This window comes from Tinamus guttatus, unplaced genomic scaffold (genome assembly GCF_059628265.1).
Source record: "Tinamus guttatus ecotype Peru unplaced genomic scaffold, ASM5962826v1 Tinamus_guttatus_pri_ptg000150l, whole genome shotgun sequence".
Classification (NCBI taxonomy): domain Eukaryota; kingdom Metazoa; phylum Chordata; class Aves; order Tinamiformes; family Tinamidae; genus Tinamus; species Tinamus guttatus.
The window spans coordinates 12,698,780-12,987,137 of record NW_028288684.1 but is presented as its reverse complement, the minus strand read 5'-3'; the positions used below and the strand labels follow the sequence as shown (position 1 = coordinate 12,987,137).

The 288,358-nt window shown below is 39.1% G+C and overlaps 1 protein-coding gene across 3 annotated transcripts; it reads right to left on the bottom strand.

The window, feature by feature from the left end:
• Nucleotides 1-62,913: 62,913 nt before the first annotated feature.
• On the bottom strand, nucleotides 62,914-202,649 carry PDGFD (platelet derived growth factor D). 3 transcript variants are annotated; one of them, XM_088522350.1, is made up of 7 exons: nucleotides 202,468-202,649; nucleotides 122,474-122,678; nucleotides 118,008-118,188; nucleotides 94,726-94,785; nucleotides 88,409-88,610; nucleotides 76,540-76,754; nucleotides 62,914-63,673 (listed from the first exon to the last, which is right to left on the bottom strand). In XM_088522350.1, the coding sequence occupies exons 1-7, from the start codon at nucleotides 202,595-202,597 to the stop codon at nucleotides 63,539-63,541; spliced, it is 1,128 nt and encodes a 375-aa protein (XP_088378476.1). In that variant the 5' UTR covers nucleotides 202,598-202,649; the 3' UTR covers nucleotides 62,914-63,538. The 3 variants fall into 3 exon arrangements, with proteins under 3 accessions (XP_088378476.1, XP_088378477.1, XP_088378478.1); XM_088522351.1 differs by having other exon boundaries at nucleotides 122,474-122,660; XM_088522352.1 differs by lacking the exon at nucleotides 94,726-94,785.
• Nucleotides 202,650-288,358: the final 85,709 nt, after the last annotated feature.

Sequence of the window (288,358 nt, the reverse complement as noted above, 5' to 3'; positions counted from 1 at the left end):
AACTTCATAGGGTACGTACTTATTCCTTAACATAATATGTAATATTTTATTTTCTATTTGCATTATTTTTTCTTTTTATTAATTCTATATATGAATATATGAAGGTATGCGTGTATTCATTTGTTTTGGATTTGGTTTGTAGTTTATTTTGAACTATAGCAATGTTGTTTTTTTTTTAAAAAAAAGACTTTCCTTCATATCCATGTTCAAGCCTAAAAAGACCCTCATAGTATTGAAGTGTGTGGCAGTGATCCTACTCACATGAACCCAAATGACTCTGTAGTTGCAAGTCAGTAGCAGGTGAAATTCAGGAGCCATATGAACCCCTGTCCCCTGACTCACCCCCCAAAAAAACCCTTTTTTACCTCTTGTCTCAGCACCCTCTGCTACTGCTTTCTTTTGCTGTGAATTACTGATTGGTTAAATTTCTCATGCCTTCACAGAGGAAAGGAATGAGAAAAAAAGGTGTTTAGAATTTGAATTTTAAGCAAGTCACAAGCTGATTTCAAAGCACCTTGCATTAGGATAACAGTGGATGCTGACAATGAAGGGAAATTGCATGTCAGTCAATTTAAAATTCTATGTCCAGTGAAAATGAAAAAACCTGAATGCAACCCCTGAAGCCTGAAGAAGGTGAAGGATATAACTAATACTTGAGAGGCAATTATCACTTTTTTTTTCCTTCTTCTTTTGTCTAACTTTTGTACTGGTATTTCCCCAATACTAACCTACTTTTGATATAACCATATACAGTCGATGTATTATGTACTTTCTTTGGTGCCTGATCCACAGATAATTTGAATGTCACAGTTCCCAGTGGTTTAGGTTAAAGAGAGTCATGTTTTAGCTGTAGGTATGGGTACTTCACTTCAAATGGCTCCTATAATACAAAAGCCTGCTTCTAGAGGTACTTCTAACTGGACTGGAGAGGCTCAACTTCCAATGGTTGTATCCCTCTGTAAGTGCAATTGTATATAGAGTCCTGCTGAATACCAGACCTATCTGAGCACTCTGTCTTATACCTTACCTAAGGCTATAACGTGCCCTGAAAAGTTATAACTAAGGATATTAGGAATTAAGTGGGTGGGAGGGAGTGACATAAACATGGTTACTAAGTAGTTCTTGCACTTCCCTCTAGAAATATTCATAGATTTCTAAACTTGGAAACACTATTTCATTCACTTTAATTTCTTGTCCTTGATGACTGTTTCTAAGCTGACAAAGGCTCTTGTATGATTTTATTGGCACTGTGGCAAGCTGTTAAAAATATGTCACTCTGGAGTGAGAGGAGTTTTCTTAACACAGGACACTGCAGTGATGGCCTCTGTCAGCCGTGTTGCTTGTCGGGAATATTTACCTGCATCCTGACAGGGAGGGAAGAGCAGGCAGGGAAGCAGCGACAGCATTTAAATGCAAAATATACATTAGCATAAGCTGTCAGGTAGCAAAATGCTGCTTTCTTATTGTGGCTTTTGATTGTAATCGCAGTTGCCATGAATTTGTATTCTGACTTGTAAGTCGACATATTAGCTGTATTTTTGCTAGCACATGAACAGTGAATATTACTTTTAACTACTTTATCTTCGCTCTTAATGTATTCAGGAAATCTCAGTGATTTAAGCAAATTTACATTTTGTCCTCCCTGCCCCACTTCAACAGTTGACCCTAATCCTTCAAAAAACAACGTAAAAGCATGTTAATACTTGCACACGGCAAAAGGTCTCTTCAGCATTTTGGTTAAATACGATGCCCTCTTATTAGGAAAGCAATAATTTAAGATATTTACTTCAAGGAAACTGCCCCTGAAGAGTAGTTATTTATCAAGAGCAGTTTGGCTAGTAATCAGTCTTCATTTGCTTGCAGATAAACTAGTTCAGATAAAAATAAAAAACTACCTGGACCTTTACTCTAATCCAAAATTTTAAAAAATCCAGCTAACTTTTTATTTTATTTTGCAGTGTCTAGTCATTCGGATGGCAGTAAGACTTGTATTTCATGGGTCATTACAGCCCCTATGCTGTCGTTACACAAGGAGAATTCAAGGATTGACTCCAGTGGCATATTCCAACTCTCTCTATGCGTTCTTCCATTTGTTGTAACCTGAATCAGCTAGAGAGAAGGGTATTTTTTTTCTGTTTAACAATAGTCCTGGCCTTTTGTGTGCTGTGGAAAAAACAGAGATGTTTGCACCATATGCATGTAGCAGTCTTCTCAATTATGTCACCTCAAGGATCAGGTTTTGTTGATTTTCAGTCAGCTCTTAGTTCCTACTGAACTGGTATCTTGGGATTTCTCATGCTGCTTAATTTTCTGGGTATTTATCTTGCAGTATGAGTAGAAATATGTTTTTAAAACATAAGTAGCAGAAACAGGTAATTTTATTACCTATGTAGGTTTTGGGTTGAAGTTGGAAATAGAAATAATGAAACCTTAGGAGAAAACCTGCTTTTCTAAGTCTTCAAACCAATATCTGTGAATGTAGCAGATTTGAGGATTACTGAGCACTGGAACAGGTTATCCAGAGAGGTTGTGGTGTCTCCTTCTCTGGAGACATTCAAAACCCACCTGGACACGAGCCTGTGAGACCTGCTGTAGGTGATGGTCCTTATGCAGGGGGTTGAACGAGATGCTCTCCAGAGGTTCCTTTCAACCTTAATCATTATGTGATTCTGTACAAAGCACAGAAATTCTAGGAAATTATGTCTATTAGATGTGGATTCCAAATTGTCCACCTTCTCTATAAAGGGTATGTGGAAGAATTGTTTGAAAGCGGGAACTGAGAGAAAAACTAGGGCCTAACAGTTTTGGCATTACGGAGGCCTGCTTGGGGTGCTACACAGTTGCCACTTCCAGGATGGCTGGTGCACATGGACTCTGCTCCTCCATGGTTCCCTGGGCAGCACAATCTGCCCTCCTCGCAGCTGCAAAGGGGAGTAATGGAGGATGGAGCGGAGTGAAGACACCACGGCCAAACTCTGTTGCACTCCCTGTGCTGGGCTGCTGATAAGCTGCACAGTGGCTGTCTAATGGGAGATATACGATAACATGTCCTGTGCTGAGCCAGCAAGGGTGGCAAATCACTCATTTCAGATGAACTTTGCTTCAACTTTGCTCATTATAATGTGAAAGCCACACTCCCTTTCCAAAAGTTACCCGCCTCCAAGGTACGACCACTCCTCACTGAGCATGCGCTCTAGATTTTCGATTGACTGTACCTTTAAATGAAAGCAAGAAACTTTTTCACTAATCAATAACAATATTAAGTATGACTCTAGTCACTCTAGTTCCACCTGGATGTAAAGAAAAGTATAAAAGGTGAACTAAAGATGAAAAGGTTGGGGGAAGAAACCATAGTAACTCTTGGGTCAGTTGATGGGCTGAGTCCTCTTACCCCCTTGGGTTGAGACACCACCTGAGGAGACTCGGGACTAAGAGCCCTCTCCCATCTTCTGAGGTGAGTGATGATTGCACATTTGTACATCAGAGCTAGCAAAAAATCCCATGCTGTATTAGAGAATTTCCTGTACTGACATCCGAAACCTGCTTCGTAGATGTTGCATTTGAATAAATCATACTTTTTGTGAACTCGACTACTTGTTTGAGGGGAGGTGATCGGACCTACAGCTGACGGACTGTTTGTGAATCCAACACTACCAGAGTCGAAGTTATAGTTGATCACACTATTTGGGAACTAGATTCGCTCCTAGGAAGGTGATCGGACCTACAGTCCACAGATTGTTTGTGAATCTGATATCTCCAATATTTGATATCTCCTCCCCCTCCACCACCACCATCACCACTACGGCTTTCAAACTGCATCATTTCACAGGATAAATGATAATTAGTCTGAGCTAATGATGTAGCTTCCCTTGATGGCTAATGGAGACAAGGAAAAGTTCATGTTAGATTAGATACTTTTGCCTATGTTAGGCAGCTTTCATTGCATAGGGTAAATTACTATAGGAAGCTTCTTATTTCTCTCTGCTGATATAGACTTAGATTAGATGATAAGGATAGAACTTCTAGACAGGAGAAATTGTGTGTGATGAATCCAACTGTTGATGTTCTCTGACTCATATGTTTTAATGTTTCTTTAACTCAAATAGTAAGCAAAATGATTCAATATTATCCCTTGATTAGTCAGATGTGATTTGTTTGTCTAAGAATATAACGTTCCATTTCTGATACGTACATATGTGAGAATATATCACCTAAAATTTTTTTCCCTTGGGTTAATATATTGCAGTTTTGAGTGGGAAAAAAACCCTTTCTCTGTCCTTGTTTATAGCATTTAAAGATAAGTAATAAATCAAAATCTATCAAAATCAGATTAAAATTCTAATTCACTAACTCTAATTAAACAAACTAAATTTGATTAACATAAACGTCCAGACTAAGATAAATGAAGTCAAATCAATGAATTGATGAACTTATGTCAACAATTAATCATCAATATTGGACAACAATTAAGATTAACTGAATGAAAAGCATTCTGTATAAGTGACTCCTTAGAAAAGATTAATTGTAAAAATAAAAAAAAATGCAACCCCACTCTCTTCTAAGAAGTCAGAATGACTTCTTAAGGTTCCTGTTGATTTACACTTATGTCTTGCTCTTTCTAAAACCCGTACTTCAATATAAAGTAGTGTTTAATTTTCTCTTTAAGATTTCTGGTAGAGTTCTTTTCCTATGATTACTTTATTAAGGTGAAGTATCCTATGGAGTTGTGAAGCAGTTGTTTGCCAAAAATATGGATTTGTCTTGTGAATTACTAGAATTTACATATGCATACATTTGCGCTCTTGCAGATAATTACAAGAATGCCAGAAAATAATTATAGATGGAGATTATATATTTGTTGGACCAGCTTTCATACCTGGAAGAACATATTAGACTTTCAGATGTGCAAGTCCATTTCCAGATCTGCGATAGAAGGAGGGAATTTCGAACTTAAATACAAGATGAAATCAAGAGTTGTGTTTGAAAGAAAAAGTGGTAGGCGCTTGTGGAGTAGGAGTTGAGAGGGGAGAATGGGAGAGAGAAATAGAAAAGTTATTACCACCTGGGCTAAATATCCATGTATTGGTCTCTCTCTCTATATATATATGTATAAAAACTATATTCTCAGACCATGCTCATTTATCTGTGGCCATTTTGACCATGTTCATAGTTCTTATGTTTATTTTTATTCCCTCAGAATGTCTTTAAGTATTCATTTTTACAGCAAATAATGGGATGGTATTTGTATTCTTGCTTATTATGAAAGTTTTTGAACAAAAGCTCAAGTAAAATACTGATAATTTGCAAAAACAAAATTTGAAATGTTTATATTTCAATTTTAAAATTAATTTACATTCCCCATAACTCAGAAATGCATAAGAGATTCTGAAGAATCTATTTAATAAAATAAAAAAGTGATAATTAATTTAATTCTAGCAAGACTCAAGTTTATTTAATGAACTACAACGTGCTTTAGAGGTATCCACATCATTACATTTCTTCTCAGATGACCAAATGTTATGGAAAGGATGCAACCAACTGGGAAAAGACATATATAACATGAAATAATGATAATGATAATGATAACAATAATAATAATGTCCTGAATAACCCTGCTGAGATTAGGTCAGGACAGAATTTCATTGACTATGTTTTGTAAAGACTATTTGCACTGACTATGTTTTACAAAGTGCCTGGTATAAGAGGATCTCAGTGCATATGATTGCTAAATAAATTTTATGACCCTTCCCAATGAAAGACAAGGATAGAAAATGTCTTATGTCTCATTGGGAAAACTTTTGGAGTAGGGTTTCACCTGTGTGTGAAAGCCTAAAAGACACTCTCCCTGTTCTTATTTTATGCTGTGAAACTGCCTTCAGAGGACAACTAGCAGACATTTCTGTAGTTCAGGTACCTGCGGTCTACAGGGATATTTTTGAGAGTCATCACAGCTGTGACTGGGGGATGTGATATACTTTCAGTTCGTTTCAGTGCAACATGATGGAACTGGGGGAAAAGGAGCAAAGTATCTGCCTTCAACTTTAGAGAAATGTACAATCTGAACTTAAAAAAAAAAAAAAAAAGGCCTCATTCTTGAGCCCAGCCTGCCTGCAATATGGCCACGAAGGGACGGCTGCCTGTGGCCATATTAGTGATAGTGCCACTTTCTTATATTCTGAAATGCCCCATAGTGTTTCTGAAAGGGTTAACAAGGTCATTATTCCTCTGATCCTGTGGGTGCCCATGACATGTGCAGGTAGCATAAAGGAATATTCCTTACTGAAGCTTATTTTTTACTTTGACTTACAGAATCTGCTTCATTCCTTTCACAGGAGATGCTCAAGGGTTTGGTGAAAAGAGGTGAGCATAGATTACCAACAGAAGAGACTAGATGTGATGTGGGAGGTCAGAGAGAGCTAACAATGTTTAGGAAGAGCCTCATGAATATTTCCATAAGACACAAAACAAAACAACTTATTTTATCGCCAGTGTCTAGGCCAAGATACCTCACAGGAAGCCAAAAGCCTGAAATAAAGAATGATTTGGTAATCTTTGCATAGAATAATGTTTTTTTCCTAACACCAAATAGTTTGTGTTTTATACCTGAAGCATATATCAATCCCAATATAACTTTTTTACATTTCCAGTATAACTTTTATAACTTTGTATCCCAATATAACTCCCGATATAACTTTTAACATTTTCTTAATATAATTCTGGGATTTTTTTTTTCATTCTAATGAATATAACAAAAATACCACTGGTCTGTTGATTTTGGTAATCTGGTGGAGGAGGGGTCGAGTTCAGTTATTCAGATTGATTTGGTGCTGTCGAATCTCTATTATCTTCTACAACTCCTGCAGTTCTTACTTTTGTACATAAATCTGTGAGCCTTGCCCCATAACACTAGAAAAATTGGCACAGGAACTCTTCCATAGCATCATACAGTCATTATGGCTGGAAAAGACCTTCAAGATCAACAAGTCCATCTTCCAGTAGAAGAGGAGATTGGAAACATTTTCTCTGGTCTTTGTTAATCTTCCTACTTGCACTCTGTAATTCACAATGGATGGGTAGAGTAGGGTAAACTCTTCACAAACAAAAACTGTGTCACAAAATGTTTCTTGTTCTCACATATGGAACATAGCCATAGGCTACCTTTGTTTTATCAGTGTTTCCTCCTTTTATAACATCTATTTCAAAAAAAAAAAAAAAAAAAAAAAAAGGACTTGAATCTGTAAAATCTCTTCTTTGGTTTATTTCCCAGCTTCCTGTGTCTGGATAAACATGTCAATCAATTTCAAATCCTCTCTTTCTATCTTTCATATGTCCGCAAAAAGAATAAATAAAAGAAGCTTCTCTCCTCTCTTATCCGTTTTCTCTGTTCTCTTAAGTTCTAGTCTACGGGGTCTGATAGGAAAAAACTTGAAAGTTCTGTCATCTGCTTTTTAAAGATCTGAGCCTGTTTAAACTGAATGTTCCCTAAACTTTATGCAAAAGCATTTCACATTAGCACAAAACTGACAGACATAAGTGCCTGGCATCATAATGGTTCAGTTTACTAAGTGATGCTGGAATTAACTCCAGCAGGATTTATCATGTGCAGACAAGTAAGCTAAAAAAACAAACAAACAAAAAAAAACATGGTCTGCAAATCAGGCATGTAAACAACTGTGGTCTGGCTTATTTAATGATAATTAGGTCTAACTGGGGTTTTCTGATCAATAGCATTCTGCCATTCAGTAGGATATTTTACTAGGAGTTACATATTTACACAAAGTACCTATGAGTCATGAATGTCCTACTTAGCAGTCAGGTACTTCCTTGTCACTGTAAATTGGGCAATATATAAATGAACCAAAGACTGCAAAATTTCATCATCAATCTGCTCTGCTGTAGTTTATGGAGCCGCTGCTCTTTGTGCGTGCTTATTCTGAGCTGTCACTCTGTATATTTACTTGTATGCAAATTTTGTTATATCAAAGGTCCCTTCCAAGGTCTCTTAGGAGCATTGTGAAGTTTTCAGATCTGAACTGCTTACGCAGGCAAAACTTGACTTCACTGGGAGATTTTCTTGAGTCAAATGGCGCTCTAAGGACCCAGTTTGTGCCTACAAATGTTAGATGGAGAATAAGAAATATTTTATTCCTTTTAAGGAACGCAATTCTAAAGCCATGAGGTTAGGAGAGTTCTTGTAGAATATATTTAACAGAATATAATACAATGTTTCACACCAGGAGATATCTCTATGAATGAACAAATATTAGCTGACAATGTGTTCTTCTCCCAGATCTGTGTGCTGATTTTGTACTTCTGAGCTATTATTTTTGCTTCCTTTGCAAGTCCCCCACATGTGGTTCATGCTTTAAAAGCTCTAATTGTCACATGCTGAGAACAGAGACCTATTGTTTTTATTTACACTTCTTGAGCTTGGACTGTAGCTTCCCAGCATCAAGTATTTTGTTTTGCTTCTGCTGGAGGTGTCTATAAAACAAAATCTATGTTAAATATGTACGTATCTCAGAAACTGAAAGGCCTAAAATCTGTAGATTTGGCTAATTCCCTTTCATTTCATGTTCATTGCAGAAAATCTTTTGATTTCACCACTTCTAATCTGAGAAACTACAAGAAAGTTGAAGAGAATATGCATCAAGAAGCACAAGACAATTAAATTTTAACTTGTAAATCTACTTGGGTGTATTGTCCTGGTAATGTTTGGAAAATAGCAATGGTTATGGAGGCAAGTTTTAAAAGGGATACAAGCAAAGGGATAGGAGAAATGAGTAATGGTCCAAAGTATCGCCAAAGTCATTACCAGGTATGCTCTTAGGCCTTCTTAATGGTTAATCTGGTGACATTTCATTCCTAAATAAGCATTTGGATCATTTATCCATTTAAAGTTGCAAAACTGCAATAACTGCAAAAACTGCATAGCTGATTCAATGGGGATTATAGCAAAGTCTACAGAAACCAATAAATGCTAAAAGAAATTGTCTGCTGTCCCCTGAAATACATCAAAAGAAATCATCTCAATAGTGCTGAATAGCAGATTCTGGCTGTTCCTTATTCTAGGGGTGGAAGACTAGGTCTGCAAGCAGGATCTAGACTAAAAACTTGTGATCAGGGTGGATCTCTGCTGCTGAAATAGAGAACTGGATTCCACAGAATTCTAGCCCATTAACTACCTAAAATTGATAGTTTTCTTCCTTCCCCCTGCTTCCTAAATTTTCTAATCCCTATACAATTATATAAAGTTAGCCATCACAAGTACCACATCACACTAGCAATGTTTAGAAAACTTTTAAGAACTATAAGAACCATACAGATACAATTTGAAAGTGCTTAAGGTAGGAGCAAGTTACTGCATACAGGGTATAGAGATATTTGTAACCTTGAATCAGAAATTAAGCTGAGAGAAAATAGGGAAACTCAGCCATGTATCTATGCTAAACGATGTTTCATGGTTAGTATATGGCTTTCTATTGAGTGTTGAGATTTTCGGATTATTTATCTGCAGTAGTCTCTCCAAAGGTCTCGCTGACATTTGGGTTTTCCATTGAGGTCTGTCATCTATAATATTTTCATTTTGCTGTCCAATTTAAAGGAAATCAAATCCACTGTGCGACTTGTTTTGAAGTCTATTCTCTTCCCAAATCAAGTGAATTTGTGCAGCAACAGTAAGAAGGCTTAAGTCTTTTCTCTTCAGGGGAATAGTGAATTATAGAGAAACTATTTTATCTCTGAGACCACAAATAATTAAAAATATTAGTCAGGCTAGTTAAATGCTCACCCTGGAGACAGTCTGTCACTTTTATTCGTGTGATGACTTGACTTTAGGCTGATGGCTGAGGTCAGACAGTATGAGTAGATGGCACTGGAAATGTTGTCATTCGCACCCTTTAGTGAGTCTTTCAGGATGGCTGGACAAAGGGTTGTCGCATGGAAAATGAGACTTTTTGAACAATTCTTGTAATTGGAAGATGTGGGGATAATTTAAACTGGAGATTGGCAGAATTCCTCTTGAGTAGCTGGAGTTGTACCAACTTCAATTTTCTCCATATTGCATGCTGGAAAGCACCCAAAGAGTTAATGTACCTCTTCCAAAGACATTAAAAGCAATATTTTAGCAGGCTTTCTTATGCTTTGATAAGATATTCACCCAATATTCTCTTTTCCAAGTAAATAAAGCCTTTTGCCCTGGTCTAGTCATTCATCTTGACATGTGCCTTGAAGATTGTGAAGTTTTTCCCTTTTTTTTTTTCTGTCTACTGCTTATTTTCAAGCACCTTTCCTGAAATGAGAAAAGGACCTATGAGCAGAAACAGTTATTGTAGCCTTCCCCTCCCACTCCAGAACAGAATTATTTATTCTTTTGTTTGATGCTGCAGAAATTCTTAATTAACTCTTAATAAAAAGTCCACTGAACATTCTTTAGCTGCTATATATACCTACTCTGCTTAAGCATGCTAAGACTATGCAGATTCACAGAAAAGAAAGCTAAGAAGGGCAAAAGTTGTAGTTATATGCTTCCTGGGAACTTATCAAAGAGAAACAAAGTCTTTTAAAAAAATGCCAAGGTTGTTATGCCTTTGACCAAGCTAATCTGTTGTGCTCGGGCAGCTCAGAACAAGAAGTATGTTGGACATAACTTCAGAAGTGTGCTTTTAGACTTCCTTCCTCATCTTCAGTTTCTCATTTTAAAAACATGCTTTTGTCTGTAGACTTTTTGCATAAAAGGATGTTACTTCAAAGCTTTACATAATTAGCATTATCTTTCCACTGTTGTGTTGGCTGCTTACAAAAAAAAATCATCATAAGTTATCATCAGTCTAATCAGGAAAAAGTGTGAATGTAGATAATACATTTTGGCATCTGTGGTCTCTTTGACATATTTCATTCTTATATCTAATTATCTATCTCAGATAATTTCAAACATTTTGTACAGAGCATCTACACAGAGGTAGTGGCTGTGATTAAAATGCATAGTACAAATGTGTATCTTGTGTTCAAGATACCAAATCCAGGCTTCCAGAACAATTCATACGAACTAAGCCTATCCCCTCATGACTTTTTTCCTTCGGAATCCCTCATTCAAGGGATTCAGATGTGATAGAGTGTGATATGATGATCCTATGTGATGAATGCTCATCTTGTTATCGACTGCAGAAAATCGGCTTGGAAGTATTTGGTCATCTTCACATGAACTAAATAATTGGACATCGATAACAGAGTTACACAATTCTGTTCATGCTATTAATTTTTAAGCAGTAAAAGTCAACACTTCTGAATAGTGTTCATCACAGGTAAATGCTCTCCAGTTCTACAATGACTCAGCTAAAGCAAGCCGAATTTTAAGAGCAAATCATATGAACTCTACTCCTAATGAGGGATGCTCAGTGGATGTTCAATTGCTCGCTCTGAATTGTAGAATGCAACCCATATGAGCAGCACAATATACGACCAAAGATTCTAGGTTCTCCATGCACTCTCTGCGTCCTCTTTTCCTCATCCATAAAGCTTCCCTATAGTCTTTAACTCCTTTGAAGCTTCATCAGCAATGATTCACTTTTGTAACTCTTCTCAAACATAACAAAGAATGAAATGAGACTGTATTAATATAGATATTAACATATGAATACAGATCCCATATCTCAAATATGTTTTAGCTCATAATACTCTTTGGAACTAAACAAAGTCAATCTAATAGAGATACAGACACAGAAAATAGATGTGCAGGACTGATCATACCTTGGTAAATCTTTCTGCTGACTTCAGAAGTCTCTTTTGAACCTTCAGGGAAGAGGGACTCGGATATAATAGCTATTACAAAATGATCAGTGTTTCATTGATGCTATCACTTCAGAAACGTTTGTTATTATCAAAAAGCTGGAAGAGCCAGCCCATACTGATTATTTTCTACAGTATTTGAATCATTTTTGTTGGTCAGTTTAACCTGACGGTGAAAGAATTTTAATACAGTTTGATAAGGTCTTTTGAAGTTTGAACTTTCCTGGAATTACTCTCAATTTAAAATAGTGAAAAATGGAATCAGAAATGAGTGCAAAGGGTTTGTGCGGTTTCTTTCTTTCTTTCTTTCTTTTTTTTTTTGTGAAGCAAAGAGACTTCCATTGATTTTAAGAAGACATGCTTTATATATTCATAGGCAGAACTGACTGTGCAGTAATCATCTGTCATTCTGATCTCTCAGAGTACCTGAATACAGAAAATGAGAAAGAAGTTCCTGCAGCTGAAATTGGTCTAGTTACCAGATGATGCATGAATATTCTCATATACACAGTCTGAAACATCTAGGAAAAATTAAGAATGGCATAAAATAAAACAGAGATTGCTGTTCCTGTATCTCTTAGGATGTAATTTAATGATTAATTCTCCAGGGGATAGACTCCGTCAACTGATCAGTGCAAATGAAACTGTTGACTGGCTACTACTGCCTTGATAAGGAGTCTGTGGCTAGAAAGTCTTAAATATGAGAGGCAAAAGTTGTTTTAAAAGAATGAGAGTTTTCTTTCATCTTGCTTTGTCCTTTGCAAAAAAGAAGTTTAGTCTGCTAGGGTTCCTGAGGTTCCTCAGTGTCATGTTCAATACTGACAGACGACCTCTGAAACCCACAATTAGTCAATAGGGTTTGATAGGGTATAAACCAATGTTGACTGTGTCCCTTTATCGTCTGTAAACTATCATCTTATTCATTATCTCTGGTATAATAATGCAATGATCAGTATTTGTCTCAATATATACTCTCCCCACCTTGTACCTGAAAACATGGAAGTGACAAATAGTACTTAAATCAGGAGATTAAAAGGAGTTATTTTGTCTAAAAATTTTTAATTCTTAATTTGCTAATTTTAATTCCACAAATTTTGAGAAATATGGAGCAATTAGCTTTCCTTTCTCACAGTTCTCTTATCTGAAGATATCTGCAAATTGCTTTCTGCTGTTACTGCACAGGGAGGTTATAATAATTTTTCATCAGCAAACTTTCATATGCAATTCGATGATTATTCATATTGACTTGAAATCATTAAAATCTGAGCATAGAATCAGATTGTATTTGTGGAATAAACAAAATGAAAATGGCAATCTAGCTCAGCTAAAGACTTTTTCCCCTCACATAATTGATTTTAATTTCAGCTCAGAGCTCTTCTTTTATTCATATTAGGAAATTTTTTGATCAGCCTGGGATTAGTGGTCACTATATCTTGTCAGCTATTACATTATCTCTCTTAGTTGATGCTAATAGAAATTGGTGTGATCTTCCTAATCTTTTACATTCAACTGAGATGCATTTTATTATTTTCTTTTTCTTTCATTCCATTTTTATTTCATGGACTAACACTTGCCAATTTTTTCACATAACTATATGGATGAAGTTTCTCTTTCATGAACACTGAAGTAAGCCATAACCATTCAGAAAGTCTTTTTAGATATCACCAGCTTATATATGTTCCCCTTTTTTCCTGGAAAAGTTAAGTTTCCTTGCTATTACAGCTTTAATAAAACATTGCATTCCTTATCTTTCATGCTTAGAAGCTTGAAAAGTAATTTAAAACAAATCCTAAAGATAGATAGAATTGAGAGCAGTATAGGAAAAAAGAACTTTTGAATGACTAACTGCATGTATTCAAAAGGCAAAAAAAAGTAGAGCACAGTATGGTGCAGTGTAGTATGATATATAGCTATCTCATGAAAAAAAAACCTTTCTGCTGAGAAACGACATCCTGGTGGTGTCAGCTTTATGATACATCCTGAAACTCCCTCTAAACTGGACAACCCACTGAGAACTAGAAATAATTGCCTGGTGTATACGTTTCCCTCTTTCCCACAAGAGTACCGTGCACCCATCATAAGCCTTTATGCACCGTCTGTGAAAGAATCTGAAATGGAAAACTGACACTGAGCTCAATGACCTCATTAGCTGTATCCTGAAAGCTTATTAGATTTTTAGATTTTGACGGGGAAGGATGCAATGGCCTGACCTCAAGCGAAGGATATTGCCGACAGTAGCACAGCTTTGGCTCTGAACTGGATTGTATTTTCTACCAGCTGAATATCATAAAGGGATCTTAAATGCATCTAAGACTTGTCAATGCCACCTTAGCGACATGAGCTATGTTGGACTAACCTCTGGCACGTGGCATTACCGTAGGATGAGTGACTGTAGGACTTAACACAAAGCTGCCTCCAGGCATTATCCCAAATGTTTCCTAACAGTTGAAAAGCAAATGTTGAAGCTAGTCTTGAAAAAAATTGCATGGCAGGAAATCATGAAGAGCTGGGCTGAAGATGACTGCTACTACATGTTCTACCGTAACTCTTTCCAAGAATGACAATGCTAGGAAGAACAGCAAGCTATAGGATGTTGTTTTCTTGGCCTGACCAAACTGTTGATCTAGGTGATGTGAAAGATGGTTTGCTGCAACAGTAGCTTATTAGTTTGCTTAAAGGGAAAATTACAGGTTGTACTAGGTATCCTGGACTCAATCACTGACAATCTGGCCTTTAGGGGAGTTTGTGTCTTATGTAGTTTTGTGTAGTTTTTTGTTGATTTTATGAAAGGCTTTGACATAGTAACTCTATCTGGGCTTCAGAGTATTGTAGTAAGACGCTCTCACCTAAGAAACTTTTGGTCATTCCTAAAGTATATAGTTCTGTGGTCATATAAATGGAACAGACTTTTCTAGTCTAACAGAAACCAACACTATTAGAATATAAAACAACATTTGAAAAGTCAGATCTTCATTTAAATATAAGCGGATTGTTTCCTAAACTAAAAGAGATGATACTGAATTTCACATTGAGAGGGCTCAAAAGCCATTCTTACGATTTTTTTCTTTCTTCTTTTTTTTTTTTTTTTTTTTTTTGCCTTTCATTAAAGCTATTTATGAGCCCGCATTGGCTCTTACACAGCACTGACAAGTTTTTTTGCAATATTTTTGCTTATATATATTTTGCAATCTTTAGCAATAATATTTTTGCTTATTTCACCAAGCCACATCAAATATTCCAAATGTGTAAATCAGACTAACCAAATACAGTGCTTCTTTGAAATTCTTTCTGATGACCCTTTTTTCAGTAACTACCAGTAAGAAAATCTGTATATTTCAGGAAACTTTTCAAGGAAGGTTAATTTAGACTATATCTAGATTATGTGTTTGTGAACTAATTGGGTAACCTTCATGCATGTTAATTGGTAGTATATCCCCAAACACTTCCTCTAGCCTAAGTATTAACAAGATCCAACTAGTTTACATTATAAGCAAAGTTTCATTTGCACATGCTTGTTAACATTATGTTTACTTGCATTATATTGCTAAATATGTTAAGATACTGCTATAGTCATAACACAATAATGTCTGATTTATGAGAGTTCTTCTGGATTCGTAGTATGTTGCCAGGTTGCCATTGGCTGTTGACTTATTTTCTTGTCAGTTTCAAAATCTATCAATCACCTATTATGCAGAGACCTTGAGGCAGTCAAAAATGATGTTTACATGAATATAGTAAAGGGATTTATTCGATAAATCTTATACACTTCAGGACTTGCCTACTCTCAAAATGTTGGATGTGCTGTATTTATGCTAATGTAGCACCCAAAACCATATTAGGTGCTTTCCACTTGCTGGTCTTCCTGATTCCAAGATGAAAAAGTTGTTCAACCATTTAGACCTGAGAATTTGAAATAATTCTACATTGTCATAGAATGAACTAGTTGATGGAATCCACCGGCTGCCTATGAATTTCATTTTTCATATAAAACATTTTTTTTAAGGTTTTATCATTGAAAAGGATCAAATATCATCTCAGTGACTCAAGAGATATATTTGCTTCTTCAGAGAATACCTTCAGAATATTTGGGTCTGAGTCAGTTTTTGAACTCTATGGAGTTTGGGACTCTCTAGAGGGGATCATGCAACATATTTATCCTGACCTAAATTTCTCAGGAAATTTCATACAAGAGCTTCCGTGTTTAGTCACTTTTGTCGTCCAAAAGTTTGTGATCAAAGGGGAGGTGATGGTAGCGTGGAAGAGGTAGTTTACTTTATTAATTGGATCTGTGATGAATTTACAGTACTACTGAAAATGTGTGCTTCTGCTAGTGCTGTTCTCTGCTCCAACTATTCTTGTTTGCATGTATAGTACTGCTCTCCAAAGAGTCCTCTGCCTTCTTTTACTTGAATAGTCATTGCTACCTGTTAAAAGGCAGAAGCTCAAAAGAATTAGTTAATACATCAAATTAAATCAAAAATACATCTTTGGTATCCTGGAAGCTCTTTCTTAGACAGCTGAGCTCCCCCTTGTAGGTCTTCAATTCATTGTAGGAGTCCTGCCTGGTCTTTTGTATATCATCCATCACAAGAAGGATTCATCTCACCTAGCTGTAGACATCCCTACCATTAACAGCTAAATCTAGGTTAGTTTCTCAGGTTTGCTCATCATGACTGAAGGGAAACTGGTATTCTGTGATACAAATCATCCAGTTATGGATTTCTAACTCAGGACAGAATCCATCATCAAAATATTAGAGATACTTATTTCTTAACCGATTATGAAAATCATTTAAGGGTCTTGCAAAGCTATATTGAAGATATGAGCATTTACTCAGATGATTTATTAGTCTCTCAGGGCATATTTTCCCTATCTATTATCCTACTCACTGTCTCCATTTGTCCTACTTTTTAGAGTAGACCTTTCCACAACAGAAACCTATTTCAGCATGTATATGTCTAAGAGCAGAACTAAAAATTGAAAAGCTGTAATCATGGAACTACAAAGAAACAAAGCCCGAAATATCCTACTGTACGATCCTTTCAAAAAAAAATCTAACAAATAATAAAATTTACTTAAAGTTTGACACAAAAGGAGTTTTCCTGAATTAATGTAAGACTTCAAAATGTAAATGATTTACATCTGTCTTTTATTTGCAGTTTGCAGACACATCGTTCTGCACACAGAACAGGTCTAGGGTATGGGTCTATTTAACAGTTTATAAGTATCTCAATGCACCTGTCACAAACCTCAATGAATCAAAAACATATATATTATGAGCTTTTTCGTGAACCTACAAGAAATTTTTGAATCTCATCTGACCGGTGTCCTACTCACAATGAGCACAGTGTGTTTTATGGTGTCCTGAGGTAAGTGTCTATTTATGGTTCATTAATAAGGGCTGTTTTCCAAAGAGCTATCTCTTTATATAAAGAACACTAAAAAATGAACTCTCAATTCTTGGTGTTTGTCTTGGTGTAGGGGTAAAATGTAAATTACTCTAGTTAACTGACTATCTGAAGACATTTCTCTTCCTTTTTCATGGCTTTGAGTGGCATTCCTGGGTATTACAGTGTCTGACATATTATTAGGTGAAATAATACACATCAGAAATAGCAGTTGAGAGATTCAGCAGGATTCTTTTGGCATCTGCATTGCATGCAAGGAGCAAAGGAGACTTTACAACCCTGATGCTGGACCCAAGACTGCTCACCATGCTCAGTGAGAGGGAGCAGGTCTTGCTAGGCGTAAAGCATATTTGCTAATTGAAGCAATACTGAAGCATTGCTCCGAATCATGCCAAAAATATACATGGTGGCCTGCGCATCTCAACCACATGTATGACATGGAACTGAAGTGCTGATTTCCTTATCACCTGTGAAATAGTGATACCGTTATATAATTATCTAGCTTTCTTGGAAGGGGACGATTTTGTCTGCGTTGGGCTTTTAGATTCTGAAATCAAATCTGCCTTGTAAACACAAAATATAATGATGACTTCATAATATGAACTGAATGCATCAAAGGTATTTAAATCCATAAGGGAAAGCACCTCTCTTGAAATTTTATAGTCCCTCAATGTAGATTTTTGTGTTTTCTATCTTTAAAGTTCATTTATAGGATGGAAGAACAATCAGAAGACCAGCACTTGTGTTACTTCTGCTATCAAGTGAGACAATTATCATTAAAAGAAAAAAAAAAAAACCCTTTTATGTTTCTTCTTTTTCTTCAGATCTCATTGTAGCTCTACTAATCAAAAATCAACCCGAGTAACACTAAAGTGTGTTTTCTTTCTCAGCTCTGTAAGGCAAATACTTAATACTATATTCTTTTCTGATCACCTCATGGCATATACTACACCGCTCCATAGTAAAATTTGCAAAATAATGACATTGCGAGCTATGCTCTGAATCTTTGCCACAGGGTTAGGAATGGAGACATTTTTTCATGCTTTGTATTAAATGTTTATTCAAAAATTAATGCATAAGAGTTTAATACACAATTGATATATATTTCAATAAATGCTAATAGACTTCACCTGCTCAAGGTTGCCAGGGTTTATCATGGTTTATTACCTTCTTCTGATGTATTTAAAACCTGTCAGATGTATGGCTTAGTTTTGTAGCATGGTCCTAACATCTATTAATCATTTAAAATAATTTATAAATGCAATTTTTCAATGAGGTATCTGTTTTGGCATGTGAAAAATGATATTTCAGATTTGTTAAATAGAAAATCCCTTTAGTTGTTGGTTGTGTGCTAAATGTGCCCAACATTTTTTTTTTCAGTTTCTCTTGGTTTCTGACAACGTGATCTTTCACTGACAGCTTTCCTTTGACACTGCCAATACATGCATTTTCTTGTTCATGTGTGAATACTATTTGATAAGTCTCTATATCCATATGCTGTCATTCTGCAGCAGTAAAATAAAACACCTTCTTTTTCAGATCCAGGTAGGGTCAGATGAGTGCTTTTATTTTCACAGGAAGAAAAAGCAAAATGACAAAGCTATGAGACATGCTATGCCTATGTTTTGGAGTATAGGGAACTGAGCTGAGGAGGCAGTGATTAAAGACAGGTAAACAATCCTGCTGAATTTAACATCTCAGACAAGTTACAGGAATCAGAAAAGATTTTCATATGTGGAAGCCTTTTTAAAAAGCTTTGAGGGGAGAGGAGTAAAAAGAATCCACATGAGCACTACATAACATCAATGGATTATGCTGCTCCTGGAAATGGTGGTTCACCTCTATTGTGTAGCAAAAAGTGTCTTGGGGAATTAGATCCTCAAGTCCTACCAAATCTGTTACCAATACGTGAACAATAAGGGGAGCTCTAAAATGATTCCAAAATGTTAAATATTTCCTATTTACATTTCCTTCAGGGGTTAAAGATCAGCACTCCACCCTTCCAGACTGAAACAAAAAGCAAAAAGTGGGTACTGACATAGACTGTAAGATGACACCTCATTCCCTGCACAATGGGAGTTGGAAGGAAGGGACAAGGCTACTTATGAAGGACTATGTTGATTCCCTATGACATGATTTTCAGCAAGCGTGTTTGTTTCATGTAGAGCCAAAGGAAGACAGCTGGTTCTGAAAGCGAATATTAGCTAAGCTGCTATTAGGCTTAAACAGAGTCAAAAACCTTAGAGGTTACTGGTACTGAAAATGACACATGTTGAGTACTGGGATTTTGCACAGCGCTCTGTAGGCGTAAAGTGAATGGACTGACTAAGGGGCAGGTGAAGGTACAGGAAAGACAAAAAATTATCAAACATCTCTCCCCTTCCAATCCTCCCAGCTAGCTGCTTGTAAATGAAACAGTTTTGGAGAATGGGCCAACAGATGGCTAGAGGTAAGGGATGTGGCTCTCACCACAGGTGCAGGAAGCAGAGGACCTGCACCTAGCAAAGACTAATGCAACTACAATATTTCTTGTTGCTTTTGCTACAAGCACGATGACAAAGAGTGAGCAGTTGTCCTCAACTGTCAGCTGTCCTCAATAAAAAGTGAGCAGGAGAAAGGGGGTCCATATGGAAGGGACTGCAGTCCATCCCCTGCTAGAGGTGAAGGCTGAGAAAGCCAAGTCTGCAAGTCTAATATACCAGTGCAGCTACTACTGCTGTTATTGCAGTAGTTTCAAATACCCCTGCCACAAATCAATACCTAAAAGTGCCAGGCCAAAAGATAGTCCTTCCAGGACTTTACCATTTGAAAACAAAATAATAATAATAATAATAATAATAATAATAATCATCATCATCATCATCATCATCATCATCATCATCATCATGCTAGGGGGACATCCTGATCAGAACAGTAACACATGAGCACACACCCTAGATAAACTGGTCCCTTCAGTAACATGAATACTAGATTAATTAGAATTTTTCATGAATCTTTGCCTGCTGTTCCTCCAGCTCACATGGCTCTTATGAACATCTAGGATCACTGCTGTACACTGCTCCTGTTGCTGCATCTATCCCTTCTTAATCATCTGTGTGCTCTTCCCTTTAGTTGTTTGTTTTTTAAAAGTGTCCTCCTGTATCACTCCATATTCCATCCAGAAGAATTCTTGCTACTGAAAAGTTTTTTCCAGCATCTGTCTCTTCCTGGTACCTGGAAATGAGTGAAAATGAAAAGTTTTTTAAAATGTCATATAGTTACCCTCTTACATTAAAATGGACTGTCAATTCTGAATGCTTTTTATTTTTGAAGTAATCAACACAAAAGAATTCATACTGGAGGCAATTAACTTGGTATGATTTATGGAGCTAAGGCTGTGCACCAAAACAAATGCACTAGCAATGGTTCTGCTTCTGCTGAAATGGGCACATCTAGCTCTCAGAATTATATTTAATGGGAAAAGAATAGGTGTGCAGAAAGCCATGCGATATCGATGATGTAAAATGTGGAGGAAAACATTCTGAGCTTGACCGAAGGGTAACACAGCAGTAAACAAAGTCAGGTGAACAAAATAGTCTGTACAAAAAATAGTCTGTGCACACACAAACTACATTGTTTCAAATCAGCATCATAGTGCAAATGCAGCAGACATATTGTCTTTGTCACAAATATGTATTGAATTTTGAACTGACTCAAAAAATAAATAATTGGGATCCTAGAAAGGTTGTGTCTGAGTCAGAAATGCAAAAATACTTGTGTAGAGCCAGAGTAAAATATTAAGAATCAGTCCCTGTGATTAGATTGATTTTCCTGAGCTGCTGCAGATCTCAAAAAACATTTATAGCCTTATGTCAAGACAAAGCAATACGACTGTGAGTGAAAAGTGAAGAAGTTTTCCTATGGCAAAATTGTAGCCAGCAAGTACAGTGTTAATTAGGGGAAAAAAAAAAAAAAGAAAGAAAAAAGATGATGTTAAATTCTACTAGGTACCGAAAGAAATGAAAACAAACGATCTCTAGTTGTTCGGCCTGTTAGCAGTGGATGCAAGTTCTGATCATATTGCTATTTACTCTGTTTATAAGCAGAGATAAGGCAAGGATAGTCAGATCAGGTTACAGACTAGTCCTGCCTTTCCTCAATTTAAACAGAGTCTGAATCTCTGATAGCAGCAAAAGAGAAACTGATGGGGGAAGACTGATCAACCATGAAAAAAGACTGTTTTTCCAAACATAAAACTAGACTTCAGCTATGAAGAGCTGTGCTCTGGAGCAGCTACTTTCCTTTGTGCATTTGTCTATCTAGAGATTAGGGCTCAAGGATCGAGCTTCAAAATTATAACGACTGTGGAGGAAATTCATTTTTCCCTTGTTCTTTAAAAATGGATTATATCTCCTTCGGAAGTCTGATCAGACTGGGCAGGATCCTGCCTGATTCAAGCACATTAGGAAAACCTCCAGCATGGCTGATCGTGGAGTCATGCAAAAAATAGATGATACAGGAACAGGATACTGAATCCTGTTATTCAGAAGAGCTTGAAGATTTGAGGGTTTGTTTCCAAATAGCAAGAATATATGGGATATGTAGGACGTTTTCTCTGCCGAGATCCAATAAAAAATGAAGATTTGGGCAAATGGTGTGGGCAAATTGTTTTGATGGTCTGGATTTCCACCAGCTAGATAGGAGAGAATCAGCTCCCCCAAGTCTAGATACCTAAAAGTTAAACATCTTATTTTACTTAGTCTATTTTTTTTTCCTTTGGATCATTGTAGAGCATGAGAGAATCACATCCAAGAGATCACAAATTATCCTCTGGATGCATTTTTTTTTTTTTCTATTCACTATAAAAGTACTCAGGTAACTAACTTAGATGAGACAGCTTACCTGAGGTGCATGAAGTTAGCTAGGTTCTATCTTTAATAACACAAAGTGTGCCAGAAGCTTCTGTCAGCAAAATACAAATGCAGACCAAAGCGGCTTTTTAAAATTTGCTACATGGTTTCTGGAAACAATCCCACCCACAGCTTCATAAGAACACACCCCAGGGTGAGTCAGGCAGGTAAACCAAAAGCAATTTGCAGCATATTAGCAGCATTCAGTACTTAATCATGACTAGTTTGAAATGATTATGTAGAAGTTAATTGAAAGTTTAACTTCAAAAACCCAGAGTTTGAGGTAGAGTTTGGAGTCAGATGCTGAGACCGATATTAAGCAGAAAATGTGTGGTATACTATCACTAGATAACTTAGCTCAGTTTAGAAACCTTACTTTGAGAAGTGCATTAGCCTAGCCCAGGGGAAAGTGTTCACACTCGCAAGCAGGATATAGCTCATAGAATCATAGAATGAATCATAAGGTTGGCTGAAGCTTAAGGTTGGAAGGGACCTCCAGAGGTCATCTAGTCCAATCTCCCTGCAAACGCAGGGTCACCTGGAACATGTGGCACAGGACTGCGTCCAAGCAGGTTTTGAAGATCTCCAGAGAAGGAGACTCCACAACCTCTTTGAGCAGCCTGTTCCAGTGCTCTGTCACCTTCACTGTTAAAAAAAATTTCCTTACGTTCATGTGGAACTTTTGGTCCTTTAGTTTGTGGCCATTACCTCTAGTTCTGTCGGTGGCCACCACTGAAAAGAAGCCAGCACCGTCCTCCTCACTGCCTCCCTTGAGGTACTTATATACACTGATTAGATCCCCTCTCAGCCTTCTCTTCTCCAGGCTGAACAGGCCCAGCTCCCTCAGCCTCTCCTCATAGGGCAGATGTTCCAGGCCCCTGATCATCCTTGTGGCCCTGCGCTGGACTCTCTCCAGCAGCTCCACATCCCTCTTGTACTGTGGAGCCCAGAACTGGACACAGTACTCCAGATGTGGCCTCACCAGGGCTGAGTAGAGGCTCTCAACTCAACTCTTTGCAGTTGCCTGAATGAGATCACAGAGGTGACACAGACCAGCTGCTTCAGAAGTAGGTTTCCACAGCTGCCTGGAAGCTGGTCAGCCCACATTCCTACAAGTTGGTGACTAAATTGTTCACAATTAGATAGTTTCTGATAGTTACCTGCTTTGTAAAACACTTAAAGATATATGGATAAAATGTTCTATGTAAGATCCAGTCATCATTATGGTTATTATTATTTTTATGGAATCTCCTAACATATTTGCTGAAATGTTTTTGGAAGTGACTCTTAAATGTCTCTGACTTCATTGTCCTTGTGTTCACTTGTGACTAGTCAGGTGCCAGATATTGACTGCAGCATTTGAATGAACAAATTTAGCAACTGCACCACTCCAATATTTAGCATATTTGTTATTTGATTTGTCCCCCTTACAGTGCATAAATCAGAAACTGAACAGTAAGCACTAACATGATCCCAGACATGGGAAGTGCTACAATTTACTCTGAATTCCAGCACATAATTAAATGAGGAGCTAGAGGGAGGAAGAAGAAAACAGCAAATGGCAGAGAGTGGGTGGAGGAGAAATTGTTTTACAAGTCTGCCCATCCTCCAGGGAATTGCTCTGTTTCCAAACATAAAAGGGATGCTTTGGTATACAAGCAAGTGGCATATTCATTGAACTTCAAGGCATTACATCTGAAAAAAAAAAAAGTATTCTTGAAGCTTTATTACACATTCTGCTTTCACTAGAAATACATATCCCACATTGAACTCAGTTCCGAGACACGTTCTCAGGCTTTACCAAAGGCACAAAATGCAGCAATTATATTACCCAATCGATGAAGTTGCCATTGCTTCCCTTGGGAACCTATTTCACACTCTGATAGATCTCACTACAAGGAAATTCAGGCTAAATAGTCAGCCTGAGACTGAGTCTATTTTTCCTTTCTGTTTTCTTTTTATTCTTCCAGTCATGGTAAAATAATCATGCAACTCTCAGCTCTGAAGTATAAGCTCTTGCATTTCTCTTTTGGAGTTTATTTTATTTATTTATTTATTGCAATTTTAATCACTTTGGGTTAAATTCACATCATTTCTAGTGGATTACCTTTGTCTGAATCAACTGGGACTATAGGCACAGTGCCCAGCTCTTAATGCCAGCCAGGAGAGCTCCAGACCTTCACTGCAGTATGTGGACATATAGCATATAACACGGAAGATTTTAGAGAAACCAGAGCTAAGCAGGATACAGCTAATAGAAGTCCCCTTACTAATCTCCACCACCTAAAAGTACGGGATACCAAGCTCCATCTGGTATCCTCTCCTGCTGCTGGAACTTGAGCCAGGTGAGCCCCTACCCATGAAGAACCTCAAAGGCTATTGCCTAGGTGGCAGATATGAGTGGTGCCCCTCATCATCATATGAATCATCATATCATCATACCTGAATACATGAATACTCCATAGCTCCCTTATTGTCTGTGCCTTCGCATTTCCTTTCAGAGAGCAGGAAAACAAGCGAGCAGCTCCAGTAATCACTATCCCAAGCCACTGGGCAACTGGGCAAAACACAGTGGAGCTGGCCTGATGTGAGAGCTTTGCCTTGGCTGTAATTTTGGGGATGGGAAGGCCATGACAATGTCTTGTTCCCAAATGAGGTAGGCAGGGAGAGGTCAAGTCTGAAAATCCCACAGTGGCTGAAATGCAAGCTCCAAGCAGCTCAGCAGTGTTGCGCCATAGCTGGATTTCAGCATCTGCAGACAAGAACTTAATGGATCTTAGTGCTAGTTTAGGCAGGAGTCTAGTCTAAAGCTAGATTGTAGTTAGGTGCAGAGCTTAGTACTGCAGTGGTGCTCTAATGTGTCTCTATAGAGATCAGGACTCTTGTCTCCCATGGAAGAGGTTTTTGGTCTCCCAAGAATGATACAAACTTCTCTAGAATAGAAAGAAAAATGAATCATTTTCTTGTAAGGAGGATTTATACTGATGCAGGAAATGGAAACAAAAACTCATTTTCACCAAAAGCACTCAAGCATAACAGTCAAATAGGCCCTGCAAGAAACTTTATTGGTGGTGTGAACATTGTATGATGCTATATGTTCCAAGCTTATTGTTGAACTTGAGGTGGATTCGGAAAAAAAAAAAAAAAAAAAACAGTTCTGTCCTATATTTACAGTAATATCTGGCACAGTGAAGAGAGTGAGAAAACTCCAGATGACCCTAGAATATCAGCAGCCTTGAATATTCCCATATTCTGAGTGGGATTAGGGCTAGTGGCTGTTCTGCCTGTTCTTGAATCTCTGGCATTGCCAAGCTATAGGTATCTCTGAAGAATATATGTTATCTGTAAAATAATCAATTCCAAGGGCAACTATCTTCAAGATATTGAGTGCTTTTTACCTTTAACCAGGGTTTAGATTCTTTGGATATATTTGCCTTATATGAGAGGTTATATGGATTCTTAAACATTAAATATCCATGTCTTCAGGCTCAGGGACAAAATAATCTGGCATCTCAGTCTCTTTTCCACTGGAATTCAGGTGCCATTTCATGCTTTATTTAGAGATATATACACTTTTTCACCATCCAGACTGGAGTTTTTTTCTTGTGCCTGCTCAACTAAATGACTTGTGCCTTCCAAATCCCAATGACTCATCAACAAATTCCACAGCATTCCCAGAGTGCTGTGAAGCTTTCCCCTTTCTTACATTTAGCAAGTGAGTTAGAATGGGTTATACAATAGATTAGGAGCCTCAAGATATTCCAACATGCTTGCAGAAATAGAAATCAAATGTCCTTTCAATTGCAAATGTCTTTTACTGTCTTTTTACTTTATTTGCATTTTTATACATTTTGTCCAGGTCCGAATGGAAGCCTCAGTGCAGATCACCACCTTCCACCAAGTGCAGTTCAGGTGCAAGTCTGAGAAATGTCACTGAGGAGATAATGCAGGCAAGGTGAATATGAGAACACATCCATGGACTTAGCTGTTTTGAGATGTCCAAAAATGTTCCCTCTCTTGTTTGCAGTGCAAACTGCTTAGCCTTTGTTCTGGGCACTGCATGACATGGAACTTTGTTTGCTTGTTTGTGTCCGGTGCTGCTCCATCTGCTTTTCCTACTGTGTTTCCTCCACCTGCCTCCTTGTGCCACCAGAGCTGTCTGTGCTGTTTCCTTCGTCTCCACTGCTTCCCTTAGTCGCTCTGCTGGGATGGGGGTCAGTACCATATAATTCTGTGGTCTGCTGTCATTTATCTACCTGCTCAGCATCAAAATGGTGGGGTGGGAAAGCATGCTAGCATCAACTGAAAGGGAGTTTCTTTACGATTTAGGAGACTTGTTTTTAATTAAGTGAATTAAAGTTTTGTTAAACCTCCCTTTTGTTCTCTCACATTCATATGAGCAAAGTAATGAATGTGTGTGTGTGTGAGAGAGAGAGAGAGAGAAAGAAATTTTTAATAAGGTTACCTGAGGTTATTTCTGACGGATCAGTGTGACTCTGAGTGATATAAAGTGGCAGCTGTCTTCATTTTACTTCATTTTATCCTTCATATTCCTTTGAACAAGACATACATTTTCTTTCCTTTACTTAGTTTTTTTTTTTTTTTTTCTTTTTTTTTTTTTTTTTCTGATCTGGGCCAAGCCTTTTTCTCTGCTGTAATTGATATGATATATCTTCTTAATTGATGGCTCACTTTATCATTTCAGGTCTGTTAAGCCTTCCTGTAGCCAAATTCAGTGCACAGATTTCTTCTACAGCGCTTCAGGATCTGCAGTGCATTTACTGTCTCCTCAGCTGACAGCTGTCTTTGTGCTTAACTTTTGATTCATGGGTTTTTGCTATTTTTCAGAAAGTGCAGATATTCCCCTTAGCACAGGCATGGCGTCATGCACTAATATCCTTGCACTGCAAGCATGGGTCTTCTGATCTGACTGGCTGAGCAAAAAAGGTTGAATTATTTCCCTTGCTTATGTCTGCTTATCTTTTTTGTCTTTTGTAGGTTAAAGTGAGAATGAACTTGAACTAAATCCCATTGTGGTCAATGAATGGATTGCTACTGATTTCAGTAGCTGTTGGACTGAAGCTGTAGCCCCGAAACATGAAGTTCCTCAGGGTACTCACCTTGCACAAACTTTGCACTTCAAGTTATCCCGGTGACTTTGGACAGGTATTGAAAAGCTTTGCTGAATCCAGTTAGGGTTCACAGAGCACATGATTCAAAGCTTCTGTTGCAACAGAGCAATCAGAGCTCAAAATGAAAGCAGGCCTGGGAAAAAGAAGAGTGAGAGCATCCACAGAGCTTTAACTTTCTCCCATAATTGAAAGGACTGAGTTCTTCCTCAGAGAAGTGAGTTTGGGGCCAAAAATCCCAGAAGTCAAAGAAAAAGAAATGTGGAATTGTATGAGGGATTGGTTATTATATTAGTCTGGGTCTGTGTGTTTCTTATGCTTGCACAGAAACAATATTGTGCTGAGAACCTCCTCAAAGCCTCTCCCTATCTCTGCTTTTCTGCCACAATCCTGTCACTTATGAAGAGTTACACTGCAAACAAGAAGGCTCATGGCTCCAAAGGAAACCCGAAAAGGGAGATGTTAAGACACAGTAGGAAATGAAAAAAATGAAAAATAAATCATTTGAATTAAATATTTTGTCTTCCTGGTCTGTTTTGTTCTTGGACAGGAACAGTTCCATAGAATCAAAGGAAATCTGAGTGGATTTAGTGCTGTGGAGGTATATAACTTTTGCCCTCCACCCCCAGTTGTTGAAGGACTTTCTCTCCATTTTGCCTATCACTCTAATATAAATTAAAATGTTGCTAGCAGTATTTTTCATTCTAGGATTTTCCTCTGTTGTCGCAAGGATGGAGAGAGTGATGGAGAGAGTACCTAGACCACCGGGCTAGGACTCAGGGGACCTCATTTTACAGTTTCCTCACGGGCATCTTAGGTGACCTAACTCTATTACAACACTTCTTTTCTTCCTTTATAAAATATAGACATCAATACCGCTCTGTTTTACAAGGATGTTGTCAGGATAAAGTCAGTTAATGATCATAAGACACATAAGCACAATAGAGATTGAATTCACATACCTGGATAGATGAAGTCTGTTGAGAGAGTAAAATATGAAAATAGTCTTGATAAAAATATAAGGAGAAAATATAAATACGAAGAGTGGTTTGCTACTGAATTACAAGGTAATAAATTTGTCATTACATGCATCACCTCCACACACACACGTATATGCTATATAAGTCCTTTATAAGAATCATTTGAAATTTACACATCTTTATGATAAAAAAGGAAAGTAATTCAAGGTCTTCTCTCTGCACAACTCCAATCATTAGTCATTTGTAAAAAAATGAGCAAGATGATTATTTATCCGGCTTCTCAGCTTCCTGGGTTCCTGATGAGTCAGACCACTTTCCTGTGCAGAACCCACAGAGGGAGGCTGCTGCCAAGCGACAACTTTCTCATGGTTTATTTGCCCAAGTGACACGTTGCTCCTGCCTCACTCCTCTTCCAAAATCCATGCAGCTGGAAGATGCTGGAGCAAAACAGCAGTACTGTTGCCACACTGGAGATGAACAAAACAAAGACAAAATACAGGGAAGGCAGGAGTGTATGTGAGCCTACTCTTGTCTGTACTTACCAACAATAAGCATATATCTTTGTGGAGCAAGATCATGGAAAGTAGCTTTTAAATTATGTTAAGTGTTTAGGGGTTATCGTTTATTTAGATAAAAAGGGGAGCAAAGTCTATGACTGTGTCTATGCCATTGAAAATTATGGGCCAGGACAGTTCCCTGGCCCTAAGGCAAGGGGCATGGGCTGGCTCACCTCTGCACAGCTGAACTCCCTCCTGCCACAGCAAAGTGTCTCATCCCTGGCTCCTACAATAATGCTTCCCGACACTTGCTGACTCCAAACTATACCTAGCCTTGGCCAGGGAGACTACTGAGCCAAAGCTATTCCAGGCGCCATGCCAGGGTGGCTGCACAGGGATGCTGCAGGCCTTCACCTCTTTATTTCAGCAGAATAACTGGGTGGCATGTTACTGTGCCCTGTGTTTGTGCCACAGCTTGTCTAAGCAGGCTGTGGTCCATGACTGTGGTGACAAATCTCCACCTCAGTGTAAAAGAATGATAAGAAAGAGGATAGGTGTTTGCCTCTCTCCATGACGTTATCTCTTGAAACATATTCCTGCCTGAGACCCAAGATGGATGGAATTCAGCCCTACAGTAATAACTGTTTACCAGTGTATTAAAAAAATCCTATTTATGCAGAGGTAAATACAGAAACTTCAGGAAGTTGTGGGAGTGATTCCCACTCTCCTGTGACATACACTTACTCTTAATTTCTAGTCTAAGTGTTGGAGCATTAAGAGGTGACATTTTTGAGAATCAAAAGGTATTACATATAATTTGCAGAGGTTTTATGACCTTCTCTGAGTCCTGCTTTACTGAAGTTGTGATGAGGGTACATTACTTTAATACCAAAAAAGATATGTGAAGGAAATACCCCCAAACTTCTGTAAGATACATTTCTGCAGTTTCCTTGGCATGTGCAGAGTTCATGATAAGAGACATTAATGCACAGTGTGTGGTATACAATGCAGTCATGTAATGCGAAGACATCCTGGAATTAGGTTTCTGCTGTACAGGCACTATACAGAATAGTAAGACAGCCTCAGCCTCAGACACCTTCCAGCATAGGCAAGGACATACCACCTGATGATTATATCTATAATAGATTCCCAAGTTACTCATTTTATTCCCTATGTAGGTCTGTTAAAAGGCTCTAGTGTAGTGGATAGGAGCTGAAATATATATCAGAATGCAAAAGAAAAGGGTGAGTAATAACTCCTACTTTAAGTCAGGAAAGAGATCATATGAGCATGACCCACAGTACCTGTTTAACTTTGAAAAAAAAATCCCATGAATGCTTCAGCTGTCTTCTGTGCTCTTCCAGGTGCAAATTTTCTTGGTGCATGGGGTCTAGATGGGTTCTCTCCTGACTACGTATCTTTTTTTTTTTTTTTTCTTTTCCATAGAGAACCATTTTTCTCATGCTATGAGAACATCTGTGAAGAGATCTGACAGGTTGGTTGAGAGCTTCAGGAATGGAGCGCTATTAATAGCTTTCATTTCTGTATGATTTGCATCTTTCACATTTAAGGATCCAAGGTCCCTGTATACCCTTTACCAATAACACTTTATCCACCAATGAAGATGCAGAACTTTTTGTGCAGAGGAAAATAGCTCAACACGTCCTTCACTTGAAGGAATACTTCATCCTTCACGGAAAAACTTCTATTGGCTTCAGATAGTGTAGATTTAAGGAATGCATGATATAACCATTTAAGAAAGAAAGTTAAGAAGAAATACAATTATACCTCCATGAAAACATTTTTGCAACAGGGCTAATGACCTGCCCATGAATGCACTAAACTGGTAAAAGTCATCTTGGGCAAATCCACAGCTACACACATCGATTTATAACTGGAATGTGTGGCAAACGAAATTAATTGAGTAATTAGAGAAATACCACTTACTTAGCCATATGTGTGCACTGTGTTGTAGGGCTCTGCTATGATGGCCCTCAGCATCAGGGTTAAGGAAAATTTATCCTTATAGATTTAAAAATCAAATAGAATATATACATGAAAAATAGTACTAAAATTTAAATAGACCTGAAAATAATGGCAGCTGTCTTCCCTGGCCCAAGCCCAGTACCTTGCTCGCGTGAAGGAAGGTTGCCAATTACACATTGTAGAGTACAATGCAGATTCCTGATTCTGGAACATTGTTTTGCCTGAGTGTTTTGCTCAGACTGTCAAATACCATCTTAATAATTTACTTACTTAAGCACTACTACATCCAGGGTCTAATGGCTATATGATTAAATCTTTTCCTTAATTAAGTTTAGAAAACTGAGGTAGGGGAAGAACAGGAAAAAAAGGCAGAGAACATGAGACCTGAAAGTGAATATAACTTCAGAGATGATTCAGGGCATAAAAAGAAGCATGATGCTCTTCATTTATATTTTTTAAAAAAGATAAATTTATGGATACTTACCTAAAAATGGATCCCATTGATGTGCATCTAAAATATTCATCATCCAGACAATATGGAGTGATGAAAACCTTCTGGCTTGCTCTATGGATCAGCAGGTTTTTCTTTAATTTCTCTATCCCTATTTTATAAACTTTGCAGTATTGTTTACTACTTCTTGCCTAAATTTATTTTGAGCTATCGATGATATCAAGGTCATTGATACACAGTGAGTCTCTGCAGTTCAGCTGGAATACTCTTCTCCAAAACCACAACACTAGCTCTCTTTGAGCCTGTCCTCACCATATTATTCTCAACTTTTATGGAAGTGCAGCCCAGTAAACCAGATTTTGCGATTACTACTGAATGCCACAGCCCTTGTATTGATCTGATGTGCTGGAACTTGGGTCCTGCTCAATGGTAGATTATTTAGTTACAGCAGTAGTAAGAAGTTATTCTGTGTAGGTTGAACTGTCTGTGACTGTAGAATAAAATATTCTGTGGAGGAATGCAGAGCCCAGTGTCATTCCAGAGGTCCTGGGCTATAGGGGCAAACCACAGTATTCTAACAGGGGTTGATGAATCACCACTACAAGAGCACAACATTCTGTTGCTAGGATAAATGTAGCTTTTGAGACCAGAAATTGAGTAGAAACCCCCAACAATTTGTAAAGAATGAAAAGAAAGAGCTAGTAAAATAAATAAAAATAACCCTCTGGGATAACAGGACCATCAACATGGACCTGTTCAAAAATTATCGGGCATAAAAATGATGGAATTCCCATCTAAGGTGTTTTCTCCTCTTGGCCCATAGTATGATTTTGAGGATAACAGAAGGTAAGAAGATGTCCTGTCCATAAATTGCATGGGCTAATTTTAGAAAGATGAAAGAGAAGTATAATAATGACAGAGGACAATTCTAGGCATGGAGCAGAACAGAGAAGAGAAAGTGCTTAAAGGAAAGTGCTCTAGGGTCTTACTGAAGTTTGTATCAGTTCTCTACCTAAATATTATCTCAAAATAAATTTGCCTAATTATATGAGCTGCCAGGATTACAGCATATGTTACAGCATACAGCCTTATCACAGAATCACAGAATGGTTGAGGTTGGAAGGGACCTCTAGAGATCATCTAGTCCAATCCCCCCACCCCAGCAGGGACACCTAGAGCACATTATCAAATTGTGATTTCTCATTTGTGACTTGGATATGTCTTGGATCACTAACTTTCCAACATTAGAATTTACATTACAAAGAAATGCACCCTAGTTTTTAAAAATAGCTTAGGTGTTTAGCAAGCAGCTTAAGTTCCTCAGAGGATAGGGAACCTATCACTTTTCATATGACAAATTCACACATCGTAATAAGTCTTCTTTGGCTAGGATGTGTTTTATTTCTCTCTGGTGGCATTATGTACTTGGTTTTAAGTTTTGGAGTATGGCATTTCAGTTTTCAATAGAAAATTTTCTTCATTCTGGATCATTGTAATAAAGTTCTTTCTGTAACTACTTTTTTTTAGCAATTCCTTGTTCTATTTTAATATTATAAAAATAATAACTTCAATTTAAAAAGGACATATAAGAATATAAAAATATTATTTACGTAGTAGCTCGGCTGCATCAGAATGGGTCTTTTCTCTGACAACAGGTTCCAAAACACTTAGTTTGCCTTTTTAAAGACCTCATGCATAAATAATTCTTGTATTTGCCTATAGAATTGTATTAGACTTGTAGGTAGAGACATTCAGGATATCATGAGAAATAGATTCTGATTTCCACATTTTTGGAAACAGGTGCTTTTGGAAATTGATTTTTTCTAATGAGTATTCTCTCAATCTAGATTTTTGCAACTAAAAATGGGGTAACTTATTATTATTATTATTATTATTTTTAATCTGAACACCCAAGAGCTTCTATTGAAGCAATGGATTCACTGTAAACATGTAACTTTAAGCAAATCGTTTCACAGGTGTCAGGCTATGTGATAGAAAGCTGATCTGCACATGCAGAGGAGCTCCAAGAACCAAGGGCATGTGGAGGATCTTCCTCTGCATTGACTGTGGTGCCCACTAGGGACACATGTTCAGCCCTGCTGCTGGATGCAGCTGGGGCAACAGCAGCCTCTTCTCCTTTGGGTTGCTCCATCTAGCCACCCCCGACATCACCTATGGGTTCACTGACCTGTAAATGCCATAACACATTTACATATTGCATGCTGTAATAATAAATCCATATGAAATGTCATTCATGTAAAATCAAGGTGTAAAATGAAGAAATTATCTTTAAATCATTTTAACTGAGAGCAGAAATCTTGTATTCAGAGGCCTCTAATTGATCTGTGATCTGAGTTCAGATCTGAGACCAAGGAGTTTAAGCAAATAAGAAAATTGTCTGGCTTTCAGGAAATCAATAGGAACACCCTCCAGAGCAGCTGCAGCTGTGGCATTCAGTGCACGCAGATTGTGCGGACTTCCTTGCACTGAATCACAAGAAAGCTATTGCTATTTGATGCTAGTCTTTTGTATGTAAATTGAAAACCCAAGTCATGGTAATTTCCTAATCTGTGTTCTACTTTTGTTGTGTGAGTCACACAGCAAAGTACAAGTAATTGTCTTGAGAATGACAGTAATTACGGGAAACAAAACTGGAATCCTGGGGCTGACTCCTGGGTCAAGCCCTTTACACAGCTTTACCATTTATCAAAACGTTTTTTCCCTGCTGCACTCTAGCTGTACAGATACGACAATTTCCTCTACCAAACAACTGGGAATGACTCTTGGGACTGAAAATATTAGACGTTGACCAATTTTCCTTTATTTTTTGTTTCTGGGAGAAATGATCACTGCATATTTCAGATCTCTAGTGATATCTTGCTACCCGAATGACATCAACATAAACAAAATACAAGATGCACAAGTGTGATATGGTGCATTTCTGCAGCAGGGTCCATGTTGGAAGAGTCGGAATGATCTACATGGAGCAGGCAAACCAAAAGGATAGGAACGGGTGGACAGCTGGGATACCCTTTAAAGCAAACTTCTGCCAAGCACCAAACAAAAATTCAGAAGGGTCATTTTTTTACACATATTTTATTCTTTTCTTTTCTTTTCTTTTCTTTTCTTTTCTTTTCTTTTCTTTTCTTTTCTTTTCTTTTCTTTTCTTTTCTTTTCTTTTCTTTTCTTTTCTTTTCTTTTCTTTTCTTTTTTCTGGTCCAAGGACTTGCCACATCTCTCTTCCAGTGTGACCAGGTTGCAGGAAAAGCTAGCAAGCAGTTACATGTGGGATTTGACTGATGGATTATATCTTAATTCAGTAATTGGAATTTATTGGGAAGTGGACATTCAGAAGTGTGAAAATAAGTGTTAAAAATAATGGTCAATTGGTTTCGTGTTTCTCTGAGTCTCACAGTGCTCTGGGTATTTTACTCTTATGCTTCACTATTCCCATACCAGGAATACAATTAAAAATGATAAATTCTACATGCCACAAAAAGAAATTCCTGACTCCACAGCATCTCTCTAATACCTTGTATTCGCAATTATTGCTCAGTGTCTCTCCCAGGCACCATTTTTCAAACTCAAAACAGACGTACTGTTTGGTTATTCTGTTGTGTTCTGCCTTATTTAATTATAAAGCCTGGAGAAATCCAGACAGGTGTTCTGAAACTTTGTTTCTCAATCCAAGCTATGAACTAAAGAAAGCTGAAGGGGCTGATGGATTGATCCTCCTGAAGACAAATGCAACAAGGATCAAGTAAGTAATGCACTCAGCCTATTGTAAAGTTGAATGTGGAATCTGCGAGAGGCATTCAGGCTTCTGTGCAGCACAGAAAAAAATGACACTGTCTTTCCAGCCTCAGGAAGACACCATATGCTGCTTGCACAAGCCAAAAATACAAAAAAAAAAAAAAAAAAAAAAAGGCCTTTCATGACTTAGAGTTGTGCATTGCTCAAAATGTTATGGGCAGACAAGGGAATGCTCAGGAGCTGAGTGTCCTTGGGTAGCCATCATGCTTTATAAGATGGAAGCAAGCATAAGTTAGAGTGATTAATTACCACCCTTCAGGCTTTCAACATGAAGACTTTAGCAAGGTACACTTTGCTGCAGCAAGCAGTCCTGCTTGCAGTGCTTGCACAGACTTCCCAGTTTCTGCAAATCCCACGGGAAGGTATCCTTGAAGTTTAACTCCAGTGGTAGGGAAGCATCTGTCTTCTCCCTTGGCATCAGCCACTTTAGCTCCAAAGCAATATGTATTACAGCACTGAAAGTAAAGGCCTTGACTATTTTCATTCACAAAAAATGCATTGCTGGATAAGAGTCTGGATCCAGAATTGTAGCTTTAGGAGAGTGTTGATATGGAGAGTTTCCATAATGCTCTTAGAATTTCAGTTTAGGAGAGCCCTGCTTTGTCACCCATCAGACCCTCAAGATGCCACTAAACTATATGCAACTCTGAAGGTTGGCTACCCAGACCCAACACATATACGGACAAGGACTTGGTTGTTGAACTTGCCAGCACAGCTGTACTCACAGCTGGTTAAAAGCAAGGCAAGCTGAGAAAATGCACACTGTGACATTTCTAATTTTTGTTTTTCTTTGACAGAGATGCAGAGACTGCTTCCCACCAGCCAGTGACTGAACAGAGCTGAAACTTATGTAGCCGAAAAGACTTAGCTCATGCTACTGACATTACCCCAATCGCAAGATCAGTTTAATTATTAGATTATGCTACAAGACCCTTACAGATGGAGAAACTGTGCTCTGACAGTGATTTGGTAGCTTGGTGTCTGGGTGCCTGGTGCTCATGGAAATCAATACATGTTAGTTATCTAAGCATGTCTGAAGATCTGGGCCATCGTTCTCTCATACATCATCAGCTCACCAAGACCAGCTTTTCTCTGAAGTGGGGGTATAGAGATTCCAGCTGAGTGTCTAATGGCTCCTCATTATCCCTGTTGATTTTATATAAAAGGTGTTCAGATCACCCATAGATGGTCTGCAGCATAAGTCTTACAGGAGATGTCTAGAAATGCATGGTTGGCTCTCAGTCAGCTGTATGCTGCTGTTTTATATAGGTACTTCTTTAATTTCTCCTTATTACACCTATTATAAACTGTCAGGCTTATCAGGAAATTCTCCTCAGAGGTGTAACCTGCATGTGCATTTAAATTCTTTTTTCTGTCCCACCTGAAACTTATCTCTCAACGTAAAATTCAATCATTGTTATCTCAAGAGGAAATGCTATACTCCAATTAATGGCTCAAATGATTGTGCCCAGTATGCAATTTGGCTGGCAGTCACAGCTTTTGTTAACTGTGTGATTGCTGTTTATGGCTCATACTGGAAAATCATGTTATTACCATTTCAAGATAATCAGCATTTACTTTGCAAATTCAGAGACAGAGCGTGGCAAAGTCATATACAGAGTAGCTCTGTGTAACATACTGCATTGCAGCAAGACAGCTAATAACAGTGCAGCAAAGCACATTAGCTGTCAGGCAATACACTACACTGTGGAGAATAGACTGATACCATGTCATATTTTGTAATCATGGATACATTGGGGGATGTTTCAAGAGCTGAGGCATATTTCTAGTATGAATGGTAATATATTAAGTAGTCAAATGTGTTTCTTTCATTCTGGTTATTTGCTAAATATTATCACGTAGCTATTTGGAGATGCTTGCAAGACAATTCTCTGTTTGCTAGAGTGTACTGCTTGTCTGACAGCACATCCCAAGGGGAACAGAATAATTTGACAAGCCTGTTACAGAAAATATATTCTGGTTTAAACCAGCAGCAATAGTTCTATATCCACAATATTTTAGGATGAAAATATTTTGAGAGAATATTTTCAGTCACACAAAACAGCAGTTGGTCATTTGTTTCCCCACTGAATATCACTAGAAACCTGGCACTTAAATGTCAACTGTGCCTTTGGAATAAGTGGTAATTTCGCTGGATAGCTGTCATTGTTGTAATAGTTGTCATTGCTCTGCCTAAATAAATGAGGGTGCAAGCAGCGTAGCGAGGTAGTGGGGAAGATCAGAGCTAGAGCACCTCCTCTGAATAAGAAAATGAAGAACAAACAGCACTTCCCTGCCTCCTGGAAGGTGATCCAGAAACTCCCTTTTAATTTACCTTCCTTTGATATATCCAGGAACCACTCTAGAAGGAGGAGAATCAGAAGATTTTAGCAGGAGCAATGCAACCAAGGCTTAGTAAATTCACAAGGGCTGGTAGTTTGACATAGATAACAAAAATACCCATATTTACTGCACACAGGAATAGCACATCAAGGAAGGAAAGCTCCCTATTGAAGGATATATATACCAGTCCCTAAATGCAGAAGCCAAAGAAAGAAATAGGTAAAAATGTGGGCATAGGTATGCAATGGCTGCCCATTTCAAAGGATCTACATCACACTGACACAAGCGATGCTGGTCTCTGATAGACACAGTAAACCTGGGTTTTTATACCTCTCTTATTGAAATGTAAACCCTATATCTCATTTATTAAAACAACATTACTATCAGAAGCAGTAGTACTAATAAATGCATATAATATTATTGATATAACTGCATATAATATTATATAATTATTGAAACATCATGGTAAAATCAGGACCTCGGTTAAAATGTTGATGTTTTCAACATCAAACATAATAAAAATAAAATATCTGCCCTGATGAGCCTCAGAATTTGCTGCTAACTCAGCATGACATTATCACTAGAGGGAATTTATCTGGCTTATGGCTGTTAAACTTCATCAAGAAACAATCGAAGCAATATGCATAGAAAGTTCTATCTTTGAAAGTGCTCTGTATTAAAGGGAAATATTACTATATATAACAAAACAAACAGCATTGACAAACCACAAAGATTTCCTTTACTCCTTAATAATCTTGAATTTTTTCTTAAACCCTCCCCAGATTCTCCTTTGGCTAGAGATAAATACAGGAACTCCAGCTTAAAAGGTAAATTGTTGAGAAAAATATATGATAATCCCTTGCATTAGTTCATAACCAAAAAATATAATGCTTTTTTATTTTTTTCCAAGGCATTGGAGTTTAGACCTAACTTTCATAACCTCTATGAACACAGTATCCTTAATAAAGTGTTTCCTAAAGTTGACTAGTTTTATTTCCAACCAGATTTTAGGTTATGGATTGTTTCTGAGCTGTTCTCTTCATTATTCTTTTATTTTTTTGATATTTATAAACCAATATCATGCTTCTTCCCTTACTCAGGAAGCAACTATAACCTATATTAAAAGCCACTTTTTTCTAGCCAGAAGGTGAAATTCATTCCATACAAAGAACCAATGCAAATTACATATACCTGGAATGATTAAATTGGACATGATTTTCCCCACAACTGGTAGTGGCATATTGGGAGTGTTTTACTGGGTAAAACGGCTCTCACTTTTTGACCTGTTTTCTGGCTAAGCAGATTATCTCAAGCCATCATCAGGGAAAGGTTTAAATTGCTATTTCTACTGTTACCATGTGCATTTTATGGCAGGCTTTTGTAACATCTATGAATATCTTATTTCTAGTTCTTTCAGTTCATTAACATGTCAACATGTTAATCAAAATATTCTCATCTCCATTCTCAAGAGGCTAAATTCAGGATCCAAATTACCTGACCACTTCAAAATTCGGCAGTAAAGTATACATGTTAGGATATATTGAGTTAACACAGAAATCCAGAACTGGACAAGCTACCTTATATTTAACTTTGTTGATTTGCTGCAGTGCTGAGCAGTAGAGATCTGTACCGCTTGTTCTTTTTATGTTAACTAATCTTCAGGATTTTGATTTTGGAGGAAAAATGCTATGGGATGCTGAGATATTGCACTTTCCCATCATCAGCCTTGAACATTTTTTTCATCCAAGTAGGTAACAAAAGAAAAGTACGGAGACAGAGCTATCTTTCTTCAAAGTTGCTTGAAGGAAGGAATTGCATCAAAGGGAGACATTGTGTGCAAAGAATAACTGGCTTCCAAGCTTGCTGGTTCCCAGCTAAGCTTTTGTCCTGGATCACTTTTGTCACAATGTTAACCAGATGTTAATCTGCCTTGGGTTTGAAATACCATTTTGGTCCAGTATAAATATACAGAACCTTTCCCCTTTAAGACCTAGAGTTTGTGTAGAAATGGGAAAACAATGGAAGCCCAACTATTATCATCCCTTCTCCAGGATTTCTCAGCCATTCCTCCTATGATGTCCTGTACTCCAGCCCAATAGAGCATGATGAGCTCTACTGGTCTAGCTCCAGCATCTCTTGTATTGTCCCAGCACTAGCAACAGCTCCCCAGGCGTAGATTCACCAGGGCTGAGTAAAGGATGAGTTCCCTCAGCCTTCTGGTAATGCTCTTCCTGATGCAGCGAGGACATCATTGTCTGCCTTTGCATAGAGGACATGCTGCTGTCTCATGGGCAGCTTGTTGCACCCAGGATTCCAAGTCCTTTAATTTCTTCATACCACAGCAGTATTCCCACCCCTCTTTCCTTTCCCTTCTCTCTCAGATGAGACCACGTCATCTGTGGGAACTGAAGTAGTCGCAGACCTTCATATGTTTTTGTGTCTCCTCCTCTATCCAGATCTGTACTATACAATGTAGCTAAAGCAATAAGAGCAATTGGTCACACCAAAACATTGGCTGAAGAAGTGAAGGATTTGCTAACATCCCTAGCACTTATTGGTTTCTGCTGTCCTGGGATACAGGAGTAAGAATTTCAGCAAAGTCCAAAAAAATTAACATGACGGGTTTTTAAAAAAAGTGATGCCCAATAATTTTTGGAAATGCTCCTAGTTTTTACTCTTTTGGTCTCGAGAAAGAATGGGTGATTTAAGTAGCTTGACCATTCTTTTGAATTGCTAATTTCGTGCATTCTTGCTTGCACAGAGACTTTACACGTCTCACTTTTAGCCTGCTATGGTTTCAAACAGAAACTGGTCTTACGATGCAAAGAATGCACATCCCGTATTTCTGGAAGCAGCATTTCTGGGCACAGGTATAACAAAGCATCCACAGATTAATTTGTTCAGTGTTTAATGCAAGAGTGTTAATCATGATGGACTAATGTGATTTTAATGGGAATGTCATAAGTACCCCTGTGCAAACTCTATCTTAATGTAACAATTAATTGTACTATGATTTCATCAAATGAAAGAATTTGTAATTCAGTGCTACAGCTGGTACACCAAAAGCTTGTGAGTCCTGATGCAGATCTATGCCATTGACAAGACCTTACTATGTAACCCCTGGAAACACTGAAGGGGCAAGGGAATGAGGAAGGAGGGGACATACAGAACAAATTTGAGTCTTTGCATTTGGAAAGGCCAGAGGGACCTAGACAGGATGGAGAGTTGAGCAGAGAGGAACCTCATGAGGTTCAACAAGAACAAGTGTAGGAATAACCGGGACAGGTTAGGGGTTGACCTACTGGAAAGCAGCTCTGCAGAGAGGGATTTGGGAGGCCTGGTTGACAACAAGTTAACCATGAGGCAGTAATGTGCCCTTGTGGCCAAGAAGGCCAGTGGGATCCTGGGGTGCATTAAGAAGAGCGTCTCCAGCAGGTGGAGGGAGGGGATCCTGCCCCTCTACTGAGCTCTGGTGAGGCCACATCTGGAGTATTGTGTGCAGTTCTGGGCTCCCCAGGACAAAAGGGACATTGAGCTTCTAGAGAGAGTCCAGTGTAGAGCAACAAAGATGCTTAAAGGACTGGAGCATGTATTATGTTAGGAAAGACTAAGCAAGTTGGTCCTGTTTAGCCTAGAGAAGATAAGTATGCAAGGAGATCTGTTCAATATGTACAAGTACCTTAGGGGTAAATGTAGGGAGGATGGGACTAAACTCTTCTCCATGGTGGCCAGTGACAGGACAAGGGGGAACTGGTGCAAGCTGAAGCACAGGAAGTTCCATCTCCATGTGAGGAAGAACTTCTTTCTTGTGAGGGTGACAGAGCCCTCCGAGGCTCTGGAACAGGCTGCCCAGAGAGGCTGTGGAGTCTCCTTCTCTGGAGATCTTCCAAACCCATCTGGATGCCACCCTGTGTCACGAGCTCTAGGTGTCCCTGCTTGAGCAGGGGGGTTGAACTAGGTGATCTCTAAAAGTCCCTTCCAACCTAAGCCATTCCATGATTCTGTGATTGTGTGATATTTTCCCCACGAGGTAATTAATCCAACTGAATGGATCAAATACAGGTGACTAATAATAACTACTAGTCATGGTGGAGAAGCCTAGTTTACACAAGCATTCAAAAGAAAAACCTTTCCTATTTCTGATGGAGGAAAGGGCCTCTGCCTCTGCTGACCACTAGAACTGATTCCTGTACACTCACTCATGCCTACCTGCACCTTTTCTTTCCCAACTGAGGTATTTTCAAAGGCAGCCACAGAAGTATGCATCCTCCACTTTCACCAAACATGTAGAAATTTCCTTTGAAAAAGGGGAAACCTTTGTAGAAATTTAATCTGGCTGTTCCATCAGAGATAGAGAGGTAACAAGTGGACTCCTTAGTACATCAGCATCTATTTCCATAGGTATTTTAAGCCCAACAAGCTTTCTCACCTTGCTACTCACAAACTTCTACTGAAGTGGTCTTCTTGTGTCTCTCCAGCAAAGTGGATCTTAGTTATAACACTCTACCAGACTTCAAAGAGAGAGAGGGGAGGCAACTGGTCATAGCTACCACTGAGCACAAGTTCCCTGACTTGGTACCCCTGACAAGGAGGAAAGGAAAGGCTTGTGTTCAAAAGTCACTGTACACAATGCATAAGCATCAGTGAGGCTTCCTTACAGACACTTTCTGTCCTGGTTCCAGGCAGCTGACTTTTTTTGCCTGTAGGATAGTCACAGTTCTGCATGTGCTGTAGCTCAGTCCCAGCCTATTTTATAACCTTAGGGAGCCTTTTTGGGAGAAAAAAAATCAAGGACCAATGCTTCTAATCCTCAAGGCTGATGAGGAACCTACACTCTGGATAGAAATCCTGGCAAAGGAGTCCCTTCTGAGGAGCTACTGAATGGCCAAAGGTCCCTGCTGTCCCCTGAGCCTTTCTTATTCTTTCAGTCTCTATTGGTATGGAGGAACCAGACCCACAGCCCAAACATAGTTCAATATTATTCAAAAGCATAACCTTGTTCTGTTACTTTTCTAGTAATTCTTAACACTTGCTTTTTGTCTTTATTTAAAACACAAAAGATCCCATGTATTTATGTATGTTGTGACGAAGTCAAAGGAATTTCAAACCTTCGACAAACTGTAAAACAGTTCTGTCTCCAGCACGTGTGATCTTTAACCTGAGTACAGAGTGCCATTGCATCAGGAGAACATAATTATCAACAAATGTACAAATGTTTTATTGCGTTTTTTTATTATTATTATTATTAGTAGTAGTAGTATTTATCACAAGACCTAGACTGGGCTTTTTTTTTTTTTTTTTTTTTTTTTGTGGTATATATATTGTGAGCTCAGGCCATTAAGTTTCTTGGAAATAGAGACCTTGAATGTGGTTTGAAATTTAATAGAAAATCAGAATGCAGACGGCAGAGCCAGACTGATGTAGCTGTGTTAGCAGGCATGGCTAAGACACAATACTTGGACCTCTACCTAGCTCGAATTTCCTACATGCTCACATTGATGTATCCAGATCCAAAGCAGTCGGCTTACCTAAGGAGTAGAGTGTTTCCTATTACTGTGTCCTGTTCCAGCCATGCTGACAAACACTGTGAACAGGTAGAGGAAGAATATAATGAATGTCTGCTCCCTGATTACAGTTTTTCATATCTAGGATACTAGATTCAGTAAGACAAAGTGACAGTTGGCTTATTTGGAAATGAGCTAAAAATTAATGCCCAAAAGACACTCCTTTATGGAGAACTGGAGCTTTAAAGGATGGCATAAGGAATCCTTCATCAGTCGTTTCAGTTTGCTCAGTCCGTCCAATACTTAGAATAGTAACAGCTGCTTATGATAATCCTTAATTAGTTAGGATAATAGTTTAAAGGTAGGTTGCAAGCCAGGAGGCATGGTGATGACTCTCTATAAGAACAAGAAAGTGGGATTTCTCCAAGATAGCTAAGTATTATTTAAACAATCAGATAATACTGGCAGAAAAACAGATCTGTATAAACCAGTCATGAGTAAAAATAAACTGGAAATTAAAAAAAAAAAAAGTTTCTAAACATTTAAGGAATGATGCTTTGCTATAGCAATCCAAAGCTCCTTCAACTGGAAAAACACAACTCTTTTTAAGACAGAGCTCATTAAAACAGGAAAAGAAACTTATAACATGGCTGGATATTATAGCAAGATACTGTATTGAGGAATCCAGGAAGGCCTTCACTGGTTTATATTCCTAAAGTCATAATGTTTGGGAGGGTTTGAGGGGGCATGATTTGGCAACCTAGATGAAAAGATTATGACAAAATTGTTATTTTTAATCCAGTCTATTTTACCTCTTGCTTCTGCTGTCTCATTTCTACTTCTTCCCATTCAAAATGATATCTGCAATCAGGTTCTGTTGTTCTTGTTTTCAATCAGGAAGAACACAGGCAATAAACACCTGAGAAAATCCCAAAGCTGTCAGCAATTGGATTCTTTTTTCTTCTGCAAAGCACTTACACCTTCTGAATTAGAATCAGAAATGCATTTGGAAGTCAAACAGTTTCCTGAATGATGCACACTCCTATTTTCTAGAAAAGACTCTTTTCCCCCAGAGTGATGAGAACTGCATGCAATTTATACAAATCTCGAGCTTTCACTTGTGGCTATTTCCTGCATAATGTTTTCAGAGCAAATTCACTCTGCAGCATAGATCTCGATTACACATTTATTCCAATTGTTAGATGCATCGTCAGGAGGATAATAAGAATAGTGGGGATGAGGAAGATTTATCTGGCTAGGAAAATCACATTGTGTTCAGACTCCCTGCAGAGCTTTTATTGACTCTGCTGCCAGCAGAGATTAGTGCAATTCAAAACTGTTAAATACATAGCCCAGCACTTTCCACTATTTAAGTGGTTCAAATAATTAGCAGTTTTCAGCCTCTCCATTTACATCTTTTTTTTTTTTTTTAAGCTGGCAGAAACACATTTTTTTAAATACACCTATATGGATTTGACTGCCACTTTAACTCTTTTGCAAAGGCTTTTGCTGGGCATATGATCACACTGTATAAACCTACAGAGCAACCTCTTCAGGAGACTATTAAAGACATTAAGTTAGAGCCTCTTCACAAAATAGAAGTCATGTTTCACACATAAATTCTTTTTTTCGTTCATTTATATTCAGCATATAACCATTTCATATCCAGTGGTGTACATTATATAGCAACATGAATACAGTAAATTACTTTCCAATTCTCTTTCAATAGAATTTCTTTCCACTGATGATAGAGAGAGCCTAAAGATATTTATCTTGGCCCTCTCAGTTAAGCACATAAATCATGAAGGAAGGTGCAGGTCTCAGCTGTCAGCTGTGAGGTTATGCCCTGTTTTAGATTTCGACACTTTTCTGAGGTGCATTGCAGTATTCATGTTCTCTACTTTGCACCAGACACCAAGGGTTATGCCTTTCAACATATGTGTCAGGAGCTACATGCCATTTAAAGCTGTCTACTTAACAGCATAACCTGCCTTTGAGTATGTGGAATCCAGGGACAAATTTAAAATGGGACCCCCAGTTATTCTTAAGAAAAGGAAATTCATCCTCATGAAAGCCCATCCATCAGGCAGTTCAAATTCTTCCCTTTGCATGACCCCCTGCTTCCCCAAAGAAGTGTCATCATTAAGAGCAAAGAGAACCAAATATCCTTGGCTGTACCCTGGAAGCACTTTCACAACCAGCACTACACGCAGTAGTAATTCATTATCGGCTTTGATTTATGTATTGCCTCCTGCCAGACTCCTTTGAGACTGAGACTTTGCTTTAGAGAACTGCCCCCAGGAGCTTGCGTGGGGCGGGGGGAACCACTTTGCTTAATCTGTTTTGAAACTGCATGTGACTAAATGGTGTAAAATGGCAAACATTAATGGGGGGCTGTAAACACCAAACAGCTGAAGTCTAACCCTGTGAAAGTCACTGCCTTCAAACCCTTTGCTCTCAGTATCATTGTACGTTCTCAGGCTAAAGATCTTCACACTGGCAACTGTGGAAAATCAATCTCAATTCCCCAAAGACAGGAGTGCTTCTGCTAAAGGTTACTGCGAGTTAACAGCTGCTTTTCACTGCTGGAGTTTTGAAGAAAAGTTTAAAAATGCAAGCATGGATTTGGTGAATGTACATAGGTTTGTGTATTTGTGTTTCTGTTTCAAGTATAATATTTTATTTCTGGTATCTCTGTCTAAGGAGTTGTCTTCATTTTGTGCACTGTCATTTTTACATTTCCCAAACTTTTTAATTCCTTCGGGAGTCACTCATAGGGTTATGCAGTTTGTGGGCTCTCATTCCAGAGTCCAGGCAATAGAAGGGAGCAGTACTGAAGCTCACATTATTTCAGTTGATAAATCACCCTCTAAAGACCTGGCCTAATAGAAGACCTGAAGTCAGTGCGAATATCTCTGTTTATTTAATGGAACTGAATCACAGTCAGAATCAAACCCACTTGGGAACCATGCAAGGATAAAGAAACACATACCTGTATACCTGCATTTATGCTTCCTGATGGGTATAATCAGAAGTGATCAAGTCAAATCTTTACGTCTTTGTGGGTATCTGAATGGTCCACAGTTCAGAAAAACTATTTTGATGAGAAAAAGAAGTACAGGTGTTTGAACATGGAATTAATAATGAAAACTTTCAGCAGTCCCCATGTCTTAGCTAAATTACTGCTTTTCCTCAATGCCTAGGGCAAATCTTGAATCTTTTTTCCATCTAGAGTGTGGGCATAATAACAGCAATTTATTTAATTCTCAGTAAATTTGAAGTTTTCTTAATAAATATTTTCATGATATCTTAACTGTTTCAACGCCAGGTTTTTCAGCACTAAAAAGTGATAAAATGTACTTTAAGCATACTTTCTTGAAAACAAAAAGTTATATGCTTGACTCACTTTTTTCTTCTGTGACTGTTTTATTCATTCTTCAAATTCTATTGGTTGTGCATTAGCATATTATAAGCCTGCCAGATAATCATAGAATCATTAAGGTTGGAAGGGACCTCTAGAGATCATCTAGTCCAACCCCCCTGCATACGCAGGATCACCTAGAGCACGTGGCACAGGACTGCATCCAAGCGGGTTTTGAAGATCTCCAGAGAAGGAGACTCTTGGCAACCTGTTCCAGCACTCCGTCACCCTCACTGTTAAGATATTTTTCCTTAAGTTCCTGTAGAACTTTTGGTGTTTCAGTTTTGTGGCCATTACCTCTAGTTCTGTCAGTGGCCACCACTGAAAAGAGGCCAGCACCATCCTCCTCACTGCCTCCCTTGAGGTACTTATAGACACTGATCAGATCCCCTCTCAGCCTTCTCTTCTCCAGGCTGAACAGGCCCAGCTCCCTCAGCCTCTCCTCATAGGGTAGATGTTCCAGGCCCCTGATCATCCTTGTGGCCCTGCGCTGGACTCTCTCCAGCAGCTCCACATCCCTCTTGTACTGTGGAGCCCAGAACTGGACACAATACTCCAGACGTGGCCTCACCAGGGCTGAGTAGAGGGGCAGGATCACCTCCCTCCACCTGCTAGAGATGCTCTTCTTAATGCACCCCAGGATCTCATTGGCCTTCTTGGCCACAAGGGCACAGGGCAAGGGCACATATTATTGTATATAGTAATGTATCTTCTTCCCAATATTACTGAATTACAGAATTATTTATTTGGGTGTTTGTTATTTATAATCACTGTTGTCAGTATGGAATACTCAGCTTACAGGATTAGAAGAAATAGCAATTAGAATGTAGCAGTGCTTTCCAGAACATTCATAACTCCTTTCCAATCTATGTTTGAAGATAAATCTTTTAGGGAGTAGTCCTAAGACCCCACAATTGGTTTTAACGGAGCCATCACAGTTTTATGATCTAAACATAAATGGCAAATTATTGCTAGCATTAAATGTTGCCACAGCAGACTCATTTAAAGAAATAAACTTGACTGAAATGTTATCCTAGCTGTGCTGGCATTGTGATTTCTTGCAACCACAATAAATTCTTTGACTAATGAGTGTGATTCAGTCACCCAAATATAGACTCCAAGCTGACTCCACAGTATGGCTTGAGTCTGATAGATCTTATATCAAAATCTGCTAGTCCTGGTTATCTCAGAGGATCTAAGAAATATGGTTCTGGACACCAGTCTTCAGGCAACTCAACGGACTTCTACCCACCCTCTGCAAAGCTACTCTCCAACAGCCAACCCAAACTATACTGGTACGTGGGTTATTCCTCCCAGGTGTAGAGCTTTGTGTTTCCCCTTCTTGAACTCGAGGTTTCTCTCCGCCCACCTCTCCAGCCTTTCAAGGTCCTTCTGAACAGGATATCAGCTGCTCCTTATGGTTTTGTATAACCTGCAAACTTGCTGAGGGTGCACTCCACCCTACCACTCATGTCAATAATGATAATGTTAAACACTAGTGGCCCCAATTTTGGCCCCTGGAGTTCACCACTGGGCTAGACAAAGTCCCTAAGATGGACTTTCTGCTGCTAATCACAATCCTTTGAGTCCAGTAGTTCAGTTTTTGGTCAACCTCACTATCTTATCTAGTTCATGCCTTGCGAATTTGTCTACTCCATCCTCATGTTATGGAAGACACTCTTGCAAGCCTTGCTTTCAGCAAATAATAAACAACAGCCACTGCTCTCTCCTCATCCACTGAGCCAGTTATCTCTTCATAGAAGGCTATCAGACTGTCTAAGCATGATTTCTGTGTCATAAATCCATGCTGACTATTCCCAATCACCTTCCTGTCCTTCACATTCTGCAAATCATATCCAGGATTAGTTGCTCCATCACTGTCTGAGGTGAGTCTGGCTGGCCTGTAGTTTTCTGAATCATCCTTCTTGCCCTTGAAGATAGAAGTGGCATTTGTTTTCTTCCAGTCCTCTGGAATTCCCTGATTGTAATGTCCTTTCAAAGATAATTGAGATTGTCCTCAAGAAAGAGGGGAGAGTCAGTGTTTGCTAAGATCAGAGCTATCTCTTGCACAGTCACAATGAGAGGAGAGTTCTGCAACCTAAAACGGATGTAGTGATGTTGTTAAAACTATATAATAGAGACGTAGTGGTGCTTGAGACCACCGATAACAACCAAAAAACATTGATAGGCAGAATCAGACAAGAAAGGGATCAAGAGAAACCTTTAGAGGGATGAAAGAACTCAATAAAAACACAGCATCTCTAAAGAAAATTAAATGAACTTTGCTTATATTCATCTGGGTTAGACTATGCCCACATTAAATAAGACAGTAAGTAAGGCTGTACAACCTGCATAAATGTCATTATAGTATTAGAATATATGAATATTATTTTTATTTCTCTTAATTTTATTGAATTGAATAGAGAGTCTGCATCACTACTTTTAACAGAATTTACACAGATACAGACTGATATTACATTAAGTAAAATGGATGGTAAGAATAATGGAGTTGCCAGCATATAAAAATGATTTGGCATGATACCATTTGCAGCATTAACTAACTACAGGATCTTTTTTTTTTTTTTTTTTTCTGGGGGAGTAGATGTATAGTAGATGTATTTCCTCTTGGTTGGGATCTCCAACTGCGTAAACTTTCTTTCTACTCAGAAAGGATGATTCTGGAGTGGAAGAACTCTGAGACATGCACATAGCATTGAACATACACAACACACAATAGTGTATGTCTCAGAGGCCATTTTGGGCTATGGAAGTGTCACTTTGGACATCAGTGGGAAAACAGGATCATTTCTGAGACAATGACAAACTAACTAGAAATAACAATTTGTTTGAAATACAATTCTCTTCTGCCGCAACATACTCTGTTTATTACACAGAATCTGTCTTCTAGGAATTGGACATTTGCCCAGCTGATCTCTGTGGGATTTGAGCCATGAAAAAAAACATAGTTTATGTAATGTTGCATATGATAAAGACTCTTAATGAAATTGTGTTTTTATTGGCAGTTAAACACACCCCTCTTGCATGTAGTAAAGTTCTGTATAGAGAATTCTGTCATTGGGTTCCTCAGATGGTATTTCTTTTCTGGCAAGCTTTTCCTGTCCCCTGCCTCAAAATCCAAAATGGTAATGTATACTTTTGGTAACTAATAAGATGTTTAAAGTCTCTACCTCTATTGAAGGTTGAGTAGAACTCACAGTATATTTCTTTTGATTACAGAGCATTAAGAATCACTTGTTGACTGCAGCACAACCTTACTCAAAGAAAATTTGTGGAGAAATTGGCACAGCTTACAGCATGGCCAGGAAGGGTAGTAGGTAACAATTAACTACATATTTAAATGCGAACACATTTTGCTGTTAAGATTAGGAAAAGAAAAAAAAAGTCACATTTTGAAAATAAAAATAATGCCCTGCCTGGCTCCTATTCCTCATGGCAGGTAGTACTTTTTTTGATCACGAAACTTAATGGAAATAGTGTTCAGTCCAGACTGATGAGTTTCTAGACCTCTCTTTCCCTTCCTTCCTTCCTTCCTTCCTTCCTTCCTTCCTTCCTTCCTTCCTTCCTTCCTTCCTTCCTTCCTTCCTTCCTTCCTTCCTTCCTTCCTTCCTTCCTTCCTTCCTTCCTTCCTTCCTTCCTTCCTTCCTTCCTTCCTTCCTTCCTTCCTTCCTTCCTTCCTTCCTTCCTTCCTTCCTTCCTTCCTTCCCTCCTTCCCTCCTTCCCTCCTTCCCTCCTTCCCTCCTTCCCTCCTTCCTCTTTTCTCTTCTTTCCTCTCCGTCCTCCTTTCTATAAACAGTACACAGTAAAATCAAGTTTAATTAATGGAAACAGTTGTATGATGAAGTTATCAAATTTGTGAGTAAGGCACAATGATACTGACATTCACGTGGTATGCCAGCTCAGAGAGCTGTGAAATGTTGCAATTTGAAAGCTGTAGGGGTAGTGGCAGTGGAGGGGGAAGGAGATATCAAATCAGTATCAGATTCACAGTCTGTGGACCGTAGGTCCGATCGCCTTCCTAGGAGCGAATCGAGTTCCCAGGTAGTGTGATTTATTCAAATGCAACATTTACAAAGCAGGTTTTGGATGTCAGTACGGGAAATTCTCTAATACAGCGCGTGGTTTTTAGCTAGCTCTGATGTACAAATGTGCAATCATCACTCACCCCAGAAGATGGGAGAGGGCTCTCAGTCTCGAGTCTCCTCAGGCAGCGTCCCAGCGCGAGGGGAGGGAAAGGGGCTCGGCCTGTCGACTGACCCAGGAGTTACGATGGTTTCTTCCCCCCTCCTTTTCATCCTTAGTTCACCTTTTATACTTTTCTTTACATTCAGGTGGAACTTGAGTTACTAGAGTCATACTTAATATTGTTATCGATTGGTGAAAAAGTTTCTTGCTTTCATTTAAAGGTACAGTCAATCGAAAATCTAGAGCGCATGCTCAGTGAGGAGTGGTCGTACCTCGGAGGCAGGTAACTTTTGGGATGGAGGTGTGGTTTTCACATTATAATGAGCAAAGTTCAAGCAAAGTTCATCCAAAAGGAGTGATTTGCCACCTTTGCTGGCTCAGCACCGGACATGTTATTGTATATCTCCCATTAGACAGCCACTGTGCAGCTTATCAGCAGCCCAGCACAGCGAGTGCAACAGAGTTTGGCCGTGGTGCCTTCACTCCGCTCCATCCTCCGTTACTCCCCTTTGCAGCTGTGAGGAGGGCAGATTGTGCTGCCCAGGGAACCGTGGAGGAGCAGAGTCCATGTGCACCAGCCATTCTGGAAGTGGCAACTGTGTACCACCTCAAGCAAGCTTTTGTAATGCCAAAACTTTGGTTAGGTCCTGGTTTTCCACTCAGTTCCTGCTTTCAAACAATTCTTCCACAAGAGCTGATTCAGATTTTTTTATTATCATTAGTTTTCATCAAGAAATTTCTATGGTCCAGATCATTGCGTGGACACATAAATGTTAACACCAGCATGAGTGAAGCAGAAGAAACTGATCTCCGCTACAGTGATAACAAAGATACTGAAACTTGGCTTTCTGGGTGAAGTTCAGACTCTCTTAAGTCAGAGTGACAACATTACCAAACCTCATTACCTTCAAGAAATTGTTAAGCATGCACACACAAGCTTTGCTGAATTTCAGTCATAAACAACTCTTTTTGAGATTCGAGAAGAACTCTAGCCAGAGTCTAGATGACTCAGTTCCATTAAACCCAAACTAGATGGGCAACTACATTCATCTCTTTTTAGCTTCTGATTATCTTCTTTTAGCCTTCATATAGCTTTCAACTTTTAGAGACTTTTACTTCTGCAGTACTTCTTTATATCTTTAAATCTATACTTTTAAGCCAACCGCCTTTTTTTTTTCTCAACACCTTGATGCTTTATATATTCTGTATATAAAGAACCAATTGCTGCTTCTTACTCACTGCTGAAGCATCCTTGCAAGTGTCTTTCTGGGTGAAGTTGTTTCCTGTCTGAATAAATTGCAGAGATAATATTTTTAGGCTCACTTATGGTACTTAACATACATAATTGAAAAAATATTTTGAAAAATGAAGAACTATAGCACAATCTCTTTTTTTTTGGCTCTAGAAACTGTTTCTATTTGCTAAAGAAAATGAATCCAGAGTTGTTTAAAACGTTGAGAGCATCACTAAATTAAATGCTGTGTTCTCTATAACACGGCCAGTATTGCTAAAGAATTGGATGCTACAGTGACTCTCTTACACTTTAATTCCTGCAATACTTTTATATTTGTTCCTCTGAAGGCTAGGATTTCTTTCACACAGTAAGAAGCATAGAGAAGATTTTGGAGAGGGCAAAAGATAATTTATAACATGCTATTTGACCCATTCCTCAACTAAAAGGATCGATCCTACCCTCTGTGATATCCAAATGTCATCGGGAGTTAATGATCACAGCTTTTGGTCTTTACAGAGTTCTCATCAGACTTACTTCACCATGGGTTCTCTTAGAATAAAATCTTTTGAGAAGTTTGTGTCCCTCATCCCCTCGCTATTTTCCTGTTGAATTATTTCTTTAGGCTTTGTAGTAATGCATCCCACATTGGGTAAATTAGCATATCAGCAGTCTACAGGAAATCAGATTTTCAAAAGTGATTTTGAATCTCGGTTTTACTCCCAAGACCCATTAATGTGATTGAGACTTGTGTAATCATCTAGGCTAGAGAGCATCCAAATAAGCAAATATTTCACCTTGATATTTTAAATTTCCTGAACCCAGAAACAGTAGTTCTATCTCCCTTAAAAAAAATCACAAAACTTGTAAAAGACATTCACATGTCACTTAATGCGAATTGGCATTTCCAGTATCTAATGCTTTCCTTGATTGCTCTGCAGTTCAGCCTTTTCCAGCACTTTTTTACTGGTTTTACATAAGTGAGCAGTGGCCAATGCCAATGCCATTCCACTGAGCAAGGTCATTGCAGGGACAAGAGGTGTGATCAGGGCTTTCAAATCACCTGCTGTATACAAATTAGAAATGAAGTTATTAGAAATTTAGCTGTTCTTTCCAGAGGAATGCTTATGATTAAGATTTGTTCTTCATCCTTTTATAAAAATACCTGCAGAATGTAAATAGTTGAGGGGAGGCTATAAGGATATAAGGTTTATCTGGTTATTTGGTAGACTCACCTTTCTTGCATTCAAGATGAAATGATCAGTAGGACTCCAAAAACAAAGCAAAACAAAGCAAAATAATAGTTGTTTCTTTGCTTCCCAGAACCAGTTAACTTGTGAACACAATGGAACCAAAACTAAGAAAAGTATGGAATGAAATCTTGCTTCTGAACATTTCCTGATTTGGGGAAGCTGAAATATGGATCAAAACAATTGTGTTGGATTTTGTTCACTTAGGAAAACCAACCAAGCTGTGAGCGGTGAACCCAAACTAAGCTGGGGAGCTGGGATTTTGCCATAGAATGATCTTTAGAAACAGTGCATTGTCACCATCCATTCCAGAAAAGGCATGATACATGACACACTGTGCCGGGAAAGAATGAGTGCCCTGCAGGTTTGATAAATCCCTCTGCCATCTATTCCAGAGGAAAGAGAAATTCTTATGGTGACCCTTATGTTGCTTTGTCCTTTTAAGTTGAATTCCAAAGAGGTAATTTTCTCTGCCACATTTACATTCTCTTGTAATAATTCTTTTATGGGGAATTTAGTCTTCCTCTTATTAGTTGGAATATATTTTGGAACTGCCCAATTTTTTGGACTGTTTTAACAATTTAGAATTAGTATAAAGGAAGTTTACCTCACTTTTTTGTTATATTGCACCCTGACATTCAGTAGTCACTGGGAAATGACCGGAGAATATTGTTTGCCAACAGAAAAGAGGAGAGAATTTTGTAGTAATCTGTCATTTATTTTTAGCTTCCTAAGGCTCTGGCATGAAGAAACTGATGATGTAATCATCACAATCAGTATAGGTAGCAAACACTGTTTTGGAATAGGTAGTGTGATTAAATAGCATCAAATTGGTCAGTTTCTCATTGAGGAAAATGATTTATTTCCAATGCAATAATGTGCTTGCGCTCAGATTTATCGTGTCACCTACAAAACTTGCCAACATTTCTACCTTGAACTTATAAACAATATTTATACAGTTAACCGCAGTTAGCATACATAATCATACTTACCACCATATTTAAGTTTATTAAAATAATATGTCAGACAAAAGGAAGAGATTGGGAATCTTTGGATAATTAAGGAGTAAGTAATTAGTAAATCCAGATGACCTTTTTCCTAATCCAAGTGAATAGTTTAGGATTGGTTTAGTTACCTCAGCCCAGGTGAGGGCTCTGTGATTCCTCAGCCCAAATATGCAACTTTGCATTTACAAATTCATCTGTTGGGGCCAGTCTTCAACTCACAACCAAAGCAAGACGTAAAGTTCCCCTCTGAATTAAATTGTATGAGCTGCTCTCCCTGTGTATCACTAATCTCCACTTCCCATGGTGTCACTGGCTCATTAATTGCAGGCATTAGGAACTGAGCATGGGACTTGACAGCTGTGACACTTGTTCTGAAATGATCTTCTGCTTCATTGTGGTGTGGCGTGCTTGTGCTTTTTTTTGTCCACCTTTCCTGGTCTAATTTAGACATCTACGTTAAGATGAGAGGAACTATGGCCAACATGAACCTGCTTCTCTCCAGGAAAGGTGGACGAAGGAATCGAGGAATGTAGGCTGGCCAAACAGATGTGCATCTAGAGAAATGCTGCCTCTTACCTGCTCTCTTAACATTGTTAGGTCTAGAGGTCAAAGACTCACTGCAAGATTATTTTCTAGCATTAGCCATGTGTAATCAGTGCACAAACATGATATGAAAGTGAAGCAAGAATTCTTGAAACCAGATTAACATATTTTCTGCTTTAACAGCCAAATACATATGACTAGACATTACATTGTTGTTGATAAATGAAGAGGGAGAAGCTGCTTGAAATGAAATCTAGAAAAGAAATTGTTCAGAAACCTTTCTGAGATTGTAAAAACAAACTAACTAACTAAAACCAAAATGCAATGTACTATATCATATACAGTATGTGATATATCTTATACAGTATCATATACAGTTGAGTTGAGCAGAGAGGAACCTCATGAGGGTCTCATGAGGGTCACAAGGACAAGTGCAGGGTCCTGCACCTGGGGAGGAATAACCCCAGGCACCAGGACAGATTAGGAGTTGATCTGATGGAAAGCAGCTCTGCGGAGAGGGATTTTGGAGTCCTGGTTGACAACAAGTTAACCATGAGGCAGCAATGTGCCCTCGTGGCCAAGAAGGCCAATGGGATCCTGGCTGCATCAGGAGGAGCGTTGCCAGGAGGTGGAGGGAGGGGATCCTGCCCCTCTACTGAGCTCTGGTGAGGCCACGTCTGGAGTACTGGGTGCAGGTCTGGGCTCCCCAGGACAAGAAGGACATTGAGCTTCTAGAGAGGGTCCAGCGTAGAGCGACAAAGATGATGAAGGGTCTGGAGCATCTATCATATGAGGAAAGACTAAGTGAGCTGGGCTTGTTTAGCCCAGAGAAGGGAAGATTGAAAGGAGATCTGATCACCTTAGGAGTGAATATAGGGAGGATGAGGCCAAACTCTTCTCGGTGGTGGCAGTGACAGAACAAGGGCTAATGGGTACAAACTGAAACACAGGAAGTTCCATCTCCATGTGAAGAACTTCTTTCCTGTGAGGGTGACAGAGCCCTGGAACAGGCTGCCCAGAGAGGTTGTGGAGTCTCCTTCTCTGGAGATCTTCCAAACCCGCCTGGATGCCACCCTGTGCCACGTGCTCTGGGTGTCCCTGCTAGAGCAGGGGGGTTGGACTAGATGATCTCCAGAGGTCCTTTCCAACCTTAACCATTCTGTGATTCTATATCAAATAGATGATTATTCTAACTACAATGTATAGCAAATTTCTCAATTATTTGCTAATAACAGCAGGCATTCTACACTCATGGGAAAGTAAGTAAGTAAATATAAGTTTGTTATTTTGAATGACCATACTCACCATGACTCAGTGTTATCAGAGTATGCATCTTCCACATTTTTTTTTTCCAAGTTAAAAGGCTTAGCATGATCTCTGAGATTTCCAGGCCACATTTTTTTTTCATATGCAGCTTTTGCCTCTCGCATCTTATGCCCACATAGTCCTTCAGTTTACGAAGCTTTAATAAAGAGCAAGCAACCATTTTGTGTGTCAGCTTTTTTTGACAAGCTAAACAAGGTACTATATCAGGTAGCTTCTTTGATCAAACTAGTCATAGAGTGTCTACTTATTTGTTCCTGAGGGCCAGTGCCAGAAACTATCAAAAATTCAGTACTTTAAAGGGTCGTACTTCAGTGGAAAATGCTGGGGAAGGATGAATGGGAATAACAGCTATTTTAGCTGATGCCTCACAACCACAGGTTTTATCACTTTGCCAGCTATTGATGAGTACAGAATACAGTCGCACATAAATACAAAACACTGTATTTCTAAGTCTAGAAACTAATTGCTGTCTTTAAACACATTTAAAACAAACTCCTGCAGTGTATATGCAAACCACTTGAACATTTTTATTTTAATTAAGACATTTGCATGTGCATATTAACTCTTATGTGGGTGTGCTCTTTAGTCTCTGTTCGCAATAGGCACTGCTGCGAAGGGCATAGAATAGCAGTTTTACTATTCCATTAAAGTTTCTAGTGTGTACCTTGTTAATATGCCAGTCAGACATGATCAGATAAAATACAAAAAGCAATCTTGATGTTGGCCAAAACAAGTGGCTGGTGATATCAAAATGCAGGGGCTAATTTTCAATTGCTCCTTGAATTAGCTTTATGTCAAAAAAGCTTTTAAAGGATGATTCCATTTCAATTACTAAAAATTGCTGACTTAGCCAGCATTGTTCAGTTCTGAAGATTTCTGGTAAGCATTAACTACTTTTCTCAGTGAAGCTAATTTGCTTACCTTTTTTTTTTGTCAGGGTTTTAATTTGGACCCAAGTGTCTTCAATTTAATTGAAAACACATCAGTCTTTCAAGGAAGCCTTTCAAGGAAGGCTTATCTTCATTTAATAATCAGGTGTGTAATTGATGTTCAGATACAGCTTAACTGGGAAAATTGCAGCATTTTGCCTATGTGCGATTCTTTGAATACTGAGATTGTAGCTTCCTTACTGTATATATAGTAACCTATTCCTTGAGGGCACACAAATCCTTGCATGACCTTTTGAAGTGAATTAGCAGCAGAATCCATGGGCTGGTGTTTTAATGTAAAGGTTGCGATGAATGCCATCTGTCAGATAGCAGAATGGTTTAATGTAGCCCTCTTTTATGTCAGGTACTCTCCATGCTGTGGAGAATATTCTGGAGGCTCTGCTGCAGCCCAGTCTGTGTATTGCAGTGCAGAGGAAGACCATTTTCTTTCTTATTACTTGATTTTGATGAGAAAATCCATTCAGAAGCTGAGAAACGCTACATTCTCCACTCTTCACAATATGAAGGAGCTTTCCTGGGGATGCCTGGCTGCACTGTGTGAGGGGCTGCTGGGTCCCACAATGGTGCTCAAGGCAAGGTTGCTGCACCTCCACGCACTCATGTCCCACGGGCACCCAGCTGGGTGCATACGCTGTGTATGCAGCCTCTGCATGCACATGCACATGCGGGGCTGCTGCACAGTCAGCGTTCACATAAACTGCACCTCACGCCTCATCCTTGTCCCCTCTCTGGCTGATCGAGGTGAAAGCCCATGCGCATAAAACATACATACGTATATACAGCGTGGATCCCCAGCAAGTGGCATTAGATCCGTCCTGTGAGCCTGTTCTTAGGCATCCAAGCCACCCATTGCCTCCCCTGGTTTCCCCTCGCCCACAGATTCACACCAACAGTACATTTGATGAAGAGCTGGGAGAAAAACAAGTATATTTGCAGAGTAAAGAACAGGAGCTGGATTACCTTCCTTCACAAAATGCCTCCCTAAGAGGCTTGTGTTTGGCCTGCAGCCTTGTTTTATCAGCCAGTCACCTCTCAAGAGGGTTTCCCACTGCTGTTGGGTGGTACATGGCAGCTCTTTGTGTTTGGAGGTGGCAACTTCATTCTTTACACACTAGGTTGGTGTAGAAATATCATATTACCATACCAAACTGATTTGGGTGTTTTGTTTGTTGAAGAAAAGCGGTAAAAATACTTTACTGTGCCAATGGGTAGAGAGAGTCTTTCTTTGACAAGATAGTAATGATACAAATTCTCTGGGCCATCTGCATCTCAGACAAGGTAAACTGATTTCAAACTGAGCTAAAAAAGCTCATCTGAGTGCACCAACTATTGATGATGATACCCTCCAGAGTCAAAAACACAGCAAAAAAGTTAAGATGTTTTGTCTCATTATTTATCTAATGCAAAATGCTATGTAAAAGGTGTAATGATTTTTTGTTGTTGTGACACCAGCCCTTAAACCAGAATATATGAAAGAAGTACATAGTACCCGGCTCTTTTCATCCAGTTCTCTTCAGAATCAAAATTATTTCAATTGAAGGAGAAAATCTTTGTCAGTTTCAAATTGGAGCATTTAATATATTAACTCTTATTATGCAACTAGTTCCATTTTTATTAAAGTATGCCAGCATAGCAGTAGCTTTTTATAAGCAATATGTAAATGAACTGTTTTTGAAAAACTCATGCAGTTTTGAATTATATTTTCTGGCATCTATAAATTAATTTTAGAAAAAGTCTTAACTAAAATCAGTTTTATAAGTTAGTGTAAAATCTAAAATTTAATTTTCCTACTGTTTATTCTAGAATATTTCTGGTTTGGAAATTCATTCTTTGAAGAAATGTTTGAAAAGAAATAGAAAATCTAATTTCACTTTAAACACCTAAGGCAGGCATTCAAGGCAGGCCAATGCACATACAAATAAATTATGTTAAATATTTCAGCACATTTGATCAAGATTATCAATAAGCAAAGTTATAGTTCCTGGAATGAGAGACCAGAATACTAATTTTTGAATTTTCATTAACTAACTGCTGTACTGGAGTTCCTGAGAGAATACAAACAAATTGGACATCTGTTGAATTAGCATTAGAGCCGTATGACTGGGTAATGCACTCAAGAAAAGAGCAAGGGAAATCTTAAATGAATTCATAGGAAAGTATTTTTACCAAGGTTGCAGATCATAAAATCAACTGGAAAAGATTTTGTCTTCTAAAATGAAAAAAAGGAATATTTAAAAAGTATATTGTGTTAAAGCATGCAAATGGCTCACTGAGTGAACATGGGAACCGGAACCATATGATGTTTCTGCTGAAGGGGCATCGAGCTGCTTTTCATGTTGCAGTTCTGCAAAAGCTGTGACTCAGGTACAGCACAAGGACAGTGTGACACTGTTAGCAGCCCTCAGCTGTGTAGCTGCTGAGCAGGGCTGGGCTGGAGGAGCTGAATGCCACTGCTGGACGGTTGGCTGCAATCGCTCAGCTGCTGTCTGCACTGTCTGCAGCACATTTCTGAAGGGAAAAAAGTGTCTCCTTCAATCAACGAATGTGTCTTTGATCACTGTGGGCAAGAGAAACGTTTCTTTTGTGAGGCAAAATCTTCTCCACCGCCCGGCTCTCCACCAAAATGATTTTTTTCTTTGAGTAAGGAGGTGCTTTTAACCTGAAATGGTTAAAAATACTCTATTCACCATGTTGATCAGTGATACCAGCCTGGCCAGTAAGGCATATATAGGTGTGAGGGAGGGCTGCCAAGCTGGGTACTCAGACGGCAGCCTGGCTGCGGTTCCCCTTATCAGACAGGACAAGCTAGTGCAGAATTAATTTGGAAACACTTTGATGTCCTTACTCTGTGCCAGAACCAATGAAGGCCTAATGCAGGCATTAGCTTGAAAAGAGAACCTTTAAATGAAAGTTATGGTCCAAATGGTTCCTGTTCTGCAGTCCCCAAACCTGGAAAGACATCTGACTCTAGGTAAGTTAAAGTTTCCCAGGGAGCTGGACCCAGCTGCCCTGCACTCAGCAGGCAGATGAAGCTCCTGCCCTGCTGCGTGAGAGATGCAGAGCGGTGGCAGGAGGCTTCCAAGCCTGCTGAGGCTCAGAGCTGCTCGGAGCGTCCTAGTCATGGTGGCTGGAGAGGCATCAGGACCATTGTGCCACTGTTACCACCGCTGCTTCTTCCAAAGAAACCTGTCAGCTCTTCCTGAATTAGGGTTCACACTGGGCCATCCTCAGAGAGCACTTCTGGATTTCCTTGATGTATGGAGAACTCCAAAGCAACTCATGGGAAGTGCTTCTAAAAACACAAGGATACCTACCATGGACGGTCTTATGTTGTGGCAATGTGAAGTTGTGGCAGTGTCCTCATACCATACTTTCAGTTCATCTGAAATCTGACTAATCACTCAGAGTATCTTCTTTCAAAAGCATTATTTATTTTTTCATCAGGATAAGACACATCTTACATATGGCATTGAGTAAAAAATACTGCTAGAAAAGCTGCATTTAACTGAGATAACAAAAAAATATATAAATTGCACTTGATGAAGTAGGCTCTATCCCAGAAAACTATACTAAATAAAAAGCTAGCAAGTGGCTTGAAATTAGAAATGTAATTGAGGTTCCTTTGAAAATCATACTTAATTTTTAGAGGGAGGTGTTCCAATTCCACCACTAAAGATGAAACAGATTAGCTTTTTTAACAACAGCATTTCTTAAGTTAAAACAAGATATAAACATCATAGCAACTATTACAAAGAGAAAATAAAGGCATGGAAGAACATCCCTGCAACTTCTGTCAATAAATAGAAAAAACACAAAGTTTTGCTGGTATTTGATTTCATCAGGGACATTTCAGCCCGGGGCCTGGGATCTGAGAGCTTTATTTATTCTACATGTATATTACAGCTTTATTTATTCTACATATATCCCTCACCCTGCAACACTAAGCCCATACTTGAACCCTTTTCTGCATTGATATGGAGCACAGAAGTCACTGTCTTTATAGGAGATGGTAGCGAGAAGCAGTAACTTCTACTCTGTGGTTCCTATTCACTGCTATGTGTCTTAGAGGAAAGACTAAAATTTCTGACAATTTTAATTTATATTTAGAGAAAATTAACCCCAAATTAAGCAAGAGGACAACTGCTATTATACCAATCTCTCTCTCTTTTTTTTTTGGTTTACAGTGAATTTCTGCTGGGTCCTGTTATCCACTGTCACCTGTATCTAGTTCAGTTGACCAGCCTCTCAAGCAGGCATTCACATCATCTGCTTTTGGGTATCTACCAGAGAGAGAAAAACTCTCATATTGGGTGATTTGACCCTGAGGGTCTACAGAATTACCTGGGGATAATTTAGGCTCCTAGCTGCAGCTGTATCCCCAAAATTCAGTAACTACCCTCCAGAAATACTCCACTGGGAACATGCATAAATCCATAGAAGAATGCCTGGTACACAATTTCCCTGGAGAAATGTGAATCAATGGATCACCCTAAGCAAAAAGTCACACGAAACTGATGTGTTCTACAACCAATGACAAATATTAGACCAGAGAGTTTCTGGATCACATTTACACCCCATTCAGTCAGGAACAGCCATTACAGAGAGCCAGCTGTCTCAAAAACAATTTAGTGTCATGGTCTTGAAAACACACTTCTTCCAAAATTAACTAATTGTTATGGAAAGGCTGGGTCAAACTTGCTATTAAACTAGAGACAGGAAAAGAATGAAGTCTTTTTAAAAAGCCCCAAAATAAGAAATGAAGCTGGAAATCTTTGGTTACAGGGCTGTTCTTTTAAACTTGAATTGCTTTGAAAAATGATGAATCACTTCCCAACTCAACATTCAAGTGCATTTTTAAATAGACATCTGGGAGGCAGAGAGGAAAAATTAATATAAATAATAAAACCCCACACATTTTGAATCTCAAATGTTAAAGTACAGGAAATAAAGTAATACAACATTTCTCAGGGAAGCTTCAGGAAAGTTTTGCTAAAATTATACAAGATAGAGCACTCAAAATACTTGAGTTGATAAAGAGATTAAGTTATAACATTAGGGCACATTTATTGCTATATTGTAGATTACTGAGACAGAATGGCTTAAAGGTTCTCAGTACTATAGTATATGCCAGATTTCACTAATTATGGACACACTATTGTCGAACTACTTCGCTCTTTCTGAGAGGCAGAAACATAAGAGGCAACACACACAAAAACAACTGATGCAGCCTGAGCCTGCTATTAAAAATAAAAATAAAATCTCAGTCATTAAATGTACCACCCCATTCGCACACGTAATGAATATTACATTCATGATCAAAAGTCCAATTCTATTCCAGACTTAAAACTGCCTGTGATTTACACCAAACAATTTTTGCAGCAGTATTTTAAAACATTTAAAGTTAGTTTGGAAGGACCTTTCTTCTTTTTTCAGCTAGAGCACTTTCATAATATTTTCATAGGTATAGGAATCTATGCTGTAGCATTTAAAGTTCTTTTTTATTATGAGGTGGTGTTTAATAATATTCTTTTTGTAGAAGTTAATAAATGATCCACATTGTCCATGACAGAAAGACATGGCTTAATGAGCTAATATGCCTCAGCAAAAAGCCATAAAAAAAATCATTGTCAACAGTTTAACACATAGCTGAAATCAGGCAACTAAACTTGGATAACTAAGATTAATGGATATATGATGAAATTATAATATTTCTTACTTGAAACAAACAAACAACCCCCCCAAACCAAATAATGATAATTAAGTCTCAAGCACAGTTTAGTTTCCCAGTAATGCAACTGCAAAATTAAGCAGTATTTTCAACAACCAAATGCCCTATCTCCATTGCCTGCTACGGAAAACATGGTACTCCTGGAACTACCAGGAGGAGAATGTGTGAGGGCTGTCTCTTGTTTTCAGATCCAGGGGGTTCATCCTGTGAAACTGTGATCAACTGCAGGCAAGTAGCCAGAATCCACTCCAGCAATAAGGTGACCAGAGTGAGCCTCAACACAAGTGGGTTATCTGGGGTCTTGCTGGGAGCCCTCCTGTTCCCAGTCTCGAAGAACCTGGATGACAGTCCCTGTGGTGTCAGGGAATCAGTGCAGAAGTACTGTCCTCCGCACCTTCCTGCCACCACCAACGCCCTCGCTCAGGCAAAGCACTGATGCATTTCAACATCTCATTTGCCTAAGCACAAACAGTGAGTTTCAATTTTACTGGAGTTCTGTTTCATAGAAGTCCTGGATTTTCCTCATTATATCTCACTATATTGGACGTTCCTTTCCTCACTGGAAATTTCCTTCTAGGAGATGGATTAAGCAATGTATATTTTTATGGGATCAAATTCTGTCTTCATTTATACCCACAAAACTCTACTGACAATTAGGGGAGAAAATCAGGTAAAAATGATAGCAGAATTTGAGTATAGGCACCTTTTGAATGAAAGATGTGCATAAACATGATGTTATTTCATTGACAGCTACCACAAGTAGCTACCCAGCTTTTGATTAACTTCGTTAGACATTGTGAGGTTAAAGCCAGTAACTGAGCTTTGAAAATCTCAACCCTATAGCGATAGCTAAACATAATCCTATATTCGTGGACGCTGATACATAATTCTACAACATATCTGTTTAGCTGCCATGGCACTAACCAGCACAGCTATGCTGAAACACAGCAATTATTTTTGCTAATTGAAAGGCAGGCTAGTAGCAAAGTTCGATTGATTTGTGAGTAGAGGTCCTCAGAGCAATCCTGCTTAAAAGTAAACGTCCAGTAAGCTGCAATTAGCGTGCCTTGTTGACTTGATTTTTTTTTTTTTTTATCGGGGTGGTCTTGAACTGCAGATACAATCACAACGCTCATGGTGATCCAGCTGTATATCTACTAAGGCCATGTTGTTCCTGGTTCTGCCTCTCCTTCGGGAATGCCCAGGCTCCGGGATGAATTTCAGCACCTGGGAGGATGAAGGGAAATAAGTCTTTTAAAAAACTCTGTTAATGCTTTCAAGATGACAATGTCAGGGTTACTGACAGGCTGCCATGGTCCTGACCAGTCTCAGCAGAGGCCTCCGCCTGCATCTCCTGCCCACTGGCCCATACTCTTTGAACTGCTTCTCCAAGCTTCCTTTCCTCCTTTCCTAGTTCAAATACTCATCCTTCTTTCCTGACCCATCTTCCACAGATGTCAGGCAACACTTCCTTTTCCCCTGTATTCTCAGTCCAACAGACTGGACTGGAACTGTATCTCAGTGCATGTTGCTGACACAATGAGCTTGATGCTTCCCTGCTCCTCCCACGATATGTTCTATTTCTATGAATTCAGCTGTCCAACATATTGGGACAGGGTCTGTCTACTCTTGTCCATACATACATAGAAAAATGGGGTCCAAACTCTAACCAGGTCCTTATACTCCTGAAACATTCATAGAAATATTCTAGCTAAAACAGAAAACATTGTTCACAGACAAAGCAGAGTTAAAAGTGACTCCAATCTGTAGTACTACTAGTGTTTTACCATTGTCATGCTAGCGTGCAAAGCTGCTCATATAGACTTGTACACTCTCAAGATAATCTTTAGATAACTTGTCTTTGCATTATATATTTGATATATATTGATGCTATCTTGGACGACAGATTTCATTTTCTGTTAACTTGGACATGTTTTTGTTATATTTTGAGCATTTTTTTCCATTATGTGAAAACCCTTCTGCAATGCTTTTCCTGGAGCTTTGACAGATTGCATTATTGCCTACATCGAGCATCTTCCTCTCATGCAGTTCTCTGTCTTGGAACTGCTCCTTTGCATGCTAATTATCAAGCACGTTTTTTTGGTTTGTCTTTGCAGCCCCAAGCATATTTGAATGGCTCAGCCCCTTCCCTCAGTTATACAAAGCTTTTGCTCTAAAGAACAACGAATATTTTTAATGTACTTTGCAATTTCTAAAGCCTAAGTCATTAGAAGTGTTCCAAAAATAAAATGCTCATGGAAGATGGAAGCAGATGAATGAAATTTTGGGATATGAGTACGTAACTTTTGTTGGCTTCCCTTGAAAAATCTGTGCCTTAATTCAAACCATTTTTAAGACAGCTTACTGTGGGAGGAAAATGAAACAAACTAACAGTGATATCCTAGAAAATGTGCCTATAGTAAAAGAGGCTTCCAGAAAAAAAAAAAAAAAGTCTAGGCCAGAGAACCTACAGACCCCTGAAAAGGAGAGATGGAGAGATATAGCTTATAAAGAAGATGAACAAGAGGCAACAAACACAAGTTACAACTTGGAAATACTATTTGAGCATATGGATGAAAGTTCTTCATTGCAAGAGTGGCTAAACACTGGTTGTCCAGAGAGGTGGTGGAATCTCCACCCTTGGATGCAGTGAAAACTTAACAGGATAAGGCCTTATGGAAGCTCCTCTAACTTTGGAATTATCTCTGTTTTGAACGACAGACTAGATTAGATGATTCCCAGAGGTGCCTTCCAACCCAAATGATTATATGAGTCTATGCTGTGGATATGTGGAAAACAACTAAGTCTCTGTGTAAGAGCTCACTTCCCCATTAACACGGTAGTTGGGAATAAGTGGGGAGAATACACTAGTTTGGTTCACTAGATGGTTCTCTTCTACAAGTTGTGAGAAGAAGTTTCCTTTATATGTCTACAGTAGTTAAATAGAAGAGATAATAATTTAAAATTTATGTTCTGAAACTCAAGTATTAATTTTGGTTAAGCACAACAAATGAGTTAAGAATAAGAACACTAAGTTTCCTAGAACAACTTTCTTCCTAACTGTTGGCATATTACAAAGTAGGTTTGATCTAATTGTCCACCCCTAGCTGCAGATCCCAATCAGATCCTGATTTGCTCAAGATTCCTTAAGAAATCACTGTAAAAATCGTTAGGGGCATTATCTGCCCTTTCCACTGTAGCTGAGCACCTTGAGAACACTTACAGATGGGGAAGAGGACACAGAGAAAGCAAGGCTGCAGATCTTCAGCGGATGCAGGTAGGCATGCTGATTCTGCTGACTGTGGCCTAGGTCACTTCAGTCCACAACTGACAAGGTACTGACCTGACTCAATAGTCTGTCGAGATATGCCAAGTGCTAACTTGGCGCAGTGACTTCTAGATCATCTAGAATTGTCTTGCAAAGGATGGAGAGATGTCTGTCTTGTCTATGATCTGACACTCTGGACAAGTAAGGAATGGGATCTAACTCACCTTTATTGACTATCTCAGCCACATGTTTTGTCTTGAAGAAGCGGCTCCCTAATTCACAGATCATTCAGTCACTGAAGTAAAAACTCTCTTTTTTTTAGTAAAGTAATTTTTGTTTTTGACCTCAAAACATCATAAAAAACTGAAATAGTCTTGGAAGAGGAAGAATAAGGTGCTGGACAGCAGATACACAGCATCTTGGCAGCTTCAACAAAGTTTAAAAGTCCCAAAAGATAAGCCTCAATAACTTGACAAATGCAAGGAATTCTGTGCAGAGCTGGAAGTGGAAAAGAAGGCTGCCTTCATTACAAGATCATTCCTCTGCCATTGTAATGCCTGGAGGAGATGAAGGCAATGGAATGTAAGAAATGTGGGCAAGCTCCGGAACTATGAAATAGATGAGTAGACAGTGAGGTGGATTAGGAACTGACTGGATGGCAGAGCTCAGAGGGTGGTGACCAGCAGTGCAGAGTCTAGTTGGAGGCCTGTAGCTAGTGGTGCCCCCCACGGGTCAGTCTTTGGTGCAGTCCTGTTCAATTTATTCATCAATGACCTGGATGAAGGCACAGAGTGCTCCCTCAGCAAGTTTGCTGATGACACGAAACTGGGAGGAGTAGCTGATACCCCAGAGGGTTGTGCTGCCATCCAGAGGGACCTGGACAGACTGGACAACTGGGCGGTGAAAAACCTCATGCAATTCAACAAGGCCAAGTGCAAGGTTCTGCACTTGGGGAGGAATAACCCCAGACACCAGTACAGTCTGGGGACTGACCTTCTGGAGAGCAGCTCTGCAGAGAAAGACCTGGGTGTCATGGTGGATGACAAGTTGACCATGAGGCAGCAGTGTGCCCTCGTGGCCAAGAAGGCCAATGGGATCCTGGGGTGCGTTAAGAAGAGCGTCTCCAACAGGTGGAGGGAGGTGATCCTGCCCCTCTACTCAGCCCTGCTGAGGCCACATCTGGAGTATTGTGTCCAGTTCTGGGCTCCACAGTACAAGAGGGATGTGGAGCTGCTGGAGAGAGTCCAGTGCAGGGCTACGAGGATCAGGATCAGGGGCCTGGAACATCTGTCCTATGAGGAGAGACTGAGGGAGCTGGGCCTGTTCAGCCTGGAGAAGAGAAGGCTGAGAGGGGACCTGATCAGTGTCTATAAGTACCTCAAGGGAGGGAGTGATGAGGATGGTGCCTCCTCACTGAGGCCGCTCTTTTCAGTGGTGACCACTGACAGAACTAGAGGTAATGGCCACAAATTGAAGCACCAAAAGTTCTACAGGAACTTCAGGAAAAATTTTTTAACAGTGAGGGTGACAGATCCCTGGAACAGGCTGCCCAGAGAGGTTGTGGAGTTTCCTTCTCTGGAGATCTTCAAAACCCGCTTGGACGCAGTCCTGTGCCACGTGCTCTAGGTGTCCCTGCGTATGCAGGGGGGTTGGACTAGATGATCTCTAGAGGTCCCTTCCAACCTTAAGCATTCTATGAAAAGTGATGGATATTGAACAGAGTCTATTATATTGTCCGCCATTTTGTGACAAAATTCATGTTCAACCTATGTAATACTTAGAGGAAGGATGCTGCAAGGTACAAATGCAGTGGTTTATTCAGTGGGGAAGATGCAACTATATTTTCATGTTAAAAATGCAGGGACATACCAATTTTGTAAAAAAAAAAAAAAGTAACAAAATTTTAATGTGTTTGAACTGATTTTGAACACTGCCTCAGTACCTGCAACAAATCCTGATGGGACACCAGAACAACTGACTGGGCTGTGCTGACATCTACAGCACAAAGGAACTGAACCCAACTGGACTGCTGAAATTATTTCAGAGCTCAAAATAGACTGCATCTTCAAAGATTTTCTTTTTTTTTTAAGAAAACATCAAGTATAGCCGCTGCAGCTGAAGCTATGATAATATTCTACATTTAAGGCAGCTCTTCATCAAAATCTGAAAAGTTCAGATGACTGGCACTTTGCATTTGTGCATCTTTGCATCTGCTTTTTTTTTTTTTCAATTGAGAACAAATGAAAGTATATTCAATGTGATGAGAGCAAAGATGGGGGCTGTATTTAAGCTAACAGACCTCCTGACAGCACTGGGATTTTCCCTGTGTTTTATATTAAGAAACATGAGAAGAGTATATGGGCTTTGCTGATAAGAGCAGAAAATGAATTCGCAGACACTTCCCCAGACAAGACAGGAAAGCAGTGTTTGAACACAGATGAAATTGGACTGCTTTAATAGCTGATCACAGAACTGATGTTCAAAGCTTTCAGTCTAGCTTCCATCTAATAGTTTTGGTTTCAGCTATGTACAAGGAATTGAAAGGAATCAGGAAGCAAGGCCATTTCTGGTGACCACAGGAGTTAAAAGAAATCTTTTACTCTGAAAATAGCGCTGATTATTCATTACATGGTCACTTCCTTAAAGGTGAAGAACTACTGAGTTAACGAAAACAGTTCAGAGAAATTGTGCTCAGGACAACTTGTTCCTTGTTTTGATGAGAACAGTACTATTGCTGCTGCAAGAAAATATGGATACAGGAAGCACTGGAATGTTTAAAAGGTTTGAGTTTGGTTTTAGAGAAATAAAGGAATATGTACTAATCAAAATCTGATGCCTCAGCTGTTCAGATTATTGTCTTAAAAAGAATATATAACTACAGCCATATCCCCTTCCTCAAATGCTGAATTAATTATGGTCCTACAATCACTAAACTAAAGAAAAAAAGTAAGGCAGAAGACTCAATATCTTAGCAGGATTTAGTGCTTATATATAATAAAAAGAAAAAAGGTACTGGTGCCTTTTGCAGATGATTCCATACTAATATGCTGTATGTCATTTTTTCTTTGTAGCTGTACATGAACATCAGAGAGGTTTCAAGGTCAAGCAACAACCTACTTTTTCCTTGTGGGTGGTGGTGAATAAAGTAGAAAAAAAGAATACTCAGATATTTTTCCCCATCAGCAATCTTGCTCTTTGATCATGAATTGAATTTGGATGCCAGGACTCTAAACTAGAGGACCAAAACATATCAACCAGAATCTGGAAGATGAAAACAAAACACTGGAAAAAGGCTCCACAAGTGTTTAAATTGGGCTGACTTATCACTTGAACAGCCTTCCAAGAAACTGTGGAAGTCTCAGCATGAGAATATGAAAAAATGGATGCCTCTCCGGAAGGTATATAACACAAGTTTTGGGCTTGGTTTAGGAGCAGCTGGGTACTCTAATACCTGTGGAGTACAGGAGGTGAGGATGGAGGGATGGCCCAGTTGTTCCTTCTACTCTCCCCCTACACCCCTGTAGACAGCACATTCATCCCAACCTGTACCTCTCCAGAAGCAGCAGCAGCAAAGGGGCAAGTGCAGAGAATGAATCAGCTGAAACACCTATCTCTGAATGTGGTGCGGATGTCTAGCTCTTCCTGTTCACTAGGAAAGCAGCCCAAGGCTGGATCCTCTGGCTAGATAGTTAGACCCCGATGAGGTGAACCACTCCCTTCAGCATGCTCAGAAGGTCCTTGCCATGTACTTTTTCCTTGGAAATCAAGCCATGACAGGCAGTCAAGCCAGTCAAGCTGCATTTAGCCATGAAAATCTGTGACGTCTGATTTTTGTTCTAATGAAAACCAAGGAATAAAATAGAACCTGGCTAACAGTTCTAAGAAAACGTGTAACTAGTTGCTAATATCCATTTCTTACTATGTTTGTTTATTATAATTTATTAGTACCAACCATAGTAATATTCTTTGTTAGATTAGGATTTCAGATGCAAATAAAAATGTGAAGCTTCAAAAAAGCTCATTTTGCTTTCTCATAGGCCTAAGATCACAAATGATCAATTAACATGAGTGCAGTTCACCAAATATTTGCTTTTTTACTCAGCTGTGTATTCCAGTGATTAAGGATGAAGAACAAATCTACAATTTTAAGTAGGTAAAATTGTACTTTGCAGAACTTGTTTTAACCTACAGCTATGCAGCATTATCTAATCTCCCTCCACTCATCTAAAAATGCCATTATTCCAGCATGCAAACCAAATTATATTTGTCTGAGATTCATGAAAGAGGAAGCATCAAAAGTGCAGAAGATTCAGCATAAGATCTAAGTTGTGATATGGATGAGAAATCTCACTCTACAGTTTTTGGAAGTTATCTAATCCAAAATTCAGATATAGTTCTGCTTGGTGTTAGCATAAGAAATAAAGCATTGTGGGAATGTGTTTCATAATTTAGCATGAGGACCTTTATTCTAGTAGGAACATAGGCTAAAATAATGCCACGGACTCAAAGCTGTATTCTTTCTTAATAGAACAGAACAAATAGAAAGGATCTTTTTGCTAATCAGGGAAAGCACTCCAAGTAGAGGGTTATGAAATGTAGATGCGACTATGGATATTATTTTTTTGATTTATATGCACGGAAAATGTTTGTATGATTAAGAAATATCTGTAAAAGATGGGGAAGTGGAGAAAATATTAGTTAGTTTAAAACTCAGGCATCTGGAATGGTCACTAAAACTATAGTGTTTCTTGTACACGTGAGACTAGCAGGGTCCTCACTTTTGGGGATCTTGTAAAGAATTTTGGATCCAGTTTCTTTTTCTGAAAAGGTACAGATGTTCCCCTTCCAGAACTGCCTAGCTCTGCTCAGTGATCACCTACTGTCTCATTAGCTCAACTCACGGATGTCATCATTAAAACTTCCATTTTAATCTAGCCAAAAATGAAACTTAATTCTCACACTGCATCTTTTGCTCTTTGCTCACCCTGTAATTTAGCAGATATTTTTGACTCATTCTGTTTGTTTTTATTGTCATACAACGACATTTATAAATCCTACTGTTTATTCTGCTATAACATTTCTATGCATTAACTCTTATGTCAGACTATTTTCTCTGCCTTTATCACCGTAACTCTCTTCTCCTTGCCACATGTACTGTCAACTCCAAGACATACAAAAAAACAGACTTGCACACTGATCTGATGATGCTAGCTCTTTTTCATTCCTTAATTTCATTCATTGCATCAGAAGCCTTTGTATCATTTTCCTCCAGTTATCCTATGTTTCCCTGTGCTAAGACAAACAGGAACTATTGTTTTATCTCTCAAGTGCCTACTTATGGTTTGTCTCCTATTTTTTCTGATAAAAAAGGAAAGAAAAAGAGGAGATAACACCAAATTGTATTAATAATACCTTTTTACTCTGTGACAACTCCACCTCTGCCTTACTGAAATCTCATATCACATCTTTACCTTCTTATCCATCCTTTCTTCCCCAGTAACAATCCTTGCCATCTTGTCTTCTATTTAAAAAGATGGAACCAATTCAGTTTGTTCCTATGCACCAATAACTTGGGAAAAAACTCAGCGCTGTTTAGCTACCCTGAGATGCCTGCTCAGTGCAGCAAGAGCTTACAGAGCAGCATCCCCAACAGTAACCTAAACCCTGTGGTTCGGAACATGCCTTGTGAAGCCACAGGATGAGCTCCAGCTAACATGAAACTCGGATAACAGTGTAATACTGTGAAAAGGGGGGAATAAAAGTTACTGTTAACATACACAGTGATAAATGCATCAGTCTTTACAAGAGACACAGGTGTGCAGGCAAAAGGTGCAATTGGCTTCAACTACTCTGCTCTTTTGCCTGTAATCTGTGTGGTACATTACAGTGTTTGTGGTGATTTATACACTATGACAAACTCTGGTTGCTACTTTTAAGAGGGTTTATTCCTCATGGAAATTCATTTCACATCCAGTGAATTAAAGCAGAGAGATAGGAAAACTGATTTCTTGGAGGTATGAACATGCTGGTGGATGACACAGCTTCAGACCTAGTTGAATTAAGTCCTGGATTAAGTTTTCTCGTGCCTCATTTGGGTTGCATTATCACCAGTTTTAGGACTCCTCTCTCTTTTACAAGGAGCTCCAGGCATTTCCACAGAAATGCACTGAAATGGCAAATATGCTTTAATATCAGCTCCCTCTTAGGAAGTTAGACAGCAGAAGACATGAGCATTCGATTAAGACATGAGCACTTGATTAAGGTACACTGTATTCACATTCATGAATTGCTCTGCCTTTTCTTTCTACGGAGCCCTGTAATACATCTCACAGGATCACCGTGGCTGAGAGATGTTTTGAGATCATGCTAACACTTGGACTGCTTGGTTTGCAGGGTTCGTGACATTATGTGGTAATTCATGAGTATCTGTCCATGATTCTGGCTCCAAGCAAACCCAGAAGCTATGAAAAACCACAGAGCATCACAAGACTTCTGCTGAAAAGCAACATAAAGCTAGCTGTTTCCTTAAGTTCTTAACCCATTTATTAACGGAAACTGTTGACCATTTTGGTAAAGCTATGGTAGTTAAAGGTGGTAAGTTAAATAAGGCAATAAGAAAACCCCAAGGTCTCATTATTAGCATTTCCCAGGGCAATACAGAAGATCTTTCATGCTGTGGCATTCTCAGTTTCTCATTTCCCCTGCTGTTGCACTATTTCATATAATAGGACATGATAGGAAATAACGATATAGTCTGTTCAGAGAACTGGAGCAGGACTCACAGCTTGAGGAAATTAAAGGCTACATATGATAGCTATTAGTCCTATGATACTAGTAGAGAGAGCTCTGAAACCTTGGGGATGAGTACAATGTAAGGCTCTGAATAGGAACTATGGGGGAATTAAAAAGTATTAAAAGAATAAGGAAAAGATAACCTTGAAATCTCTCTGGAATATAACCCTCCCAGCAAACACTCAGGGCATTAGCACCCCCTGAGCAGCTATTCAGGGGCTGCGACACATTGGCCACAAAGCTGAAAAGGAGAGTATTCCCTTGGGAACATTTCCCTGCTGGTCTTTCTCACCCAGGAACACAAGGCAGCTCAAAACCCCTAAAACACTGGCACATCATTTCCAGACAGATTTGCACTGTTGAGGATAAACATATCCATGTACAGGACTAGTAGCTATGGCAGGTCCAGGACTTCTGTAGCTAAAGCTCTAGACAGTGACTAGGCAAAATGAGCATGGGGAGACTTTGAGTTTTGTATGATTCACTTTCAGCTACTATAAATGTTTTCTTTGCTCCACTGTCTTATACCTTCTGGTTTATTTTGCAAGTAAATTGAATCTGGTCTACATTCTCCTAAAGAAAAAGACAGGATTTTTTAACAAAATTAACAGCTCCTGGAGACTGCATAAATTGTGCAACTCCATATGCAACTAGAAGTTTCTTGATTAAAGTTAGGTTTCAAATTGTTTCCAAAAAGAGTGAACCAGCTACATATGGCATGTTGAGAAACCTCTCCCCAGTGATTTCACTGCCACACATTTTTTAATAAAAGGTAATAGCTAAGTTCAGAAGAAGCATAAAGAATAAAAATAATTAGCTGTGTGTGGCCAATAATAATAATAATGAACGATTTAAAAGTGGAAAATATTTTCAACTAAAATTAATGGACATATCTTTAGTACGTCATTTGTGAATTTATCTGCATGACTTCCACTCATATTAATGTGAGCCTCTTGACTAATTTCTGCCCACTGAGCTGTTAATTCATCCCTAGGGAATTAAGTTTAGATTTAAATGTACAAAAGCCTTTTAATGTTAAATCTGGAACACTGTATTTAATTCAAATAGTTTTCCCAGAACAAAGGAGCGGTGAAATAAATTAGCAGTGATGGCTTATTAAGAATATTAAATTTTCTGAATTAAATGACTAATTGGGTGGGAGAGGTATGTCATTCCACCCTTATTCTGACCAATACCTTGTTTGTTTGGGACTCTGTTGTTCCAGGGGCTCCAAAACACCTGATATAAACACCTGAATAAATAAATGCTTGATAACATGTTTATAAACTGCATTTCTTTCTAGCAACTGTCAATATCTGGCTTAAATTCTGGCATGGATGTGATCCAGGAGACCTTAGTCCACAGAGTCTTCTAAAATTATGCAATAATTTAGCTGTTGAAATTCCATTTTTGTTTGTTGTGCAAAAAATGAAACAAACTTCTTTTTATCATTTTAAGTTAGCTCCTTTTCTCAGGCTCCCCTTGTTCTTTTCTTAAGGAAAAGATTAAAGAGGGTGACCTGATTTTCCTTTAGGTACTATTCACTATTTTGTATCTGTCACTGTGTCCTATCTTATTCACAGTTTTTCTAAATGAAATGATCCTAAACTTTTGAGCTTCCTTCCTTGCAGATGTTTTGTTACGTATCTTCCACGGTATCTCCTTTGATGTATATTTTTCACTTCTACGTATCTTTTTTTGCCTGTATTTTGAGCACCAATGGCATAAACAAAATATAAGCCCCTCACATATTTATCTAAGGCCATTCTCTACCTACGTCTATTTTTGCAGAATATGGTCACTTGCCTTTGTCTACCACCATTGCACTAAACAAATGTTTTCCTTAAGCTCTTCACAGTGATTCACTGCCTGACCTTCAGTCAAACTTCTGTTCCCTGTTTCTCCCTATTCCTCTCACAATGTTAATAAGAATAAATCTTTGAGACTGTGCCTCATAATACTGGGCGCTTTTCTATATTGCACTTATAAGTAGTTACAGGCCCTCTGAAATCCCTTCAGCCTTCTCCACTGTTAAAGAACATTACATCTTGTGTTATCTGTCATTTTTGCCACCTCACTGTTCATCTCCTTCCAGATTGATAATACATGGAATATCACTTAATCAGAATGCTTGAGGCACCAACAGATAGCCACTTTCTATGTAGAAAATTGACCATCTATTCCACCTCTTTGCTCCTTATCTCTTAACCAGCTTCTAATTCATGACTCATCTTGTCTGGTAGATCTCTAGCTCTCTGAAAGCAGAACCAGGTCTTTTAGCTTTCTTATACAATGTTGTGGAGATGTAAAAATATTTATTCATATATAACACACTCTGGTTTCATTTTATCAGTTCACACACATCTAGGTGTTTTATAACCCTATTAATTTTCTTTCCAATTAACTTTTCCACCATTGAGATAAGGCTTTCTGCTCTGTAATTACCAGGGTCATCCCTTGAATCTTCCCTAAAATTAGATAAAATATTAACTACTCTCCAGTGCTAGCTGATGTGCAGTATGCTGTGTTCTGCAATTAATTGTGAGAAAAATCTCTTACCTTGGAAAAGAGTAACCACTCTGCTCACAGGAAGGCAAAGTTCTGACCTTCAACTGCCTCCTGCTATTTAAAGCTACTATTCACAGTTATTGCTATTTCAGCTACCCTTAGGCCCTCTCCTGAGCTAAAGCCTTTATGGAATGAGTGCAAATCACCTCCAGATTAAAAGTCCATAAAGTTCACTTTCACTTGAGACTTAAGCCAAGTGGCAAAGCAGATGCTTAAAAGAGATGTGTGTCAGAAATTAAGTCAGCATGGAATAGAGCTATCTACTTTCAGTCACTAAAAAGGATATTGCCAAGTAACTTTTCTAGATATGTTCACAGTTTGGTGCTGAAAATGCTGTTTTAAAGGCAAGAAAATAAAATGGTCTTTCCTTCTTGATTTATTTCCCAGTGTGGTTCAAAGGGATTAAAAAATAAATATAATGTATATTATACTATAATAACCTTAAGAGCAAATTTTGACTTCTTAAACATTTCTGTGTGAGAAAAAAGGCAAAAAGATTCAGCAGCTTCCTTCAAGCAACAAATCTGGATGGGAAGAGAGTTTATGAGTGACTTAATTGTCTTTTTCAAGTGCAGTCAGAAGCTTGAAAGACATAATATAAACAAGGGAAAAAGCAGTTAAATACCTCAAGACGAGCATGTTACTGCACTCCTGAAAATAGTATTTCCACTGGTGTAAACATTCATGTTGCATCACTCCTTCATTGGGAAAGTCAGCCCAGTTTAACTTGCATTCTTGCAATAGGGCTCATTAGTTTGCCATAAGCATCTACAGGGAGCGTGGCAGAAGCTCTTCCCCACAATTTCTTCAAACGTACTCAGAACTACCTGTTAACACCTCTTTTTAACAGATTTATAACCTACTTTCACTCTGCTCATTCACTCCCAAATGTAATTCAATGAGCTTTCATTTGTATGTCCTATATCCCAAAGGCAGAAGTCAATCAAGAAAATAATAGAAGTTCTGTGAAAACAGAAACGACAGTATCTTGAAGCTATGCACTATGTGTGCCTTCTAATGTGGTACTTAAAGCCATTAATATTAAAATTGGATAAAATTAGGCCCTCTTGCAGGCTGCTTATGTGTGTCTGTCTGCAGCTCTGCTGTAGTTGGAAGTGTGAATGCTGCATTACAGAAATACCAAACTAGTATTTACTGGGGCCAGCAAGAATCATGGCATTGGGTACACCCGGGTGACCTGCAACCTACCTGGAAGCCTAGGCAGATCCTCCTTCCCAAGTGAGAACGGTGACATCAGTGGGCATCCCTCTAAATGTTTTGGCCAACATTGTCTCTCTCAATAGCATCTTTGCTATGAGATTTTACTGTGCTCAGTGGTTTCTACCTATCTTTATACTGCAGATGCAACATGATAATCAATACGGCAGCGCACATCTCTGAGAAAACCATTCAGAATTCATGCAAGCAATGAGTTACCAAAAGAAGTACCAAAGAGTGAAAATACCTCATGATATTTTTTCACTGTTTTCCCTGACATGCATGTGCAGGATTTCCAATTTGAAGTCCCACAGCCACAATTTCCTCCACAGCGCTGGACAAGGAGGCAGCGGGGGAAGAAAACTACATTTGTCAGCTTCAGTTCCTCCCTTAAATTGACAGAGTAGTTTCTTGGAGTGCAGCTATAACGTTTCACATCATCATTCAGCCTGTCCAGGTCAACTGCAATGCAAAAGAGGTTTTATTAGTTAAGTTGGAGAGAGACATTCCCATGGTTTATATTGTTCCCCAGGCAGCCAATAATACCAAGTGATGTGGTACTTTTTAGGAAATATAGAGAAGTGATTTCTGAAAAGATAAAGATAAACCCGCCAATTTCAAATCATTATAGGTGGCCATCTAGGCTCTCCTGCTCCCACTGAATCTCACAGCAGAACTCCCACTGACTATCAAGCTGAAGGGCAGGTTTGAAGATTTTATCTGCAAAATATCCAGAAAGCTGAAGACTGGTTATTTTATCTGCTCTGTTGCTGATCTGGTGCATCCTTGGGTGAGGTATTCCACGTATGCTACTCTCTTCCCTCCCTGCTTACACCTTACCTTTGGTAATAAGTTCTTGTTTGTTGTAATGAGCAGAATTACATCTGGTTAGCTATAGGCATACAAGCAGTTAAACAGTTTACCCAATGCACTTCATGTGCTCAACACAGAGATGCCTTTCATTGTTACTTCAGAAGTTTAAGACAAGTGGAATAACTTACCTTCTTGAACTGCCTGTCTATGTTGCTTTCAGATTGAGTCTAGACATCTCTAGACGTCTTTTATATGGGTAAAGCAATATTAATTTTGGTCTGTAAATGCTACTACTATAGGCATATAAATATATGCAAAAAAAAATTAAATAAATTAATGAGCCTCAGTGAATGTGGGGAGTTGGCTGACATGTAAACCTAGTATCTTTGTGAGATGTATCATTTAAATTAGTACTAAAACCAAGTATAAAACTAATGTATAGACTTCTGACTGTGAGATTTTAGTATTGTTTCTAAGTTTGGCTGGTAAAGCTAAAATAAATAAAACGTTTTACACAATTGTGATAAGGATAAAAGTAACAGATTTTAAAAAAATATTTAGAAGGTTTCTGATTTTGATTTCTTTTCTTTCCCACTTTATTCTTTTCTTTTGGATGCTGTCATCAGCCTAACTGTTCAAATGATTAATAATTTATTCAGAATTGAAGGAAATGTGATCCACTGTTAAGCAGTTAGGTCCTCTGAATTGGAACTCAGAACCAGAAAGAATTAAAATCCATTTTAAGCTCATGGAGCTTTAGAACTTGCAGAAATATTCTTCCTTTGATTCAAATCTTCAAGTTTCAGGATTAAAAAAAAAAAGAAAAAATAGACACTAGAAACACTGTCTTACTCTGATAAATCACTAGTAGTACAGATTTTTAGAAAAAGGAAAAATAATTTTCACTCAAAAGATAATTTAAACTGAGCAGCAAAATACAGAAAATGACTGGAGGGTACAACAGATAAATAATAATTGCCTCCTACCCCATTCTAATTTACTAACCGATATATCAACAGCAACAATAACAACAACAACAAAATATGGATACTTCAAAGGAGAACAGAGATGAGTGTTTGGGAACATATCAAATTTTCACAGACTTGTTTAATACCTCAACTCCATCTCTAGCCCCAAACTACTTTTATGCTTTACTATAAAAACTTGAAAACATCCATTAAAGTCATGAGCACTACAACATTTTATACCTCATGTGACTCAGCCCTCATTAATAAGAAAAAATAAAATGTGGACTGACAGTGATTGTGAGAAAAGCTGATTTGTTCAAGATCATGTACTTTTACATTGTGACTTTGAGATACTCTCTGATTCAAGGTAGATATTCAACACGTAAGAGTATGTAAATGCTATAAGTACTATTAGGGAAAATAAGAACAGCTTCACTTTTCTGGCAAGGTGTTATCATCTCAGGCAAAGGAAATATAGCAGATAAACTGGGATTTTATAGCAATTGTGATACATCTCATCATGAAATCTCTGTGGTTCTCCCCTGAGAGCTAACATCTCTACAAAAGAGTTATATATCACCCTCTTGATATAAGCACAAAATCAATGGAGTTGCTGGTATACTCATACACTGAGAGAAAAAATATGCCCAGCATGGCCAGAGTCAGGACCTAAAAGACCAGTGAATATTGATTTCTTTGTTTTAACAGATGATATTTTGTTCTCTTTTGTCATTCCTCAAAGCCACTCCTTCTCATTCCAGCTTCCTGGGCTAATTCTTTTCACAGAGAAGTGTTTCCCACACCTCTAAATATTCCCATAAGGACTTTCACCATCAGCTATTATTCATTTAAACCAATTGGCAAGAAGGAAAAAAATAAGCAATAGTAAAGGGCGGAAAATATTCTGCCCTCACAATTAGTAAGATTTCTGGAGGGGACAGCCCAGAATATCCATATACCAAACCACAGCAATCCAGGGGTAAGGATACGAATATGAGCAGGTTCCTGCTGGGACAAAGTGACTTAGGATGACAGTTGAGAATGGTGCATCTCAAGACAGATGAGAACAAAATGCTCAAAGGGTTAATTCAGTCCTTAGCTACAATACCTGTTGCTTTACCAAGGAAACAAGGCTTTCTGCAACAGACTGGTCATTAAAGAGAGCCAATACCCAGGCACAGGAACTGGCACCTATGTCCAAAGGAAGATGAGAGACTAAGCAAAACTTGTTCCATAATGGGTGAAAAATCCCCTCAGACCCGCCAGTTCTCACTGCTGTACGGAGCACCCAGTATCTGTCATTGCTGCTGCCCTGTCAGCACAGAAATAAGTCATCTTAACGAGTCTGGCCGAGAAGGAAATGCCTGCATTCAAAGCGGGGTGGCAGGGGAGGACAGTTCACAGAGAGCATATTATGTTCATTGTGGTGTTGCACAAATTGGCTTTGGTAGTTAAGCTGCTCAACTCAAATGTCAAGGGATAGCCTGGTAAAGGGTTGTCACTGGAGGAAAGACGCTTCTAAAGCCTAGTTATGGTGACTTTCAAAAGTCTTTTGCTGGGTCTCCGCTCAAGCTGTATCTGAGTCAGGACTGTGGAGAGTTGTTGACTTGCTAAAAGAATAGGAATGAATAATTAGATAATTAGGGTAATTTTTGCTTTATGCAGTATGAAGGAATCAGCTATTTTCAGAGTGCTAAAAGCTTTGGATGGATGCATTTTTTGGAATTCTAAAACCAGCCAATGACACAATACATTTTATTTAGTATATTTTTCAATGCTGAACTGCTTTGAAGAAAAAAAAGAGGGAAATTTTCAATGGAAGTTCATGAATTTGCTGTTCATTTTTATATTAATAGCACTCTGATCCTGATTTATTATCAGTTCTCAGAAGCCCTAAATCCCAGAGATTTCATTTAAGTTGTGAATTCTCAGCCCTTGAGCATATCTCCAATATCAAGGTCCATGTTTAAATGAACAAATTCAGTAGTGGAAACCCAGAAAATAACTGCAAGCAGAGCAGGGAAGATTAAGCAAAGGGATTAAAAGATACACAAGCTATCCTCTACAAAACTCATCTGGTTTTGGTAAACACATGTTCTTTACGGAATTCCAGTGCTTGGTGGGACCAGGTGAGCAAGCAACATCTTCTGCGACTAGCATGTACTGTATTCCGACAGCATCACACTGACACCAAGAAAAACTCCCATTGCCTAATTAACTTTAGAACATGCTTTGTGACCCCCTAACAAAAGAATACATTTTCCTCTGAACAAATCTCCCTGCTAAAAGCTCCGACAGGGGCTCTTTTCTCTGCCTTAGGATTGTTTTACTGGCTGAAGGGAGTCCGTTTCCTCATCCACATAACAATGAGATTTTACAGTACAGTCGGCTTCATGCATCACTTCACTGCTGTGACTAAAATGTACCTGAGCCTTGGTGCGACTGGTGTGAAATCCTGCTGCTTTACTTATCAAGGACTCGAACCACTGGAGTCCTTAATTTAAAACTAGAACTAAAAGGTTCTGTAGACTGGATACAAATAACTTCAAAGTATTATTACAGAGTGCCTGCATCAGAGATTCAATTTAAAGGCAAGGTAGACATAAAAAGAAGCACTGGAGCAATAAGCTGGATACTTGGGGTACAGTGTTTGTCCCTTCCTCCCCCTTACAGCCTATGCTTTAATCCATCCTTATTTCAGATAGTGCTAAGCCATGTGCTTACCTTGAAGCACTGATCCTAGTCAGATTTAAGCACTGAAATCAGGGACTGCAGATAACACTACATTTTAGTTAGAAGGGGCATTATTTATGAGAGAATTGGAGAGGACAGAAATCCTGTCCTGCCGGTCACTGACTAATTTTAAAAAAGACAAACTGTCTGTTAGGGTTTCTTTTAATACTTTTTATCTTCCAAATTTATACATGCCCCCTAACATTGTTATATCTGTGAATTTATACTTTTTTAATGCATTAGCCACAGATTTGAGCTGGGTAATAAGAGATGTTTGTCACATTGCCACAGCATTCCTATATAGTATATCATGGCTATGATATACTTGTCTTGCACAGGGTCGCAGCCAGGTGGGTTTGGAAGATCTCCAGAGAAGGAGACTCCACAACCTCTCTGGGCAGCCTGTTCCAAGGCTCTGTCACCCTCACAGGAAAGTTCTTCCTCACATGGAGATGGAACTTCCTGTGTTTCAACTTGTACCCATTACCCCTTGTCCTGTCACTGGCCACTACCGAGAAGAGCTTGGCCCCATCCTCCCTACACTCTCCCCTCAGGTACTTGAACATGTTAATCAGATCTCCTCTCAATCTTCTCTTCTCTAGACTAAACAGGCCCAGCTCGCTTAGTTTTTCCTCATACAATAGATGCTCCAGACCTTTAATCATCTTTGTTGCTCTACACTGGACTCTCTCTAGAAGCGTAATGTTCTTCTAATACTGGGGAGCCCAGAACTGCACCCAATACTCCAGGTGCGGCCTCACCAGAGCTGAGCAGAGGCGGGAAGGATTCCCTCCCTCGACCTCCTGGCAACGCTCCTCCTGATGCAGCCAGGATCCCATTGGCCTTCTTGGCCACGAGGGTACATTGCTGGCTCATGGTTAACTTGTTGTCAACCAGGACTCTCCACGGAGCTGCTTTCCAGTAGGTCAACCCCTAATTTGTCCTAGTGCCTGGGGTTATTCCTCCCCAGGTGCAGGACTCTGCACTTGTCCTTGTTGAACCTTATGATGTTCCTCTCTGCCCAGCTCTCCAACCTGTCTAGGTCCCTCAGAATGGCAGCACAGCCCTCGGGAGTGTCAGTCACCTGCAAACTTGTTCAGGGTGCACTCTGTGCCCTCGTCCAAGCCACTGATTGTTGAAGAGCACCGGGCCCAGTACTGACCCTAGTGGGACACCACTGGCCGCAGGCCTCCAACCAGACTCAGCCCCATTTATCACAACCCTCAGAGCTCTGCCATCCAGCCAGTTCTCAGTCCACCAGGAGCCTAGCCTAACTAGAGAAGGCCCTAAGCAACCTGATCTAACTTTGATGTCATCCCTACACTGAGCAGCGGTTTAGATGAGATGATGCACAGAATACCCTGGTCACCAAAAGTATTCCATGAATCTATGACTGTTAAAATACCTGACTCTCATTGAAGGGGCTTACCCACACTGTACAGGGAATGTATAATTGTGTAGAGACTCCTCAGCCGCTGACTGTCCTTTTCTTGATGTCAACAACGTGATTTATATCTACTTGGGCCTCCTGCTGAAGTCACACACACTGGGGGCAGTTTCTGCTAAAACTGCTAACTCTCATGCTCTTTTTGGCAGCTTAAAGGAGATGTACATATACATGGAGCCTGCACTGCAGGCTCAAATTTTGTGCATAAAGAAGTGATGGAACTGCAAATGCAGTTGAATATGGTGTTTTATGCAGAGATCCAGGGTTAATCCTAGTTTGATTCTCTTCCTTTGCTCTCTGTGGCTTACAGTTTGTTACAAAGAATGCACTGCTGTTTTGATTTTGACTCTCAGCTCCTCCTATATAGCCTGAAATTTCTCAGAGACCTATGAAAAATTTTCATCCTCAATTCTAAGTAGTCACGCTCCACTAGCATAAAGGTGTGTGTTAGAGCTGTCTCAGGTAGAGGAGAAACACCACACAAGCTGTTTAAGAAATTCACAGCATTGAAATTCAGTGCTGTAGCTGACTGAAGTTATAGGGTGAATGAACCTGAGTTGGAAGATTCAGTCCCATATGCACAATAACCAATCACATCTTCCACTGCTTAAATCACCTAAATGCACTGATACTGCTGAAATTATTATTCTCCACAGTGAGTGTTGATGAAACCCTGTGGCTTTAAGTCTTCAAGACATATGGCTAATAGCAATCAGTGTTTTCTTGCACATGCCTAATGATGTTATAATAAGCACTTTGTTAAATTTACCTGAAAAATTGAGAAATATCCAACTCTTCTTCTAGGGGGAGCTGGGGAAAAGATGCTGCGATTTGGATTTACTTTTGAATCACAATGCCAAGATAAACCTCCTCAATACTGCAACTATTATCTTAGAAGAATGAGAGATCATAATTTCAGTGGGATTAGAACAGTTTGTATGAAACAAGGTCCGCAATATAGGGCGCCTATTACAGATTTACAAACCAGCTATGAGCTGTGCCATGGGTCAAAGAGCAAACATAGGCCAACCCATCAGTGTCATATGTAGACATAGTTTCACTGAATTCAATGGAATTGAAACAACTTATTCAAGTGATAAATAGCAACAGAACGTTTCACTAGCTTTTAAGTAAATGACTTAATAAGAAAAGCGTTCACTGCAGTAGAGCATGTTCTTAGTGACTGACAATAACATCATATAAAAGCAGCAGGAAAAATCTCATTTGTCACAGTGCTGAAAGAGTGTCAGGTAGATCTGAATTAGACTGTGAAATGAATGCATGCAATATGCATGCAACAGGGAACTTGGTTGCCAACTTAAAATGGGAGGAAGAAGTATAGTGGTTTTTAAGAGTGGACATTGTATTAGCAGTTATTTGAGAAGGCATTCCTTCTACTCATGATATCCATATTTGCCATGAATGACAGGGTATTCTGCATTTGTGGTGCCTGAATTCCTTGTGGTGCCTTGTGTTGTACAGTGAAATTTGCTGGCGCTCATCCCAGAACCTGTCAAGTAAGAGTACATGGATGTCTGCCGTAATTTATCGGCCCCTGTTTGCAATCCCCCAAGAAATGGCATTCTTGAGTTCAAATTTTGTTTAACTTTTTGCTAAATCTTAGTAAGTAGTGATAATGAAAAGCTATTGTTAATAGCATGGCAAAACTTGCATGATTTTGGGAACCTATTTGGCAATAGCAGTTAGAAACATTCCACAAAGACTTGTGGTGTCTGTGCTTGCCTCCCATCTCAGTATTCCCCTTTTAAAGAACAGTTTGCTGGCTATGCCAGCAAATGTTTGTTTATTTAACTTGTAAAGCTGTCCTTGCAGACAGATGCTATTGCAAGAATGTTCCACCTGATTAATTTCTTCTGATAGCCAAAGTTTCTTGCAAACTGTTTCTCAAAAAGAAAATGAGCTAAGAGACAAAAAAATGAAGGCACAGAAGTCTCGTGTAATCTTGTTCATTACCAGAGTGTATCTATGTGTGTTCCCATTTCCTAGGGAAAAAGTTTCCCATTTCCTTAGGAAAAAGCATTTCTTTTTAAAGATGATCTCTTTCTTTAGACCTTTGGATCTACCTATAAAATGGGAAACAATGAGCTTCTTTCTTTTTCTTCCTCCTTTCCCTCTTCCTAGATCTTTGTACATAGGCCGCTTCAAAAAAAGAGGGTTTTGTTTTGTTTTTTTTTTAAGTTCTGTAGACTTTTTTGAGGGCATGTAAAAATTGGGAGTGAAAAATAATAGATACACACTAACAAGGACATGGGAAAAGTTAAATGATGTGTGACTGATAGTTGAAACTTTTTACAGCTTCTCTATATGTCAAAGAAGTTCTAATATTGTCAAACAGGTACACTGATGCTTTCAAAAAAGCATGATGAACAGCTTTCCTTCAGGCACTTATAAACATTTATTATGACTATCCATAAAAATAAAGAGCTATTTGTCTAGAAGTCCAAGATAACTGCAAAGAATGGCTCTTTTCTTTTTCAGTCTACTTATGTACTTGCTAAAACAGTTTTAAATAACCCAATAGGCTCTTATATTCCTTTAGAGGAACTTTACATTTATAATAGCTAAGTTATTATGAGGTCAGCTACAACATCAGTGCAAAAGAATTATTTTAAAGAACTTTATTTCACATTACCTGATTTTTCCTAATAGTCTATATGAGCTTAAGGCAAATATTCATTCTCTGAGATCTTCTAAAATGCATCAATGGCTAGCTAAACTTTTTAAGTACGTTGCAAATGTTTTTGAAACACCTACTTTTCCTAGTTTCATGTGTAAGGAATAAACCATATTTTATATATAGATTTCTCATTTAAGCATTTTGAAATTATATCATACCCTTTCTTTTCAGTCTTCTTCCAGTCTGGGTTTCATAGACTATATAGTTAACTTACAGTTAACATACTGAAGTATTTAATGGCAAACCACAGTGTGCATATGCACAATTAAATTTCAAACATCAAACACACCTGGCAGCAATTTCTCACTTCAGTTGTGTATGCAGGAAGAAATGCATTTAACTCAATAGAGTTGCATCAATGCAGTAAAAATGAGAGAACAAATTTTGTAGATAGAGTGAAATTATCATATATAAAGATTTAATCAACACAGTCTTCAAGTTTTTTTGCAGAACGGAACCAAGGGGATCTTATCAATGTATAAATAGCTGACGGGAGTGAATAAAGATGGAACCAGAGTTTTCTCTGAAAGGACAAGAAGCAATGGACACAAATTGAACCACAGAAGATACCATCTGAACGTAAGAAAAAAACATTTTTTAATATGAGCCTGTTTGAACTCTGGAACAGACTGCCTAGAGATGTTGTGGAGTCTCTATTCTTATTCCTTTTAAATGTGAGAAAAGACTTTTTTACTGTAAGGGTAGTTCGATTTTGGAAAAAGCTGCCTAGTTTTGGAGTCTCCATCCTTGCAGAAGAAAAAAAAATACAATTTAAATTCCATTTAGCATGTGTCCTGTTATCAGATTTGATATTTAGCAACACTAACTCTTAAACTTAATTTTCTGGGATCATTTGGTATGGGCAGGGAGTTGGATAGAAGTGAAATCATTAGTGATTCATTTATATCATTTATATGACACAGTCTGAAAATGCTGAGAAAGATAGGCAGAGATTACATCAAATTGTTCTAATCTGCCTCAGGGCTATTCTAAGGATAAAGAATAAACTCAAACTGGAAGCAGAAACAGATAGAGATATCTGAAATAATTGATGATATAATCTATTGCTTTCTTTTCTGCAAGGTTATTTCAGTGCCTATAAACATTCCTCAGAGATTCAGGGTGTCTACGCTTAAGAGTCAAAGAGCACTTCTAATGAAAGGACTTGTTAAAGCCATTGCCTACTCCTGACATCATCCACAAGCAAGCCTATAATATTGTCTAAATTTTATGACAAAAAAAAAAAAAGAGAATTCCTTAAAGATTTGATTTTGGAGAGGTACTTTTGTCCAGAAGGTTGGCAACAGTCAGCATTTGTGGCCTGTAGATTGAAGACAAAAGGAAGCAAAATGGTTGCAAGACTGTTTCTCCTTACTCTTGTAGCCAAAACAAAACTGCTGATAAAACAAATCATAAGTGTTAAAATTATAAACTGGAAAACTTTTTTATGTTTTTATAGCATTTGGTTAGGCAAGAAGATAAATTACATTTATAGTAAATGTGGAAAACTCTATGCATCTGAATTTTTTGAAAACTGATAAAAAGGTCAGATGACTGATTTCTGCAGCCTATATGATCAGTATGGACAAAAAAGCAAATGTTGTTTTATATGTGTGCTTTTTACATATGTGTATATATATGTGTGTCTGTACGTGTGTGGTTTTGCACAAGGCTAAGTAGGATCTGATAATCAAACAGAATCCGGAGAGTAGAACTGGAGTAGGATCCAGATTTCTCATCAGCTTCTATTAAAATCAAAACAACCTCTTTATGACTTTTTTTATACACAACCATCCCAGACCAACCCATCCGGGAATAAAAGACATACAGCTGATTTTTTTTCACAAACCCTAAATGAGATCAAACTGATCTTGGAAGTGATGCAATCTCTGTGGAAGACCTTAAGGGCAACTTCACAAGACACTGACTGTGGTGGTTGCCTAAATTTTTGACATGTCAAAATGGAGCATAGTGAAGAGGTCTGATATTTTAGATATTTAGACATATTTTAGATATTCCTCAGACCTTCATACAGATTCTTTTCAAGTGCTGAGCCCCAAAATGGAGACAATTAACCTATTTTGAAAAATGTAAGCCAAGCTGGTTTTGCATGTGTCAATACATTGTGAGTGCCTGAGATCAGTCTCCTCTACTAAGGTCTACAAGCCACATCTTTATGAATACCCTCTCTTGTCCTCCCAAACTGGATGGGCCCATTCAGGCTTCTTACTGCAAATGACAGCTGGTCTTTGCTGCCTCCTGATTCATGCTCAGAAATGATCTGGGAGAATGATCCTTGACCTGGTCCAAAGCAAGCTGAGATCAGGCTGACAATTTAGCAATATGATGATTGGATTTCAGGGCTTGGGAACATTCTTATAACTGTATTTGTCCTAATATAAATGCAACATATATGCCCTTTATCAGATCAAAGTACATTGAGGACTCACAAATTAAGTTGTAAACAAGACATTGAAATCCTCTTTCCTTGCTTAGCACATGTGTAGCAGGATAGGATTTGGGAAGCAAATACATCGAAGAACTCACAGAATCAAAACTGTGATTGGACTCTATTATATTTAAAATTATTCAGTAGAATGTATACAAATGTGTATCTTGGAAGATATATTAAAAAGAGAATTCAATTTAAATGAAACCTTTCACTATTGATCTTCAGTGAAACCCGTCGAAACCGTCATCTGGAAAAATCCTAAGAGGCCTCCTAGATCTGTATTTGCACACTAAAAACAATTTCATCAGCCCCTCCAGTGGGGTTAGTACAGAGCAAGACCGTCTCTTCTAAATAGTGTTTCTTTATCTTTATGGGTTTTTACTACTAGCTTAACATATCTTTGCTTTACCATTTGGTGAATGATTTGAATGGAAGGAAATAAGAAACATAACCCAGAAACGTGTGCTTTGTTCAACTACACACAAAGATAATAATGCTTCCTGCCAACATAATGAAAAACAGTGAGATGTTTGCATCCTTAAAAAAAAAAAAACAGCTGCACATACAGGTGTCTGCAGCAGATGCTTCCCTAAGCACAACGTGATAAAAGCGATTATTTCCCACTCAGCTGAGAACAATCCCAAAGCAGGGTATTTAAAGGAGGATGATAGTGCAGGTAATTAGGAGCCCCATGCCTTACACACAAAACAATGTTTAAGAGAGTGAAGCTGAGAACCATCTGTCCTTTACACAGGGGCCTATGATTTTATTTGTGCATTTATCATAATGATGGGCAGTTTTCAGCCTGCCTTCCCAAACAAGATCCTACTCAGAAAATGATTAAGGATTAAATGTCTTATTCCTGTTTGTAACAGGTGGTAGTGTGCCTTATGTTTCCAAAAAGAACGAGGGCACCAGAATATGATACTTGACCAACGCATATTTCTGTGAGGCATAAAAATATTCTGGCTTTAGCCCAGCTATGTGCACTCTGGGTTTTCCTACCTTTGGACTTCCTGTCATGGTAGCTCCTGCCTCGGTAATGGTGGCCACTGTCTGTGTATAAATTTTCGAGATCTTCTTGCCAGGAGTCTGGGTTAAAGTGTTTGAGTAGATCCTCCACTGTGTCGAATGCTGCAATGGTCTGATCCAGAGCTTCCGCCGTGAGAGTAGGGTCGGTCACTGATGGAGAGGGATAGGAGACCCCCTAAGAGTGACATACATCTCAGTGTACTTGGAATAAATTACAGCACTGCTCAAAACAATTGACAAAAGTTACTGTGAAACTTGTCTCATTGCTGACAGAAACAGTTGCTCTGGTGCCATTTTTTGAAGTCCTTAGCTGGGCTAGTCTGTAGGATGCCCATGCTATATTTTGCAAGGCAGAGAGACACTAAGGTAACTCCCAAGCAAATCCCAGAAGAGGGTGCAGGCAGTGGCAGGATTACTACTGCTGGAAGTAGCATCAAAAAGCATCTGATAAGATTGCAAAAATGCAAAGCTCGAAAGTTCTACTCTTGTCTTCCGCCGGAAATGTCAATGTGTACACCAACCCTTCAAAAGGGAGGTCTGTTTGCACACATCTAAAGACATAATGGAAATATCTTTGAAACTGCTGTGATAGTCATTACCACAGAATGGAGGTGTCTTATGCGGGATGGGACCTTCACTGGGCCTCCAGCTGTAGCTGGTAAATCCCAAACAGGGAGATCAGGAACCACAGCAGGGAAAGACAAAGGGAACAATCCCAATAGCCTTAATCTCTCTATGTGGTCAACTGGGCTACAGATTTAGCTTGGTTAAGGACTTGAAAATATGGCTGTTTGGTACTAAGAATTAAAACTGCTATGAAATACTAATGAATGCAAATCCCGCCATCTATTTAATAAAAATAAAAGTTACTAAAGTAAATGAGAAAAAATGTGATATTTGGACCTCACCAATCTGACAGTTAAAACTATAATTACCAAAATAGCATTATCCTCTCAATAATATCATAATACCAAGAGGAATATTATTTACAAACAGGAAAGGCCAGGCATCACTGTCTGAGCATATTCGATTGCCACTGAATTTGTGACACAACTAAGCTTAAATAAAATAGGGCATTGGTTTAATTTTTATTAGTGTGAACTTTAAACATTTATTTTCATAATCCTTATTTAAAATTACATATATTCAGCACCTGAATATCACATTTTTCCTTGTCCAAGTGAAAAAAACCTCTAGTATCTAGGTAAAATATGCACATGAAATATATTTAATGCAGTTCTATTACTTTCTAAAGAATCAGAATCAGAATACCTGATTTGTCATAGAATCATAGAATCATAGAATCATAGAATGCTTAAGGTTGGAAGAGACCTCTAGAGGTCATCTAGTCCAACCCCCCTGCACACGGAGGGTCACCTAGAGCACGTGGCACAGGGTGGCATCCAGGCGGGTTTGGAAGATCTCCAGAGAAGGAGACTCCACAACCTCTCTGGGCAGCCTGTTCCAGGGCTCTGTCACCCTCACTCTTAAGAAATTTTTCCTGAAGTTCCTGTAGAACTGTTTCAGTTTGTGGCCATTACCTCTAGTTCTGTCGGTGGCCACCACTGAAAAGAGGCCAGCACCATCCTCCTCACTGCCTCCCTTGAGGTACTTATAGACACTGATTAGATCCCCTCTCAGCCTTCTCTTCTCCAGGCTGAACAGGCCCAGCTCCCTCAGCCTCTCCTCATAGGGCAGATGTTCCAGGCTCCTGATCATCCTTGTAGCCCTGCGCTGGACTCTCTCCAGCAGCTCCACATCCCTCTTGTACTGTGGAGCCCAGAACTGGACACAATACTCCAGATGTGGCCTCAGCAGGGCTGAGTAGAGGGGCAGGATCACCTCCCTCGACCTGCTGGAGATGCTCTTCTTAATGCACCCCAGGATCTCATTGGCCTTCTTGGTCATGAGGGCACACTGCTGCCTCATGGTCAACTTGTCATCCACCATGACACCCAGGTCCCTCTCTGCAGAGCTGCTCTCCAGAAGGTCAGTCCCCAGCCTGTACTGGTGTCTGGGGTTATTCCTCCCCAGGTGCAGGACCTTGCACTTGGCCTTGTTGAATTGCATGAGGTTTTTCACCGCCCAGTTGTCCAGTCTGTCCAGGTCCCTCTGGATGGCAGTGCAGCCCTCTGGGGTATCGGCTACTCCTCCCAGTTTGGTATCATCAGCAAACTTGCTGAGGGAGCACTCTGTGCCTTCATCCAGGTCATTGATGAATAAATTGAACAGGACTGGACCAAGGACTGACCCCTGGGGGACCCCGCTAGCTACAGGCCTCCAACTAGACTTGGCACTGCTGGTCACCACCCTCTGAGCTCTGCCATCCAGCCAGTTCCTCATCCACTTCACTATCCACTCATCTATCCCACACTTCTGGAGCTTGCCCAGAAGAAATAAGAAACAGCATATATAGCAATATAACATAGCAATATATAATACATAGCAATATAACATAATATAATATAATATGTTCCAATAAGAAACATAACATAGCACAAAAGTTTTGATTTTTTTTTTACGTTTACACTTTAAAACATTGCTGAAGTGGGAACCAGAAAATGAAAGAGTCCCATTTCTCCTGAAAACCAGGCTCAAAAATACTAAAGTCATGTAGCAGAAATATGCCACTTAAAATTCATCTCTCAATGAAATATTTTTTGCATGATCTCACAAGAAAGTACACATATTAAAATATTAATCTTTGTGATTAACCTCTTACTCAGCTGAGCAGTAGTGGAAAGACTGCTCACCTGAGTAAAGTTACTCACTTGCTTTTGGGATTGTGTCCTTCCGTAGATATAAAAACAGTTTTGCAGTATATATGTCTTTTAAAACAAAACTTATCATAGACATATCACAGAATTTGCAACTGTTGGCATTTTACTGCATATGTTTGCTAAAAGTACGGACTATCTGAATTATTAAACACATGAAAGACAAGAAACTAAAACATTAGTGTGGTCAAGAAAGCATAACTGCACTTCTTTCCTTACCACCAGCAGGCCAAGAAATTTCAGAGGACCATTTGTGACCCTAGGGCTTCTACAATGCAGTGCTAAATAAAACACTCTCAAAATTCATGAGCCCCTAAAAGGGAAGGCATACAACACAGTTTCTGCTAAGTGACTTGGAATAAAGATGGGAGCCCCATGGGATGAAAAGCTCGCATCAGTAAAGTGAAAGCGGTGTTGCTAGCTAAAACAGGGCTGCTGGAGCACCGGTGTTGTGATCAATGGCCACACAGTATTTTCCAACACAGTCCTTGGTGTTACACAAGAAAAACACATCCACAAGCTACTTGTTTATTTAAAAAAGCTCGGTGAAGTTAATGACCTGTCTGTGATTACAGCCCAAAAGGAAACCGTCACTACCTGAAACCCTTCTAAAAGGGAGCAAGTGAGGGAGACGATGCAAGGATGCTGACAAAACATCATTAAAAATGGTCTACTCAGGTAACACAGTGCTAGGGAGAAAATTCAAGGTTGCATGAGCATACTGTTGTACAGAGACTGCCTCACAACTTGTACGCAACCCTCTCCTCAGAGATGTACATAAAGCCCATGTTTTTGGCACGAGAAGGAGGGGGGTGCTAGCCAGCAAGGCTGTACTCGTGTGACTTAGATGACCTCAAAGACTTTTTCAAAGTGTTCAACTGTGCATTTCATTACAGAGCTGCAGGTCACCCTGTGAATTTGCAGGGCATGTCAAACTAATATAAGCAGCAGGGATTCCCCACTTTCTTTTCATATTAAAGCTCCTACTCAAGAGATTTTTGCAGCCTAGTTCACACACAGAAGAAAGCTTAACTTTCTTCTCAGTGACAGCCAAGTCAAGAGGAATTATTACAACAACTCAGATAACCTTTTGGCAGCCACATCATGTGACAGCCCCAAAAGTAGCTTCAAAGCTGCCAACCCAACTGCTTCTCTTTTGTCCTGCCAAGAACAAAATGCTGGGTTTAGAAGAGCTTGTGCTAGCTGTAATCTGGCTTCTGTGATTGCATCCAAAGAAATGGCAGGAGGAATAGTAAAATGCAAGAAACAGTGACTAGCAAATATTTTCCATAGGATGTACTTCTAGGTTTCTTAAAAGCATGGAACATATTTTTAATTTCATGGGTCACAGTGGTATTTTTCTTTTCTTGTCAGCCCCTATTCTGTTAAGATATTCTGGCTGATCCTATCTTTCTTTCTGTATTGTTCAGCTGATAGGCACTTCAGTGTGTATCTTAGTTTCACCATCACATTACCCTGCAAATAACGCAAACTGACCTAATAGGGAGGGAATTTTGTTAACTTTTCTTTGTGTTTGTCATGCTGGATTAAGGACACAAGTATTGTTATTAGACTTCTGAAGAAAAACAAGAAATATAGTTCTGTGATATGACTCCAAGCAAGCAAGAATCTATTTGCTTGCCCTCAAATTTTCTTTCTGAATTGTAATGTATTCAGATCCTAAAATAAGTCTTTGGGTTGCCTGCAGGTTGGAGGGATAAAACTTAGAACTGTCATGCTAACATGGTATCAGCAGAAAAATATGCCAGTTTGGCAGTAATTGACAAGTCCAAGTTTATTCTTTCTACCATGGAGAACCAAATCCCCAAACTTTTTCTTCTGGAAGAATATAGATGTTTTCAGATTTTTCTCCCTTGGTGGCTTTGGAGACATAACTCAACCTCTCTACTGTATTTTCCTTAAAGATAAAAAAAAAAAGGCTAGTGATACTTAATCCGTGGCTGCAATGAATACTGGCTGGAAGGAAGGTTTTCTTTATTAGAATGAGAATGGTGTGTAAAAAGCAAAGAAAATGGGGTTCTGATTTAGCTGTAGACTTCTGTGTGACCTTCAGCATCAGCTTTCTACTTGTAATACTGATACTGAACTTCTAACATACGAGCAACTTCTCAGAAAATTACTAGATATAAAAGATAAATCATTTTTTTCCTTCAATATTAAAAGAATGTGGATTATTGTTTGTTGTACTGGGTTCCTTATGATGTTAGGGATAATTAAATATGGCATTTTACACTTATTGATCTAATTTTCATAGCTACCTGATGAGGGAGCCTTCACTTTACACTTTAAAACATCATCATACCATGTTTTTAAACAAAATATTCTATCATATAAAAAAAAACAAAAAACAATCACTTTGCTAAGACACTTTAGGATGAAAAATGCATTTATGTCTTTCAGCAAAATAGTCTCTTAGTATCTCTTGCTTGGCACATCAAGTGGATCTTGGTCCTTCCAACATTACTACTCAGAACTTTCAGCTCAGTTAATTCAAGGCTGTCAGCAAATTGTATCATGAAGAGCAAGTGTCAGCTGCAAAGTCAAGGTAAGGCTGGCTTAACCTCTCCTGATTTCAGCAATCCAGAATTTTCTCTTTACTCACTGCTTGGCCAGGAGCACCATTCAGAAGAATTTACCCATATTTTATTTACTGCTACTCCACTGGCAACTTCTGTAACAAAGACGCCCTCACTAAATCATCTTCAATGAATGTCTGAAGCATCAGTCTCACTTGCCAAGGGTGCTTTGAGCATTTATCCTTCCTCTACGTAAGAGAAGCAATCAGCTGTAAGCATCGTGCTGACCAGCCAATACCCTGCACATTATTATTATTAATAATAACCAGCTATTATTATTAAGCCTGATGCTGCATTGCCATTCTCCACAATGTGGACCTAGAATTTAACTTTCCTTGAGAGATGTAGTGAAGGACAGATTTTTGGTCAGTGACAGAACAAATGTAATCTAGAGAAAGGATTACATACTAGCTTCCTTTTTCTTTTTTTTTCTTTTTTTTATTCCCTCACATTTCATTGCTTAATATAGAGATTTAAAATGTAGTATTTCATAGCAAACACTAAAAGCAAACAAACAAAACCAATACTGGCAATGAAAAGGTATATCCATTCTCCTACCAGTTTGCTATACTCCTCCATTTAGGTCAAAACATTTCATAACTTAAAATCTTAAGGAGTTCCTATCTTTTGTTTTCTTCTTGTCAGGATGAGTTTGAAAGTAAAAAATGTTTCCCAATGGTGTGATAACTGTATGAGATAGCTATCTCATACAGTTACAACAGCTGCTGGCATATCCTAAGTCTTTTGTCTTTTAAAAACTAGTGTCCAAGCCTAGCATGAGTTGATAAATACTCCTTATTTTATCCTCTGCCTGAATACACGTTGAATACATCATTCCTCTGTGCAGGTTCCTTTACAGTGAACTGAAGCCATGTCATCAACTCATTTATGGACAAAATAGTAAGAAACTACTTACTGAGACAGAGCTTGTGACTGACTCCCAGTTGGTTTCTGAGGCTGCATGCTGGAAATCATCCTAAGAGAAAAAAAAAAAAAAAACACAGGAAAAACCACCATTAAGGTAATGTCCTAAATTAAATACAGAACCTAAAAAAATGTCTACGATTCTACATATTTCACTTTTTTATAAACTTCTTCCATAAAAGCAGCCCTTGCCATGTGCCATTATTTATTCTTTTCATAGAATAATGTTAGTCTTTATTTTCCTCCCTTTTCACTCTTTATAAACTAGGTCGTTGCAGGCTTGTTGGGGCAAGGATGGTGTTACTAGTATTTTTAATTAGCTGTACAGTACTTTGCATAACATTACATTTATCTTCTGACACCAGAATTAAACACCACCTCTGTATGTCTACAACAACTGTGAAGTTACCAAGTTGGCTCACTCTAGACACAATGTAGGCATACTGATAGCCCAGGACTACTTAGCCACAGTGAGAAAGAGGCTAATCTAATCCATTTGAAATGTAGTTCTACCATGACTGTGCTGTTTATAGTGTTTGTGCCGTATTGAACTCGCTCATCTGTGCAGAGTACTGGATGGTGCCATCTCCTTTGCGCCAAGACAGCAACAATACATTTGTGTTAGGTGTCTGAGAATCACATGCACTCACACCCAGCATTTATCACTAATTTCATAGAATCACAGAACAGCTGGGGTTGCAGGGGACCATGGAAATCATCTGGTCCAACAACCATTTCAAGCATGGCACCTACAGCATGTTTCTCAGGACCATGTCCACTTGGGCTGTGAGTAGCTCCAAGGATGGACACCACTTCTTTAGGCAGCCCGTTTTAGTGTTGAACACTTACCCTGAAAAAATGTTCTCTTATGGTCAAACGAAATCTCTTGTGCTTCAGTTTGTGCCCACTGCTTCTCATTCTGTCACCAAGCACCACTAAGGAGCATCTGTCCCCATACTCTTTACACCATTCCATCAGATATTTATGTATAATTGTAAGGTCTCCCACAAAAGCCTTCTCTTCTCCAGGCTGAACTTCCTCATCTCTCTCAGCCTTTCCTCAAATGGGAGTTGCTTTCGTCCTTTAATCACTTTGTGGCTCTTCACTGGACTTACACCAGTAAATCTATGTCTTTCTCATGCTGGGGATCCCAGCACTGGGCACAGCACTCCAGATGTGGCCTCAGCAGCGCTGAGTAGAGAGGTAGGATCACCTCCCGTGCCCAGATGATGATGTTCTTTAAATAATGGGATAGGATTCATCTCATCTACTTTTAGATATTTACAAAAAAGACATCTAATCTAGTCAGTCTAGTTTCCATTTACAGTTAACTGAAACCAGTATATTTAGAGGTGAATTTATTTAAGCAGTTTAGAGGCCTAATTTTGGTGAATTGCACCCAAAAAATGCATTTTTCCTTTTCACTGGTTATAAAGGCAGCCTGGAGTGACAAGCTTATATACAGACATTGAAATTGTAAATATTGACAGTTGGTCAGCTGAATCAAAGGATACTTCCCTTTAAGTAGTGAGCAATCATTATTTAAATAATAAATGAAAGGGTTGTTTTTTTTTTTTTTCCAGTTTTGCTGATTTCCAACTGGAACAATTAAACTACAAAAAATAAAAACAAACGAACAAAAAGGCAGCATTACAGAATGATCAACATGAGCAGGCAGGTCAAAAAGCTGGATGGGAGAAACAACATATCAAGATTTTCATTTCTTATCACCAAATTTCATAATTAAAATATTTAAAGATGGGGCTTCATGCCTGGGCTCATCATTTTACGCTGAGTAAGTATCTGGTGTGATTTTTTAAGCTGTCGATCTAAAAGGAAAAATGGAAGGTTAGCTGCTTATCTGATGCTTTTTGGAGTCGGTACTGTGTTGGATTGTATGTATAAGCACATCTTCAAACACTTCTTACTAATGCAAATGATAAAACTGATTGCATAATCTGCTAGTCTATCAACAAATAGTCAAGAACAAACAGCTGGTTTCAAATTTAAACTTCATTTAAATGGTTACTGCAAATTCTTAATTTCCTATAGATAACTATATAAATCTCCTAAAAGTCACAAGATTGTTTACTCAATCTTATTTCTATTTCTTCTTCCTTAAAATGCTACTTTTCTTCAAACTTGAGATATTAAAGCTTTACTGATTTCTTTAGTACTTGTGGTAAGCTGAAGTTAGCCCATCAAACTACAGTGTCACTAACTGAGAACAAAACTGAACAGCTATTAAACTGTTATTAGAATGATCATTTTCTTCTAAGAATAAAGACACAAAATGTTATCAGCTGCCTACTGTGGCCCCATTCTCTGTAAATTTCTTTGCCCAATTCTACATAAGCCACACTTTAAAGCACGTACAAATGGATTTAAAATGCTCATGGATGAGCTGGAAACAGTTCCCAGTCACAAAACTTGTAAATAATTTTCTTTCATTAACTCCCATTTAGCACTTCCAGAAAAAAAAAATGGCATTGAGTTCTAAAGCATTATTTTAAAACAGAGACAATCTACCTCATTGAATGTCTGGAGAAGACTGCAGACAGGAATAATTCTGTATTTGAAGTGACGGTCCCCTTGTGTTATCTAATTGTAGACATCAAAACTCGTTCTATAGTCTATGATTCTTCGAGATGCCTGATGCCAGGGAATCACTCCAAAACCCTGAGATAGATATGTGTACCACCTGCTTCTTGGATCTCAAACCTGATGACTGCACATTTTGACTCTGTGATTATATTTCATCTGCATAAACTATTCATGACTAGATGGCTTTGTTCCACCATCACTTAAGGCAGCTGCAATCATTCTTGGCTTCTCAGAGCTTTCAACCTCTACAGTTTGAAGATTATTATTATCTATGGCTTCTGCTCGCAGCTATTTCAGGTAATGATATCAAAGTGGTTCTCATAATTTCAAATCCTTCAAATCCTTCTTCTTCTTTCTCACCATTGTCCCTAACAGAAACTGAAGGACAAATCTATTATCTACAGTATTATCTAGTGATTTTATACTACCTTGCTTATGTAAACTTGCACATGACCACATCTATTGTTTTCTTCATTACTTAAAATGGCATTAAAACATTGAGTTAAAACACAAGCATTTTACATTCTTTTCAGCTGTGGACTAGACAAATAGAGTGGCAATAATTTGGCTACATCATTCTGACAATAGTGCTTTTATTTTTGTATGAGTGTCATGCTAACAATACCTTACTTGAGACTTCAGCAAAGTATCGCTTTAGCAGCAACAATACAAGTAAAGTCACAGGGCTACCAATCATCTTCCAATAGCTGCTATTTTTACTGAGAAAAAACTATGTCCATATCTCAACTTTCAAAATTACAGCTCAGTGAGACAAACTCTGAATCATTCCTCCGGGTTAAATATGTATGGGCATTGATGTATTGTTGGTGGCTCTGTTTCAGACAAAGATAAGCTATTCTTTCCTTCACGGACTGACTTTGCCCACCTCCTCTCTCTGGCCAATGACATCAGATAAGCAAGAAGGAGTCATGGGGAATACTCTTTGTTTCACCAAGGGCTTTCACAAGTGGAGATCATAATGCAGAATCTCTGCTCTCAAGGATATATGAAACTTGAAAAATAGAGATCGAGCTGGCTGAAGAGGTAGATGGTTTACAGCCCACATCTCCACAACCTGTAGCAACACCATCTCTGCCAGAACTAAGCCACAACGTGGTTTGGCAGTGTCAATGGGAACAGGGAGAACAGCTGGTACTGGAGTTGTTGGGGAGACATCAGGGATGAAGCTGGGATCTCCAGGTTGAGAAAAACACCCATGACTCACTCGACTGTAACATGAATCCAGAAAAGTATACGAATCCCTCTAAGCCAAGCTGAAATAGTGCCTGGTCCTCAAGTTAAGAACAAGAAACACTTTCTAACAATTCTGTGATTCCTGCTTTTTTGCACATTCTTGTCCATTTTTTGTCATCTCTGTGCTTGACATGTACCAGGTCCAATGCCTGGGATAGACAGGAATTGCCACAGGGAAGATACCATGAGTGAAAAAAAGCCCTACGCACTGCATATGCTTCTCTGAACTCCTCCTAACCCACGGGTCCTAGAGGCAACAGCATTAGGTTAAGTAAAAATGATCTGCTAAAACAACTATAAACTATAGCTAATAAAAGCTGAGGTGATGTTCTCATCTTGAAGATTAGGTAAGGTTCACAAAGGAGCTGTGATCAGAAAGAGCTCAGAGAGCACCCTAGGCTGATGGACACGGCCTGCCTGTTTAATAACATCCTCTCCTGAAGGAGCTGCCTTCTCCACAGGACATTATAATGGGAGCAGAAAAGAAATGCATCTCTCACTAGAACATAGGTTTTAAAGACTAGGACAACAGAAGACCTGTACAATAATTTGTATCTTGAAGAAAAGGAGATGAGATTATCCTAACATTTAAATTAATAAAACTCACAAGCATTTTTGAACAACAATGAACATGAATCTATTGCATTGAGAGCAAGGCTAGGAAAATCACCTCTCTGCATACAGGCAGATTGATAAGCAGATAAACTTATAACTGTAGTTGGTATATCAAGTTACTCTAATCTGGGCGTGAGATTTTTCCTTTCCTTTTTCCCTGTAACAAGCCTTAGTACCAATACTTTCTCTGAAAGTTGAGTTTACAGATATTACATCTTATATAGAAAATGATAGATTTTTTTAAGCACATAAAACCCAAGCTCAAAACACACTGCATAGCAGTAACAGCATTAGGTCAAGTAATAGACCTAAAGTAAAAGAGTAAAAGGAAAGTCTTTCCATTCAAAAAGGTGCAGAACACTTCTACTGATTCATTGTAATTTCTCATGCAGTATTTTCGTGTAACCTGATTTATGTTCTTAAAGACAAATAAAAAGATAGAGGTGTACCCTCTAAAATACCTCTCTTACCACACTTTCAATCCATTACATTGCTAGGTTTCACTTTCTTGTCTGTTTTTTTTATTACCAGATACTATAAGGACATTGAAATATACCTGCCTTCCTGCAGGCTACTGACTAGGTACTGAGAGGTTGCATTTTTCTTGTCTACAGGTAGTGTTAAAATGGTCATTTCTGGTCATCAGGCTTTAAAATAAAAGACGGTGAATTTGGAAAGTCTACAACAATGATTACCTGTTATCTGGAAATTATGCTTTTCAATGAAAAACTAAATGGAGGCCAATATCTTTCAAAAGAGCTATAGATAACCTAATCTTGTCTCTTCAGGTAACAAACTGCAGTTAGCTAGAAGAGGCTATTACCAACGTTAACCTGCTCTCTTATCTAGCAATGCAAAGCATTGACCAAAATCAGGCGGCTATAATCTGAAGGCAATAATAATGAAACTGGGAGTAAGATTATATTTTGCCACTGATGGCAACTATAACTGAACAGATAAGAACTGAACCATGTTGAACTAACCAGCTTTAACCATATTGAATGTTTCTTTCTCTTTTTAGCATAGTCTTATAAAGGCAGGGCATGTAAGACACCACTACTCTGCAGTCAGTAACAAAAGGTCAGAAAGCAACAAAAAGTGCCTGATCACAAATGTGATAGCATGGTTCTTGCTCTGGAGAAAAAGACATAAATTGAGTTTCTGAAGCTTGGTTAAAATTACATACCAGTAGCTGCAACCTTATTATCAGCTATAACTAAGTTAATACTAGTGCAAAATGACATGTAAAATCACATTTGATATGTTCTGACATATTTACTGGTCATAGCTGAAAAGGAAAGACAGAGTACTTAAAATTTAAATAGCTTAAAGCTGCCAATAATAATTCAAGTTAACTGCAATTTGATATATTTTATTATCAAAAGTCAAATTGAAACAAAAAAAAAATATAATGAACAGTTGTGTTTGGTCAATACTGTTCTTCCTTCTTCACCTAGTTTTGGAAGTATTTGTCATTGGGTGAATATTATGAAAGAAACAAAGGCACTGACATTTAAATGATATCTCTAAAAGGTCAGAGCATGTTTGCCCAAATAAGACAATAGCTGTGCCTTTAAAAATCAGATGTCATCTAACATTAAGCTGTCTGTGTGCTCACCACCTAATGCACAGGCACATGAAAGAGTGCACAGGGCTTTACCAGCACGCTGTCAGAGTGTTCATTAGCTGTATTTTTTGTGTTTATCAGTTTATCGTGGAGGCCTATTCTTAGCTCTCCATGTACAAGCCATTTTGTTTACTAATAGCTACTCTGGTATGTACTGTAGTTAAGCAGTTATAAATGAAGTATAAATCAAATAACACTCATTATAAATACTGTGTAATCCTCCCTCTGCCATTTTTACCTGAATGGCAAATATCAGCTCTGAATTTAAACACAGGGGGACACAGCTTGAAAGTATCTTCCAGGTCATCCGTTCCAGCACCCTGATTATTTCAGGCAATGCCAACATCATAAGCAGTTCCCTGTCCATTTTGAATCTAGTTAGGTTTTCTTTGCTCTTCAAAATTCGTCAAATTGGATGGCTGTTTCCAGGCTAAATTTATGTTTTTGGACTTATGCGAGTGCTATCTTTGTCCCTTTCTTCTTCTCCAACTCTTGCTTCTGGCAGTATCTGTGAAGACATGCTATATCTCCTCTCAATTTGTGCTCTATTATACTAAGCGGTCCAAGCTGTCATATTACTCAATAAAAATCACTCTTTTCCCCACTATCCTGCCGATGTTCCTGTGAACCAAGTCCGAGAAAGATGCAGTTGCACTGTATTATGGGGACCAAAACTTGAGAGCATTCCTAAAAAGATATCTAAAAAGATATAACTATTGATAATTTCTAACATACTTGGGAGTTTTCTTCTCCCCTCTTTACTGACTGGTGAGATTAACTTCACAAAAAATGTTTTGTTACTAAGCTCCAGGTCAGTGATCCATTTCTTCAGGCTATTGCATTTAATTCCAACTCAATTCTCTAGCTTTCAAGGTCATGCAGTTCTTCTGTGATATTTTGACTGTCCCATTCATGGGCGATGCACTTCAGCTTTGTGTGCACTGCAGAATTCATTAAAAAGCTACTCTAGCAGGTTTTGTTATAGGTGTCGGTTTCTACAAAAACTGGAAATAAAACGAGCTGTGAGACTGACCCTTGAGGAGCTCCCATTGGCGACTGATCTCTGGTCTGATGCTCCCTCTCGTTACAGCAGGCTGGCTCTCCTTCGAGTGCCCTGTAGGTTTGTTACAAACTGCCGTCTCCTTCAGGATAAGTAACCGTGCCCTGTGTGGTGCTGCAGATGCTCCTCTAAGTCCAGTTAGATTTGCTATACAGCATTTTCCTTTCAGACTATCACTGCAAGCTGGCATGAACACTGCTTTGAAATACCAATGTGATTTTTAAAATATTTTCCAGTACCTTTCAATTTCCTGCTTCTATCTACCAGACCTTCTCTCATGACAAGTACCATATAAGCATCTGTGTTTTAGACAGCTAGTTCATTAGGTATTTCCACAGGAGCCCCGGTTCACCTTAGCTCACTTAAGCGATGAAACTGAGGAACATTAAGCTAAGACTGTGGCTGCTCACTGCTCCCTTTGTATTATTACTATTGCTGCCAAAGAGACCCTTGCTGAGGTGACCCTTTCCAGCTAGGGCCTAGGGCCTGCAGGCCCACCTCCCAGCAGCACTGGAGGCGCTGAGGTGACCCGCCTCCTTGGCCGCCTCAGGGCGATGGTCAGGACCCCAGCTCTGCCCCACTGGAGCTGCTTGCTGGCAACCCCTCGACTTCCTGCACTGACTCGTGATTTGGCGATTCTTGCTCAAATTCAGTGACCTCGGAGCCTGAAACTCATCCTCAGTTTGGAATTCAATGCTCTTGGGAGGATTTTGGTGAACTTCTGTCAGGCCAGCTGACAGGGTTCTGGAAGCAGCGGCCCTGGCAACAGGAAAATCTGCCCTGGGCAAAATTGAAAAAGGCTGACACTTCACTTGCCCTGCAGCGTCCAGGTGGGCAAAAGAAGTCCTTCAGAAATAACAGAAGGCAGTGACAGCTGGTTATTTTGGGTCCTCCTTGCTGACATGACTCATTCTAAAAGGGATGTGTGCACTGGATCTGAGGGCTAGAAGGAAAAATATTAATGGAAGGAAAGCTCTTAGGAGACAGCTTTTTATTTTCTATCTTCCTACTGCTTGTATTTCTACCTTTGTTTATACATGTAAACACATTCTATAGTCAGGGAAAAATACTCATTTACAAATACAGTCTAATTTATTATAATATTCCAAGTTTTCTGTGGTTCTGTTACAATGATATGCTAAGTGCTCTGATATGCACATTCAAATTTTCAGATGAGATTTGGGAAAAATGAGGAGGAATAATAAGAGCAAAACACTCTAATGGAAGCTAGACAAATTTAATTCTAAAGCCAAGGACACAATATCAAAAGGTACTGGTAAGGGACATTAGCTGTTCTAGCAGCAATCCCAACCTATTGATTTCTTGTGAAGGTTCCATTTGTTTTTCAGCTCCCTCCCAGAGGATGCCGTTTAATTCTGCTCTCACTGAACATGCACTGAGCATGTGTCCTGTTTCACAGATAATGCAAAGCAAAACAATTTGTTCACCCTCCTGCTTTGACTGGGAGGCACCGACTTTTTAAGGACAACTAAAAAAGGCTGCTACATAAACTTTCTAAGATGCTAATCATAAAAAATAACAAGAATATATAATCTCCGAAATACACACATCACTACTAGCTTTTTTAATTTTCTGATGGGATCAAAAGCTGCAAGCAGCAAAGATTACTTATTTGGAATTTCTTTTAACTTGAGCTTGGTCTAACAGTTGAGTAAGGAAAACTATTCACACTGAACTGACAGCATCAGTGCTGTTCCCACAAAATGCCCTTACTGTTTGAGCTAAACATAATTACCTTAGAAACCGTCATACTTGTAATTTCTTTTATGTGCTGTTCTTACAACCATCAGTTATAGACGACATTAGGAATGAAGACTAAATAAAGAGAAAGCCTTTTACCTTTGCCACCTTTCTGTGGACAATCTATCTAAACCACCTTAACAACTATTGCATCAACTTAGCAAAAGCCAGTCTGGGAAATCCTTCTAAACACTGAAATGCAATCCTGATCTCAGGGACTGGATCAGAATTAATGCATGATACATTTTATTTAAATACAAGCATAACTGAATAGACTGAGGATACCTACAGAATTACGATAGCCTAAGGGATGAAAATCAAGAGGAACTATTTATTTCAGATTTATACTTATGACCTGAAAAATGTCAGAGGAGGTAAAGCTGGAAAAAATACATAAATTAGAAGCTGTAAATGCTATTTTATAGAAAGAAATATGCTAGGACTATCAGAGGTCAGAAGCAGGGGCAGGAAAGAAAAATAAGTCTTAATTTAGAAGAAGGTAAATGGAGAAAAAGAGAATCACAACCAGACAGTGCATTTGATGGCACACACAACTGCAGAAGGCCAAGAGCCTGGACTAAGAAAAGCGGAAAAACATGAAGGTAATCCACAATGTGATGCAGTGGCATGGCACACTGGGCACTGGCCTGCATACCCAAGGACATCACCCTGGGGCAACAGGAGGAGGTTACAAGAGGAATAAGGCACCATCCCACATCTTGACACCTCACAGTACTGCCAGGGGAGGCAAGCAGAAATGGGGGATATGTCCTCAGTGGTGAGGGAACATCTGAGGGTCTTTACCTGGTTCTCATGGCTCTAGAAGGTGGTCGTGCATAGAAGAGTCTTAGCTGGAAACCAAAGACAGGTAGCCCCAGACAACAGGCACATCTAGTTAGTTTTAATCTATCTAGCTGTGATACCAGTATCAACGAAATTGCAAGAGGGAGCCTTATGTCCTGTTTATTTAGATGCCAAGAGAGCACGAAACTCATGCTGCAACATCCTTGATACACTAGTCTGGGCAGGCTTGGCTGTCTCACAGGTACCTTCCATGTCTGTCAGCAATACATACTTATGGAAAGAAAACATGTGAAAAGTGCTCTTGCACCCTCAGGGAGAAACACTTTGCTCTGTGGTTCAAAAACTCAGCCTTTTCTGAAAAATAGATATTTTTTTTTCATTAAAATGACAGTCTGTTGTTGTTTTCCTGCTGATTTTAACACAGCCTTCCTGGCCCCCAGTCCATCTCTGTTGGAGGGCAAATGCTCTTACAAAGGCACTGCAGCATCAGAAAACCAGTATCTCTGCCAGATTTCAGGTGCTAGCAGTACAAGAACTTTCTTGCTTTTAATGTATTTCTTAATGCACCTGGAAAATGGACCAGAAAGTTGCTGCACTGGGAAAGTGTTTACTTTAAAATAAATAAGTTGCATATAAAAGGAGCAGTGCCCTATTTTCTGCGCTCTTCAATTATACGTCCCAACTGCTTTTTTAAAAATTATTATTATTTTTCTTCCATCAAATCTTAATAATTCCAACTTTTCTACATAAACTCATGAGAATGCAGAAAAGGGATGCAAGGCCTGAAGGAGAACACGGTTGATATATCCAGGCTCTCTGACTGCTACTCATGAGCACAGAGGGCCTTGTTTTCATCATGCATATCTAGAGGACAGGAGGCTCTGAACTAATATGGCCACATATTACACCAAAAACTTGGAGGGCACCTGAATTTAGATGGCTCATTTCCATTCAAGTGCAAAAATTTTACCTCATTTTTAAAACAGCAATTGCTTTCTGTGTGGTGTAGGGACCAATACTTACACAGCTACAAGTTCTGTTTACTGCTAGAGATAGTAAAGTTTACAGCAGCATGCTTACATCCGTAGTGTTTTCCAGCATGTAACACAATGCATATGAAGCAATCAAAACACCTGAGTTTTCTCTGTGCAAGAACTTTTGGGCTATATCTGTATTAGTAAATAAAATGATTAATCAGACACGGCATACTTCACCTAGGACATAACTGGCATCCTGCAAAACAGTGTGGTCCCAAAAAACTGCCTACTGGAAACAGCCCTAGGCATGTGGTCAGCCTTACCAGTCAAAATCAAGGTGGAGATGTGCTAAAAACCTAACAGTGCAAACAACTGCATTCCTGTGCTTTGGTATTTAGTCATTTTATGACTAAATTTATTTCAGTGGGGTTCAAAAGTCCCCGGAATCAAGAACAGGCAATCAAGACTCTCAGCTTTAGAGAAATTCCCACTGCAGAAACATTTTTTTTTAGCATATATAATCTGAGAAATACATTAGAACACCAATATTGGTCAAAATAAGCATTTTGGTAGTAAACAAGATAAGAAGCATTACTTTAAAAGGCACCTGCAGTTTAAGAGCACAAGGACTGAAAAATAAGTTTTGCCTGCTATGAAAGGTCAATGTGCCCATTCCAAATATTTCCCCAAACAAAAATTATGAAAATGAAATAATCTTATTTTTAAAGATGAAAAAAAAGGCATTTGGTTCTACTGAAAATGAGCTGACAACAAAATGCAAAAATATTTTTAGATTCCAGTCCTGCAGTTGTAAATTCTGGTCCCGGTGGTTACAAGACCAGAGCACCTCTAAGCAAGCACTAACTGAGCACCAAACAGACCATCAAAAAAACAGGACTTATTTTTCGGGGTATTACAGAAGATGGGAAATGTAACAGATCTGTTTTTTGGCATGTCATATATAAAGCTTATGTTCAAAATCAGTTCAGCTGAGAGAGAATATGTGGGTTCAAAAATAGGGGATTGTAGGCAAAAAACTCTGATAAAAAATAAGGCACCGGGTTTGAGGTAGGGTTTTGAGGAGATGCAGTAGAAGAGAGCTCATCATCAGGCAGAGGCTTTTATATAAGAACAGTATCATGTAGCCATCTTTTTTTTTAATAAGATTTATCCAATCAAGTCTAAAGTGGCAGGAGCCTTGCTACTAACAGAAGATGACTGTGAATATGCTTGTGTAAGGGGAAAAGAGAAACATTCCATAATATATCTGTTGTCTGTAATGATTATTATTATGATAACATGTATGTGCTCAAAGCAAAAAAGAAGCTGTAAATTTAAGAAAGAATTATGCATAGAAAACACAAACCAGATTTATGTAGCACTGTCACTGTATTTGAAAATATGGCGTAGAGCATGAAGGTCATTTAAGTCAGAGGCAAATTACTTAGTAAAGAATAGAACAGGCTTGCAAGGGTACAGGCTTCTCCAGGACTGAGGAAGGACCTTCTGTGATTATATAAGCCTGGAACAGCAGTGACTCAGATTAAGGATAAAAATTGTTAAAAGGAAGGACAGGCATCCTGCGAGTCCCAGTTCTGATGCAGCCTGAGGGCTGGGAGAGGGAGGACAAAGGGCACAGGGCTCTTTCCACCCATCAGACTAGCTGAGGAGGAAGGAGAAATTCTGTGGCTCAGCATGATCCAGAACTGAGCTTTGATATTTCACCCTCTTGCTTTGCAATGCTGTTTTCCATCATGTATTCATAATATTTCTTAAGCTAGAGGGAATCTCAGGTAAGTCTGGCAAGCACAGTAAGAGAAAGCATCCAAATGAAGCAATGTGGCAGAGAAACTCCTTTCTTTAGCAATTTCAGTTTGGCACCACAGTCCACATGCCAGTAGAGAATTCAGGTGGCCAACACTAACAACACAGGGCACTTCTACAGCTCCTCTTGCAAGTTAATCCTGTGGCATGTTATCCAGGACAGTGGTGCTCCTCCAAAATGGGAAAACTCAAGGCTGTGAGAAGGCATCAGAGCAGGCCTCATGTTGTCTTCACTGATGACATGCAATCATCACAAATACTATCAGACTCCAATAACGTGCACTGGAAAAAATGCAACCTAATACGTTCTAAATGTACATGTTGAATAGAAGGAACAACCTAGGAATCTTTGAAACCTAAAAGCACTGAGCTGACACAGGAAACCAAATAAAAGACAAATTTATTGTGCTACAGCCAACACACTTGCTGCTTTTGTATAGACCTGCCCAGGTCTACAGTCTGTATGCTATGAACAAGCAGAAAATTATCCATCCACACAGTCCCAGTGACACTTGAGTTACTGGATTTACTTCCCTTCAATACTATAAAGATATTGTAGAAAGCTTGAAAACCATGTGAACGTTTTGTAAAGAATATCAAAAACTGTGTGGGAATTAGATAGCCTGACTTTTTTGCAGTGATTAAAAGCTAAATATGGACATTATTGCTTGACTAAGCAATAAACAAAGAAGTGTGGAAGCACTCTACAAATATCTGCAGGAGATAAACACTCACAACAACAACAACAACAACAAAAACCAGATTTCCTTATCATAAATTAGGAAGAAATATCATTGCATGCAATGGAACGGCATTAAAAAAGGGAAAATTAAGACTAACTACCAAAGAAAAAGCAGCCTTTGACAGTGATTTATTAGTCTATGGTTTAATCTCCCAGGAGATATGTTCCTATACTTGTTCTATTTAAAAATGATGCTAGATGAACAAACATTATATTAAAATACAGAAAATTCCTGTAATTGGAGAAAAATGAACTAAATGACCTAACAGCTTCTTTAAATTCTGTTTCTATGTTTGGCTGCATTACACATTATTGATCAAAAAAAGCCTACATCTCTCCCTAAATTTAGACTTGGAAATCTTAAAACAATCATCGGGATTGTTTGTTTCAGGGCTGTAAGTATTTTCCAGTGATTAGAGTCAAAGATTAATTCTGTAAGCAATTAAACACACATAATATACAATGCCCTGTTTTTATGGCTTGCCAAGAATGATAAAAACACATTGCACAGTTTGTGCACATTGCACAAATGTAGATTTGCAACAGAACCTCCTATGCAAACCTGGGCTAGAATACGACAAACTTCATAAGATCATGTCGACACACGGTCAAATAAATAATATTGGTATAATACAAAACCGGGAGTAGAGCCTAGAACCCCACCTCTCTACAAGACTGAAGGCATATAAATGTAGTAAATGTAGCTTTTCATTTCATGTATTACAATTTTCAATGCTGGATCTTGTCAAACTTCCTGCTAGACATACATGTTTCATCTAAATTAAGAATATTGCTTTATGAATATACTGAAAAATTTGTCCAACATACAGGGTAACTTCACTGATTTTAAGATTGGCAAGAAACCATAAAAGCTGTTGCAAACCGATTAATTTGCCCAGAATTAAATGTTTAGTACAAAAACGTCTAGAATATTCTTCATCCATTTTATTATCTTAACCATAACTTAGAATCATAGAATCATAGAATATTTAAGGTTGGAAGAAACCTCTAGAGGTCATCTAGTCCAACCCCCCTGCACACACAGGGTCACCTAGAGCACGTGGCACAGGACTGCATCCAAGCGGGTTTTGAAGATCTCCAGAGAAGGAGACTCCACAACCTCTCTGGGCAGCCTGTTCCAGTGCTCTGTCACCCTCGCAGTAAAGAAATTTTTCCTTAAGTTCCTGTGGAACTTTTGGTGTTTCAGTTTGTGGCCATTACCTCTTCTGTTGGTGGCCACCACTGAAAAGAGGCCAGCCCCATCCTCTTCACTCCTTCCCTTGAGGTATTTATTTAGTGATCAGGTCCCCTCTCAGCCTTCTGTTCTTCAGGATCTCTCAGTCTCTCCTCATAGGGAACATCTGTTCTAGGCCCCTGATCATCCCTGTAGCCCTGCGCTGGACTCTCTCCAGCAGCTCCACATCCCTCTTGTACTGTGGAGCCCAGAACTGGACACAATACGCCAGATGCGGCCTCACCAGGGCTGAGTAGAGGGGCAGGATCACCTCCCTCGACCTGCTGGAGACGCTCTTCTTAACGTACCCCAGGATCCCATTGGCCTTCTTGGCCACGAGGGCACACTGCTGCCTCATGGTCAACTTGTCATCCACCATGACACCCAGGTCTTTCTCCGCAGAGCTGCTCTCCAGAAGGTCAGTCCCCAGCCTGTACCGGTGTCTGGGGTTATTCCTCCCCAGGTGCAGGACCTTGCACTTGGCCTTGTTGAATTTCATGAGGTTTTTCACCGCCCAGTTGTCCAGTCTGTCCAGGTCCCTCTGGATGGCAGTGCAGCCCTCTGGGGTATCAGTTACTCCTCCCAGTTTGGTATCATCAGCAAACTTGCTGAGGGAGCACTCTGTCCATCCAGGTCATTGATGAATAAATTGAACAGGACTGGGCCGAGGACTGACCCTGGGGGACCCCGCTAGCTACAGGCCTCCAACTAGACTCTGCACCCCTGATCACCACCCTCTGAGCTCAGCCATCCTGCCAGTTCTTAATCCACCTCACCACCCACTCGTCTAACCCACACCTCCAGAGCTTGCCCAGAAGGATGCTTCACAAGAACTTATTCACAAGACTTTTTTATCATTAGGAATTATTGATTTATTTCTTCCATCATCAGTGATTATTTTAAGATCTTTCCAAGAAGTTTTGAGATGGGTTTCATTTCTTCTTCATTGAAGAGGAAATTTTGTCCCTGACCAGTGATTCATAAACTCTGGCTCACTGGAAATCTATTTGTAGAGTGTACTCCTTTATTTTTATTTAATGGAGCCTCCTTGACTCTAACTGACATTTGAAGAACAGGGAGAAGATTAGCTTTCACACAGAAGGAATTCTGAAGTATCCAGCTATGCAAGGACTATGAATTGATTACAAATGGGGAAGCAGCATGAACATTCAAGCTTAAGGGAAAAACAGCACACCATGAACCTTCACATATTCCCTCAGTCAAGCACAAAGCACAGCAGCAAGATCATGGCCACGTGCTATGAGCCTGGGGTTCACTCATTCATTTAATAAAATCAATAAATAAATCCAGCATTCTGCCAGTGTTATGCACTTGCCAACAACTGCAGCGTTCCTGCAGTCCTTATCTCTATCCTTACTTTCTATATAGTTGTTTATGAGGCTTTTGAGAACACCACAAAACTAAACTTTTTTAGCATAACATAGGTAAGCCTCCTGTACAGCGCACAATGATCTTTTTGATTGTTTTCATTTTTATATCTCCAACTTACCTTGAAAAAGTAGAAATTTCCTCTTTGGATTACTGGCTTCCTCAAGAATTCTTAAGGCAGGTAAGCACTGCCAGCAGGAAATGAAGCTCTTCAAAATCTAAAGCTGTCCTAAGTGAATAATGCTCTTAAAGTCTTGTTAGAGCCTGTTATCTGGGACAGGATACTGGTTTTGAAAATAACATACGTGTTCTTGTGTAATCCTTTGAAGACATAAAGCAGTACATTTTCATGTCCTTGAGCCTCCACTGGCACAAACTGAGGCAAATTCTCCAATCGTGCTTAACACTATTTGGTTAAAGATGTAGCTTTTCAAACAGGCAAATGGAATTGGCCTGAAACTAATTCCTCATATGATGCCTTTTTCATCTTTGACACATCCCAAACCCAACCCTACTGCTTCCTGGACCCAGAGTCAGGGGTCTCGTCAAGAGACACTGATGTGAAAATGGCTCTGCTTCCTTTCTGATTCACACCTGCTTTCCATTCCTCTCTTAGTCCTTACTCCCTCTCCTTACTATTTTCATAGTTCCTGTCTGTTGAAACATCTGATTCATCTGACTGCTTTCTTTCCTAATCATGCTGCCATAGCTCCTCTGGTTTATACAAATCCTTCCCTTTGTTTCCTTGGGAATGAAGTTCGCTTATTTGCCATTCTCCCCTTGTCAGTCTAAATGAAATTACTTTCACTTCAGTATAATAAAAAAGGGATACCTAGTCATCTTCCTGGTGAAGTTGGAAAGGCTGCTTCTTCCTTATCTTTCATGATGTATCATGTCAATCACTCTCCTACTTCATCCCCTGCCACTATCAGCTTTCAAGATCTTTATGTGTTTGGTTCTTTTGCCTCTCTGACCACTGCCGTTGGGCTTCACTGAAGGATGCTACTACCTTCTCTCTCTCTCTCTCTCTCTGTGGACCTACCTCCTTCACTTATGAGCTTGCTCTATCTGTATTAACTTTTTTTTTTTTTCTGCACTTGGACTATATTCCCCGCATTAACTCTCCTGCCTCATCTTTATCACTGCTACTGTTTCATGAGTGTTCCTGGATTTGCCTTTTTGATTTCATATGGCAAACCCAGACCTAACGTAATCATCTTCTTTTACTTGTAGCATCCTCTAACCTCAAGCTAGTAGGTGATTCTTCTTCATCCTGCAACCTTCTTTTCTTCACCAATCCCATATCAGTATGATTTCAAATGTAAAATGGCTTTAGAAACTACAATACAACACAAGGAGACTTCCAATTAAATATAAACTCTGGTGAGACTCATACTACAAGTACCTGGACTGCCTTATTAGTAACTTGGGCCTGGCAGCAAAGGAGCCAGGTAGAAGACACCAGACATTCAAAAGAGAACCTGGCTTTCCTTAAAATCAGTCTTCCCAAGCATCCTATCTCTATTCTACTACTGCTTTACCTACCAGCCTAATCCTGCCTCCAGAGTTGTATCAGGTTCCTGACAGGAAAATGATTACATTAGACTGTAATCTAGGGCAGACCTGGGAGCAGATACAGACTGGGAAAACTGACTGCTAAGAACTGGGCCAGGCCAGCTAAAGTCAGGTCAGGCTGTACCCTTCAGTGTTGGCTCCCACTGATTCAAAGACCACAGACAGCTGCCAGGTGGATCACTAACCTCAACACTGACAAGACTTTTCACCTCAGGATGCTGATTTAATGTAAATGTTGGAATTAATCCTTTAATTAGGAACATTAACTACACCTGGAGCAAGTGATACCAAAGACTTTTGCATCCTGCCAATGAAAAACTGCTCATCCAGACATGTCTTCTCAGGTGGATTAAGTAAGTATCCTTATTATCTAGTTATCTAATTCCCAGTTTTGCATCTTTTATGATCTTTTTATGCTGCTCTGAACACTAAAAGAATGGAAACATTCTTGCCTGTCATAAAACTTACCTTGTTTACCATACAACCCTCATTTCTTCATCAAACTTTGGTGAAGTACAGGTTTTCTCTGAGATGAGCTAAGCAGCAGATTAGGATTGCTGCGTTTTCTGTAATCTTCATTAAATGGAAAACACTTCTCTCCATATGCCAGCAACTCTACGATGCTCTGTGTCTCAAGACATATTGAAGGATAGTGTCTCTAACATACAGTCTATATTGCTTTTTTAAATATTATAACACCTTCCAAAAATAAAAAAAAACCACACCATAATAGGCATATATAATCTTGTAAATCTCCTGTTTATGTTAAATTGAGGAAGGAATATTAAAGATTCGGAGTTTTATCTAATTAGAAAGGAATTAATTGTTTCACTCTTTAAAGACAAGCTTCTAGCTGATTTTATGAGGATAGGCCCTGAGTAAAATACAGAAAATAGTTTTATGCCAGTACTTAAGAAAAGTTTCATCATATATATTATTGAGTTTTGCATTTGGGTAGTATTTATCAAAATATCCCTTTTGCCTATTATATAAAAGTTATCAAAACTTAAATCAGAGAAAGAATATCAGGAGAACAACTGATAAAGTTTCCAGATATGCCTTTTCTTGCTTCTTTATGAGTTCTATTTCATGCTCAGCCACTTTATTACCTAAAACATATTTTCCTCCCTTTCCCTTTGTTCTCCCAGCAGCTTCCTGGGATTCCTTCTGTGGACTACCTAAGAGCGCAGAAGGTATCCATGCACCATTATCAGGTCTGTTGTCACATGAGATATATTATATGGATTTTCAGGCAGCCTATATTGTCTTGGAGACAAAAATGAAATGTCTATTTCAGGAAAGAAGTGACAAGCTTAAACAAAAGTATAGCGGCAAAGACCCAGACAACTACTGAACTAGATGAGGCTCTGTGGCTGGTGATATGTATGTACAAGGTCAGACTAGAATTAATTATCCTTTATTGTGTTTACAAATCTGTATTCACTCTGGTAGCTGAATCATTTTGTTATCACGTTAACTCTTACAAAGAAGTGTCGACAGATATTTATGGATTTATTTAAAAATTGCATTCTGATGTTGCCTTACTTACGCAAGTAGATCTGCAAAATTTGGTCCATCACTGGGACCAATATCTCAGCTATGACTACATGTATGAGGATCATTCTTACTCAGAATGTTTTAATTTTCTGATAGTGCTTTGATTTTCGTGAACTTAACAGTTTAAGCCTAGTGCTCGAACTAAGTTTCTCTGCCCAACATTTTTTTTTTGTATGTGTGTGGAAAGTATTTATATTTTACTTGATTTTTAGTAGTATGTTTCCTCATTTTGTGATAAATGTTCTTTTTGATGAATGGTAATCTAAGGCCTGAATGTTTAGCAAAACTAATTCACCACAAAATTCCACATGATGAATCAAAACACAAAATTTTCATTTCTTTAAGACTCCTGCATATAAGGAATGTCATTTCAAACAAGAAGAAATTACTTAGGAACTAATCATTCTGACATACAGTCCTGGGACAATTGTGTTAGTTGTGGAGTTCTCCCTGGAACCACATGCACGTAATTTTTGGTTTACAATACCAAGATAAATCAAGACTATAGTTAAAGCCATGTGATGCTTCCCCATTATGACATATATTCAAAAGACAATAGAGCTAAAAGCATATATATGGGTATGTGTTTGTATATTAAAAAATGTAAAAATAAATACATATGCATGTTTTTAACCTTACGCTTTTGTATGTATATGTCTTTGTATATATACATATTTTCTAGTGCCTTACTGTTTGTGATTAAATATTTTCAAGCTTTCTTGAAGCAGTTCTTTCCAACAGTGATTTGTTCCCTAATATGGATTTTATTTAGGGTTGAGAAAACAATTGGTAAGGCAATAAAACTTAGTATTATAAATATATAGCAAATATGTGTCTTTTACAACAAACTTAATAGTTCAAATTATCAGTTGGGACTCTATATTTTCTAGTGCAGGGCTGGGAATTTTAATTGAAAACATTCACCTTTATTATTGGAACAGTGTGTGTATATATATATATATATATATAGTATATAGCTATGGTAACATACTTGTTAAATATGGGGATCAATTTTGTTAACATTCAATTCTGGAAAGAACTCTAAAGAATTTCACTTCTTTAATTTCACTTATTGTAACAGTATAGTTTAATTTACTTTGCTAAAACTTAAAATAACTAATACTTATTTCCAGCACTTAATGAATATTTACTTGCTACAAGCCTTAGTACAGTAAGTACAGCTGAAGTAACTGCATAGAAAGCAACAGTGAAATGAAATTACATATTAATGGAGATTTGACCCATTTGGAATATTCACATCATCTACTTCAAGGTCTGCAACTCGGACCTCCCTCCTGACAGTGCCTGTCTTCCCTCTCATAACTATGTAAAACCTTATGTATACCTAAAATTAATGTTCCTATGGTAACTGAATGAAGAAATGTAAAAAATATTTGTTTGAGAAATGAGCACTTGAAGTGATAATGGCAGGGAGGCATTTCAAACAAATCTGCAGCTAAGTGAGGCTCATGCATAATAGCAGTCCTGGGCTTCCTCCAGAGCAGTTGTGCTGTAGGTCTGTGAAGCCTGAAGGAAAAGGCAATTTTAAAGATGTTCGAGGAAGTCAGTTCTCCATATGGGTGCTTGGGTAAAGCTGACAAACTGCACAGCTACAGCTCTGGGTTTTGAATGTGAAATGTCCAGTAGATACAAGTCCCCAGCTGTGAATACTCACCTGTTTGTGCACTGCCACAGTGACAGAGTCCTTTCTTGGGGAGGCTAGGACACTACTGACTCCTCTTCAGCTTTGTGCAGCACACTCAGTAATAAGCAGTGGAAGAGGCAGCATTATGAAGTGTCAGCTCCACCTTGGAGCTTCCAGCTCCAGGAAAGTCATTCTCCCAGGCAGGGAGAGCATGAGTAAGAAAAAAGGCAGAGGGAACCAGGCTTGGCAAGCAGAAGTTGCTAAATACTGCATTGAGATGCTCACAGTTTTCACCACAGATCTATGCCCTTGCCTGTTGTCCCTTATCTTGTATTTGGGCAGTTAATTACTCCCACACATCTGTACGGCTTTGAACTCTGCCCAGTTAAAGATCATCAACATATTTTTGCAGTCTAATCTTCCAGGGTCACTCTGAAGTCTCCCTTCACGAGTGAACATATGTACCTGAAAATAATGAAGAATGTTTCTGCTAAGCTCTCTGGTCCCTCGTTTGTGCCTCACAGAGTGATGAAATAAGTAAAGCTTGATCTTCATCAAATTAAGTGAACTTAATTGACTTCAATGAAGATTCTTAAATTGGAGTGCCGACAAGCAGCGCTGTGGTGCTATTTGGCTGCATGCATAAAATAAAGAATTTTACCCAGTCATTCTGGCACCAAAGTCAGAAAATGCAGTTGATCATAAATCCAAGTGAGCTGCTTGGTTCAATTTTGTTTGGAAAATTATCAGTCAGAGCCTGGTATACAAACAAACCACTACCATTCAGAGCTAAACTCCAAATATAAGATATATATACATATATATATATATACACACATGCAAAAAAAAAGCACAGAGTTAAAGGCTTGCATACATGTTGTACAGAATTTTCCAAGCAACCCCCCAAAATAGCCTTGTCATAGAGAAGGTCACAAAGGAAAGAAAAAAAAGAAAGGAAGAAACAATTTAAAGGTCTTTCATTTAATCTGATACAAAATACCATATGTTTTGCATGCTTCATTAATGCTCCCTGGTTTGCTGCCTACAAATGCACAATGAGTTCAACCTTCAGGGGTCAGCAGTGTTCAGCATATCTGCTAAGGGAAGGGAGTTGTAAGAGACTGTGGGGACTATCAAATAAGGGCCGGCTGTCTTGAATATTAATCCTGCAGATTTTAGGTTGAACTGTTTGGAATCTGAAAATCAGCTAAGTACATTCTCCAGCTTTGCTGTGACATGCAAGCACCACTAATCACCTGCATGGTTCTCTCGAGAGAGAAAAAAGGGGATATTTCATTTAGAAACTGCACTTGGAGAATATTCTTGTGAATATATTGGCTAGACTGTAAAATTCTCTGTTCACAGTTCTGAAATCAGATAGATACAATAGCTTTTTTTTGAGCTTTCTAAGCAGAAGATGCTCTGTTTTGAATGATAACATTCACTTTTGGAAAACCTAATACTATCAGGCTGGCTGTGTGTCGTCTTGAATAAAGCTTACTAAATGAAGCAGAGGTTTTGCGGCAGCACTGAAATGCAATGTAAAGAGTGGATTTTTCACTGTTTCATTCTTATGCCTAGTGGTCTTTTGTAGACTGTTCAGCCTGATTTTAGTCTTAGTAGATTACCTTTAAATTAAAGTAAATCAAAGCTTCGAATTTACTGGAAGTGTACTAGTCCACTAGAAGCCTAACAAATGCAAAAGAGCACAATCTCTACAGCATGCAAACCCAAATGGCAGAAGTAAAATGATTCAAACAGCAGATTTCTCCTGTTACAACATTAATGTTATTGCTATTCCAGGCTTTCTTACTCTTGTTAAATAACAGTAGACTGAATAAAAATGGAATGAGAACTCTGATGGATATGCAAACATAATGATGACAGTATAATAAATTACTGCTTACCATTTCCTCAGTGCAAAATCTGCCTCTTTTGAGCTACACTGCACCAAAAGCATTATAATATTATTCAGGACAATACAAGGAATACATATTTGTATCAAAATCTACTTAGAGTAATGAGTATTCCTGCTTCCTAAAGACAAAAGCAAAATAAAAACCCAGGAGGTTTTTCATCTCATTGAAACTGTACATGATATGCTAGTAATGCAAATGCATACACAGAGAGACATATTTATATAAGGTTAAAATACTGTCTGAGTCTTAGCACGGTGTCTTGCATGTAGAATTATATTGTATCTAGAATAGCCTACTCTGTATCTAACCTAAAATCATAGCCATAACCCCTGAAGGTAATTTTATTTGACCTCAAGTTAAAATAAAAAAGGAGCTTATAAAGCAGCCATTTCTTTGCTATTTCTGTGGCATCTGTCAAGGCACTGCAAGTGCTGCCTCAGTGCAGAAAGTGTTAGTGCTGCTGAAACATGTTATTAGTGTAAATCTTGGCCTGCACTTGACTTTATATTTAATGATAGGATGTCAGAACTACTTTGATCTGTATTAATGTAGTTGATAGAATGAAAATACTTTCAGTCAATTAGTGTTTTGCTCTAATGCAGTTAGCTACACCACCCAGTCTTCAACTACTGATGTTTTGTTACACTACAATCTGTCTTTCATCCACTACATAGCTAGGTCACTTACCACAAGGCAATAACAAATCTTGAATCCAGGTTTAGCCACAAAATAGTCATCAGATTTGAAGGTAATCTTTATCTGATTTGTTTTCGAGGTTATTCTTGGAGGTACTTCCTTGTGCCCACACCATCGTCCTCGTATAACTGTGCTGGTCTCCGATACGTCTTCTACTTCCACAAAGTCATACCTGGGAGGCAGTTTGATAGATAACTCTAGTTACATGCATTTGTTGCAAACAGACAGAAACACAGTTTGAGATACAAAGATAACTGTCCACTGTTCTCCACTACAAATGGTGGACAGACTTCCCTAGCACAAAATATTATAAACTGCAAGTTACTGTCCAAATACGTGAACAGCTGCTTTTTTCACTCTTGGAACATGACAGGCAATATTTTCTGCCATGTTGAAAATGCAATGTGAGGCACTTAAAGGTATTAAATATACTCATGGTGTTCCATGTGGTAAATAGAATTTAAACAAAATATTATTTAAGGCATGTTACCCAAGCCCAGCAGCCACAAGCATTTCTGGCCTTTCTGGTGGTCCCCAGTTCCCCTGCAGCAGCTCCTTCCTCTCATACCTTCCACGTGGAGCGGGAGCTGGGCTGCTGCCACCGCTGCAACAGGAGAGGCATGCGGGGCAAGGGAGAATAGATGCTCCTGAGAGGTGCCCTTTAGGACCCTCAGAAGCAGTTGCTGCCCCTGCCTCTCCCATACCCTTGCTGACAAGAAGCCTTGCCATGATGGCCAGGAGCTGAGCATGCAGCCCAGCAGGTGCTGGTCGCCGAGGCTCCCTGTGCTGGTCACTGCCCTCCCACAGGAGGGGCCTGTCCTGCACCCTGGGGCAAGCCCATGAGCTGCCCATCGATCATGACAACTCCCAGAAAGGAGAGGGCTAAGCTCTGCATACTTAGAGTTTCATGGAGAAAGGGTTTCCTGCAACAAGACATTTTAAGAAGCTAGGAACCAGAATATACTTGGTGGGTGGCATGATGTTCCAGTTAGATCATTTGGAAAAACTTGTTTCAGATTTTCAAATAGAAAACAACTGGCCTGTTTTCCATAAGCTGAAGCAAGGGATAGCTGCACTCTATTTGCTCAGGTACTATCACTGTAGGAAGGACAACAGACCTGCCATGCTGTGGTGGCAAAGGCAGCAGTATTTTTTTCCCTGTGCAAGGTCACACCTTTGCTTGCTGTCAGGTATATATATCACAGCCCCTCAGCCTAAGCATCATCTCTGTCCGGACTTCAGCTGCTGGATATGAGAAGAGCTGAAGGGCCACACAACGGCAGCGTTGATTACCACTATATATTCACTGACTTGTGCCATTTATTGAATTTCCTTGGGGTTGCTAGAGAATAACAAGGAAGTCAGAGAATAAAATCCTGGTGTTATTAAGTGTATGGGAAATAGCCCCTCAGTGTCAGTGGAGTGAGAATTAAGCCCCACATATCGCAGCTGGGGAGGGAGAGCTGATGACAAGATGGGCAGGAGAAGCTCATAGATAGGAGAATGAGAAATGCAAAAGGTTCACAGTACAGTTAAGCCTTAAAACTTTGGAGGTCTTTACTCAGGAAAGGTTGTTATTATCAAAGCATGTGTTGCTCCAAAAAGGGCATTTAATATTGTTAACTGATTCTTACTAGAAATGTGTTATCAAAGAGTTGCTCTATCCCCTTGGGTCTGTGGATCAAAATGCTTGCCTCTCTACCCAGCTTGTGGGAACTGAAGAACTCTGTAAATAACAGACCTAGTTTTCTTTTTCTGCTGAGAGGCCATGTGAAAAAAGAAAACCAAAGTAAGTACCATGCAGCTTGAAAATATCAGCATTACTGCTTTTATGCTCACAAACCCCAAATTACACAGAACAGAAAATAACAGATTTACCATAACCAAATCACTGAATCTGTCTAAACTCTGCTGAAACACACATTTTTTATGCCATAAGAATGTTTCGTTCCACACAAAGGTACCCTGGCTCCCCAGCTGCCCGTGCTGTCCCCCTGGGGCTACCCCCACAGCTGCACCACAGCCCTGGTGGGGACCAGCTCGGGTGTGTGCAGCTTTGAGGCTGTGCTCCAAGGTCATCTTTGCTCAGAGACCCTCAGGGCTGCCTGAAGCCAGCGCTGGTACCTCCTGCCCTCGGCAGCGCATGCCTGGCTTCTCACCCTGCAACGCACACACTGAGCGTGCCTGGCCTTTTGGCTGTTAACACTTACGGTAAGATGAGAAGCTGCAAATTTTTCAGCGGAAGATTCAGTATGACCTTGTATGCTTTAGTGAAAACTACCTGTCTGGCCTACACTTCCTGCGGTCAGGAGCCCGACCACCTGCTAGCAAAACTCGTGCAAATCTATTGACTTCAGAGGAAGCATTTCTGCTTTCAAAAGCAGTGGCTTTGCTGCAAAGATCATGCACATATGTGTAATCGCAGTTGTTTCTGTACTCAGAAGCTGGGTAATTTAATTGCTTTTCAGAATCATCTCTTATCAAGTGCCTTTGGAAGTGCTAATAGCACAACTAGAAAAATTTGTAAAACCTTGAATATTTCCCATCCTTCTGAAACAGCTCTGGTAAAAATAGTTTTTTTCATTCCTCAGCCTGACTGAATTTCAATCACTTCAGTCCTAATAGTATGCAAATTGCAATAATTAGCATTAGTGAAAAATTGAAAGAAAACATTAGGATATTTCTGGAAGAAAATATAAGGCCAAAAGGAAGCAAAGTTGTAGAGACCCCATCTATTTAAAGCGGTACCAGAGATATTGTCAGGGTATAAAGTTAAAGAAAGTACCTACTTTTGAAAAACATACCACCATATCTTACTTAAAAAAAAACTCACTATGTATACAGTACTTAGCAATCCTAAAACCATTACAAGCTGTCTCCATGAGAAATTCTTCACTCTGGAAATAATACTATGCAAATAAAAGTCTTCCAGTAACTCCAGGGAAAGTTCTATTTCAGAAAAGAATGTGGTATTTTTCCAGCTTTTATAGACGCTATAGATTATGGAAGGTCTTTCCTTCTCTCTGCACCATAAATTAGTTGTTCTGGAAAAAGCAGGCAGACTGTTTTCCAAGATGGTCAAAATCCAGTATGTCGATAATGACTTCCCCTCACCATGTCACCACCTTTAATGGCACTTAGAAGAGCACACTTCGTCTTTTTGCCACAGTAAATTAGCCCTATGTTTCAAGGTTGAAATGATTTAAGGTCAGCCATAGTTTATCCTATGTAAATATGAACAGGCCGCTTCTGTATGCATTAGCCTCTCTTGTGGCACTGGAAGGTAACGGTTGTTACTTACACTGCTGTTGATTTCAGACCAGCAGCACCAGAGCAGAGCAGAGCAGACACTGCCAAGACAATAAACATGCAGCGAAGGAGGGCCAGTTTCAAGCTGCATTCTTTTATTATTAAATGGAAAAGAAACCTGAAGAAATGGTTCTCTCTATTGGTAATGCAGAAAAAATGAAAAACAAAAAGAAAACAAAACTTCCCTGTAAGAACCCTGCAGAGTTGCCAGACCCTATAAATACCAATTAATAGACAAAGATGGTAAAATAAGCTGGGGGGTGTGCAGAAATCCTAACGATATAGTTCTCTGCATTAATAAGGTAGTGAGTAACAACATGATGGGGTGAGGGCTGGAAATCGAGATTTGAGCTTTGCATGCAAACAGCGCTGAGCGCTCTGGCTCTTAAAGAACACATGTGAACTGTGAGCCCGCTCTGCCCCACAGATCAGATGGTTGAGTAAGAGCAATATAAACAAAACAAAAAATAAAACATGGATTTATACTGTTAGTAAGGGCTGGCAAGGTTCAGCTCTGGGCTGCGAACGCAGCTATCCCCCTGGGTTAACCAGCTGGCCTGAGTGAGATTACGGCTGCTCTGCTCAAAAGGGGAAGCTGAAACTGCCAGATGATACTAGTGTTCAGTCTGTCTTGGTATGAGTATGCTGAAAATATACCAATGTTTATGAATCTATTTTTAAGGGTTTTAAAAGAAACTGTGCCAGTGAAGAGTAACATTAAAGACAAACAACTAATTTGAAGAGCTGAGCACACACATATTCATACACACGTATCTCCCAGAGCCTTATGCCTCCTGAAAATTTTTTTTTTTTCTGCCTGGCTAGAACCCGGCGGAAGTGACAAAAGACAAAATCTTATTTAAGCAGTACCAGTGTTGTTAAGCAGCTGGTTTTGAGGCAAGAAGTGTACAAGTGCTTTGCACTTAAAATACTACACAAGGGCTGAAACCCACCAAAACTGCTTCTAGTCCAGCACAACTAGGTTTATTTAAAGAATCACAGGCAAATTCAGGCAGTGGGCCTGCCCAGCCCGCCGTGCAGTGCAGGGCCCTCCTAGCCCTGTTCAGCGCTGCTGTCCGTGGACGGCAGCCACAGGCAGTGGCCATTTTGTGAAGCGAGGATGTTGCACAACATGGCGGGGCACTCACCGGCAGATATCGTTCTCGGGCTCCTCCAGTCCAAACTGGTTGTCGAAAGCCAGCTGGATGCGCGTGCTCTCGGGCGAGTGCAGCCGCCAGGTGAGCAGCAGGTTTCGAGGGTAGCTGCTTGGGAAGCGCGGGCTGTGGAGGCAGCCGTTTCCTGCCACGCTGATGGTCTCTTCTTTCCGGTACAAGTCTGTGAGGTGATTGCTCTCTGTTAGTAGTCACAACTTGTAGAAATTAGTATGTTGCTCCAGTTACAGGAAGGCAAAAAAACACAACAGTTTATAACACAACACGAATTACTTGCATTTAAAATCAATAAAAAGTAGGGTTTAGGAGCGGTTATTGTTAAATAAGTGTGTATATATATGTATATGTATATATATATATATATATATATAAATTCAAACCCCTTTTAAAAAATCAGAACAACAGTACTCTTTGTATAAATTCTTTATTTTATAATAAGCATATCATTACTTTTACATCTCTCAATTATATAATTTCCCTCTCATCATTTTGGTTTTAATACAGATTTTAAAGCTTAATGGAAATGGGAAGCATGACAACGATGACGCAAGAAAGAGTAAAGTAAGACAGCACATGACCCGACTTCCTCAACATGGTGCTCCAGGGAGGGATGTCCTTGGGAAGAAAGCAGCAATAACAAGGCTACAGGGATGTATGTGCAGGTCTGTGTGTGCTTACTGTGCTTAAGTGTTCCCTTCCACAAGCACAGTGTCAGTTCACACCTGGATTTCATTTATGTATGAATCTTTTAATGTCAATGGATCATTAATAAAAATTGTTAATCTATACTTAAACCAATGTAACTGAAATCAGAATCCGGCCCACCAACCATTTTATTGAATAAAAATGTCAAGAAGAACAGCAAAGTCCTCACTTAATTAGAATTCCACAACTTCTGCCTGTGCAAATACTCAATTGTTCCCAACGTTTACTTGTACCGAGGTAAAGCTCCAGCTGCTGTAAATCCTGAGCTCCAAGGAAAACAGCAGTCGTGGCAATTCTCCCAGTGAAGACCTCTCCCTCTGAAAGTCAAAATGTTTTCTGTGTTACACGGTACACTTGGATTGCCCAGCTGTTACTGAGAGTCGAATTTGGTACCCAGCACCAAATAACTTACATAAACTAGTTTTTAGCACATTGGCACTTTTAATGTGGTGAAATTTTGGAGATGAAAAGGAATTCAGGGTAACATGCAGCTGCTGGTGGGATTCCGCTCCCAGCTATGATATTTAAATGTAAGGCTCCATATGTAAGATAACTACCTAGATGGCTACGAAGTTCCCTTTGTAATGCATAAAGTTGTAGGACTAGGTGCTGCTGCTCACAGGGAGATAAATGTCCAACATCATTTTAATAAATTCAACCGTTTCCTGTCTGGTCTTCAGCTGCCCCTCCTGCTGCTCCAGAAGAGAATGGGGAAGGTCCAGCCTAGGCATAAGCCTCCTATCAGCTGCTTTGTCTCAGGTGGTCACCTATGTGTGGCCATACTGAGCCCCTCCTCAACACAGTCAATGTGGCCTATGCTGCAAGAGAGGTCTTGACTCAGCTACCCAACTGTATTGATTGAATCTCCATTGGCTAATGGGAACTCAGGTGCTAGCTCTCGTGTAGACACCTAAGCTCTGGTGTTTTGATCTTAAACTGATCATCAGCCCGAGTGCTGCGCCAAAGGTCAGGTGAACCTTCATTTCCACTACAATCAACAGAATTTTAGAAATGGTGCCTTCTACTAAACTGACTGCAAAGGAAGAGAAGCAGAAAATTCAGAATTTCAATGCTCTTTTCCTAAGCAGTTATGAATGAAAACCTCTCCCACCAAAACGTCCCACAGAACTTTAGAACTATGGCCCAGTAATATGTCGGAAGCATGAAACAATGAGAAAATGAAGTAAGCGACTGGCCACAACCATCCGTCACACACACTAATCAAAGGCCTGTCATTTAAAGTAAAATCTAATGTTTCACTGAAGCCTGCTAAGCCTTCTAAATAAAAACAATTTGTTTATTTAGTAAAGGCTCATGGAAAACAGGAACCAAGAGAAATGGTACAAACTTCACGGAAAGTGTATTTATTTTTCAGGTTGCTTTTCACTTGTTCCTGGCTGTAAATATTTTTCTGCACCAAGCTGTAAGCACAGCATAGCAGTGTGTCAACAGTTCATTGTACTCTTCTGACAAGGTAATAATTCTAGTTTCCAAAAACCCTGAAACTTAGAAGATAAAAGTCTGGGTTCCCTGTAAAAAACTATCCCCAAAGATCTATCTGTGAAATCTTTTTAAGATCCGTTCTTTTAAGATGAAATGTCCCAAACCACATTTCTTGTCGCACCCTTTCTAAGTAAATACAGCCTTGACTCTGCAGATCATGAAGAGCAGAACTAGGCTGTTTTGTTTTGTTCTTTTTCTGACCAAGCAATTTTACATTGGAAAAATAACAATCCAGTGAAAATAGAGACCACCCTACCCATCAGTTTGGTTGCAGTTTTCATCAGGAGCATCTACACTCAATTATATTTTATATTTTATTTTATCTTAATCTTTTTTTTTCCCTTAGAAAATAATAAGGCTGCATTTTTTTTGTTGTTTTTTTTTTTCCCCCCTAATCTGGAATGAAACAAAATGTCCAGCCAATCCTACTGAGTTGCTGGGAATCTTTGAACTCTAAAAGTACCTAGCAAACCCAAGGGGACAGAGTATTTCACAGGACTGATTCCAAAATGTCCGGGAAAAGGGATAAAAATAAAACAGTTTTGATGAAAGCAAATTCATAACTTCTGAATGAAGCAAGCACGACATAATTCAGAGCAAAAGCTACTGCACTAAAACATGTCAGAATTCATCCCATACACAGGATGAACCCTATACTTTTCCTTCTTGAACATCAGTCTCTTGCAGTTCTCCCATTATCAGCACACATTTCACTCTGCGGTTCAACACGATTCATACTTGGAATGTTCCCTTTTTCCAAACAGGATAGGTTTTATTCTGGAATTCTCAACTGCTAAGACTAGGATGCTAGAAACAGTATTTTTAAATGTCCTCATTTATATACCTCAAAACAAAAAGTCTGTATGATTTACTCAGCAGATCAGTAGAGAAGGTATGTTACTAGCATGCTTGTAATCCAAGGAAATAGGCTGCACTGCAGTTTTTCATTAACTTAAAATGTGAGTCACTCATTTTGGGATGTTCTGCCAGCAAGTCGACCACAGTTGACTAGATCAGCACCGAAATGTGATGTCTGGCAGAGCTCTGCTATATCCAAGTTGAGCAGGTAAATGGAGAAATAAAACTGCACATGTAAAAAAGCTTAATCTCTATCATGGCACATATGGTAATTTTGCAGCAACTTGTTATAGAATGAAGGCTTGAAAGTAGCAAAGGGGCAGAATTCTTAATATAGTAAAATAAGAGATATAAAAATATTACAGTAAGAAGATTTCACTTTTCTGTACTGGAAGAAACCCTAGTTGATAAGACTGTTGACATACAGATAAGACAGTTAAGACAGTTGATAATACTGTTTCTATAACTCTTCACATATAGGATGAAATGCAAAGTCATCATAACCCTCACCTGACTTTTCAAGAGCTTTAGAACCATCCTTTTCCCTCTTACTTCTCTCCCCGTATCCAATCTTCATTCAATCCAACATTACCATATGAAGTGATGAGTTACTGAATGGGAGCTGCCAGATCTGGAAGCAAATGCACTAGAGGTTTTTAATGTGATTTTCAAGTGCAGTTTTGGCGAGCTCACTGAGTTAGACACAGGTGCATAGTCAGCGCAAACCCAGCATCTGGAGGTGGGCCCCTTATGAATCACCAAGCATCTGAGAAACAGCTTGAGGTGATCTGAGCAACTCCTGTAGTTCTTGGAGCAAGTGAGATGTGAAACTAAAATGACAAGACCTTTCCAAGCAGAAAAGGATTATCCTCAGCAGATACTTTGTGGGAACTCATGGAAATCAAATACTGACCATGGAGAAAGACAGGAAAAAGGCACTTGAGAAAAGATATAAGCAAAAGAAGAGGCTGAAACACCCTCTTTCGAAGCACTGAACTGTCCTGTCTTGTAATGCAACATGATGCAGTTTTATACAGTGTCCTCAATGTCATGTACTAACTGTATTCCAAAATGCTTCATGGGAGTAAATAAAAGGTGACGGGGGTAATACACTGCCTGTCACATTTACTAAAAAACATATAAAATCATTTCACAATGAATAAAACAAAGCATTAAGTCATAAGGCAAAAACAGAGGGCATTTAAGCAATAAAAACAAGGAAGATGGCAGAAGCTGCAAAGATATCCTTGCACATACAGATCTGGTGGGAGCGCTAATAAGAAAAATGAGTGAGAAGCAGGCAGGGAGACATCCTTCTCAAGGAGGCAATCCCCAGCAGAGGGACTACACTGACTGGGAAGCAGCTTGCTCTATATTTTATTTATCAGAACTAATCTCTCATTTTTCCCATCTTAATTCTCACCCAAACACTAATTTTAAACATACTGTTATACAAGAGAGTCCAGCTGTCCATGGTAGAGGAGCTCCCACTGAAGTGCTCAAAAACAGCTGCGTTTTCAGAAATGCTCGTGTTCCTCTCCCTACATGGAGAGCAGCTGAGTGTGAAACACAGAGGGAAGTTCAGTTCAATGCTCAGAAAATAGTCTTGTCTGAAGACTTTCCCTAAAGTGGATGCACAACATATGCGATGTTTCACCTTTGCAGCAAGGACACACTTTCCTAATGTCATGCTGCATGAGCAGTAAGATTCAGAAACACAACATTAGTCCTTTATTTGCTCTAGATGCCTGCATTTCTTTGTAGGCTTTTGCAGTGTGTTGACACATTCTTGTTAAAACAGCTCCCAATCATGACATACCAACTACAGAAAGAAGTTTGCTTTTACTACTATCCTTCAACAGACAATGAATTCCTTCACCAAAAATCAAAACAAAACCAAAATGCAATTACTACTTGATAACAGCTAATCTGCCATCTGTTCTTGGACATCCACAGAACAAGGAGTCTGTAAGTGCCAATTACTTCCTTAAAAATTCAGACACGGACCTTGTTTAAAGACCAGCCCAGTACTGTGGAATGGTTATTTGACTTTTCTAATATTTCTACATTTTTTGCCTCACTTTCTAAGATGTTGTTCTGTGTATGTGTTTCTTTCTGTTTTTCTTCCCCTTATACATGTAAAGCTGTTGGCCAACTTCAACGAAATCTGACTCAAAGGTAGAGGTAAAAAATACCATATTCTAACAGGTTTCATGACAAGAAATAGACCATCTTAAACCACATAGAAGGTAGGCTGATGACCTACTCCTCTATTTTAGATCAGGAGACAAATGCTGGAAAGCACATGAAGTTCAGGAAAGAAACGTGGGAGTTTGCACGTGGGAGTTTCCCAGATACTCTCTCCTCCCCCACAGCTACTCTATCAAACAAACAGAGTGGTCAATGGTTTGCCACCAGTTTTTAAACAAATGAGATAACCTTCAGAGAGAATAATAGCTCTTCAGTTCTGTTGGTTGAAAATTAGCCCGATCTAAAGAGCTGAATACACAGAGTAAGACGCAAATAACAGTAAAACATTTTTGAATCCAGGCTACAAATCATTTCATCTTGGGGACATGCATGCCAAGCAAGCTGTATCTACAGCAGCCTGCTCAGATATTAATTTCCTTTTTTATTCCCCCATCCTTCTGAAATACAGAGAAACTTTATTTGTGATCCATAAGGTTCTCTGTAAATCAGATGACAGTCTTCATGGTTGAAATACACTATTTCATAGTTGGGCATGGCTTAGCGGAAATATATAAACTTGTAAGGCCATGTACCTTGCTAAAAATACTTTTTTTAAAAAAAGGGTTTTTTTTTTTTAGTTAATATAGACAATAAAATGAATCCTAACCAATAAACACAACATCACCTAACTCCTTCCTAAGGAAGAAAATAGTATGGTAGCATGTGTCTTAGAAATCTTGGCCCTTTATAAGGCCTAACATACAGCTGCTTCTACTGAAATTGCACAACAGATCTCCAAGAATTCAGAACTGCCCTGCACAAGTGTGTGAACATCTTAGGGAAAAAAAGGATTGGAATCACCATAAATGACAAAGGAAGAGCACACCCTTGACCAAGCTAAAAACTATAAATTATCTCCTAATGGTGGCATTAAGCTGAGAAAACAGCCATTTTCATGTAATAATGCATACCTAAGAGTGTATCAGGCCAACAGAGACAATCTAAAATACAACTTAGGGTTGTGCTCAGCTTTATATACATCAGTGCTCTGGATGGCTTCAAGGACACCACATACCCATTTAGAGTTAAGTACATACTTAAGGATGCTGGACCAGGAATTTGCTAAATACGCTAAGAGCATTTGAACGCCACCCCATGCATTACGTATCACCTTGCAGGTGAGCAATTAAGAAGTGGACCAAAAGCCAACTGGAGCTGATGAAGGACTGTGAGTCTGGTTGGTTTTCCACTGAACTTCAGATAAGTAGCTCAAGGTATTTGTTCTTTCTCTTGTCAACTGTCATCTTCTTTTTTATGAACAGCATAAAAGAGACTCTGAAATCATCAAATTTTTAATCCAGAGCATGTCCTGTGCTATCATTGTCTCATAAGATGCCGTGTTACGTCAAAATCAGTTCTTACATGCACACACTCAGCTTCCTCTGAATTTCAGACCTATGCAGAGATTTTTGCAAGAATACTTCATCATGTGCATAGAGTATATCAAAACAATGAAAGATTGAGCTGTAGTTGAAAAAAAGCAATACTATTATAGAATACCGGTGCAGAAAGTAGCAGAGAATAATAATAAAAAAATATATATCTAAAATTCAATTCAAAGCCATCATCCATTTTGTAACAGAATGGTTAGTAATCTGTGTGTGTTTCTGTGCAGAGAAACCCCATGAGTCTTGGCATTACAAATTCAATCTACTGTTTAACAGTACCTCAGCAAACACCACTCCTGAGAATATTAAGTGGGCAATTCACAAGAAGGTCCAGGCATATAATTCATAGAGACAGACTGTTACATGCTTCTCACTATAACAAGTATTATTTTATCCTAATTTAATAATATTTCTACTGTGGAATAGTCACCACATTAACAAAATTCTGAATATAGTACTAAAAGAAAGAGTCCCAAACAAAGAACAGGCAGGTTTGGAAGTCAGTGAGATGAAGACTGTGGCTCTCCTGTGTCATCCTCGGTGTGTATCTTGCTCAGACTTGAATAGTGTTCTCCAGGTGAACACCAAGAAAACCATTTCTTACATATTTTTAAAGTGATACTGAACTTTGTGACATGTTTGCTTTTTGTGTGAATTATATTATTTGCCTTTGCATGAACTCTTGATAGAGATTTTGCTCTACATGAGGTAATATGGTGAATGTCTCATATTAAAGAAAAAGTGTCTACAGAAAAATAACACATGTATATCCTAGCTAGGTCAACAAATAAAAACTTTGTTAAATGCCAATTCTTTCTAGGGTTGTAATGTTCCAATGCATCTCTGCTGTTACACCAACAGCAAATTGAATATATTTTTTCTCTTGGCATTCTATAAATAAGTGTTAAAAAAGGAAATGTGTATATCAGGAATGTGTAGCTCAGAGGATGTGGAATAAAAACAATTCAAATAACCCCATAATGAGAACAAAAATTCATAAAGCCTTATGAAACTGTGAGAAAAAAAAAAAGAAGAAAATGACTTTCCTGGTGTTGTAGAGAACATAATGGAAACATGGTAACTGGAGCAGATGTTTGCACTGAGTGCTGACACCTCCATGAACAGAGTGGCATATATTAAATTTGTTGCAATGCTGAAGCCCCTTTGCCTCATTATGATACCAAGTATAGGCTCAATTGCTATTCAACTTTAGTATCAATACCACGCTTTGGCATTTAGGCACTCCAATTTTCCTGTTAAAACAGTGGAATTAAGTAAGTAGGTTGTTGTGGGTTTCTTTGTGTCCTTCTGGTGCAAAGAGAACATTTTGATTTGTTATTTTTCTCTTATTATTTTACTTTTTTTTTAATGATCTGAGGACACCTTTGCTCCAGAAGTGTGGCCTGGCTAAAATATAATCCTAAAAGATAATTTGTTTTCAGATATTGTATTAGAAATTATTTCAGAGTCAAGCACTCCTAAGAGTCAATAAGATCAGGTATTTCTTTAAAGAAAGAAAAGAGAAAATCAGGTCAAATGGGGAAAGACTTCTTAAATAAATTGTAGCAGATAGATAAGCAATTACTTAGTGTAATGTTGTAAGTTACAGCATTAGGCTGTAAAAGGAGAGGTTGTTTCAAAAGACAGATCAAGACAATTTTCTCTTGTAATTTGAATTTCTTTACTCCTTATGTCAGTATTGAAGCACCAAATCCAAAATACCTAGAAGAGAATGAAAGGTCTCTTCTTATAACGGAAAGATCGGTAATAGTGTTCTAGCAGTCCTTGCCTCCTTGTCCTGGCTTTGTCATTGGCTTTGAGGCTTCAGAGTACTTAGGGACAGCATATAAGCTAATGGCATAAAAACAAAAGGATCCAAGTGCCCACAGGTTAGGTACCTGGAATAGGATCCAGAACACTAAGCCAGGGGCAAGGATCCCTGTAAAACATCTGGGGAGAAGAGGATCGGCCAGTCTATGGACTGAGAATTACCAGAAGTTGCACGTTCAGCAACAAGCTGTCTATAATTAAACACCAGGAAATGCTAAGGATGGGACCGTGTCTTAACTCGGGCCTCTTCTTCAGGGCTTGAGCTTGTCTCTGCTCTCTCAGAACCGATGGTTTTGGATCCATTCTTTCCCAAACAAAACAGGCAGGCAGATCTCACTGTATTAATGACCACTGGTAATGCTTTCCTTTTTCTCTAGTAACCAAGCAGCTAAATCTCTTGCAAGGAGGTGAGGGCTCGTGTTGAGATTCTCTTGTTTGACACAGAGAATTCAGGCCCATATTTCTCTGCTCACTGTGTACACATGGACTCTGAGGCATTCTTCCAAGACAGTTTTTACATTTTCCAGTAAAATGGGTATAGAACAAAATGCTTAAGCAGTTCTTGGAGCAGACTCCGGAAGTCGGTCATTTTTGTGCTTTCTGGCTTCAAGGTGCCTTATGGTCCAGAGTTTCTGGGAGGTTAGACTGGAGGACACCTGGTCTAGACTGATGGATGGACTGGACTAGATGTATCTCTAGAGGTCCTTCCAACCTTAAACATTCTGTGATCCTGTGTGTCACTGTAGCTTCCCCCACACCTGAGTATTCTTCTAATGGAAGCCACAAGCCTGGGCAACAGGTACAGACGCAGGATACCTCTCTGGACTTGGGTAGTGCTTTCTCTCATTTAGACAAAACTTCTGTGCCCTTGTCTTGGGAAACAACATTCTCCCAGTCTGGAAAGCAATTTCTATTCAACATGCTGAAAGTACTGAGTGCTTTAAGTGCAGAGGAGCATTTCTGCAAGTGCCTGGGATTTTCTCTAGAGGTTTGGCATCAGAATGCTGCAGAGCTGTCATGTGGATGGATACTGCAATTTAACAAAGTTTCCAGGCACATTCGTAAAATTCTTGGCTACAGACTTCTTCTATTACTGTGTTCTTGCACCAGAGGATCATCTAGGGACTTCCTTAGACATTCACCAGACAATGAAACTGTATCTGGTCAAAATACCTGGTGGGAGAGTTCATTCACCACTAATATATATGATCCACTGTAGCTGTGAAGAAGCTGCTGGTCCTCACACTGGTGACCTGCTGTGACACATGTAAGAAGCCATCTTTCTAGTTGGCACAGCCACATATTTATTATGGAAAGTTGAAACAAAAATTGGGAATGGTGTTGGCTCCAGAAGTTCAATTTACACACCCCAGCTTCCCAAGTCCTTTCTGGAAAATCATCTGCTTGGCTAGTTACCAGGAGGAAGTGATTTCAAACATTCCTATGAGGCTATGTGAGGGTGTTTGAACCTAAAAAGAAGAGCCTGAGAAGAGAGAGCGCCAAGAGACCATTCTGGCATAACAGATACCGCTCTCCCATGGAATCCTTGCTATATCCATGACACCTGTGTTCAGCTCTATCAGTACAGTGTTTCATCTGTACAAAGTTGGCTGGTCACAGCTTAAAAGTGAGGGCAAGAACGGAGAATGATACGAATTGACTGATTTGTATTTCTGCCTGTGGAATATATTTACTGATATTTATTAAATGAATAAAGCCATTTAGTTCAAAACTTTGCTATCTTACTGCTTTCTAATTGTACTGCATGATGCTGGAGAGGGAATGGAAGCATGGAAGGGCAAGTGCAGGTAAAGGTAATGCTGAGAACGGAGGGTTATTGTGTTACAGTTTTCTGTATTCAGCAGTAGATGTCTCATTGCTATTGTTTCCTATGTGAACTTAACAATTTCATTAATAATTTGGGGGCAGTTGGAGATCCTGAACAACACTATGTCCTGTGCTGTGGAAAGTGGAAGAAAAAGAGTGAAAGAAAAAGTGAGAAAAAGAGTGAAAGAGAGAAAAAGAGAGAAAAAAGAGAAAAAAAAAAGAGAGAGAGAGAAAAAGAGTGAAAGAAAAACTCTCCTGTGAAAAATGTATAGTTTACACAATTAAAAAAATGGAAGAATTAAAGATCCAGGGATACATGATCACTATACCAGTGATGGAGCAAGGGATTAGGTTAGTTTTATTCTCTATACAGAAACTGGTTAAACTGTTGAGGTGACTAAACATAATAGCAATAATGATAGCAATAATAATAATGGATATTAACTGGGGGAGAAGGGAGAACTCTTTTCCGGTAAAATAGGTCCCAATAAAACAAAGATGCACATTGAGGTGTTCCTCCTGGGTTTTCAACCATTAAATAGATTTTACCTTGTATATTTTCAACTGAAAAACATGTGATCGGAATGGAACTGGAACCATCTGCTGCACATGTTCTCAAACCTATCATAATATTTTTGCATACTTTTAACTTTGTTGGCAAGAAGTTAGAGCCACAAAAGAAATTGCTTGAGTAGAAGAAAACACATTGAAATCTACGTGGAGAAAACCGTTTTTAGGACTCTGCTAAGGCTCTACTGGGAATAGACAATATCTATCTTTATGTTCCGAACAGAGCTGAGCAGAGTGTTGGCCAATCATGAAGAAATTAAATAATCCTTCACTTTCTTCAAAGAACTCTCACTTTTAAATGGAAAACAGAATTCTCCAATGTAATTGCACTGGAAGTAAATTCAAGCTTCAAAGTTGTCCTTTGCAGATTAAGTGAAACGTTTGTCAGAAAAAGAATTGAGCCGTTACAATGATAAATTCAGCCAGTTTTGTCTCCAGCTCTTGCAAGCAGGATCATGAGCAGCACATTTCTGCCTCAAAGATTTCAGAACACATGAGATTACATGACATTAAGAGCAGACATTAACATCTCCTCATATTAAAACTCCCAGAAAAACACGGTGAACAACGCAAATGCAATTTTCTCTTTCTTGCCGAAAACCTAACTCTAAGGAGAAATGCCAGTAGATGTCAGGGCAGAGAATTTAAGGCAGGAATCTTTTACTGTCCTTTACTCCTCTTGACCTAAATTACAGACCCCCAGCTGCTCTCCAAGCAGCCCTGTGGGTAGGAAGATATTACTCAACATTGGCTGCAGAAGCCAACAGGGGCTATTTCACTGCTGTCTCACCCTAGATCTGTGCAAGGATTGATGCTACAGATCTCGACCGACCAGCATCACATGCTCAGCTCCTGCCTGCTACAGAGGCACAGCTACACGTTCACTGCTCTGTAAGACAACATTGAGCAGCTGTTTGGCCAGGAGAGGAGCCTGATAAGAGGGCTACATGATTGCGATAGAAAGGGTGAGAAAGTCCAATAAATGCAATATTCTCACATCATTTCATTTTGTGCTATTGAATGGAGAAGGAACAGACTACACCATTTCCAAGGCAGACTTTCTTTCAAGATAATGTTTTAAGCACAAAAGATTACCTTTGTGCTCTTTGGGACTACCCAAAGAACTGGCTTCCCCTGTTATCTGTGCAAATGTGATTGCATCCAGAATTATAGTTCAGCAAGACAAAAAAAAAATTGAATAAGTCAATGTCTAACACAATATAGTATCATTCCAGATTTGCTTTATTAATCTCAGCAATCACCATAGCACTGCTTAAAACTATGCTTTGGTTGGTTTCCAGGGGAAAGAAAAAAAAAAAAAAAGGAGGAATATGAAATGTTTCTCGAGCATTTAAGGCTAGGAAAATAGCAGTTATGAGCCACTTTATTCTTGCCAGGTTGAATCCTTGCCCAAAAGAGAAAAAAATCTTAAAGTTCATGTGTTTGACACAAGAAAGAAAAGTAACAGACTCAGCTTGGCAGAACAGATATGAAAAGAAGATTTATGACAGATTTCATGTCAAAATTGCATTTTTCTGTTTTTCTTAATTTGCTGGAAACAATTCTAAAGTGTTTTTTTTTTTTCCACTTCCAACCTGCTTCAGTTGTTCTGCAAACTTTATCTCAATTCACTCATGGAAACCACACAAGAATAGTCTATCAAAGAAGAAAAGTTTAAATCTCTCTTGATCTAGCCTTCAGGAGTCCAACTTCACAGCAGACACCCAAGGGTAGTCTCACTGTTAAGTGAGTGACAACATGATGACAACAATTTTTAGATGTCCTGGGGTAAAATGTTCTGGGATCTTTTTAGCTTTGGTTATAATTAAGGAAGTGCCATAACTATGACCTTGAATATCTTCTAGTATAAGTTGCAGTAAAATAACTGACAACTTCTTTGGTAAGTAACAGCTGCAAATTCTGCTACTAAAATCAGTTTTAAGTGATGTAAATAGAGTTCATGTCTTTTATTTTATTTTATTTTAATAAACAGCTCTGCGTTACTGTCCTATCAGTTGCTGGCCTGTGTGTTGAATTACTTACTTAAGTGGTTAATTTTTACATTTACAGAGTGCTCCTTTTCAACCATTCCTTATTCCTCAAACCTTCACTTTTGATCTGTTATGAAAACAAACTTCCTACATTGCACAGCCCACCTACCTTTATGAAGACCGGTCAGTCAATGCTCAGTCATTTCTCTCCTATCTGCCAGTCCTAGCAGCTGAGGGGGGAAGGTGCAGCCAGCACGATGCCAGACTCAGCTATGGGCACAGGGAGTTGCAAGAGCACTGGGGGACTGTCCCGAGACGTTTCTCTCAACCTCTTTTCCACATACCAGGCAGCTCCAAGAGCACGTTTTGTCTGATGTATAGCAGTGAGGTAAAGGCCATCAGTCTTTCTGATTCATTTGCTCAAACTAAGGGACTAGCAATCCCCTACCTGCCAACTGCTCTCTACCCATAAGCACATTGACTTGGTTATTTCATACATAAAGCTTTAAATAAAATGCTGTTCTTTTTTGTTCCCATTTTTAACAGATACAGAGAAATACTCTGTCAAGAAAGAAACAAATGTTCCACTAAACCCGTCTCAATGGACAATTTGTTTCTTAAATACAGCATTTAAGTAATAAAGAAAGAATAAACATAAAATTCTCCTAAGAAATAAAATGAAAACACCATTAAAAAACACTTGTCTAAGACATATTAGGATGCTAATAAACTCAGATCAGACATTAACAGCAAGAGATCACTCAACAAATCCATTTTCATAAAGCGGTAAGACAGTCTGGGGCCAGAGCATTTGCTTGTGCAAATCAGCAGTCTCCTTCTATTGCTTACAAAGGAGCTCCAGCTACTTACACCAGCTGAGGATCTGACCCAGAGCAGAAAACTGCCTTACGGCAGGATCCACAATGTGCAGGAGCAATAAATGCCCAACATAGTGACATACTGAACTCATGATGAATTGAATTAATTTAGCTCATGCAGATCAGCGGGAAAAATCACAGTGTGCCTCTCTACCTAGGAGTAGAATTGAGCAAATAACAGATGATTTTTCATTCACAAGTTGAACTGGGGAGAGGAAGATACTTTTTTATATCAAATATTTGTTTGATCCCAAAGTAAGCATTTCATTGCAGATCACTTAACCCAGAAAAAGTATCTCTTAATAAATATTAGGAGTTACCATGCAAAGCAAGTTTTGCTGTTTCTGAATTATTTTCTGGCCTTGAAAGTACTTGCTGAATTCAGCTATCTTTCTGAATGCCTTCACTGCATTTCACATTTTTAGTGGGATTGTAATTTGAAAAATAAAAATAAAAAGTAAAGCACTGAGCTCTTTGAAGAACCCTACTAAGTTCCATTTTCAAAACATTTACCTAGATGCAGTTAGGCCCCCTTGAAAGTTTCATCCACCTGCACTGAGGATTTTCCAGTGAATTACAAAAACATCAGATCATCAACTGGCCTGTATCAGTATCCAATTGGCTAAAGTGGAGCTGCTCTGATTTATTCTCTAGCTGACACCAACAAAACCTTGGAGCTCCCTGACACTACTGTAAATCAAAAAAGCACACTCAACCCTCTACCACATTGCAATTACCAGTGCCCTAACCAGGGCAATCTCATTTCTATGATTCTACTCTTCTCCTTCTGAACAAAGTTCCTGGTATGGTATGCAGAGCTGGATCACACATGTTGAACTAGGAGTTTCACATAAAAAAAGCACAGTCTAACACTTACACAGTAACTAAGATGCCGTATCACTTGAGAAGTTTTTTAAGCTGTTGCTATGCCATTAGCACCATGTTACGGACAGAAACATGTAAATAATTTGAGGCTCTTAATTCAAAATTCACCTAAAATCTTGACAGTAGGAGGTTACTGAACAAGGTGTCTTGAGATTTTTTCTTCCTCTGTGAATCATTTGAAATGTTTCTATATGGCCATAAAAACCAACGCCTTTAAGAAGCAAGTCTTGGAAGAAATGATAGCTAGTCATTAAAAGCCTATGAATCAATTAGATATGTGCTGAGTTCTTCACATTCTCCAAAAAGAGGTTGCTCTTTATGTCACAGTGCAAAATTATCAGTCTTCATGTACTACAACAATTTGTCAAGAAATCCAAGGGCAGAAGGAGTCAGTCCAAAAAAAAAAAAAAAAAGAGTTTAGATAAACTGGTTCCAAAAAAGCACCCCGAGAACAGCCATTGTAAAAAGACACAGAGATATAGTAAAGAAAGACAAAAAGTCAAGTCAAATGCAGGTTCAAAATAAAATAAACAAAGAAAGGAGAAATTAAAAGAAATGGATTTTTTTTTTCTTAATAAGCCAAACAGTGAGAATGTACAGCATGGCTGCAGGGATTAATTTTTTTCTCTCCCAAAAGATAAAAACTCAAAAGTTTGACTGTTAGAGAGGAAAAAAGTTTACAAGGAATTATTTTGTATCAGAACATAATGCATGGTTGATTACAACAAAGCCTGCAGACTGTATTTTCTCTCAGGAACTGCAGGAGTAAGAGGCAAAGACTGTCAAAACATCTGACATCATTACCATATATATCTAAGATTAGTGAAAGCATAACATTAAAGGTATTATTACTTTCCAAATGCAATAGTGGCAGACAAAAGAAGGGAGATTTCTTGGCTTATAGAAAAAATGAGACATGTTAGACCTATAAATTATTCGCATAGTCATAGTAGCACCGGTAGTTTTAATATCACAGTAACTTTCAGCACACTAAAACCGAGACTCTGTTATGGCAGGTGCTGATAAATATAATGGGAAACAGATTTCTGTCCTAAGAGGCAAAATACTGAATAGATATCACCAATGAGAACCTAAATTATTTTAGGATTAAGACAAATTCTTACAATTCAGAGAAATTGGACACTGGATCATTTTAGCAGGAGAATCAATGCATTTATCGTTACTCATCTTCTTTATACCCCAAACTGTAGGCTAAATCCAAAAAAATCTTAGGTGCCTGGAAGCCTGAAAGCACCTTACTTTTTTGCAAGAGTTTACTCCTTACCCCTCCAAGCTCACAACCCACATCCAGGAGCTATCACAGACTGACTGAGCCCGAACTACACCTGATCCCAAGTCTGTAAGAGCTAATAGGTATTATCTGGCAGGCCTTAACAATTTTTGGTCAGGCACTGGATATAGTGGCCAAAGGGAAAATGACTGAGGTTTGAATTTCTGTGAACAGAGGAACTACACATTCACAGCCACCTTTTGAAAACTGCTAAGACATCAGCGCATCTATGACGATGACAAGTTTTTTTTTTTTTAATGTGCATGTCTGTAATTAAATTAGAATGGCTTTGTACAGATTTATCAGCTTAGACTGATTGACAGAATATTTTCATACTTCCGGAGGAGTAAATATTAATTAAACTAACTATAAACATTACTTATACCATAATGAATGCCATTTCAACTATGTCTGTCATAGAAACTACAAAAATATGAGGCAACAGAACATATTATTGAATCACACTCTGGTCTGCACACTTCTTTATTTTTTTTTCTTAAGTGGCTTCATATGTTCATAGGAATTAATGCAATTATCAGAATAAGTCTGGATCTCAAGATGTTTTTATTATCCCCTTAACTGGCATTGCCAGCATGAACAGAAGAAACCAAGCAGGCAAGAACCGGCAAAACTCCAACCACAATCACGTTGCAATTAGTTATTATGAAAGGCTTTCTTATTATAAAATCCTTTACTCTAGATCCTCCTTGTCATTAAAAAGGAAATTGATTATTACAGAAGATACCCAGGGGCTTAAGCACACTCAGAAAGAAAGAAAAAAATAAAAGATGAGAAAAGCCCCTCTGCTCTTGCCAAATATACTTAGCGGAGGATGGTATTTGTGGATGTTCACACAGCCTCTCTCTCTTAGGACATTATCTTATTCTCTTTGAAGTTGCATTAGTTTCCGCAGTAACAGGATTGGGCTCCACTTATTCATTCATGCTGGATTTTGTTTCTGGGCTTCCCTTCTCCCCCATCTCATTTTTATGGTTGAGAAAGACATAAACCACAGAAACAGATGGGATTTTGCTATAATAGTTAGCATGTTGCTCAATCGCATCATCTGCTGTGCGATTTTTCCTTCTCTTCCTTCCCCTCTTTCCACAAGCACACAAAGAAAACCACCAGATTGTTTGTGTAGGTGTGGTCACGGCGAGAGCAACACGCTTCCCAGTTCCTGCCCTTGGAACATAAGAAGATCCAGACAAGATTTTGCACCAATGTCAACCATAGATACACAAAGCCCAGAAAAGAAACCCGTGCTGGTGTCTGCCGCACGGTTTAACATCGGGGATGTACATGCCCACAGCTTTTTGGTAAAACAGCTAACCATAAGGCCTGGGGATGACACCAGTGCAGAAATGTCCATTTATCACCTGATTGTTGCCTTAAAATGCATCTTAGAAGTGCCTTAGAGGGCTCAGGAAACACAGCCTTTCTTGTGGCGGGCCCCTGATACTACTAAAATGCCCTTCTGCAAAAAGCTGCCATGATGACAAGAGGCAGGATAGGAAAAGCCCAGAAAGAAATTGAAAAATAGATCACTGAAACTATGGTATGTTTATGAGCAGGTACAAAAACAGCAATCACAGCATACTCACTATTAATTAGACATCTAGTGTTTGCCCATGGTCAAAATGCTGTAACTATAATGGTCTGAGAATATGAGAGAAGATTTATAAGGAATGGTAAGATTTTCTTTTTTAATTAGACTCTCTGAAATGACTGAAAAAATCAAAATGCCTTTGGGCACAAAGTGTTTTCATCAGGTCTCTCTCTTTTGTTGTGAAGTCAAATCAGTGAATTTTAGAGGTGGATTTTTAGTGGCCTCTCTCATCACCATGAGATCTATCAGCACATAAAGAATGGGATAAATGCCAAAGACTCCTGAAATCAAAAGTTCTCCGCAGAAGTGAACCCCAGCACTTTGAGAGAAACAGAGAAAGGGTTAAAACACTCCTGATTTAAGCAACACGCTTTCTTCCAACATGCATTTTTTAATGAAAGTCGTAAATAGAACTGTACATTTTTTAGTATGAGTCCTTTTCAGCACTAATTAACAAATACAGATTGCAAAGCTCCTCTGGCAGCTGTGATGCTGCTGCTCCGTAAAGATGCTTTGGAAAGATATGACACTCTTCTCCGTCTTAAAACTGTCTTCTAATAAAAGCGAACACTAATTCCTAATTGCATTCAGAATGCACAGGAGAACAAAATCAATATTTGGCCAAACAAATGAAGGAAAACAACTGCTTGGCAATGTAACTGGGTTTTTCAGACTCCTACGTGCCTAATCCAAAACCTTCTGAAGTCAATGGAAAGGCTCGCCTAGGTTTTGTGTAACATTAAAAAATATACATATATATGTGGAAGGATATTAAATACAAAACCAAAAGCTTTAACTGTGGATCATGTATAGATTGACATGCAAAAAGGACATATATTTCAAACTCAGAACTCAAAGTTTTAGCATTAGAACCAAGCAGAGGTGCACAATTCTCCTCAGGGGATCCACACGTACTGAATGAATTTTGACAGCAACCAAAATACGAACTGAAGTATCGCTTCTGTTTAATGTTGTCTGAAACAGCTATAACATCTAATATTTAAACATCAAAGGAGTTGAACATATCCCAGCAAAATTTTCAGCTTTAAAGTCAGAAGAAAGACAGGATTTTCAATACCCTGAGAGATTTAAGATTTTTCTGTATTATCTTACTATTGTTCAAGAATCTGTGTCCATTCAGAGGCAGCAGTATATGCTTAAAACGTTTTAAAATACCTTTAAAAAATACTTGCTATTAAAAAATACCAGTGGTATCAGTACTGGTGCAACTTACTTTTGATTGACTTTGATTCCTTTGAAAGAAAAAGGCTGAAAAAAGGGACTCCATTTATGGCAAAATCCGTGCAAAAAATTGCTACTCTTTAGCATGGGATCTTTTTTGTAATACACACTACTGCTAAGGGAAAAACATTGTACATTTAGCTACATGCAACAAAATATGAAAATACTTGCTGTTGATGCATATTGTTGCCTTAGGGCTTTTACATCCAGTGTCTGAATTCAAATCCATATATTTTCATTTGGTCCACAGCATTCCTGCTCTAGTGCAACATTTTTCATGACCTTTTCCACCCCTACCTGTGTAGCATCCCTGTGAGGCTGCATTTTCAAACAGGAGGTTTGCATTCAGCACTCCCTCAGGCTTCCTGTGCTCTGCTCTGCTGCAGCCAGCAGCGCCTGTGTACTCTGATAACGAACTCTATTGCAATTCTGATGGAGAAACAGACCACAAATTGACTAGGGACTAAGACAGCAGCATCTGAAAACAAATGCACTCTGTCCCACAGGGTTTGCTGCAGCACCCTTGCACACCAAATTGCATACAAAGCCTAGGTACCATTTAATTCCTCTACACAAAACGTAACAGTTGCATTTGAAATTCATTTCTGTAGCAATCACGCAGCTTTCTGGACTACTAAGATAAAAAATTTCCTAAAGAGAAACTCTCACTGCAGAGAATCTAGTAGCAAGCAAAACTAAGGACAGTAATAAGTCATTTACTAGCATGACTGAGGCAATAGCTGCTGAATACCACTGTGCAAAAACAACTGGATGAGGGAGGGAGAGAAAATAGGACTTACTGTTCATGTCTCTTAGTTGTCCTTGGATGTGCTAATGCATACTACAGTATTACCCTGAAACGCACCTGGGGGAGGCAGAAGGATCCTGACACAGAAAGAATGTGGCTGAAGAGAGGATAGAAATTATTGAAAAGAAGAAATGAAGCCTAGGCTCTCCTCTAAGCAAAGCCTCACTGGAGATTTTCACAGGCAGTTTTGAGATAACCAGCATCATTTAACTGCCTGTGTTCTTGCATCCTCCATGAGAGGACGGAGGACCAAGAACAATAAATGCTGTGTCCTGCTTCTCCACTCACCCATTTCCTCCTGAAAACTGCTATTGGAACCAAATTTTCCTGCTTCAGCCCCTAGCAACAAAGGACACACTTCTGCTAGAGGTGGCCAAGACCCAATTCTTTATCGCAGCATGAGCTCCAGCAGCAACACAGGTTTCTAGAATGTGGCAGGTCTCCTCACAGCTAACCTCATAGCATTTGTACAATACAGGAGAAAAAATGACTAACTAAACCAAACCAAACCCAAATCACAGGCTGAATGCACCATCAACAGGTAATATTCATAATCCCACCCCTTCCCCTCCCACCCACCCCCCTCAAAAAAAAAAGGGGGAAAGGAATAGATCTTGATATGAATCTGAAGAACCAATAGCCAGATTTGCGTCAGACAGTTCACAGATTGCTAAAGTCAGAAGGGAGCATCATGAACATCCATTACAACTTGCAGCAGGATACAAGCCATAGCCCCCAAAATAAAGTGTATTAGGTTTGAAACAACTGTCCTGTGAAGAGCAGAACAAATTAAGTTCCATTTCCTGCAGTCTGCCTCTTGCTTACTCAGCTCGTCAGCTGACTTATCCTGAGCTGTTCTGTCACCTCTGCCTTGCAAACATCATCCCTCAGAGTACTTGGTAGTGGCATGTAGACTGCTCCAGTAAACTGAATCAGAATACTGCAGGATTTAAATAATTTATTCAAGACCATATTGTAGGACGGCAGCAAGGCAAAACCAGGAGAATAATCTTTTTAAAAAAAAAAAAAAAAAACACAGGGCTTTTAACCAGTGCAAGAGCTGCTTATAGTGATGAATCACCAAGCTCAGCTCCATCCTGGTGTCTTATTCAGACTGAATGTCGTACTAATCAGGGAAACCTGTGGAAACTGCATAATGCTAAAATTTCCCTTTTTTACCTGAAATGTGAACAGGACAAAACTGATGAAATATATATGTGTGTGTAATTATTATATATTACAACAAATTGATTTATATACATTAATATTATATATTATTTATATATATAAGTAAATACACATATATTTGTGTGTATATATCTAAATATCTATACTAATCTTTGTGATAACTAATGGTGATATATGGGAAAGAGATATGACTATTTGGCTTTTTGTAGGGAAACCGTCATAACTTAAAACAACACAGATATTTCTCCTGGCTTAAGCAATGTGCACAGCAGCAATATGGAGTATATGTTCAGGAATGAGATTTCTTACTGATGCCCCTAGTGATAATGAACAATATTAGTAAAAATATTGTTCCCCCGACAAAGGTGGTGGTATTCTTTCTCCACTCAATTCAGGCTTGAATTTAATTCTCCAGTTGTGGTGTTAAAACTGCAGTCTGAGGAAGACCGGCAGGTGCAGGGGAGGTGTTTTGTAGCAGCTCTTGTTGGGTGTATAAGATGTAAACAGGTACCAGGGACTGTACATGGCATTTAAACCAGGCATCTTTCACAGAAGCAAAAAAATGAATGGCAAAGCAAAGAGGTGGAAGGAGTTCATGGATGCATTATTTCTAGGAACCCCATCTTTTCCCAGAAATTACTCTATAGCTAAGTGGTCAGCTTCTCTCCTTCAATTTTATTCCGGGTGACAGCGTCTGTGTGCGCTTGGCAGACAGACTGCAATGACTACCTGCCACTGTTCATTATGGATCCCAGCAACACCTCCCGCAGCCTGCTTGGAAAGCACACACATATACAGAAAGCAGAAAACGGATGAGCAACTACAACAATTTATTCTCCTCTGAATTCTAAGCACTAGAGAGAACACTTGTTTATCAGTGCTCGTTCGGTTGATGGAAAAGATCCATGTGTACAGGAGAAAGAGCTGATAGCATTATATAATCTAATCCTTTTGTCATGAGTAATTTTAATGGACTTGTCACATAGAACCTACATTTGGAGAAAAAGTAAGGTCAACTTAATGTAGCAAGAAAATTGCAATAATAAGTAAGAAAGGAGGGTTAGAACTAATAATCTAATTATCAGTTTGATGGCAGCATTCTCAAATGTTATCTAGAAAATGTCTTAAAACAACAGCACTAGCAGCAAATATGCAATAAAGCTATCTCTGTAAAAGGGACAAGTTTTTTTTTTTCAAAAAAAATGCATCTTAAATATCTGTTGAAGGTAAAATGAAGCAAAAATTTTCAATTTAGAAACCAGATATGTGCACTTAAATTACAAGAGAGACAATCCTCTCTTATCCCATAAAAGAAAAATGCCAGAATCTTTCCAAGACTTTCCATTTGCAGCAGGATCTTTGCTTTATAATGTAAGCCACAAAAAATGGCTATGGCACCAAAGCGGTTACTCATTGACACTCTGAAGACATTCAAATCACATGTAGTCAGGAATACAGCAGGGAATAATTTTTTTATTATTATTTTAAATGGCTGTTTTCACAAGTTTGTTTTTAATAACCAGTATTTTTGACCTTGAGAGTCTGCTATACATAGTTATTCATATATTCTCTGACAGAGACTGAGGTGAGGAGACTTCTTGCCATTTTCAGAAGGGATGTGAAGTCTTTCGACAGCACTTGTAATAACTGCTTATGCCCTTAATGTTAAATATGAAACCAAATGTCTGGAAGAATAAGTTTCACTGCATGCTCCCTATTTTCTAACACACATAAATAATATATGCAAAATTCACTCCCTCCTTTTCAGAACTAATCTGACCTAGCAAGGATAAAACTGTGTGCATTTGACTGCCAAAGATCAAAGTACTGTGATTATCTTACACACCCCCTGAGATGGACCAAGGGTGACTCAGCTCACCAAACCCATCTGATTTGGTCTGGGTCCTGAGGTCCAGAGCCCAGGTGAGGACACTGATTTGACAAAGCTGCCTTGTTGGATAGATGTCTCACACACACAGACACGCACACAAGAACCAGAAGAGACTTTGTAGTGGAACTGGGCAATACCTAGGGATGCAATGCCTCTAGCCCTGCAGCCCTGCTGACATGATAGTTAGTGATAATCAGCATGCTTAAAACAGCCATACTGTGCTACAACACAGAGAAAAAATATATTTTTATGGCAAGAAATACCCTAAAGAAGGTCATTCAGTTTTCTGATTTCAGGGATTAATATGACCTTTATAGAACCCTTGCTTCGTTCTAATAAAAATGAGTTTAAAACTTTTATCACTAATGCAAGGCCTTCAGAGGTGCCTCAAAACAGATGACAAACATTTATTTTAAAAGGGCACACTCATGTTTGTCAGGGGTAAGAATCAGAAATTTCACGTTTTCCTGCTTTCCTTTATTTTGGGCTAAATTAAGAGTCCCCATAAACCATGACCAAAGACGCAGTAGGGCTGTTCAAGGATCAGAACGAAGCTTGCTTGAGGAAGGGAGACAGAGAAGGAAACTATCCCAGCTCAACTTGGCTCCCTCAGCACCCCTCACTTCCAGGAGCGAGACACGCTTACGAGCGTGATTGCTCCACCAGTAGTCAGCGCAAGAGACTAAGCAAAAGGATATTTCATACCCTCTTGCTGCTCTAGCAGTTCTGATAACCAGGCATGCAAATCTCTGTCTATGGGCACTGTCATACACACAAAGAAGGAACATGACCTTCAGCAGTGCGAGGTACTCAGCCAAAACACCCAAACACCCGTGCACTAACACAAACTCAGCCTCCGTTGCACTTAACACCGAAATCCCTGGCAAAGGCAAGACTCGCAACACTCAATGCCTTTATAGTGATGAAAAACAAAACACTGCCTGTGTATATTCTCAGAGATTAAAACTTCGTTTCCGATGGGAGTTCATTTTGCTATAAGGATGAGGATTTTATTAGCTCTAAGCATATGCTGGACATAAACATGCAATTGTGTGTGAACACAACAACACAGGCTTTCATTATTAAGTGGCTGTTGGGTCAGTTTGGCTATATGACCTTACTGAGGAAACATGGTTGTTAACAGTGTGTCAAGTTGTTTGCCTGTGCAGCATTCACTGAGCATATACAAGTGTCACATATCTGACTGAAAAAAAAAAGCAACACTAAGTAGGAAAAGGAAAAAAGAAATTATAAAATATCACCTTGTCACAATACTCAATGCAACTTTACATACTTTTCCATGTAACATATGGAAAGCCATCAGGAATTGCGTATTTGCCACTGTCAAGCAGTGAGAAATCACAGTATTCCTGAGTATTTCAAATTCGTGATAATTCATTTCAATTAATAGCTGAAAAATGCTGATCTTCACTGTATCGATTAAAGGCAGATATCTATAACAAAAAAACTTACTGATTTGGAGAAAAAAAAATCTTTTTCACTTACTGTCACCTTGCTATTGTATTTCTAGTCTGTAGTGTTGGCAGCATCCTCAGATCTGCTCTTATTCTCAATTCTATATTTGTTATGCTATGCATAAGTTATATTGATTCTTTCTGGGTATTAGGATATACATTTTCTCAACTCTCTCCACAGCCAAAATGCAGCCTAAGCTGCATCTCTACCACAGCATGTAGCCTTAAGAACCATTCACACCCATTCACAAACCTGCTGCAGAAATCATTTCAAAGACTGATGATTCTACCATATCATCCCTGTCTATAATTCATTTACTGACCCTCTCTGCTCTATTACATCAAATATCAGGTACTTGTCCTAATTTCCAAAGACCTGTATAGCTTATTATAGCTCCATCATAACTTCTTATGTGCTATCAAAATGTTCACCACCACAGTGGTTAGCTATGACCTACGATTTACTATCAAAGACCACCACAGATAGTTTACTAACTAATGTTCAAAAAAGACACCTTCCCTTCAACATCAGAGGAACTCCTTTATGCTTCCTTACATTGCCCTGCTTGTGATACCTATGAAAACTTTATAATTTTGACAAATATTGTCTAAGTAAGTTGTTTTAGCTGGCCATTGCTTGTCTTGGATTCCAGCTTTTCTTTTCCATTTGTACAATCTCCAGGACTGCTGCAGTTTTAAGCAGCTACTCCTGGGTAATTGAACATCACCTCTACAGTGAGAGCTGCTCTGATTTAAGAGAAGGAGATTAGCTTCCTATCTGGCCTGCCTGCAGAGCAGTCAATAAACTGTCCATTCTGGAATAAAGATGGCTTCTTGTACATGATTGGAAGTGAATGGTTTGCATTAGGTTGTATTACGTTTTAGTCAGAAAGACAGAATAAACCGTTTTGGGAATACTTTGGTCCTTCCTAGCTGTGGAGAGAAAAGAGTAAAAGAGGATTCATAATTCTTCCTTTTCTTCTGGACAAGACCACATTTTTTCATTTTCTTCCCCCTAGGCTAACTCAAAATCAAAGGCACAGATCTTGTGTGTTTCCAATAGACTTGGCATCAGCTGTTATAATGGTGCAACATTTGACAATCCTGACAATGCCACTAGATTTTGCAGTGCGAAAGGTTTGACTGCTTGTTCTAAGTCATTAGCACAAGCTTGGATTTTGAAAGTATTTCCTTCTTGCTTGTTGTGCCTCCCTCCAAAAAGAAAGAAAGAAAGAAAAGAAGGAAGAAAGAAAGGAAGGAAGGAAGAAAGAAAGAGAAAACTTGCACAATCTAGTAGAGCTTAAGAGGTATAACAAAGTTGACAGGAGCAAAAATGAGTAACGCCTGAACACTTTTTTTCTATGACACCATTTGGTGCTGCTGTGGAACCACAGCAAACCTTAGCCCTGTATCCCATTTTTAATAAGGATAAGTGCAAATGCCAGTCCCCACACCATGTGATCAGCCTTTATATAAGAAAAAATGTCATTTGCATATATTTCAATTTCATGAGACAAAATATCTAGTTCAACTAAAGTCTCTCTGGAGTCGCATATCACAGCTACATAGCTCTCAGACATTCAGCCATGCTCTGGGTCATGTAGGACATGGTGAGATACATTTTGGGAAGTGACTGCTACACTTGGATGAGTGTAACGCGCTCATCCCTTTCGAATCAGGCACAGGTGGGAGGACAATACGGAGTGTAAGGCAGGGTGCAGAACAGGCTCCTTCCCATCAACACTGGGACAACCTCAACTGCATAGGCACACGGATCACAGCTCCATCCTCAGCTGACGCACAGAAGCACACAGAGATAACTACATATGCATGTGTCCCTACCTACATGCGCATATGCACACGTTCATGGTTATTGCCAGCAACAACAAGTTGTTAAGTTGGGAATAGAAAAGATCAGAATGGAGTTGCCAGTTGAGTGTCACTCCCATCCCCTTTTGTGCCTGGATGTTGTAATGCCATAAAAAACTCTCTAGCCACATGCTGTATTGCAGTGCGTGGAATGGGCAGGGTTCGTGTGCTAGGCAGCTATTCAACATTTTGTTCTTCCTCTGCATTCCCTGTGTGACCACGTGCCTCCTTTGCCTCATGCTGCTCAAATCTGTTTTGAAAAAAGAAGCCTTTTTGCCCTTGAGGGCTCTTCAGTCGTTCTTCCTGCTGCAGTGTCTGAAGGGCCCACAGAAACCATGGGCAAACATGTCCCCTCATTCTGTGTGCCCAGTCTGACTCCTGTGACCTTGTTTTTCAGAGTCCCCAGCTTTTCACAATATTTTCTTTTCTCCAAGCACAGCTAACAGCTGCAAATGAAGGCACTGGGACACCAGGCTCTTCCGCAGATCAGAACCAGTATCAGACTGGGCACACACAAGAAGAGGAACCTGCTGTTAGCAACCACCGTTTGCTGTGTTTCATGGCAGGAGTTTGATTTACAAGTTAATGCCTTCAATTTGGGTATTCTGAGGTCTAAATATCAGATTTCTGCCTCAACACTATGATTTAGGAAGCCTCGTGTCTCAAGACAGTCAGCAGAGGGAGTCAGGAGTCTCTGAGGAGTGAACCTGGGAGCCTAAACGCTGCAGTAACCAACCACGTAGGGCACATACATACTCAAGCCCACATAGTCAGAATCACAGGAGGGTTGAGGTTGGAAGGGACCTCTAGAGATCATCCAGTCCAACCCTCCTACGCAAGCATGGAAAAGCCTACTCAAGCCTTCGCATCCCTCCAGACAATACACACGTGGAGCAATGTTGTCATGCTGTGTGTATCATTCACCCCTGTTTGGAGATGGAGGATGCAGAGCACAGGGCTCTTAGTCGCTTCCTCCAGATACCTACTGGTAGACATAGAATCATAGAATCATAGAATGCTTAAGGTCGGAAGGGACCTCTAGAGGTCATCTAGTCCAACCCCCCTGCACACGCAGGGTCACCTAGAGCACGTGACACAGGACTGTGTCCAAGCGGGTTTTGAAGATCTCCAGAGAAGGAGACTCCACAACCTCTTTGGGCAGCCTTTTCCAGGGCTCTGTCACTCTCACTGCTAAGAATTTTTTCCTTAAGTTCCTGCGGAACTTTTGATGCTTCAGTTTCCATCCGTTTCCTCTAGATCTGTCAGTGGCCACCACTGAAAAGAGGCCAGCACCATCCTCCTCACTGCCTCCCTTGAGGTACTTATAGACGCTGATTAGATCCCCTCTCAGCCTTCTCTTCTCCAGGCTGAACAGGCCCAGCTCCTCTCTGCAGCTCAGCAACCCTCTGACTCTATGCTGCTTGTGGGGAATACAAGTACAAAAAATTTTTATAAAAGGAATCCAACAAATGTACAAAATGCCCTATTTTCAATCGCTAGGTCTGGCCCATGAAAGCCTTGATGCAACTACAGGTAAGACTTTTAGGCTCGACTGGGAGATGCTCCTTGTGGCTGGATCATGGGAGCTCCAGAGAGAGAGTGTCCGCTGACCACGGACAAGGGCATGACTTTCAACTCTGATGAGTGTAGGAGGGGGGCATTGAAATTAATCGAAATTAAACCTTTTATCCCCATCACCATCTATCCTCTTAACAAATTTCAAGTCTCAGTGAAAACAGAGAGGGGTTAAAGCTATTCACAGCTATTCACATTCACATTTACTATGATCAAAAAAAAAAAAAAAAAAAAAAGCCCCTGAAAACAAAACAAAACAAAACAAAAATACTTTATTCCCTTGTTTCATTCCCAGAAATGCCTGAAATTTTCTGGTCACCATTTTCCCAAACAAAACAATTAAACTATGGCCTAAGGCAGATACTCATCTTGGAAAAACTCATCCCAAGCTGTCACAGTGTAGCACAGTCATAAATCTTAAAAAAAAAAAAGAAAAAAAAAGTCGAGGGAAATGAACAAGCTCTTCGTAATAGATGCTGTTCGGGAGGGTGCCTAGTGGGAGCTGGAGTCCAGCTGAGTCGAGCCATTCTTTCCTCCTGGGGCCTGTCCCAGGTTTATCCCCGCACGAGGATGCCGGGTGCTGCAGGGTAGCTCTGATCTCCGGGCAAACGAAACGAGTGAATGACAAATTAAAAGGATAAGACCCAGGCCATGGTAATGAATGGAGCCTGGCTTTAGAGACAGATAGATAGGATGAATAACCATGAACAATCTTTAAACACCATGAACACTATAAAAGCCTCTGAAATAGTTTTCTTCAACTACCTGTACCATGCATTGTCTCTGCTGTCCTGTGTTATGCAAAGTTATCAACACTCCTTTGGGAAAGTGCCTAGCTGTGCCATAGCTCATCTCCACTAATATAATCAGATTCTGTAGGATCCAAAATAAAGGCCATATCTCATACTACACTGTTTTTTTTTCCCCTCACCCTTCTTTGCTCTACCTTATCTATTCTCCCTCCCCTAAAGAGATACACTTTAGGAACATTTCCATACATTCCTAAGTGCAATCTTGTGTAAAAAGTACATGCTATATTAATTATTCCTAAAAAAAACCTCACCAAATAAAATGCCAGTTTTGCTTGTAAAAAATAACACAAGCATCATATGCTTAGAACACTATGCCCTTCAGACTTCTCAACACACCAAAAAATGTGCATTCATACACACCAGAAAGAGCTGATTACAGATAACTTCAAAGATATTTTTAACTAAAGACTATTTCATATTTTGCTTCTTGCATAATACAGTTCTGAATGCAGTAAGCAGAAAAAAAAAAAACCTGTATTACTAAATAGACTTTAGAAATCTCAATTCTATGCATTTGAAACTCTTCAGACACTGAGGCCTTCACCCTAAAAGGTCAATCATTTAAGTAGACAATATTTTGCTTTTTTTAGAGCACTATGTATCACTAGAAGTGTTGAAGAAAGAACTTCATGAAAGCTCTTGATGAAACATTCCTCTGAAAAAAACAAAAAATCAATAAAATCTTTGAAGTGTTGTTCTGAAGTACAACTGGTCTCATTTTCTGATGTGCCAGCATAAAACTGACTTCTGAGCAATTTTATAGAAAGAAGTAAGTAGGAATTGTCTTATTAAGGCCATGATAAAATCAATAGAAAGCTTACAATTTATTTTAGATTTGATAAGGGCTTTGGGGGCTAACAGAAAAAAAATGAATGCTATAAACATTTTAAAAATAATGACAGAACCAAATCCATTGAATTTAATAATCATCATCTAAAGCATAGTGACCCTCTGTCAGATGACTACACAAGAGAATATTTTTATGCTTTACTTAAAAAATGGTAATATTGCCTAACTTTATTAATTGACCAACAAGGAATCAAGGCATGCACAGATATAGTGTATCCTTCAAACGCGTGCTAAGCATCTACCTTGGATTTCGGATGAGGGAAACAGGAAAACAGGGATTTGAGCGCTCAGTCCCAATGAACTTGCTGATTTTCTTGGAGAGAGGTAAGGAGGCCAACTGGCGTTCCCGTAGATTCCCGGAATCCCACTGACTCTTGCAACGTGACTCAGTCAAGTTACAATAATCCCAAAGGAAAAGGCACACCCAAGGCCACAAGTCTGCTGCAGCAGATAGGAAAGTCCGCCAGGGAGTTTCATTAATTTCAGTATTTAATCGCTCCACTGTACTTGGCCTAAGCAGGGCCTGTGCCCACACAGTGTTTACCACTCTACAAAATGCAAGTTACCCTTAGCTTCCAGCGCAGCAAATGCAGGTCCTATCTGTCACAGACTCATCATGCAGCAGTGGCACCTTCATCGGTTTAGTTTAGCCTCCTCTTGATTATGTGATAGCTATGAAATGGTGTTATCCTAATTAATCCTAATCAATGATTAATACTCACAATGTATCACAGTGCCCACACAGAGTGCTAGAGCAATTCTCGTATAAAACAACAAAATGTATTTGCTATCCTTTATTAAATACAAATGTTCTAAGATAAAAACTAAAGAGAGAGGTGCACAGCTTGCCATTGCTTTTCAGCGTACAAAGCAAATATCCAAAACACTTCCCAAAGGAACACGGGAAATGGTCACACCATTCCCGGGAAGTTTACAGCACTGCCCAGTTCGTGTTTCACAGCTCATACTTCTGAAGCTGCTTTCTTAACAGTCATTTCAACTCTCCCTTTTATGTTTAACATTTGGCTTCATTTTGAAACATACCTCAGCCTCACTCCCACCCTGCAAAGCTTTATGAAATCTTAGAACAAAATTCTTAAAAGTACATGGATGTGTTAGCAGTATGAGCTTGCCTGTGCACAACATGCATTTGGCAAAACGTAACGCGTGTCCCCCATGCAGCCTTTGCAGCCCATGTCATTGCGACCCCCAGCCAAATACTGATAATGCCAGGAAGTACCATCTTCAGTAGGTTCATTATGTATTGAACATTTCTCCTAAAAATATTCTCATTTGTAACCTCATTAATATAATTTTATACTCGGTATTATGATTTACATAATGCTCTGAAATCTGACTTTGAATAACATTCCTACAAAAATGGAACAGGCTATATTTATTTCCTTAAATTTGAGATAAATAATTGCATGTAATAGAAAAGAACCAGATGGTAAATCACAGTAAACAGAAGCAGATATAGGCTCTGTTTAATTATTGCTGACTCTGGTCAACAGATCACCACAGTATTTTGTGAGTATTTTGTGATTATGCAATCAGATGTAGTAATGTGAATTAAGATTAAAAAAAATGCCAGTGTATTAAATCAATGACAATATTTTCATGAATACTGAATCAGTACCGATTTTTAAAAGAATCAAAGTGCCCACACATGCAGCTCTGGGCCTGGCAAGATTTTCGGGATCCTGTTTTTTGGATGCATATATGGATCTTTAAGTGTCTTTTAAAACTATCTGCAGTACTGGAGGGTACTGCAATGCGCAGCAGCTATTTTGATTACTCTTCAGTTGTACATGTGTGATATAAAGACTCTCAGGGGTTTTCACGCTTTTTCATACTCCTGCAAGGAAAAACATCTTCAAAATTCTGCAGGTCACTAATACACACTATGAAGCGCAGCCTCAAGTGTGGGGCGAATTAATGAACTTTCCAAGGCACTAGCAATTAGTTTTGAAAGGCCATGAAGATCTACTAGGCTTCCACATAATCGAAGAAGAAGGATGTGGCCTCCATCTTTGACACGGTAAAAAGGACAATTACCAGCAAGGCTGAGCAACATGGTAGGAGTCCTTTAGCTGGACCACACGAGTCCAGCAGTGGACTCCAATAGATTACTGCCCAGCATGGACAGCCTGGCATCCTGGGCCTGGAATTCCCTGTCAGCTTTTGAGGCCAGCAAAGGCACTTAATTGAGGAAACATTAGTCTTGGGAATTTTCCAATGGGGTTAGATGGCCTAAATCTAAACTGTTGGTAGAGCAGCGCAAACCCACCACATTTCTAACCCCATTCCTAAGCGATGAGCCTCCACACGTTACCAGTGTCCTCAGCAACTTTGTTATCGTCCAGCCAAACCGCTGCCTTGTGGTTAGCCCAAGGACTGTCCCAGCACGGGCAACAGGCAGAGGGGGCAGCAACATGAGGCATCTTCTCCAGCAACAGCACCCCATCCCCTTGCCCTTCACTGCTTGTTTACATGTATGCTGTTCTGTGACTGTGCCCGTGCTCGTGCTCTTCCAGGATGATATGCTCTGTGGCATGAAAGAACAGCAGCTTCTGTATCACAGCTGCCTTCAGGAAAAACAGAAAAAGAACCTGAAAGTTCATTTACAGTGTAAAATCATGCCCAAGGGGGAATTTTCTCTCCAAGCTAAGGACTCCACTTGACATGCTTCCTTGTTTTTTTATGTTTTTATTTTTTCTAAATAGTCCTTTATAAAGAAAGGCTACTTAAAATATGCCTCCTCTGAAGAACACAAATCCTAGATTTCAAAGAATTTTACTTTAGCTGTCGATGGAATCGTGAAAGTCTATCACTGTGAACCACGTTAGACATAACAGGCAATACTTCTGCTTATAAATCTGATTCTGCATTTTACGAGCACTTGCTGAAGTCATGGTGATGAGGTTGTTACTTCATAACTGAATAATGTGGTTTTATGGCTTGTAAATTCACTGCTGAATGGCTTGACGCAAACTCCCACAAAACTAAGGAAGACAGAACACTCGTGGAGGAAGATAGATACAGAAATCTGCAATGCTCACTGCCCAAAGGCGATTCAACTGTCTCTTATTAGAGGCTGAGTCTGTAGCTAGAGACTTATAAAATACTGGAGACCCTGGAGAGTTATAAAATACTTCACGGTGCTTGACAAAAATGGTGAAATGTGTTTTGCTTCTGTTTTCTTCATTAGTTTCAGAGTAGGAAGAGAGCACACAGAGGTTGTGCTGACCATGTTTATATGCTATAGCGCAGCAAATAACGCTTTGCTTTCCGGAGCTACTTCAACAGACTCCAAGTAGCTTCAGGTCAGAAATGCACTTCTGGAATTTCTTGGGTGGCAAAGGGACTCTATTCCACATAGCTTTTGTTCATACTGGGAGACAAGGGTTCTGAAAAAAAATACTAGCAGAGAAACTGAAATAATTTCTAAAAGTTCTCAGGTCTTTATTGAAAAAGAGGGAGAGAAAAAATCTGTATAGCAATGCATGAAATTGGAGGATAATATACAGCGAAGCGCTGCAAGGAAGGCTATAAAGTAACAATTTAGCTGTACTTCTGTGCTCCATGCTAACCACTAGGGTATTTCAGGACATACACATTCTTATACACATTGTGCCTAGGCACGAATCTGGAGAAAGCTTTTTTTTGTCAATTAAAGGCAGATTTTTCTGTCACTATTGCTGAAATGGCTATTTTATTCCATGCCAAAATACATATCCCTTTGAAAAGGTTCTTTTTTTTTTTTTAATTAGGGTGGTTCTAAACTATTTACAGCTGTCTAGCAAAGCAGATGTGGGACTGCAGATGTGGAGCAAAGTTCACGGGATCGGCTCTGACAGGCCCGCGAGGCAACACGCTCTTCTGGGATCTGAGTCAGTGTGCGAGCGCGAGCAGCTCTCAGGCGGGCTTGGCCCCACGAAGCAGCAATTGCTGCTGGAAAATGAGGTGCTGTTTGGGTTACATCTGCTCGCTCCTAGAATGCATTGGCTCCGTGCACGATACGCTGCTGTGATGCCCAGAATCTTAATGCCACCACATCTCGGAAGAAGCAAACACGGCGATTCCTATCATGGTGATGCCCTGTCCCTCCTTCCCGCAAGTCTCCTCACCTTTTTTATTTCCAGCAGTCAAACTGGAGACCTTCAAAATGAAGAAAAGCAGTCTTTTTTTTCCATTTCCCATTATCTTCTTGGGTATACTCCATATATTATATGGAATTCTTATTCACCGTGTAATCAGAGTACTTATTCACAGTCAACACCCCAGTCTCCAGAGCTCAAGGGAGCATATTTGAGCTATCTTTAAATTAGCTATCTCAGTACTGATAGCAGCACAGCTATCATGACACAGAGCACAGCACAGCACCAGCTGAGAGCTACCGCAGGTATTTCTCGGAGAGCTGCAGTCTCTGCAGTGATTGCAGTGTAGAGGTTTTTGCATATTTATTGCAAATGTCACCAGGTCAGAAATGAAGACGGGGGGATAAGGAAACACAGAAAGGGGAAGGAGGGGAAAATCCCAACATGAATCAGCTGAAGGAATAAAATGAGACCCACCACCTCCTTCAACTCTTTGGTTATTAGGGTTATTCAGATTATTAATTAGCAGTTTTTACCTAGAGACCATGTACAAAAATCTGTATGTCCCAGATTGACTCATATTGTAGCCAAGGGTAAAAAAAAAATATCAAAATGAGTAGGATGAGGCTATCAGTTACAGAGAGTTCCCAAGGCTTAGAAGTGCATATAATTGCTATAGCAGACACTAGGAATTTTGGAAAGCCACTACTTTGATCAAATCGTAGGACTCCAAAATAAGCTAAATTTGCAGCTGTGTAATAGACTATTGCACAATGTTTGGCAAAGTTTTCTCATGGGGAAAAAAAAGACAAGAGAGGAGAGGAGAGGAGAGGAGAGGAGAGGAGAGGAGAGGAGAGGAGAGGAGAGGAGAGGAGAGGAGAGGAGAGGAGAGGAGAAGAGTACACATTTCTGGGTGAGGAAGGAGCGTAGTCACAGTCAGTAGGACAGAAATGGTGTGTGCGTTACACCTAACATTCCTCCTTTCTCTTCAAGATAAGGACATTTTCAAGTAATTGGTGATGAGAAACTGCCAATGTTGCAAAGTCACTGTAGGCATCAAGTACATATGGGAATGAAGATCAACAAAAGGACAAGAAAAATTACAAACCAAACTTTATGGTCTTACTGGTCAACCTTGGCTTACTTAAACCATTACCTCGGCAACCCAATGATCTGGATCAGAGAACTTGATGCAAGGGAGTATATACAGAGAAAGATGAGCTGTCAGTTCCTCCTCTCAGTGTTTTGAGATTTATGATTTATATACACAGCTTAAAGAAACATTCTTGCTGACATATTTTAAATGTTTTATGTATTTAATCTTCATTTTCACCTCGACTGTTTGCTTAGTCAGATAATTTGTATTATCAAAATACTTCAAAACCATGAACAACCAGATTATATTATGAAAGATCTGGAAAACTCAAACAATAATGATCTTAGGAAAAAAAGAAGTTCAAATTATGTTCTAGAACTTGCATAAATCTAAAGTAAACTGTACCCCCTTCCTTCATTCCAGTGGATTACTGCATGTCAGAGGTCTTGACTTCCCAAGTAGAGATATCGAATAAAAATGAGCCCAAAAGCCAAAGTCTATCACAAAAGATTTAGTTTACAAAAGAAATAATGCTATAAATACCCAGGAAAAGCATTCCTTGCAAATACTCACCAGAGGGAGTGCCACTGATGTAGAAAAAGATACTAAAGATGAATGCTGGAGCTTAATTTTCTAAGAGATATCAGATTTTCTAGTTTCTGTAGCCTCTAGAGAGAGTGAATTTGATCATGGAAAAGGACAATACCCAAAAGATTTGATTGTCATAAAAATGCTCTCAGGGAAGAGAATGATACTGAATAACACAAAGATATAGGACTATGGGCCGCACAGCTTCTTATCAATAAAGAATTTACTTACTCGAACATACCCAGGGGCAAATACCATCCCTGCTCATCAAGGCTCACCAGCTGAGGTCCATGGGTTCAGGCAGATGCAGAAAAAGGCAGGATTAGGTTACTTAGTGTGACCTATAACTTACGAACATGCTAATACTTTCCCTTTTCTTAAAAGAAATACATGGAAATAACTAAGTAGGCTCTTCATGGTTAACTTCTTATATAAAATTATCTTTCCCTTTTGGAAAAATTAGTCTTTCTAAAGCTAATGCAGCATATTCATGGGTGACTATCTATGTCCTCGGAGAACAGTAACATTAGAAATAATTATGAGCCATCTTAATTAATTAAAGCTGTTTTTCCACCCACTTAAGTTTTTAATCTATTACTGCGCTAGCCAACTGAGAATTGACACACTGACAGTAAGGAACTGATTATATCACCACTAGCATTTTCCAAAAAAGCCCAGAGCCAAACACTGACTTGTCCTTGGGAAAAAATACAGTTCTAGGAAAGAAAGTGGAACTAAACTTGGTAAAAGCAACACCAAATGCAGGATGTGAGACATTTCTGTTTTAACGTGTCTTGCCGAATAGCAGGAAGGTATATGGCCCAGTGGTACCAGCAATAGGAAGGAATGAGACTGGTGTGACAGCTACAAACAAATGTCAATAGGATCAATGTAACCTCCCTCCAACATGAGGGAAAAAAAATACTTTCACTGCATCGTAATGAATATGGCATATCTTTAAAAACACTTTTCAGAAAGCACTATGCTTGCATATTCAAGTCCCATGGTCTCCAAATGATCATCCAGAAATAGCATTCTTAAAAATACCAATTTTAGTTAAATGGAAGAAAAGTTTTCAAACACTAAAATCAGTTACCCAGAGAGGTTACGGAGTCTCCATCCTTGAATATATTCAAAACCTGAGCATAGTCTTGGGCAAACTGCTCTAGTTGATAGTGCTTTGAGCTGGGGATTGGATTATATGATCTCCAGAAGCCCACTGCAACCCCAGCTACTCTGTGATTCTGCACTTTCTAATATCCTGATGCCTTTTCTTCACAAAGTATGAAAACACATGACTCCTCAGCAGTCAGCAGTCAGTAGAGCAGCAGTCAGTAGAGCAGCAGAAGCCTTCATAAGCACGCACTACCCATGCAAATTCACCCAAGCCTCTACACAGAAAAAAAAAAAAAAGCAGTTAATCCTTATGAAACAACATTTAATTAAATGAAAAGAATCAAAGAGTGATATGCATACAGCATGCATCAAGAATGTTGGAAAGCAAAGCATCAGCGAGCAAACCACATCTGTATTCCTGGTAGATCATTTTACACTATTCACAACTGGAATGTGCTCAAACAGCATGGCCTAACTGGCAGCCTGCGGGGAACATCCAGCACTTCCACTCAGCCTGCTGCCTCTTCCCTGGGGAGCACAAGAAGAGCCGCCTGAGCAGGCAGATGCCTCCTCCAGTGCTGGCTCACAGAGCTATGGACCATGTGGGCTATCTCCAAGGGAGCAATTGGGTGGAGGCTGCTATTTCTGGGAGAGAGGAGGATAATCTGCTCTTGCCAGAGAAATGAGATACCTACTTAAGTAGGGATAAGTGGGAGTAGATTGCCCTTGCCATGAGGCACAGTGGTGGGGAAAGCAACTGCTGGAGGAGGGAGGGTGAAGATACTACAGCCCTGTTAAAAGAGCAGATGGTCTTTAAGGTGGAGGGATAGGATGCCGCAGAATGAACCCAGCTGCCAACCCAACTCAATGCAAGTGCATTTCCATGAGCTCTTCCTGAGTAGCACCAGTGGCTAAATGCCTTGTTCCTAATGTCATAGTCCTACGTTCCACAACCCACCACCTGCTCCTTCTGGGTTTCAGCATGCAGCCCCCCTGCCCAGGTGTGATGCACATACGCTCTGACGTGCGAATCCACCACCTCAGGGCAATCCTGCATTAAGGGAGATGGCATAGATGGAGCTACACATTTGACAAGCCTCTTCGTGCGTTATTTCCAAGGCAGCATGTTCCTTTGCTACATGCTGCCTTCTCTGAGCACATTGTTTAAGCACCACCAGCATCTGAACTAAACCCTGTAAATAGGAAGAAGAATATTAACTTGATGTCTGCCAATAATTTTTTAGTAAATTTTACTGGCAGTCTCCTGTCCTTGCAAGAATACTTTATTGGTTATCGGTACTTTTATTTTAAATTGTGGATTTTTAAAACTGTTATTTATGCAAAATTATGACATGCACATCATACAGAAGAGACATAATTTCAGAACTTATATTGAAAAGCAGTTTGTAACTTGACTGACCCAAGAGAAATGTACTGGAAAACTCACAGTCAGAGGAAAAATATATTAGAGGAACAGAACCTATGTATTCACTGTATAGTAACACTGCACATGCACTATGCGAGACTTACAGCTTCTACAAAGCATAATACTCTGGCTGAATATACGATATCATTTCAGAGACAGGCAAATTCCAGATCCTAAATCCAGCTTGCTCATACGACAGGCTCACAGACCTAATTCCCTGCTGGGTTTGAAGTGAGTTGCCCATCTGCTCTTCTCAACTGGAGATACATTTCCATGATGATAAAAACCTGCCTGAAAAACTCTGAGGGACAAGGACTTAAAAAAATATAGCTGAAGACAAGCTGTAGCAGAAAACTCACTTCCAAAACTGTATGTTTCTGATAATAAATTGAAAACTCTGCTTGAGATGTAAATATCCTCTCTAGCCAGTGGCCCCACATTAACACCACTAATCCCCTGAGATCCCAGCTGCCGGGAATATTTTCTACCCCACAGAAAAATTATACATCTCTAACAGCTGCAAGATGCTAGACAGACGGAGAACTAATGCCACACACTGAAGATGTCTAGCACTTTGTGGCTATCAGTCTTCTTTCACAGGGCAAACAGAATGACAGAAAGGCCGAAGTGGCCTCAGTTGTCGGAAAGGGGAAAGTCCCCTCAGAAGGTGTCTGAAAACAGCTGGGAAACCTCCCCACACTTTTTATCCCATGATAAGCCTGCAATAAAACAATACTTACTAAAACATTTAAATACCCATATTAAGTATGGACTCTCCCTCCAGTGACCCTTGCAGTACTGTACAATGATGGGAAAGTGTCACGATATTAATTTTACATGTAGGGAACTGACAGCAAATTAATGACCAAGATGGAAATGAAATCCAAAGTCTCAATCCTGGCTTCACTGTAATCAAATCAAGTCTTACCACTAACCCCGTGAGACAGACTTCACACAGGTCTCCTGACTGCTCTGCATCCCTCTGCACATTCCTTTCTGCCTCTCCCCTTGTTACAAACACGGCCACTATGTGCCAGGGAAATAAACACAGATGTTGCAGTCTTGAATTCAGGAGTCCTATGGTGGATATAGAGAAAGCTGGACATGAGGAACCAAGTGGAGAATTTAAAACAACACTTCTTCAAAAATTCCTTAACTGCATTTGTTTGTATTTAAACCCACAAAGTGCGATGGTCACAGTGCAAGTTTTCTCTGTGACATCCTCCTAGCACACTGTGTCCTAAATTCATTGGGATCAGTTCCAAGACCACAAAGCTAATTCAGTGCCAATAACTCAGGTAATTATTCAGGTAATAATTCAGGTCCAGGCCTCTACAATGAAGCAGCCAGTAAACATGGTAATACCAGTGTGACTATGCCTTGGGCATAACGAAGCACCACTTCAACGAAGCAATACCTTCAATATTACAAAATATTAATTACTTTACATACATATATATATATATATACTACCACTAACTTCTAGTGGAAGTCCTCCTCATGACTGTCTCTTTGACCTTGTCTTAGGCTGTTCTCAGAATGCATTCATGGCTTTCTGTTCTCCAACTCCATCATGCTAATGATTCGATCTTCAGTTTTCTTTATAACTTAGTGACAAGTCACAGCACAACTCCAAGCAAACCCTTTTGCCTTCTTCAGCTTCGTGTGTCCTTCTGCCTGCCCAGTGGCAGTCTGATCTTTCTTGGAATCATTGCGCTGTTTTAATACCACTTTATTTAGACAAAGTGTTCATAGAAAGGCAATGGAAAAAGAAGCAGTGTTCACCATCAACTCTCATCTCTATCTCTGCTGGAGAGCACAGCAGCTTCGTTTGGCTGATGCAAGATTGTACATAGGATGATGGTTTAACCTGATCAGCGTGGGCTCAACACTGCATGCCAACAAATGCAGTGAGGATGCTTCTGACTGTTTAAAAGCCACAAGAAAGAGACAACACGCACTTCAGTGATGGATGGCTGCTAAGTAAGCTCATGCATAAAATTAGGAGTAATGTGCATAGCTGTAATTTACAGTGTCTCAGCAACTGAAAGGAGGATGATTATTATAGCAGCAGTTGCTAATGCTGCTGTATAAAAAGGTCAACCTGCAATTTCATTACATCCACCCCTCAACACATACAGGCGTAACAGAGACAAAACCATTCACATTTCAAGAGCTTATAACTCCTCCAGACATGTTGTGTAGTACACAAATCAGATCAGGAGCATTCACTCGCCACAGTAAAACTAGAAAGTCTGCTTGTAGATATATTTGAAGTTGAGGAAGCCTAATAAAACCTGTGTACATTTTCATGTCAGCTTGTTTCACATACTCCAACAAAACAGCTTTTACTCTTTTATATATAGTGGATTTTTGCACCCTATTAACCTTCTCTCTATTGTATCAGAAACACAAGAGCAGAAATATTATTCTACAATGCAGGAAGCAAAGACTGGACCTGTGATTGGGGACTGATCCTTTTATTTTATTCTTTCAGACTGCTCTGAGTAGTACTGCAGAATGTTAACAATTACTCTTTTAGAATTAAAACCATATGCTGTTACCAGCATTAAATGATGAATGACCTTATTGAAAAAGAGATTTTAAATTGGTATTGGACCTTTTAGTATTGTGAGAGTTTCTTCTTCTGAAATAAAACAATGATATCTATTGGTCTCAATAAATTTTTAAAAATTGCGAAGTGTTTTGTGATTGCATTTGGAGAAAACTGAATTATCTTCTTTCATATAACAATTTCATCTTTTAACAATATCAATGAGGAAGTGATATACTAGTTCAATATAATGCTCCACTGTGATTCCCCACAAGACTACAAGTGAAATTCTGGTGATGAACACTATAATATTGAACATTATAGGAGACTGAAAACCAAAATGAGGGAATCTGCAGTGCATTAAAAGCAATTGCCAACTAAACTAAAAGATCAATGACATGACAAACTACAAATATTGGAATGTTTTTGCTTGCTTGAACATCTTCTCTCAAGCTTCAAACAGAAGCCTAACTCAGCATTTCTGCATTTCATGATCTCCTACTATAATTTGCTTAATTCACACCAAAGCTTTGCAAATGCAAGTACCAGTCAAGTTACTCTCTGACAGCATAAAACCAGTCTGAGCGATTAAACAGCAATAACACACCATAGGTCTGGCACTGAGATTATCTCAACCCAAAATGCACATATAGTTTTAAAAGAAATCTTATTTTTAAATCCAGCAATTATATTTTTAAAAGAAATATAGTGTTTGATGTCAAGAGCATAATTGCTGGATAGGATTGTAGTCTTAGGTCACTGTATAATACTACAGGAAAATAAATCTTAGCCTTCTCTTTAGATGATCTGATATCAAACAACGTACTGAGGCCTGGTAAGGAACCAAATTTCAGTGGCGTTAGCAGATATCTGGGCAGAGGAAAAGGAGAAACAGCCGGAAATTATTTGCTTCATCTGAGGCTCCCTACAAACCAAACTAGATGGCATTTGCCTTTAATGCAATCCTAACAAGCTTATTCTTGATGAGGTTTTCTAAATGACTGAGTAAGGGCTAGAGCATTTGCCTCAGCAGTGTTTCATATTCCCATCAATGATGAAAAATGTCATTTGGCTCCAGAAGAGGCTCTAGGAGAGAAAAAACACTAGTGAGCTTCACGGGAAGGACTTTTTGGGAGGGAACGGGGTAGGAAGGAGGGAAGGGGGTGAGCACAAATCTTTCAGAAAAAAAAAAAGTCTGTCTATTCAAAATTTGTTTTAGTAAATTAGGAATAAGCAAAAGAAGAAAATAATTACCAAGGATATTATTGCCTCCAAGCTACTACCTGCACAACGCAGATGGATTCAGCTTCTCAGGACAGAATCCAATATGTCCTCAATATCCCCATCCAGCACAAAGTCAAACAACAAATTATATATTTAATGCCTTTTGCAGTGCTGCCTGTGCAGGGACATAGTTCACCAAAACAACGACAACAACAACAAAGGAATATTCAGGGTTAAATTTCAGTCCCAATAGATCAAAAGAGTTTATAAGAGGACACATTCATGGTGTTTTTGTGTTCACCATTACCATAGTACATTAAGACTGTTAACACAAAAATGCTGTAGGGCAAGAAAGTATTATTGCAAGAGAAGATGCAGGTCTATGCTAGAAAAAGGGATGCTACTGCATCATATGGCATTGTTTTGTACTAAGGAGAGAAGAAAATCCTCCAGCAATTCTCAAAATCAATGCCTGCTATTACTTGCATTGTACAGAGGAGAACTGATGTACAGAAAGATTATATGATCACTAACGATCTCAGTCAAAGTTGCAAGAACAACAGGGCTTTCAAGCATTCTTTCCCAAGTTAGCACCATCAGATTCTTTTCTTCCTCTCTTCTTTTACATATCCAATATATAGTGCCTTTGAACATCCTCGAGGCTTTATTTGCCATCTATGCAGGACTCACATTGCAAAACTAATATAGGTCAGATTCCCTCTTGTTTATCAGTTTAATATGAGAAAGAAGAACCCACAAGAGAAATTCAAGTCTCCTGATGTTTTTAGTGAGGAAGGAGAAATAACTCCTAGGCAATTAATATAGAACCATACTTTGATTTCCAGGGTATGTCTCGCATTTTTTTGCCATATTATTACAGAACTTCCACTACAAGAGAAAAATAAGACCTCATCTGAGCTAAAGACATCTGCCTAAATACTGAGTGGGATAGGTACTTTATAACAAGTGTCCTAATGGTGCAAGTTAGCTCATTTTCAAAAAATCATGTGCATATTTCAATACGGTTATGTATCAAGGATAAAAAAAGAAAAATGTCTTGTGGTTGAAGGCAGGCATGTGTCTGAGAATGTAAAACAGACCTCTCTCTTGCAGAGAAGCTGGCAGAGCGTCAGTTATAAGCAAGTCAGTTCCACTACAATATATTGCAGATATTTCAAACATTTCAAACATTTTTTTTTTTGCACAATCACAATGCCTTTGAAAATCCATTATATTAGCCAGATATCTAAGTTCTAACACACATTTTTACATGCGGCCATAGAATTCCAGACTCTGATAGCAGAGTCAATTTTTACTACCCTATTTTTACTATAGCTTTGTTTTCAAAAAAAAGGACCAATTTATAGCTTTTATTTCTTCACAATAAAAACAAGTTAGCTTTTCTTTCTACTTTATGTTAAATATTACCTTTTAATGAAATATTATGTAAACAAGCTGCTTTCTAAAACTGTAAATTCCACAAATTAGGTATGAAGCACCTGGGATTTTACTTTAAAATAACAATTTTGCATAGTTGGTGTAATTTCTTTGTGCACATGGCTAACCATTAAAGTAATATTAACTTTTATTACAAAATAGCAAGGCATTTACAAAGATTTCTTTATGTAAATCAGGCACAAAACATCCTGCAGCAAATAAAACTTCAGTCATGGTATTAACATCACTCCTTATCCCGTCATTAACAAACTAAATTACAAGTAAAACCATTAAACACTAAATTCCTTGAACAATGAAAATCTTACTTGTTAAAAAAAAAAGAAAATGAAATGTGTCTAACCTTAGTTCACTTAGCATTTGATGAAATCACAAGGAACCTTGTTTATCTGTGGAACCAGCAGCACCGCAAGGTTACACTGCCTTATTGCCTTTGGGTGAAAAGAAGCATCTAAATCATCAACATAAAACACCCATACAGTCACACCGTTATTAAGAATTAAAGCTTAGTAGGCAAAAGAAACAGACATATCATATTCTGAGGCTTGTTAATACCATCTACCTTGTGTATCTCTTTTAGAATGGGATGAATTACCTTGGAGAGATGGCTACCTATTTAGATTGACTGTAGAGGAAGTTTACTGAAACAGTCCAGGCTAGAGGCTTAATTTTGAAGTGCCTAGAGCTCAATGCAATCCATTTGGATCGGGACAGAGATCTGTTAGTGGTTACAGAGGAAATCTGAAGCAGAAGAACAAGACAAAGCTAGGTCTCTTTTGTCCTAGTGGGAATCACTGGCCAACTCTCCTAAGAGGGAATGGCCAAGCTTTATTGGCACATTCACAGCTTTGAGTTAGAAACTCTGGGTGGCAGCTCTGTCATCATGAGGAGAAAGCCCTCTGAGGGAGGCAGGATACAATGGCCTCTCAATAAAAAAGTGTATGCCCTTTCTTGTGCAAAGTGCAAAATGCTTTGCAGTTTTCCCTCACTGCAGTCTATCTCCAGTTCTGAATGAGTTGCATGGGTGACCAAGGAACTGTGACCCACTAGATCCACTCCACACCAATACCAGGACTTCTGTATTCTAGGGACACAGACGCAGTAAGGGACGTACTGCTGCAACTGTAGGGAACTAATAAAAACCTGAAGTTTCCTGCATAATTTATACAATATCAGTCCCGTACAGTAGGAGTTGTTCATGTGAATAAAGTTACCTACTTGATCCCATGTGGGAAAGAAGAGGCCGATAAGATAAGCACAACCATTCTGGACTTTTCAGGCTAGAAGAGCCTTATAACCAGGTTATCAAGGAGAGGACTGGAAAATGCCTAGCATCAGTGGCAACTTTTTATATCTGCGTATATACATGTTCGTATATATGTGTATATATATATTTTAATAAGAAACTCAATGACACTCTATTTACTCCAACTATTAACTAAGATGTGAAGAACCTCTCACTTCATGAATGTAATGAAAAATAAACAAGAGTCATAAAATATATTCTTCCCCGAACAAACCATGGTTGTTCGCAAAGGTCTCGAGGGGCCTGGCAGTCCTTCCTGTTTCTCTGGATCAGGCTGTAATTGCTGCTTCTCAGCTGGAGCAAACCTTCAGTCTGCTGCCTGACCTTGTAGTCACCCTTTCTTTCATCTTTTCTATTCACGTAGCAGACAAGAAGCCTTTAGAAAATCTGTGCCTAACACATTTTGGCAAAGTATCCCAACCTGACAGATTCCCTGTAACTCTGGTCACTTCTACAGTTTCACTCGTTGCAACTATTCAGTATCACCCAGGGATCAGAGTGAGCAAATGAGATGCGGCTTTGGAAAAATCCAGAAAAGCCTCTTTTGGGCCAAAGGCAATTTATCCCCTACCCTTCAGCAGCACTCTCCTTATTCTCAGCCTCACTGGGCTTCGGTCAGCAGACAGAGATTGGCTCCATGTGTCAGAGGAAAAGCTGCCAGCCCTGGTGTGGTTTGGGGTCTGGCACAAGCTCCAGCAGAGGCCCGAGCAACAGACATGACCGCTTAGAGGTATGACGGAGGTGGAAGAGTGCGGCTTTCAGAGCAAACAAGATAATAATTCTGGCATTTGCCTGGCTAACCAGATTTGACACAGATATTTTAGCCACTATTTGCTGATAAGTTTGGAAGCAGAAAGATCATCAGTAAAGTTTCTCAACAAAGAAAGCCACAATGAAGTGAGCACAATGACACTGAGGAATGCGGGCCTACAGAGAGATCCAAGATTTTTAAGATGCAAATTCCAGAGAAAGAAGGCAAAGCTAACCCTTATTAGGCCACTTCAGTGTTCTGATCAGAAAGACTGAACTGTGTAATTTGTGCCATGGAACTACTCCAACCTAAAGTCCTCCCTCAGGAGAATGGAGAAGTCCTGAGGTGTCTACTTTCTCCTTACATTTTGAGTTGCAAGATAGGCAGCAGCTAAAAACTGCAAAAGGTATTTTGCCTCCCTTTCCTTCCAAAAAAAAAAAGAAGGAGGAAATAAAGGCATATTAAGTTATCTAAGTTTTTTGTCCAGGTCTACTGAAAGCAAGAGGTGCCGTGTCCATGACTCTCTCTAGCCAATGGAGAAGAACGGACTCCTCTGGAAAGTTCATCCTCTGTGCATCTTAGGATGGGATGAATCTACTATTAAATGGATAAAGTTGAGTGACATAAATTTCTATTTGCATGTGCCATTCTTCACATAGCATCTTTCCTACAAGCTCAAGACAATCACAAGAAGCAAAACAGCCACCAAAAGAAGACTAAAATAAGAATAGTCTGCATTGGTTTGGGGCAACCTGTGGTTTTTCTGGTGAGATCTGGCATTCCTGTATCTGCACAGTGTGAGAGCACACTTGTATTCCAAATTTTATGGTGGGATCTGCGGTGAGGAATGGTGAAGCTATTGAATTCTTGGCCTATGTTTTGCTTGCGTCAGGGAATTTCTCTTCCTGCCCACTTGCAATAGAGCTTCTCTGCTGATAGAAGTGCATTTACAGACTGTCAGGGGTGAGAATCTGCCATTGTAACTAGTTGTGTTCTGATGCTAGGAGGCAGCTGGCTTTTGCTCCTTTATATCAGACAAAGTGACAAAGATGAGAGCCACAGGGGAAATCCAGCACTTTAGGAACTCCTCATAGCTCCCTCCTTTGCTCCTTTGATCCTCAATAAATGTTCACTCAATCAATCAAACTTATTCAGCTATTGTTTTCCCAGCTCACTGTTTCACATGGACTCTGACAATACAACCATACAACTATTTCTGATGAACTTCTCGGATCCTCAACTATATATTGCAAAAGAAAGAGTGCTATAGAATAGGAAAGAATGATCAGTAAAAGCACAAGAAATCAGAGAAGTCAAAAGCACACTCAGACAATAGGATCCAAGATAGAAAAACGCCCTCTTCCATGACCATGAATGAAGGAGAAAGGCCAGAAACTACTTTGGAAGGGTACTGCAAAATTTACTGCCTTAGAGAATACATACAGTTAACAGAGGTAGTTTTTATGTGCAATAGGAAGTGAAATGGAGGTGGTACAGAATCCCCAAAACAGAACAATTTAAAATAAAAGCCTCACAATGGTAGGTTGAAGTTGTTCATGGTTATTACAAATAACGTAAGAGATCATAAGGTGGACTTGCATGGGATACAGAGCCAAGAACACCTGATTTCCAATTACTGGATCTCCTAATCTCTGAATAGGAAAGACTCCAATAAAATCACACAGAATCATAGAATGGTTGAGGTTAGAAGGGACGTCTGCAGATCATCTAGCATAAGCAACCTCCTGCTCAAGCAGGGCCACCTAGAGCACATTGTCCGAGACTATGTCCAGACAGTTTTTAAATATCTCCAAGGAAGAAGGCTCCACATGCTCTCCAGGCAACCTGTTCCAGTGCTCAGTTATCCTCATAGTAAAGTTTTCCTCATGTTCAAACAGAACCTTCTTTATTTCAGTTTGTGTCTTCTGCCTTTTGTCTTGTCACTGGCCACCACAAAGAAGAGGCTGACCCCATCCTCTTTACGTCCTCCTTTCAGGTATTTATACATGTGTTGATAAGATCACCCTCAGTCTTCTCTCATCCAGGCTGAAGAGTCACAGCTCTCTCAGCCTCTTCCTTAACACAAGATATGTTCCAGTCCCTTCATTAACTGCATGGTCCTTTGCTGGACTTGCTCAGTAACTCCATGTCTCTCTTGTCCTGGGGAGCCAAGAACTCCACGCAATATTCCAGGTGAGGCCTCACCAGAGATGTCCAGGATCGCATCCCCCAACCTGCTGGCAATAACTCTTCTATTGCAGGCCAGGATCTCATTTGCCTCCTTGGCCACAAGGGCACGTTGCTGGTTCATGATCACCTTATTGCCCTCCAGGACTCCCAGGTCCTTCTCTTAAGGGCCAGCAGGTCATCTCCAGCCTGTCCTGGTGCCTGGGGTTATTCCTCCCCAGGTGCAGGACTCTGCATTTGCCTTTGTTGAAAATCATGAGGTTCCTCTCTGCTCAACTCTCCAGCCTGTCCAGGTCCCTCTGAACAGCAGCACAGCCCTCTGATGCGTGCGTCACTCCACCCAGTTTAGCATCATCAGCAAACTTGCTGAGGGTGTGCTCTGTTCCTTCATGCAAGTCACTGATGAAGAAGTTTACCAAGATTGGACGCAGTACTGACTCCTGGGGGACACTGCTAGCTACAGGCTGCCAACTAGACTCTATGCCACTGATCGCAACCCTTTGAGCTCTGCCATTCAACAAGTTCTCAGTCCATCTCCCTGTCCACTCATCTAGCCCATACTTCCTGAGCTTGCCTATGAGGATGGATAAAAGCAAGTTTATGGATAAAAAAAAAAAAAAAGGACTCTTAGGCTCACTAGCAACTTAGGTACTTAAGGTCTTCTGCTTCTGCACAAGACTTAGCTGCCTTCAGTTTAAGGAAGAGAATCTGATGGAATTAACTCTCGAAGATGCCTTTTGACCAACTACAGGTGATTAAGGATCAATTTAAAAAAGGCCAAGTAGAACCCAACCATTAATTACTTAAATTATGCTAGTGCATGTGAATATACCTGTCTCTAAATAAACCCATTGAAAATCATTTTTAAAATTGTGATATCTATCAGACATAAAATATTATGTCTAATATATACTGAATATACTGAATAAAATATAATAATAATTCTGAATAATTCTAATAGTACATATTTGTACTCGTTCAGGATTTTTTCCTGTTTTAAAACAAGCCAAATAACTGAAGTGGTTTATTTGTTATAAATTAAATGAGAAACAGTGGTTAAGTTCCTGGAATTAGAAATGCTAAAACAGATTCTGACACCACTAGGCTGTTCTGCAAATACAGAGATAATATATCTTTCTTGACAGTTTATTTAAATATTTTTGGTTCACTGAATAATTCATTCTAAGTTGAAACCAACTAAGAGTTGAGGAAAAAAAGAACTTCAGAGACAGATTGCTTGCTAATTTCATCTTCTGGATAAAAGTACAGGATGAGAAAATGAGCTCTACAGTTCTAAAAACTTGAAGATATAGATATCAGAAATAAATAAATAAAGTCATTAATTACAGAGAATGTTCTTTTGTTTAATTAATCATTTTGTTTTAAATTAAAATAAAATAAAAACCTTAAGGAAAATAATTACCTGAAGCCAATATATACCATATATTTAAGGTAGTTTTGACTCTAACAACATTTTTGGAATGCTGCCTTTGAACATTTTTAAGTGAGTCTGATGTTTTGTCTACATACAAGTTGAGACATGAGCAAGTGGAAGAATGTAATTGTCATCCAGTGAGAAAGAAATACATTATTCGCTTTTGGCACTGTGAAAATATATAGATCAAGAATCTGAGTGAAACTCGTGTTTCGGGGTCACAAAACAGATGTTTGGCAGCTTGAAGAATGAGTAGATTTTGCTCATGAAGTGAAACTGCTGTTGGGGAAGGTGACTTGTACAGGGACACAGGGACCTGCAGTGCAGCCCTGCAGCCTCTCTCTTGTAGTCCTTGAGCAGAGAGAAGTATGTCCAAGATCCCTGATCCAGTGCTTTGACCAAAGGAGTCCTGGCAAGGGATGGAGGACCCAGGCTTGCACTGCGAATGCATGAGACGCAAGCTTTGCTACTGGAATAAGTCAGATGAGTCCGCTGGGCAAATCCTAAACACACTAACCAAGTAATTCTGGCGTCAAAACCTTTTTCTTCCCTGACCTGAACACCAGCAAAGGCAGAGCAGTCTTTTTAATACTTGCATTTTGGCCAGGAGCCTCTTTACTTTGATTTTCATCTCTAAAGTGACAGGAGCAATGTTTTCCTATCTTCCTTGCAGACACGCAGTAGGAGCGAGCCACTTAGGTTTTGGTTTTGTCAGTACTTCTGACTACAGAAAATGCCATACAGTTAAGAGAAATTGACTGAAATGTTAGTACTAAAATCATGAGGGGAAAGAAAAAAGAAAAAGTAGGCAGGAGGAGACATTCAGGACTGTTTCACTGCTCTTCTAGATGCATGTTCAAATCTGTAAACGGTTGCTATGACTAAGGGAAAAAGAATATGTTAAAAAAGGGGCAAGTCAGTGTAAAGGAGTCCTCTTTTAGAGAACAGGCTAGTGTCATAACTGCTTTCTCTCAAAGCTCTCCAAGCAGTATATTTAAAATATCACAGGCCCTTTATTAGTCTGAGAAGACAAATTTATGTTTCATAATTTGTATCCAGGAAAAAAAAAAAAAGATTAACCCGACACTCAGTTATGCAGTCATATTTTTTAGCTCTGCTGTATGGCTGCACAAGAGAGATAAAGTACCATTACTGGGGAAGCCTTAAATGTTGTGATGAAGCTAAGAGCCTCCAGGGTGTATATCCTCAAACAGATTCACATTTCACTCACTACGCCATCGTTTCTCTGCACATTGTGATTGAAATGAAGGACAGGCAGACTCACCTGCAGAAGTCACTGCCCACTCTCTGCAGCAATTCAATGTCAAGAGCTACTCAAAGAAAATTCCTTTACAGACACCTTGTCATAAAAGCTTCAATACATAAGTGATGTTTGGTCATGTTAAAAATTGTTCAGTCATTGAGAAAAAGGACTATTATTTGTGACAGGCAGGAAGTCTGCTGGAATCACATGGGTCTGCCCTAGAAAAATCCCATATACCTGCAGTACTATAGGAAAAAAAAACATCACTGAGAGTTACTGTTATCAGCGGTGGAACACAAGTACTCAGGTAACACTGACGTACTTTATTTCTACTAGTATTATTTGCAAAGTGTTCATGGCTTTACCTGTATAAACAGGCATGTGTACCTCAATGCTTCACAACACAAATTAAAACAACAGGCTTTACTCCACAGCACATGAACACAGTGGGGCTCTCTTTTCCTGACCAGCTACAAAATAAAGGAATGGTGCCTGCTCATTCCCGTGCTTCCCAGGGACTCAGGTACCCACCTAAGCTGCTACCACCAAGACAAGTGGGACATCACACCCAGTATCCTCGGCTCACTATGCACAGAACACAACTCACAGGAACCAGGCACCTTGAAGGCAGCCCAGATCCCTCGCGGCGGCTCTCCAACAGCTCAGCTTGGGGCCAGCGCTGAACACTGCACAAGGAATCACTCACTGCTCTCTGGAACGCAGGCATCATCTTGAACTTCTGGCCACATGCAGGAGGTTTCAACTCAGGGCCGAGCAATGCTCAGCTCCTTGCTAAGGAAATAGAAGGCACATATTGACTTGCCTAGGCAAAGTAGGATGTATCTGTTTTTTATCTTGCCTGCCTCTTCTAGGGTGGCCTTGTGTATCTTGAACACAAAGAATATTACAAACACAAACAACATTCCAGTGCCGTAGCTTCTATTTCTGGTGGGTGTGTGGCCATCCCTTGTGAATGTTCAAGCTGCTTCTCTTAAGTGGGAGCTTTGCACAGCAATCCCTCCTGAATTCGCCCATATCTATCGCTCCTGGGATAAGATCGCTAATTATTTCAATAAGAATCATTATCCTAAGGCAGAATTTAGTCTCTGAGGTGGGAAAAAAAGTCACTCAGGGAGATGCAATGAGGTACTACTAACACTGGGGAAAATTAATGAACCATTTTGAAAATCCAACAAAGTGAGCCAGGTTCTAACAGATCAGTCCTACAGAACAGGAATTTTGGATTTACAGAAATGTTAGGAGTTCAAGAGGAATTACTCTTGAAGGTGAAACATGTTCTCCGCAAATGACTGGCTTGCTGCCCAGCATCGTGCGGAGATGAAGCACCTGCCACAACCCCTCCTAGAAGGATGAGAGAAAGGGGAAGTCGTCTATCCTGAAAAGCATTAGCTGGGCTGCGTGGACATGACATCGCGTGCAGCTGCTGTGGGAAGGCACAGAGGAAGTTCTCCAACAAGCAATTAGAGGAATCAGGAAAAATGTCATCCTCAAACAAACGTGAACCTGCCTAGAAAGTGAACAACAGTCAAGCAGAGACCTTGAAAACTTGCTGTCAGTGCTCTTGAGGAATCCAGGGCAATTCTCACAGAGCTGGGAAGACACTCTGCAGCAGAAACATGCTGCCGGCCTTACCACCTTCCCTTCCAGAACCAGGGATCACTATGGAGAAAAGACAGGCTTACAGGAGGAATCAGTAGCACACCCGAGTTTAACCAAGGAACTCAGCCTTCTCCCCATTTCTTTCACTCATGAATGCAAAACCAAATTAAACAGTCTATCCTTAAAACACTGTGCCAAGTGCACATACAACATAATCTGGTGTTAAAAAGAAACAACAGACACCACTCAGATCTCCAAGGACAATAATCCTCACCTTGTATGCTATCACTATCCACCATTAAAAAAATTGCTTTTGTATTAACGGCTGTTTATACATAGTTTTAATATTTGCTTTTTAATTAGCAGAAGGAATGAGGTTTAGGGGTTTAATTAACACTAGCTGAAGTAACTGTCTCATGGTTTTAGGATTAAATGCTGTTTCATTCCTAGGCTGAAAAGGGTACAGAATGTTTGTAACACAGAGGTTGTGGGGAAGGTCAGGCACTTCAGTGAATTGAGTTTCTTTCCAGAAAGTCAGCAGAAGTGCCACTGATAGTTTTTTCTGCCAAAGGAAATCAGGCCAAGAAATGGCTGGGTTGATGTTAAAATCAAAAGATTATATTTCTTTACTTGCCTGTAGCCAGGAAAACTCCAGTAAAGAGGCCAGTCACTCCGAGTATGTATTATTTGGCTCAGGAGAGACAGAAGGATGGTTACTGTGCACAAGCATAGTCAAGTACTCAGAGCCTCATTCTCTGCTATTTTACACCCTCTGCCATTCTCTGCCCAGGGAAAAAGTGTGGAAGGAGGTCACATTTCAGTGTGGAAAGTGAATATTGTGCACAATACAAGCAGCAGGTTTAAAGCAAGCAAAATGAGCTAGTTTCCATATAGCATTACCTTGTGGGGCTTACTGTTGCAGGACATGGAAGAAGCTAACAGTATAAATAAGTTCAAAAAAAGGATTAGACATTTATAGAGGATGGATTCATCACAAGCTATTAAATATGAGGGTTAGAATGAAATCTACAGTCCAGCAAGTCTCGGTAGTATTAATTACTGAAAGCTGGAAAAGCATAGCAGAGAAAACATCACTAGATTTGCTCTGATTTTCATATTCCTTGGTCTGACCCTTGTGTTACTGCAATCATTGCACAATTTAAAATAACCTCTGTGCATGCAACTGACTGCAGCATGAAAGACAGGAACTACTTTGTAATATTCACTGATTCTCTTTATGATCCTGACAGGTTATTTGATCTCAGTTCCCTTTTTGAAGTAATCAACTTACAAGCAGTTTTAGGCAACTAATTAACTAATGTTAAATGTGTTTTAAACATGGCATGTACTAAGTATCATCACTTGGTCTGCTTTAACAAATGCAAAAGAAAAACACTTCTTCAGAGCCCAGTTTCTGTAGGAACTTGTACACAGATGTAGCTGGTACAGCTTCCAGCAGAGCAAACTGACATGTTCAAAAATGAATCCCTGTATTAAAATAATCTATTAAAATTGTATAGTCTTGAGGTTAAGATGGAATAATAGATGATATAGCCAGTTCTACTGAGCTTTTACATGCTACTAGTTTCGAAGACATATTAAGTTTACATGAATGCAAGCCAGATATCCCAGTCCCCCAAGATGAGATACATATGCAGTATCTTCCAGAATGATCCCACTCAGAGACTGAGGAATGCAGATATGACTGTGGGATGGTCTCCAGCAATGGCAACCACTGAATTACTTTAAACTACCTAATCTGCAGATATAATAGTGCACGTGCAGCAGCATAAAGTTAGCATGAACTAATTACCAGTGCATTTACTCAGCTCCTTGGGCAAGCTCCTTCACCTGTCCTGAGCCCTTTGCTTCCCCTACTGACAATGCTAGACCAACGATCAAGCTAGATCAAAATTACATTGCGTGTGTGTGAATACTTCCCCTGTCCTCAGGAAGAAGTGGGTTTGCTAAACAGAATGAATCAACTAAAGTTACTTGTCCAAATTCAGTGAACAGTATTTCTTTACAGTCAATGAAAATAAACAAGCAACTACAGAGTATTTTCTCCCCTAAAATATGTAGATATTTCCTAGGTGAGTGTTTCAGTAAACAATTTCTCTTCTGAAGCATGTCATGATACAAAATGTAAGTCTCCAGCTTTTACTTCTTATACGTAAGATCATGTCTCCAGCAATGCCATGCAAGAACACTGATTAAGTATTATTTCAATAGCATTATGTTATTCCTATAAAACCCAGTATCTTGAGAGTGACAAAATACCCGCCAGATTCAACTGTGCCTAAACTGCAGAAACTGCAGTGACCAAACACTACTTTATATAGACCCAAAGGGATGTTGTGCATCTAAGAATCAATATCCAGTTCTAAACACTAGATTTTCTGTGCATAAGATGTGAACTACACTTGTACCTCCATCCTTCATGCAGTTTGTCTGCAGCTTTAATTGAATAAAGTTATCACTGCACTATGCAAAAAGCTTTAATGTGGCTGCCAGCAGGGCAAATTAAGAGACAGAAAGAGCAGTAGTTTATCACATGGTTTATTGCTGAGAAAAAACAGTCTGCTCAGGCTATTATCACTATTATGCTACAAGTTATAACAGGAAATCAATAAGAATAAGACAGAAATATTCACATTCATCCCCAGGCACAGAAACTCTCCCCTCCTTTATACCAAAGAAAAAAATAGATTTGAACAGCTGTAATCTCTGAAGGATGTCAGAAGGCATGTCTGGTACTCACAGGGCAAGTGTTGCGGCAGCAGGCATTTAGTGAACTTGAATATTTTAAACCAAACCCACATTCAATGAATTTCTTACTGTTCAAGTATCAGACTGGAGGAAACTCGATGTAGAAGTAAATCGACTATCTAGGATGGATGAAGGACGGACACCCAGCCCTGCTGGTGCTGATATCTGAAACTGCCAGAGCCGGATCTAACTTGCATCTTCTGTGCACTTGTAGGTAAAGGAGCTCTCGCTGTGCTCCTGAGACTGCATTTTTGCAGCTTGAGGGGAGCCACGGGGGCACCACACGTGCCTCCCTCAACAGCAGATCACTTCACGGCCTCTTGGACGTTTTACTGAATGCTGCCACTTGCAGAGCTTGCTGGTATCATTATGGCTTGAAAAGAAAAATATGCAGGCTACAAAATGGTAGATCAACAACTAAGAGGGGCAACCCTGAATGGAAGGTCAGTTCATTCTCCTTGAGAAAAAACAAAAGTATATTAAGAATGACTTTTACCTAACTTTGCTTCATCCAGTGATTTAAGTGTAGCTCTTGTGAGGAAATGAAAGGAAAATCATAGGAGTGGGCAGAGGAATAGATGAGGACAATGAGGACAAGGGCAAAGAAAACTAAATGGAGGAAGTATAAAATGAGCATCTAAATATGAGTTTAAATAAAGAAAGACATGATGATAATGCTAATAAGTGGGAAAAGGCTCCAGTTGCTGAACCTCTAGAGCTGAGAGTTTTAATTCCTTTTCAGCCTAAGTTCTCAAAAAGCACTTCTGTTTATTTTCCTAGCTATTAATAGTGCTTTTTCTTTATGTCTTATCAATGAAAAAGAGCCTTGAATGCATTTAGTATGACTCATAAATGAGTCCAACCTATTTATATTGCACAAAAACACTGAAAATGGAAAAATGGTTCATTTTTTTTTAAGACTTCTATAAAAATTTCTAAGATAAGCTTTCCTATAAATATGTAATATATATAAAAGAAGAAGCTGTGATGCTGGCATTTGAAGATTATATCGGCAAATAAGTCCATTGCTTCACACTTATTTTTAGTATCTACATGACAACATTAGAACAAATACAACTGGCCACATAACATTTCTCAACTGATGCATGTGATCTGATTAATGAAATGACAAAAATTGATTATTGAGAAGTAATGTTGTTTTTTTTTCCTTTACTCTAGTCATTCAACTTAATGCTATTGTTTTTATAAGAAGACATAGAAATAATACTGAAATTTTTTCAACTCTCAGAAAATATTTCTAAAATCATTTCTGTAATACATATGGCATAGACAGAATCTTAATTTTATGATATTTCAGGGAAAACAGACATGATAGTAGTTCTTCAGGACGGATGCACTTTTGTTCTCACCTCCTGTAAGCACCAAATTCAGCTGGTCAAATCTTACTGAACAATATCCCTCTCTTGTACCTTATCTACTGGCACCCAAAATACATTCCCTATTTGTGGAAAGTTGCAGATTGTGCAACCATGAGCCAGAACCTTTGAACAGCTAGAGAAAAAGCAGTGAGGTCACTCAAGCTCATATCTCCTCTACTCCCTTCCTTCCCATTTGCGGTTTCCATCACTCATTAACGCTTTTACTGCGTGATTTTTTCTTACCTGTGTCATTACAATAGGCAAGTTTAATACAGGCTGCTGAGCTTGCTTTGGGAGAGGCAAGTCCTAAGTAAATATTTTAGATTCCCATTCCTTTTTTATTCCTCTTGCACCCTCTACTCTGTTCTTTCACAGACTTTTCTGTCATAGACCAAATATGCTAATTTCTGTCTGGCAACAAGACACAAACACAGAAACTGGCATCTCAGAGCAGCTTTCAGCTTTTCCATGCTGTTCTCCGTCTTGGCTATTTTTGCTCCCACTTGTGCAACATTTACCATATACTACAAGCTCTTTGGGATGTTGCATGGTCTACCATGCTGATTTGCAAAGAGGTGGAAAAAAAAAGCAGAAAAATAATGTCAGCTAACATATTTCCCCCATGGACTAGGACAAAAAAGGCATGGAAAAGAAGGCAGAAGACAGGCTGTTGATGGAGGAAATCCACTAACCACATCTTACTCTGTGTTCTAGTGAAAAGAATCTGATTTTTAGGATAGGCCCAAGCATCCAGTCTGCTGTTCTCCCATAAGACAGCATCCCTTCTGCAGTAGATGTGGATGTGAGGAGTCTAGGCAACACCTAGCACAGTAGCTGGACATGTTTTTTTATTTCTCATTTTACTGTCATGCACTCTTTTCTTAACAAAATTATCCCAGTTATGGCAAATAAGGGTAGATTTTTATGATCAAGCTAGCAAATTAAAAATTGTTGATTGAACAGAAATTAAGAAAGAACCTCTATGTTCTGTAATGATGAAGGATACAGATTTCTGAGGAACAAAACCAGTCTCGCATAAAGAAAATAGAACAGCAGTCAGAGGGTTAGTTGGAAAAAGAGGAGAGCATTTTTATAATTCAGAATTATGATTCAATATCACCTTGTTTGAAATCAGTCTTAGGTGAGCTAATGCATTCTCGTTTGTGCAGGTTCATTGGCTATGAAGGGAACACAGACGGTCAGTTCTAATAGACATCGTTAATGATTAATATGAATAAGATGATCCCAAGGTGTCACTGAGTCTGTTCTGTTTCCGTGGGGCATTTATTTTAATGAGGGTAAAAAACTAGCTGTGAAGCAGCTCCAGCGAACATGTGAGCATGTGCCTGCTCTGCAAGTCTGCATTCCATGTAAACAAGATGATATCACTTTCTATTTTTCATCCTTTCTGGCAAACTGTTTCATCAGCGTTTCTCTTGTAGTCACTAATTGGCAACACATGCTAGCATTTTCCAGCACAACACTTCACATTGCACATACACACAGACCTCTGCCAAAGTTTCATTGTGTCACTGGCATGTTAGGAAACACTGAAATGTTCTCCTGGCACAGACTCACCAATTCCACAATCTCTCCTCCTCTTTTTGCAAGACTCCCTATTGGAAACTCACTCTTTTCAGAATCTGCAGGAGCTTCAGACCTTCTAGCATATTTTTAATCTTTGAAAAACTCAATATGAAATATAATTTCCAGTCAAGTTCATTATGTTTTTTTCTTCCAGATTGACAAACTATATTCTAACACAATGAAAAGCTCCTGTTAAGCAAGAGCCTTGGGGTCATAGAGTGGCCTAACATGATTTCGGGAGGGCCAGGCTGGAGAGAAGGAAGTTCTATGCAGACATTGCTCAAACTAAACACACGGAGCTCTGCTCATGGGAGGAGGGAAAAAAACACCACCACCAAACAAGCTCAACATGTAAAATAGTCCTCGACAGCCTGGGGTTTAAACAACTATAGATATTCCTCTGTCCTAGAGCAATGCAGGTTCCTCGGGACTGACTCCGCTATTCAGAAGTTTTATGTGAGAGAAGCATAAGACAGACGGGACACCACAGACCTAACCAGGCTGAAGACAGAAGAAATAGGTAGTCTTCCGCAAATTGCAAAATAGCTAATTCCATTGTGCTCCCAAATGAAAGGGAACAGATCCAGAGATATGGGCAGGCAGCTATTTTCTGTGCAACAACAATCTCCACTGGAGGGTCCAAGACGCAGGGCAAAGTAAGTACTCCTGGCAAAGCTGCTGTGCTGTGACTGTGCTTCACACAGGTAGATCACAGGCTTCTTTGACTCTGGAAACCATCCTAGAATATGCCTCACAAGCAGCATTTGATTTCATGTTATATCATGTTTAAGTTTTCTAATTAAGCGCAAAGTTATCTTGAAAAATCTAACCTATAGTCAGTCATATCATTAAAAAAAATGTATACAACTGATATAAAAAAAACGTGTCTCATCATTGTCTTAGAAAGTTGCAAGTAGTGTTTCACATTAGAGCAAATTCAGATATTGAAAAAATTCTTAGCCAGGACACATTTTTTGTCCTTGATGTGATTATAGCAAATATTTATATGTGAGGCACAACATGCTCCAACCGTTCAAAGAAAAGTTTAGACTAATTCAGAGTAAAAATTAGACCAAATTTAACTCGGAATCACTGGAATAACTTAGCAATAGATTCTCCATCACTTAAAGCTTTTACATAAAAAATATTAAATATTAAAACAACAATTTGCTTAAAACAAAAATACGTCTATGCAGTGAAATAATCATTTGATAAAATACTATGGTCCGCTTAATGAAGAATGCCAGACTAAATCTAATTGTTGATGCTTCTTCTATTGTACACTTTATGATACAAAAAAAGCCTTATTCATTCTTAGATGACAGTGCATTTCTCCTTAAAAATAAGCCAGGTTTAATAATACCAAACATATGAGGTTACTCTGAACAAACAGACTCAAACATCACTCACATTTCACCCTGCAACAACGTGAAACTTTCACCTAGAGCCTTCTTAGCTCTGCTTGCTGGCAGGTAGCAGCACATTGTATGATCTGCTAAATATGAAGACGTGACAGTTTATCTTGGAAACAGATTTTCACCATTAGGCAACTGGTTTCCATTACTTTGGGGATCAGACTCGTACATTCAATGTACTTAAATAGACACAAAGAGGAGAAATGCCTGTATTGTGCTGAACTGAATGCAGTTCGATTCTACTTCTAGGTAATGAAAACAGGTAAGGCAAGGAGTTCATATAATATTCTCATTTATGATCTTTTGTCATATTGTGTCAGTACTTTCAAAAAAAAAAAAAAAAACCTAAAAAATTAAGGAGCTTTTTTATGGGGCAGTATATAATCATGAGCTGAATGCTGTTGAAGCCAAAGGGATGAAAGTGCTGTCTTGATTCAGGGCCAGAAAGAAAGATTCTTGATAAGAAAACTTTCAAAAATGAATCTTAGAAGGTGGGACATGCTATGATAGAAAATCCTGCTAACTATTGAATTCCCAGGAAACCACAGGAGTCAATGGACAATGTTCTAGCTCACTTTATTCCTCTTCAAGACAACAACAAATCAAATCAATTCCTTTTCAGTTCTGGTAGTTAAGCAGCTCATGAGGGTGTGTAAGACTGATATTTCAAGAGTATCAACATTATCTCCACTTTCTGCAAAGCATCACTGGGAACAGAGAGATCTTCTTTATAAAGGCATGAGACTTTACAGTGTTCAAAGGCTTCTAGAGTGTTTGCACATACCGCCTTATTTTTACTCAAACTATCCTAGCATTTTTAATCATGAAAGACCTGCACCTAGTGAGCTATAATTTCATATAAAAACTATAATATGCATGCACAGTAATATTCAGTATTCAAGGGGATCCTATATCAAGTCAGCACATTTACAGAGAAATTGAATTTTCAAGGTTTTTTTGTGTGTATGTGATCACACCATCTATATCTACATATCTTCTTGTCAATCCTCACTACTGGAGTGTTATTCTAGATAATTTGAATCAATCTAGAAAAGGAAGGAGGATTAAAGATTTATAAAAAAGATTTATTTATTATTGTATTATTTTAAGTACAATTTTGTATACAAGCAAGTCAGCTAGGGAAAGAGACTCTGTTAATGATCCCACTCAGAAAAAAAACTGCGGAACAGGAGTAGCCTTATCAGACATCAGGGAATCCATACTGGCTCTCATGTTAAAGATAAAACATTTCTTAAGAAACCAGGCTTCATTGATTCACTGCTCACAAATCACCTTGTTGTCACTCCGGAAAGCATTTTAATAACTCAGCAACCCAGATCCTAATTTATCTGTCCTCTCTGCTATTAGTTTTCAACCACTCATACACTGTCATTGCTGGTACAGCAGTATTAGTGTTCAGGTGCTAAAATTGGATACAAGGGTGCTAGTTTTGCATTCCAAATGGGAATGGGAAACAAAGAAAATGACTAAGAACATCCTCCTCTTAGCCAAGGGCCAGCTTATCAATATGTAGCATAATCATTTTCTATAAATGCACAAGAAGTCAATTCCAAGAGAAAGAACTATTTAAGTTAGAGGACAGAGTTCACCTGAGAACAAACAGACTTCAACTCAATATACCCAAATCACAGTCAGAATCAGAATAAGGTTACTAAGCAGTTTTGGTACAACTCCTAAGCAGTAGCAGCAGTAATATAGAATATACTAATTTTAAGGTGGAGCTCACTTTGTTTGCATCTGGGGACTCAAGCAGCCCTTCCAACTGCTTCAACAATACGAGACAAGAAAGGGCTGGAGTGAGTTATCTGCACTCATTTGACATTGAACAAACCTACTGAATGTTAGCAAAGGATTTCACAGGAAGTGTCAAGGGGGTGAAATACTGCCTTGCAGGAAGACTGCTATAGCTCTGTTCATGCACAAAGATTCAAGCCCCAGAGGAAAAAAAAAAAAAAAGTTGATATGGAAGAATATAGCATAGAAAAAAACACGTGAGAAGTGAAAGACAAGCTGTGAGTGATGGAAGGTACTGCTGACACCCTGAAAGTTGCAGAAAAAGAAAGGCTACAGAGTGAAATGAAGGACAAAAATGGTTAGGAGGATGAATAAGGAAAACGATGTAATTGAAGGATGAAGTGATAAAACACAATGAAGCTGAGAAGATATCAACTACACAGGTAAAAAAAAACAAACAACAACAACAAAAAAAACCTTGAAAATGGGACACCATTTAAAGTGATAAGGCTACAGGCTTGCAAAATCTTAAGGACTGTGACTGCTATAAGCTACTCACAGAGTTAAACACGTGTTTACAGGCTTTGCTACATGTGAGCCACAATTCCCAGTGTTTCTCGAGATCAAGCTACTAAAGATGACACAAAAGTCATCAAAACATTACGAACCTAGTGAAGGCATCCATGGAAATGACGGAAAAAATGCAGGAGAGAAATGAGAATCCCAGCTTTTTAATACCTGCTAAATACTTCGAAGATGTAAACTAAATTCAACATGCCAAATACCGTAATTAACTTTAGTTTCTTTATTTTAAATTAGTCTTCCCTGTCAGTGGACTGCTATTCATACCAGAAGAGAATGGTTGCTAAGATCCTTTGGCACAGATCACATCAAAGTAAGTTTTTGTTTTTTTTCAGTTGGACAACAGATAATCAGAGCAGGGGATAAACAGACACTGTTTGTCCAAAGCATTATATCCAACATATTCTACACATCTGTATTTGCTTTTTTGTTTAATTTAAGCTCACTAATAAGAACTAAGAAGGATTTCTTGTTATTGCTGGTTTGCATGTCTTGCTAGGAACTGTGGGCACAGGCCATTCAGTCATTAAGTTGGATATTCTGTCCTGTGATAGTATGAGTGCCAAGTTCTTCAGAGCTTGAGCACTCATACTTCAGAGCAGAACGTAAAACCACCATATGTGTAAGTGATTTTGTAATACTAGATATCAAAATGAAAATTCTTCTTGATTCTAGATTTTTTCTTTATATTCTATTTGGATTCATAGTGTTAAAACACACAGAGTAAATTGAATGATAGTTTCTAATCAACTTAATTCACAGCAAATCCTGCACACCAAAACAATGTTAACAATGTCATGCTAAGGGCGTATGGCCAGCAGTGTCTTAGTATTGCCTAAAACCTATTAAAGCATTTCTTGCTCATTAGATGCAATCAGATACTATGTAGAAGTATTTTGAATCAGGCTATCACTTAAAATTTCACAAGTGCATATATTCTGTATATAAATCCTTGCAAGACCACTATTTAAATACTGCTATTCAGTTTACTTGGGGTCTATCATTTATTCCCAAAGATGATCAAGGAAAGAATCCACCATGTTTGTTTTTTTTGTTTTTTGGGGGTTTTTTTGTAGTATTATTTATATGCCTTCTGATTTCTGCTCTTCCATCTCTTTTGTGTGCAATCTGTCTAAATATATTCAATATACTAATACAGTTATTCTAGTAAAATAAGTCTCAGGGTTCTAAGCAAGTCTTAAAGTTCCCATTGGACATGTCTGTATTTCAACAAGTTTGGGTTTCAGCAGTTTTTCAAGTTCAACTTTGAAAGTACAAGTGATAATTATACTATTTAAGCTATCAGTTTTTTGTGGGAAAGGAAAGTCCTAGTTTGTAAATACTTTTTAACAAGAGCAGATGTAAGGCAATAATGTAAAGGGCTAAACAATATTCGGGGGTGTATCTTTTCTTAAAAGAGGATATATAATGGCGTTTCCTGAGCTAAGGAGATTTATCTGCCTTGTAAATGCAGTACATGTCAACCAGAAGCAGTATCCGGATGTCCAGAAACATGAAATTTCTAGTTGCAACTGTTTTGTATTCACAGGCACTGAAAGATGGCAAGCAAACCTCATAGGCAACTTGTGTTTGCACGATGATATATCTCTCAGTCTAATATCCAAAATGTGATTTATCTCTGCTTCTCCCATTCAGTCTATAATCTATGATATGTGACACGTGTCTGTTCCTCTTTCACATGGGACTTGCACATTAAGTACCTTTACTTGCAAAGTTTAGATATACACACCTTATCTACCTTCTTTGTAACATTCAATCCCTCCAGACTCTTGCTTTCATTAATTTCTCTTGACCATTATCACTTACAAGAGATTGTCTTTTCTCATATGAATCATCTTTCTTTCTTTCTTTATGGGGCTAAATTCCACTATCAGAAACACCTATAACTCTTCAAGATATAAAAATATTATTGGATGGGAATTTCTGAAAGCTCTCAATAATCTTTTCCCCTTGAAATTACTGCTAGCTTTATCACATACTCCAGTGGGATAGTAGTTCAGGCAATGCTGAGGCCTGACTTCTTAATGTTGTAGTGCTTTCATAAATGAACAACTTGGTTGTTCATTAGGCAAAGCCTATTTTTTGATACTTAAACAGTCAATAACATCACCACTGCGAATGTGCTCTATGCTTTCCTTCCCACTTGTGAGCTCCCCTGATAACTATTCAATCTTTTTGCTAAATTGAGGATAAAAGCCTCAAAGGTATTACATCTCTGTTAGTTCGGGTAAGAAAGGCAGTAAAATGTAAAGAAGAGAGACCATATTATTGTTTCTCTGGAAAAAAGGAAGCAGCACGAGCTTCATCCTTACGGATCACTAGGCAATCCAGAGGGAGTACGTTACTATATGCCTTAACATTGGGAAAAGTTTCAAATGCAGCTCACATTTCACAGCACAGCCTATCAATGAGGTACAAAGCCTAAGAGATCAGGTTGCATTACTTCTATTGCTCAAAGAATTACATTTTATTTGAATTTAATATATTAAATAAATTTTAGGCCTTAGCATATGATTCAGACATTTTGTATATGTATTTATATAGCTTTATTTTAAACAAGAAAAATTGTTTTAATACAAATTCTAAATGTACCTGTGGGGTGTTTTATTTCTTTACTTCTACCTTCATCTATCAACTAGGGAAAACGGTGTCTTAAAACACGCTTCACGTGTCTTCCACATCACTGTGGAAATTATGAAATAGGAAGGCCAGGACAAGAACACTACTTCTCACAGGGAAGGTTAGGGATTTATTTGGGTGCTGAACAAGTACCTTCTTTCTGCATAAGGTCGAGAGCTGATATTTTTAAAAAGATCTATAAGCATTTTAAAAAAAGGGAGGGGCGGAGGAGGACATGATTTGGGGTCTGACCATGTCTACCTTCTTCTGTGCTCATCTTTAGTAACTTGTTGGGTGAATAAATGCCCAGCTGTCACACCAAGGTTGTTGCAGGTCCAGGGAAAAAATCTGCCGATGCTGGTCTCTGAGTCAGAATTAAACTTGAGTATGTTTGATCAGGATGAGGGAAGACAGAAAGGGGAAAATGAAGCTTCAGCAAGAAGAAACTGTGAGGACTCAGAAACTAAAGTGAAAGGGTCAAAAAAGTGCAGAAAATCCATATTTGCACTTTTGTGTTCATGCACGCAAGCCATCACAGAGTTATCTTCCTCAGGTTGCTGCTACAAGAACACGATTAATGTTCTTCTTGGCAGATCGGGAGGCAACATCCACCCCTGCCACGGTGCACTGGGCTGTGGGGCAACCTCTGGCTCAGCTCTTGTGGCCGTGCACCTTGACCAGGCCTCGCCGAGAACCGCTTCCGTACGAGCAGGCATTTCAGCTCCTGCCAGAAACCTCGGGCACGAAATTCATTCTCCATGAGTCAGAGCCCAGTGCCATTACAAGGGCCGGAGCAGCAGGCAGTGGCGATGCACAGTAATCACGGTTGACCTCTGTGCATACAAAAATTGCTTACACAAGGTATTGCGCAAATATATGCTGGTCTAAGGGCATTTAATAGCTGCCTGTGATCACGAGAAAAAGGGAAACAAAATGTAATCCTAAACCTGATCTCATTCCAAGAGCAGTGTCAACCCTCCACGTTTTATCACGAAAGTGGTGGTATTGAATGTTTTTCTTAAAGCCCACACTGCCAGAGTGACATAGTGATATCATCAGCTAGGCAAAAATAAACAGTGCAGTTCGATTGCTCATCACCGTAAAATAATCTTGAATGTACTTATCCTAAAGACAGTACATTTAGAGAATGCCAATCTCCCATTTCTTGCAGAGTGCCACATTTGCAGGTACTTCTCTGGGCGTGCAATGCTAGGGTCACCCCGGGCTTCCTCTGTGCTCCATGCCAAAAGGAAGCCCGTGCAGAGAGCACCTCCGTCCCACCAGGGATGGGTGTCAAATACAGATGGGTTTCTGTGGATGCTCTTCTGGTGCTTGTTTCTCTTCAGATATAAAAGAAGCTAAGAACAGATGACCACTTTAAAAAACACCTTCTCCTCCTCTCCATAGGTTACATTTCCGCCTCATCTAAGCACTTACGTTACAGTGGAATGAATCTAAGCCAAAGTGAATGAAATATTTTGGGCACAAGGGAAACACACACACATTTTTTTTTTGAAATCCTCTGGCCAAAACCCGAGATAAAGTAACTTTATTTAGGTTTTCTGACCTGCTGTGGAGCTGGAAATATGGATGGGTCCATAACAGACTTCAGCTGGGATTTAAAGCTACAGTTGAGAAACCTGGCTTTAGACCTTTAGTTTTAATCTGATTTTCCACTTTTAATTTTCAGGTTTGTTTGTTTGTTTGAAATGGATATTTATAGATAGACTCTTTAAGAACTTATTTGTCTGCAATTAAATATATCTTCAGCACTAGATCTAGTAATTCTTCCTGATCACGGGAAGATAAACTATGTCTAGCAATATTTTAAGCTACTTTCTCTCATCATATATTTATTGCACATTCTAAATTTTATGCTTTTTAAAATGTCAGAAAACATATTCATAATAACAAAGATTATCATTTTGACTGTGATTTGCATCAGGCTGTATTTGGATAGAAATCAGTATTCAATTAAAATGTACAAATACCTGCATTTTAAGTAGATTCCAATTAAATAAAATTACCTTAATTGCATTGAAAAACAAGAAGTATTCTGAGGTATTTTGCATGTAAGCCTCTTTTATTAAACAAAGAAAATGCTACCTATTAATGAACTCCCATTGCTCCTATTCACATGACAGGGACCATATTTCCAAAATGATTCATAGTCCCAAAAGTAAAATAACATGAAAATTAAAACACTTTTGAGAGCATCGATGCAGATATGTTCCCATCTCTTTTGGCCACTCTTCTCTGAAAGGCTGATTTCATGCATTTAAATTTCTTTCATACATTTCAATTTCTTACTATCAGTAATTCTTGTCCTTGCTTGTATTTTATTTATGGACTGAAAGAGACAACATGGTTTTCTATAGCTGTTTTGCTGCTTTCTTTTTTTTCTTGATTGTGTTTTTTTTTCCCAATGTCCAAATTGATTTCTCAATTCTAATCCAAATGAAAAGAACTACGCACCTGCCAGGTAAATGCAAAACAAAAATAGTGAAAGAGAACTTTCTCCTTTCTCTACAGCCGCAATTTAAGACTTAGGATTCGGAAAAAAAAAAAAAAAAAAAAAAAAAAAAAAAAAAGCTAAAACTAGCATTCAATTCACTGCAAACACTGAAAATAGAGATATTTAATGAAGTATATCCTATTGTGATATGGTTATAAAACTTGAGCTGACCTCAGGAGAAAAACATGTATTTTAGCTCCACATAATTAAGAAAGCAGTGATATTTAAAGCAGCAGAATTATGGAGCTCAATCAAACAGCATTTTGCAGTTATCCAGTGTTATCTATTATGGCTTTCAATGTACTATAGTTTGCTCACATATTCAAATAAGCTGTCATGATTTTAAATGTGTTTCTTTCTCAAACTAGAAAGCATGCATTTTTGATTAATCCTTTTTTTTTATTTATTCCACAGTCAAGCTCTGCACTTGAGAAACAGCTCCCTCAAAAATGATGACAGTGAAAAATCTGCAGATTTTATAAAGGACCTGGGCAGAAGTAGTCTCTAGAGCACAGCAGCCTGACCAGCACTCAGATGTTAATGTAACAGATGTAAACAGTATATAACTCATGTAACAGATGTAAACAGACGTATAAAAGTATCACGTGACATCAATACTTCAAAACACCACAGAATTAAAAGTATAAAGCACGCTTATAGTTGAGAACAACATATTTGTTACTGTAGTATAAAGCTTTATGTCCAGACAACTCCACAAGTGTAGAGGTAAAAAATAATGACCAGCTTTTCTGATGCAAAATGGGTACAAGTTGAAACACAGGAAGTTCCATCTCCATGTGAGGAAGAACTTCTTTTCTGTGAGGGTGACAGAGCCCTGGAACAGGCTGCCCAGAGAGGCTGTGGAGTCTCCTTCTCTGGAGATCTTCCAAACCCTCCTGGATGCCACCCTGTGCCCTGTGCTCTGGGTGTCCCTGCTGGAGCAGGGGGGTTGGACTAGATGATCTCTAGAGGTCCCTTCCAACCTTAACCATTCTGTGATTCTGTGATGTCTGTTAGAGATATCAAATGTTTTGTATAGTGCTTACATAGAGGGGAATAGGGCCTCTATACGTATACTTTGGACATATAAATTTGAATTTAGGTTCCAAATACTCAGAAATGAGCATCAGCCTAGATCTCGTACATATTAGGGATCGATAGTGCAATTAAATATATGTGTAAAATAAATATATAAAAATAATTAAATAAATAATAGTTTGCCCCATTTAAGAAAAATATCTAGATAGAATGATATAATAGCTTTCTTTTACATAACTGAAATCACTGTTTGCTCCATAGCAGAGATTATTTGCAAAACTGAGGAAAGGAAGTGATTATTCTAAAATTATTCTGGTAGGAAGAGATGAGGAAAGAAGCACAAACATCACAGCATTACAGCATACAACACACTTTCTTTAGAATGGCCTGTGAAGACACAGAATATTTTTCTGTAGAAAGAAATCTGTGAAAGTGTGTAATGCTTGAACCAAGTAGTACTGCATAGCATTTTATTACCATTCTGTAGACAAAACACAGACAGAATAGGTGACAGAATATGACAAGGTCTACAACTAGATCTACTTGGGAGTCCTGGAAACCAAACATGTTTCCAGAGAAGCCCTAAGACTTCCACGAAACTCCCGTTACCAGTGGCAGCATCACTGCAAGGCCACCACCATGGTCCAGGATCCTTATCTCACAGGAAGACAACAGAGGCTGGATGAGATGAACTCTTTAAATCTTAGAGATTGCCAAAATAATCACCGGAAAAGACAGTCAGCACCAGAGGGTAAAACAACTCATAAAAGAAGAACTCATAATTTAGGTGCTTAAAATGAGATGGTATCAGCTGCTCCCCCAGTGCTGATTGAGTGATCCTGATGGATTTATGAAACACGATGCCAAGAACTGTTTTCTCTAACGATTCCTCAGCCATATGTTTTTCTGCACACAGGATGGTCCCCGGCTCCAGGATTTAGAAAAGAGAACACAAAAAGACACTACTTCTCATATTTCTTCTAATACTTCTCTGCCACCAGAGCGGAAAAAAGAAAAGGCAGTATTTTATACGTGGTTTAACCAATTCTATCCCTTTTCATTTCTAGCAAAAATCAAATATAAATCCCTGGCATGTTGGTCTAGAAATCGGTTAATATTGAAAATAGACCTCACTACAGTGGCATTAACAGTTTCATTACAAATAGTTTATTCTCAAGAAAGATGTCTAAAAATTGTCAGAGTAGAGAAACTACTGAGTGTAGAGCGGGAATTAGGTGATAATTAAGCCATCTCAATACCTGAATTTTTGCAACACAGAAGCTGTAAAGTAGATTAGCAATTTATTTACTAAGTCATTAATAAGAGGTGAAAAGCAGCTGATATCACACTACTTTAATAAGGTCACAATTACAATAAATTACTTTTGTACAAGATGAGCACAATCACAGAACGGTTAACATGGCAGCATTCCAAGTTTTGGAAGAAAACTGAAGACAGGATCTGTCAGTCTGTCAGGAATGTCAGTCTTCTACGGGAACTGAAAATGGCACTCAGGTTGACACAAAAGTACACAAAAGATACTGTCCCCTATGGACAGATACTGTTCCCTATGGACTGGCACTTTCATGCTACACAGTGGGAGCGAGGAGACTAGACACGGCCTCTACTTCTCTAACCCAAGATGCAGAATCACATGAAAGAGCCATAAAAATATCCAAGTGAATCACAGAATACTTAAGGTTGGAAGGGACCTCTAGAGGTCATCTAGTCCAACCCCCCTGCACACGCAGGGTCACCTAGAGCATGTGGCAGAGGACTGCGTCCAAGTGGGTTTTGAAGATCTCCAGAGAAAGACACTGCACAACTCTTGGTAACCTGCTCCAGGGCCCTGTCATCCTCACTGTTAAAAAAAAAAATTCCTGAACCTCCTGTGGAACTTTTGGTCCTTCAGTTTGTGGCCGTTTCCTCTAGTTCTGTCAGTGGCCACCACTAAAAAGAAGCCAGCACCATCCTCCTCACTGCCTCCCTTAAGGTACCGATCAGCTCCCCTCTCAGCCTTCTCTTCTCCAGGCTGAACAGGCCCAGCTCCCTCAGCCTCTCCTCCTAGGGCAGATGTTCCAGGCCCCTGATCATCCTTGTAGCCCTGCACTGGACTCTCTCCAGGAGCCTCACATCCCTCTTGTACTGTGAAGCCCAGAACTGGACACAATACTCCAGATGTGGCCTCAGCAGGGCTGAGTAGAGGGGCAGGATCACCTCCCTCGACCTGCTGGAGACGCTCTTCTTAATGCAGCCCAGGATCCCATTGGCCTCTTGGCCACGAGGGCACACTGCTGCCTCATGGTCAACTTGTCGTCCACCATGACACCCAGGTCCTTCCCTGCATAGCTGCTCTCCAGAAGGTCAGTCCCCAGCCTGTACTGGTGTCTGGGGTTATTCCTCCCCACGTGCAGGACCTTGCACTTGGCCTTGTTGAATTGCATGAGGTTTTTCATCGCCCAGTTGTCCCGTCTGTCCAGGTTCCTCTGGATGGCAGCGCAGCCCTCTGGGCATCGGATACTCCTTCCAGTTTTGTAACATCAGCAAACTTGCTGAGGGAGCACTCTGTGCCTTCATCCAGATAAGTGATGAATAAATTAAACAGGACTGGACCAAGGACTGACCCCTGGGGGACACCACTAGCTACAGGCCTCCAACTAGACTCTGCACCGCTGATCACCACCCTCTGAGCTCTGCCATTCAGCCAGTTCCCAATCCACCTCACCATCCACTCATCTAACCCACAATTCCAGAGCTAAGAAACTTGCTTGCATTTACTACTTAGCAGTACCTTAGAACAATATTTAGGGGTTTATTATATCTTATAAACCCAGATGTCAGGGTTTGTATTATATGACAAAAAGACGATAGTTTTCCTGTAACACAACACTGAAAATATTAAACGACACTATCTCTGAATAATGCCATGTCTACATTTGTCACAAGATCCAGCAATGAATCTAATAAAAACAAAAGTAACATTTTTAGTTCTTTCAGTTTATTTTGTACACATAGCATGCCTGTAGCCAGTTTGATTTCATACTGAATGTGACTTTTAATTCTACTTTTAAAACATGTTTCAAGTTGATACCACAGCTTTGTCATTCCGGCAATGCTTTTCTTCTTGGCAGCAAATGACATGAAAAAAAAAATCTCTTGCTAAAATCTCCTTTTTTTCTTCCTTTTTTTTTTTCCTTTCTTTTTTTTTTTTTTTTTCCCCAGTTGCTTTCAGTTAGAATTGGCCTATAAGGGAAAATATCTAGCTAAAGATTTGAGGGCAGAACTATATTTTCAATAAACTAAATGCAGCAGTTAGAAAGGTACAAAGTCTCAGCTTCCAGTACTGAAAGTCTATTCCCAATTCTGTTTCTCTAGGCCTCAGATGGAAGCACTGAAAAGTCGAAAACTGCCAGCTTTTTGACAGATTCCTGCATGTTTACAGCCAAAAAAAAAAAAATCCATGTGAAATTATTCGTCAGCCATTGCAGATAGGAAAAGTCTATATCAAATGTGGCCTTTCCTATAAAAGTAACATCCCGAAGGGTACCTTCTTGGATTTCTTCTTAACAGTTCTTTGAACAGGCCCATTTACACCTTATAAAAAGCCCTGCTTTATAAGGTAAAAATGTCTGTCATAATCTATTTAAAGAACTTCCGGGATTCAAATGCTCAGAACCTGGCATCACATCTATTTTATCTGACAATTTAAAAAGATTCAAAACTGATGAGACCATCAAACCAATAAAGCAGTGATAATACAATGGAGGTTTTTTTTGTTGTTATTGTTTATCCCTTGACTACAGGCTTTTTGCTTTAGCTACAATAAAAATAAAATGAAAGACAAATGGTATTGACTTCTAACAAGTAAACAGAGGAAATGGAATCTCCTACCCATGTGAACAGTAGAGAAACAGAAGCACTATCTCGTTACCACAGGTTGGCTACTGTTTCTAGAAAGGAACGAGGCAGCTCTAAGTATTTCTCTTCTGGTACAGTCAACCATCTATGAAAGTCTTTTGAAAATAAAGTGCTAGAAATATGCTGTCCAAACTACAACAATATGTACTTAAATTTGCAATTGCTTCACTGCAAAAGCTCACATGGAAATATCTTCCATCTCTCTTCTGAAAAGAAAAATAGGTGACACTTCTTTGCACAGTCAATATTCTGACTAATGGCTTGCCTAAGGTAAATGGAAAAACAGTTTATCTGACGAGACCTGATTTCAGGTCCTGCAGAAGTTGACAATGGCACAAAAAGAGCAGCATCAGAAAAGAGCACTGACACAGCAAGGCCAGGGAAGAAAATTTTGAGCCAAGATCCTTGTGGAAAAATAAAAGCCGGAACTGCAAGCTTTAAAAAAGACATTCTGAACCTATTGATTAAAAGGCCAGTAGAGTAAACACCAAATAAAAATAAGCTGAGCTAACATATCATTATTATTTCTTTTTCATTGCCTTTCTGTATTTCTTTATGCATTAGCTGCAACCAAATACAAGGCATTTCCAAAGAAACAAAAACAGGAGAGCAATCTCCATCCTTTGTTCTGGGGTTTCTTTTTTTTCCATTTTCTTTTCCATTTCTTTTTCCGTTTCTTTTTCCATTTTAATTCTGCTGCAAAGTTCTCTTCACAAAAGCACGTAAGAGCCAAGACATTTGCACGTGCTGTGAGTGGCAGAGGTCTGGGGAGAGAGCCAGTTGATACCTGTGCTGGTCCCCTTTAGCTCCTCTCTGCTTGGGAATGGTGCAGGTTCTGGATCACATAAAGCTACACCAGAACACGGCATAAGGTTTCTCTGCGGGGCGAGTAAGCTTCCTTCTTAGTGCTGCTCTTGTTTCCATACACAGGTGTGTGGCTGAATGAACTATCCTCGTAAGTCTGCAGCCAGGCAGCTCACCTGCGTGCAGAGGGCAGGACTATAATGTAAGAGTCTCCCATGAGGGTGCAAGGACAGGCACAAGGCACCTCGAAATCACTGCAGAGTGCTGCAAAGGTGAGACTGCCATCAGGCTGCCCTGCTCACACCCGCTCCCCGAAGGCACCACTCGTGATATCCGAGTGCACTGCCAGGTGAATACGTGCTGGTTCTCATGTCTGCAAAGGCTGGCACTCTCATGCCTGCACAACCAGATCACATACACACTGGCAGGTGCCATATGATGGGAGAATTTCCTATATTTCCCAGGAGGTGAGGTTGAAATGCTCCTCATGAGCAATCTCACACAGCAATGTGAATGTGATTTGCTGCAGCAAGGGAACAGGCCTACAACCTGATTCAGGAAAAGAAATAGCAAGAACACAGCAGCTTGGGTCCTTTTTACTCATCTGAAAGCAGCAAATTCTCCATAAGCTTCTGTGATGAGGTTTTAAACTCTTTAACTGACATCTTGATGTGTTAGTGAAATCATTCCTATCAGTGTTTAGCCCTGCTGAGACACTGTGATTAAGGAGCTGTGTTGGTCCCTTTCCACAATGAATGGCTTTGAATCCTAAGGCTTTATTACCACCTACTCACTGCCTTCATGCAACACTGCTGCCACAGCTTTGCTGAAGCAAAAGGCTTATCTTTCAAGCAAATTTCCAGTTGTAAAATCAAGGGCATGAGGGTACAAAAATGGTTTCCAAATACCACCATGTTTTGGGTAGTCAACATTCACTGTATTTACTTATAGGCATTTTCCCTAACTAATCCCTAACCTAATGCCTTAGCCACAATCCACTCTTTATTTAAAGTCACATCAGATTACAAATAGGCCCAACTATGAACAAAATCTTCTGCATCTGACCCAAGAAAAAAAACAATAGCAAAACCCCAGGCACATTGCACTTCATGCCTCTTTAAACGAAAAAAAAAAAAAAAAAAAAAAAAAAAAAAACAGAAACAATGAAAGGCACTGGAAAAAATGGGCAGGTTTCCTTAGGGTTTTGTTTAGAAATGTGTTGCAGATGAAGTCTCCTGTAGGATATCCTGCGGGTGACACACAAGTTTATCAGTATAGGAGAATAAACAAGTGGACTCGCTGAACCGGTAAGGCCCTGTTGTGCTCTGCTGTATTGGTTTCCCCTCCACCAACAGTGCAAAGGATCATTATATTTTTGCAGTACATGAACACTAACTGTGAATATTCTAAAATTCACCTACAAGTAACATCTATAACACCTATACACCTATAACAAACTCATATCTAAACTCCTAATCTTTTAATTTATATTAGCTAATATAAATTAATATATTAGTTAATTAATTTGTTAATTAATTAGTTAATGTAAACAGTAAGCCAGGCCATGCTGCAGTGAGAGCTGATGAAAGTTTTGCCATTGCAATGAAGGTCTAGCCTGCTATTTTTCAAGTTTTTCATGGACCTAATGTTTAATAAATATTTTTGCTGAGTTTAACATCAAGTCCCAATGCACAGCAGGGCTAAAATACATTGGCAGGAAGTTTGTACAGAAGGTAAAAGTGTGTTGTCCTGCACCATCTCCAAGTACTCAGAGCTTTGACGGCCAAAGCACAAATATGGGATGTTGGCCTTCACAGCATGGGACAGAGATCAAAAAGGAAGCATGAAACTGAAGATTACTCAAGTACAATAGGAAGCTCAAAATTATGTAGCATTTATTCCCTACCAAAAATGTTAGAGCCAAACCCATACTCCCAAAAGAAAATCTAGGCAGTTTGACACTGTAAACAGGATGCTTCCTTAGCTTTGTAAACAGGAGATTGATTTGAAACAAACTGCCAAGTAACCTAGCCCATTCCAATCTTTTAGCTTGAGATCTTCACCAAAAGTGGCAATGTAGCTTTCTTTGTCCAAAATGTGCTATAATGTAATCAACTATTATAACAATTATAACATGATCAGCAGTTCTTTTTGGAGGCAATTCTTGGACAAAGCTCCAATCAACCAGCTAAAGAGAGTACAAGTATCTTTTCCTGCATTACTGAGTAAATTTCTATTGCACGGAATGCCAGCGCAGAGCCCTCATACTATTTTTAAGCCCATTTCTAGTTAGCCTAGGACTTCCTGGTGCCAGATCTCCACAAGACCTCAGGAATCCCAGCAGGTAGGGGCAGACAGCCCCTAACCAGGGTTTCTCAGCTGGGTAGGCAAAGCCAAACATTACCACACAAGGAACGAGGGACAGTGCAAGGGGGCACTGCTGGCAAGGGACATGTGGGAGAATTGGGCCTGATGTTCCTGCTACTACTGTGGGTGGGACAAGCAGGAAAGTCTGGAAAAAATGGACTGGAGGATAGAAAATAAGCCATATGTTGCCATATTCCCCATATCCTCCCATATCTCTGTGAGCAGCAGGAGGTGTTGTAACTGCAGAAGCAACAAGGACCTGGCCATCTTGAGGCCTTCAGGACTCCCATGTCTCAGGCAACTGCCACCTTTTCTTGTGTTTAGAGCCAGCCCTGCAAGCTACTTTATTTGCTACTTAAAAAGGGTCAGTCTATAATTTGCTGCAGATGCATTTTAATATAAACACAGCTATCCATATGAAAAGTCTGGAGCATAACAACTACAGACTTCTGCCATACCTTTTGTGTGTGTATATATACATATATAACAAAATGAAGGCCATTCCCTATCCTTCTAATTTACTCTTCTCCAAAGGGGTTTCTTGTTCTATAAATAACACACATTTGCAGAGTTCTTTCTTTTACATAATATTTACATTTAGTTCAGCAATGTAATGTAGTGAATCTGTCAATTATCTTGTTGAAAGGATTCCTATCTTGGATAATGTCTTTCACTATAAAATCCTTTCTACTTTATAAAAATGCAACAGTATTTAAATAACCTTTAGAATTTTTACTTGCAACCTGGACTGTTGGCAAACAACATATTTAAAAATAATTCTTGTTTTCAAATCAGATTCCGCAAGTTACAATGCACAAGACAGGAGGCAGCAAGACTGGAATAGTTAAGACCAAATATTTGTCTTATAATTTGCTGTTCAACTAGGACCTTGAAAAGTGATATTACACCTTTTTTCTTTAGTATTCAAAAAAAAATCACTGAGTACAATTTCTTCATGACTTTAATGTTAATTATGTAAGCAAGTAAATTACATATGGTGTGCCTGTTTGCACTTCCCTGTCCTTGTGTCCTTTGATTTATGTATATGTGCATATATGCTCTAATAAAGAACATATAAAATATACATCATATATTATATATGATTGTATTCCACATTGTCTATATATTTGTTTGAATAGAACAGTAGACAAGTTCTGCAAATACCTGTATTCTTGTGTCACTATAACCTTAACCAGACAGTTAGACTTTGATATATACTCTCAAGAGCTTCATTATTATACATTCCTGCAGGACTGTAATACTTGACTTTAATAGAATTACTTGGATGTTCAAGCTAAGCACATGAAACTACGCATAATTAGGGCACTAATAATTCCCTGTAATTTTTGCATTTATTCCTATTCTGATGTGTTCTATAAAACACAACCTCTCTGTGGGATCACAGTGTAAAGAAAATGCATTATTTTAGCATTTTCAGTATTACTCAGTTTCTAAGAATCAAAGCAATAGAATTACCAGGTTTGTCCATAAGCTTTTTAATATTTAATTTTCCTAATTAAGACTTGCACAAATATATTTCAACAAAAAGAAACTAAAAGTGTTGGGACACTAGCCAGGGAGTTTACAAGTGAAGGGGCTTCTACTAGGTGATACGTATCTACCTGCTTGAGCATGTTTTGAAGCTCCTTTGAAGAACGTGACCATTCTGACTGCTGCTGAGAAAGAGTTTCAATGCTCAGGTAACAGCTAGTGTTATTTCAGTCTAAACAGTTAGTTACACAGATAAGAGACATCACCAAAGATAAACAACAAAAGCACAGTACAGGCAAACTACTAGGATTTTTTTTTAATTTGATGCAGACCAGAATATATATTTTCTATAAAAGTCAGAAAAAGTCAGAAAAAAAAAACAGAATTATGAGAGCAAATAACTTTTAACTATTTTCCAGCTTTTCATATTACCAGAGTCCTTTAAAATATATCTACAACCCAATTATGGAAGAATTCAATAAATACATTCTGAAACTGGGGTTCATACACCTCTATTGGTACAAGAGCCATTTCAAAGCAGTATGAGAAAGATCCATTCTTGTCTCCTCCCAAGAGCACAGTTAACACCTCTTGGGTAAGAGATCACTACCCACATTATCAAATGCTCTTCCCTGTGTTTCAGCACTGGATAATGCAGGAAATGGAAGGGCAGAGTTAATGGCACACTTGCCTTTGCACTGGCCATCATAGAGCCGAAAGCTATTGCCGTTTCCCCACAACGATAAAGTACTAGTTTTCTTTTTTTATATTGGTGGTGCACAAGCGAACTGAAGTTTGGTAATTGTTTTTTTTTATTATTATTATTATTATGATTCAAATTAAAACCACAAGGGACCATAATCTTATCTTGAAGAGTCTGATGTTATGGTTTCAAACCCACTTCAGAGTAAAATGAATATACATAACTATCCATTGTTTACATACTGATATGATTTGACACTATTCTATCTCTTCCATTCTGCCTTTTCTTTAACTTTTGGATTTTAGAGTCTAAAATAGTCACAGTAACTAGGCATACTTATCCAGGCTAAGCATTCGTACAAATATTTTTTCAGTAACAGATGAAGAGGAACAATTGGTGTTTCAGTAAGTATTATTATTTAGTACTTTTAATCTCCACAGACATCTACAACTACACATAGACAATCAAAATATGGTAAAAAGAAGGAATCAGGTGTCTTTTAGGCAATATTACCAAAACTGCAGATTGGGAAACTGTGGCAGAGAGAATGCTGGAATCATCTGGAAATCCCTCTGCATGATGTTCTGATGAACTTCAAAAGACTTAACAGATAATGACAGAAACGCACTTTAAATAAATACCATTATTGGCGCTATAAAAATGGCTGGCAACAAGACAGTTTTAAAAATTGATTACTGCTGAACTGGACAGCTGAGTCATCAGCGCCTGTCCTTCAGTTAGGACAGCAGGATGTGTCTTGTAAGCAGGTTATTTATATTCTTTATATCTTCAGCAGGAAGCACCACCTGGTTAGGTTTGGTGATCATTACACAGCACTTTTTTCTATCTGTTGCCCTTCATCTATAGATTTCTTTCCAGAGGAATCTTGGCCTTAGCAAAGTGCAATTACAAAGAGGCCCACATCTTTTAGGCTAAGGAAACTGTGAATCTTGCACTGTATAAAGGGTTGTTTTGGCAAGATGCATCCCCAAGTCTCCATATTAAAACTCTGTGTGTTTAGTATCAGTCCTCCTTGGAAATAACATAGAACAGGAATCCAAAGGATTATTTTCTTTTTTAATAAAATGGGCAGGTGGCCTTGGATTTGCCAAGACACCATGTTTTTTTCTTTTTTAAAGAGGTGAGGAGGCCTGACTTCCTCTTCAGTATCTCTCGTGATTCCATAACACAATAATCATGAGCATCAACCCAGGACATAATATTAAATTAGGTTTTATCCCTGCTGTGCATTTTGAGAAACACTGTTGGAACGTATGACCCCCAGAGTATTGTGTGTTCTTAGATCCTATTTCAAATTGCCATTTCTGCAAATATTTACAAAGCAAAAAATACTGTTTGTCTCTCTCAGCAATGCAATCCACATGTCTTTAATGCTATTCCATATCAGCATCTCAGACTAAAACAAGGCACGAACAGCACTGAAAATTATAAAAGACAGAAATACTTTTAGTGGCCTATAGCCAAATTGAGTCTATAAACACTTTGCTTGTGAGCTAGTCACATGCATGCAACATTTGGAATACAGCTCATAACCTTTGGTTGCACAAATACAGGCTCTCAGTCAACAAATTCAAGCAACAGTTCTGCTCATTTGAGTCAAATCACGCCTATCAGCAACCGTCCTGCTTCAGATGCTGCGACCAGCTGCCCAGCTGGCACTACCATAACGCACTATCCTTTGCAGAGAAACAGCACCCCCTGGGTTCTCCAGTGCAAGGAGAGCACAAGGCTGCGCTCGCTTGTTTGCTCTGCATGTTGCTTCCTTAGAAATGTACGGGTTACCTACCCACCGCACAGATCATATCTGTAGGAGGAATGCAAGGGTGCCTGACTCGTGTGTGGGTGAACTCCTCTGTATATGCAGGCTGTGGGATGAGCAAAAGTCAATTGCTCACCAGCAAACAAGCAATCGCAAGTACATCTGCTGTTAATACCACAGTACCAGACCAGCTGGTACCCAGAAACTTTAGTCACCAGCAGTCGTGAAAGCTAGTTTTAAACTTACAAAGTTTAATTGTAAAGTTAAATAATCACTGGGCACTCCAAGACAAGAAGCAATGTCACTATGGAAAGTGTTCTTCTGTGCAGGAAAACGCTCATCCAACACCCAGGTAATAAGCTATTGGGTTACTGATTTCTTCATTGACGCTGAAAAGGAGATCAGAATTCAAAACTTTCAAGTAAATAAAATAAATATGTAAAAATCATTGTAGTTTTCTATTAAAAATATTTGGAGCTTAACTTTGAAGGAAGTTCTTAGCTTAGTTCAGAGATAATCCCAGTTCTTGAGAAATTTAAAATTGCAGGTCACTGGCACGACTTGTTGCTCATGAAGCCTGATAAAATTTGCAACTGTTTTAAAGGATGCAATGAACTTGCTGAATAATGGATGCATGAACTTACTGAAAACACATACATTTTGTATTAGATTCATTTTGAATTCAGAGACTTAAATAACTGCAGTTGTGTGTCATTTTCAGATGATCTCAGCTCAAAGAAAGAATCTCTTCACCTTCTCTATTCCTTCAAGTGAATAAGGAAATTATTACCAAAAAAAGAGTTTAATATTGCTCCAAAATGGAAATATCTTCCTAAATTAAGTATATAACCAATACACACATTGTATACATGCTGAAAAAATAAACACTGGCAAATGTAGAGTGTGATCTTGGAAATGTCTCAAGTGATTGTTTTTTTAAGCAGTTTTATTAATTAATTAAATAAATAAATAAAATAAAGTTCTGACAAATAGGGGACTTTAAGGGCAAGTTTCTGGTGGCAACTGGAAGATGTTAAGGCCAAGCTCAGCTCAGGGAGAACATCTCGCGCTTCCTCCGCAGGGGGTCAAGGCGCCAGGTGCCACAGTGGCCCCTCACGTGAAGCTCTACCCAGAGCCAAGGGCCATTGCCCTTCACCCACCAGGAACCTCAGCTTCATCTTTACCCACAGATAAGCGGATTCACATGCAAATCACCCCGGTGGTGGCATTTTTAGGCATCTCCCACAGTGACCCACCCCTGGGACACAGCGTGCGGTGGCCACACGAATCCCGCGCTTGGGGCACTCGTGTGGCATGTGTGACCCGAACAACCCCGAGGCCACTCGGGCTGAGGCGCTGCGGATGAAGCCACCATTTCCACCGGGTGCCTGGTGTCCCAGCCACCCTCCCCGGGGCTCCCCGCGGGCACCACAGCTCGAGGCGCCTCGCGTGGGCGCCAGGACGGGAGGCGACGGGGCCGCGGGGGGCAGCGGAGACGCCTCAGGGGCGTCCCGAAACCCAACGCCCGCCGGCCCCGCGCAGCTGCCGCCCCGTCCCGTCCGCGGGGCCTCCCCGGCAGCTGCGGCCCCGCTCCCCGCCGGCACCACCCGTTCCCAGGGAGCCTCCTCCACGTTACTGGGGACCTCTGCTCCCCCCTCGGCCTCCACAGCGCTGCCCCTCGGCCCCTCCCGGCCACCCGCTCCGCTGCCCCCCGGGCCGAGCCCGCCGATCCCGGGCGCGCCCCGTCGGGGGGAAGTCTCTCCGCAAAAGCAGCCCCTGAGCGCAAAGGACAGAGGCAGAGCGACACTCACCATCGCGCCGGAGGTTGGAGGAGCGCAGGGCTTTTATAGACCCGCCCTGGGCAGGGGCCGTGGTGCCCTGTCGGCTGCAGACGTTGGCGCACACGACGGCGTAGAGCAGCAGGAGGATGAGCAGTTGCATTGGGACCCGCTGCGGACGGGACCGGGCGGCGCGGAAGAAACGCGGCGTGCTCCGCCGGAGCTGCCTCCCTCGCCCTCCTCGCTGCCGGTGCTCGCTGGTGTTCGCCGGCGCGAGCTGCTTGCTTGCTTGCTCGGGGGAGTTGTGTGCATGAAAATAAAAAAGAAGGGGAAAAAAAAAAAAAAAGAGAGAGAGAGAGAGAGCACCCGAAACTGCAGCGAAAGCTGCCGAGCTACTCGGCGCGCTTCCCCCAAACTTCCTGCATGCTGAACTTTCTGCTGCGCGGCGCGGCCAAACTTTGCAAGGTGAGAAGCGCCGCGGGCCGCCACCTCCGCCCCCTCCGCGGGGGCTGCCCCAGCCGCGGAGCTCCGCGCCCCGCTCCGCTCGCCACGAGCCGCCGCCGGCGTGTGGGGCAGCGGGGGCGCCCCGCGGGCGCGGCGGGGCGGCCGCGGGCGCGGGGGGAGAGGCGGCCCGCGGGAAGGGGCGGCCCGCGGGGGCGGCACTGCCGGGTGTCGCCCCCGCCCCGGCACCGTCCCCTGAGCCCGGCCTGGGGCGGCCGCGCTCGAGTCAAACCCCCGCAGCGGCGCGAGGGACCGTGAGGAGACTTGAAATGAGCAAAGGAGCCAAAACACGTCCTGGGAGTAAGAGCGTCTGAGGAAGCTGGAAGAAACACTCTTGTCCCCGGGGAAAATATATATATACATATATATAATATATATTTACACACACATATATAAATATATATGCTCTTCTGTCATGCCAAACTTTTTTTTTTTTTTTTTAATAGAAGTCAGTTCCTGCTACTTTAGACCACAGTAAATCCTCTGTCCCACTAAAAGATTGTATTACTGCCCTGAAGAGTTTAGGTCTGAACCCAAGGTATGCAAGAGGATTGTGATCAGATTGCTGTTTCAATACTCTTTTCCTCTCCATTAGCTACAGTGAAAATAATCAAGTGAAGTCATAGGAAAAAAAAATGAGAGAAAACAGGCTATAACATTTCTCTAATAAATCCTTATGTGCTGAGTTTATTTCTCAAGGCATTTTGCAAAGTCTTAGTCAGAGACTCACAAATTACAACATGCTGGTGGGCCTTTTAGTGATGTGAAAGCCCATTTTGCTGCAGAAACACCATGTCCATATTGTGCAGTACCATGAGTATCAGTATCTCATGGTTCCTGCTACACTCTGAGGATGTCTGTCAGCACAAAACATCTTCTCCAAGAGTACATTAGAATGGCAATGGAACTGCAACATCTTGTGTGTCTTCAGGGAGAAGTGGGGTGCAATTCTGTTACGCATAATTCATGATTCTTTATCCCTTTCATGTTCCCCAAAACTGACAGCGAACCTAACCCAGCTCCCATTCAGAAGACACTGGAAAGGTGCCAAGGATACTTCACTTGTGAACAGATGGGCCTGTGTTTTAGGTGCCGTTACTGGGAGGAAATGGGCAGACAGGGGATGGTGTCTAGTTCAGTCATCTTGGTACAAGAAGCAAGTTCAATAGAGGATGTACTGTCAATGAGGACAAGGGGAGCTCCAAAGATGTTTTGTGTTCATCCTTTACATAGAACTTACATAGTTTACATAGAACTTCTTTCTAATAACAACACAAAGAACTAGCGCAGAAGGACAGAGCTACCTACATAACTTCTGAGTGCAGGTACCTCAGAGAGCAAGCTCTGTCTCCTTTTCATATAAATTGAGGTTGTCAATACTCTGATCTTTTCCACAAAACCGCAATGAAATTTTTGGTTTTTCCATGTGACATAGAGATTTGGTGATAGAACAGAAAAGATAAGGAAGAAATTGTTGGCAGGCCATTGTAAGAATGGCTGCATTTCAGTTGCTGCAGCTTCTGTCAAAGGCACTAAGTCCTCTCTCTATATCTATCTATCTGTAGAGAGAGGTCTTAGGTCTTATATATATCACAGAATCACAGAATGGTCACAGATGGAAGGCACCTCTAGAAATCATATAGTCCAACACCCCTGCTCAACCAGGGACACCTAGAGCACATGGCACAGGGTCGCATCCAGGCAGGTTTATGCATATACCTATATATATACACCCTCATAATAAGATATCATACATAGACCCCTGTATCCAAAGGTGAATTATGCTCAATTTTACCAGCTTTATTAGCAGACACTGGATCACTGGATCTGATGACCCAGGTAATTACAGATCTGTCAGCATGAATAAGACCTTGACGAAATAATGTAACAGTTCATATGAGACTTAATTAATAAAAAATAAAAGGAAAAAAATGTAATTAATGCTAATCAACGTGGGAAGTCTTATCATACCAACTTGGAAATCTGGTTGACAAACAGAATAGCATCAAATTATAGCTCTCATAAGGCGTTTGACTTGGTACCATATAATATAATTTATATGAAATTAATGCCAGGTGTACTAAATGTTTTCAAAACTCATTAAATGATAGGTTTTAAAATGCTCAATAACAAGGGAAACCGTAGTAAATGGATTATTTTTAAGAGGGTCCCACTTAGGCTCTTTTTTTTTTTTTTTAGTTATTTTGAATAATAACTTCGGTAAAATGCAGTCATTACTCATGGTGTTTTCAGGTGACAAAAAGCTTGGGGAGAGGTAACAGGCTGATTTATACTGATAATGTTATATGGAGCTCTCAGGTAGAATATAAAGTTGAGCACTGTCATAGCTTATATTTTAAAATAGCCAGTGACAGGGCTACACAGTGCTGGTGGCATCTTCTCAACATCTTTTAGCCTCTGAAAGTGTCCTGTGTGACCTAGCCACATCATTGTTCATGGGGAGAACTAGATACAATCAGAGGACAGTTCATCTCTTCAGTTTTAATAACTGTACTATCTTGGGATGGATCTTTCCCTGGGAGTTCCAGTTTCTTTCCATTGACTGTTAGAGAGAGCATAAGGGACATATACTGTTGTGGTTACTGGATTAATCCTGGTTAGTTAATTCCAGAAAGCACTGGTGCAGGAAAGTTTACAGAGATGGATTACCAAGGAAGTAAATGGGCTCCAGCTCTCTTGGTCATTATATGCTGGTTAGGAAATGCTCATCATATAATTTGTTCATTGGGTACAAAATTGCTGTGCGTCCATCCCTTAGAACACTGGAAATATGGTGAATGAGCAGGAACACGCATGATCCTTGTGGAATAACACTGCGATCTGTGAGTATTTATCCTAAGGGGAGAATATCAATTGCAATAGGGATATTTCTTCTATATCTGTTTGACTGTTGCATCAGGTTCCTGTGAATGCAGTGTAGAGGAAGGATCATGATAAGCAGAAGAGCACTGAGAGGAAAGCCACAGGATTGTATGGAAGTTGAGAAACACAGCACTCAGTGAAAAGTTTAAAGAGAGCATGATCCCTTTAGCTTATCAAAGAGAAAATCAGAGTGGTCACAGCCTGCAGTTACTTCCATGGGAGGTAGAATATTGATTCTGGAAGTCTATTCAGTCTAGCAGACAGCAATATATCAAGGCAAAAATTGGATTCAGACAAATCAAGATTAGAAATAAAAGGTATCTCAAGTGATGAAGGCCATGGAACTATTGAAGTCACAGATCCTTCATCACTGAAAATTTGAAAGTAAAAATCTGATGTTTTCCTAGATTCAGTCAAGCAATTTGAAGCTGTATCTTAGGAGCTCTTGGGGTCTATTGATCACTTCTAAAAAGTCTATAAATGTGACAGGAAAAAGGATGCTTATACATGTCATACTACAAACCACAGATGATAGAAAATTTCTAGGTGGTTCTGCAGTTCCACTGGCTATCGTCAATTAAAAAATTGCCCTCCAGGAGTTCAGGCCAGCACTGCGACATGTATTATATAGGAGGGCAGGCAAGTGATGTCAATGATCCTCTTGTTATAATATTATTTGTCAGTGATTTGAGAAAAAGCAGCATGCATAGAGCTATACAGAGAAATGTCTCAAAATTGCTAAAATGTTTTTCAGGAGTAAATGAATGTAACTGTGTTGCCAGACCGAAAGAAAGCAAGGGTAAGGCAGACCAGAGTCATTATATGACTGGAAGGAGCAAGGAGAGGAGTCATTAGTTGCTAAAGGAATCACAATGTGCCATGGACACCAAGTTAGAGGAGAAGAACTGCCAGGATCCACAGCCCAAATTTGCTATTTGAGCTATAGCCAACAGTTCAACAACACACAAAGAAACCACTGGCGAAGCCGAACACTTGAGGGGTCTAAACTATCCAACAAAAGCTCAGGCAGAGCTGCCTGCTATCACCAGCTGCACGCTACAAAGTTGGCATTGGTTCATGGGAACTAGTATTAAGACACTTGGACATTAGATCTGGGTGACAGACCTGCAAATGGTGCTGATGTTTGTCCTCCCTCCGCCAGCCAGCCTTAGTCCGGTGCATTCTTGGGAACAGCTGCAGGCAGCTTTGAGTTATCAGTAGTCGAGTTTTCCTTCTTGTGTCCGCACTGTCATGGGATACTGTGTCTGTCTCCCTTTTTCTGTACATCTGCTTCCCTTCCCATCTCTTAAATGTCTAGTTCTGTCTAGTTCTCCATTGCAAGTGTTAGAGACAAATATTGCACCACTTACACACACAAAGGGAGTGGAAAAGGATGTCCAGAGCTAAGCAAGCTCATTTACTACCTTTTGAGAAGCTGACATATCACTGAGGCTCTCCCTGTGGAGTAGTGACAGGGCCATGGTAGGTGTAGCGCACATGTAGCATTCGCAGACATGCTTCTAAAACTGCACTATAAACCACAATGAAGGAAGGAATGCTGCTCTCCCAGGTTGAATAAGATTTTTTCCATTGATATCATCAGAGTCAACATTTAGATCTAAATTAGATTCTAAACCATGGCCTGACTTTCTCATAATTTTTTCTTAATAAGAAAATAAAATCTTCAAAAAGATGGATATATTTTTTTTGAGTTCCAGTTCCCAGGTTCATACATTTTAAAGATAGAAGAGACATTTTTGAGATGATATAGTCTGACTTCTTGCATAAATAAGCCAAAGAATTTTGCTGTCTGACCTGCTTCAATTTCTCTAGAGCTTGGTATCTTTTAAGAAAAAAAAATGAAAACTTGATTTAAAATAGGAGGAAAATCAATTTTGTAGTGTCTTGATACAGAAAGTCCAATACCAGCACTGTTAAGTAATTTAAGTGATTAATGACTATTTTTAAAGATTTGCTTTTTCCTTCTGGATCTTGTACAGTATATAAAAGGAATGGTTTATCAGGATCCTCAGCTCATTCTTTTAAAAATTTGGATATAAGTAATCTGAAACTACTACTTTAAAAACTTATATCTTTGCTTAATTACTATTAATCTATTACTCACTGTTAAACTGAAAAGTATTTTATGAATGCTTTATGCAATATAATGGTATCAGCTGTTTGGTTTTTTTTTTTTTTCCCTCGGCTATTCAATAGATCTGTTTTCTCTGCCGTGTCAATAATCATCAGCTATCCCTGTTAGGATCACTTTTGTTCCCCAAATACTTGAAAAAGTCTTTATTATGTCCTTAGCTCTTCTGACGATTCATTGCTCCTTGAGTGTTCTTGTTCCCTTTCATAATTTTCAATTGTTCTCATTTCTCTTTTAAGGCAGATTCATTTTATATGCAGTATGGCCTTCTTCCTTAACTGTGGAACTGTGATGTGGTATTGTGGAGTATCTAGTAAAATGTTCTTAAATATTTCCTAATAATAGTTCATACTTGTGGTTAAGCCTTTTTTTCTAACAATGTGGCTTCTTTTATTTGTTTTCAGTTTTGTGAAACTAATCATTGCTAATCATTTTAAAGTGCCTTTTACTGATGATTTGGACTTAACAAAATACCTATCTTCAAATCACAGGCTTTTCCATCTAATCACTTCTTTTATCATTTCTTTTTTTTTATTTGTTTGATCAATTAATTTGCATTTGTCAAAATGAGGTCACACTTTTTCAAGAATGTTTGATTACTGATAGTGTGAAACTTGTAGTTTTCAGAGGTTTCCGTTTGATTTTTTTTCATGATAATTCATGTTTTCTGTCTCGTAATATTGTAGATACTGCTTAATAAGTAAGACGTCCTGTTTTAGTGAGACTGAGACCAGTCTAACATAGTTTCCTCTGTTATCCTGCCTAGACATTCACCTTTAGACTATTCTATGTCATCTTCTCTGCAAGAGGAAGGAGAGAAGCGAATGCAAATTGAGCATTTTCCTTCTTCACCAGTCATCATATTGTATGAAGAAATGCCATAAGGACTGAAAGGTACCTCAATCCTGGAACCTCAGAGCAATAACTTGTGTCTTGGCTCCACAAAGTGACACGAGGTTGTTGTTTATCTCTCTATTTTGCAGTGTATTCTCAGTTGAGAAGATATGTCAGAGATTAAATGCCTTCCTTTAGTGATTAAGCATTCTGTTTTTTTTGTTTGTTTCTTCTTCTTTTTTTTTTTTTTTTTTTTCCTTCTCTCTTTCTTTGGCAAATGATTTCATTCCTCTTTGAGATCTGGGTGTCCATGTGCAGTAGAAATACCTACTAAATCTGATTCTTCAAAAATCTCTGCCTCGGTGTTTTCTGTTCTTCTTTCCACTCAATAATTTTTGTTTTACAGATAGAGAAATTTCAGGCTTGCAATAAGCAATGTACAACACAAGTAATTTTAAATCATATTGAAAATAAAAACTATATACAGCAAAGCACAATATAAAAGAAATCAGATTTTGAAATACATTTGATCTGTGAATCTTGGAGAAAGCACACTAAGCATATCTTAAACTGTTTGTTTTAAAGATTGTAAATCAGCTTGCTCAGAAAAATTTCTTTTCCATCAGCTTTAGATGGCAATGCCTGAGGCTCACAGGGTCAGCAGAGAGAATGCTCTACCTCTGGTTCCAAGTTAGGGGGAAAACACTCAGGTTGCCCAATTCTTCTGGGTAACATTGCTGAACAAAAGAGTTAAGTTCACCGTTTTATGCACACTATACATTAATATAAACTGATTGGCCACCTGGCATTGGTTAAGCAGGATTTATGCTGATACTGTGCTAATGACCTTGCACTATCATTAGACTAGATCAGCCTCCTGGGAGTGAACCCAACAAAGCATACAAATTCAATGTATTTCCAGGAAACATCACGTGCAGTAAAATATATTTGGTCATTTATCTAGCTCCATTTTCATTCAGAAGCACTCTTCAAATTAGATAAATACCGAGGCCTCTCCAGAGTCCTCTTTCTAGAGAGTTTCCAGAGGAATGAAATACAAACATGCTAGAAAAAACACTAATGAGGGGAAGATTTGTGCACACCTATAGTCATTGTGGACATTTCAACCTCTTTGCATACTGTATTAATAACGGTGGGAATAATCCACTCTAGACATAGACATTTAAAACATAGATGACTGAGATGTAGACACCATCTCTCCCTCTCTAGTCTGTGAGAAAAACAGGTGCCACGTGTTGGTGAATCATCCAACAGGTCTTGCGCTTTAGTCTCTCAGGATGACGCAGTCCTGTGCCACGTGTTCTAGATGACCCTGCGTGTGCAGAGGGGGTTGGACAATATGACCTCTAGAAGTCACTTCCAACCTTAAAGATTCTATGATTCTATATGATGAACTCCTCCACTTCCCCACTAGAGTGACTCTTCTCTTTCCTGACAAACATGGGCAATTAGTGTGGACTATGATGCCTAAATCCAGGAAACATAAGTCATGGAAGCTGAGTTTCAGCCTACGAAATCACAGCAATCAGAAGTAAAAAGAAATCATATAAATAAAAAGAAATTATATAAATATATATAACTATTTTACTATATGTAAAATAGTTTGTATTTCAAAATCCTGCCTCCTTTTGCATAGGCAGGATGTTTTAATTGTTAGATGTACAAGCTACTTAGAGGATTCAGTACACAAAATGAGGGAGATGAATCATGATTTTACAGTAAAAAAGAGATGGTCTGCAAAACCTTTGCTTCATTTAGTGCAGAAGTTGAAAGTTGCAGAAGTAGAAAGTTATTGAGTGAGTCCAGAGGCGGCAAGAAGGGAAGACTGAATCCTTAGAGAAGTTGAGTCCTCCACTGAGGAAAGGGTTTCTATGCCTATGTTTGCCATACAGATGATGTAAACCAGACCATAGCTGGTTTCTAGCATGATGTTCCTCATTTTCTAGGTGCCCATCTGGAAACAGCAGGGTCTGACTTGAAAAAGTGCAGAGCACACAAAGCTAAATTTGAAATTAACAGAAGCTATTTCTTGGATATGTACAGTGCTATTAATGCCAAATATTATAAATCTTAGAATCTAAAACCAGTGGAAAATGTTTACTTTAATCTTTCTAAACCCCAGTCCCCTCCGTGAAAGGAGATGATATGGTAGTTCACCACACACTGTAGCATCTTAGTTAAGCACATGGGTTTATTCTGCCAAATAAGACCTTGCATCTAACATATGCCACTAGCAGAGATGGGAACTGAATGTAATTCATCTGTTTTAGATGTCTAAGAACATGTTGCACCCTAGAAGTACCTGTTTCCCTCTTTGCTGACATGAAAAGCCCAACATGACTAGTTCAGGTGCAGATATCAAGGCTGCAGATCTCTGAAGACAGGAAAATGAATCCCACCATATGCAATGACTTCTTTTCTATTGAATGAGCCAGGGCCCATATGAGAAAAAAAAAGGCCACCAATCATATTATTTGTTAAATGGCTTCCTAGTATATAGGTACAAGGGACCAAATTAAGGTTGTACAGAGTGGCTTTTGAAAGGTTGGCATGGCAATCTTAATGGCAGGATAATAGTTATTCTCTGGGAACGAAAAGACATCAGTCTGAGACAGACGCTTGGAATGTTACATTTCAATTCAAATAGTAAAATTTTGAAAAGACAGCCTTATAATAGAGAAGGAGGGCAAATTAATAATAGGTGATTTTACTAGCTCTGCCTGTGAAATTTCCAGCCTTTCCGTGTTCTGCAGGAAGCAACAGGGCTTGTACGTCACCCTCTGCCTGCCCGTTCACCCTTCAGCTCTGTTCATTATTCCTCTAGAAAAGCTGTAAGGACAGCTTATTTTCCAAGCTGTTTACAGAGATGGACCAGTCATCATTTCAACACCATCCCTCACAACATCCTCCTGGGCAAGCTCCGGCAGTGTGGGATAGATGAGTGGACAGTGAGGTGGATTAGGAATTGGCTGGATGGCAGGGCCCAGAGGGTGGTGATCAGTGGTGCAGAGTCTAGTTGGAGGCCTGTAGTACCCTCACCCCCAGGGGTCAGTCCTTGGTCCAGTCCTGTTCAATTTATTCATCAATGACCTGGATGAAGGCACAGAGTGCTCCCTCAGAAAGGTTGCTGATGACACGAAACTGGGAGGAGTAGCTGATACCCCAGAGGGCTGCGCTGCCATCCAGAGGGACCTGGACAGACTGGACAACTGGGTGGTGAAAAACCTCATGAAATTCAACAAGGTGGAAAAGTATTGTATTTAGCAGTCTGTCCCCTACCCTCACCCAGTGCAAGTCTGAATGGCAGAAATCAACATTTCAAGACCTTCCACAGAGTGAGCTCTATAAAAAATTAGGTTAGACTGACCACATCTGCAATGATAGTGCGCAACCTAAGGCATTGAGCAAAAATGTAATAAACCTAAAAATACTTACTGAAGAAAGAAATATCCTTGTTTAAAACTTCAGGACTATGAAATACATTAAACTTGTCTTCAGTCATTCTTAATGGAATTTCAAAGCAAATAATCTGAAACAAAATCAGTTGGCTCATCCAAATGAGGCCAAGAAGGGCAATGGTATCCTGGGTGCATTAAGAAGAGAGCTGCCAGCAGGTCAAGGGAGGTGATCCTGCACCTCTCTTCAGTCCTGGTGAAGCCGCACCTGGAATAATGTGTGCAGTTCTGGGCTAGTACAAGAGGGACATGTAGCTACTGGAGATATTCCAGCACAGAGCTACAGAAATTATCAGGGGACTGGAGCAGCTCTCCTATTAGGAGAGGCTGAGAGAACTGAGCTTGTTTAGCCCAAAAAAGAGAAGGCTGAAAGAGGATCTTGTCAATGTGCACAAATAACTTAAGGGAGGGTTTCAAGAGAATGGGGCCAGATTCTTTTCAGTGGTGGCCAGACAAGAGGCAATGGCCAAAAATTGAAGTACAGGAAGTTGTGCCTGAATCTGAGAAAGAAGTTCTTGACTGTGAGCGTAGCAGAGCACTAGAACAGGCTGCCCAGAGAGGCTGTGGAATCTCCTTCTCTGTAGATCTGCAAAATCTGCCTGGTCAAGATCCTGCGCCACGTGCTCTAGATGACCCTTCTTGTGCAGGGGTTTGGACTAGATGATCTCCAAAGATTCCTTCTAACCTCAGCCATTCCGTGTTTCTGTGAAATCTGAAAATAGAAGTTTTTAGAGGATAAAATAATCAGGTTTCTTTCTTGGATAGAAAAAAGAAATTAAAAGTTTTATTGAAGACTTTACAAGAGCATTTGAGAAATAATTTCTCAGTTTTAACAGGGGAGGAGTTTATTTAAGCAGCTGGAAAAAAAGCAGTGTTTGTATAAGATTATATACCAGAAATTATATATTCATCTTGACTGAATTTTTAAAACTGACACTATTTTATCTATCCACATGGTATTTGTTTCTTACCATTTGGCAGACTAAAATATTGAACACTGCTGTATGCATACATTCTGCCTGCTAATATAATTGAGAAAGAAAGATATCCCATTTTATGTATCATCAACAGATTTAGTCAGTGAAATCAGTTCTATCTGGTAACCTAATTTTGTGACTACGAGGCAGGTAGCCATCTATGATTTATTATCTGACTGTTCTTGTATCATATTTTCCTAGCATTTTTATATACAAAATAAGGATAATAACTTTCTACAGAGAGAATAATACTATACGCTACTATATTCTGTTGCAGAAGACACTTCAGAAAAAGGAAATTAAATGTAGGTGACAATTTTGTCCATTTGTTTGTTTGTCCGTGTATGTAGAAATTTGGATTAAAAATTAGAAATGTTATTCAGATGTTAGATATTTGAGAAGCATGAAGGAAAAAGAAAGCCCAAGGAAAATGTGCTTCTTTAAGTTGGAATTCAGTTTGTGCTTAAGGACAAGAAATGTTTTAAAACACTGAATCAGGAATGTTAGTTATTCACAATAGATAAATAGTAGATGATTTTTGTATTTTTACTTCCTGTAAAGATATGGTCTCCATGTAATTGCAAGCCATCAGGTATAGCCCAAGTAAGTAGAACTGATTATTAACATATGTTGAACTATCAAGTGCAGAATTAATGGGCTACTTTATTCTTACCCTGAGCTATAAGATGCCCACATGATCATTTTAAACTCCCCGAGGGAGTGATGGAAGTGTCCTTGGGTTTATTTACAAGCAGAACTGATTCATGAGGAAGAGTTTATTTGTAGTTTTTGCTTAGTCTCCATTAAACATTATTCATTAAAAACAAATGAAAACCCACATCTTGGATGTGCTTAGCTTGGTAAGAATATGTCACAGTTTGAATAGAATAAACTCTTGGGGAATTATAACAACTGGTATGTTTTTGCGAGTACTAACCCCCAAGGGACAGTCTACATGGATGAGGTACAGGTGTCGCTATGTGCACCACACCTGTTGAGTTATTCTCCTAGGTACTGTCTGTCATGATCAATCAGATAACTTGTCCTGGATCATAAAGAGATGTCAAACAGAATTTATAATATCACAGTGCATTTATACCTTCTTTTGTTTTATAATTCATATTGCCTTAATTTTCCTCCCTGATCCCTGAATTCATACTTTCTTATATTTTCTTGGGTTGTTCCCATACTTTCTTGTCCACATTTTAGGCTTTCTGAGTGCAATTATATTGGCCTATGCTGTAGTAATCTTCCTAAGTGATTTGGGATGTCTGCCAGTCTCTACTACTATTCTGCACTGATATCTTTATATGACTGGCCTTCATCCAAATGCTGTCCTCTCTTGAATTCTCTTTATCCTTTTGTTCTTTTTGTGCTGAGAGGTAGTATTCTTAGCTTTTGAATGTTGCACCTTCATCCCACACATTTGTAGAGTAAAAGGTACAGAGAGGACAAACTTTCCAAATATTGAGATCTCAATGCTTGGCCTTTCTGATATTTTCTCTAACTCTTTTTGGTTAAGACAGTTGTTGCACTGCATTCGCTTACTTAATAAGATGACATTTAAAGGTTTTATACTTTTTACTCACATTTAATACTTCACTGAATCTCCTTCTAGTGCCTTCATTGCTCTCCTTAGTATTTTACTTTGTATTTTTCCACTCTGTATCTGATTAATTAAAGAATGTAATTTGGAATCAAAACACCACACCATCATCATGTTCCTATAGAACTTTCTCATGAATCTTTTGGATTTCTGTAAAACATGTTGTAAAATAGATCATATATAATGAGCTTTAATGTAATTGAAAATCAACTTAGTTTTATACTGGAAATAATTATGTTTTCATATTCATTATAAGGTTTGCAATGTATATCGCTTCTCTTAGATTAAAGCACAAAAGATTTCCCCAGACAACTGCAAATTCTTGTCTTGTGGTTATGTTTGATTGCCTTTGCATGATCCATCTCTCTGTTCTTGTGTCATCTGCTGCAAAATGAGTTCTTCTCTAGAAAGTATAGAAGAAAAGTAATTTTCTTTGGTATCTCGCTATAAAATATCAACGATGATCTACAGAGAAAGAAGTATAAAATTCAACTGCAATTACTGACCAAGACAAAATCAGATATAACCAATTTCCTTAATACACATTTTTGTTAGCATTTAATTCAAATCCCAACAAAACCAAATGAATTTTTTTTTCTGCTTATTTCAGTGGTCTGTGGATCAGGTCATCAGTCCTTTGATTATTAGGGCATCCCTATTCAGCACAATGTGTTACCATTCCCTTAACTCAAAATGTGTAGCCAGTGGGACTGAAGTGAGTTGTACTAGGCCCCTGTGTAAAGTTAACATTGATAGATTAAGCATTTGCTATAGAACAGGGCTTTATAAATGTTGTTTTTTTCTGGATTTATTATCTGATCAGCCAGATGCCCATCACCAGCTTAATGAAGACCTTGTAGAAATCCTCTTCTATCTTCACTCCATGAAATGACCAGTGATTGATTTTTTATGAAGCTGAGACTTAATATATTAATTGGTGTAGGGAGAGGCCATCACGGATGAATCCATCTGTATCCCAGCTGTCTAGGGGAATGGAAAAAGATTTAAAATTATGTTCATGATTTTGGTGACTATGTTTTGAGATCTGTAAGTACAGGAGAACATACTGCAGAAGCTGGAGATCTGCCTCTATCAAGTATAAGGATTAATGTTTGAGTATTTTAGAGATAACACCATCTGAATGCATTTTAAAGGTACCATTATATTTCCTCTTGGCTTATTATGCTAATAGCTATATTTACAGATAAATACATTGTAACAGGCCATTTTTTATTATTTTCAATTAAATCCTATTTATTTTCTCTGTGTATTTTATGTGAAACTGATGTAATTGCAATCACTAATATGCATTTATAGTCCCATTTAAAATAGTAGCTGAGCACTCATAATTTTCAAAATATGTTCAGCTCCACAGAGAGGGATTTGGCAGTCCTGTTGACAACAAGTTAACCATGAGGCAGCAATGTGCCCTCGTGGCCAAGAAGGCCAATGGGATCCTACCCTGCATTAGGAGGAGCGTTGCCAGGAGGTCGAGCGAGGGGATTCTGCCCCTCTACCAAGCTGTGGTGAGGCAGCACTTGGAGTACTGGGTGCAGTTCCGGGCTCCCCAGGACAAGAAGGACATTGAGCTTCTAGAGAGGGTCCAGCATAGAGCCATGAAGATGATTAAGGCACCATCTATTGTATGAGGAAACACTAAGCAAGCTGGGCCTATTTGGAGAAAAGAAGGCTGAGAGGAGATTTGATTCACATGTTCAAGTACCTGAGCAGTGATTGCAGGGAGGATGGGGCCAGGCTTTTCTCGAGGATGGCTGGTGACAGGATGAGGGGTAATGGGTGTAAGTTGAAACACAGGAATTTCCATCTCCATATGAGGAAGAACTTCTTTCCTGTGAGGGTGCCAGAGCCCTGGAACAGGCTGCCCAGAGAGGTTGTGGAGTCTCCTTCTCTGGAGATCTTCCAAACCTGCCTGGATGCCACCCTGTGCCACGTGCTCTAGGTGTCCCTGCTGGAGCAGGGGGTTGGATGATCTCTGGAGGTCCCTTCCAACCTTAACCATTCTATGATTCTGTTATTCTGTGATTCATCTCCACAATATCTCTTAGAAGTATTATTAATTTTAATCTTCCAACATGTTGCTTAAGGATAGCTGGAACACACAGGCTCTGAGTACACTTCTGAGGCACCCTTCTGTGTTATATGACACAGATACTGTTGCTGAAACTAGGCAATCTCCCCAGATCACACAGGAGTATCAGGTAAAGTAGGGAATTAAACTGTCTGTTTCCATATGCCAGAACAGTACTACCCCTGTCTCACTTTCTATTTTATGGGAATAGTTATGCTTTCTGGTCATGTAGCACTTTGCATTTTAAAAACATTATATAAACTGTAACTCGTGAGCATTCCTGAAACTCTTAGAAGGCAGGAGACAATTAACTGGTGAACACAGGTGCTAGCCCTGAATGCAAAGCCTGCAGTGCTGAACATGAGTGCAGAATTTTCTAACTTACAATTCAAGACACAGCATTATGGAAGGCCAAATCTTTGCACAGTTCCTCCAATGACTCAGTAGGCTATTTTGCCATCTTGTCCTATAGTCCTTTAACTATAAAAAGTGGTAATTAACAAGGATGTTTTAAATCCTTGATTTAATGTTCTTTTAAAATAGATACAAGGTAAATGGAACCCTGAACAATCTATCTGGCTTTCCCTTCTCTAGTGTCTCAAAGGCACGTAGAAACTTAGCCTCTTAGTATTACTAAGCAGATTTAGATCCAAAGGGCATGGTATACATAAAAATTAGTCTGGCTGTAAGGGAAAATGGAAAGGGCAGATTGGCAGCATTACATCAGAGAAAGTCTGTACAGCATAAAAGAGGAATGGAATATGATACCAGGTCGTACTTTCTCTTGAAACTCTATTTTGGATTTAAGATGACATTAATAAGCTAGTACCTCTATGCTGGTATTCCCTAATGTTGCTAGCATTATTATGTATAGGAGAAGAATATAATGCTCTTGTGTATAATTTATTTTGTCCCCAGTCTGTAGATGCCTAATCTCATGTTCTGGGGAGCTTTTTCAGAGAGTTTGATTCCAAATTCATAGGACTTTCAGAGACACCAGCGCAAGTGTATCATCAGAGGTAAGAAGAGTAAAGATGGTATTGGAAAGAGTAGATAAGAAATTTAGCTGTAGAATTAATTGCCACAAAATATAATGATTTTAAAAATTAAAAAGAAAACAGCAAGTGCTGCATATTTCATGAATAGTGAAAATATTCAACAGTTCTGAAGAATGATGGGAATAAGGTTATGTTATTGTGGTCAAATTATTCCATGACTGTATTTCCTTTCTTTCTAGGGGAAGGATCAGGCAGGGTGCAGAGGAAATAGTGCTAGTTGTGTAAAATGGGAAGTGATATATGGGGAAGTATAATGGCCAAAGGGACACCTTTCCTACTCATTTCTGAAGTTAGCACAAAGAGAAGCAGTTTTCACTGGAGAAACAAGTATTAAATGAATAAGCACGCTTTCATGTTCAGAACAAAAACCACTAATAAACACCAAAGGGAGAAATTCTTGCACCATGACAGTTTCTTCAAAATTATGAGCTTTTGTGTTTTGCACTAATAAAAGTCACAGAGAAGCAACATGATCCACCAGGATGTCCACAAAGTTTAATGTGTAGCATCCTCCCAAGATTTTTCCACCAGCACAGCTGGGAGTTACTATTGTAGTAAGACCCACTTTAACATTATATATTTCTCCCAAAGTAGCTTCTACAGTATGTTACACGAAAAAATTTGCCCTGCACTTAGTTTTCTAAGAAGATTTAAGAGAGCAATGATTTGACTCTGTTTTGAGTCAAAGATGGTTGATTCAGTTCACGAATGAGTTCAGCTGATATTAGTATACAACGCTGAACTGACAATTCTCTGAAGACATCAGAGAAAAAAAGGGCAAAGGGACTGCAAAAGATCAGTTAGATCTCCTGCCTTGAAAGAGGAAGAAAATTGTAGCGGATGGAACCAGTCATTTAGGAAATATTTCTGTTTAGAAGCAGCATAGAAGTATTATCAAAGGGGACATATGATGAAAAAACAGAGCAGTGTTAGAAATTGCCATTTCTGAAGTAGAGGTTCCTTAATCTTTCCTTCTATACAGTGTAGCATGATTGAAGTGACATTGCCAAACTTAGCAAATACATCCTCATCCCAGCCTGGGCGCACATATAAGCAAGTCCCCAGGTTTAAACGGGCCTACAGGACAGAGAATAGGTCGTTAAAGGTGTTTGGGCACCTAACTCAGCACTCTGGTCTCTCTTCTCCTGCCTTTCTGACTCAAGTGATATTCATCTATCAAGTGCTATCCTAAGATGGCAATCTACTTTGCAAATGATATTTATGGAGCTTACAGGGCCCTGTGCGTTATGCAGGTTTCACAGCAGTCACTTACAGATTGGTACATGACAGCTTTAAGTTGTGAAATGACTGAGATTATAAAGTGCATCAACAGAAGAGCCAGGTCAAGCACCTAGCAGGCCTAATTTTCAGTCCTCTACCTTCAACAGTTCTTCATAAAGTTGCCTGCATTTCTCATAAAGTCCTAGCAATGCACAATTTTAATGTTACTGCTTCTTTTGTTTTCTCCGAGGTCCGATACATGGATTGTCTCCCAGACATATAGGCAGATCATGTATAAAAAGGCACATTCCCTATTCTTGGGGCATGAGTGTAATTTTTCCAAAACTTATCCTCCTACTTATTGCTGTTTGTTGGTTGTCAGGGATATTCTCTTGTCCAATTATTTGATAATATTTATCACTGAAGGATATGTTACTGTCTTATGCAGCTGCCTGCTTTATATGTGATGGCAAAAAGACATTGCAAAAGCTAGAAATGGTAAAATCCACATTCTCTGCAGCAAAATATAAATGGGAAAGATAATAAAATCTGTTTTGACTCATAGCTTTATAACAGATATTACAAATTATGTCAGGTATAAAGCATCTTAGCATTGAAAGCTAAATTGCATTTATAGTAGCACAAAACTTCCCAGAAGTATAAGACAAATTTATAATATAAATTTCAAAATTTTATGGATAGGCAAAGAAAAGATGAATGGAGTCTGCAACAAGAGTCCATGTGTAAATCTGAGCAAGCATTTGCAGCTGGGCTACAGTAATTTGCATCCTATCAGTGTTTCTCAATGTATATCCATTCAAGGCAGGCAGGAATTCCATAATCCTGGCAAGCCATACTATAGTGAAGGCTTGTATGTAAAGGCTTCTCTTCAGCTTGTGTGTTGAAAAGCTTTATTACTTTTCCAGCTATCCTAGCTGAGTGAACAAAAGATGTTACCATCACTTACCATCACCTTGCCGTGCCCATGGTCTTAGAGAGCTGTGATTACAGTGATTACAGCACTTCTGCTGCTGGAAGCTGTTTTGGGTGCTGTGGTACAGCCTACCTGCAATACAGGGAAACTAATAGTGCTGGAATCTGAGAAAGGACCTCAGCCTTATTATAAACCCTGCAACATCCTTACTGAAATCAATGAAAGCACTTGCAAGCCTGAGTTTAGACACACACTATATATATATGTATTTTTTTTTCTGAATGGAATGTTAATGAGCCACAGTAGCATAGAAGAGAAGAATCTGACTCAAGAGGTTTTATTGGTGCTGTGCTATGTATCTCAGCTTTCCCATCTCTGGTGTAAACAAACACCTCAAAAAAATTTCTTAATGAAATTAAGAATGAAAGCCTTTTTTTGTAGTAAATAATACTAAAGCCCAAAAAGTATACATAATTACCTCCCCTTTATAAAATACATATGGTGCTGTTTTGCGAACATTTACAGTGACTGCCTCTAATGTCACAATACATTTTTATTGTTGTTTCTAGACTATTATTATTTTGCATTACCATAAGTATGCAAAGCCATATACACTGCTGTGTAAAAAGACAAGTTCTGATGGACTTTCAAACTATTTTAAAAACTGTTTATCCATAGAGATCAAACCAGATTATTTGATATGACAGCTTGTTATCCATTGGATTTAAGATGCCAATACTAAATTGGGATTATCAAAATTCATGTATCTGGACTGATTCTGAATAATTTTATTCCTCTTATTTCTGAGCATCAATAAATAGCACCAGCCTAAATCATAATGGTAGACAATTCATTTGCAAGAGGTTTTACTGTCTGTAGTTGGTTGAGAACAGAAAATAGTAAATTTTGTAAGACTGAACTAATATGTCTGTGTTAAAGAGTTTTAAAAATCTGTTTAGAGAGACATATTGTTGGCCTTAAAAAAAAGTGCAATGAGTAAAAATAGATTATTTGCAAAAAAATAAACCAACTCAAAATTCCTCTAAAAATCTACTAGCTTTTTTTTTGGGGTGTTCCAAGTGTCTGTCTTTTTTTATTCTTTTTCTATAGATGTTTTTACAAAATTTGCCAAGTGGTATGAGACGATAACTTTTCTAGAATTTGAGTGATGACACTGTAAAGAGACAAGTTCTTGTGCTGCCTAGTTGCTGTCAGAAATCCATCCTTATAGATATTTCTTATGAGACACATTAGGTCACTATTGAACCTGTAGAATTTTAGGCCCTTAGTTTTAGGGTGTTCTGATTGAATATGGCTGTTCTAATGGATTATTTTATTTTTCATGTAGAAAACCAGAGAAGAGGCCCAGGCAGATCCACTGGCAATAGGTAGAATCCCAACACTGAAGTAAGAAATGCAGACCTTAACTCCATCTCTCTCAGCAGTAATTTTCTCCAGATATTTTCCTGGAGATACTGTGCACAACCAGCCACATCAGTCTTCTGTGGGGGCTGAAAGATTTGGCCTCAGACACATAATGTAAGCTCTTCCAGATATTCCCAATGTTGATACTCCTAAGTGGCCCAGGCCAGAGCTCAATAGGTGCCTTTAACCTTCTTTGAGAAGACCTATGGAATCACACAGAGCATTAAACTCAGTGATGACTGTTCTCATACAAACATACCTTAGGATGAAATACTTGTTTTGCCTCTGTGCAACAGACTTGTCATTAAAGCATTCCCCACCGTGTGGAAGATCAACTCCTCTGACTTCTTGAGGTTCAGTCATTACTAGCCAGGAATCTTCTGTGACCTCCACATTGTTAAAGTACCTGAGAAGATCTCCCTCCTTTCGCTGAAAGAAAACAAAACAAAAGAAGACAAAACAACAAAACATCAACAACAAAAAATATCTTGCTAAGTGGTGGAGAGAGCAATTAGGACGTTTGGATGGAAAATACTAAACCAGGATTCTGATCTATACTTAAGGGAATGTTTCCATTAGAAGCAGAAACTCAGCATTCCCTGCGGTCTTTCACCTATGTTTAGTCACTGTGAGCATGTGAGCAGTGGAGACAGTGTCAGGACACAGATAAGCAGGTACATGCTACTACTGCAGCTAAGCTGCCTCTGGAGCCTGAACTAGTTACTTGTAAACTAGCCCAGGCATCTGCAGATCATATTGAAAACTGCAGTGTAAATACTGCATGAATCCCTAGCAGGTCCAATTCAGCGTGGAATTTTAGAGATGCCTGAGAGATTTGGGATCCTCACAAATATGGTGTTCTCTCAGTAGTGACTTTTCAAATATATTTGCCAGATGAGGGAGTTTTTCTCTGTCCCCTGCACACATAATAACCATGATTAATAGTATAATAACCACTGGTCAAAATATTTCCCTAGGGAATATAATGCTGGGAATATTCCTCAGGGAATGTTTTTCAGCTGTGCAGTTCAAACCCACATCCTTGAATTACAGAGAGTGTCTTATCCAGCAAATTAGATAGGAGGAGGGTATTAATTACTCCTTTGAGAAGGTCTTCACGGAACAGGAGACATATGGGACTAGAGAAGGAATAAAACCCAAATCACTACCCTGAGTTACCAAGATGTGCAACAGGGTAGAGACCTGAGCTCAGACACTACACGAGGAGCTATTTTTGCCTTCTGTCCATGTCCATCAGGTATAGATACCGGAGCCAAGAGAAAGGGAGAGAAGGTAGTTTGGGGCCATAGAGTGAGAACCTCTTTCCTATTCCCTTCATCAGTACGCTTCCATCTCCCTCATTTTCCTGGGGTATGTGATCTGTTGGCTCATCCTTCCTTCCAAGCCACAGAGAACCTCTCCCTTGACCTGTGCAGAGTCGCTAGAGCTGCTTTAGGAGTAAAAGTTGTGAGATCTGCTCAGAAAGTCCTGGAGAGGGTAAAGGTGGCTATTTCTGCTATGGCAAAGTGTGTAAGGGGGCACATGATTGATTACTCCTAGATGGTTCCTCCAAACACAGTACTATTTCCCAGAAATATATCTAATGCAGGTCCTAAAGTAGGTCATAATAAATATTATATTTTTAAAACAGTAGCTTTCCATCCATTCCATCTGAAATAAATACAAAACAAGACAGGACTTAGAAAATAAAGAATGGTAATTACTTTAATCGTTTCACATTACCATACTTTGTGAGCATGAGAAGAAAGATTTCACAGAAAAGAGATTGTTATCAAGTAAAGCGCAGAAGGTGCCAGAAAAAGGTGAGTTTTTTTTTCTTTTTTTTTTTAATGTATAATGTATCTTATAGATCAATTTCTTCATTTTCATTGCTGCAGAAAGGGAAGACAGAGCATATACAGAATTTTAAGTACCATCTCTTCAAATACCAGAGACTTCCAGGGAGAAGGAAAACTCCACCTTTTTCATTAACAGATAATAAGGCAATGAGAATGTATGGTATTTTGCAAATACAAAATCTTTATACTTAGTCCATGTCTATTATAAAAGAATGTATGTGGAGTTTTTTTTAGTAATATGGACAATGGTAAGTCGAGGATTTTATTTTATGACATTTTTAATTGAAATATTGCTATAGGATGTTATGATCTATTTATTGACTAATTGTCGATGTATCTGTTTATGCTACCATTTGTTCTGGAATGGCACCTAAAGGTTTGTCTCGATGGCAGGATTTCTTATTGCAAATAGCACCTCTAAAGTTAATCCCTTCCCTAATGTTGTGCCAAGACAGCACTCCATAGCAGAGATTTTGGAAGAAAGCATCCAGACAGTTATTATTAATTTTTAAGCAGTGTAAAAGTGGATAGCTACTTCTTTTAATCAATTTTAACCTCATAACAACAACAAAATCAGCAAAAATAATAAAACTTGAAAAATTGTTATAATATCCACTTATACCATTTGTTAGCAAAGCACATGTGGTTCTTTCATTCTCTTTATCAATGAACACTGAGATTTTTTTTTGTTTTTGTTTGTTTGTTTTTGTTGTTGCTTGTTTGTTTTTTAAGACCAGCATCTTTCCATGGAATTACATTATTTTATGTGTTATGGATCTTATTATTTAGCCACATAATTACTTGGGAATAACTGTCAGAGGATCTCAGTTAAAGGGCACTGCATGACAATGCTGTGAGTACACAGTCCTGCAAAACCAACAGATTATAAACCAGAGTTCTTGTATCTGTTCATCTATTTCTTTTGATTAGTTCAGTATATGTTTGATAGAAAAATTTCTCTCTCCTTTTTTTATCACGTTGATTTAAGAGAAGCAAGATATATTTTCACCTGCCTTTAAAAAGGCGTATTAAACTGTGGTATTGACTGAAAATTACAGCTGAAAGTAGGAGAGAAATCTGCATACAAAGAAGGAAAAAAGCCTTTCTTCAACTGCAATACCACCCATTACTGAATCATATCCTGGCTAGACTGGATTGCATAGAGTGAATGGAAAAAATATTTGAAAAGTAAGCATTTGACCATTGCTTCTGAGCCTTTCCCAAGGAATAATTAAAAGCACAATGGTCTTTGTGCCATTGGCTTTGTGATCCAGCATTGTAAAGAATAGAGAAAGATATGCAGGGTGGAACAAAAGGTATAAAGTTCACAGCTATAAAATGGAAAAGAATTAAGGTCAGATATCAGGAAAGTATTCATAAACTATGAGGAAAATCATTTAATAGTAAGATTTTCCTAGAAAGGCAACATCAATCTCAAATGTAATGTGGAAATAGTTTTAGGGGACTAACTGTTGGATTGTTACAAATATTTAAAAAAATGCATTATGTTTATAAATGAAGTCTGGGGATGACACTTAGTTAAATGGAAACAAATGTTTTTCTGAACAGCTAGAGTCAACCAGTCATCTTTTACAGGAATTTTTTCCACAATTTCTGGTAACATTAACTAGACAGTGAGTTAATATATAGAAGACTTTTTTGTATATATATACATATGTTATGTGACCTTTTAAGCCTTAACAATAAGAAAGAGTGCTGTGCTTCTGGTAATAAAAATTAATTACATCATAAAAAAAAAAATTTTGCACTGAAATCAGTGGAGCAGTGCTAGTTTACCTCAAGTGGAGTTCTGTTCTAGCTCTAGGAAGCTGATGTTGCAAATAGTAAGGAAGGTCTTGATGTAGCAAAACCCAGGCTAGCATGCAATCACTGAAGTATAGTACTGTAATACATACAATACTGAAACTCTTGGATGTACCAGAGGATTAAGCAGATGATAAGTTTAATTATGTGGATGACTGCTTTGTGGAACCAAAAAAAATACTGTTTCAAGATATTAGATACATTTGAAAATGCACAAGCAAAAGTAGGAGCTGAATTGTTTTGCAAATGCTAATGACAGCAATGAAAAATGTAGTCATCTCTGTTCAGGTGGTAAATACATGAAGTACATGCTTTTGTTTTCCTAATCATATTCGTGTTCCATTATTTATCATTAACGACCTGCATAAAATAATCAAGTGGCAAAATAATTGTCGTGGCTTAATTGTTTAGATACATTACATCTAAAGTCATTATTTAATATATAAAAAGTAGGCTAATATTTAGATACATGATATCTAAATGTTCATCTCTCTGAAAAAAACTAATCAATTCCCAAATGACATCTTTTTTTTTTTAATTGAAATTCAAAAATCAAAGCACTAATCTTCAGTTATATTAACCCAAATACCAAAATCCCTCAGAACAAATGTTTTCTCAGGAAAAATGCACCACACAACATAAGAGTTATGGATTACATTACAAAATTATACCAAAATAGTTAAAGCTGCAATGGTAGAGTAGTTGTATGAAATATATATTTTAAATCAGATTACTAGGGAAAGATTTGATAATGGTGATTCTGGAGGACTGATTTGAATCGGAAAAGGCAGAAAAAGTATTATTTTTTCTGTATTGAATATCAAAAAAAAAAAAAGGAATACTGTGGGATGTAGATCTCAATCACTGCCTGGATAAGTCTTTACACTACAATCAACTACCGTCCTTCAAATCTAGCTCTTCAGAAATTACTTTATTTCATCCTCTGATCAGAAAATGAGCATATTGGTGAGAGCAGAAGAACCCCCTCTGATGAATACTTCCATGTTATGCATTTCTGACTCGGTGAATACCTGACAGTGAATGCTGTGCAAGAAATTATTCTGAGATATCAAAATTACAGCATGATGATGGCTCATGTTAAGATGAATCATTTTCTCAAATAAGTAACTTTAAATGCATAAAAAAATTCTTGCTGCTCTGAGAAAGTCTTTGGGGGTTGAACACAAAACATAGAAATAAATGACTGGATGCTTCAGCCCCTTAGAGAATCTGTAAATGTAGTATTAGTACCTTTTTGCTGCTTAAAATAGTTTTAAATAATATATATTCTGGTGAATTGAAGAGCTTCGCCTAAGCATTGATTAATGTTCAGACATAGCTACTCCCATGCCTGAAGCAGAGTTCAAACAGTTGTATATTTTAAGGTAAGCATAACAAAGACAATATCAACTACACTGCATATATAACTTCTGTTTGAAACCTACTCCCAGTTGAAATAGTTGAAATGATAGATATGATAGATATGAAGTAATATAGTCTATCACATCCATTTGTTCCAGTAATGAATTGATTTTAAGTTCAAACATTCATCTTTCTTACTTTCGATTTAATTTTGTCTTTCTTGAGACTCTGGGCTTCTTTCTATATACACATATATCTTATTTCTGAATATTGTTATTTTAAAATTACTCCTACTGCTTTTTTAGATGAATGAAATAGACTGAATTTCTTCTTTTACTATCATGCAGATTTTTATAACAATTTTTCAGCATATATTTTTAAACAAAGGCATAAAGGACCTTCCAAAAGCAGTCTTGACCTCTCCTGGCATAGACGTGAAATTTTATTTGCTACTGTCTTCCTCATAGAGACAAAGTTTACATTTGCCCATTAGCTGTTGAAGCTCTGTCTTGGGATTTCGCATGTAGTTGATTATCACCTTCATGAGTGATTGCTTTTTTAAGTGTCAATTCATCTCTCTAATGATAATGAAGATGCTATTTTATAATTCCATCCAATAATAGCTTCATTTCCATGTTATACATGTTGTTTGCTTCCAGATTTGCATTATTAGATTTGAAGTGGTGGGACAGCAGGATAGCAGCACCAAATCTAGTCTAATCTCCAATGAAAATAGTCCAAAGAATGGAGAAATCTACCTTCAAATAGAAGTCTGGAAACAAAACGGCAACTGACCTAGAGCATCTTCTTTATTGGCACAGCATTTAAACAAAGCTGCATGCAGCCACTCTGTTGAGCAATCCCTCCCATGTTATCTAGGAATTATTACTGTGAATCTTTACTTTTGTTACCTCCTGCGAAGTGCCTGTATGGAGACTCTTTCTCTAGCCTGAGTAGCTGTTAACCCACTTAGCAAGTCTCTGTGGGAGCACCCATGTGAAGGCTAGACCTGTCCTCCATCCTGTGCAATACCTAGATTCTGCAGGTATTTCCACCATGAAAATCTTAGGTGAATGCTTTTTTTTTTTTTTTTTCCTAAAGTCAGTGTGTCAGAAGGATCACAGTGCTTTCCACTGAGAGCTGACTGCAGGCATTTGTTCTTCAAGCAGTTCTTCAAGCAAGTTCAGAAGTGAGCTGGAAAGAGAGTGAGCTCTGAGGTGATAAAGTTTACTGACGACTTGAAGTTACTGAAACTGAAAAGGACAAGAGCTTGCTATGAAGATCTTCAGGAGGATCTTATGAGACAGAGTGACTGAGCAATATAATGAAGGAAGAAATTCAATGTAGATAAATGTCAAATGATACACATAGGAAAAAAACAACCTCTCAACATTATGTAAAAATTGATGGGCTCTGAGGTGACCACTAATGCTGCAGGAATGACACTTGAGTTTGTGCTAGATAGATCCTTGAAAATGTGAGCTCCATCCAGGGCAGATGGAAAAAAGAAAAAATGTAAAAGTTATTAGGAATTGATTTGAGATGAAAGTGGACATCAAAATGATGCCATTATTTAAAGCCATGAGTTACACAGAGGTCGAATCTCTGGAGCAGAAAGGTTTCCTCTCTGCACCACACAAATACCCTTTGTGCAGAAACCAGAACCAGGGAGACCAAATTATACCCTGATATGGGATCAGGTTGAAAATGAGATACTGAGAACCATAAATCTGGAAGCACCCCTGAGAAAAGCAGTGTATGCCTAGCTTCAACTCTCTAACAAAAAGATACTGAAGCACACATGCTCTTGCTTAGGAATGCTTACCAGATTCCTACATTAGATATATAGATCCTCACCCAAAGGGAAAATGAAGCTTGTGGAAATTAGTGATTTCCTTATTAAAAAATCCCTGCCTTTTATAAATAAAAAACATGTGAAATGTTGTTCAGAGTGTATGTCTCCAAACCTCCCACCTCTGCCAGGTCACCACTCACAATGAGAGGTGAAGAGGGACTCTCCATTTGTGCATCTAAGCAAGCTTAAGTACTAAGATTTACATTCTCTGAGAGTCAGGTAAGCTGCATTATGTGCAATTCTGTACTGATGTTTTCAAAGGGTAATGGATTTCGAGACAGACACTTGGCCATATCCCATTGCAGGCAGAGTTAGAATTGACTTGCTGTACCTTGCATGGCACAGCAGCCCACAGAAAATGTGTGATCATGCCCAAAATTTAATGTGCAGAAATACAATGGCAAAATTTGTAAGGTACATGAGACTTCTTTACCACATATATGAGGTTGAAAACGATGAGAATACTGCATTAGAAGAACTATTAGGAAGAGAGAGTACTCAGAGAAAAAAAAAAAAGTGTCCTGAAACCTCGGTTATGAGCACTAGGTTAAATGCTGAGATGAGGGTAGGAACATTTTAGTTGACTATGGTTTGGATGCTGGCTGTTTTCATTGGCTAATCACAATCCCCCCACCTGCAGAAGCTTAGCCACTTGTACAACTAGAAAACTTCACTTTTCTTTTACTTTTTCCTTCAAAGTTGCACTCCAGTCACCTTTACAAAGAAATGTTCATCAGAAGCAGCTTATCTCAAAAACTGAAGTCACTCTGACCAAATAGAGAATGACATCAAGTTGGATAGATTTTTTAGCACTGGTATTGTGTCAGATGGAATTGCTTCCTTTAAAAATCAACAATAGCACTTTAGCAAGATTTATAACTAATGAACTGGTCAAATTCCAAACAAACAAATAAATAAGTTAAATCAACAATATCCATTCCAGCCAGGGGCTTTTTTTTTGACTTTTGGTAAAGCTGAGACACTAATAAATATATCACTTTTAAAAGAAATATTGCAGAATAAGACAAAATAAACATGGTTTTGGCATCACTTACGCCTGTTTAGACAATGTTATAAATCAAAAGGCAAAACTATTTTATTTTTACAAGGAAATGGAACCAGTTAAATCTTTTTAAAGAAGCATTACATTGAAAGATATGATGTCAGAAGTAGTTAGCTGCTCCATCTCACCTGTCCCCCTTCATTTATATTCTTTTTAATGGCACCAAGTTAAAGAATTTGTCCTGGAGAACTAGAAATGAGAGCCAAGGGTCCTTTTCTGGTCCTTATAGCCATAAATTGATTCATACACATCCTATGAATCTGAGGATACAGGTGAAATTGAGGAACATATGAAAAAGACATAACAACTCATATAGATCTGTGTATTTAACCTGAAAAATGGACAGGAGAATTCCAATTAGTCGGAACATTACAATCACAGCAGCAGTTACACAGCGTACAAGATAACACAGAAGCATTGGCAACAGTTGTTTTCATTCCTTACTGGGAACTCGAAAAACTGGGAAAATCACCAACTATTAATCAGATATTTCTTTTGATATATACCATTACACCGCTCTTCCAGAAGCATCTATATTACTGTGGTACAATCTCATTTATATTAAAGCCATGAGAAAAACTTTTAGGAGAAGTAATTTAGTGGCACAGATTGATTGCTAGAGAAGAAGAAATGGTATTTGGATGACACTTACTAAAGCAATGAATTAGTTTTGTGCTGTCTTGTTCTTCCTTTAAAAATCATAACCTTGTGATAGGAAAGAGAAAGAAGCTGAATGAAAGAATGTAAGCACAGATCCCTGAAGAGATTAATGAATAGATGGAGAATGAATGCAGTCTCTTTGATTGCCTATATGCTTCTGGCCTGCAGTGATGTATCAATCCCCTAGGGAATAGCGTGGCATAGTGAGTAATAGGAAACCAGATACTAGGGGAATAGATCTTATTAGTTATTTCTATTGTTAGAAGCTTTTGATGGGTGTCTTACATTGTCCTGCAAAGAAGGCCATATAACTGAGGGGCAAGGATACGAAGAAGAAGAAGGAAAAAAAAAAAAAAAAAAGAATTCCTGCCTTAGTTTATGTATGTATATTCATCTTTCTTTCTCGCTTCACACTGATCTCACTATTCTTTCCTCTGCATCATCTTTGGGGTCTTCATGCTCCGGATCAAGGTCTGCTTTCAAATACATTTGTAACATAGTGTATTTCAAGTACTCCGTCTCTAAATATCTGTTGCAATTTTTGCTAGAGGCTACAAACCATAACTACTAGTCTGGTGCTCCTGTGCAAGGGAACAGATGACAGCTGACAGGCGTCAGGAAAGTGGCTTTTGCAGAGACCTCTCTGCAGAGACCAAGATACATGGGAAAAGCAGGGACAGATATGAAGGGGAATGGAGAAAACTGCAGCTCTGCATCATGCGTGTTGACATACTTGGTCACATAAAAGCCTGGCATACTTTTTTTTCCTGTTTGAACCAAGATTTGTCAGAGAATGTCCTAGCTGCTGGAAAGGAGGAGTCCTGAACATCTTTGATGCCTCAGAAGTAACATATAAGCGAAGGAAAAAACCTATATTTACTCGACTTGTGTAAAAGAATATTTGAAATTTGATTTTGGATAGTCTAAATGGTGATTTTTGAAAGGAAATCATGGAAAAAAAATACTAATAATTTCTGGGGCAGAGGTATTCATAAACAAACATTGACACACATCTTACATTTTTTATTAAATGTCTATGTGAGGAATCTAGTTTAGAAAACTTGGAAGAGATTCCTGGAGAGTTCTTTTAAGGCAAGGGCTTGATAAGGGGAAAACAGTAGATTTGGCAAGTGTGAGAAACAATCTACTGCTTATTTTTTGTTGACCTTTGCATTCACCTTGCTGCTGTGTGAAAGCACTTTTTTTTTCTTTTTTTTTTCTTTTTTTTTTCTTTTCAGAATAAAGCAGAAAGGAAGTCTGTTCATATTAAAGTCCTGACATATTTCTATCCTGCCCAGATTTTATCCTAACAAAGGAGTGTAGCATCAAGATACAAGAGCCCAGAGGTACTGTAAAGATGGTACCAATGTACTTTTGCTGTTTAAGACAAAGAATCATATTGGTTAGAATGAAAAATGATAAAATAAGTAAATAAATAAATAAATTTGGGGCACTGTTTATGTGTATTATCCAGTAAATGTCTCAGGTAAACTTCAGAAATAGTCTTAGTGACACCCAGGAATCCTCCCTTTTGCATGTGCTTGTGAAATTTTAGTCTACAGGATTGAGGTGTTGGGAGGTATCAGACTTAAGGAAAAGAGGGAACTGTCCCTTGTTCATCAGCTTTCTGAGCAGCTCTCCCAGCTATCAGACTGTGATGCTAAAGAGACATCCTTCCTCCTTTGGAAATGATCATGTTAAGCTCCTATTATAGTCAGTGGAGAGAAACAGGAACATTTAAGGGCTGTAGAAGTACTGCTCACTCTCTACTGACTTTGACTGGACTATATACTGAATATACCCGTCTATATATCCAGGTAGAGACATCTCTCTCTACAAATGTATCTGTACTGTAGCTGCCTGTATTGGAAGGAGATAAATATCACTCTTAAAGATTCTTTGGTACAAATATACTACAAAAATAAAGTTACCAGATGATAGAAGAAAAAAAATGCTGCATAATGTTAGGAGACAAGGCCTTAAGATTCTCAGATAGGATACCCCAAGTTTGCAGATGTTTCACCTTCTGCTCCTACAGATCCTGTTTGTCCTGGGACTAAAAATACTACTTGTTTACCTTGGAAGGGGATTGTGAAGATTGTCTGTGAAGTTATATGTGACAATCATTATGGAAAAGTCATAAAAAACCACAAGTACATGATGTTTGGATCACAACAAGAGTACCATACAGAAACCAATGTGATGAGTACATACTGAACAACATTTTGACAGTGTTCTTTAACTGAATATGATCCTTCCAATGTAATGAATAAGCTAAACTACAGCCCCAAAAGCATGCACATTAACTAACTAACTAACTAACTAACGGAATTTAAAAATACTAAATGCCTACCTATGGAGAGCCCCAGTTCAAAGATTCCTGAAACAGTGGAGGCCTTGTGACACTGTAGGTAATGTCACTTTACAGGGAAGAAGGAAAGTCTGGATTGCGGAGTATCTTTAACAGGGAGATCTGTGCTCTGTCAGTTGGGCTTGAGCCCTCAACATTATAAAGCTGCAAGAGAATTCAATGAAAAGATAGTGGATGGTTTTAGGAGAAAACCATCTCTCTCCATCAACTTAAAAATAGTTAATAGCAGAAAGATAACTTAAGAAATGGAACAGCTATTTCCTTGCTCTATTGTTCTGGATGTAAAGATAATTGGTAAGATTTTTTCAAAAGACAGCAGGAACACTGCTTCAGCTAACATTCCAAGAGACCTCAGCACCTCAGAGTATTTCTGGTATCTTTTGAAAATTATTTAGCAAATTCACATAAGTAGCTGTTTGCTTTTTCAAAACCTGTGTGAGATTTTTATCACTGCCATTCAAGAAAATAGTAAGAAAGAGGAAAGAGAGGAACTTTAATTCTGGAAGAGTTATAGGAAGATTTCCTGCTCAGAATGTTTAGAAGTGAACCTAGAGATCTGCAATGTGTAAGTGCTGTTTCTTTTTTGTTTGTTTGTTTTGTTTTTAATGAATGCACATTTGAGTAACAGGATCACCATGATTAAAGGCCCTCATTCATGAACACACCTTCTAGGTCAAGATGGCTGCAGAATCTTAGCAATGACCCAACACTGAAAGAGTCAGTAGTAAAGTTAGCTGGGTAAGGCAAAATGAGAAAGATTGTGTGAGCTGGAGTTGATAGGACTGTTACTCCATTGCAGAATCACTTTAAAATAAGAGTCAAGTTTTGTGGAGAAGATAAGTTCCCATCATTATCTCTCTGAAGAGCATTGCAAGGGTTTCAATGGCAGTCCCTGCCTTTTTCTTTCATTGTAGGGTACCATCTAAGCTATTATTTTTTTTTCTGTGAAACATGAATTCAGACAACTGAGAAGTAGATGGACTGGTATATTTACATACATTGTAGAATAAGCTATGAAAAGGACAAAAAAAATGTTAGGAACATTAGGAAATACACTTTAGAAGAGACAACTATTTTAATGGCAAAATCACTGTGTCTTGGTTAAAACAAGGGTTTTGAAGTGCCATATACTGGGGAACTAAGAGGACTGGATGGTGAAAAGGAACTAAACCGCTTTTCAGATTTAGATTTCTCAAAAAGAGAAAGGATTGTATGCTGATTGTAATAGGAGGGGATACAGATGATGACCCGAGAGTTTCTTTTCAGGCCTGTACCTTTTTGATCTCAGGAAGTAACTCATCTGGTTTTATATTAATCTTTGACGCTTTGCAAGGGCAGGGACCTGTCTTTTTATTGAAATGCGATAAGCATCTCAGGGCTTTTTAACAGTTCTTAACCAGAATGAACATCAGCTCTGAGTGCTTCAGCTGCTGGGGTGTGTCTTGGCGTACAACAAAGTCTGTAGTAGCTTACAACAGTTGTGTCATGGCTGTTCTCATCCATGACTGGCACCTGCGCACTTAACGTGTGGCAGAGCTTCTGGAGCCAGGTTAGCAACTCTTCCTTTTTCCACTGTTGGAAATGCCTTGGCGTGTGATATTTCCTGAAAGTAAAAGTTTCTGGCATCACTTAATATATCTGCTCCTCCCTAGGCAAAACAGTGAGTCTGGATCTCCAGGTTTTGTTTCCTGACTCTTCATCTAGGCTTCATCTTTTCCTTCTCATTCTTGTTTCTCTCAATTATCTGACCCTTGTCAGACTCTAATCCTTCATTTCTGGGGAAAATACTAAATTAAATTTTATATGTTGTGGAGAAGCTGGGGACGATGCTAACAAAGAAGATAAGGTCTGGTTTGTGTGTGATGCATGCCTGGAGCCTGCTTCTGTGTGATACTAGTAGAATCATTTAATTTCAAGTATTAGTCAAGTGATGTATTCCACAAAACACCCCTGAGTGCAGTCACTGTTCAGTCTTATTGGGCAACATCAGAAAATAAAGTAAAATAAAATAAAAATAAAAATCACAGACTATCAACATGAGGGGTATGTGGGGCAGTAGCATTCAGGTCAATTTTACCTTTCTCTACCTACACTTTCTGTATAGCAAGAATATAGTTCCTGCTTTAGTTTGATACAGCTGTACAGAAAAACCTTCATGGAGGATGAGAGTACACTCCCAAATCTGAGTTTGCCTAGCTTTACTTATAACTAATCTGTTCTTATCTGTAGTAGGCTTTTGTATGTAAGGCAGTAACCTCTGCATATACTCACACAAATACATACTGCACAGAGTCAGACTAGAGCTGTGTAACATATTTAACGTATGTAAGTTGATTGTAGAATAAGTTTTGAAAAGGAAAGGGAATAAAAAGTTAGGAGCTAAACAGTTATTCTCTCTCAGATGGAAAAGCGCAGCTGCAGAAGTGCAACACTACAGGAAGGCATATTTTTTAACAAATATTCTGGGGTTGTAGTACCTGGAGATTTTGATAATGAAATGGAAAAAAGTCTGAGGTATGAATCTAATATATTTTTCAATAAAAGATTAATAAGCCTCCAAAATATCTGAATAGATGAGATCTGATCAGAATATCTTCTGTATGTATGTGTACAACATGCACATTTTATTTTAAATGCCATAGAAAGTCACATTCAGGCCATCTAAAAATCATTAAAGGTGCTTTATTAATATCTCATTTCTTGACCTTTATGCTATAACTGAATTGAATTATAGGCTCAGACTTTTTCTGTGACCTATTTAATACATTAGACTCCCCACCAATGCATTTTTTTCTGTTAATTTATAATAGCTTCATTAAATGCAGAACAGATTTAGTAGCAAATTGATTTTGTGTGTTTGGTGATATGACATTCTTGTCTTTCTCATGGTCTAAAACAATGACTCATATTCTTCATTGGGTAAGCATTTGCAAATAATTTAAAAGTGGATTTTTGATGTCATTAGCACCAATAAACTGTATTTTATTTATTTATTTGTTGCTGGTAGCTTTTGAGATGCAAGGCATAGAGATCATTTTATGCTAGCACTGGAAGATCAAATGAATCTTCCAGTATTTTGATTTTTTTAAGCGTTCATTCAAAAATATAAATGAATCTCTTCAAGTGTTTTGGGATGCTAGATGCTGCTAAAGATTGCCAGTATGATATGAATTTCAACATGAATCCATATCCAGCCAAGTATGGTAATTATTATCCAGCAGCTAAAATTAGTTTATGATTTAGATAGGAATATCTAAAAAATCCCAAGACACAGACTTTAGTTGTATTCTTTTAGTCCAGAGAAGTGAAAGCAGAGGGGGAATATGATACTTTAACAACAGAAAATATTGCAACACAGAGGTGGGAAATAAATTGCTCACAGTGGACCTGAAGAGAAGATATATAGGCAGAAATAGCAACAGTGGAGGCTTAGTTTAGAAAACAAAATATTTTTAATGGTAAGGGAAATAGACTGCTTTGGAAAACTGTGGAAACACTATCACTGGAGTTCTTAAAAATCGTTTGGCTAAGCAGCACTCAAGAATAGTGTTGACAGAATTGATTGTGCTAAGGGACAGAAGCATGGAATACATGACCTCCCTTTGGGAGTTATGTAATCAAATGTTTCTTATTAAAGGTCTTTCAAGAATCCAGGAATCAAATGAATATGGAAAATGGTTGTTCTTAAAGGTAATCTTGCAGTTTGTGTTGATATTCCCTTTATTTTGGAAGAACTCAAGATCTCAAGTCCACAATCAGCAGATTTTTTTCTATTTCATTAATACTTTGGAGAGTTGGTACAATTTGCACAAGCAGCTAACAACAAAAGGTTGAAGAATTCGTGCTGTTCTGTATGTACTTATAAAAGCTGTACTTGTTCTCACCTTCTGTAAGAATTCCAGTGATAAAGCTGATCGAGCACTTCGAAAATGCTTTAGATGTGATCTGAAGCCCATTAGTGACAGCACGAATCTTTCTATTACTTTTTGATAGGCTTTGTGTCAGGACTTCTGTGTGTTGTTCACACAGTAACTCCTATTTTGGTATTAGCAATAAATACTCAGCATGATGAATTTTGCTTTTACCTCTGTCAAATGATGCTTATTCCAATTTTGCAGTCATTTGCATGTGTGCAGCACTACATTTCTGGATCGTGTTTAGAAAAGCTGTTATAGAGCTGTTGAGTCAGATGTGTTCATCTTAGCGACTGCATTAGATCCAACTTTGTTTATCTCTCTGAAGACTTCATAATACATCTTATGAAGAGACAAGCTATGTTATCAAAATACAGTTAACTAAACAGAAAAGCGTGGGAGAAAATCCTCATCTCATTTGTTACAATACAGCTCAGACTGAATTTAACAATGCTATTTTTATTCAGAGATATTTCAGAGTACACCCACTCCTGCCTGACATACATAGACAACTGTCTTAAACACAGCAATGGTTTTAGGACTCAGCTGCAATTGAACCTCTTAACATAGAATCATAGAATCACAGAATCATAGGATGCTTAAGGTTGGAAGGGACCTCTAGAGGTCATATAGTCCAACCCCTCTCCACACACAGGGTCACCTAGAGCATCTGTTACTTGGAGACCATAGAATATCAAGATTGGGAATGGCACTATTGGAACAACATAAAAAAGTAATAACAGCAGCAGAATGAAACGGCAATGCCCAGACACAACGCTAGTGTAACACTAGTGTACACTAGTGTAACGCTAGTGTTTTCATAGGGATATTACAGAGGAATGAGAATAATTATTGTTAAAGAAGGCATAAACATCACGAATTTGAATGTGACTGGTTAGTGCTTTTAATGTTCCTCTGCAGTACAACTCTTCAGTTTCTTTCTCAATACATTTTTTCACAAAAAGCAGGAATATCTAGTAAAATGCAATACTCTTAATTAACAGTCTTACCCAAAGCCATATATTTCTCATACTTAACTGTCATTTATCAGGGCAAGAATGTATGAGAAAGATGCTCCTTTGAAACTCATCTGGATGTTCTTCAGGAGGTCTGGGGTGCTATAGGAGGAGACCCAAGGGTGAAGACTACCCAACAATTGTCAAGTCTTCCAGCCTCAGACCTACTGAGAGCAGTCTGGGGGTTTCCAGGTGCCTTCCTCTGGGAAACCTCAGGTGGTTCAAGCGGCATCAACTCTGGACACTTGTCACATTAGGGCTTGCTCTTGTTTAGAACTGAATACTTGTCCTCGGTTTTAAATTTCCATTTCAAAGATTTTTCAAGAGGTAAGCTGTTGATGTTGATAAGTTACTCCTGGTTTAGAAACAAACAACAAGCAAAAACCTTCAGAGCGGGATAAATACCAGACCTACAGGGGAAGAGACAGGGAGCAGAGGGTGTTAGTGAAACCCAGATACGTTTTAAGGCTTTCACTTCTGAAAGATATGATGATGACAGCAGTGATGAGTTGCTGGGAGAAACCAGGATTCTTCATCTCTTTACATTTTCAGATATGGTCTGGATAAGCATCCTGGTGGACATGTTTTTCTATCAGGTGAATAACTGGAAGAAATACTATAGGCATTATTGTATGGGAGGCTGGATTATGTGATCTTATATTTTGTTCTGGTTTTAACTCATCCATTCATAATGACTCCTTGTTTATCACTTCCTTCTCGGGTCTGTTTATTACATGATTTTGATAAGTGTATCTAGTGACTCTTTGTCAACTGGAGTATTTTCTCCATTGTGATAATGCATCCAATACAGCTCGAGTCTCTTCTGTAGAAATCCTAATACAGGAGACTAGATGAGCATACAGAATTATGTGAACTTGAAACAGCCCCTGGGTCTCATTTAGTCCATTTGCTGGAAGCACAGAAGAATTGGTTTGGGCAGTCTGAACCATCTCAAATCTAACAATAAGTTTGGGATTTTTTTCTGTTCATGGGGAAAAATGAGATATCTTTTTGCTTATTTCAGTAAAATCGACTCCTGTTTTTGCAAATGTATTTTTAATGACTAATCTCAAATTTCCTCAGCTGCAGCCTGCACACGTCTTGTAAGGATTAATCCTTCTTGGCAAATAATTGATATCATTCTTCATGTCATCTGTTTATGGGTTGCTCTGTATGATGTTACCAGTTCCTCACATTTGTCTTTGCTCTAGACTAATTTTTTCCCTCTATATCCAATTTTTCAGACTTTTTTTGACATTCCTTTCCTAAATTTTTTGCTAGTTTGCGAAGTCTAAGGTGTGAGAACAACACTTGAACCATTACTTAATCAGGAGCAGATAGTCAAGTGACTAATCATTTGTTGTAGTCACAAGGATGCATGAAAGGTAGAGTCTTCCCTCACTAATGACATCTGAAGTGGAATGTACTTAAACGACCCTTTGATACATTCCTCTTCCAAATACTGGAAAAGCAGTACCTCCATATTAATAAATAGCAGAGAAACAAAGCCAAACAAAGTGTCCATTGGTCCGAGAAAATTAGCTACAGTATTAAACTTGTTGCCAGTTTTCTCTCCTCCTAGGCTTCTCCTTAGCCTTATGTCATAAATACCCAGTTGTAACTGATTTCTCATACTTTATTTTCGTTAAAATCTGCAATATGTTATAGAATGGTTTTTAAACAGATGCCCTTTGAATGATTCAGCCAGCTCGAGTTACTGATAAGAAATAGCTGAAATTCCTACTTGCTCTGTGGAAAATATTTCTGTAGAAATCAGCAAACAGAAGGTGGTTCTGTTTGAAAAGTAGTCTTGCCTGTCTCTTAAAAAAGAGGGCAAAATGCTTTGGCACCTGTTCACTGTTGAGGGAATTTTGTTTCTTTGTTTTATTTTGTGGCTTCTTTTCCCCTAAAATGTTTGTCATTGTTTCGAGCACCTGGCAAAGATTCCCTTGAGCTGCTTGGCAGCAGTACAATGTAGCTGCAGGAGCTGGGCAAATCCCACGAAGCCCTGAATCCCAAGACTCATGTGCGAGCCCTTGTCCCTGTGCTAGGACACTTGCAGAGACGATGGCTCGTGGCCTCTCTGGGAGTCCAGAGGGAAGAGCAGTGCACAGCCGCAGTGTCTGGCCACTGACTAAAAATACATCCTCCCAAGTGACCTGCCCACAAGGGAAGTAGGACATGCACTCCAAGGATTTGGTGGCACAGCCCTGCCTGGAAGACCTAATCGTCTCTGCTTTATCCCATCGTGATTTTATAGACTTTATTGCACCTCCCTCTTGTTTCTCTCTTTTCTGAGATAAGCTGTTTCATCTTTTCTTCTTCATGAGGTTCCAAGATTCTTGAGCTGTTTACTGCTCTTTTGTGCTTTAGCTTCCTCTTAGAAACTAAGAGACAGCAGCTTGACACATGCCACTTTTCTACCTCACCCTGCACTGCCATGCACGTTTGAAAAGTCCAAATGGGCCTTTGGAGTTACGCTTTTTGTTTCTGCACAATAACAGACAGAGGTTTGTTTTGCCTCTGCGTGAACCAGGCCATGCCCTGAAATTGCACAGAGTTTTGAGAGGGAGTTAAACATCCATCTCCTTTTAATGAGTGCCTGCAGGCAGTTACATGCAGCCACTTTGAGAACTGATGCAGAATGTGTGCTCAGTGTCCAGTCAAAACTATTCCAATTTTGCACACTTTTAATTTGCTGTTCAGGGGAGATTTGGGGATGCGATTTGACAAAGAAATTTGAATAATGACTGTGCCATTGAGAAACTATGATCTGCTTAGGATAAATCATAAGCTGAAAGTTTATTGGAAGATAATATAATGCACTAAAATAATCTTTGTTGCAATCCATTTTCATGTTCAGTGTGGTTTTTATTACTTTGCTACCATGATATCGCCAAGCTAAGAGGACAGCAGGAGGAAACAAATGAGATGCTTCTCTTCTGTATGGTTCTGGAGAGCTCACAGAATTGTAAGTCAACTAAAAGCAGCAAGAGATTCCTTGTTTTTTTTAAGTGTGGCTCCAAATATCTCAGAAAGACACTGCTAATCTGCTAATATTTTGCAGACCTCTTGGAGAACTCCTCTCTGTGGTCCAGGTAACTTTCTGGGACCACAACGGAAACCTGGTTTTACCTGGTCCGAGCAGTGCACAGAACAGGCAGCACCCGGATAATTCCTGTTGCTGTCTCTCCCCAGAGTAATTGTCCCGATGGGTTACTAAAAAGAGCATGGGGTTGACTATTAATGTTTGTTAAACCTGTTTGTTTTTCAGTTCTCCCAACTAAGCTGCTGCATGGCTGGGTTTCCTGGACTGTTTGTGAATAACCCTTGGGAACATCAGAAACTGGGGGGCTGGGTGGAAAGATCCATCTTGAAGGACAAAATGTGCCTGAAGCAGCAAACATTACAGTTGATAAAGGTTTCAGTGCATTTGACTTGATGTGGGATGCTGCTGCCTGAATGCTGTCACTGACTGTTGATAAAGACACCCACCAAGGTCACCATGGGTGCAAACTGGTATTAAAGCAAAGACAAGTCAGGAGAGCAAACTCCCTTTTTCTCTGCTGAAAGCAAGGGCTTCATTCACCTCTATCTCGAGTGAATTCAGTTTTCTCATGGCACTGTCACGGCTGCTAACGGCACACTCACTACCCTGGCTGGACTGTCAGAGTACTGCATAAACTTCCCAAAATCTATGTTACTGCACACTAAAAAGACTTATTTTCTTTCTGGTAGCTAAGACTGAGCCTTAGCTCACTGAGTTGCAGAGCCTGAGCACCAGTCTCACAGTGTCAGTCTACAGAATCACTTGACCCTCTCAAGGCTCTTCCAGTTCAGCCAGGTCTGCTCCTGTTCATGCCCATCATCTGGCATACACAGCAGATGATCTCTAACAAAATGCTGTTGAGGTGGGTAATGGCTATTAACATTTGCTTCTCTGCCTCTTCTTTGACCTTATGACGTTATGCATTTTCAAGGCTGTAATCATGTCAAAAGACTGCAGTCATTAAAGGGCAAAACAGTGGAAAGAATGGGGTCACAGTGAAATAAATAAATATCTGAAATAGCAAAATAGACTCATTCAAGTCTTCATAATATATTTCTCTTTGCATGTATGTTTTCTTTCCTGTTTTAAATGAAATGTACTCTGTTACCAAATTCCCACTTCTGTCAAGGAAATGATTGAATTGGATGAGCTACATATTAACCTCTTCAAAGATTAGTGATCATCTAATGCAGATTTTTAATAGCTTATTAGTTTAAAAAGAAGTGTTGATGAACTGATGGGACATAAACATAATTCACATTCAAAGAGAGCGTATTTCTTTGAGTTCACTTGCTAACACCCTCTGGCTAAAAGGGCAAAGTACAAGCATTAAAAGACAGAAACCAAGAAAATACAGACAAGTGAATCTGTCCTGAACAATATGTAGGCAAAATCTCATCACTAGAGGAGGCCAGACTGTTTTACAGATGTAAATCGGTGCATCCCTTTAAGTGGAACTATCCTGATTTACAGCAGGCAAGAATTTGACTTCAAATTTAGTGCATAGTTGAGGGAATAGAAATTACTGTTCATCTTTTATCGAGAATTTGAACTAACTGCCTGTTCTCGCTAGTCTCCAGCTCACACTGTGGCCCCATGGAAGAAAACCTGCAAATAGTAAAAACCAGTCTAAAAATGAGATGTTAAAGATAGGTTTCAACTTGAGCTGTTTGCTCTGGCTGTGTTTCTCCTGTGAGCAGATCTTTCCCTGTGCCTGACTCAAAAGCCCCCTTGGCAAATCTATGGGAGCGGTCGCTTTGAAGCTTGGGCTGCCTATAACCACTGATGAGCTAATCACCACTGACTATCCAGCAAGTTGTTTCAGTTTGGCATTTCTCTTTGTCTGAGTAATCTGATTACTTGTCTGATGGATTTGTCTATCTTTTTGATATATTCTGTCACTGTTTGACTTGAGAACCCACCTAGTGACAATTGCTCTGACACTTCAGAAAAGGTATTCGTTCGTTCAGCACCTCCTCTGACATGTTATGGCAACTGGGAAAAAAAGAATGCCCCATAGATACTCGGGAGTAAATGTCTCTGAAGTAGGAACAGGTTCTTGTTATTGCTGTGGTAGCATAGACATACTTTAATTTTCCTGTTTGGAAGTTATTCAGTACCATTCCTGACAGAAGTATTTTTTGGCTAAAATATATGCTTCAGTTTAGAAATCAGTGATATAAGTTTTTATCTGCATCTGGGCAAGTGGCCTTAATTAAATAGTTCAAGGTGATATAGTGAGGCAAATACAGAACTTAATCTATTCCCTGATTCCAAGGGCAGTGATTCATTCAGGGAGAGTTTTGCCAAGGTATTTCAAGATGGAATAAGTCTGTCCAGTAGGCAGCCAATAAAGGTAGATCAAGATGATGGCTCCACAAGTTCTCCTTCTATACTTTTCCCAGATGAGCTATGTATGTAAACTCCCCTCTTTGATATCTGAGACTACTCGTCTTTTCTTGTGACAACTCCATGTGCATTGAAAAAATAGTCCTCTGCATTAAAAAGTGTTTTCTAATAGATGGCATTGCCCTTTTATGTGCTTCTGTTTTATTTTGTTTCCATTTTTTTTCTTTCCAGTGGTTTTCCACTGCAAATTCCAAGTATGTTAATCATAGTTCCATTGTCTGCTTCTTCCTCAAGGTGTATTAAAAACATAAAATAAGCTAGTGATGGGTTAATAGATCTTATCTGATGCGTCTGAAACACAATTTCAAGACATGAAGAGAATTTCTGATGCAAAAGATTTTTCCTGAGTTTGTAGCCAGCCTGAAGTAATAGTTACCTGTGAGAGGTGTTAACTTAAGCATTAGTGATGATAGAGGCAACAGTTAAAGAACCAGTCATTTAATAACAAGAAAAAGAAATGATAGTTCCTCTGCTCTTGTATCTTAGAGTGTGGGGTACTGATCTAAACATCTGGATATTTCCACAGGAAGATTCAGTGCAACCAGGATCTGTCTCAAAGAATCACAGAGCCCTTGAGATTGAAAGGGACCTCTGCAGATTATGGAGCCCAACCCCTCTGCTCAAACAGCGTCACCTAGAACACATTGCACAGGACCATGTCCAGACACCTTTTAAATATCTCCAAGGAAGGAGATTCTACAACCTCTCTGGGCAACCTGTTCCTCCCCTGCTACCTGCAGGTCCTTCTCCACAGTGCTGCTCTCTGGCAGATCAGACCCCAACATCTCCTGGTGCCAGGGGTTGTTCCTTCCCAGGTGCAGGACCCTGCACTTCCCTCTGTTGAACTTAATGAAGTTCCTCTCCACCCAACTCTCCAGGTCCCTCTGAACAGCAGTACAGCCCTCTGGGATATCAGCCACTCCTCACAGTTTTGTATCATCAGTAAACTTGCTGAAGGTGCACTCTGTCCCCTCATCCAGGTCACTGACGAGTAATTTGGACAAGACTGGATCCAGTACTGCCCCCTTTGGGACTCTGCTAGCTACAGGCCTCCAAATGAACTTTGCAACATGGGTCACAATCACTGTTCTCCCTTAGTGGTTCTGGAGTCTCAGTGATGCTTCTCACCTGCAGATCTACCCACTGGGAGATGAGTGGAGGGATGAGTCCCAGTCCAGTACAGTCTGTGTGACTTCTCATCTCCCACAGATTTATGAGGAATGCTGAAAAGTCTTTGTTTTGTGTTCTGATATGGAGCAAAAAATGTTTGAACTAGTGTTATGAGTAACTCATGGTAAAATTGCAAAGAGATCAGAAGAGACTTGCTAGATTTCACTTTCCTTAAATAAAATTTTAACTACTCGAGGAGATGCTCAGAGGGCAGAAAAACTTCTATCTATTGGAATATTCCTGTAATTTCATACAGTTCTTTTAGAATCAAGTAGCATTTTAAAATAAACTCCATTATTTCATTAATACTCACAGAGTATTCATATGTATTCTGGAAAAATAACATATTCTTCAAAGAGTTTAATTATCAGATTGCCTTATTTTTCTCCTTTTTGCTATTTCCCTCCCCTCTTATTTATTTATTTATTTTTATATCTTTTACCCTTGAATGGGTTTTATGTCTTACTAGTTGTTGTCTAAAGACATGACAGTTAAAGATGACTTCCAAATTGAATTTCCAAATATATTATCATAGTGATGATGTTGTGCCTACATTTATTTCCTGAACACTTCTGTCCCCTCCATAAAGCAAATGAGTAGATAAACAAAGCTTATGGTTAATAGCTGAATTTTTTTTTTCTCTGAAAAGTTGTTCAGCTCCAGCTACTAAAACGTAGTTCTGAGAGAATGATAGAGATGTTGCTGCAATTGACTACTATGGTTTTAAGCTGGGAGATCGAGTTGACTACATTGTGTAATTAATATATTGCAATGTCTCCTATCACCTAACAGGGGGAACTCGTGTTGGCCATCTTTATCAATACGGCATCTTTTTTTCAATTTCAAATTGTGGTTAACTGATTTGACATCAGATTGCCCTTTACTTTTGACCTGCACTTGGAAGATTAATTGTTTTGTGGCCAGAGATCAGCAAAATATTGATCTATCTACAAGTTAGATCTGCCTAGTCACCTTTTACATGCCTTTTTGCTTGCTACATAGCAGAGTAAATTAAACCACTCTGCTGCCATAAGCTTCTATTTCAGTATAAATCTCCCTTTTTATCTTAAGCTCCTTATCAAGGTTTTAACAGTGAATTCTGCTCACTCAGTTATTCCTGACTGTTCAGATTCACCAGTTCTAAAATCCTTCAAGTCAGACAGTGTCTGACTCAGTGGGATCAGAATAATTTAGCAGCTTTGAAAATGCTACTGTCATTTATTCTAGGGTCAGCTGTCTAAGGAGGACCAGAAAAGGCCAAAGTAGTTAATATTTACTGGCAAACTATTGTTTGTGATAGTACTGACTTTTAATTTCACAGCAAGCATGGACAAGTAAATACAGTTTTGGAAATTTTATTCAGCGGAGACTCAAAAAAATATACACATATTTCCCACATCGAAAAGAAAATAAAACAGATGTTATTATTGAATTCCTTATTCACCCTCCCCCTCCAAAAAAAAAAAAAAGAAAAAGAAAAAGAAAAAGAAAAAGCTTGATGCTTTAAATGACCGGAATTCAAAAACTGGAACAATGAAAGGTTGTAAGCAAGTAAATAATATTCTCAGAATATAAAACATTTGTGAGGGACAGCAGGTCACTATTTGCAGCTATGCACCTAATTGAAGTCCTTGATATGCAGCGTTTTGAGAAGACAGTAGCAAGGTGATGACGTAAGAAGTAATCAAACAGCAGCCATCCCAGGAAAAGCGCCCGCTCTGTCTGTAAATCAGACAAGTGAAAGATCCATTTTTGAATCCAGAAGGATGCAGTTTGTGCAATACAAGCGTTTGGGAAAATAGGCCCTTTCTCTGCTGACAGGAAGAGAAGTTGGGAATCTCTTTACATTACCAGACAGAAGCAGTTTGCTTTGCAGATCTGTGCACCATCTTCCTTTGCAATTCCTACACAAGAGAAAAGACTGGGAAACAAAAGGGAACACTTTGTTGACAAGTTTACAGTCTTTCTACAGAAATAGCGGGAAAGCCCAGATTTGGTGACTAAATAAGTGGTTTCTAGGCACCATCTGCCAAGAAAAAGAAGAGGAAGCAGAATGAAGAAAGTTGTGGCTCTAACTGTGGAGTGGAAGGGAATGAAACCCCATAGTCCATCGATTTTAATGCAGTTACATCTGCTTTGCAGTTCTAGAAATTAAATTTCAACCTTACTTGTTCATAAACTATAATATATTGAAGGCTACAAAGAGGACCTGGTTGTTTAGAGTTATAGCAGTTAATGCTAACAGAAATTTTAGATGGGATGATAAACTTCATGCTTTAGAGTTTAAACCAATCTTGATATATTAAAAAGAGCTGGAATATGGCAGATAACCCCCTTACTGTTTTTCGATGGTTTTTGCTTGGCATTCTCACAGAGCACATACAGATGCATGGCAGTTCTTATACAGAAGTGTTACAGAGAGATAGGTTTAATATTGTCTTTCTTTATTAATGCTTAGAATAGGTATAAATCACCCCAAAACATCTTTGCATATTGAGATGTAATCTCAATGAGCTTCTGTTAGAATTATAAATAGTAGGTTTTTTTCTGTGCTTGGCTGCAGATTATTATTTTTGCTAATGTGTGTGTTTTTATCAGCACGATGACAGATGAAATTGCTGGAAACTATTTTTCTGATGGAATTCTGTAATAGTCTTTAAGATCTGCATTGTCGTAACTCTGAACGAACTTTCAAAAAAACATTTTGGTTGGACATGTAATTTTAGACATGTTGCCCAAAATGCTCAAAAATTCCATTGCTGCTAAAGTACTCTCGAGCTAATAAAGAAGAAAAGAACTAGTAACAGAAAATATTCAACCAGTGGTTGAATATAAGTAGTAAGATACCGAGGTTAGTTAAAGGTGTTAAAAGTTTTGATCAGTGTTTATTTCTATTTATTTTGTTCCTGGAGAAGGGAGATGCAAAATTTGTTCTGCTTCATTTAAACTTCTCAAGCATCAATAACCGTCTTTTACCTCACCCTTCATCAAGGGGTCTTGTAGGTGGAGGAGAAAGGTTTTCTTCTTAAAAAAGAAAAGCTTTTAAGCCCTTTGCTACGCTCCCGTAATGTACAGTACTTACTTATAGAATTTACCGTGTTGTGCTGTCTTCTTTTTTTTTCCCTTAGAGTCTAAACTCTGGGAACCGACTACTTATATGAAAATCCTGGCTTGTACCAAGAGAAGTTTTTTGGAGTGTGATCACTAAGAGCTCCATGGAGCTCAAAAAGCAAACTGAAAAAACTTTTTTAGTTGTTCCATGATTTTCTGCCATGAGGGACGAGGAACAGAAAGCAAAGTCAAGTTTAATCATTCAACAGTAAAACTGACTTCCCACATGTCCAGACAAAAAATGATTTTACTCTCCCTGCCTTCTTTGTGACAACTGACTGGTGGAAATCAAAATGTCCTGCTCAGAGGAGATAAAACACTCTAGGAAAAGGCAGGACTAATGTGGAGACTATCCTTGAGGTCCTTGAGAGTCATTTGACTGAGGGAGCACATCCTTGGAGGAAGAGGTTAATGAGAGATCCTCCAGCACCAAATGTGCCATCTTACACTTCCTGAAAGATGAAAAAAGGGTATTGGCCAGTACAGACAAATCTATACTGATTATGACTAGTAGCATTTAAGCATAATTTCTTCTGCACGGATGTCAATTCGTGCATATTAAACGGTTTTAACGATGTGCTACTTCACCAGGATGAACAAATGTTACTTTCAATAACTTTGTTTTCCTGCAGAACTGTAAGTAGCAGAAAGGTGCACTATGTCATCTCAGTGACATTTTTATAATCATTAATGTTTCAACTCAAAATTCTCAATAGCTAAAGGGAGGCTCAGTCTCTGCAATAAATGTGTCCGCAATGCTGATTAGAAACCGAAAGGATTAGCTTGATGTCTCTGATGTTATTGCTTGCTGGAATAAAAAGAAAAAAAAATGTTCAGAGGCCTAGCTGTAATATTCCTGACTTCCCCAGCCCCATCACAGGGTTAGCATCAATAACCAAGTAATGGCTGCTTTACAGCTTGAATTTTCTGACCTGATGTTTTCAAAAGATTAATAAAGAGCCACACTTCTGAGAGGAAATTTTAGGTTGGAATGACTGTAAAAATAAAATAGTAATAATAAAGCAATTTGTGTCAGTTTGAGAGTGGAAGTTAAACCTGTAACTATACCACATTTGAATAGCATGAGGAAAGCAAATATCCTCTGTGTTCACGTGCAGCATAGCTAAGCATGCTGCAGGGTGAAATCTGTAGAGGAATGGAAATTTGAAAATGTTTTTGTTAAACCTCTGCCCTTGATGGAAAATATTCTGGCTCTCTCTGCATGAGGGCCTTTTTCTACTATCAATGTCTAGGTTTAATAGACTTTATAAATGTCTATTTTTAGTGATGGTTGGGATACAAATTGAGCTCTCGTAACATTATTATGTAGGACTTCATGTAGTGCACGTCTTGGGCTTCATTCATGAAAATACTTGTTCAACTGCCTATTTTTAAGTGTATGCATCAACATATAGGAATGTGCTCTCTCACTCACTGGGGTCACTTGAATCAGTGGAGTTATATCCTTACACACCAGCTCATGTTCGCTCATAAATTGCCATGTCGCCTGGAGCTACAACAGCTTCTCTTTAAATACTACATTGTTAAAAATAATTTGATTTTTTTTCTACCTGCTTCAGATTTTTCCTGCTTTGACTATAAATCCTAGGGAAGGAAGCCAAACTATATTGGCTAGCTATACTGCAACCTAAATAATTTAGATTTTCTTGCCTTTATTTCGGGCAAAACATACATACAAGTAGAAAGAACATCTTGTAGAAAAGACGTCTCTCTGATGGAATAAATAATTTCTTCTCCTTTTGTTTGAAGTCTGAAAAATCTTTCAGTGTAGAAAATACAGCTTAGGAAGACTGTCAGCTACATTATGCACTGTTCTCTCAAACAAGGCCACTTCAGGTCAGTCAGATAATACCATCAGCATCTCTGGAGTTTGTATTTCATACTATAAAAGACTGCACTGGGACTCTTTTGCATCTTACTGTGCTTGGGGAAGCTGTTCCAAAAGCTGAACGATCAGAAATAATTTATTCAGCTGCAACAATGTGAATAGTAAAGAATGAGGGATCTCTGCATTATTTTCCCCCAATCTGCACTCTGAAACCAGGTCATATACTGCCATATCCTTTCTCCCTATATCTGGCATAATGCATCTGAAAGAGTGATTTCCCCCTATCTGAAACATAAATGCTGTCCACGGGATATCCACATGCACTTATTCAGGTAATGGTGTTACTGAACAAATAATGTGGAAAAGAGTGGGTTTTGAATAGTTTTCTTGCATATATAGTTCAAATGTATCCAGTTTTCTAATCTTGTGCTCATTATGGTGGGACTGAGAGTGGAGGTAGCTTTCTGTGCCTCCTCGGTGCTAGCAGTGGTGATGTGGCCTCCTGTCTGTTGCTCTTCCAAGTTCTGCATCGTCTCCATGGACTGGTTCTTTTAAATGCTACTGAAGTTGTGCTCTCCATTTTTCTTGTAGGCATGGGTTTTAGTTTTCCATTACACTACTTGTCTGTTTTCTCCATTTTTCTCTGGCTTGTAATCTCTCAATGCTTCAGGGAAACTTCACTTAGATTTATGTACTCCACAGAGACAGAGGCTTTGTATGCCAGTTTTACTGACCCACTAGAAATAAAACTCCTTCAGTCATAATGAAACATTATAGAACACATGTGCTTTTTCCCATAGTTATGCAGTGTGTGGTTTAGTCATTGTTAATACATATTATATGTATTCTAATCTTTATGTGTCTTTTCCCAGCTCTATTAAGTAGGCAAGACCCACTGTTATCTGGTAGCCAAGGTCATCTTGCATTGAGCGACAAACAACTTGGACATCAAATCCACTGAAAAAAAAAACATACTGTTTGTTGAGAAGTGTTGATTCCAAACTTGATTCCAAGATCTGTTCCTAATTGCTGAATTTCTGACTTAATTTTCACTAAAGTCTAAAACTAAAGCTAAAGTAATCATGGTGGCATCATATATAAAACAAAATCAAAAGCCATTGTAAAGTATTTAGAAATACCTTTGCTGAAACCCTTTCATTCAGAGAGTTTAGACTGAACATTAACTCTCCCACCCCATGCAGAGAACTTGAAATAGCTGTTCAGTGTGTTTAGAACTCTGCTTCTGGCAAGAAAAAGCTAGGTTGGGTATGTTAGTATGAATTGATTGGAAAAGCATGCTAAAAATTTATAGCTGAGTTATAAGACTATTGATATTTTTCAGTCATGCTACACCTGTACAGGGATTGTTTAAGCTCAGCTAACTCTTCCCTTTTGGTATCTTGGTCACCTGCAGCCACCTCTCTTTTGGAAATATGTGCCCATTCTGTTGCTGGAAAAGTATGGCAGAGAAGTAACAAACTGTTTAAAACTGAAAGCTATATATTCAACTGCCAAAAATATGTGGTTTTCAGTAAGATTATTAATCGCATTATTCGTATCACCATGAAACTGTAATAGAGAGAAACAACAGAAACTGTTGGTTTCTACACAGTTTGGGATTTTTACCAAGTTGGGGTTTGACTAATTGTGGTTTTGCAGTCACTATCATTGCTTTGTCTTCCCAGAAATTATCTAGCAACGTGAAAAATGCTTTGTCATTGGAGGAGAAAATAAATAAATAAAAGATTAACCCTCTCCACCCTCAGCTTTTTGATGATAGAAGCCAAAACTTGCTCCCTGCTCCTTGCCCATGATGATGCAGGAGTACATTACCCCTGCATTTTTTTTTTCTGCTGCTTGTATGAATTACAGTAGTACTGTTATACCTGTGCTATCTTTAATGTAGAGCCGAGGTCAAATGATCACAGAATCACAGAATCACAGAATGGATGAGGTTGGAAGGGACCTCTAGAGATCATCTAGTCCAAGCCCCCCTGCTCCAGCAGGGATACCTAGAACACGTGGCACAGGGTGGCATCCAGGCAGTTTTTGAAGATCTCCAGAGAAGGAGACTCCACAACCTCTCTGGGCAGCCTGTTCCAGGGCTCTGTCACCCTCATAGTCAAGAAGTTCTTCCTCATATGGAGGTGGAACTTCCTATATTTCAACTTACATCCATTATCCCTCGTCCTGTTACCGGCCACCACGGAGAAGAGCCCGGTCCCTTCCTCCCTACAATCACCCCTCAAGTACTTGAACATGTTAATCAAATCTCCTCTCAGCCTTCTCTTCTCTAGACCAAACAGGCCCAGCTAGCTTAGTCTTTCATCCTAAGACAGATGCTCCAGTCCCTTAATCATCTTCATGGCTCTACGTTGCACGCTCTCTAGAAGCTCAATGTCCTTCTTGTCCTGGGGAGCCCAGAACTGCACCCAATACTCCAGGTGCGGCCTCACCAGAGCTGAATAGAGGGGCAGGATCCCCTCCCTCCACCTGCTGGCAACGCTCCTCCTGATGCAGGCCAGGATTCCATTGGCCTTCTTGGCCACGAGGGCACATTGCTGCCTCATGGTTAACTTGTTGTCAACCAGGACTCCCAAATCCCTCTCCAGAGAGCTGCTTTCCACTAGGTCAACCCCTAATCTGTCCTGGTGCCTGGGGGTATTCCTCCCCAGGTGCAGCATCCTGCACTTGTCCTTGTTGAACCTCATAAGGTTTCTCTCTGCCCAACTCTCCATCCTGTCTAGGTCTCTCTGAATGGCAGCACAGCCCTCAGGAGTGCTGGCCATTCCTCCCATCTTAGTGTCATCTGCAAACTTGCTCAGGGTGCACTCTGTGCCCTTGTCCAAGTCATTGATGAATGACATGAACAGCACCAGGACCAGTACTGACTCCTGCGGGACACCACTGGCCACAGGTCTCCAGTTAGACTCGGCCCCATTTATCACCACCCTCTGGGCCATCCAGCCAGTCCTCAATGCACTTCACAATCCACTCGTCCAGTCCGCACTTCCCGAGCTTTCCTATGAGGATGTTATGGGAGATTGTGTTGAAAGCCTTGCTGACATCAAGGCAGACAACATCCACAGGTCTCCTATCATCCATCCAGCCGGTCCCCGCATCGTAGAAGGTTATCAATCAGGTTTGTCAGACATGACTTTCCCTTGGTGAATCCATGCTGACTACTCCTGATCACCTTCTTTTCCTTGACATACCTAGAGATGGCCTCAAGGATGAGCTGCTCCAACACTTTTCCATGGACAGAGGTGAGTCTGACCGGCCTGCAGTTTTCTGGGTCCTCCCTCTTGCCCTTTTTGAAGACTGGAGGGACGTTGGTTCCTTCCAGTCTTCTAGTACCTCCTCCGCCCTCCACGACCTCTCAAAGATGATGGAGAACAGCTGAGCAATGACCCCTGCCAGTTCCCTCATCACCCTGGGGTGCATCCCATCCGGGTCTATAGATTTATGGGTGTCCAGTTTGCCTAAATAATCCCTAACCTAATCCTCCTCAACCAGCAATCTCTTCAGTGTTGTAGAATAGAGCTTCAAAGAAAGAATAGGGCTTTTCAGCAAGCCCCATCTTAGGTTTCTGGGGACTCATGGCCACTTTTCTCAGAGCCTGAAGCTTCCCTTGGGAATGCTTATCCCCAGGGACCCTTAATCCAGGGAGACAGATGGTTACACCTCTCCACTGCAAATTCTCAAGTCCAAGATCTCGCTCTTAGTTATTTCCTTCATTTTATGTTTGTGATGCATAGCTTGAGAATAAATTATGAATAAGGGATATCTGATACAGAAAAGGGAAGCTTTCTATGTCACAGCAGCAGCTGTAAATTGATAAAGAATTATGGGAGGCAGGACTGTCTCCTTTCAGTTCAACAGTTCACTTCCTTATCAAAGGCTGCTTGCTGTCCTTTCTCCCAGGAAAAAAAAAAAAAAAAAAGCATAATTCTTTTGGAAGAATGAAAAAAAAAGAAAAATTATTTAGTAATAATGCAGAATTAAGAAAAAGTAGATAATCGCATATCTGAATTTGTTTTTACACCCATAGACCAGAGCAATTTTCCTCTTGCATAATGAACAAGCTGTGATTCCTGTCTGAGCTTTCAGTCCCTGCTCACTACTAATGTGCTGTCTCTAAAATCTTCTAGTGTTTTTGTGGCTGTAGAAAAGTTAGAAATAAAGCTGACAAAGCAAAAGCCTGGAGAACAAACTGACAGGATGTTCCTACCTGGCAGCTGATAATAGGTAACAGTGGAAAAATCTTCAAATATTTATCTTCAATATATTAATTTTGTTAGCTGAGGAAAATTTAACAAAGATGTTTTATTTGAATCTGAGCCAGTTCCTACATATTTTCACAAGCGAAGCAGGACAATGAAGAAGCATCATTTTTTACTGCTCTTTTGCTTTCCATCACTCAAAAAATGTAGTATTTCAGTTTTCTTGTAAAATGGCTTCTGATGAACTCCATTAGCTTTTTCTGTTGCTTGAATGTTTGCTTTCATTATTTCATCCACCTGGAAAACTTAAAAATAGGCTTGCCTCTATCATAAAGGAAAGATCTTTGACTTCTGGGGATAACTGTATGATATCTGGAAAGATCCTTGGTGCTGCAGGGTGTTCATTGTTTGTCCTCTGTGGTATTGTTTGTCCTCTGTGGTACAGCCAAAGATGACTGTACAAACTTAACTGTCCCATCTTGGTTTCTTCGCTGTATTTTACTCAGGCACTTTGTGTTTTCAATCTTCTTCTGTGGGAACTAGGTAACAGAATAGTCCTTTGTGGCTTTTTACTGTCAAAACCCAACTCTGATTTAATTCTTGAAATCAGAAATACGTCTACTTCCTTTTCAGTAGTGTTTGTTCCCAGTGAGAAAACAGAAGCTTTTGTTATATATACTACCCCTTTTCTCAGCATGTGCCACACACTGATCAATTTGATAATCTCTAGGATTATGAACTCAACACTTCATCTTAGAACACCAGTTTATAAGGAATCAAGACACAAAGATAGAAGTGTTGTTCATGAGCTTGCAAGTTATATGCCGGTATGAGAGCAAATATTCAATGAGGCATTTTCAAGAAATTCACTATGAATTTGGGAACCTTTTAAAATTAGTCTAAAAACAGATCATGTAAGAATTGATTTCACTGGCCCAATCCAAACAAGTCACCACTGTCTCGGTTAACAAAAACAATCCTGGGTTCCTACATATTTTAAGAGTGAAAATAAGGTGTGAAAACTTTATTAATTGGAACTGACAGTGTATGAACACAGAGAATCAACGGCCTTCAGAATAACTCTCTGTTGACTGTTAGTCCTTCTACCCTCCATGGTGGCCGTTTCTCATTTCTGCTGATAAATGAATATCATGAATAAAGAGCTAAAAGAAGTGTTCTGCGTACAGAAAACTAATGAAGCCTAGCTTACTACAAATGAGGATTTTTATCACATGTCTGAATGATTTTCACAACTAAGAAAATGCAACATGCAAATGAAGCTTTCTCAAAGTTGGTAGACTTTGGGAAAGGGGAGGAAAGGCAAAATCTCATCTCCTCTAGATCCTGTAATATCTGTTAAATACTACTTATGCTGCAGTGCAATGCTGCACTCATGTTGCAGTACAATGTTTACTTGTAGTATTTATAGGGTGTCTCTCCTCTACTTGGTCATTTATTTCTATGACTATGCATTTTAAGACGTCTACCTTTCTATGAAATGTGGTCAAAACTAGTCAGCGGGTGACAAAACTCTTGGGGTTTTAACAGGAGAGACAGATGATATAGACATATAACTGCCTAAGTGCAAATCCCCCCAGAGGAACTTACCAGCCATGGCAATCAGTGCTGCAGCAAGTTCAGGAGAGCAGGTCACAAAGCCGAAGAACAGTGAATGGGGAGAGGTGGACACCCCAAAATGGGGTTTTAAACAGTGGATAAGCTAAGCAGCAGAATGGTAAATCAGTGCATGGGGAACATCAAAAAGAACACTTTATTTGATAAACTTCCTTTCTCCTGGATTTCCTTGTCACTGCTGTCAGGAGATTGAGTATAAAAGGTCTTCTCTTCTGTATACAGTGGAAGAAAACAATTTGTTTTCTGATTTTACATATGAGTTTTTTTGTTAGAGCTTCCTCTAGGGAAAAAAAAATCTGCATTTGTTTGGTTCAAATCAAATCTTCTGCTTCTCAGAAAAATGCTAAGCTCTAGCACTGTGCAAAGGCAGGAAGGATCCCTCACCTCTCTCACCAAAGCCAAGCTAATACTGTAGCTAGAAATGCAAAAATCAAGGAACAGGAGAACAGGCAGAAGGTGGTTATCTTTGGGAGTAGATACCTACCTCATTCAGCTGCAAGGTTTTCTCTCACTTTCTAAGCAAAGAATCTGCCAGCTTGGCTGCTGGAACTACTCTGCAGCTGTTCACTGTCATATGCAATGAAAAAGTATAAGGAGACAGGAAAAACTGGAAAGCTTTTTTGAACTTAACGTCTGCCTAAGTTGCACTTTAGATAACGAAGTACGCTTTAGACTTCATGCTAGCTGTCTGCAAAACATTTTGTCTACTGAATGAGACTGAAGGGAGAAAAATGTGACACTTCTAGTGTTTTCAGAGAACAGATAATTCGTCAGGCAGATATTTTAGTCTGAAAAAAGAAAGAAATGGACATTCAATTTTTCATCTGCAAAACTGGACAAATTCTAAATGAAACATTGGCAAGAGATTTTTTTAAAAAAATACAACTAATTTTACAAAATAATTAAATTAGAAGAATTGTGTGCAACTTTTAAAGGTGAAAATACTGACAAAAATCTAGACTTTGTAAGTACCCACCTGTATGCTTATCACTCCCTGTTGCCTACTCTCTCAATGCCTATGGCCATATTATTTTTAATGTTCAATATCTTAACTCTAATAGGATACTGTGATAGAATTTCTGGGGCAGCACTTAATATATGCCAAGTTTCAGATGAAGGTTTCACAGCAACAGAAAAAAGAATAGATTCTGTATAAAAATAGCTTTGCAGGATGCTGTACATGAAAGCCAAACAATTGTCCATGGCAATGAGGAACAGTCTATAAGGCAGGAGACAAACAAAGGTTCCTATTGAACCTACCAAATATAATGACCTCTCTGTTGACTTAGAGGCATCTGAAAATATTCCTCGGCATTTTGGTGTGGTAATGTAGGTTTTCAATCTACAGCTAGTACTAAAATGTATGCTATTATGTGTTAACATGGAATTGTCATAGTGGAATTTAAATGTTGATAACAGCAAATAGAAAAAAATGAGACAGTAGGAGGAAAATTTGTGCTGGACAACTTGAGCCCAGTTATCCAATGTGTTGAACATCTGCAGAGGCACTTGCAGCTTATAGCCCCTGACAGTTAATGTCTACGTATGGTGTTAGATATCTGGAATCACAAATGACTCAGAAAATTTAACATTAACGAATATTGTCCAAAATCACAGAGTCAAAAGCAGAGTCAGTAAAAAAATGCAGGTCCCTTAGATCTATGTGTAAACCAGAAATTCAGTATTTTGTTTCTGAAGGTTTTTATTAAAAAAAAGCTATGTCCTAGTAGTATATATAGATACTTATCTATAATAAACTTTGTAACAACATAAGATAATTTAGGTAGAAAACTGTAAAGCACTGTACAATCACTTAATAACACAAAGCATATGCTTCGTGATTTCTCATCATGCGCATAACATTGTAGCTGTAAAGCATAGACAATACACACATTGAGAGTATTACACATATGGCTAATAAAGGGGAAATATCTGTATATTAGTGTGGCTATAGGAGGTTTTTTTTAATAATTTGAGATCCAAAGAGATAGCAAAAAAAGATTATATACTATATATAATTTATATGTATATATATATGAATTATATAAAATATAATATAACATAATATTAAGAGAAATAAAAAGATATATATGCTAGGCTCTAGCTTTTGAAGAATATTGCTCATGAAAAGCCCCAGTGATTCTGAGATGGTGAAAAAACACATAATCATAGGAGTACCACCTGAAACATCCTAGGAAATATGTAAAATTAGTCTGATATGTTTGATACATGATCTTAAGATCACAGAATCATAGAATGCTTAAGGTTGGAAGGGACCTCTAGAGGTCATCTAGTCCAACCCCCTGCACACGCAGGGTCACCTAGAGCACGCGGCACAGGGTGGCATCCAAGAGGGTTTTGAAGATCTCCAGAGAAGGAGACTCCACAACCTCTCTGGGCAGCCTGTTCCAGGGCTCTGTCACCCTCACTGTCAAGAAATTTTTCCTTAAGTTCCTGTGGAACTTTTGGTGTTTCAGTTTGTGGCCATTATCTCTAGTTCTGTTGGTGGCCACCACTGAAAAGAAGCCAGCACCATCCTCATCACTGCCTCCCTAAAGGTACTTATAGACACTGATCAGATCCCCTCTCAGCCTTCTCTTCTCCAGGCTGAACAGGCCCAGCTCCCTCAGCCTCTCCTCATAGGGTAGATGTTCCAGGCCCCTGATCATCCTCGTAGCCCTGCGCTGGACTCTCTCCAGCAGCTCCACATCCATCTTGTACTGTGGAGCCCAGAACTGGACACAATACTCCAGATGTGGCCTCAGCAGGGCTGAGTAGAGGGGCAGGATCACCTCCCTCCACCTGCGGAGACGCTCTTCTTAATGCACCGCAGGATCCCATTGACTTTCTTGGTCACGAGGGCACACTGCTGCCTCATGGTCAACCTGTTGTCCACCATGACACCCAGGTCTTTCTCTGCAGAGCTGCTCTCCAGAAGGTCGGTCCCCAGCCTGTACTGGTGTCTGAGGTTATTCCTCCCCAGGTGCAGGACCTTGCACTTGGCCTTGTTGAATTGCATGAGGTTTTTCACCGCCCAGTTGTCCAGTCTGTTCAGGTCCCTCTGGATGGCAGTGCAGCCCTCTGGGGTATCAGCTACCCCTCCCAGTTTGGTATCATCAGCAAACTTGCTGAGGGAGCACTCTGTGCCTTCATCCAGGTCATTGATGAATAAATTGAACAGGACTGGGCCGAGGACTGACCCCTGAGGCACACCCCTAGCTACAGGCCTCCAACTAGACTTGGCACTGCTGATCACCACCCTCTGAGCTCTGCCATCCAGCCAATTCCTAATCCACCTCACTGTGCGCTCACCTATTCCACACTTCGGAGCTTGCCCAGGAGGATGTTGTGAGGGATGGTGTCAAAAGCCTTGGTGAAGTCCAGATAGACAACATCCACCACTCTCCCCTCATCTATCCAGCTGGTCATTCCATCATAGAAGACTATCAGGTTAGTCAAGCATGATTTTCCCTTGGTGAATCCATGCTGACTACTCTTGAGCACCTTCTTGTCCTCCATGTGCCTGGAGACAACAGCCAGTATGAGCCTTTCCATCACTTTTCCAGGGATGGAGGTGAGACTCACTGGCCTGTAGTTGCCTGAGTCCTCCTTGCCTTTTTGAAGACTGGCGTGACATTGGCCTTCTTTCAGTCCTCCGGCACCTCCCCCATTCTCCAGGATCTTTCAAAGATGATGGAGAGCGGCTTAGCTATGACCTCTGCCAGCTCACGCAGCACTCTGGGGTGTATCCCATCAGTGCCCATGGATTTGTGGGTATCGAGTTTCCTTATGGGCTCTCTGACCCAATCTTCCTCTACCCAGGGCAACTCATCCTCTCTCCAGGCTTCTTCTCTTGTCCCTAGGGCCTGGGGCTCTAAAGGGCTGCCCTTGGTAAACACCGAAGCAAAGAAGGCATTCAGCAACTCTGCTTTTTCTGTGTTATTCATAACCAGGGTGCCCATCCCGTTCACCACCAGACCCACATTTTCCCTGATCTTCCTTTTACTGTTAATATATTTGAAGAAGTTTTTGTTGTTATTTTAACATCCCTTGCCAGATGGCGTTCCAAACGTGCCTTAGCTTTCCTTGTCGCAGCTCTGCATTCCCTGACTACGTTCCTGTATTTCTCCTGGGGGCCTGTCCTTTTTCCACATTCTGTACACCGCCACCTTCTGCTTGAGCATTGCCACAAGCTCCCTGCTCATCCACGTAGGTCTCCTGCCCCCTCTGCCTGACTTCTTACACACAGGGATGCACTGTTGCTGGGCATGGAGGAAGTGCTGCTTGAAAACTAACCAGCTCTCTTGGGCCTCCCTTCCTTCTAGAGCTCTAGCCCATGGGATTCTTCCGAGGAGGTCTCTGAAGAGGCCAAAATTGGCCCTCCTGAAGCCCATGGTTGTAAGGCTACTTACAGCCCTGCCTCCTCCTCGTTGGATCCTGAACTCCACCAACTCATGGTCACTGCAGCCAAGGCTACCTTCACACCTCCTACACGTCCCTCTCTGTTTGTTAGCATGAAGTCCAGTAGCTCCACAACCCGTGTCAAAAAGTTGTCATCAACGCACTGTAGGAACCTCCAGGACTGGCTGTGCCTGGCTGTCTTGTCCTTCCAGTTGATGTCAGGGAAGTTGAAGTCCCCCATTAGATGACTATCTAGTTGAAGTCCCCCCTTTGGATGACTATCTATCTAAAGGGAAGTAATTTTGATAGTCTGGTCTAACCTTTGAATTATTAGTGTATACTGGAATTAAGTTTGCTGTGAACCATGTTCTACTAAGAACTGAAGTGAGCTGAAACTGTTAGCTCTCTTCTGTAGTCTTGTAGCTTTCAAGTGCTCAAAGCTTACTGTGTTCCTATTTGATTTTCATTTTAGCTGGTCATTGAAAACCAAAAAGTTATTAGTCACTTACCTATGAATTTATTGGAAGAATATCATGTCTCACACTTCACTGCATGATAAACTGACCTGAAAAATCCCTAATTTCAACTTTATGAGAAAGAATGTAGGGTTTCACCAAGACACCTGCAAAATAGCCAGACTTAATGGTGAGGATGTGTACAGATCAACAAGATAACAACAGAACATGCACTGTTTATTATATCTTCCCATTTCCAGCAGTATAAGTTTGGTACTGGAGAGTACTACAATAGATAGGTTCAGATCACTTTAGCAGTTGTGCATATGATTTAGTTTGTCCCATGTGGTTGTGGCTCTATGTATTTTTGAGTGAAAAGCTGCTGGCACTGCCTCGTGTGCTGGTACTGCATCCAGACTTTTTTGTAAACCTGGTGGTAAAAAGGTGTCTAAAACCAATCAGTAGTGAATCATCTTTACAAGGCAATTTTGTGCCATATCAAATTGATATCATGCATAAAATTGTTAGCAATGTTGTATTTCTAGATCCTTGTGAATTTTTAATGAGGGGCTCATTCCTTGAGTAAATTTACACCTAAGTAATTGCATGATTTCTGCAAATATGATCATGAGACACTCTAATTAATGGTCTGTCTGAAGAGGTAGGCTTACAACAGTATTAAGGGTGCAAAGAACGCAGGTGGATGTAATCAGGTTATCAGTTTATCCTAAATATTTTTATGGAATAAAACATTACATTATTCAGAATACTAAAAGATTAATTTGCCAGTGTGACTATGTTATTAGCAAAATTTCTCCTACAACATGCACACTTTTGCCTAAATAAACCATATGGACACAGGCATAGATTTTTCATTTCTTATTGATAGTATTTTGGAAGAGCACACAATAACCATAGGCAATAAATAATAAAATAAAATAAATCTGATTTTTGCACCATAACTCTGGAGAAGCCAAGTTAGTTGAGATGCAGAGATCATTCCTACTGTATAGTACATTCGTTTTTTATACTGAAGTACATTTCCATTGTATGTACCCACAGGTACACGGAAGGATAATTTGATGAGCTTTAATAGCATTTGTATATGATCTTTGACTCCTGGCTCCCTGAGCTGCTAGGAAGGTCTGTGCTCCGGCCCATTGCCCTTCTTTGGACGCACTCCAGCATCTCAGTATCTTTCTTGTGGTGAGGGGCCCAAAACTCGAACAGTATTGAAGGTGCAGCCTCAACAATGCTGAGCACAGGGGGACAATCACTTCCCTGGTCCTACTAGCTACACTCCTCCTGACACAAGCCAGGAGGCCATTGGCCTTCTTGGCCACCTGGGCACTCTGCTGGCTCACGTTCAGCTGCCTGCTGACCAACATCCCCAGACCCTCTTCTGATGCACACCTCTCCAGCCACTCTGCCCCAAACCTGTAGCGTTGCATGGGGTTGTGTCAGAGGTGGGAATCCTGTACAGGTCTTGCTTTGCATTCTAGTCCTGTCATAAAGCAATCCAGCATGCAGCCTGGGCAGAGACTGCAGCTCACTCTTAAGTGCCTGAGGTGGCTGATCAGGATCCTGGGATCAGGAGATGGCTGACAGGACCTTCAGCTGGCATTGGCTGTAGACTGCATCCCATTGCTAATTGTAGACTGCATGTTGATGAAGAACAGTTTCAAGGTGATGAATTCTACAGAGATAGGGTGCATTAATCTCACCTCTTATATAAAAGTTAGAAATCTTGGTGTACTTGTACATAGGCCTTATGAAACCATGTGTGTGATATTATAGCCCTGGAGTATGATCTCTGTTTGAGAAAGCATTGGTATGTAGGAGGTGTGTGTACCATTTGAAGGTTAGGTTTATCTGCCAAATAATGACGGAATCAAGCATGTGCTTATTGAATTGGGGCCTCAGAAAACAGTGAGGAAGAACTGCATGATTTGGCCTGTAAGTAACATTTCATGATGCTTCACTATAACTTTTTATAAACTTCAGCAAAAAACACTGCCATGGCTTCATGATTCCAGAGAGTAATCCTGAAAGCGAAATCTCCCCTGCTGTTTCAGAATTGTTAAATAACCATTCTTTTGTAATCTCTCTAAGGGAAGGACTAGAGTATTTTCTTAAGTGCCTCCTGCTCAGGCACTGCGTAGCAAGATGCTTTAGAGAATCAATAATAGGTGCCTGACCTTCGAATGTAATCATGGAGACGGTCGGGATGGGTCAGAAATGCCACATGCTGAGCTGGCAGTTTTCTACAGCTAACTAAAAGAAAATGATAGCTGTACATTGGCATCTGTACTCTTTAATGTCCTGGAATGTATGTGACCAGGTAAGACAACTTCATCTATTTTCTTATTTTCTAGTGAATGGCTAGTTTAAACTAAGTTCAATCCACAGATCAAAGATTAGAAGGCAGATATGTTTTTTCCTTACAGAAAACAGAATCAAGGATGGGATAGGCAGGCTGTGGCCAAGCAAGTAACAAGGCCTTAGTTAAAGTAGCACCAGCTCAAGACTGCATTAGCCCCAGTCTTGATCTCGATCTGGAAGAAGGCTAGTAGGCACAAGCCAAAACTGTATCTGGATCTGTTCTGTTACACAGCAATGACAAACTCCTGTGCAAATAGAAGATCTGATTTTAAAATTGTTGTTTAAGGATAGAAATGTTGCTTCATTTCTGTTGCATAATATGAACTACATTTAGTAGTCTCTTGTTCGCTCGCAAATTGTTATAAGATACAGAAAGTCTGTTAGAGTTACATTATATAAATCACAAAACAGAATATATTCTGTAAGTAATTAGGAAACTTGGAACCGATACTAATAAATTATTCTATTTACATCGAGTTCGTGGTTTGCTAGAAAGTTCATTCGATCAGCAGTGTAAGACAGTGATATTTCTATTCACATCCGTTGTATTATTCCAGTTAAATGAATAACACTGAGATGCTGAAAGAATGAATTGTCATCTATCATATCAAATCTGTCAAGCAAATCCTGAAAGATACAGCAGTAAATAGCTCACCAGTGCTCAAAAGCAGAATAGTTAACTGTAAAACTGGAAATATATCTCTGAAGGAAAATGGGCATTTTATTAACTTTTCGGAAACTGATGCTATTATTGATCTGATAACTGATGCTATCATTAAATCATTCCTTAGAATTTCCTTAGAATGATTTAATGAGATTTAGCTAATGTCATAAAAATTTTCTATGCCATAGGAAAAAATGATGTAGTTCATATCGAGAGAAAAGGAGGGACATAGAGGAAGAAAAGATTTTTTTTCAAAAAAAGAGAATGAATATTATACATTTATCATATCAGCTTTCTATTTATATGGTTTTCACCTCCATAATTTCCAAAAGCAGTAGTGTCTGAGTAACTTTTATTTTATAGATATTTCTTTCTGACTGGGTGTGATCTTAGTGGGTATAATATTTGTTTGGTTTAAAGGCCTTGAGCACAAAGGCCAGAGATTTAAGTCTCTTAATTGACTCTCTTTCACATCATGCTCAATTTTGTTCTCCTTGTTTTCAAAGCTATGGCCAACTCTACCAGATCAATACCTGTTATCTTAGTTACTTTGTTTCTGTTTGAACATCTACTCTGGGATTCATTGAACTATCTTCAGGTACCCCTAAATTAGTTGGTAGCTAGCTACCTAGACTCCCTCTCTAAGTGGTGGAGAGATGTCTCCAGAATCTTGTATGTGCCATACTTGATGCTTCTGACCAAAACTGCTCTCAGAATTTGCTTAGCCCTCTCCCACCTCCTCCATTCTAGATACTAGCAGAAGCCTCAGAGCTCAAGTACAGACATCCTGTGGGCTTCATACACAGGGCAGCCTTCGCTGCCAGCTGGGTGCTCCAGGTCTCAAACAGTTTTTGTGCTATGTCTGCAAATCTTGGGCAAACGGTTGTTAACTTAAGGTGACTCATATGACTGTAGCCCCCACCCACATGTCACTGACTTGTGCCATAGATTTCAGCTGGTTATAATGGAAACTTAGATATTTAGCAGACACTACCTCAGTTTGACTTAGTTTAGGTATTTTAATCTGGAACTAAGTCTTTCTACATAAGAGAGGAGCTGATTTTTGCTAATTGCTTAAAAGTGGGAATTGTACCAGTTTTTCTGGTACAATTTCAACCAGGTATATGTTGTACTATGTGTCACTAGCATGAAAGACAGATTATTCCCCTCTCTGTTGCAGCAGAGATACTTCAGATATACTTCCTTGGATTTCTCCTCTTTTAGGCAAAATAGTTTTTTTCTTTTCCCTGATTAAGTGCATTTTTCTAGTCCTCTTGTCTTTCTTGTTATTCTCTTTTGGCTTTTCTTTGTTTAAAATGTTTTCCTCTAAACCAGTCCGAGTGTTGCAGCTGCCTGGGCACAGAGGATTGCTTCATATCATGTGGACTTTGTTCCCTTCTGTGCGTCCTGGGGGAATGTTGCTGTTCTTCACAAGTGTGACACTGTTGACTCACATCCAGCTGTCGTCTACTATAACCCGAGACCCTTCTCAGAAGATGTGTTTCCTAACCAGTTGTTCTCTATCCTGTATTGAGTGGATTACTCCTGCGCAAGTGAGGAACTTGGTTCTTATCCCCCTTTGAATTTCATCGATTATTTCCAGATTGTCAAAAACACTTTGAATGCTTATTTTGTTCTCTGGTGTACTTGCAGTCATTCTCCTTTTCATGTCTCTTGTAAATTCCCTTTCATTCAATTACTGCTAACTATTTTCAAGACATGATCAAGAAACAGTCTGTGATATTTTAGTCTAGATAATATGTGTGTAGCTTGATTGTGAAAACTATCACATGAGATACTTACTTAAAGTCAAAATTGTTAAACAGCAGATAGCTTCTGTCTTGACTGGAACATCTGCTCTTTGTGTATATACAGTTTCAAAAGAAAATTAGATTGGTTTAACACTGCTCTTGGCAAATACCTGATGGTCATTTTTCATTTCTTTATTCTTTCTAGGCATTTGAAAGTAGCTAGTTAGTTTGCTGGGAAGTTAAGTTAAAGTGATCAGTGTATAATTCCTTGTCTCTTGCTTTTTTTTCCTTATTTAAAGATCCGCACTATATTCAACCTTTCTATATTCCTGGTTACTTCACCACCCTTTTCCTCCATGAATTCCCAAAGATAACTGTCAGAATCTCCGAGATCATTTCAATCATTTTTTTAAAGTATCCTAGAATGAATTTTATCAGGCCAATAAGCATGGATTTAACAAAAAATTCTAGTAGAAGCTGTGATTTATTTTGGGAGAGTGGATCTCAAAAGATGAAAAACATAAGGAAGAAAGCTGGCAGGACGATGCTTTTATCCCTAAGCCATGATGCTATAAAAATGTAATTTTATGTCTAGAGCATAACAGAAAAGGTATAGCTTGGTTTGGTTTTGTTTGTTTTCTGAAGAGACGAGGGAAGTGTTAAAGGCATGGTCCTGGTAAGGCCGTCCAAACACTTTTCTGCACAATTCGATTTGTCCACAAATGCCAGAAAGAGCTACTGGTACGATCAGCGGAGTAGAGCATCTGTCCAACAGGAGTTTTTCACTGTAGCTTCTTTATCATAGCAAAATAAAGCCAGAAAGAGGATAAGATTTTTGTTCGCATAAATATATCTATAATAATGAAGTCAGGTACAATAAAGAAGCACAGTGATTTGACATGCTTTGGTCACCATGCCTGTAGCTATTACTTTTCTTAAGGCAGCTGCTTTTGATTAGCCAGAGGCAGAAATCAGTGGATTTTTCCATCATGAGTTTTTGTGTTTACAGTTCTTACAGTTCTTAACAACAACAAAAAAAAGATTGGCAACCTTGAATGACCCAAGAACTCGAAGAAAGTCACCATCTTTAAAAAAAAAAGAGAAAGAAAGAACAGAAAGAGAAAGAGCTACTGAGATCATTTTAAGTCTCTTCTTATGAAGAGTCAGGGTAATTAATATAAGTTATGTGCAGCACATTTATCTAGATTATAAGACATGGGTGGCCGAAGAGATCCTGTATTGCTCTGTGTTACATGAACTGCCAAGCAGATTAATGATTCCTGGAAAAATAATGATCAGAAAACTAATAAAGATTTTTCTTTCCTATAAAGACAGATATAGACAGTTTAACCTGCTGTAACAACACTGCCAAATAGACAAGAACATCTGCTTGTGGTGGTGTGACAAGCAATGGTTTAAAAGATGCCAGGTGCTAGGATTATGTACCGCTAAAAGATCCACTTTCCAAGTCCTCAAATTCTATGCTGGTAAATATCCAGAGGGATAAAAGCAGAAGATAAATTTTCTGTGATATGAGTGGCAGCATTTCTTTAAATCAAAGATATGAAATGTCCCAGGACTGCTATGACAACAAAGAATTTTTCTCCCTTAATTATGGATGAAAATTTTCATTCCTGGCTAGCTCAACACTGTTATTAAAACCAACTTCCCCTCACCGTGATGACAGTTGTCGTGTTGCATTAATATAGTCTCTGTGAATAAAGACTACCCTTGCTATAACATCTGGAGAAGGAAAGATGTGTGAATAGTTTAAATAGTAATTTAATTTTGTTCAGTATAACTTGATGCCATATTTTCCAACAATAGGCTTATGGTTTTATTAATCAGTAGAAGAAGATGTTGTACAATCTTAGTTCAGTTAACTAACTTGGGATCAGGAATTGCAATCTACAGTGATTATCACTAGTGATGCACTGGTGAGATATATTTGCTGTTAACATCTAGCATTGAAATACCACAATTCCCTATTCCACAGTGTTGTTATAGCTGTTCTTTACCTTCTTTTGTTGTGATATAGCTATTAATTATTCAACCACGTTCTCCAGCAAGTAGTATGGAAAAGTAGCCTTGCTGTGGAGATAACCCTTGTTTTCAATGTGTTTCTGCTAAGAAAGAGGAATAGAGCTCTAAATATCTTTATAGTAAATTTTTTTTTTCTCAAAATGGCAGATATTCAGAGGAGTGCTACCTAAGTGATTAAAAGACCAGGATAAATGATTTATGAAAAAAAAAAAAGATTAAAATAACTTTATGTGCATTGCTTGGTTAAATTGTAATTACTCTGTCTTTAATAACGATCTACAAGTATAATTTGAGGAACATATGTTCCTGGGAAGGAGATGAATTGTTCACTCTTATCCAGGGACCCATAACTAGAAATAGAGCTGCAAGAATGATACAAAGCCAGTCACCGAGGTGATATTTGTGATCCCTTTAGTCACTTAAAATTAAGATTCATGCAAAATCAATTTATTTGACAAGCAAGCTCACAGAATAGTCAGATCAGAGTTTTCTTATGCACACAGAGTAATATCTATGTGCCTAGATATTCTCCTCACATTGGCAGACAGCTGAAAATCAGCTTAAAATTTCCTTGGATTCAAAACAACTGTTCAGGAAGCGGAAGCAAGTGGCTATCCAGATACAGCAAATGGGCAGCTATGATTAGATTGCATTCAAAGCACTAATTGATGATCATGTAGGGAGGAGTTACCAACAAGGTCTAACACAGGCATAGGAAGCTCCTTCGTTAGCCAAGGTCAGTGAAGAGATAGACAGGCAGACTAGTCTGGGAGACAGAATCTAGGTGTTTTGAATTGCCTTTTGGAGAAACTTCACTTGTTTCTCCCTGTACTGTTTTGGCTGGTGACATCCTCCCCAGGCTACACTTAGGCTTTATGAATGCCCCACTCCACTGTCTGAATCAGGCTTTCCTCAAGACATTCATCATGCAATTGCACAAAGACTGAACTTTCTTTCCAGCTGTGCAGTCATTGACTAACTCAAGAATTGGAAGCATCTGTCAGGATTTATTCAGATGTGACTGTTACTCAATTTATATCTTATTTCTATGATTTTTTAAAAATATATGGACAAATTCTATGTATTTGGTATGTGATGTCAAGAAATTCCAGTTGTTTTCAGTAGGTGGGACTTGCTTTGTGGTCTCCTGATGGTATTAAGGCTGTAGCTTTTAGATTTTTACCTGGTAAGTTTCACCGTTGAAGTTCAGAATCAATCAAAATAACTTATTCTCTCCAACTTTTTTTTTTCTCTTTTTCACTTCAATGATATTTAAATTCTGCCTGAATAGAGCTGGAGGACAGCAGTATAACCAAGAAAAGTTCCTTTTGGCTGTGACTGACACCTAGAAGTACCCGGGAACTTTCCAAGGTGGCTCAAGGAGGACATTTGCTGAAGAGAGGCCAAAGTAAGGATGAAAGAAAGAACAGTCAGAGCACAGTCCAGTGGTTCTTGCAGATCTGATCGATATGAGAATACATGAGAATGTAAAGAAGATGTGGGCAAACTCTTCTTGGTAGTGGCCAGTGACAGGACAAGGGCTAATGGGTACAAACTGAAACATAGGAAGTTCCATCTCCATGTGAGGAAGAACTTTCCTGTGAGGGTGACAGAGCCCTGGAACAGGCTGCCCAGAGAGGTTGTGGAGTCTCCTCCTCTGGAGATCTTCAAAACCTGCCTGGATGTGACCCTGTGCCCTGTGCTCTGGGTGTCCCTGCTGGAGCAGGGGGGTTGGACTAGATGATCTCTAGAGGTCCCTTCCAACCTCAACCATTCTGTGATTCTGTGACATATATAGTTGTTTAAGTCAAACAGCATTGCACCAGCATCACAGGGTGTAGAGTAAAAGAACCTCGTTACTTCTGTTTCTGTTTTAAGGCAGCTTTAGAAAGATTTAATCACATGCTCCTCTTTAAGATGTATAACTGCTTTTCTGAACTGGGTCCAGTAGGATTTAAATGACCATGAGTTAACAAAGCCTTTTACTGTTAGAAAGCCTGCCATATAGTGGAATGATCATTCCTGCCAGACCTAGGGATAACAACTCAGATCCCCGCTGAAATGCAATAAAATAAATGAGATTCAAGATTGTATATCCTTATGTGCAAACTAGTTTTACTGTTAAGAGTGTTCTTTATAAAGACAGGAACTTAAATGTAAAATCTTGGAGGAGGCAAGAAACAGTCTTTGGTTTGAGACAATTTCTGTAGTTTTACGTGCCCTGAATTTTACATTAAGATAAGCAGCTAATGTGGGTTTGAATGTGTTTTACAGTGAGATTTTAAGTTTGCAGAGACACGACCATTGTCTTTTTTTTTAGATCTTTCTGATAGATGAAAGGAGCCTTAATATGAATGCAGAATAAGAATTTATATCCACTTCAAAGCTCCTTTATACTGCCAAAATGGCGATTAGTGGTGTTTCCGTAAATGGCAATTAGGCCCATGCGGTTTTGAACTGCTTTTTTGATGTGTGAAGAACATCTTATTGGAATTATGCTGTGTGGAATTAATTCTCATAGCTACAACTGCATTAATTTTGTATGGTTAAATATAGAGAAGTTTTGGTCATGTTTTTTATTGTAATATTATCTTGCTTTCCCACTAGTTGTCAAGTGGAAGACTTTATTTAGTGTGGAGGGAGATATTCTTCTTGGTTTAAAGAAAAAGAAACAAAAAAAGTGAGGGAAAATATCAGACAGGACCTTTGGTTTCTGCCCTGATCAGCCTTTGTGAAGCTTTGCCAACTTCATTAAATATTTTCCCTAGAATAAGGGGTAGAAAGAGAGCTCCTATTTCAAGCTCTGTCTTGGAAGATGATAGGTTTGCCTTGACATCCCTATGGCTGTGCAAAGTGAAACAGCACAGCGTCCTTGATCTAAAAGTGACTTGTCCTGGGAAGTCACAGGGCGCATGTTGGGGCTGCATGAAGGCACCATCTTGGGTCTGGAAACACTTGATGTGGCGGGTGTCTGGGTGAGCCTGAAGTAGAGTAGGTGTCCGTGGACCACACCAGGAACCAGGGAGTGCAGAAGGGACTTGCCAGGACCTTTTTGCCTGCCCTTGCAGACCTCACTGCAGCTTCTGTTGAACGAGCTGAGACTTGTTTTTCTTCTAAAACTCCTCATTGCTACAAACTGCTCCCTAGTGCTGGAACACTGTTCCTAACCTTTGCATGTTTGCTTTGGCCTTCTGCAGCTGGTTTCTCCTTTCTGACACTTGCCTCAAAAATTGTTTAGGGCAGGGGGTGGCCTCTTGTTATTCTCTGAATGCAGTGAAACCTTGGTATTTCAAAGTGATTTTGAAGTCCTGCAGTAAGAACATGCTGATGGTGTTACAGTTCCTAAAGAAAATAACTGTTTTTGGCAGTGTTCCAGCTATAACAAATATAATACAAAGGATCAAGTTAATAACTGAACTAAAAATGAGAGCCATGGTTCGGCTCATAAGGGGTCAATCTGAATGTTTCTGAGAGTATAGTAGGCCAAGGAGCCATTAGTTGTTCTGGGATAAATGAGATGATACAAACTTGTAATCATTGATGGTTTAATCTACTGCACTTCAACCTCAAATGATTTCATTTGGTTAGAACAGACTTTTTTCTGAGTGTATGAAATGCAGAGTTAAAGTTGTGTATTCGGGCCAAGATAAACCCAGTGATATACTGAGAGCAAGATCAGCAGAATAAGTAAATGTGAAGGTCTTGAAGGGGCTCTAAGGACCTCACATTAGTAGCGAGAAGACTCAAGAACTTCTCCACAAGACTTAGAAACTCCTAATTTAAGCTGTTTAGCCTGGAAGATAGGTTGTTGCCACTGCTACTACCTGAGCATCTACTGACAGGTTCAGATCCCAACATGCTTCTGTGCAGCCATAGAAGAGGACATATCATGCTCCAAAGAGCTTCAGACAATATTAAAATGCAAAGTAGAATTGCTAGAAAGCAGTGAAAGCATCGTAGCCTGCGTGGATTCCTATCCTCTGTCACATGTTTTCAGGTGTGGCTTTGAAACTTTGAAGAATAACGAAATAACTTTGAAGGATAAAGAAGTTAGTTACTGTGGTAATATTCGTAGGAAACACTGCCCAAGAATGAATGGCAGCACAGGAGAAGATATTAAGATGCTTATATGAAAATGTAGTAAAAAATCACCTTGGAGAATCTAGAAAATGAAGATAAGTAGTTTATTTGGACAAAATGAGAAAGAAGGAGTTGCAAACATCAGCAATGTGGGGGAAACTGGGTAATTCCAGCTATGATATAGAGGATTCCTGGATAACCCCAATGTCCACTGTGTGTTGAGAAGTGCCACTGGTCCCACCAGCAGTATCTGCTAGAGCGGGGAGGTATGTCAAGCACCTGTCCTTAAGGTCTTCCTAGGTGCCATCCCTAGGCCCTAGGCACCTACACACCTTTGGTAGTCCATCCTGCTGAGATATTGCTACAATGTAAGGCTCATTTAACTCTCTCTCTTTTTTTTTTTTTTTTCTGTGCTATCCTGTGTTGTCTTTCCACAGTCTCCTCTGCTCCATTTTGTTTTCTTCAAATGGGGCTTTGTCTGTAATCGGGAGTAAGTCTTGGTTTCTTTACAGTGGAAAATTCCCAAGGGCGGATCTTCAGGGTCCGAGGGACAGGGAGGCACTTCTTCCTTCTGGGTTTGTGACACTTCTCCCTCTGTGAAATCCTGGCCTGGACCTGAGCCTTCAGCGGAGACATCTACTGCAATGCCAGCAGTGTAAGACTAACTACCGTAGCCATTACCAACAGGGACATGGTGTTCTAGGTGAGGTTAGACAGATGCAGGAAAAGTTATTTTAACTGTTCTTTTTTTCCATCATGCTGCAATATTGCCAGAAAATGTATGTCAAACCAGCCTGGAGGGAATTTTTGTATCTGAGTTCTCATCACTTTAAGACTGGGCTTTAAAATGAAAATGCTGATACAGACTTAACCATTGCAAATCTACTGAGCACTACTGTAAACTAAAATAGATGGATAGGGGGATACATATAAAAGCTTTTAAATAGCTGCTGGACTGCTTTTCCAAGGATAGACTTTGCAAGTTATTGTATTGATTTATTTTGTACGCAAATTGCCCCAGACTTTGGCAGCATATTCTCACTTGAATGATTTTCTATCAATAGCAGAACAAATGTTTCACATGTACAAGTGCATATGTGTAATAAATTTTTAAACTGTTCAGTAGAAATAATAGAATCATATTAATACCAGGAGGAGAAAAAAAAATACCAATTAGTGTAAAAGCAATTTTTAAATAGTTTAATTGCTCTGAATCTAAGCTAGGAAAGTAATTTTCCTCAGCATGGAAATTAATTTGTATAACTCTTGCAATTAAAAAAAAAAAAGATGGATTTCAAACTTTAAGGAAAATTACCTTTATGGTGTAGTTGTATGTAAGAAAGGATGGGGAAAGAGAAAAAAAAAGTACAGGTTTGACCTTAGAGTCATCTGACTGACCAAATGATCACTACAGGGAGCAGTCTCTTTACTAATGATCTTTTCCCTTTTGAATAATAGGATCATTATTTCAGCCAAAAAGCAATTTTTGATTTCTCTGAGTGTAAATAACATTTTTCCTCAAAAAGGTAACCCTCCCACACACACTTGTATTTTAAACGTACATTCAACAAATTGCACAGTAATTTAGTTATGCTGCGCTTTTACAAATCCCCTCAATAAACTAGTCCTGCAAGTCCTTTTACTTTTCATTGAGTCTGGTTCCTCTAAAGGTGAACCATACTGTACATTGCTGTGCATGACGGAGATGAAGCCAGAACATCAGATTAAACCAGTCTGGATAGTTGAAAGCAGCTGGGCCAAAACAGCATAAGATTATATCCAGACTGATTAATTGAAAGGAAAAGCTTTATGCGGAGAACTGTGCTACAATGGCTAGATTGCTTCCAGCCTTTCACGTAGAGTTGGCTTTGGCATCTAGGCACCGTCCCTGCCCTAAAAGACAATGACTTGGCATCGCTTGACACCCTTTCCCCATGCCTGGGACATATTTTAATAACATTTGTGGTGGCCTGCACTGTCACTTTCCCATCTGAAGAAGCATTTGGACTATTTAGTGCTGGCTTTGTTTGCATGTGTGAAGGAGGTTGTGTGTTTGCCTGGAAGTGCTGCAGGAAAGATAAGTGAATGTTTGTCCAATGCTGGTTTGAATACAGTAAAGTGAAAAAAAATGGAATTGGAAAAAAAGAATTTGCATATTGACATGCATATTGGCACAGATTTACTGGTGCCAGCAAAGCACCGGGAATGCCAAGGTCTGAGCAAAGTTCCACACAAAATTATGGGCACAGTTCCATGATCTGTGTGTAATTCAGTCATATTTAATAGGTAATCCATCTCTCTTGGAGTCACTGATCCCTAGCCTCCCACAGTCAGTTGCATGTATATGTATGCACACAAAAATATTTAATTAGTGTGCATGTTAGATATATTTGCCAAAGAGAAAATTCACAGCATCCTTTCTTAGAGAGAGTTGGAGAAAGGGGATGGAGTTAAGAGGATGTCAAAACCACTTTCTTCTTTACCTTAGAAATATAATGGAATTCATCTTTCTACAACAGTTTACAATTATTAAGCAACCTTTGGACTCAAGTAGAAAATCAATTTTCAGCTTTGGTGGATGAATGCATAAAATTACTAGCCACAAAAATACAGATGTGTATACTAAAATGTACCTTATCTTTAAATCGAATCGACTACATTCTTAAAAAAAATATATATGATTACCCCATGATTTAAACGTTGACCTCGTGATTTGGAAGTAGGCCATACTCTGAGCACATTTTAGAGAACAACTCACAAGGTAACAAGGTAAATGCACTCTAACACATTAATAATTACACACGTATCTGTAAAGCTTTGCATGCAAGAAAAAAAGCAGAGAGAAAATGACTGAGCATTTTAAGAAATCAAAGTCTCATGTTTTTTTGAAAACTCCTGATAAGAGCTTGATTCATTAAAAGCCTGTATTCAGCAGAGGGCTGGAGTCCTTTCCTTGGGCCAGACTGACCTTCTGAGGTTTTATCTTTTGGTGCAGCAGTTCTTGAAAGAACATGAAGGCAGAGGTTATATTATAGGTGAGGGTCCCTTTCCAAACTGCACGTGGAAAACAACCACTTTTATGTTACGTGCTAACAGCATGCCCAATCCCATTTACTCACAGCTATATACATGACATTCTCTTGAAGAAGGGAAAATATTTCTCCTACTCACTTTTTAGAGAGATCTTTTTTGCTTGTTTGGGGTTTAACATGCATTTCCAGTAATGGTACAATTTTGTCATTCTCTCCTTCCAGTTTTTGCCCTAACTTGTAGCCCCTAACTTGTAAAGATTTTTCAGGCTCCCAAGTAAAAAGTAGCCCAGTGTGCTGTAAGATTCAGGCAACAGTAGCACTGCCAGAAAGTGCTGCAGATAATTGCATCATATGAATATAATCCTGTATTACATTAACAGAATATCAAAGACGTCTCAATATTAAATCATGTACCATCTCACACTGTTGAAACAGCAAGTTCCAATATACTGTAATTGCTTTAGCGGTACTTTAGTGTCTCTTTTGAACCATAAAGGAGGAAGTATAAGTAAAAAAACAAGTCCTTGGTTGAGGCTCTGTCTCCTAAAGAGGCAGTGATGTTTCCATGTGATGGATATTCCCGGGAGGGCACACTGTGAATCCAAGCCGTTCCCTCACAAACTGTAGCTTTTCCTTAATCTTATAATAGAGAATCACTTGAGGCATCAAAATGCCAGACAATGAAAAGTCAAAGTCAATTAACAATCTAATTACAAACCATAAAGCAAAATCTATGTAGGAGAAGTCCTTTAGCCTCACATGTTTGTCTTTTTTAAACCCTTGATTGAATATCCTTGCTAAGATATTATTTTGGCTATAGAGTGTGCAAGCTGTTGAATCATAGAATCACAGAATGCTTAAGGTTGGAAGGGACCTCTAGAGATCATCTAGTCCAACCCCCCTGCTCCAGCAGGGACACCTAGAGCACGTGGCACAGGACTGCGTCCAAGTGGGTTTGGAAGATCTCCAGAGAAGGAGACTCCACAACCTCTCTGGGCAGCCTGTTCCAGGGCTCTGTCACCCTCACTGTCCAGAAATTTTCCTGAAGTTCCTGAAGGAGGTACCGCATGACACACGCACTTGTTCTGCCTTTGCACTTCCTTCTCACTTCTCTTTGGACATACAACAGCACTTCAGGGTGTTCTTTTATAGTCTTTTCATTTCTGCTGTGATTATATTTTTCTCTGCTATGGAAGAAAACTCTATTTCTCAGAAAAACATGGATGATTAGAAAGATTATTTCCATCTTTTTTTTTGCCTCCTCCTCTTTATATTTTCACATTTATTTTCATTATCTAAAACACCTCTCTAACATGTATGGAATCATATAATACTGTTTCATAAAGAATTTTGCTCAATCCATTGTTGAATTTTCATGACCTTACTAAAGATCAGTGATCCGATATAATGTAAAATGTTATATTAAACATAATTAATTAGAAATTACTTGTATATCACTAGGTGTCATTCAGCCACCTGCCATCTGATAGCCATATGTCCATGCTGCTTAATACAGAGTTGAAATTTTTGTCTATAAAAAAGCCCATTGTGCAGTCATCAAAACCAATAATTTCATTGATTTCATGGGGAGTATACTGAAATTTACTATGAAATCTTAGATATGAGGATAAGTTCATTTCTATCAAATGACATTTCTTGAAAGGCAAGATACAGCTGGAGAATGTGGTGAATCCTGTAATGCAACACCAGTGCAGTTACTTCGTATCACCAGTCCTCCTGAAATAAGTGCATTATATGCAGCTATGGAGGAATTGCTAGATGCCCACATAGTTTCAGGGTTAAAAAAAATCAGTCTGTTTGTGAAATAAATATGTTTTAACATATCTCTTTCCTCTGTTTAAGAGAGAAATTCAAGACCAAGATTTGGCTGATTCAAATTTAGGGCAGCTACCTTGGCTTTATCAGAGTGACATGGGCTTAACAGGAGGTGGGAGACCACCTTAATAATAATGTAATTTTATTTATTATTCAGGAAATCTGATTCAAATGGAGTTGGAATTCTAAAGTTTCCAGGAGCTCTATATGATGAGAATTGAGATTTTGCAGTTCTGTGCTAGTCTTAACTTCTGTGAATGGCAGTCAAGGTTATTTGTATGACAGGATGAAGTGGGATTAAAAAGCAGTATACAGAGGTAAGCACATGGCCAAAGGAAAAAAATAATATTACATGAAACAAACAAATGTCCAGCATCATAGACTGATAAACTGTTTCGCATGGATAATAAATTTATATTGATATTACATGCAGATGCCTGAAAACTCTCTGGCTAAAACAGCAGAATTAGACACACATGGCTACTTAAATCAACTGAAGTTTAATGCATGCCTTAAAACAAACTCAGAATGACCGTACCATACCAGCTATGTTCCAGCTGTCTCTGGCTATCAAAGCTTCCTTTCCCTGACTTCAGGGATTGGTACCTCACTTTAAAAAGGCATATTCAAGAAGAAGGATTAGATCACAAAGTAAAATTCAATGACAAGTAACACATAGATGTCTGTTCATAGAGGGATATCTAATTCCCTCTCCTCACATTTTGTGGGAAGGAATAGAAGGAATAAATCTTGAAAAGTGCCTATTGCCTAGCTACTGCTGCTTAAAAGAACTGTGCCCAGCAGTTTTGATTTATGCAGTTAAAGCAGACAAAAGTCTGTGTGTGTGTGTGACAGTGACACGGGCACTCTTCCAGGATAATACAATTTATGATGTCAACACAAGAAATTTTACAGCATTACAGCTTTTGTCTATGGAGGGGTCATATTAATGTATCTGTGAATAAAAGGAACACAGAGTTTCTACCCTGAACACAGAGTAGAGATGCATAGAATCTTCCTTCTCTGACGATGCAACTTACAGGTCAGTGCTCCTTTCCATTTTTCACAACTGCTAATCTCTGCCTGCATTTACCAGTGAAGCTTAAGGAGTTTCTGCTGCCTTCTCTTCCAGGTTGCGTCCTGCTACAACATCTGCCAGGGCTGGGTGACCAAGTAGTGGCTTATTTCTGCCCATCCAGTCTGCACCAGATTTGCAGCCTTCGGAATTGAGGTGTTGCCTTGGGACACAGGGTTAGCAGTAATGCTGTGTGTTACCTGCCTTTTCTTTTTGAATGATATCTCTATGAAATAGTCCTATGCCCCTTAGTTTTTTAATGGTCCTTTCTGCCAATATGTAGCATTTATTCCATTCTTCACAGAACAGAAGAAAATAGAATAGAAAGTAAAAGCTTCCAGGCTAAATGCCAATGAAATTTTCTGAGAACAATTATCTGGTCCATGAATAATCATATTTAGTCTGTTTGACCTGATAACACCATTTAGCTACATTCTATTTGGCTCACTTAGCTTATGGAGGCATGAAGAGAAAAAAAATATATATCTAAACATGAAGATGGAGGCCAGATCATTCTAGATAATATGTTTTCAATATGGATAAAAACTTCTCATTTTCTCTATCTTAGACCTATGTAAATGATACAGAATACTGGTAGGAATCAAGTGGTATCAGCAGCTAGGATTTATAACCCGAAGTGTGAGTCTTCTGGCACAGCCAACAAAATACCAATCAAGGACAAAAATAGAATGGCCAGTGAGAAAAATTACACAAGAGATATTGAGATTGCTTTGAAGGTCAAAGCTACTTTTAAAGGTGTAACAGTATGCAGGAGTAATAGTTCTCTATATACACTGCCATCCTACTTATATAATAGTTTCGCTACAGTTTTAACGCAGACTAGAGCAATGCACATGTAATACTGCTTGTCTTCTTTAGATGTCATTTCTTGTTATTTAAGCGTGCTCTTGGCTTGTGCTAATGCTTTGCTTACTTGACCCAAATGACTACTGCCATTTGCTTGAGAGATATTCTCTGACTCCAATAACTTTTATTGTGAATTGCATTAATGTGGAAGGACTCTCAATTGGTATATTTGAGACTAGAAGATCTTGTGCTATGAGATGATAATGATAGTGATAATGGTAATAATAGTTTCTAGAGTCTAGTGTTTACAAAACAGTAGCATTCAAACAGTGAGAAAGCCAGTTAAGAAAACAAAAATAGTAAGATCTTCACTAATGAATAAACTAAAACCAAATCTTTTGCACAGCTTTAAAAACATAAAATGCTAACAGTTTGTGTAATTTTGTATTTTTTTTTCCAGAAGATATATTAACATAGTTATAAAGCAGACTCTTAAGTTTGTTAGTTCCTACATTTAATATATGTGTATTTTTCACATTTCCAATAGGTTTTTATCAGGACATAGATGCAGAAATATGTTTTTTCCTATCAAATCCCAAATGCACACAGCACTACCTATTTTTCAGATCACTCTATGCACAGGCCTATTGCATGCAGTATAACCAGTGTCCAACAATGAAATGGAGGAAAAAATACGTGGATTCCTCCTCATTGCATGCTGGGGACATTTTTGCTGAAAACATAAACCACACTCTGCTGTTGTATATAGGATTGCCCTCATTTTACCCTGTTTCCTCATGGTATAACAGTCCTTTCAACATTGCAGAGTACTCTTATAACCATTTCTAATGGAAATGACCATAATCACCTCTTCCCTTCCTTAGCCTTCCTGTTACTTGTTCAGCAGGTGTCAGACCCCTTTCCCTCAGATGTTCTGTTTGACGGAACTGGCTCAATTCAGACCAATTGTTCTCAGCTGTCTGCAGCTCTGAAGTTTTGTGCCTCTTCTCCACATATGAAAAATCCCTTATGCGCCTGAAGTTCATTCTCTTCTCTCCCTTTTTTTGTGTGTGACTGTATGAATTGGTCTAACAAAAGATATTATCTCTCCAGACCTTGCTTGGCTTCACATAATGAGCAGTATTTTTGGTTATTTCTCTGACACTTCTCACAGCAATATCTCCGAGCATTTTACAGTGCTAATACTCAGGCTATTTTTTTTTCTTCTGCTTGTATAAATTCAAAGCTGACTTGGAAATTAAGAATTAGTGATAGCTATGTTTTCATTATCAGGTGTTTTCTCAGTGGTCCAGCCTAGGTGTTTATATAACCCTCAAATATTGGAACATCTAACACTTTATAATGTCGTGTTTCTCAGAACATACCACCTCTTCTTATTGACAGAAGACAATGACAGAGTAGGAATACGCCAAAATCAGTAAAAGCCTAAGATACAATAGGAAACCTGCATCCTGATTTCCTGACCATCACACCCACTCCTTAATGTATCTTCCTTACTAATATACCCAGATGAAGATTTGCTGAAAGTCACCAACTCAGCTGCCAACAGGCTGCTTCCAAGAGTTTCAAATTGGTTGCTCATCACACCACTGCATTTTAAATATTTGAAATAAACTGAAGAATAACTGCTACACAGCAGTACCATATTGAGTGGTTTATTAGAACTAGAGATTCTACCAAACTGCAGATAAGGCTGTCAACAGTTATCTGCAAGATCCATTATTAAAAGCTAAAATTCATAGATTCCAAGGACCCTGGGAACCATGATGCCATCCAGCCATAACTACCCAGTGTAGAATTTGGGCAGCTGAAGAAAATTCTTCTGGAAAAGCATAGCAGTTCAAACTTCAATAGTTCAAAGGTTAATTTTAATCTCTTGGAAAAGTTTTGGTACGTTCTATCCTGCATGCAGCTGGAATCAATGACAGACTTGACCACCACACCCTTAGAAATCTTAGCAGCCCTTTCTTTACTGAGAAAATGAACCTACAGCCCTGAGAATGTGCAAGACATTCTCTGTTTGGTGTTATCCTAGCACCATTTTCAGTTTTGTCATCATCATAAAGATAGATATTATTGCCTTCTCTGCAGAAGTAGTTTACGTTATAGATGAGGTCCACGTGGGCACCTCCTTTCCTGCCACTTCCTTTTTTTTTTTTTTTTTTTTTCCCAGTATCTGATATTGCACATGGTGACCTGCCAAGCCCCCCTGTAGAAAGGGATCCCAGGGTGGAAAGAAGTTTGAAGCTGCTGATGCCAAGCAAGGGATTGTTGCATTTGCTTGGCTGACAGCATCAAAACTTCACATACCAACTAGGGCAGGGGTAGTGAAAGTGACCTTTTGTTAAGTGGGTAGCTTCTCACTTACAAAGTCATGAAATCAAACTCTGTGCTTTCCAGTCTCTATTTCCATTTCTGAATGGAGAACAGGCCCGTTCGTTAGTCTTTGCCCACATCCCTTTACCAGGGGGCTCTGACGAGACGCTGGAGCTGCATTCGGGCTGCAAGATGTTCTGGAGAGCAATGAACCCCTCACTCCGCCCCTGGTCAGGGCCACTCTCAGAGAAAGTTGAGCTGGTCAAGCATCTGAAGTGATGTGGGAGTTCAGGAAGGATTTTCAGGCTGTAACTCTCTCTCGTATACATTTTGGGAGAAAAACTGCTTTCTTTTTTGGGCACTTCTTACTAATACCTAGAGAGTTGATGTTGGCAGTCACTTAAGTGCCTGGTTTTCCTGTACATGAAATTCAGGTATTTCACTGGGATTGGTGTGTCCTGTATGTCGTGGTGTCCAGCATAGCTTGTGAGTTTGGATCCACACATGCCCATGAAATATGAGCATGAGAACCTAAATGGGCTTGTCCAAAATGCAAAGCATTAGTCAAACCTTCTTATAGAAGAAGTCATGGTCTTATAAAAGGTGGAAACAGCTAGAAAAAAGCTAGTCTACTCCACTGAAAATTCCTATCCATTGCTAATGTTGTTAGTATGCTGGAAAAATATAACTTGTCATCAGTTAATATTCCTTTTTGTTTGTTTGCCCTCTAAAAAACAGATGATGTTATGATGTTTCGGAGATACTTTAATGCATTTCCTTCTGAACTTCTCCATGTGCACTACATTTCCAGTCTAAACTAAGAGAAAGTTATGTTTTAGTTGCAGAATCAAAGACAATATATTCCACTATTCCACCTCTAATTATTTATTTCTGTAATACACTGCCAGAAAGATAAAGCGCAAAGGTATGACACTTTATTGTAAGCCCTGAGTTGGAGTATTGAAAGACCCTTTAAGACCCGTTTTTTTTTTTTTTTTTTTTTTTTAAGTCCTGTAGTCTAGTCCTGTATTATCATCCATATAGACTGAAACATCCATAAATGGTTGCTATGTAGTTCAGCCTTGCCTTTATGGTATCACAGTGTTTCCATGGTACCTGTAGTCTGAAACTGTGCTTTTTATTAAAAAGGACTGAATCATTTACATTTGATTTATAAGATGTTAGCCAAGTTTGTTTCTTTTGCCTCACCACTTCTTTGTATTTCTTACTTCATTCTAAACATTTGTCATTTTAAGAGTACTTAACTCAAAATATATCAGGATTTGGAACTGAAAATAGTTCATTTTAGTTATTTAAGCTGCACAATTTAATTTCATAGGCCAGAAGGAAATGATATAGGGCTGTGTTTGTTCTCTTATTGGATAAGTATGTGAGCACTTATCAAGAAAACAGTTACAGAGGCAAATTTAGATGCATGAAATTGAAATTTGCTTTGCCATGAACATAAACTGTGCACAGAAATTAACTCCAGGTGGGTGACGAAAAGCATAGCTGTGAGAGATTCAGATACAAACATGAGCCTGTATCCCACTGGCATTTTATACAATATCATCTCAGCTTGACTTTCTATTCTCTGATGCATCTTAAGCTCATTAATTCATATACTCCACTTTTTAACTAATGACTAGAGTTGTGGGGTAAAAATAAAAAAAAAATCCAGTTCAGATGGATCTAAGCAGGATAGCACAAATGCACGGAAGAAGGAGAAACAGTTTAGATTGAAGCAAACATTGGTTTCCTCCCTTGCTGGAAAAATGAAAACTGAAAAATTGGATTTTTCTCAAACCATTCCAAATGAAATTAAAGAATGTGACCAGCTTGGCTCACTTGAGACTGCTGCAGAAAAAAAAAACAAATATGAAGGTGAGATTTTAACAAGACTGAGAGGCTGGTGGTGATGTCCCTTGTTTCTATGACAGCCTTGTGGTTAGAATGAGTACCTAGGAACTTTGCTTCTGCTCCCATCTCAACATGAAGAGTCTGAAGCAAAGCTTGTTTCCTGTCGAAGGGACAACAGAGCTGCTAGACAATTAGAGCTTTCTGGAGTGGTGCTTTTAGTGTCAGGGCTTTTCCCCTATATATTTAGGTGTTTGCTAGATTGGAGAGTAAAAACATCCTACCAAAATAAACAATGCACTGAAAAAAGGCACTATATCATGATTCTAAATGTACCTGATGTGAGATTATATCAGAGTTATTATTACTGTGATATGCAGCACATTATTTTTTTGCATCATGCTTATATAATATATACAGTGTTGAAATACAGAGCCCTAACCAAGTGCTCTGTTCTTCGGTAACTTCAGACGTGGCCTTCTGACCTTCCAGCAACATGACAGCCAGCCAGGGCAAAACTCAGTGATGGCAAAAGAAGGGACAGAAAGGGTGAAGAGAAACTATGAGCTTCTCTGACAGTAACTCAAGGTTATTACTTCTGCTACTTATTTTATACAATTGCAAAAACTGAAGGCAGCTACTCGAGTTATCACAACAGGGTAACTGGATAGTTTTAGATTTGTTTTGTTTTCATATACAAAATATTCCTGATATGTTCTTGGCACTTTTTTAGTTACCATTGATCCAGTCTTTACATATAAAGTCTAAATCTATTCAATTAAGGATAACATAAGAAAAGCTTATTTAATAATTTTTTTTAAAAAAAAAAAACTCTTGAGTCAAGTGACTTAGCATTTCTTCTGCAGCTCTGAACACAATTAACAACATGAAATATTAAGACTTAAGTATTTTTCCAGCCAAAATTCTCCTTGTTAGAAACCCATTGAAACACAAGGGAAAAAAAAACAACTTAGAAATCTTTAAAAGTGGCAACAAAGATTAGAAAACAGTACAGTGAGGTAATGGGAAACATTTAGAAAATGGAGTGCAGTGTACTTTGGAAGAGAACAGTTTCTGCCTTTAAAATCCCAGGTTCTAATGAAGGGCGTTAATGTCACTGTGACTTAGTAGATAGCCTTCTCCCTCCGGGAATGTGAGTTTTTGGCTCATACCCATTTAATGCATTACTGGAGAGGTTGTGCACATCCAGAGGTCAAGCTTCGGGTGAGTTGTTAATGGAGGTGGCCACAGAATATTCTGCTTCTTCCAATCTCTTCTTCCTGTTCTGTTTTCAGACACAGCTCTGTATTGTCCTCTTTGCTCCTTTCACTACCAGATTGCGCTCGACCTGCTGGCAACGCTCCTCCTGATGCAGCCAAGATTCCATTGGCCTTCTTGGCCGCGAGGGCACATTGCTGCCTCATGGTTAACTTCTTGTCAGCCAGGACTCCCAAATCCTTCTCCGTGGAGCTGCTTTCCCCTAATCTGTACTGGTGTCTGGGGTTATTCCTCCCCAGGTGCAGGACCCTGCACTTGTCCATGTATTGATGTATGTCCATGTATTGTCCATGTATTGATATCAATATATCAATATATGATATGTCATATGAACATATCGGCACAGAGACACAGGAGTCACATCTGATCGCAGTATCTGTTAAGGAAAGCAACAATCAATAGGTTCTAGCTAGGAACTGAGTTGCTAATAAGGGGCAGGAGGGTTGATGTTTCAAGCTCTCTTTAAAAAAAAATAGTTTCAACCTTTGTTTGTCTCGAACCAGACTGTACTTGCTGGGCAGAGCATGTGCTCCAACTCTGCTGAAAGGCTGAGGACAACAATAGAGACAAAGGCATTCTGTTCCTCAGGTTAAGCAATAATAGGAAAGGCATTAACAATGCTTAACTGAGAAATAAACCTTGTATTTAGACAGCTTTAGACAACAATAATGGGCGCCTGTTCGTGAGTTTTGTGTACTCTCTGCTAACTTGGTACACTATGTACAAATTAAGTGAACTTATTCCAGCCTGTAGAATTAAAAAAATTCTCAAGCTAATTAATGTGGCTTGACATTGTCACAGCAGCCACATCACCTTATGTCCAGGGTCAGAAAGGAAAGATAAGTTTACAAAGTAGGCCCAAGCCTGTGCTAGAGGACAGCTGGTCTTGACTTGTGGCTTTGTGCAGTACATTCTGCTTTACTTTTCCAAGAGAGTAATTTTTCTGATTAACCACTCTCTCTTGATAATTTATTTTTTTCCAGCCAGGAATAGATTTTGCTTAGATACATACAGTACTTAGCCAATTAATCCCAACCTGGGATGAATTTTTGCAGTATTAGTTGTTTCTGTAATACAAATAATTATCCTCACATACAGCACAAGAAAAAGAGATGACTTAAAGCTACCATAGAGACAATGTGAACTCTAAAATAAACAAGCCACAGCTTGTTTTAAGAGTGTCTTCAATGACATTTTTTTAATATTATTTTTCTTGTCTGTATCCTTTCTTATGATTTGGGAGATGCAGTGATGACAATGTGAACATCTCATCTATCTATGGAATTGATAATCTCTTCTTCCCATGCCAAATGAAACAGTAGACTTATGCATATTTGCAGTAAAAGGTCCTCAGCCAGGAACTATACTGAAAAAATAATAGTTAATGTTTCATGTGTTGAGCATTGACAGGCAAGCACAGGGTGTGGCGCAAATAAGTGCATAAAGCTGAAATCAAGTAATCAATCAACTGTACTCCATTAACTGTATTTACGAAACTGTGGAAATTTTGAAAGGAACTGCAATCCTCTTAGAAAGTAGCAGTTTGGGTTATCTTTCACAAAATTTTGCCATGTTTGCCTCTCCAGAGATCTCAAGCTCACATGAAAAAGAATTTGTCATTATCCTTAGCTTTAGCTTTAGTTTTAGGCTATTTTGCTCAGTCATTATAGCATTGACCACAGCAATGTGAAGTATGAAAGAGTCCAGCATTATTGCACAGCACATTGCTGTTTATTGTGAGCACTATAATAATGACACGCAGCAGTTGCCTCTATCAAAGATTTTAAAGTTTTCTGTGCAATGAAACATCTCAAAAATTTCCTCATGCTAGAGTTATTTCTTGGAAGCCTGTAATAAAATTAAATATGCATGTAATTGGCAAAATCTAAGCTTTTTGATAGATGTTTGTAAATTTAAAATATACTAGTTACATTTTTGTCTTGTCTTTCTTTCTCCCAGAGGTGTACATAGGCAGACCTATGGCACTAGGTATAGACGTATCTGGTCTGAATATGAAGGATATGAAAATTCTCTGTAAATGTTTTAAGACATGACACACTTCCCAAATGGTTTTGTATAAAATATATGACCTATATATAGAATAAGTGATGGAGTAAAGCAGAAAGCAAGCTTTACTAGTGAAAGCTTATACAACTCGCTGGTGTCATTTGCTCCTATACACCTTTAATGAAAAAATGGGATTATGAACTGGATTTTATTGCTTTTTATTTAATTGCAGCATATGGCATTTTGCTTAATCTTATATATTATGAAATACATGAACAAACACTTTCACTCCCTCTCTTTCATTTACTTTTTAAAGATCCTTTCAAAAAGGCTCAGCAGTGAAAATCAGCTCTCAAAAATGTTTTTGCAAAGCAGAGATCCTAAAGGGGTTGAAATGTTAACGTATCTTGCTGTTAATATCATATCATTTTCATGTAAATAATGATTAGAAAAATATCACAGAATCACGGAAGGTTTAAGGGTGGAAGGGAGCTCTAGAGATCATCTAGTCCAACCCCCCTGCTCCAGGAGGGACACCTAGAGCACGCAGCACAGGGTGGCATTCAGGCGGGTTTGGAAGATCTCCAGAGAAGGAGACTCCACAACCTCTCTGGGCAGCCTGTTCCAGGGCTCTGTCACCCTCACAAGAAAGAAGTTCTTCCTCACATGGAGATGGAACTTCTTGCGTTTCAACTTGTACCCATTAGCCCTTGTCCTGTCATTGGCCGAAAAGAGTTCGGCCCCATCTCCCTTATATTCTCCCCTCGGGTACTTGTACGTATTGATCAGATCTCCTCTCAATCTTCTCTTCTCCAGGCTAAACAAGCCCAGCTCGCTTAGTCTTTCCTCATGAGATATACGCTCCAGTCCCTTCATCATCTTTGTTTCTCTATGCTGGACCCTCTCTACAAGCTCCACATCCCTCTTGTACGGAGAGCCCAGAACTGCCCCCAGTACTCCAACTGCGGCCTCATCAGAGGTGAATGGAGGGGCATGATACCCTCCCTCAACCTAGTGGCAACACTCCTCCTAATATCCTTCCTCTCTGAGCAGTTTTTGCACTTTTCTGTTAGAACAGTTCACTGTTCTCCTACTTGCACTGAGTTTGTAACCAACTGTATCAGAAATTCAGCTCAGGAGGAAAAAAAAAAAAAAGTCATTCATCTTGCAGATTCAACAGCAGAGAATAGTCCTCAAATCTTTGGCTAGAAAGGCTCAATATGAAGAAGGGCTAATTTAAGATTATGTACGAGCCAATGGAGTGACACATTAGGACCTACTCCTCCAAATAAAAAAGTTTAGAAAGGAGGAATAACGGAATATTATGTGCATTTTTTTTTGCGCTAAGTTTTGCGAAAGAAAGGTGCTACTTCTATCACATTTTTACTTTCTTGAAACTACAATCTTGATACTTAGTAAACCTAGTTTTTTAGAGGATGTCCCTTTATATCCTGAACATTTTGCACATTTTTTTCTACAATGGGGTAAAGTACCAAGCTTGAATTGCAGATGTATCTGTGTGGGTATATAGCATCTTTGGGGCCTAACATATTTGTAAAAGACTCATCAGGTGTAAGTAGTAGCAGCTGCTGTAGAAAACAAAAAGAGACCAGCTTAAAAATAAAAAATAAATGGGAACTTCAAGATGTACTGTGTGCATCTTGCTATGCCCTATGAACAGGATTTTAGAAGTTTAATCTTCCTCTGAAGGTCATTTCCTCCTGAAAGTTTTGACATTTCAATGGGAGAGAAGGTGTAGGAGCGGAGGAAGGCAGAAATATGCTGAAACTGTTTTAATAGCAAACGGGATTTTGCCATGGAAAATTTCACTGTTTCCCATTGCAAAAACAAATACCTTAGAGAAGCAAAGAGCTGTTGTAATGATTTCTTGCCACAGAGCCTCAGGGAGGTAGTTTGGTTGTCTATATCTGCATTCTCCAACATTCTCTACAATTCAGTGACCAATTCGCACAACGGGCACTGTGCTTCATGGCGCTTCATGGAAAGTATGGTCCAGTTTGGAAGTCAAGACTGTGGAAAAAAATAGGACTATGAATTATTTCTTGTAAGAAATACGAGTCAACATAAACGCCTTTGCAAGTTACAAGAATTGTTTGTGATTTTGGCCAACATTATAGTTTTTTGGGCTTCGATGGGGAAAGCCTTAGGCTTTCTTTCAACTTTTTAGCCATGTATGTGGTTCTTATTTTTGTCCTCTTCGTCCTTACACTATAACTAACTATCTAAGCATATTATTACATATACGCATATATGTATCCTTCTGCGCCTCTAGAGTGAATCTTGGCTTCCTCAAAGTTGATAACAAAGATTTCCTCCCGATTTCAAGGAAGCCTTGATGTTGTCTTTGACTTTCTGCCTGCAAGGTGTCATCATTGCTGAACCTCAGTATTGCTGGCACAGGCAATGTTCCCTCCTGAGCCAGTGTGGACTAGTGTGTGGAAGGCAAAATAGCAGGATGGGGTAATGTGATATGAACCTACTCTTCCTGCCCATAGTTAAGCTTCCTGGATCCAAGAGGAGAAGGAAAACTCAAAGGATCACAGTAGTCTGACAGAGAAGTTCAGACTACTGGCCAGAAAATGCCCTGGTGCTCTGTTCCTCTAGCCCAGTGGGCTCCTTCTAGCCCAGATATGAGTTAACCTAGCCCTGAATTCTTCTGTACATCAAGAACCAGATTTTAGATTTTTCTGTGAAAAGCTCTGTTCCCACTTTTTTTGCAGAGGTGAGAGGACATGTCAGGAGAGATTCCTTGCCTCTTTAAGCTTAATGTGAGGTGCTATAAGTGAATCAGACACTCCAGAAACTCTTCAAGAGTGCGCAAACTGCAAGTGTCTGGCCCTTCAATCTTTTCTTTGCCTCCTGTGTGTTCTGAATGAATCTGCTACATCATCCCTGCGCAAAAAGGACAAAATTGATGCTACCTGCTCTTAATATCCAAATTCTACCCCCAAAACACTTGGATTATTCATTCCTTTTTCCTTTTGCCAAGGGAAAAACAAGCGATAAGGACTTCAGGACGGCTCACGATCTGAGGAATGTTAGGGGTATGCTCTTTATGCAACCAAAAGGAGTTGGTTGCACCTTGTTCTATGCAAATGTGCGGGACAAACACCTTTAAAGCAAGCTGTTTTTCTTTCTTTTGAGCAGGGATTTGTGGCCGTACGGAGGAGCAGGGTCTCTGCGCTGCCCAGCCCAGACCTTTATCCCGGGTCAAACACAACTCACGGAGCTGCCGAGCCCGGAGCAGCCCCCGCCCTGCCCGGCAGCGCGCGGAGCCCGGCAACCAACCAGCCAATCAGGGAGGGGATCACGCGCAGCCCGCGCGCGAGGCCGCCCAATGAGCTGCCTGGTCACGCGCCGGCCGCGTGGCTG

Coding starts and splice junctions, on each gene's coding strand:
- PDGFD (XM_088522350.1), bottom strand. CDS start 202,597: ATGCAACTGCTCATCCTCCTGCTGCTCTACGCCGTCGTGTGCGCCAAC. Junction 122,679..202,467: donor CTCCAACCTCCGGCGCGATG/GTGAGTGTCGCT, acceptor GACTACTAACAG/AGAGCAATCACCTCACAGAC. Junction 63,674..76,539: donor CAGTGAAAAAATATCATGAG/GTATTTTCACTC, acceptor TCATCCTCCCAG/GTGCTGAAATTCATCCCGGA.